Source organism: Lepus europaeus, unplaced genomic scaffold (genome assembly GCF_033115175.1).
Source record: "Lepus europaeus isolate LE1 unplaced genomic scaffold, mLepTim1.pri SCAFFOLD_3_1, whole genome shotgun sequence".
Taxonomy (NCBI): domain Eukaryota; kingdom Metazoa; phylum Chordata; class Mammalia; order Lagomorpha; family Leporidae; genus Lepus; species Lepus europaeus.
In genome coordinates this window covers 15,554,909-15,843,266 of record NW_026909276.1, presented here as the reverse complement: position 1 = coordinate 15,843,266, position 288,358 = coordinate 15,554,909, and the positions used below count along the sequence as shown (strand labels likewise).

General features: G+C 41.8%; 4 protein-coding genes, 1 non-coding gene and 4 pseudogenes across 5 annotated transcripts in view; 3 read left to right on the top strand and 6 right to left on the bottom strand.

The window, feature by feature from the left end:
- LOC133755253 (sodium-dependent neutral amino acid transporter B(0)AT1-like) overlaps positions 1-134,415 on the bottom strand; it is a 628,988-nt gene extending 494,573 nt beyond the window's left edge. Inside the window, 6 exon segments of the mRNA XM_062185441.1 lie at positions 129,806-129,900; positions 130,601-130,723; positions 132,174-132,355; positions 132,640-132,777; positions 132,878-133,018; positions 134,268-134,415. Coding sequence (XP_062041425.1) covers positions 129,806-129,900; positions 130,601-130,723; positions 132,174-132,355; positions 132,640-132,777; positions 132,878-133,018; positions 134,268-134,415 — 827 coding nt within the window.
- Positions 22,637-50,900, top strand: LOC133755059 (protein-L-isoaspartate O-methyltransferase domain-containing protein 1-like; annotated as a pseudogene).
- LOC133755142 (small ribosomal subunit protein eS24-like) lies at positions 61,633-62,027 on the bottom strand (annotated as a pseudogene).
- LOC133755329 (phosphatidylinositol N-acetylglucosaminyltransferase subunit Y-like) lies at positions 91,657-91,871 on the bottom strand (annotated as a pseudogene).
- Positions 94,666-94,786, bottom strand: LOC133755361 (small nucleolar RNA SNORA26). Its single transcript, XR_009865380.1, has one exon. It is a non-coding gene; the product is annotated as a small nucleolar RNA SNORA26 (small nucleolar RNA).
- Positions 116,335-121,630, top strand: LOC133755057 (telomerase reverse transcriptase-like). The gene is given in 6 exon segments (XM_062185365.1): positions 116,335-117,048; positions 117,050-117,130; positions 117,132-117,285; positions 119,726-119,925; positions 120,674-120,841; positions 121,454-121,630. Coding segments are annotated over 6 exon segments (1,494 nt in total).
- Positions 134,416-136,872: 2,457 nt separating the features above from the next.
- On the bottom strand, positions 136,873-140,174 carry LOC133755252 (sodium-dependent neutral amino acid transporter B(0)AT1-like; annotated as a pseudogene).
- A 16,354-nt stretch (positions 140,175-156,528) lies between these two features.
- On the top strand, positions 156,529-158,298 carry LOC133755112 (ubiquilin-1-like). Its single transcript, XM_062185390.1, has one exon. The coding sequence runs from the start codon at positions 156,529-156,531 to the stop codon at positions 158,296-158,298; it is 1,770 nt and encodes a 589-aa protein (XP_062041374.1).
- A 7,243-nt stretch (positions 158,299-165,541) lies between these two features.
- LOC133755251 (zinc finger protein 345-like) lies at positions 165,542-286,537 on the bottom strand. The gene is given in 8 exon segments (XM_062185439.1): positions 165,542-165,797; positions 279,477-279,623; positions 279,625-279,682; positions 279,685-281,492; positions 284,733-284,742; positions 284,839-284,931; positions 285,181-285,307; positions 286,412-286,537. Coding segments are annotated over 8 exon segments (2,625 nt in total).
- Between the last annotated feature and the right edge of the window lie 1,821 nt (positions 286,538-288,358).

The following is a 288,358-nucleotide window of genomic DNA, read 5'->3' as shown; positions in this document are numbered from 1 at the left end:
ATTCCTCATTCTCTCTGAAAGCAAGAGGGAGAGGAGAAAAAAGGTCATACACAGGGGAGGGAGTGAAGGTTCTACAATATGGTACAAGGCAGGGCATGTAATGGACTAAAATTTCACATTGTGGCATCTATGATATTATAATCACCCTGACAAGGTCAAGAGTTCAATTGCAAATGTGAGGCCTAATTATGCACCTTCCTCTTGGTTATCTTTCAGAAGGAAGTCATCCACATATTGTCACAGGTGGGTGTCAGGTAGTAGTTAGAGGGCAGCTAGAAACTGTCAACACAATGAACTGGTGGTAGACTACTGAATCATGCCTTAGAAGCTTCATAAAGCTGTATCTTGGCCTCCAAATGCAAAAGTGAATAGCACTTGTTACAGACACCAAAAAAGACATGGATTCCACATCAGTAGTAGCAAACTTAAGGCATAGGCATCTGAATATCTTAGAAGATACTGACAATGTCTGGTAAAAGGCGCCATGACCTTGCTGAGGTTGTGGTAATCAGCAGTGTGCCTCCTTTTCTCCAGCTTTGACAAGGGGCAAGACTGATGAGTTACAGAGACAAATTTCAAAACACATGCTTTCAATGTGTGGTGATTAACTGAGGCAATTCCTATCATGGCCTGATTGAGTGGTGATGCTGTAGAGGGGCTTGAACTGTGCAGGCTCCTAATGGGCATACCCCATCAGTACAAAGCATTAGGCTTGGTGGAGAAGAGATGTTCCAGACTGTTCATGCCAAGCAAGAATCAGAAATGGTAAATGAGAGGTGGGGAGGAGCAACATGGGGGTCCATAGTAAAAGGAAGAGTCATGCCTTAATATGTTGACCATGCAAGTTTCCTAAGGGCTTGTCATCCTCTTTGCCAATGACCCAGCAGGGTTGCATCACCACACTGATGAAGTGATGCCTGATTCAGTTCCCAATAAGGTCACAATTATCTATGCTATGAGTCTAGTAAATGGGTGATTGTCACCTACAGGGGAGCCTGTGGGGTGTATGAATGACTGTGCCAGGGGAGCCACATCAGTGCCAAGGGGTGTCTGGAGCAACACATGAGGTTTACCTGAAATGAGCCAACTTGGGGTACCCCTTCAGAACAGCATCCAGTAGTGATCACTTTGATGTGAATGGCCAGATTGGGTACCATCATATGGAAAAATGGATGAAGAGATTTCAGGGAGAAAGCTCCTGGTGGTACAATGCTAGTTGCATAGTTTTGGGTGGCAAGAAAGCACAGTATGAAGCTGCTGCTGTGAACACTTCATTGGGTGGTTGTGTTTGGGTATTTTCTGGGGTGTTGAGGGTCTGCATAGCTTAACTTCAGGGACTATGGCCATCAGGGCCAAGAGAGTTGCTTTGGCCTGTGGTAGGAGTCCTCTTAAAATAATAGAGGGGTGAGCATTGGGGAACAGCATGTAAGATGGCTCTTTGGAGACCCACATCCTATATTAGAGTGTGTGGGTTTGAGTTCCACTACACTTCCAATCCAGCTTCCTACTAAAGTGTACCTTAGGAGGTACCTTAGGTTCCTATCGTCCATACTGAGTTCTGGGATCTCCACATCACAAAACCTGACGTTTTCACAGCCTCACTCAATCTCAAATACTGTGAACAGTTGGAGAAAGAAGAGTGGATGAGAGATCGCTGTGCCTTTAATGTGAATAAAATGAATTTTCAAAGTTTAAGAAAACCTCCTACATCCATGTGGTAAGACTGGGACTATTCCAGTTGAGCCCCTTTCCCGTGGAGATGGCAGTTGCCAAATGCCTCTACTTAGGCATCACTGTTTGACATAAAGAAATTCATGATGGAATTTGCTATGTTCACGAATACACACTGCAGCAAAATAATACCTTATGTCCAACCACTCTGCACTGAGGACCCCGTCAACTGTGCTTCCCAGATGATATGAGTCTCTCATGTGGGTTACAGGAATCCACATACTTCAGCTATCACTCCCTCTAAAAGTGCATATTAGCAGAAAGTTGTAATTGGAAGTACTCCAATATGGGATGTGGGCATACTAAGCAGGGTTGTAACACAATGCCAAATGTGGATCCCTCCATGAATTTCTGAAGTGCTTCCATATATCCAAGGCTTTCAGAGAAATGAGACAGAGCCTCCTGGATCCAGCCCCTTTACTAGATAGTCCCTGCTTCTCCCCAACATTCCACACTGCTTCACATGTGTCTCTCTGTGTATGCTCACTTCTGAGGTCTCTTCATGCAGACAGGGAAGAGCAGTAAAACACAGCAGAATGCATCTGGGGGATGGGTAGATTAGGGAAAAACTGGGATCTGACAGTTTCTGCCTGCTTCCTGCCCAGCTAGAGGCATATCATAGTGGGTGTTGGGTCCAGCAAGTGACACCACAGTTACCAAGTGGCCACTCAGTGCTCAATGACCACATCTGAAGTAGAGGCAAATTGAACATCCACATGACAAAAATTGATATATAATATTATATTACACCAGCCATGAATTTCAACTTAAAATGAGTTGAAGGCTTACAAAGAAGACCTGAGAATTTAAAACTCCTTACAAATGGAAGCAAATTCATTGACATTATTCTCAACAATGACTGTTCAGATGTGACACTAAAAGCACAGGTGACAAAAGCAAAGATTAGACTACAAAAAAATCTAAAAAACATTCTGCATACTAAAGGAAAAACTGAACAGATAAAACAAGAAATGGAAAAAAATATTGCAAAACCTCAGTCTGATTAAGGGAGTAATATAATGAATACAGGCAACTCAAAAGCAAATATTACAATAAAAACACACAAAGGATTGTTCAGTTTTTCTGCTGAAGATACACAAGTAGCCAACAGATAACTGAAAAGGGGCTCAACAACTGCTAGACTACATTGCTAATCAAGACCATAATGGTTATCACCTCATATATGTTAAAAATGACTATTATCCAAAAGTAAAGATAACATTGGACAAGATGTGGAAAAAAGGGTTGTTGGATGTGGAAAAAAGGGAATAAATTGTTGGTGAGAATGTAAATTGATACATCAATACAGAAAACATTATGTAGACTTCAGTCACAGTTAAATATAGAACATATGACAAAGCAATCTCACTACTACATATGTATCCAAAGGAAATCAAATTAGTATCTCAAATAGACATCTTTATCTACACTTTCATGTCAGCACTATCTACAAAAACAAGATATAGAAACAACATTGTCAACAGATGAATAAAGAAAATGTGATACACACACACATAAGAATCATAGTCAATCTTAAAAAGGAAATCCTGTCATTTTGTCAAAATATGGATCCAAAAATGTGAACATTAGGCTATTAAACAAAAATGTGGACATTAGTCTATTAAATAATGCACAGAAAGATAAATGCCACACAATCTCACTCATATGTGTTATCTAAGAAAGTCACACTTAATCACAGAACAGAATGGTGGTTGTCGGGGCTGAGAGTGAAGGAAATGGGAAAATGCTAGCTGAACACACATTTGCAGGTATGAGATAAAATTAACTCAAGATCTTCATATTCAGCACAATAACTAGATGATTACACTGTTATATACTCACTACTTACAAATGTCTTAGGTATTCTTTTAAAAACACAACAATGTAAGGTGATGGATGTATTAAATTGTTCATTGCTAATCATTTCATGATGTATAGGTACAAGAGGACTCCAAAAAGTTTATGAAAAAATGTTGATAAAGATAATGTAAATTGTCCATAACTTTTAAAAGTCCCCTCACATATCAAAACATTAGGTTTCATATCTTGAATATACACAAATTTTGTCAATCTTGTAAAAATTAAAACAAGCAAAAAGAAACTGACTCCTTTATTAAAATATAAATCCAAAATAACTTAATAAACTAGACATATCTTTGGGATTTGGAAGACTTTCATGGAACGGAAATATTTTTTTTAAACACACATAAATTTGAGTAGCCAAAATTTCTATTTTGAAAGTGACAATACAGATGGCAGCCTGTCAGGGGAGCCTGTAAGGGTTAAGATGATAATTCCCAAATTACAGGGTCCTTCTGCCCTTCTAAAACCTGGATAAATAAAAACTTCTGTTGTTTCCTTACCCAATCCATGTTGCTGTGTTGTTGTTAAGAGAACTAAAGTGATACCCCCTAGAAAAAGCTGTGCGAAGAGGTCAGCATCCTGGAAGAGACCCTGAAACCAACGTGTTTAGAAAACTTGGGAGAACCAGGTCCCCATGGGGAAGGAAGGAGGAACCAAGGGCTGCATAAATGACAGCTCCTGCTCCACATGAACCCCATACCCAGAGCCCACATTCTCCCTAGTGAGCACCCCCGTCCTCACAGCAAAATCTGGGGTGACGCAGAGCTGCTGCCACACAGCTACTCATCTATGGCTCCTGGGTCCGAGAAGTCTCGTTAGCAGGGAAGGAGCAGGGCGTTGGGGGTAGCGGGTGCTGGTGCAGCCCCCAACCCATGGATCTGAGAGGACTGAGCGAGGCCGTGTACCAGCGCCCACAGATTCTGGAGGCGCTTATCCTCCTGGCCTTCGGCTCTGCCTTCCCACTCTGTACACTGCGGTCCACACACTCACCATGTCGGCTCTCGGCTCCCTAGATGTCCAGCATCTCGGTTGAGCAAAGGTGGAGAGCCGCAGAGTCCGACTTCCCTTGCGAGCCTCGGGAGCCTCGCGGCAGCAGAGACCTCTCCCTCTCCACGCTCCACCTCAGATTGTGATGTCAAGACCCCGCGGGATGACTTTTCATGGACGTCACCATGCCTGAATGGACAGCTTGCATGGCCTTGAGCGAAGCAGCTTCACAGAAGAAGAGCCGATCAGCATTCCCCCAGAGCATGGACCTGCAACCTCAGGTGGTGCTGGATGGGATCAGCTGGAGGGCCTCTCACCTCTGCACTCCTGCTGCTCACAGGGACACCCAGTGTCACCCAGGCCTTCTCCTTGGCGGGTCCTGCCTAGAGCTTGTGGTAAGTAACATGCTTCAGGTCTGTTTATCAGCTTCTGGGCCTTTCTTTTTCCTCATATTTCTGCTCATTTTTCTGATGGGTCTTTTGTAATACTTTTTGATGTTGATTTGAAGAATGCTTAAAGACATCACATGATTTAATCTTTTTTTCCTTTTCTTCTGTCAATATTTGTTTTCCACTCTGCCTATTGACCTTTAATATTTTTTATTTGTTTCTTGCTGGTACATGGTAATCTAGTAGATTTTAAAAATATTAATCTTTCCCACAGTCTCATTAAAATCATTTTCAATTGTATCTGTTTTTAGATTTTATGGATTCTCTCTAAATAAATATCTCCAATTTATTGGCAATTTATTGTTTAGAAATTGATCTTTACTCCTTATTTTTATTTTTTCTCTTTCCCCTTCCCTTGACTACTCCCCAGTAAGAAGTTGGAGACAGTGGAAGCATCCTGGTCTAGGTTTACTTACAGGGAAGAAGCTATCAATGATCCTGTATTAATTGTGTTGTTTGTTATAGAATCTTTTTAAACAATATTAATCCAAATAAGAAAGCCACTGATTTTTTACTATGCCACTAGCAGATTTTTAATTACATGCTAATTTCTAAATGCTTCTCAACATTTAATCTAAATGGCCATGTGTTTCTCTCGAGTTTTTTCACCTACCTAGAAAATATATATGGCTCATTTAGAAATGTTAACCACCTTTTGCGTTTTTTCTTATGTGGTACTTTTTTTAATTTTTTTTTTATTTTTGACAGGCAGAGTGGGCAGTGAGAGAGAGACAGAGAGAAAGGTCTTCCTTTGCCATTGGTTCACCCTCCAATGGCCGCCACGGTTGGCGCGCTGTGGCCGGCGCACCACGCTGATCCGATGGCAGGAGCCAGGTGCTTCTCCTGGTCTCCCATGGGGTGCAGGGCCCAAGCACTTGGGCCATCCTCCACTGCACTCCCTGGCCACAGCAGAGAGCTAGCCTGGAAGAGGGGCAACCGGGACAGGATCAGTGCCCCAACCGGGACTAGAACCCGGTGGGCCGGCGCCGCAAGGCGGAGGATTAGCCTAGTGAGCCGCAGCACCGGCCTTATTTAGTACGTTTTATTCATTATATTTTCATATGTGGTTTTATTTATTATAAAAATACTAAGGATATTTGCATCTGTTTAAGAAAGAGAGGCTTATGCTTAATTCATATTTCAGGTTCTGGTCAACTTGCATCATGATCAATGTAATGCTGACTTTCTAAAAAAATCTGAAAATGTTCTCTGCTTATTTATATTTCAGTACATATGGGAAATATAGGCATGGTTTTTTATTCCTTAAATTGTTTGGAATATTTTGTTTCTATAATTGAAGTTTTACTCCTGTAACTTTTATTGGTTAGTAGTCTTCAGATTAGGATTCAACTTTCTTGGTTTAACTTGGAGTTTTCCTATTTTACATTTGTTATATTGGATTTTGGAAACTTATATTTGTGTTTTTGGAATTTGATTTTCGAAGTGTTGTGGATTTTGATCTCTAGTAAAATTTGTACTCATAAGAGTTTTACAAATTTTTTCTAGCATCTTGACAATGCTATATTCTCTGTAAAGAATTGTGGTTTTTTTGGTTTTTTTGTTTGTTTGTTTGTTTGTTTTTGACAGGCAGAGTGGACAGTGAGAGAGAGAGAGACAGACAGAAAGGTCTTCCTTTTGCCATTGGTTCACCCCGCAATGGCCACTGCAGCTGTTGTGCTGCGGCCGGCGCACTGCGCTGATCTGAAGGCAGGAGCCAAGTGTTTCTCCTGGTCTCCCATGGGGTGCAGAGACCAAGTACTTGGGCCATCCTCCACTGCACTCTATCTTGTGTAATTCAGAGAAAGAGATTTAAAACCATGACACATGGGGCCAATGCTGTGGTCCAATGTATTAAGCCACAGTCTAAGGCACTGGCATCCCATATCAGAGTTCCCAGTTCATTTCTCAACTGCTCCACTTCCAATCCTACTCCTACTAATGTGCCTGAGAAGGCAACAGAGGATGGCCCATGTGCCTCCCATGTGGGAGACCCAGATGGAGCTCCAGGCTCCTGGCACTGTCCTGGCCCAGCCCCAGCTGTTGTAGTCATTTGAGGGAGTAAATCAGTGTATGAGAGTGCCCCCCCTTAACTCTGCCTTTCAAATTAACAAGTATACTTTAAAAACCCGCCTATTTGCTACCCGCCATAGGTAGCAAAGCAGCCAGAATTATGCATGGTATTCTGAATTGTCTTGGTAGACTAAAGAAAGTACCAGAGGATGGGAGTTTTTCTAGGGCTGGCATCTTGGCATTGCTCTGTTTCTAGGATCTACATGTGCATTTAATTCATAGTAAATGCCCAATAAAATGATCTTTAGTTAATATAAAATTTTAGTTACCTATAGAGACTCAATGACTAGGTTTGGTTAAACATATATCAAAATAAATGTTGTAAACTTGCACATTTTTCATCCTTTATAGATCAGTATGTTCCTGTTGGGAGGACTCTGTGGCCAACCAGTGGAAAGAGGCCACATTTGATAGGATCAGTGTTGTAGAATAATTGTGTGTGTGTGTTTTATGTGTGTGTATTTAGCATTGCTGCAGCTGGGTGATGTTCTCATAGAGGTTTTAGTCTATCTTTGTACATGTTTGGAAACATCTATAAAACACTTAAAAAATACAATATGTGGGGTGACATTGTGGTACAGCAGGTAAGTTGCCGCCTAAAATCTTGACATCCCATATTGGTGCCTGTTCATGTCCTTGCTGCTTCACTTCCAATATAACTCCCTGAAAATGGTCTGGGAAAGCAGTGGAAGATGGCCCAAGTGTTTGTGCCCTTGGAACCCATGTGAGAGACCTGGATGAAGCTCTTGGCTCCTGTCTTCAGCCTAGCCCCACCCTGGACATTGTGACCATCTGGGAAGAGAATAAGCAGATGGAAGACCTCTGTCTCTCTCTCCCTACATAACTCTGACTTTCAAAGAAATAAATAAAAATCTTAAATAAAAGTGTGCACAAAGATTCCATGCATCAACAAAACGAAAAATTTGAGCTCTCTTATCCCATCCATCACCAGGAAAGGAAGTTGCCCTGCAGAGATGTTGACAGCATGTCAGAAGATGAGGAGGGGTCAGCATTGTGGCCTATTGGGTTAAGCTGCCACCTGCAATGTCAACATCCCATATGACCAATGATTCAAATCCCAGCTGCTCCAGTTCCAATCTAACTTTCTGCTAATGCACCTAAAAAAGCAGCACCCATGTGGAAGACTTTGGTCTCCTACACCCATGTGGGAGTCCTGGAAGAAACTCATGAATCTTGGCTTCAGTCTTGCCCAGCTCTGGCCTTTGGGGAGTGAATCTGTGGATGAAAGAGTTCTATCTCTCCATCTCTCTTCACCTTTCAAATAAATAAAACAAATATTAAAAAAGGAAGATGACAAAGTCTTCAGATATGTCACTCTGTGCCAAGTAGTGTATGATACCTAAAACAACAGACTACAAGCATTATAATTAAATATCAATATATGAGTATGTGTCATTGGATAGCTGAAAGAATGGGCTCTGGAGTCAGACAACCATATTCAAAAACCAAAATTTCCTCTGTAGTTTTCAGCTTGTAATTGAGTTCATTACTTAATTAACCTATGCCTTATTTTCTACCTATGTGAGATGGGAATAATTAGAATTTGGGGGTAAATTAAATAAGATATATGTAAAGGAGATAGAACAGTGCTTGGTTCATAATTGACTGCCGGTAGTTGCTACTGTTATCCTGGGGGAATGAAGTGGGAGGAATCCCGATACATTCAGTTCCATGGATTGAAGGACCATGGTGAATTTCTATGAAGTAGTAACACTGATGCCAGCCAGATATCATGACCAATAGAATCCATAGTACCAACTTCATTAGAACTGGAGTGTTTGAACTTCAGCTCTTCCCATTTTGGTCTATGTCCTCAATAGTTTTTTGTGATGACACAAGAATAGTGAAGTTCAAGGTAGCTGACAGAATGGGTTGTAGAGAAACACTCTGACTCACAGAAGGAAGGCAAAGTGGCGTGACTCATGTTGGACAATAAATAGAGCTGTCTTACACACTTGGCAGAGATGACAATTTCCCACTTAGGCAGTTCCATGGATGCTGGGAAAGCCTTAGAGCCTCTTCCCAAATTCACCCTATACATTGATTGATGTCTCATATTTCCTTGTGAGACTCAATCATTTTATTTAAATGTGTAAGCCTTGTCAAAATGCACATTTCCTGATAATGTCACATTTTGAGTCATTAAGACTTTTTTTAAACTTTTATTTAATGAATATAAATTTCCAATGTACACCTTATGGATTACAATGGCTTCCCCCTCCCATAACTTCCCTCCCACCCACAACCCTCCCCTCTCCCGCTCCTTCTCCTCTTCCATTCACATCAAGACTCATTTTCAATTCTCTTTATATACAGAAGATCAATTTAGTATATATTAAGTAAAGATTTCAACAGTTTGCATGCACATAGCAACACAAAGCGAAACATACTATTTGAGTACTAGTTATAGCATTAAATAAAAATGTACAGCACATTAAGGACAGAGATCCCACATGAGGAGCAAGTTCACAGTGGCTCCTGTTGTTGACCCAACAAATTGACACTCAGGTTTATGGCGCCAGTAACCACCCTAGGCTCTTGTCATGGGTTGCCAAGGCTATGGAAGCCTTCTAAGTTTGCCAACTCTTATCACATTTAGACAAGGTCATAAAAAACAGGATGAGGATAGTAACCAATGATCCTAAGAGTGGCATTAACCAGGTCTGAACAATTATACAGCATTAAGTGGGGAAGAGGACCATCAGTACACACAGGTTGGGAGTAGAGCCATTGGTGGTAGAGTAGAGGTTATGATTACAAAGGAATGAGGCCCAAGTGCACTAGACAGGGTCTAGAACAAAGGACAGAGTCATTAGTAGAGGAGCTAAGAAAGGTGCTGTCTAAGCTACAATCAAGTTTTCTGATTGAGAGGCAAATAGAACCTGACAGAAGGGGCTTGATAATAATGTGTTGGGCTTTAGGCCTTGTAAGTTAAGAGGCCCAGACCTATCTATCTCTTCACATGGGGTACATCCTAAGGGAGGTGTGAACCTCCTAGGGGAAGGCACTCTGTTGACTTTCATTACTTGGCTGGCCTGGGAGGAGAGCTGGCCAGGTAAAGGCAGGGGGCATCTCTAACAAGAAATTTACAGTTCTGCCTGCAATGTTGCTGACCCTACTTGGCCGTCCCCTCAGCTGCAGTGGTCACTTTGGAAGTTGGGCTGAGTGAAGGGCTTTTCAGCTTAGAGCCAATAAGATCTGTGGCTCTGACCTGGGCATCCTTCGACTCCAGGGCAGGTCCATTTCCAGTGATCCAACTCTTGGCAGAGCTGCCAGGGCTCTTCACAAGCTGACTTCTGCTGAAGCTCAGGCTTACCACATTGAAAGCCACTGCAGTGGACTGGTCTGTTGGGTCTCCTTGAGGGCAGATCACTGTACAGATCAGCCATTAATAGGCCTGCCACCCATTGCTTCTGAAGCCTAGCTTTCTTTTCCTCCTGGTTTTTGTTCAAGCAGACCAGAGGATACAAGTCAAGGGAGTGCCCAAGTCCAATCTCTAATCTTTGGTGGCCTAAACTACAAGCCTATAGTCACAGGCATGTTCTGAAGTAGTTTTTCTAAGGTAGACAATGCCCATGAGGAAAATTATATTCTCACTTTAAAACTTTCTTTCCCTTTGGTCTGAAAGGGAGTTTTTTTCTGCTTACTGTTTACTTTGCTGATGGCGAAGTAAATCTAGCTATGAAATTATAATTTAAGCTCTTATTTTGGATATTCTATTACAGAAAAATGTTAGCCATCTTTTTTATAAGGTCTAAAGATTAAATTGTGCATCCTACAGATTCCTTCATAATAGAATTAGTTTCCTACCTTGAAGAGAATAGAGAAATGAAAGAACAAGTTGGGCTTAGAATAGAGAAATGAGGGAGCAAGTCCTAGATCGCTTGCTGACAATAGCAATATCACAGAATACTTAGCAAACCATTTCAACCATTAGATAACAACTTAAGAAAACATTTACCAGAAGGTCCAATGCCTTCTATAAATTTTAAGAATCATGTATTTGGAAACAACTCTTAAATATCTAACATGGTGTAGTTTGTTTAACCAGTAAACTTAAGCACAAAATTATAAAATGTTTTTAGTTTCTTTCTAACAACAAGTTTAAAACATATGATACAGAGATTCAGGTCACATGAATTAAAATGTATCTTTGATTAATTTTAGCAGCTTAAATTTATGGACAATCTTATCTATAAGCCATTTAAAATAAAACTCTTAATAAAATTTCCCGATGTGGACATACAATATGTACACACATATAACATAACATAATAGACTAATATAGCAATTTTAATACTAGCTTTTAAAGTCTTTATCTCTTTTTGTAAATTTCCAATTGATTTGAATTGCTTTTTGTTTTTAGTACCCTCAGTTAACCATACTTTCTCTCAGTTGGTACTGTTAATACATTATTGGCTTCATCTGTTTACAGAGCCATCCCAAAGTACTGAATACAATAGAATTGGCTAGAAAAAGTCCATAGGAACCTATAGGAGGACAGCTAAACACAGAACCAACGACACTTTAGTTTCATGAGCAGCAAATCATATATAACTGTGGATGACAAAAGACTTTAAGTCGCCATGTTTAAAATTATAAACTCATCAACCAACAAGAGGCACTTGCTTACTTCACAGTATTTTTGAAAGCACCTGTAGGATTTTACAAGTATTTAACCTTTTAGGCCTCTGGGGCTTTCTCATTAAGATAACTATCATGTCTAGTAACATAAGATCATTAGACTTTTTAATTCTCAAACATTTGTATTAATAGCATTTTCCATTATAGAAACTTAAAATTTAGTACCATGTCACATCTTGAAAGTACTTCTAATATAATCCAAATAGCCTGATTAGTTGGTGTCTCTATAAGATGAGAGACATAGGTCCTTCGATTTTTTCAGTTGGGCCCAAACTGGAAAAACCAAAGTCCAGGATTTACGGGAAATTTTAGAGACCAGATTGTTTGAAACTTTGATTTTTCGAATGCCTGTCAAGAATGCCAAGAAGGCTCCAAATCCGAAATATCTGGTTGAAATAAGATTCCTTAAAATCATGACATAACATAGACTAAATTTGATCATTGTTACAAGGTGACTATTCAAATCTTTGAAAATAAGCACATATTTAAATAACCCATAGCTCTTAATAAAAATTCAGCTGTTTTTGAACAACTAGAATTTAACAGACATCAAGAGAATGTAATAGATTACTTTAACACATTGCTTTAACAGAGAATCAGATTTTAATTCTATGTCAAAGAGAAATTGAGCTTCCTGTGATCTTTTGCTGTGAGGTTTCCTTCCTTTACCTTCTTTCATATTGGTGACCATGTTTCTGTGTTTCTGTGTGTAACACATCTTTAAGCATCTTTTGCAGGGCAGGACGAGTGGCAACAAATTCTTTCAATTTCTGTTTGCTATGAAAAGTCTTTATTTCATCTTCATTCATAAATGAGAGCTTTGCAGGATATAATATTCTGGGCTGGCAGTTTTTCTCTCTTAGTTCCTGGGCTATGTCTCGCCATTCCCTTCTAGCTTGTAGGGTTTCTGATGAGAAGTCTGCTGTGAGTCTAATTGGAGATCCTCTGAGAGTAATCTGACATTTCTCTCTGCACATTTTAGAATCATTTCTTTATGTTTCACTGTGGTGAGTTTGATTACAACATATCGTGGTGAGGATCTCTTTTGGTCATGTTTATTAGGAGTTCTATACACTTCATGTACTAACATGCCTCTGTCCTCCAAACCTGGGAAATTTTCTGCTAGTATCTCACTGAGAAGGCCTTCTAATCCTTTCTCTCTCTCCATGCCTTCAGGAACTCCTAGAACCCAAATGTTGGGTTTTTTAATAGTATCCCATAGGTTCCTGACAATATTTTTTAGGTTTCTAATTTCCTCTTCTTTTCTTTGGTTTGCCTGTTTCTTTTCCTGTTCTCTGTCTTCTAATTCCGATATTCTCTCTTCTGCTTCGCCCATTCTGTTTTTAAGGCTCTCCAATGTGTTTGTCATTTGATCTATTGAATTCTTCATTTCATTATGATTTCTCATCACTATCACAGTTTCTCATTCTACTAGTTGTTTCATTTCATTTTGATTCCTCCTTAATATTTCATTTTCACGAGAGAGATGTTCTATCTTGTCCATTAAGGATTTCTGTAGCTCAAGAATTTGTTTTTGAGAATTTCTTAATGTTCTTATCAATTTTTTGAGATCTGCTTCTTGCATTTGTTCTTTCTCATCATCTTCATAATCTTGAATTGGGGTGTCTTTTTCATTTGGGGGCATCATAGTGTCTTCCTTGTTCTTGTTACCTCAGTTTTTGTGTTTGTTGTTTGGCATGTTGGGGATATTTGATTTCTTCACTGTGGTGTTTTTTCTTGTTATACTATGGCTCTAGATTAGGTAGACTGTCTGCTTTTGGTGGAGCCTTAGAGGCTTGAGATGAGTGTGGCCTGAGAGCTCTGTTTGGTTCCTCAGGGTTGAGGGTGTGCCAAAGGTGACACTCCCAGGTTAGGCATGGTAAATCTTTCTTTCTTTCTTTCTTTCTTTCTTTCTTTCTTTCTTTCTTTCTTTGATTCAATAGGGAAGTAATTCCACACAGCTGAGTGGAATTTGAGGTAGTTAGCAGGCGAATGATATACCCACAGGAGCCAGAGATCAGAAGCTCTTTCCCAAGGACCACACAGGGAATCTGTGCTGCCCTCAGTGTGGGCTCCAATTCTCCTGCAGTCTCCCACTGGGTTGCCAACTTAGATCCTAATCTCCTGTTATTTCACCCCCCCAGAGTCAGGTGTTCCTGCTAGGCTCAGGGCCGGTGCAGACCTGAGGTTGCCTTGCTTATGACATATGTCCAAAATGGCGCCTGCTCTTTGTCTTGCATGCCTTTGAGAGGTGAGTAGAGAGAGAGAAACTCATGTCCATATCGGTCACTTTTTTTGTCTCTCTGTCTCTCTTCTAGTTAGCCTGGTGAGCTTTTCCCCAAGGAGTTTCAAGCCTCATTCCCTCTAGTCTCCTTTTTCCACTTGCCCACCAGTGTCTCGGGCTATTGAGGTTCGGCTCACCTCACGTTCCAGTGCTGGTGTGTTGAGTCTGCCACTGGTGTCCTGAACTTGGGCTCCCATGCTCTCCACGCAGGTTCACTGTGAATCACTAGTTCCAGGATAGTTTTCTCTGCTGTTTCTTCCCCTACTCTTCCTTGAACCTGCAGTATCTCCACTTTTATTAAACTGTCTCTTCCCGGACTATCAGTGTGCTCCCTTCCTATTCCGCCATGTTGCTGCTCTCTCTTTCCATTCTAAGACTTTTATACTTTATTCTAAATAAATATTCATATAATTTTATATGATTACATATATGTGTGATGGGCAAAGAAACTTGATAATTTCTGGATGTCTTTGGAGAAAATGTGGTGAGGACATTGCAGAAACAGTTGCAATGTGGAGAGACTGAAGGCCAGAAATCACTGCTTACATTTCACTTCTCTTTAGAGAGCTAGTTCTGGGTAAATGCAGTGGCCACACAGTTACAAAGCTCAGTAAATAGGCCCCTTCAGAGCCAATGTTGAGTAGTAGCATGGAACATGGACTCAGCCACCTGGGATTTTATTCTGGCTCTGTTAGTTTCCTCTTCCTTAACCAGCTTACTTAATCTGTTTTCTCATGTGTAAAATGTGGATAATAAAATTCTATAATTCTTAAGATTTATGTGAGAAATAGAGGAGTTAATCTTTCTAAAGTGCTTAAAATGGAAGCAAGTATGCAGGAAAATTTCAATAAATTTTAGGAACACATTTAATTTACTTGCTATGGTACATATTAGAGAGCATATATACTGAACAACCACCATTGATGTTGGGATGGAATGAGGGGTGATGTAAGACATGAAAGGGAGAAAATGGCTTCTGCCCTCATATAACTTCCAGTTATTTGGGGGATGTTGTATTTTATCAAACGCTTTCTCTGCATCTACTGAGATAATCATATAGCTTTGATTCTTCAATTTGTTAATGTGATGTATTACAGTTATTGATTTGTGTATATTGAACCATCCCTACATACCAGAGATAAATCCCAGTTGGTCTGGATGAGTGATCTTTCTGATGTGTCAATTACCTAGTATTTTGTTGAGAATTTTTCATCTATGTTCATAAGTGATATTATTTTATCACTCCCTTACCAGCACCCATATCAGATGCCGGCACTGCAGGTGGCAGCTTTACCTTCTATGCCACAGTGCTGGCCCTGATGATTCTTTTTTTATATGTGATATTCATTATAACATCTCTTTTTTCATCCCCAATTTTCAATATGGGTTTTCTTCCTTTTCTTGGGTTAGTTGGGCCAATGGTAAATATTTTTTATTTTTTCCAAAAAGCAGCTCTTCATTTCACTGATCTTTTCTATATTTTTGGCCTCAATTTTGTTTATTTCTTCTCTAATTTTAATTATTTCTTTCCTCCAAGTATGGATTTGGTGTGTTCTTGTTTTTCTGGGTCCTTGAGATACATCTTTAGATCATTTATTTAATGTCTTTCAAGTTTCTTGATGTAGCCACTGGTTGCTATAAATTTCCATCTTAACACTGTCTTTGATGTTCAATTCCTGGGTTTACAATCTACTAGCTGTGTGATCTTGGATAGTAACTTAACCTCGTTGAAAGCTCATGTGTCTAGTTTTAAAGATTTTATTTATTTACTTTGAGAGGTAGAGTTATAGACAGTGAGATGAAGAGACAGAGAGAAAGGTCTTCCTTCCATTGGTTCACTCCCCAAATGGCCGCAATGGCCAGAACTCTGCCAATCCAAGCCAGGAGCCAGGTGCTTCTTCCCAGTCTCCCACATGGGTGCAGGGGCCCAAGGACTTGGACCAACTTCTACTGATTTTCCAGGCCACAGCAGAGAGCTGGATTGGAAAAAGAGCAGCCAGGACTAGAACCAGTGCCATATGCGACACCAGCACTGCAGGCAGAGGATTAACCTATTGCGTCATGGTGCAGACCTCATGAGCTCATGTGTCTTATATAAAAAGTGAATATGACAATGCCTTCCTCCTGAATTTTGAATTGCAAATATGTATTGTGAAGTTATTATCTTAAAACTACATTAAATGCTACAAAATGGCAATAACAATTATATGCAAGTTTACACAAAGATAATAAAACCTAGAATGATCTCAATTACTTTAGAAAGCAATTGAAGTTATTAAATAATTCAACACATACTTTATAAGAATTAAATTCATGTGCAAAAGAGTGAGTACAAGATCTGAGATGCCTGAGAAATCCCTTGCAGGGAATGGTTTAAGGGAGTGGAGGCCTGTGTTGGATGCTAGCAGAAGTCAGAGAGGCAGTAGCATTGTCCAGGGCACAGCCAAGTGTGGAGCTAAGCTGAGGGAAGGATGTTTGGAAGGAAAGTGAGTGGGACTGAGTGAAGGTGGCTAGGATTCAGAGCCAAGAATTTGGACTTCATCTTGTTTATAATGAGAAGAGAGGGATATCATGAAAGAAGTTTAGGTTTTAAGAAGTGTGGTGTGGCCCATGGACAGTGGGAGAAAGTTCAGAATCTGTGCTCTATGGTCTTGTGTTAGGAGACAGCCTCTTGACCTTATGTGATGAGAACAGACTGGCAACAGTAAAAGTCAAGAGTGAAAAGGGCCTGAATAGGCAGGAGGGTGAGGTCTGATGCTGCAGGCAACTTGTGGAATCAGCACTTGGGTGAAGCTCTCATTTGGGCAGGCAGGAGTCATGAGAGATTGTTGGGCCAGAGGTTTCCTGAGTGAAGTGAGGCAGTAATCAAACTTTTGTGAACTGAACAAAATGGCTGATGAGAAAACTTGTCAATTTATTTCTCATTTTGACAAATATTTGTCACTGATGAAAGTGACATAGTTAACAAGAGGGAATTCTTTCCTGAGAGTTTAGATATCAGTGTTGGGGATACAGATGAGTTGGGGGCAAGGGCTATTTGATATGTCACTTACTATGTGAGTAGAGTGGTCTACACTGGGGCTCAAGTACTTGGGCTTAAGTGCTTGGACAATGAAGTGTTGGGTTCCTCACTGCAGCTGAGGGATCTTAGTCAAGGTGGCTTACTCTCTTCTTTTTGCTCATCTAAAAATGGAAAAAATAGTAGTATCACCCTCAGAGGGAGGTTGGGAGGCTGCTGCATGTAAAGACACTTGGCACACATAGGGGTTCTTATAGGCAAACTTATATGCATAGATGTGTGCCTGGTACATGGAAATGTTCACAAAAGCACATGTGCATGCATGGATATGTGCCAAGTACACAAAGGTGCTAACATACACACACATACATGTGTATGCATGCATACATGTGCCTGGTACACAAATGTATTCGCACACAGACATGCACAAGCACAGATGTGAGCCTGGTACACAAATGTGCTCACACCTGCACATGAGCACACAGATGTATGCCTCATATACAAAGGTGTTCACACAAGCACATGCGCATTCATGGATGTGTGCCTGGTATACAGAAGGTACTGCTGTGTGCATGTGAATGCACAGACATGTGCCTGGTACAAAATGTTTTTACACATAGAAATTACATGCACAAATGTGTGCCTGGTACACAAAGGTGCTCACACATGCCCATATGCATCCATAGCTATTTTCATGCTACACAGAAGGTATTCACCCTCCCATGTACAAATATGTCTCCAAAGATGGAGGTAGACACAGAATGTGTTGGGTATCCAGGCACCCAATTAAGACAGGAGAGCCCAGAGCTGCAGGTGAAGCTAATTAGGTAGCGTGGCAAGTCAGAGATGTCTGAACTTCTTTGCACATAGGAGGTACCAAATATAAGTTAGCTCTCTTCAGCCTACAGAAAATGTATGGCCCACAGGGCATGCAGGCCACAATGCCTTCTCATAGCATCTACTGGAGCACATAACTGCAGAGGAGGCATTGTTCAGGCCTGTCTTGTAGTGGGATCATTTTTCCTCTGATTTCATCTGTACTATTCAGAAGATTGTGCTTTTCTCAGTCTATCAGCAGGGATCTATCTGAAGTGGAACAGGAAGGACACAAACCAGCACCCATGTGTTATACCAGTGTTGCAGGTAACAATATTATGTGTTATGTCACGATACCAGACCACAATGACAAGCTTTTTGTCTAATTGTTTGACGCACTCTTATTTGATCACAATGAAACTCTCATTTCTGCCTGACTTATTAAATTAAAAAATACAATAAATACAGGTTAATTTGAGGATCATAAAAGCAATGTGATTACTCTGGGTGACAGAGTAGGGAGGGAGCTTGCTGCTTTACTCTAGTAGAAGATAGTTTTAAAAAAGTGGGCCAGTGCTGCAGCTCAATAGGCTAATCCTCTGCCTTGCGGTGCCGGCACACTGGGTTTTAGTCCTGGTCAGGGCACCAGATTCTGTCTCAGTTGCCCCTCTTCCAGGCCAGCTCTCTGCTGTGGCCTGGGAGTGCAGTGGAGGATGGCCCAAGTACTTGGGCCCTGCACCCAATGGGAGACCCGGATAAGCACCTGGCTCTTGCCATCAGATCAGCGCAGTGCACCGGCCGCAGTGCGCTGGCTGCAGCAACCATTGGAGGGTGAACCAACAGCAAAGGAAGACCTTTCTCTCTGTTTCTCTCTCTCACTGTCCACTCTGCCTGTAAAAAAAAAAGTGGAAGGAGTGCAGTCTCAGGGGAAATTTAAAGAGAAAACAACAGCAAAACAAAAATAAACATCCTGGGTATACACAGACAATGTTACAGTTGAGAAAGAATTTCTAAGATCAATCCCTTTCACAATAGCTACAAAAATAATCAAATACCTTGGAATAAATTTAACCAAGAATGTCAAAGATCACTATGATGAGAATTACAAAACATTAAAGAAAGAAATAGAAGGTACAATAAAAATGGAAAAATCTTCCATGTTCATGAATTGAAAGAATTAGTATCATCAAAATAGCCATTCTTCTAAAAGCAATTTACATTCAATGTGATATCAATCAACATAACAGAGACATTCTCCTCAGATCTAGGAAAAAAATGAAGCTGAAATTTATATGGAAATACAGGAGATCTCAAATAGCTAAAGCAATATTAGACAATATAAACAAAGCCAAAAGCATCACAATACCAGATTTCAAGACATACTGCAAGGCAGTTATATTCAAAAAAGCCTGGTACTGGTAGAAAAACAGATGGATAGAACAATGGAACAGAATAGAAATGCTAGAAATCAATCCAAGCATCTACAACCAACTTATATTTGACCAAAAAGCTAAAACCAATCCCTGGAGTAGGACAGCCTCTTTAACAAACGGTGCTGTGAAAATTGGATTTCCACATGCCAGAGTACGAAGCAGGACCCCTACCTTAGACAAAATTCCATTCAAAATGGATTAAAGACCTAAATCTATGACCTGATACCACCAAATTATTAGAAAACATTGGGGAAAACCTGCAATATATTGGCACAGGCAAAGAGTTCTTGGAAAAGACCCCAGAGGCACAGGCAATCAAAGCCAAAATTAACAAATAGGATTACATCAAATTGAGAAGCTTCCATACAGCAAAAGAAACACTCAGGAAAGTGAAGAGAAAATCAACAGATTGGGAGAAATTATTTGCAAACAATACAATTGATAAAGAATTAATAACCAGAATACGTAGAGATCAAGAAACCCCATAACAACAAAATAAACAACCCAGTTAAGAAATGGGCAAATGGGGCCAGCACTGTGGTGTAGTGGGTAAAGATACCGCCTGCAATGTCAGCATCCCATTTGAACTCCAGTTCAAGTCCTGGCTGCTTGATTCCAATCCAGCTCTCTGGATTGGACCTAGGAAATACAACCCAGCTCTCTGGATTGACCTAGGAAAGCAGTAGAAGTTGGCCAAATTCCTTGAGCCTCTGCACTCACGTGAGAAGACCTGGAGGAAGCCCATAGTTCCTGGCTTCAGATCAACATAGTCCCGGCTGTTGATGCCAATTGGGTAGTGAACCACCAGATGGAAGACCTCTCCTTCTCTCTCTGCCTCTCCTTCTCTATGTAACTCTTTCAAGTAAAGAAATTTTTTAAAGAATTATTTATGTTATTTGAGAGAGTTACATAGAGAAAGAAGGAGAGGCAGAGAGAGAGAAGCTCTCCATCCATTGGTTCACTCCCCAGTTGGCTGCAATGGCTGGAGTTGTTCTGAACTGAAACCAGGAGTCAGGAGCTTCTTCTGGGTCTCCCATGTGAGTGCAGGGGCCCAAGGACTTGGATCATCTACTGCTTTCCCAGTCTATAGAAGAGAGCTGAATCAGAAGTAGAGCAGCTAGGACTTGAACCGGTGCCAATATGGGATGCCAGCACTGTAGGCAGCAGCTTTACCTGCTACATCACAGTGCCAAACCTGATAAATAAAGAAATCTTTAAAAAAAGAAATGGGCAAAAAACTTAAACAGACATTTTTCAAAAGAGGAAATCCAAATAGCCAACATACACATGAAAATGTGTTCAAGATTACTGGCATCAGGGAAATGCAAATTAAAACCACAATCAGTTTGACCTCACCCCAGTTAGGGTGGCTTTCATACAGAAATCAACAAAGAACAAATGCTGGTGAGGATGTGGGTAAAAAGATACCCTAATCCACTGATGATGGGAATGTAAACTGATACAACCAAAATGGAAGACAATTTGGAGATACCTCAGAAATCTGAATATAGACCTACCATATAACCCTTCCATCCCACTCCTGGGAATTTATCAAAGGGAAATGAAATCAGCAAAAAAATAGTTATCTGCACCTCCATGTTTATTGCAGTTTAATTCACAATAGCTAAGACATTAAATCAACCTAAATGCTGGTCAACTAAAGACTGGATAAAGAAATTATAGCTTATATAATTATTATTATATATTATATCATACATAATAATATATAATAATATTATATATACAAACCTATATATATTATATGCATATAAACCTATATAATATATAGGTTATATATTCATAGGTACTCTATGAAATACTACACAGTGGTAAAAAAAATGAAATCCAGTCATTTGCAACAAAATGAATCAATCTGGAAAACATCTTCATGAAATAAGCCAATCTGAAAGGGTCAAATACCATATGTTCTCCCTGATCTGTGATATATAATAGAACACCTAAAAGGAAATATGTAGAAGTGAAATTGACACTTTGAGAAGCAACGACTTGAACATCCCTTGTCTTGACTGCTGAGGAACAGTTTTTTTTTTTCTCTTCTTCATACCATTTGTCAAACTCTTTACTTAACATAGAGTTAATCACATGTGTATAAAGTCAGTTGAAAATAGATCTCTCTGGGTTATCCCAGCAGTTAGCCTGAGCCCAGGCACATTTCTCCCCACCCTCACTTTCTGCCAATCAGGTAAACTGATCCCAGGTGTGGCCCTGGCCCTTTAGGCCCCCCAGAAAAGCTGAGTGGAGAGACATATTGGTATCAGTATCAGTTCTGTCCTATAGTCAGTGTTCCCCTGAGTTAGTTATGTTCCTTCTCCCTGCTCTTTAAAAAGCATATGTGGCTGTTAATAAATGGATGTGTTCCCCAAAACTTGTCTCTGGTGTTCTTTGTGGGAAAGGACACTGCTGCCCTACTCTTCCACAATGGTATGGCTTTGCAGGACAAGCTACAGTTGGTGACCTGAACAGGGACCCGAATATGTAAGGTAGGTGAAGAGCAGGGTCCTCTTTTGCTCACTGGTCGGGCCCCCGAAACCCTCCCTCCTGCTAGGTGAAACTCCTATACATCTCATTATAGAGATTCCCCCTCCCCCCACCGCACAGGCTTCTGGGCGTCTCTGCCAGGAGAGAGGAAATCATGTCTCGTTGCACAGATTACGCCCGTGACTGGCCCCAAAGATTTCCATCTGCCATAGCCACAAGCTCCCCATGTGGAAAGGGGACCCAGCAACATGGTGAGAAATGGCTGCCCAAGCCTTTTTGCTCTGCTCCTCCTCCTACACTAATTCGTCTCTGCCCTCTGCCCAGGCTGTGGGCAGGGATGGGGAAGGTGGGGCTTGGGTGTGCTCGCACTGTAGAGCATGTTCGCACAGACCTGCCTGAGACCTGTATTGGCTTCTGCCAATGCAAGAACTCCACAGCGGGGAAGGCACCTCGTTCACGGCGGTGGTGGTGTTCACCCACACCACGGCCACCTGCATTCTGGTGGTTCAGACATGCACTGCAGCCCCAGGCCACCATGAGGCATGATGGCAGTGCCCGCTCCAGCAGGCCCACCCTGGGCTCCCATGGCTCTTCAGGCTCATATGTCAACTTGCTGCTCCCAAATACAGACACAGATGAGAAAGATTTTTCAATTTAACCCTATAGTTACTGTCACAGGTTGTCCCCACCTTGTAACTGAATACTGAGAAAAATCTCTCTCTTTGAATCCAGCAGAATTGCTGCCTTCAAAATTATTGCTTTGTAACATGTCAAACTTATTTTGCAATATATATTTTAACAGGTTTCCAGTGCTAAAGAAATGGGTAATCAATCAGTACTAGATGAAAACAGCAATGGGTAATCAGTACTAGTTATAGATAAATGCAGTTTTGATTTTGATTAAGTTCAGATAGAGACATAATACAATATAATATAATATAATATCAGCATCATAAGTCATTTAGGTATTAAGTGCTAAATGTAAAATTGGGTAACGCTAATGAGATGAATGTGTCTATATAGAAAAACCACTTGGGCTTGCTAACATGTTTTCCTAAATTGTCCATATGAAAATAGTTCAACACCACTTGGAAATAACTAGGCTTGAAATTTGATGTATTACCATATTTTAAAAAGTGTTGTCTTAATTCAATGTGCACTATGAGAAGTTAGCTGAACGATACCTAGAGAAACAACGGAGACTGTCTTTACCAAGCACTTTTACCACGCGGCCTCCTCTAGAGCCATCTCATGTTGGAACTTTTAGTAATAATTTACTGGGCCATAGACCTTTTATCTCACAAGAAAATGCAGGGACTTCAACAAGACCACAGCCTTCCTACCACAGCATGCTGCACCCTTCAAACATGGTTAGAAATAATTGTCATCTTTCTTTTAAGTTTCAGACTTTTTAAAATATTTTTTAATTTTGTAAAATACTGAATTTGACTCACTTATGTTAAATGTCATAATTATCTTCATTAGTATTCAAAGGGAACACATTTCCAACTTTTTAATAACTTTATTCAATGAATGTGACCCAACAGGCACATTTTAAAGTTCTTTAAAAAAAAAAAAAGTGTTGTCTTAATGTGGAGAATCCTAGAGGGTTATTTCAAAATGTAAATCTATTCATCTATTTGACATAGAACTAAAATCTGATCCTCTGTTACAGCAATGAAGACTTTACAATGCATGTGTTAGTAAATATTCCAAAATATTGCTAAAAATCTATTTAAAAACCTGCAGCATCTCCTTTTGATAGCTTTATTTAATCAGTGACTCTGCTCAGTTTTCTAGCCAGCTCCAGTAAGCTATTCTCTCTTCCCTAGTTCTGACCCTGTTAAGACATCCAAATTATGGGATTTGATTCAATATACCAGCTCTTAAATTTAAGGTTTTATTTATCACTTTTGGAACAACCAAAGAGATGCAGATGTTGTGTTAACTTAACCTATTATGTTATCTTAATGTCTCTGCTAGGTTCTAATTGTTTAAAACAGCTGAGTTTTTATTTGGGTTATGCTTTGTTTAAAATATATGCTTATTCTCAAATGCATATAATCACCTTATAACAATGATCAAATTTTATCTATATGATGTCATGATGTAAAGGGATCCTATTTCGACCCGATGTTTTGGATTTTGAGCCTTTTTGGCATCCTTGGCAGGCATTCATAAATTCAGTTCCAAAAATTTTGGACTTTGGTATTTCCAGATAGGCCCCTGGAAATATCAAAGGACATGTCTCTCATCTTGTAGAGACACCAAATCATCAGGCTATTTGGGTTGTATTAGAAGTACTATCAAGATATGAAGTGGTGCTAAATTTTAAGTCTTTATAATATAAAATGCTGCCAATACAAATGTCTAAAGATTAAAGTCTAATGATCTTGTGTTACTAGATATGATGGTTATTTTAACGAGGAAGGCCCAGAGGCCTAAAAGGGTTATTTCTCTTACAAAATCCTACAAGTGATTTTTTTAAAAGATATTGTATGGAGTAAGCAAGCACCTCTTGTTGGTTAATAGGTTTGTAATTTTAAACATGGCTATTTAAAATTTTTGTCATCCACAGTTTTATATACCATATCTGCTGGTCATGAAACTAAAACCTTGTTGGTTCTATGTTTAAATGTGTCATTTTAGGTTTAAAAGGATGTCTTTTTCCCTGACCTCTATTGTGTTCAATACTCTGGAACAGTTCTGTAAACAGATAAAGCCAATCACGTACTACAGGTTCCAACTTCACCAAAGTTTGGTTAATTTAGGTTATTAAGAGCAGCATGTAATTCTAAATGGTTGTTGATAGGCCGGTGCCACTACTCAATAGGCTAATCCTCCGCCTGCGGTGCCGGCACACAGGGTTCTAGTCCTGGTTGGGGCGCTGGATTCTGTCCTGGTTACCCCTCTTCCAGGCCAGCTCTCTGCTATGGCCCAGGAATGCAGTGGAGGATGGCCCAAGTGCTTGGGCCCTGCACCCAATGGGAGACTACAATAAGCACCTGGCTCCTGCCTTCGGATCAGTGCAGTGTGCCAGCTGCAGCACGCTGGCTGTGGCAGCCATTGGAGAGTGAACCAACAGCAATGGAAGACTTTTCTCTCTGTCTCTCTCTCTCTCACTGTCCACTCTGCCTGTCAAAAATTTTTTAAAAAAATTAAAAAAAATTAAAATGGTTGATGATAATAAAAAACAGCTAAAGATTTTAGGAAACTATTAACAAAACTGCTTCATTGTTCTGTCTTGTATGTTGTGTTATATGTGTGTATATATTGTACACCTACATAGGAAAATTTAGTTAGAGCTCTGTCTTAATTAGCCTATAAATGAAAGATTGCTCATAAATTTAAACTGCTAAAATTAAATCAAAGACACATTTGATTCATGTGACCTAAATCTCTTTGTAAGATGTTTTAAATCTATTGGTAGAAAGAAACTAAAAATGCTTCATATGTGTGTGCTCAAGTTTGCTGGCTAAGCAAGCTACACTGTGTTATATATTTAAGAGATATTTCCAAACATATGTAAAGGTCCTGGCAAAGAAGTGCTCATTGTTCAAGAAAGGACCCACATGACTGTTCTCCAGGTCCAAAGAAATCCTGGGATGCCTTTCATTAACCTTGTTGTCCTGTTGCAAAAGGAAGTAATATCCCCCTGTTCCCTCAGCAAGGTAGAATGGATGACCTCCCAAATTAAAACCCAGGAGATCTAAATAAAAGCAGTTATTTTGGCCTTAGGGTTCTTTAAAGATCAACCCTTTAATCTTATTGCTGATTCTTGATATGTTATAATTTATTGTTTCATTTACCACATGCTCAAATTAGGCTGTGAGAAGTCAGATGGGTTAATAGGCAATCAGGGTAGTCGGAATGGAATTGGGGGTGTAAAATGCTTCCTTTCTCCAAAAAGTTGTCCTTAGCAAGGTCAGAAGTGCCTGCCTGCCCAGTCTTTAGAATCTCACAAATTTACCATGAGAATAGCAGGCAAGTAGTGAGCTCCTGAGCTCCCAGTTTATTGTGAAAACAAATTAGGCATCCTACCCTTGTGATTTATTTTTTTTTAACATAAGCAAGCCAGATAAGAAAAGGATTGCAAATTGGGTCTTTTGATGGGTTTTGTCCCTGCCTCTTAGCTGAATGCCAATCTGTCAAGTTTTTTTCCTTTAAAATTGTACTTAAGAAATTGTACTTAAAAAACCTCAGGTGCGGGTGCCATGGAATCTCTTGGGTTTTGCTTTTCTTACAGTTCCCTTTCATGCCATTCTGGCTGGAGGTCTTTGACTCTAGTAAATCTTGCTTTTAAACCTTTAAATATTGCTTTTCTCTTTACCTTATCAGCTTGGAAATTCTTCTTCCATGTGAGACAAAAATCTAGGGTAATAATAATTTCTTTGCTGCTGTTTTCCCATAACACTACCAATGATCTTAATTTACTTAGTCATTTTTTATTAACCTTACACTCTGCTATGCCAATCCCTTTGCATGCTGCTATATTCACAGTCACTCCTCTTTACCAGGTTTTCTTTCAGAAGGCAACAGACATGTGGATGAAGCTTCACATGTCAGTGTCCTACTTATTGATCCTCTTCAGTCATGAATTTTTCATTAATCAGCTAAATCTCTCCATAAACAGTTTAAAATTCCTCTTCCTGATGTTCCTGAAACAATCTGTAATTGTTCCCAATGTGATCAAACTCCTCATTATTTTCCTTTTGCTGCTTTCAACCCTCAAGGCCATCATGCCAATGAGCTTTGACAAATGGACATAACTCATTGTCCTTTATCAAAATCCTTCTCTTATTGACATGTTATTATTAATACCCATTCAGGTTACATTTGGACAACTCCACTTAAAGGAGAATCTACTTGCTATGTCATTGTGTTCAATTTTTTTTTTAATTTTTTTTTTAATTTTTGACAGGCAGAGTGGACAGTGAGAGAGAGACAGAGAGAAAGGTCTTCCTTTTGCCGTTGGTTCACCCTCCAATGGCCGCCGCGGTAGCGCGCTGCGGCCGGCGCACCGCGCTGTTCCGATGGCAGGAGCCAGGTGCTTCTCCTGGTCTCCCATGGGGTGCAGAGCCCAAACACTTGGGCCATCCTCCACTGCACTCCCTGGCCACAGCAGAGAGCTGGCCTGGAAGAGGGGCAACCGGGACAGGATCGGTGCCCCGACCGGGACTAGAACCCGGTGTGCCGGCACCGCAAGGCGGAGGATTAGCCTGTTGAGCCACGGCACCGGCGTGTTCAATTTTTTTTAATAAATCAAGCCCAGACATTTGTTTATAAAAATCTATTTGGAGGAAGGATGATGGTATAAACCATTTACATTAGTTTTATCTTGACAAGTAAAGCATTATCCATAATCTAAGATTTGTTACTTGTGCCCCCTACTTCTGTTTTTTTAAAGTGTATAAGTTTGTAATGTGGCAAAAGAATATATGAATTATATAAAATATATATAAAAATTTCCTTTTATCTCTGCTATAAAGAAACTATTTCTCCAAATGAAAAATCATGGTTGTCATGGACAAACTTATTCAATTAAAGACTGATAGTGGGCCCACCTATACCTCTTCTGCATTCAATCATTTTTGTCAATTATAAGATATTAAACTTACTCATGGCATTCCCATAATCCTGCAGGTCAAGTCATTGTTGAGCACGCCCATCATATGCTTAAAACCCTTCTTTAAAAACAAAAGAAAAGGGGGAAACACCCCTGGGGAGATTAATCATAAAATGGCCATTCTTTTATTTACACTTAATAATTTAACTTATTTTTCAAAATTCAATTCTACCTCTCTTGATTCTGAAACCCTATCACAAAAGCATTCCCATCCAGCTCATGAAGAACCATGACTGTTAGTTTATAAGTAGCCCCCCCATCCTAACTCAAAGGGCTCTAAACCACTCAAAACATGGGGAAGAGGGTTTGTTTCTGTTTTATGCCTTTACAGGTCCTGTGTGGATTCCAGCCCACTGTGTCTGACCTACAGACACCATGAGTTGGCACCAGCAGTTACAGGATACAATTCCTCCTTTACAGCTAAAGAAGACAAAAACTCAGTGCCACTGTTTCACCCTCTTTCAAAGAATCAAAAACAAAGCCACTTCATTGCAAGTCCCCCAGGACAAATCGACCACCTGGGGAGATATGAAGTCATTGATTGCTGATTGCTTCTGCACAACAGAAACACATAGAAACTCCTGAGACTTTATTTACCACTATTTTTGCTCAACTTACATACAGTTCTACTTTGATCTTGTTAATCATTATGTTATGCTTTTCTCTCCCTGTTGGCTCTTATTGTTTAACAATTGTTACTCCTGAAGTAAAGATACCTGTAGGAAACCCTGTGTTGTTATCCTGTTTTTGGAATTGTTATCACCCATCTTCCTAGAAGAGCTTGCCTATTTTTAAAAAAAAAAAACTGCTAAGGCCATCGCTGCATTTAGAGTTAATTCAAATTCATGAAGGTGTTTTACAAAATTATGCTGCAACAGATAGACCAGTCTAAGTTTAAAAGTGATAATATAAATAACATCAAGTACCTGGTAAAAAATAGAATTAAAAAGGAAGGAAGGACCAACATGGGAAGCAGTTCACACAGCAGACTCCTAGAATGACTTTTGCAGTAAATAACATTCTGACCTCAGAATCAACCCTTAAGGCTTCCTGGTCAAGCTGAAAGGCCTGCAAGAGCATTTCAGGCATGGAAAGACAAAACTCTGACAAAAAAAATCCTACACGGAGGATCTCTGTGAGACCTCAGAGGAAAGAAAAGGTCATCAAAGGAGACACTGTTCTCTGAAGGAAGAAGAGAACATCCTCTTTGCTTATGGCCGTGTCCAAATACCAATGGCGTCTATGGTCACAAAAGGCTTCCATAGCCCTGGCAGCCCATGACAAGGGCATCAGATGATCACTGACATCATAAAAAGAGTGTTAATTGTTAAAGGAACAACAGTAGTCACTGTGCACTTGCTCCCCAGGTAGGACCTCTGTCCCTATTGAATTGTAATATGAGAATCAACTGCAAATTCTCTCCCTAAACTGTACCCTACATGTTGTGTGTTGGCATGGGGGCAAGTTGTTGAAATCTATGATTAGCATAGAGTTGGTCCTCTGTATATAAAGTCCTACTAAAAATGATCCATAATGAGGAAGGAGATGGGAGAGGGAATGGGAGGTGGGATGGGAGGGGGATGGAGGGTTAGGGGGAAAGAACCACTGTTCTGCTAAAGTTGTATCTATGTAAAAATGAATTCATTAAATTAAAAAATTGTGCTGCTATTGATTATTTACCACTTAAACATCAAATTGGATGACAATAATTTCCAGGATTGTGTTGTTTCAACATCACAGATAATTCTAATTTAATTCAAAAGGAAATTGATAACATCAGAAATGAAATTTCTCATTTAAATATTAAGCCTGAATGGTGGCAATTGGGATTCTGGCTGCATTGGCTGCTGCACTTTGTGGTACCAGTTATTATGGTCCTCATCCTGTGTTTGATACATGCATCATCTCATGCATACCTAATCTAGATCTATGCTTAAAATAAAGAAAAGGGGGAAGTAGAGGATGCTGCCTAAGTGAGCACACTCCCCTGAAGTTAGAGGCATAGCCACAGTTTCTGATATCCACCAAAAGAGGCTGCGGAATGGGCACACTTACCCTCAAAGGAATGTGGCAGCAGAGACAGCAGGGGGCTAATGGACATTAATTGGTACCTGGCATGTTTTCCAGAATTTGTAGACTTCCAAGTATTTGAATGGACCTGTCTTTGAAGATTTACACCACTGCTCTGTTCTCTGTCATGGATCACCAGACTGGATTCCTTTCCCACCTAAAGTTGTACACCACTGTGCCTATGTGCTTGCTAGCTTGTAGGCTTGCTGGTATCCTCTAATAAAAAGTGCTGGCCAGAGCAATCTGGGGAGCACTCTGTATGTGAAAATGTCTGTGTTCTGTCTCATTCATTTTTGAAACCCCACACCTTAGATGTATTGAAAGTTTGTTTATTTGGTGCCTTTCCAATTTTTTGATGTAGGCATTCAATTGTTATAAACTTCCCTCTTACACTACTTTGGCTGTATTCTATAAGTTTTGATGTGTTGTGTTATCTTCATTCATTTCCAGAACTTTTTTTTATTTCTATTTCTTCTATGACCCACTATTCATTCAGGCACATGTTCTTCAGTCTCCATGTGTTTGCATATGTTTTATAAATTCTTGAGTTGTTAATTTCCTGTTTAATTCCATTATGGTCAGAGAAGATGCATGGCATGATTCAGATTTTTTAAGATTTCTAAGACTTGCTTTATGGCCTAGCATATGGTCTATAATATAGAATGTTCCATACAATGATGAAAATAATGTGTCTTACAACTGTGGAATGAAAAGCTCTGTCAATATCATGTAGGTTTACTTAATCCATAATATCAATTAGCTCTGTTGTTTCTTTGTTGATTTTCTGTCTAGTTGATCTGTCCATTGAGGAAAATCAGTGTTGATGTCTCTCATTACTATTGTATTGGAATCTATGTCTCCCATTAGATCTGTTAATATTTCTTGTAAATAACCAAATGCCCTGGCATTGGATTTTAAACATTTATTATTGTCTCATCTTATGTTGAATTGATCACTTAATCTCCACATAGTGCCCTTCTTTGAATCTTTTAACAATATTTTGGTTAAAGTCTATGTTGTCTGATATTAGGATGACTACACTTGGTTTTTTGTTGTTGTTGTTGTTGTTGTTAATTTATTTGACAGGTAGAGTTATAGACAGTGAGAGAGAGAGAGACAGAGAGAAAGGTTTTCCTTCCATTGGTTCACTCTCCAAATGGCCACTGGTGCTGCACCAATAAGAAACCAGGAGCCAGGTGCCTTCTCTTGGTCTCCCAAGTGAGTGCAGGGGTCCAAGCACTTGGGCCATCCTCTAGTGCCCCCTTGGGCCACAGCAGAGAGCTAGACTGGAAGAGGAGCAACCAGGACTAGAACCCAGTGCCCATATGGGATGCTAGCACCACAGGCAGAGGATTAACCAAGTGAGCCATGGTGCCAGCCCCTTTTTTGCTTTCCATTGGTGTGGAATAACTTTTCCCATTCTTTCACTTTCAATTTGCATTTCTCCTTGCTGTTGAGGTGTGTTTCTTGTAGGCAGCAAATAGACAGGTCTCGATTTTCAATCCATTCAACAAGTCTGTATCTTTTAACTGGAGAGTTCAGGCCATTTACATCAAGGTTATGATCAATAAGTAATGGCTTGGCCCTGTCATTTTTTTCTATATATATTCATATTGTTTGCTTTATATTTCTTTTGTACTTTTACTGCCTTCACATTCTTTCATAATGAAGTCTTTCTGTGTTTCTGTGTGTAGCACATTCTTAAGGAACTTTTGTAAGGGTAAGTGAGTGGTGACACTCAATTTCTGTTTGTTATGGAAGCTCTTTATTTCACCTTAATTCATAAATGATAGCTTTACATGGTACAGTATGTGGGGTTGACTGTTTTTTCAAAGACTTGTATTATGTCTCTCCATTCTCTCCTAGCCTGCAGAGTTTCTGATGAGAATTCAGATGTGAGTGCAGTTGTAGACCCTGTGAGAGCAATTTGGTATTTTATGCTCATTTTAGAATCTTTTCTTTGTGTTTTATTGTTGAAAATTTGATTGTAATGTGTTGTGATGAAGACTTTTCTTGTCTTGGCTATAAGGAGTTCTGTGTGCCTCGTGTACTTTGACTTCTCTTTTTTTTTTTTTTTCCAAATTAGGGAAGTTTTTTGTAATTATTTCACTGAATATGTTTTCTAATCCATTTTCTCTTTCCACACCTTCAGGAACTCCTAAGACCCATATGCTGGGTCCTTTGATAGTATACCAACAGTTTCCAACACTGTTTTAAATTTTTCTCATTTCTTCTTCTTTTTTTTGTTGTTCTTACTGAAAAATTCCCAGTGATTGTGTTCTAGCTCAGATATTCTTTCTTCCGCCTCAACCAGTCTGTTGTTAGGACTTTCCACTGCCTTTTTATTTGACATATTTAACTCTTCATTTCTAATAATTTATTTTGGATTCTCTAAAAATTTCAACTGTATGGAACAAGTTTTCTTTCATGTCATTTATGAATTTCTTTCATTTTTGAATTTTTTCTCATTGCTTCTTTTTTTTTTTAAACAGGCAGAGTGGACAGTGAGAGAGAGAGACAGAGAGAAAGGTCTTCCTTTTTGCCGTTGGTTCACCCTCCAATGGCCACTGTGGCCGGCACATCTCGCTGATCTGAAGCCAGGAGCCAGGTGCTTCTCCTGGTCTCCCATGCGGGTGCAGGGCCAAAGGACTTGGGCCATCCTCCACTGCCTTCCCGGGCCATAGCAGAGAGCTGGCCTGGAAGAGGAGCAACTGGGATAGAATCCAGCACCCCGACCATGACTAGAACCCGGTGTGCTGGTGCCGCAAGGCAGAGGATAAGCCTGTTAAGCCACGGTACTGGCCTTCTCATTGCTTCTTAATCCTTTAATTTTTTTTTTTTGACAGGCAGAGTGGATAGTGAGAGAGAGAGAGACAGAGAGGAAGGTCTTCCTTTTTGCCGTTGGTTCACCCTCCAATGGCCACTGTGGCCGGCACATCACGCTGATCCGAAGCCAGGAGCCAGGTGCTTCTCCTGGTCTCCCATGCGGGTGCAGGGCCCAAGCACTTGGGCCATCCTCCACTGCCTTCCCGGGCCATAGCAGAGAGCTGGCCTGGAAGAGGGGCAACCAGGATAGAATCCGGCGCCCCAACCGGGACTAGAACCCGGTGTGCCGGCACCGCAAGGCGGAGGATTAGCCTGTTAAGCCACAGAGCCGGCCACTTTGATTAATTTTTTGAATTACATTTCAGGTATTTCATCAACCTCTTCATCTTCAAAGTCTAATATTGAAGTGTTTGCATTCCTTTGGTGGAATTATGTTGTTTTCTTTTTTCTTTATCTTGAATTTCTGCATTTATTTTTAGGCATTTGTGGAAACATTTATTGGATTTTTCCTTTGATGGATTATTTTTGAACTATGCCTCTGTGGCTTAGTGGAGCATCTGCTCTTTCAGTGACTACCCAGATGCTTGAGCTGAGTGTGTCCTGGGGGCTCTAGTCTGTGCTCCAGGATATAGTGAGTATACAGGGTCACACCCATTTTGGACATGGTATGTCTTCTTAATTGTCAACAGAAAGGAGGGAATGACCACCTATGTTGGCATCATCACACCTTTCCCTCTGCTCTTCTAAGGTGTCCAATGCCTGAGTGTTAGGCCCCAGTGGGTGTAACTTTCACCTATGCTGGTATATGAATTGCACAAAGGATGAGCACAGATCCTGCTGAAATGTCCCACCTTAATTAGGGAGCTCAGAGTGTGTGGAGATATAAACAGTAATTACCCAGAAAACCAGCAACACCCTGTACTCTCTCAGTCACAGAGTTCCCATAGTGTTATCCCACAAGGCACAATCACAGTCATGTTGTATATAGGATCCACTCTGCCCCACTAGCCTGGCCCCATTCACAGAGAGGCAGAGATGTTCCCAGAGCCAGCTGCATGTGAGTATACTGCATAGACGGTTTGAACCTCATGGCAGCAATACATTGAGAAGCTGGGGGCACCTCACAGTTGTACATGGGTGCCCAGCCCCATCAAACCAGCAGACTTAAAGACAGTGGGAAACATGGATTTTTTTCCCTCTGGTAAAATCCCTGGATCCCACATGTGCACAATACACACTGGCTGCAGCTTACTCATTTCAAAATCACCCCTTCTTCCCACCAGTTACTGGGCACATACAAGAGTCTCTTCAACTGTTGCTAATGTCAGCATGGCACCTTATCTGCCCCCATTGTATGGAGCTGCCAAGATGGCATCTGTCCTTGCTAGTTTCTGGGCAAGTGCACAAGAGCTGCTATAGCTGCTAAGTACTTATATGCCAAATGGCACCCACCCTCTTTCAGTTGGTTTCCAGGCACTGTTGTGTGTGTGAGGGAGATAGATAGGTAGAAAGAATTATGCCCCTTTTTTTCCTGGGTGAGCATGCACCCTGTTCCCCTCAGGTCTCCTGGCCAAATTCAAAGTGTAGTCTACTAGGCTCTCATTCTGACTATATCACCAGTGTTACAGGATGCTGCAGTCTGATCACACCTCACCCTCCAAAGCTGGTACTTTCTCCAGCTCTTGGCTTCTGGGGTTATGTGGTGTGTCTGTGCACATTGCTGCACATCTGCACCTTCCATACAGATCCACAATGTCTCTCCTCCTTCCACAGAATCTTCACTGCAGTTTTCCCTCCAACTCACTCCTGAAAATGCACTTTCTTTACCTTTTTTTATTATTTTCTTCTAGCCTAGTGTAGTCTGATCTTTCTCTATTCTGCTACCTTGGAATCCCTGGCAAAATAAATTTTGATTTGAAGTGTATAATTATTTAGATGTTTGTCATGACTGTCTTTGAAATGAAGTTTAAAACTTGAAAAAAAATAAATTTTGGGGGCCAGCGCTGTGGCACAGTGGGTTAATGCCCTTGCCTGCAGTGCCAGCACCCCATATGGGTGCCAGTTTGAGACCTGGCTGCTCCACTTCCAATCCAGCTCTCTGCTATGGAGTGGGAAAGCAGTAGAAGATGGCCCAAGTCCTTGGACCCCTGCACCCAAGTGGGAGACCCAAAAGAAGCTCCTGGATCCTGGCTTCGGATCAGCACAGCACCAGCTGTTGCAGCCAACTGGGGAGTGAACCAGTGGATGGAAGATCTCTCTCTCTCTCTCTCTCTCTCACTCTTTCTCTCTCTCTCTCCTCCCCTCTCTCTGTGTAACTCTGTCTTTCAAATAAATATATAAATTTTGGTAAATAAATGTTGGTAAACATTCTTCCAGTATGAGAATAAGTGAAATCATGATATGCAGTATTGAAGCACATAATAAAAACATATAATAAAGCTCTTTTTGTAAGAAAAAAAGATGTTGATCAAGATATGTAGCATAATGTTAAAGAATGAAAAAGTCAATTATGACATGAAAATGATATTATATGCTTCCACAAAATCAAATTTAAAAATTAATTCTCAAGTTTGGTGTTGTGGTGTAGCAGATAAAGCCAGTGCCTGCAGTGCCAGCATCCCACATTGGTGCTAGTTCAAGTCACAGCAGCTCTACTTCCAATGCAGCTCTCTGCTATGGCCTAGGAAAGCAAAAAAAATGGCCCAAGTCCTTGGGCCACTGCACCTGTGTGGGAATACCTGGATGAAGCTCCTGGCTCCTGGCATCAAATCATCCCAGCTCTGGCCATTGCAGCCAATTGGGGAGTGAACCAATGCCTGTTCTGGGAGCTGCTTGAATGAGCAGCCTGGATGAGGTAACTTGGCCACATTTTTCCTTGGTTTTTAACCAGAGTTTTTCTGATCAACTTGAAGATTAGTTAAGCCAGTTAGCAGCAGGATACCTTGAGTCATGCTTGACAATTGCAGTATAGAAAGGAAGAGGGTATCCCAGATGAAATTGGGGTGCTCTGCACGTGAGATGGGGACAGGGGCTTCAGTGTGGTTTGGGCAGTACCTGTCTGCAAGGGCTTCCTGCTAGCATTGTGGGAGTCTTGCCTGTACTGGGCTACTTTCTGAGTAAAGTGCTCACCAGCCCTATTGGCTCAATAAACAGCTTCAGTAAGGAGTGAATTTCCTCTCTCTCTCTCTCTCTCTCTCTCTCTCTCTCTCTCTCTCTCTCTCTCTGCTTCTCCTTTTTTCTCTGTATAACACTGACTTTCAAATATATAAATAAATCTTTAAAAAAGAAAATTGGCTGGCACCACGGCTCACTAGGCTAATCCTCCACCTGTGGTGCCCACACACCAGGTTCTAGTTCCAGTTGGGGTGCCAGATTCTATCCCGGTTGCCCCTCTTCCAGTCCAGCTCTCTGCTGTGGCCCAAGAGTGCAGTGGAGGATGGCCCAAGTGCTTGGGCCCTGCACCCGCATGAGAGACCAGGAGAAGCACCTGGCTTCTGGCTTCGGATCAGCACGGTGTGCCAGCCACAGTGCACTGGCCACAATGCACTGGCCACAGCGGCCATTGGAGGGTGAACCAACGGTAAAGGAAGACCTTTCTCCCTCTCTCTCTCTCTCTCACTGTCCACTCTGCCTTTCAAAAAAAAGAAAGAAAATTAATTCTCAAAGTTATTAATGTTACTCCAGTGTATATTCATTATATCAGACTAAAATGATAATGTTGGGAATTTGCCCACTATGGTATTCAAAATGTATGGTATTTCAATGTACTGTATGTATCCAATTAGACCAAACATTCTGCACTTTTTATTTGATAAAGCTGGCAATCTTAATTGCTTGAAATGACATTACCTGGTGCCATGAAATTTAAAAATAATTATTTTAGGTGTGAATTTTGTACTGGAGGTCTGGTGGACAGTGTTGCTGATCTGGGCCAGCTCTGGCTAATCTTGCCTGATCTTCTATAACATCCCAGTATGCTATTATAGGATGGCCTTATATTTTTATGTCAATTTGCTCACCATTGAGTGGATGTTTGGCACAGATGTTAAATCACTATTTGGTGTTCCTTCATCTGATACATGAATGCCTGGGTTTATATCCCAACTACTTCTGGTTTGTGCTGCTGTACACTCTGGGATGCAGCAAATGATAACTCAAGTGAATGGCTCCTTGCTCCTTTTGTTGGACCTCTCAGTTGCAGAGATGCCCACTTGCTCGGGAGGACGCCCAAAGATCCAGACTCCAGACCAGTTGATGCAAAAAGCACGAGGTTTTTATTGAACGTTTGCGCAAACGGGCCCCCACCTCAGGTAGTGAGGAGCCCTGAGCAGCAGTTTCACACAGGTTATATAGGCAACGAATTAGCATATTCCTAATGCGCATGCGTAGGATTGGTCAGTTCAGAGGGACCATTAGCATATGGGAGAATGCTGGCGAAGAATGCTGGTGGAGAGTGCTGGTGGAAAATGCAGAGGTGGCACGGGATTGGCTGGTTCGGAGGGACAATTAGCATACCGGAGAATGCTGAGGGAGAGTGCTGAGGTGTTACAGGATTGGCCGGTCGCAGTGACATCATAAGTGCGCGCCTAGAGACTCTCCGAAGGGGAGGGGCAGCTCTGCTCTGGGTGCGCCCAGAGGTTTCCCAGAGGGGAGGGGCAGTTCTGCTCTGGGCATGCCTAGAGGTTCTCTGAAGGGGATTGACTTTTCCTTCCCAGAGAATGTCCTGCCCGCTAGACTCTGGGGAACATCTAACCTCTTAAGAAGCCCCTGATATTTGCCCAGGCCTAGTTTCTTGTCCCTCTCCCCCATAAGGGTCCTTCACTTTCATGAGAGGTACTCATTGAATTCCTCTCTCATGATTTATCTGACTTAGCACTTGTTATTGTGGACATTTGGAGAAATGAACGACTATTTCTCTGTATCTGTATGTGCCTTTCAAGAAAATAAAAATTATATAACAACTTAAGATTTAAAACAAATAAATTCAAGTTTGTTTGATATTTGTGTATTTGAGGCAATTTTATCTTGATGCTCACTATGAGGCTTGAGAACAAATGGGAAAAATTACTTCAGGTTGGAAATATGCACATGTATATTAGAATTTTTATTGAATTCTTAACAGTGTCTATGTTTTATGGAACCATTAGTTCAAGTGATAAAAACTTACATATCCGAAGACATGTCAACACATCTAGTCATTAAACTAGAAAGACTCATAGGTTATTGTGCACCCCATATCTGCTAAAATATAGCTTTTCTTATTTATTATGATCTTTGAACCATTACTTGTCAATATCGTCCACTACAATTGCTGGAATTTAGCCCCTCTTGCTGGTTACCTCAGCTAGATCTGAGTTTCCCAGGAATCTTTCTGATTCTTGCTTTTTCTCCTTTACAACATTGAGTTGGGATACAGAACCCTAAGACATTGCCACCTCAGTGCCCACAGTTTCCCTCATGAGTATAGAGTTGGCCTTCAAACTGTGCTGGATGGTTTTCAGGATGACCACAGTCTGTCTCAGATAGGAAGTTGCATTGCTCTCCCAGCCAACTAAACTGTTATAGTTGACTTTCTAACTTCCCACAAAACACCTCAGAGCAAGTTTTACAATTACCAAGAACTTACTGAAGATTTTGAGATAAGTAGGAACATAATACAGGCACATCTCTGCATATCCATCAAGGAAAAAAACCAAAGCTGCCCATAAGCCTACATCAAGTTAGAAGACACCTCCATCTTACATTGTAATGATTCCATCAACTACACCAGACTTTGGAAATCTGCATAATTTGACTGTAGTCTCAGATAGGAAGAACAGTTTCATGTTTGTTTGCGTCTTAAGCACACTTACAAGGCCTACCCTGAAATTCTTATTTTCTGGATCGTATTTTTTCTAAGATGGTGGCTCCCCTTGGGCCTTCTTTAAGAGATTTTAGCCTGACCCCCTGAGACTCAGGGACCCACTGGCTCCTTTCTGACCATTGGCCACAATTAAGGAATAGATGTCTTTAACCCTGGGACACAACCTATATAATGGTGCAGAAAAAGGCAAGCTCAATCAGGCACAGAGTGAGACCTCAGAATGGCCCTCCCCTTGTGCAGAAGAGGCCTCAGCACTGCATAAACCACAACTACCTCACATCCAGCTCCATCCCTGCCAGTTACCCTGGATCACTCACCGGGTCAGTCAGCTCTAATCTAATGTTCACCAGGATGAGCACTGTGATGGCAGCCAGAAACAGGGTCCCAACCCTATGGAGACCTGTCTTATCTCAAGGCAGGTGTTTCTAAAAATGGTCTCACAACTAGGATGAGATGCAGACCAATGACTCACTGCAGGAACCCCAACCCATCTATGACTAGGCAGCAGCTCACATCCTTCTCCTCCCTAGGCCCCACCTGCTTCCCTCCTTTGTAATGCTGCAACCAACAAGGAGACTCAGGTGAATGACCAGAGGCACTTGGAGTCTAGGGGCAGCAGGGCAGCCTGTCTGTCCTGAGGGATCCCAGGGCCCTGTGACCACAGGCACAGAACAAGGTTGGATTCTTCCTCCTTTGTGGAGTATCCAGGTCTGTAACTGCTCATCCTTGGCCATGGTGTCTGCTCACCCGTTTGCCTACTACACCTTCAGGGCCCATATCTGCAAGAAGCTACAAGACAAAAACATTTTCATAAAACAATACTGGAGAACTGCAGGGAACTACCCTTCACAGAGCTCTTGTCCATTTCATCAAAGGAAGATTCAGGTCCACAGACAGGTGTATGACACCTGGAGTCTAGTTTCCAGAAAGGTGACTTCTTTGAAGTACAGGGACAGAGGGAGCATCAGACTTAGAGTCTTTGTCCAACTTCTTTGACACACAGGAAGACAGCTCCTCACACAGATTGGGTTATGAGTATCCTCCAGCAGCCACATTTTCCATCATAAAGGGCCATTCCCATCACATTATAGGTCATGAAGTCTCTGAGTCTGGTGCACCCACAGCTCTGAGATCACTGTTGACTATAATGGCTCCCTAGGGATTCATGTCCCTCCACAGATCCATATCAAAGGGAAATTTGCACCCATCCCACAGGGTCAGAAACAACTATATTCATATGCAGTATACAGTGGACACCACTGGGGGTACAGCAAATATCACCTTCCTCATTAGCCAGGAGAAGTCAGGGCCACATACCTTGTAGAGACTGTCCCCAACTCAGCAGGAAATGAAGAAAGCAGGTCCCAGCCACCTGTGTTCTCCTGTGATGAATGAGCTTCCTAAATTAAAAAAAAAAAAAACTCCAAGTCAGTAAGCCTCTAACTGCAGTAGAACATAGAGGGGTGCTAGGCAACAGTGACATCATGGAACCAGCCCTGTCACAATGGTACACTCCACAGATACTAGGGCCAAAGTCAGCCTCCTCAACACACTGAATAACCAAAATCTCCAGGGATAGATCTTGGGGTCTCTCTAGGAAACGGGCAAAAAGTAAGATATGCGGTAGGTATTCCATGTGACCAGCTATACCAGTGCCTTCTACACTTGCTATACAAGGTCCCAGGTTCCTGCAAGCCTCTACCTCAAACCCATCCTCCTTCCCCCAATGCAATTATATTTTGTAACAGTTTTTTAAGCCCTTTTAATTTTGAATCAAAATTTTTGCAATGAGTCCCCACACAAACCTACTACATCTTCCTAAGGTTCCCATACTCTGTTTCCATTCCTTCAATAAGAACTGAGTAATACAATGGTAAAACCTCCTCCACATAAGAGTCTTCACACAAGCCCTGCTGATCCAATCTGATGCCTTCTGCTCTAGTACTGCCCCATCTCTTGTGCTGTCAACATTGGGCTCCAGGGAGTCCTCCTGGAATGGTGGAAAGGGGAGAGTGTAACTGAGCACAGCCTGCCTGGGATCTTGAGCTGTACAATCTGTATGAAGAACAGGGACACTTTTCTTGATGCAGGTGAGGGGTTAAGGGGTGGATCACTCTTACTTTTCCTGACACTCATGTGCCCAACACTAAGGCTGATGTTGAGAGTACCTAGGATATCTGCACACTAGGAGGACCCTGACTCAGAGTGGCAGACATCCCTGTCACAAAGAGCAGCCCCATCTCTCCAAGTCCTACTCTCCTCCTGTTCTCTTCTGGCCCTGCAGAGGCAGCAAGAGACTGGTCAGTTTTCTGTAGGTTGAAAAACTAGCTCCTGCTGTACTCCAGCTGTTTCTTGCTCTCCCCACCCTGGACTGCATTCCCCTGTGTAGTTCATGGTTGTGCCACTGTGCATGTGAATAAGTCCATGAGTATCCTGTGGGTGTGTATGTTCTACCACTCTAGCAGGGCCTTGCTGATTCATGCTCAATGTACAAAACTCATTGTCACTGTCACCTCTTGAATGAGACTTCCATCAGAGTTGCAGCAGGTGCCTCCCAGTTTTCCCAGCATACTCCAGGGGCCATCATGGGGAAGTATGTGGGAGTTGGCAGAGTCTGAAGCCCTATTAGGAAACACACCTGTTACTAGGGGGATCTAGGTAGTATGGTAGGAACAGAAAAATAAGTCACAAAATTCTACTCATATGTGAAATATAATAAAGCTGATCTCAGAAGTTGGGGTATTTGGATAGTTACCAGAGTCTGAAGCGACTATGGTGAGAGAGGATAGGAAAATGTAAATGGTACAAGTGATAGTAAAATCCTACACTACACATTGGGGATGAAAGTTCTGTTGTTGCATTGCACAGTAGAGTGACAATACATAATGATAATGCTTATTTTATTTTAAGTAAATGTTAAATGTTTATTTAGATACTATGCTCCTAAATCTGCATTTATGAAATAAATGAAATTTGTTTACCATAAGAAATTTTAAAACAAATGAAAATTAATAGAAAGAACTTAGGGTATTTTCACCATAAGATATATTTGGGGACGACACTGTGGCATAGCAGGTAAAGCCACTGCCTGCAGTATTAGTATCCCATATGGGTGCCAGTTTAAGTCCCAGCTGTCCCATTTCTGATCCAGCTCTCTGCTATTCCTTGGGAAAGCAGTAGATGATGCCCTAAGTCCATGGGCCACTGTATCCACATGGAAGATCCAGAAGAAGTTCCAGGCTTTTGGCTTTGGATTGGCCCAGCTCTGGCCATTGTGGCCATTTGGGGAATGAACCAGCAGTGGAAAACTTTCTCTACTTGGGAACAAATAACAAATATTATGTAATACCCCATGCTATGAAAAACAAAATATTCATGATAGTATATAAAGAAGATCCAAATGAAGTGGAAAGTCATAATACCTGCATTGACTATAAAACTCAATGTCGGTGTGGTCATTGTCATGCAGTGGGTTAAGTTGCCATTTGGGGTGCTAATGTCCCATATTAGTCTACTTCTGATCAAATCCCACCTCCACATCTGACTACTGTGTCTGGGGGACAGAAATGATATACTGAGTGCTTGGGCCCCTGCCACTCATGTGGCAGACCTAGATAGATTATTGTGTTTTTGAGTTTTGTTTTGTTTTTATCTTTGTTTTGTTTTTGGCTTCACATAGCTCTGTCTATTACAAGTATTTGGAGATTAAAACTACAGATAGAAGATTCATTTCTATTTTTCCCTCTGTCACCCTGACTTTCAGACAAATAAAGCTAAGAAAATTCAGTAATTTGAGACATGAATTTCCCCAAATTTATTTTAAAATATGAAGAAATGCCATCACAATTCCAACAACTCTGTGTGTGTGTGTGTGTATCCTCATGAAAAACCACCTTCTAAATGAAAAACATACTTTAAAATGAAAAGGACATAAAACAGTAAAGCTAATTTTAAGAAAGATCAAATATTGTGATTTTCAACTACCTCATACCAAGAGTTAAAATGGGAGAATGACATTTTGGCATAGTGCATAAAGCTGCTGCCTGTGGTGCTGACATCCCATAAGGGTGCCAGTTCATGTTCTGGCTGCTCCACTTCCAATCCAGCTCTCTGCTAATGCACTTAGGATAGCTGTGGAATATGGCCCAAGTGCTTGGGCCTCTGCATCCACATGAGAGACCCAGAAGAACCTCCTGACCCCTGGCTTCAGCCTGGTCCAGCCCTGGCTGTTGTGGCCACTTGGGGAGTAAATCAGCATGTGGAAGATGTCTCTCTCTCTCTCTCTCTCTCTCTCTCTCTCTCTCTCTCTCTCTCTTTCTCTCTCTCTCCTGTGTGTTTGTGGAGGGTGTCTCCTTCTCTCTCTGGAACTCTGTTTTTCAAATATGTGACTACTAGAGTCCAAAAACTGACCTGATTTCATTTGATGATATTCAACTAATGCACTCATGTAATCAAAGTGTTAAAGGTTAGTTAAAGCTTCAGTGAATGACATACCACACAGAACCCCAAGTTATCCCATAAGATTATATTGACAAGTAATGGCATAGATCTTGACTTGTGTAGATATGTTTTGTGATGTTCATCAGTAACAAAATTGCCTAATGATGAACTTCCCAAAATGTATTCTCATTGTAATACATGACTATTACATGGAAGCCACTTACTTGGGGAATAAATTCACCAAGATTTGAATTATGTATTTATATTCATTTGATTTGAAAAGCAGAGAGAGATACACACAGAGAGAAAGATATAGAAAGAGAAATGGAGGGGCCAGCAGTGTGATGTAGAGGGTAAAGCCAACCCCTGCAGTGCTGGCATCCCATATGGGCTCCAGTTCAAGTCCTGGCTGCTTCAGTTCTGATCCAGCTCTCTGCTATGACCTGGGAAAGCAGTGGAAGGGCCTTGGGCCCCTGCACCCATGTGAGTGAGCCAGAAAAATCTCCTGGCTCTGGGCTTCAGATTGGCCCAGCTCCAGCCTTTGTGGCCATTTGGGGAATGAACCAACAGATGGGAGATTTCTCTGTCTCTGCTTCTCTGTAATTCTGCCTTCCAAAAAAATAAATAAATCTTTTTAAAAAGAGAGGAGTGGAGAGGGAGATACAGTGACAGAAGAAGATCTTCCCTATGCTGCTTCATTCCCCAAATGATTGTAACAGCCTCACAGTGCCTAATTAAAAATCATAGCCCTGGACTCATTCCAAGCTCCTGTATGGATAGTAGGATCCAAAGTGCAGCCAAAAGTTGCAAGCAGGCATTCGGATATGAATGTAAGTATCCCAAGCAGCATCTTACTTGCTACATGAAATGCCCACAGCCAAGCCAAACTTTTATAAATCAGACATATGAAGAACTCTAATAATTCAATAATAATAAAACAGTAAGTCCTATGATACATGAAAAATACTTCAAAAGATGTTTTAAAGGAGCTTTGTGTATGCCTACTAGTGTCAAGAAAAGAAACTCAACATAAGTCCTATTAATGGAAGTTCAAATTAAAACACTTTCACATATCACTAAATACCAGCAGACTGACTAAATTTAAGAAGACTGAGGATACCAAACATTGGTTAGGATGTGGAATCACTGAAACTTTCATATATTGCTGTTCAGAATATAAATGGAACAACATTTGGTGGCTTGACAAATTTACACAATTAAAACACGTATTCCATGAGTTACCAACTGCACTTCTATGTATTTTCCCAAGAGAAAAGAAAAAAAAATACACACCAATATTTTTACAAGAATTTCACCGAAGATCTATTCATAAGGGTCATTAATTAGGGATTAAAATTTTGTATCACCTAGAGTAAATTTATAGAACTACAGATATTCTCATCATTGAAAAATGTTAAAAACACCATCCTGGAGAAAATGTGGTAAGATGGTTGTCTTAGATAAGGGCTATTTGAGGGAGTGAATCCAAAGGGAGCTTTCTGGAATGATGGAATTATTAGAAATCTCAAGTGTGGTGATTACACTAATGTTTATATTTATTAAAACTCACCCAACATTGTACTTTGAAGGGATACATTTCATTATCATAAATTATATTTACACAAGTGCTAAAAATAAGGCATAAACTAAATGGTGCATAAATTTGGTATTTTTGGAAAACTATAGAGATATACACTTGTCACCTAACGCATGAGCAAAAGTCCCCCAAATTGAAAATGTTTTCATGAGGAATTAGCTCCCTCACAGATTTCTGTGTGGAATTCAAATTGTCACAGCTTCTGTGGAAGTGAACATGAAGATTTTTAGGAAACTATCTGTTCATTATGTTTTGATGCAATGATCCCACATACAGAAAATCTATCCCATAATTATTTAAATTGACAAAAATAAGGATGATTTCTCTCTCTATCTCTCCCTCTATGTCACACTGTCTTTCAAGTAAATAAATAAACCAATAAAATTTTAAAAAGAAAATGGAAAAGGAATGTAGCAAAACTGCATATCATGTGTTAATGTGATATATATATAAATAAAATTATAGTCACATGAAGGAGAGAATATGTATAGGGACAAAACCAGATAAAACATTATTTTGGTTTTTCTATGCCAAAATTCTATAGCTTTTTTATATGTCAAATTTCAAATTTCAATGACCTTTATGTCCCTGTCATTTCCAAATATGAGAGAGAGAGAGAGAGAGAGAATAAGTCTTCCATTTGCTGATCCACTTCTGAAGTGCTCACAACACTTGGGGTGAGGTAGACTGAAGCCAGGAATCTAGAATTGAATTTAGGTTTCCCTAAATGTGGACCACATACCTGCTGCCTCCCAGGGTATGCACTGGTCAAAAGTAGAGTTGGAAATAGAGCCTGGACTCAAACCCAGCTACTCTGATATAGAATGTGGTCAACCCAAGTAGTGGTGGGAAGTAACATTGTGGCAGGGATGGCAGGGTCAGTGCCAGGATGTCCAATGTGGCAAGGACAGGTGGTGAGGAAGGCTATGACAGGATTTCAGGTGGCAGCAGGGACATCGTAGATACCAAAGAGGAAGATTTGCATGGAATATAACTCTCATTCAAACTCCACATGCTGTAATCAGGGAGGGCCCATGGTCTGGCCTTCTGGTTTGGTGTTGCTCTTATTGGCTCCATAAAGACCATGTGGCTATGCCTGGGCATGACAGATACCCTGTCACACTGTTACCAGATCTGGTACCTGCTCCAATCACCACCATTTGCCAAGGCTAGAGGAATGCTTTCAGGAACATATCAGCTTTGTGCACTTGGAACTTTCTATACCACATGGATAGCAGTTGCTGCCCATGTCCTGGACCTCAGCACATGTCATTGTCATATTTTACATAAGATCACATCAGGGGAACCATCATCCTGACCTTGATTTGACATCTGCAGTCACAGCCCTGTTGGCCTGACAACTGCACCTGGGTGGGATGGGAGGAGAGGAACAGCTGCTAATGAGCCAAGCTGGCTGGAAACTCCATTTCAACTACCACACCTTGGTTACCATGGGTTTGGCAAGCTGTTTTTTAGTAAATTATATATTTTTGGAAATGAACCAGTGTCAGTTGACAGACTTCCTGAAAAAAACCAGCCAGGTGGGCTCAGCCAGCAACCCCTTCTCTCCTTAGACTCAGAGGCTCAGTGGTGAGGGGTAGCCCTGATGAGTAGCCAGGGGAGATTGAAGGCAAGCCCTGGGGGGCCCTCTCAACCAGACTTTCCTTCACATTTGAATGTACAACCCATTCCAACTGTCAGAAGGCCTCCATCCTTAGGCCTTGCTTTCTGCTGTTATGCTGTCTCTCAGGCCTGCAGGTCCCTCTCCCACCGCACACTAAGAGCTGGAACAGGTGGCCTGGAGGGAAGGACAGACACCATGGGCCACTTGGGGTAGACACAGAAACGTCAATATCTGCCATAGAAGGTGTCCCATCCTCTTCATTCACAGCTAATGTTAAGCCCATTTCCCTCCATATACATGGCTGCTACAGTCCCTACTGCCATGACAGCATTTTGCTCCCTCCCACCCATGGGAGGGGCCAGGCAGAGACCTCATACTCCAAGTACAGGAAAAATAAATAGAGGAAATATATGTTTTGAACAATAAATATGGTATCTAGAATGTAACACTGCATGACATTTCAAAATGTTACAAAAGCGCTTTTATAGAATTATAATCAATATATATCAGTTGGATACAGTAACACAATGGAAACCAGTAACTTTATTACTGTTATTGATTCTGAAACAGACAATGAAGATAGACTCATTTATTTGATGGGAGGAATGTCTCTGAAAGAGTGGAAATTGAAATGATACCATACACTGCCTTTAAGGGTGAATACACACATAACTGAACAACAAGGAAGATTGTTTTTCACTAGGTTGATGTCTCAAATTAAAATGTCTAACTCATTAAACTTAGAGCATCTTATCAACCCCATCACACCACACTCCTTGTCAACCTCCCAAATTCACCATCTCTGTATATTAGGAAAATGATTTTTTTTTTGAAAGGCAGAGTGGACAGTGAGAGAGAGACAAAGAGAAAGGTCTTCCTTTGCTGTTGGTTCACCCTCCAATGGCCACCGCAGCCAGCACGCAGCAGCCAGTGCACCATGCTGATCTGAAGCCAGGAGCCAGGTGCTTCTCCTGGTCTCCCATGGGGTACAGGGCCCAAGGACTTGGGCCATCGTCCACTGCACTCCCGGGCCGTAGCAGAGAGCTGGCCTGGAAGAGGGGAAACCGGGACAGAATCCGGCGCCCCAAATGGGACTAGAATCCAGTGTGCCAGCACCACTAGGTGGAGGATTAGCCTGTTGAGCCATGGCGCCAGCCAGGAAAATGATTTTTACCTAAAAATATGCACACTATAGGATAATCATTTTTATTTTCAATGTTTATTTTGATCTTCTGCTTTGTTTCAGTTTGTCTGTTTCTGAATAATTTATTTTCCATCCATAATCAGATTTTTAGGCCCTATGCTTTTAATGTTAATTTTCCATGTAATACCTTCAAATGTATTAAAATTGTATTGTTATTTTTCAATTCATTTTTGCTTTCTTAATTTTATTTTTGAATAAAGAACAAAGAGCTAACTTTGAACATTTTCTTATATTTTTTCATGTGTATCAACAAGACTTGCATAAAATCTGTTAGCTTATCTTGCTTAATAGCTGCTACTGTAATTCACAACACATGAGCAAAAATATCTGTTGTGATGTATTTTCTTGATAACTAAGATGAAAGTGGAAGTCATTGAGATACTTTTGTTGGAATGTTGATTATAAAGGAGGAAGTTTTACCTGCAAAATCATTTTCTTTATTCCTTCCTAGAACACAGTGTGTTGGTCATATATGTAGCCATGAGATAAGAGTATGGAGACTATAAGCCACATGATCATGATCATGTTAATGTTACACTCTCAGACTACTGTATTATCCCCAGATCATATAATTTGGGGAGCTTGTTAGAAAAATACAAATTATTTAGAAAAGCCCATGAGTTCAATTATCTATTATACTCAATCAGGTTTATTCTTAACTGAATGGAAACAATATTTTATTTAGTTATTTATTTATAATCATTATCAATCGCCCTCCTTATCTCTTACCCAGGTTGTCCATTATGGTAATTTAGTCTCCCACAAATGATGCATGAAGCCCCTCTGGTATTAGGGAAAAGACTTCCCAGTGTCTGTCCCCCTCAGCTTCAACACAATCCTAGCATTACTTCAGGAGCATAACTGTGAAAGATTTACCAAATCATATAGATATATTGTACACTATAATATTTTTAGAGTCTAAAACGATGCTTGTTTTTCCTCTTTTCTATTAAAAGAGACAGCTGGGGAAGCAGGACACACAGCAGACTCATAGAATGGCAAATGCCCAAAACAGCACTCCTGTCTCAGAATCAACCCTTGGGACATTCAGATCTGGCTAAAAGGTCCATGAGAGTCTCACAGGCATGGAAAGCCATGACACGATGGCAAAAAACAATCTAAATGAAAGACCCTGGTTAACAAGACCCCAGCAGAAGAAACAGCCATCAAGGAGAGAGGCGCCTTTCTCTGAAGGGAGGAAGGAACCTCCACTGTGACACGGCCTTGACTAAAAAAGTTCAGAGTCAGTGAACTCAAGGGACTTCCATAGCCTAGACAGCTCATAGCAAGAGTCTTGGGTGATTTCTGACATCACAAATAAGAGTGCCAATTGTTAAATCAACAACGGGAGTCACTGGGTACATGCTCCCCACACAGGATCTCTGTCCTTAATGTGTTTTACTATGAAACTTTAAAACACTACTAATTGAACAATACCCTATACCTTGTGCGGTTGTGTGAATGCAGCCTGTTGAAATCCTTGCTTAGTATATACTAAGTTGATCTTCAGTATATGAAGGTAATTGAAAATGAAACTCGATAAAGGGTGGGATGGGAGTGGGAGAGGGGAGGGCCACGGGAGGGAGGGAGGTTGGGGGGGAAGCCACAATACAAAAGTTGCACTTTGTAAATCCACATTTATGAAATAAAAAATTAAAAAAAGAGAGACAGCTGATTATAATTAATTTAATCAAAACAACAGTATTATTTTTACTTCAATATGACTTCACTATTGTAGTTTTTTTCCTACAATAAGAAAACATGTAGAGAAAGCAATTTTCAAGACATTTCTTAAAATTTTCCCTTTAAATTAATAAATAGATGGCAGTCAGAAAGCTAGAGAAATTAAGAAAAGGTATTATAATTTAAATAAATACCTATTGGGGACATACTAATACTTGCCTGTTAATTATACACATTCAATTCTTGCTAGTAATGCCTGGCTCATTTTGTTATCACTTATTTTTATCCACAAAATAATTGTAATCATAGCACATCAGGTTAATCTGACACTTAGAGTGTACATAACAATCCGCCTTCCTGATAATTCACTTGTGAGGAAGCAAATAGTGGCTCAACTAGATGGGTTCCCCCCACAGACACAGGAGACCTGGATTGAGTTTCTGCCTCCTGGCTTTGGCCTGGCCCAGCTGAAGCTATTTAGGGCACTTGGGAATGGAACTAAAAAGAAGATTCATTCTCTTCTCTCTCCCCCTCTCCCTCTCTCTCCCTCTCTCTCCCTCTCTCTCCCTCTCTCTCCCTCTCTCCCTCTCTCCCTCTCTCCCTCTCCCTCTCTCCCTACCTCCATCTCTACAATTCTGCCCTTTCAAAAAAAAATAAATGAATACTTTTTTTTTTGACAGGCAGAGTTAGACAGTGAGAGAGAGATACAGAGAGAAAGGTCTTCCTTCTGTTGGTTCACCCCCAAATGGCTGCTATGGCCGGCATGCTGCAGCGATCCAAAGCCAGGAGTCAGGTGCTTCCTCCTGGTCTCCCATGCGGGTGCAGGGCCCAAGCACTTGGGTCATACTCCACTGCCTTCCTGGGCCACAGCAGAGAGCTGGACTGGAAGAGGAGCAACCAGGACAGAATCCAGCCCCCAACCAGGACTAGAACCCAGGGTTCTGGCACCGCAGGCAGAGTATTAGCCTAGTGAGCCATGGCACTGGCATGAATAGTTTTTTGAAAAGATTTATTTTATTTGAAAGGCAGAGGCAAGAAAGAGAGGTCTTCCATCTGCTGGTTCATTCCCCAAATGGCTGCAGCTGCTGCAGCTGCGCCAATCCAAAGCCAGGAGTCAGGAGCTTCTTCCATGTCTCCTGCACTAGTGCAGGGGCCCAAGCACTTGAGCAATCTTTGACTGCTTTCCCAGGCCACAGCCGACAGCTGGATCAGAAGTGGACCAGCCAGGACATGAACTGGAGCCCATATGGAAAGCCAGCACTGCAGGCAGCAGCTTTATCTGCTATGCCAAATGCCAGCCCCAGTGAACACAATTTTAAAATAATACATTTTTAAAAGTTGGCGGTATTGTGGCAGCAGCTGGCTTCCAGGAAGCTCACCAATTATTAAGAGCCTGGCCCTGCACATTGCTACAGTGAGCTGGGCTGAACTGCTGTGCCACAGGTCCTTTTAGAATAAATCATGGGATTGAGCTTCATTCAGATGTAGTGGAATATGCCAAGGAAAAACTAGAGAGCTTTGTCAAAAATAATAGCTTTGATAAATTTGAGTTCTGTGAACCTGCATTTGTAGTTGGTAATCACCTCTAGAAATGTCCTACAGTTATCAGTATGATCGAATTTACTGTGGTGCTAGGGTCCAAAAAGGCCATGAAAACTATGTGAAAATTTTACTGAATGTGGGAGGCATGCTAGTCATGCCTATAGAAGATCAGTTAACACAGATTATGTGACCGGGACAAAACACTTGGGAAAGTAAAAATATCCTTGCTGTTTCATTTGCTCCACTTGTGCAGCCAAGTAAGAATGGTTATGGCAAGCCTGCTTCTGTGGGACTCCCCCCTGTGCTGTCAGGAACCTGCAGGACTTGGCTTGTATTTATATTCACATCCCACTTAGAAATTTCATAAACAATGAAATGCAGGCCAAAGGTTTTCCCAAAAGGTTCCACCCAAAAGGAAAAGAAAGAGAGTGAAACAGAATTAACAGGCACATCCTTGTAGGTAATCAGCTTATGCCTCAGCCTCTTAGTGAGGAGGAAGAGAAAATGGAAGATCCCAAAGAAGAGGAGAAAGATCACAGTGAAGCTATGAAGCCAGAAGAGCTGCCTCAGAATTCATGGAGAAAGAAAATCATCAGCTGCCCTCCCTGAGTCTTTAAAAGCTTAATTGTCTGGCACCGTGGCTCAGTAGGCTAATCCTCTGCCTGCAGTGCCAGCACACCGGGTTCTAGATGGGGCACTGGATTCTGTCCCCGTTGCTCCTCTTCCAGTCCAGCTGTGGCCCAGGAGTGTAGTGGAGGATGGCCCAAGTGTTTAGGAGACCAGGAGGAAGCACCTGGCTCCTGGTTTCAGATTGCTGCAGCCCACCAGCTGTGGCAACCATTTAGGGAGTGAACCAATGGAAGGAAGACTTTTCTCTCTGTCTCTCTCTCTCACTGTCTATAACTCTACCTGTCAAATTTTTAAAAATTTCTTAAAAAGAAAAAAAAAAGGGCCGGCACCATGGCTCACAAGGCTAATCTTCACCCTGTGGCACCGGCACCCCAGATTCTAGTCCTGGTTGGGGCACTGGACTCTGTCCCGGTTGCTCCTCTTCCAGTCCAGCTCTCTGCTGTGGCCTGGGAGTGCAGTGGATGATGGCCCAAGTGCTTGGGCCCTGCACCCGCATGGGAGACCAGGAGAAGCACCTGGCTCCTGGCTTTGGATCAGTGCAGTGCTTTGAACTGCAGCGGCCATTGGGGGGTGAACCAATGGAGAAGGAAGACCATTCTCTCTGACTCTCTCTCTCACTGTCCACTCTGCCTGTCAAAAAAAAAAAAAAGCTTAATTGACATGTTTTACAGACAAAAAATCAGATTGAGAATAAAAAATGCCTACTGATAATTCCTGTAGTCTTGAGCATGTAGCATTTGTTAGGAGTTAAAATAACTATTTCTTTCATCAGAGTGAATTTTAGGGAGGAAAAAGTATAACTTGTTTCTGTTAGTAACAAAAATAATGTACTGAGACATTAAAAAGAATCCCTTTTATAAAATCTATTTTTTTTTAAACCTTGGGAAAATGCTGCTATATAAGAGTCACCCACAATGCTGGAACTCTTAAACCAAATACTTTTTACAGTGAACTATAGAAAAATGATCCTTAATAGACCTTGAAAATTGCCAGAGTCAAGATAACCTCATTAACTTTAAATACTGAAAATATAAAGGAGCAATAAAAACTGAGGATTGTATTAAGTGTATACTTTTTTTTTAACAGATAGAGTTAGAGAAAAAGATCTTCCTTCCATTGGTTCACTCCTCAAATGGCTGCCACAGCCGGAACTACACCGATCTGAAGCCAGGATCCAGGTGCTTCCTCCTTGTCTCCTACACACTTGGGCCATCCTCCACTGCCTTCCCAGGCCACAGCAGAGAGCTGGACTGGAAGAGGAACAACCGGTACTAGAACCTGGCACCCATATGGAATGCCAGCGCCGCAGGCAGAGGATTATCCTAGTGAGCCATGGCACTGGCCCCAAGTGTATACTTTCTAATATTCACTTGCTGTGCTCTTAAAAACCTCTGAGAGAAACAGATATCCCCACCCATCCACACCCCCCCACACACACAGGTCTTTTGGCAACAGATTAAAATGCAAAAGTTGCAGGGCTGTAAAATTTCATGAAACCTGTGTTTTTTAAAAGATAAATTACTTCATATGTTGCATTATTACTGCACTCATATATTGCCTGGAATATATCTACAGCAACTCAGAAATAGTAATTGCAACAAAAGTAAGGTAAATAGGTCTATAGAGCATTTGATTTCCTTATAAGATAAGTTTTCATAGAGGAAATAAAATAACTGCAATTCAAATCAGATTTATATGCTTAAGAAACAGGCAAAGAACTTGAACAGATGTTTTTCACATGAGGAAATTCAAATGGTCAGCACATGAAAAAATACTCAGGATCACTTGCCATCAGGAAAATGCAAATAAATACCAAAATGAGGTTTCACCTCACCCCACACAGAAATCAATAAAAAAATTAATGCTGATGAGGATGTGTGGAAAAGGGTACCCTAACCACTATTGTTGGGGTTGTAAACTAGTACAGCCATTGTGGAAGACAACCCAGATGTCCATCAACCAATGACTGGATATAGGAAATGTGATACACACACACACTATGGAATACTATTCAGTTGGAAAAAAGAAATCCTGTATTTTACAATAAAATGGATGCAACTTAAAACCATTATATTTAGAGATATATGCCAGTCTCAGAAAGACAAATACCATATTATTTCCTTGATCTATGATAACTAATAGTATACACAAAAAGTTTTTATATGAGCAAAAATGACATTTTGAGATTCAATATTTGTTTATAGCCTTGTCTCTGCTTTTGAGGAACAGTGCTATTTCCTGCTTACTCTTTATTGAATTCTTTACTTAGTTTAGGGTTAATCTTATGAGTTTAATAGATTATGAAAATTATAGCATAAGGAAGGAGGAGGAAGGGTGACAGCATGGGTAGGAAGTATCCCTGCATGCCCAAATTTGTATATATGAATTCTGTTTACCTTAAAAAAATAAATTAAAAGGGACTGGCACTGTGGTGCAGTAGGTTAATTCTCCACTTGCAGTGCTGGCATCCCATATGGACGGCAGTTCTAGTCCCAGTTGCTCTTCTTCTAATCCAGCTCTCTGCTATGTCCTGGGAAAGCAACAGATGGTCCAAGTGCTTATGCCCCTGTACCTGTGTGAAAGACCAGGAAGAAGCTCCTGGTTCCTGGCTTCTGATCAGCCCAACTCCTGCCATTGAATTAACCAGTGGATGGAAGAACTCTCTCTGTGTCTCTCCCTCTCACTGTCTGTAACTCTACCTGTTAAGTAAATAAATAAATCTTTAAAAATTAATTAATTAAAATGGAAAAAAGAAAAAAGTATGTGAAGCCAAATCAGATTACTCTGCTGGAACTTCATCAATGACTGTTAACTTCCCATTAGAGTTGTAATTGTGCTGCTCATTCTAACACTTAGGAATGATCTTTCTTCCTAACGTTCCTCTATTAACTGGACACCTACACTCTAATAACCAGAGGTAATTAGGAAAAAAATCTCATGAGCACATTGTGTGGGATTAAACAGAAACTTTAATTTTAGTTCTAAAGAGCAAAAGGCTAGTATATGCCAAGGTAATCTGATGTAAAGATGAAGAAAATGATCATAATGGGCAAAGAGTACACAGAAACATCTCAAACAATCTGGAATTATGTCAGTGTACTACATTTTGGTGAGGATCAAAGATGTAGTTAAAAAAGAGACCAAAGAGTAAGAAGAGTTACTGACTTTGTAAAACAAAGACAGTGATCTTGTGATGAAGAAATTAATGTTTTAAACAATTCAACCATAATTCCAAGTTCTGATATTTGCATTTTAGATATGAAAATGAGGCTTATATATATATATATATATACATATATATATATATATATGTATAGGCACACACACACACACACACATATATATATATATATTTAAAGATTTATTTGTTTTGAAAGTTAGAGAGTGAGGGAGAGACAAAGCGGTAGTTCTTCCATTTGCTGGTTAACTCCCTAGATAGACACTATGGCCAGCACTAGGCCAGGCTGAAGTCAAGAGCTAAGAGCTTCATCTAGGTCTCCCACATGGGTGGGTCATGGCCAAATGAGCCATTTTCTGTTGCTTTTCCCAGGTCAGTAACAGGGGGCTGTATTGGAAGCATAATAGCTGGGACATGAACCAGTGCCCATATGCGATTCTGGCATTTCAGGTAGTAGCTTTATCCACTATGTCACAACGACAGCCCCACAAAAATATTTTTAAGTTTCTAACATCATAAGAATTTTTATTTGAAAATAACATATTCTCATATAAATCACATTATGTGTCTATGCCCTATATTCTTGACCTTAAATTCCAATCAGGATCAAATCTTGTTAAGGTAAGAAAGTAGACCATGGAATTATTGGGATGACCTCAATGGGGATTCCCTTATGCCACTAATCCCTGACACTCTGAATCTTTCCTGAAATCAGCGATCACAATGAAGTGACTGGCATAGCCTGCCACGATCTTTCCCTGAGTCAGGCAGCCTCTCTGGGTGTTGATCCAGGTCACTGAGGGTTAAACCATACAGCAGCATGTCCCTGGGAGACAAATCTTTCCCTTCTGCAGGGTTTGAGCAAATATACCGGTGACAAGAAGAAAAGTGAGGAGAGTGAAACACCTCAGATATGCTTTTGTCTCCACAGCTGAGAGTGAAACAGGAGCAACTAAATCTTGTCTGTATTCCCACTTCCTCCCAGGCTGCGGGGCCAGGACCCACCAGCAGAGAGTGCTGAAGGCTTATTTCATGTCTCTTACTTCTTGTTATCATTGAAGGTGCCAGAAGTTATTTATCCTTAACTATTCCCTCTTACTGGGTCTAATGTGTTTAAACGATTATTGTTCATTCAAAATGCACACTAATAGAAAACAATCAATAATATAATATTATACATTTGCTAATGATCTAAAAAAGGCTACCAATGACAAGGACAACAAATAATCATTGGTTTAACTTACAGTGACTTTTTTTTGTAAGACTTCTAATTAGAAGTTACAAACACTTTATCTTCAAGCTCCCCTTCAGACAATGTGGCTGTTGGGCCAGGAAGAACTGGTGGGGCAAGAAGCTGGGGAGCAACTGAAAGAGCGAATATGGAGAGGCTCAAAAGGAGAAAGTGGAGAAGCAGGAGGGAAGCCCGGCCCAGCCGAACAGTCTCCTCGGAGAAAAAAAAATGGCTACGCGAGAGGGGCTGGCATAGGGAATGGTGGCATCTGAGGAGGACACAGTCACTGCTGGTGAGGGCGCCCCTCACTCCCCCAGGCTCCAGGTGGTGAGGAGAGTGGCCCGGCCTACTGTGCAGCACCCAGCACTGCCATGGCCGCCCCCATAGCACAAAAAAAAAGGCGCGGGTTCAGCCTCTGCCTGGGCTCCACGTCAGGCTCGCCCCACTGTCTTCTAACTTTACCTCAGGACTTGGTGCCAAAGCGGCCTTCAGACAGGGTCCATGACTGGGAAGCAGCAAGCAGCGAGGCCCCACTCTTGTAGTAGGCAGGTGCAGGGAAGATACTGGAAAGGAGGACTGCCCCGGAGTGCCACCGGAGTCATAGGGACGGAGGCCTGTTAACTGTCAGCGTCTCTGACCCTGGTGCCATCGCTGCCCCTGTAACAGGGAAGAGGCCAACGTTCCTCTTCCCGGCTCAGTGTCGCCCCGGAGAAGGGCGGGTGAGTACACCATTGGCTCATGGGAGTGACTTGGTCCATCTGGGCCCCTGAGTGTGGGCCAGGGTTCGGACGGTGTGGCCCCTGGTACGCCTGGGCTGGAAGTGACCCAACCGAGGCCTTGGAGCGTCATAAAGCCTAGCAGACACTGTGGCTGTGATCCAAGCTCTGAGCCGAGGGCAGCGAGGAGGGACTGCTGGGCTCCGGGAGCCTCTACTGGGCCTCCCATCGCATGGATTTCTCAGGCGCTAAGGAAGCCTTGAGAAAAGAAGCGGGGACCCTTGCCCGCGTGCTGATTTGTGCAGCCTTGCCACAGAACAGAACGCCTGAGATCGGCAGTGGTTGCCGTCCTGGGTAGGTATGGGGACTTTTTGTTAGTTCCTGAATGCCGAGGTTTTTTTTTTGTTTTTTTGTTTTTTTTTTTTTTAAAGATTTATTTATATTGTTTGAAAGAGTTACACACAGAGAGAAGGAGAGGCAGAGAGAGAGAGAGAGAGGTCTTCCATCTGCTGATTCACTCCCCAGTTTGGCACAACAGCCTGAGCTTCACCAACATGAAGCCAGGAGCCAGGAGCTTCTTCCAGGTCTCCCACATGGGTGCAGCAGCCCAAGGACCTGGGCCATCTTCTATGCTTTCCCAGGCCATAGCAGAGAGCTGGATCAGAAGTGGAGCAGCTGGGTCTTGAACTGGGGCCCATATGGAATGCTGGCACTGCAGGGGCTTTACCCACTATACCACAATGCTGGGCTGGCCCCATTTCCTGGCTGCTGGTTTTTATTTCATCTTCGAAGACCCGATATTGTGTTACAGGTATTCCTTATACATCTCTGCCCTCTTCATTAGGATTGTCTCTTGTCTGGAAAGGTGCAGCAGGTTTTGATCTTAGACATGCAGGCCGCACCTGCCTTCATCCTCATGCTTTGTATGTCACAGAATCTATACCAATAGATTATTTCCCCTCTGTATTTTCTTCCACATTAGGAACAAGTACTGACTCCAAGACAGATGAACTAACTTTTTTTCCTTCAACACTTCCCATTGGAGCTTTTTATCAGCTTTCCCCACCCAACCTGTCCATAAACTTATAATATTTCTGTTTGATAGGAAATGCTTGAAACACACCTGTTTTCTCTTCCTGCTTTTTCTAACCTTGCAGAGTAGGGAAAAAAACTAGATTTGTGTAACTTCAGGGTGAAACATATATCCTGAGACTGAAGAGAGTCAACAGATGTTACTGTCAAATCATTTTCTGGTAAGATTGTTTTCCCTAATTTATATGCAAGGTGCCTAAGGTAACACAATATTTGTATCATGAATCCTTAAAAACAGCACTGCATTGTGCTTGTTTATTCAAAAGAATTAAGTTTTTAATATTAAGTAATTCTTCCAGATGTAATGTAAAACTTACATATGAATGAAGGGGTTTTGAGACTGCACTTGTACTAGATTTTAAGTAGATAATGTTTTTGTGTTACTTATAAGTTTCTGATTTCTTTCATGCAATACTAGCTGGGAATGAAGTCCTGTTACTTCCATTTTACTGAGGTGCTACAACTGACCCAGATGAGAAATGTGCCCATGTTACAGGTGTAATAAGTGAAAACATGGTTGTGATCTAACCCTTTGGAAATGTCTGTTCAGGCAACCAGCTGTATCAATTTACCCCATTTGTAACAGTGTTCAGATTTTCTTTTAAAAACTAGTTGTTTAATATTGAAAATATTGTCATGGATTCATAACCTTTATTTGCTTGCCCAACTCTTATTTCCCTGGAAGAAGATACACATGTATGCATGCACACAGATTATGCATAGTGTCAGCTGAAGTCAGCACTGCTGTGGGCCATTTGTTGTTGCTCTTGTGTTTTGATTAGAAGTCTTTTTAATGAGAACTTTAAAAAGGTTTGTGACACTTATTGTTTTATGGTAAAAAAAAAATACAAGTGGTATGGCAATGTGTGTGTTCCTGCTAAGAATCATCCAAGTTTTTGTTAGCAGTCTTTGAAATGAAAGAGTTTGACTAGGGAGTTACTTCAGAACTGCCAGGCTCCTAGAGGTTTCTAAAGCAGTAAGCATTGGGTGAGGCAGTGCATGTGCACTTCTTAGCATCACAGGTAATTCTGATGCACACTGATCTCATTCCAAACATCCATGACAAAAGATAGCAAAACTTTGGATGTTTCACCTTCTGAAATGCATCTGAGGAACTTTTAAAATCTTTGATCCTTTTTGGAAATTATGTATTGATAGAGAGGTCAGTGCTAAGTGATGATACATCCAACAATCCTCAGCCCTTTTACCCTCAAACCATACTGGAACCCTATGGGATGTGCTTTGTTTCTCTGAACCCTTAATACAGTACCTGGTGCAGAGTGAGTGTGAAGCGGATATGAATGCTTTTCCCAAGGACATTGTATGATGAGCGATATTTAATTGTTCCAATGTGTACAGATGAACTCAGTTAAAACATGGTTTGGTGACTTCCCTGAGCTAGGATGTAACCAGGGATTCCTTGCCCAGAGTTCAGTGGATTGACCCCTTTGTTCTCTCCATTGTACCAGTGATTCCCTGGGCAGATCTTTTTGACAACACTTACCAGGCTGTTCTATCATCAATCTGATTGATTTTTCTGTCAGCTTCTGAGCCAGAACTGTATTGTACCAATTTATTTTGCACAGAATAAACATTTTGCCATCAAATGTTATTTTAAATCTGTAAATAACAAATATTGAGTCAATGAAAATAAAATTTTGATTAGACAGTGGTTGTAGATGTGCTATATTTCTCAAATTATTATAAAACAGAAATTTTTACTTGTAAATGTTCTGATTTTGTGTGCATAAATAATATTTTTAATGTAAATTAATGACTGATAACTTTTGTAGTCTTAGATGGGAGATTTAACACCTTCATATGTATTTGTCTACAAGTTTATATCACTGTTCTGTAATAGTACATGTTTATTGCTATATGTAATAATCTTATCAGACATGTAATTTCTAGAATTGCATATGGCTGTAAAATAACTTTAAACCTCGACAATTTATAAATGTGAGGCTAGCAGTGACCTAGAAGTTTGGGGTGGGGTTCAACTAAGAATAGCTGTCCACAGGCAGGTCCTATGGTGACAGATAATAGAAACTTTATCCTGGACTGGAAGTTTGTGTACACAAACATAACAAGTGAACATGGCTATCAAAATGATCCCAGGCATGGTGGACACAGGTCTGTTCATCAACATGGCTGAAAAAGTCTTCTTTGGGAAGCAGGAGGCTAAGTGAATGTGTGGGAGAAACCCTTCTGTTGACCCCATGAGGAGCAGATGTGTTCACCTCGATCTCCAGCCCACATTCAGGATGGACATGCCTTTCCTGGAGCCTTTGTGTGGGTGGAGGGACTAAATCCAATCTTCTGTAGTACTGTTACTATATGTCTTTATAAACAGAATTTTAAAGATACATATTTAACTATTAAAAATATTCAGTTTTAGTGGGAGACACAGCAGACTCATAGAATGGCAGATGTCCTAAATAGCACTCTGGCCTCAGAATCAGCCCTTAAGGCATTTGGATCTGGCTCAAGAGCCCATGAGAGTATTTTAGGCATGGAAAGCCAAGACACTTTGAAAAAAAAAAAAAGACCTAAATGAAAGATCTCTATGAGTGAGATCCCAGTGGAAAGAACAGGGCCATCAAAGAAGGAGGTACCTTTCTCTGAAGGGAGGAGAGAACTTCCACTTTGACTATGACCCTGTTGAAATAAGATTGATGTCAGCTAACCCTAAAGGCTTCCATAGCCTTGGCAACTCATGACTAGAGTCTAGGGAGATTACTGACGCCATAAACAAGAGTGTCAAATTGTTAAATCAACAACAGGAGTCACTGTGTACTTACGTCTCATATGGGATCTGTCCTTAATGTGTTGTCCAATGTGAAGTAATGCTATAACTAGTACTGAAACAGTATTATTACACCTTGTGTTTCTGTGTGCGTGCAAACTGATGAAATCTTTACTTAGTATATACTGAATCAATCTTCTTTATATAAAGATAATTGAAAATGAAATAAAAAACTTGGTGTTAAATTGGAAATTGCATAGAAAATTAATCAATTTTTTAAAAAAAAATCATGTAGGATCTCTGTCCTTAATGTGCTGTACATTTTGATTTAATGCTATAACTAGTACTCCAACAGTATGTTTCACTTTGTGTTGCTATGTGGGGGCAAATTGTTGAAATCTTTACTTAATATATACTAAACTGATCTTCTGTATATAAAGAGAACTGAAAATGAATCTTGATGTGAATGGAAGGGGAGAGGGAGTGGGAAAGGGGAGGGTTGCGGGTGGGAGGGAAGTTATGGATGGGGGAGCCATTGTAATCCATAAGCTGTACTTTGGAAATTTATATTCATTAAATAAAAGTCTAAAAAAATTCAGTTTTTATATAAAGCAGAGTTTGATTTCATGGTTTGTCTGAAATATTTACCAAAAAATAAAAATAAAAATAATAGGGCAAAAAGGGGAAAGACTATCTCTAAAACCTTTGACTTGAGCCTGCTGGGTAAGCTTCTGAATATTGGGTTTGCTGAGAAATGAATATCAGAGTTTTTCTTGAAGCTGATAACATGAAGGACCTGGCCAGCAGTGATCTCCTGATGCCTAACAGGATGCTTTGTTTACTTTTCTGCCATTATCTGTTGTGTTTTTAGTCTGTTCTCATTGTAATCATGCACAATACAGTTACTTATGAAGATCAAGTTTACAAAGTCTGCTGAGTGGAGCAGTGTGACATGTAGTGACTCAGAATGTAAACTCTCAGGGGCAAATGTGGTAGTACCTTTGCTCAGATCAGGGAGTTGTTCAAATCCCTCATTTTTGAAGAAGTTGGCCAGAAATACTTGCCAATGCTGTCAGAGCGCTACTGCAAAATGTGAAATATTTGTTTTTTAAATAATTTTCTTTTTGTTGTTAATTGTTTTGCTGTTCCTTTATTATCATTGGCATGGTTTGGCATCAGATGTCATCATGTCTTTATATTCTTTGAAGATTCAAATAAAAAGTGTGGTGCCAAGAGAAGAAATACAAAATAAAATTCAAAGATAAGATTAGTAATATTTTTATGAGAATAATGGTATCAGTGACTCAACTTTGACAAGAAATGTATAAAAGTTTTATTATTTGATGAGATCCTTCAAGGTATGCTCGGCAGAGAACCTGGAAAACTTTCTTTAAAGCACTGCTGCTGTGAGGGGATGATTGGGTTACAGAAAAAAAGTATTCCAACCACTGGTTGGACTTCATCATCCAAGTGCAATTTGCTAGAATAAACAGTGCAGGAAAAGGAAAAGCTAGAACATGGCTGTGCCTGAGATTGAGCTAATAATTGCCCCACACTCAAGTATTTGCAGCACAAAGTAGTCACTGTAGACTGTCATCATTTCTTCTTTGTAGTTTCTCCTGCATCATTTAACTGAGTAAAGCACTAGTATCCCACAGTTCACTCCATACATTTATTTTTTAAAGTTGTACAGTTTATTAATTCTTATGAAAAATTCACAAAATCACCATAAAGTCAATACAAAATCTTTACTCCTTCAGCTTTTTGCCAGCACTAACATTGGATTTGGCAGTTCCCCTGAACTTCTTCAATGTGTTGTTACACTCCTGTTGCTGTTGTGTTGAGTCTTTTTCTTCTCATACAGGCTACGTCTTGCAAGTCAATGTTTGATTTCATTTTTTTAACATAATCCAAGGAATCATAAATCATACCAAAGACCATTGTCTTGCCACCGCCAAAATGGGTTCTAAAACCAAATACAAAGATGAAATCAGGAGTTGTCTAGCACATTTTGGCTAGTTTTTCCCAAATCTCTGTGGAACAGATGCCTTCCCAGAGTGGAGCATGTCAATGACCATTTGTTCCCTCTGAAGTGGTTGGTTAGTCATGAACTTCCTGGTACAAATAGTACCGTGTCATTCATTATGTCAGCTGATCACTACAAAAAGAAAAATGCTACTATATTGCTATAAATCTCAAATAAAATGTAATTCAATTCAACTGAGACAAAAGGTATAAAGAGTGATACCTGGGGCTGGCACTGTGGTGTAGCAGTTTAAAGCCCTGGCCTGAAGTGCTGGCATCCCATATGGTTGCCAATTCTAGTTTCGGCTGCTCCTCTTCTGATCCAGCTCTCTGCTGTGGCCTGGGAAAGCAGTAGAAGATGGCCCAAGTGCTTGGGCCCCTGTGCCCATGTGGGAGACCCAGAAGAAGTTCCTGGCTCCTAGCTTTGGATCAGCTCAGCTCCAGCAGTTGCAGCCATCTAGGGAGTGAACCAGCAGATGGAAGACCTCTCTCTATGTCTCTACCTCTCTCTGTAACTCTGTCTTTCAAACAAATAAAATAAATCTTTAATAAAAGAGTGATACCTTATTCATAAAGTTACAGTCCACAAATAAGATAAAATAGCTGTGATTTTTTATATACTTTCACAGCAGTCTCATATTCACAAGAACTAATCTGATGAAAACAAGTTGATATTACAAAAACAATACTATGACAGATAAATGTGGAATGTTCTTACTGTGAATGAACAGATCAAACATGGTAAAAAGTTTTATAAAATAAGATTCTACTAGTTAACCTTCAAGTACTAAGAAAAAAATCTGTTGTTCCTCAAAACAAATTTTGTGCATGTTATAATCACTGATCAGCATGCAATATTGAAATTATGGCAAAAAATAGAATACATATATATAATTGTACTTTGGATAATTCATGGAAGAATGGAATTAAAGATGTGTTTTGAAATCCATTTATAATTTTAATAGCATAAATATTTCATACGAAATTCAAAAATTTGTTGTATACATGGATTTCAAAATTCCATTTCCGGGGCCAGCATTGTGGCATTGCAAATGGTGCCTACATAAAGAAATTGGGAAGACAAAAAATAAATGAGCTATCAATGCATCTCAAGGATTAAAAAAAAAACCCACAGCAAACCAAACCCAAAACCAGTAGGAGAAAGAAATAATTAAAATTAGAGAAGAAATTAACAAAATTGAAACAAAAATACAAAATATCAGCAAAATGAAGAGATGTTTTTTTGAAAAAATAAAACTGATACATCATTGGCTGCACTAGCAAAAAAAAGAAGACCCTAATTAATAAAATTAGACATGAAAGAGGGAATGTAACAAACACCATAGAAATAAAAGGAATCTTAAGAAATTACTACAAAGAGCTGTATGCCAACAAACTAGGAAGCCTAGAAGAAATGGATAGATTCCTAGACATATATGCAACCAACCGAAATTGAGCCATGAACACACAGAAAACCTAATCAGACCCATAACGAAGACAGAAATTGAATCATTAATAAAGGCTCTCCAAAAAAAGAAAAACCTAGGACTGGATGGCTTTACTGCTGAATTCTACCAGACATTTAAAGAAATAATTCCAATTCTTCTCAAGCTATTCAAAATAATTGAAAAGGAGGGAATTCTCCCAAGTTCTTTCTATGAAGCCAACATCACCTTAATCCCTAAACCTGAAAAAGACGCAACTGAGAAAGAGAACTACAGACCAATTTGCCATGAACACAAATGCAAAAATTCTGTACAAAACTCTAGCCAAACAAGTCCAACAACACATCAGAAAAATCATTTACCCCAACCAAGTGGTATTTATCTCTGGTATGCATGGATGATTCAATATTAAAAAATCAGTAGGAGCCAAGATGGCATAATAAGAAGGGAGCTTACTGACAGTCCAGGAGAAGGCAGATTAATAAAAGTGAAGACAGTGTAGTCTCAGGGAAGAATTAGGAAAAAAACAACAGAGGAAACTCTTTTTTTTTTTAATTTTATTTCTTTCTTTATTTTTTTGACAGGCAGAGTGGACAGTGAAAGAGAGAGACAGAGAGAAAGGTCTTCCTTTGCCATTGGTTCACCCTCCAATAGCCGCCGCGGTTGGCGCGCTGCGGCCGGTGCACCACGCTGTTCCAATGGCAGGATCCAGGTGCTTCTCCTGGTCTCCCATGGGGTGCAGGGCCCAAGCACTTGGGCCATCCTCCACTGCACTCCCTGGCCACAGCAGAGAGCTGGCCTGGAAGAGGGGCAACCGGGACAGAATCCGGAGCCCCGACCGGGACTAGAACCCGGTGTGCCAGCGCCGCAAGGCGGATGATTAGCCTGTTGAGCCACGGTGCCGGCCAGAGGAAACTCTTGTGTAATTAGAGGGACACAGTGGACCTACGTGGAGGGCACAAGTACCCACAGCTTGGGACTCTAGCTGTTGAGAGGCTCTGCACCAGCACTGGAAAGAGAGGTGAGATAAAACCAGTAGCCTGAGACACTGGCAGAAAAGTGGCAGGAAGAGCCTAAAGGGAACAAGGCTTGAAGCCACATGGGGAAAAAAAAACACCAGCTTAACTAGAGGAGAGAAAAAATAAAAGGGACAGTACGGACATGATTCTATCTCTCCAATCACCTTACAAAAGCCTAGGAGCCGATAGAGCAGGCACCATGTTGGACATATGTAACAGTTGTGCCAGCTTGGGGCTGCACCCAGCAATCAGCCAAACAGAAAAAACCTTACTCTGGTGGGGATTAATAACAGGAGACTAAGACCTAGTGAATGTGTGGAGCTTATGAGCTGGGACAGTGAAAAAAACCTGTGTGTGTGTGGTATAACTCACAGTGTGGCTGAGACTTGAGTAGTCTTAGTGGGAGATGCCACAAGCACGGACCACACTGGCTACCTGGTGAAAGACATTGCAGGGGAATCTGAGCTTACAGTGAGGACTGCACAGATCTTTTGTGTGGTCCTTGGGAAAGAGCAGATGAATATTGTACCAACAGGGGCTAGTGCTCAGGCACTGATTGCTACCAAGGAGAAGAGCTCAGCTGAGCAGAATCACTTCCCTTCTGAATAAAAAGAAAAAAAAAAGAGGGAGAGAAGATTTACCACACCAAACCTGGGTGTGTCACCTTTGGCACACCCTTAAGCCTGAAGAACTGAACAGTGCTCTCTGGCCACACCTATCACAAGCCTCTAGAGATTTATGAAAAGCAGATAGTCCACTTAAACTAGACATAGTATAATGAAAAAAGCCACCACAGCAAGAGAAAAAAGAAGAAACCAAAGAATATATCCACAATGCCAAAGAACAAACACAAAAACCAAGGAAATAAGAAAAAGGAAGACATCATGAAGCTCCCAAAACATGACACTTCAATACAAGAATATGAAGATGATGAGATAGAAGAAATGGAATATACAGAATTCAAAAAATTTATGATGAGAACATTTAGAAGTTATCAAAAACAAATGCAGTGGCCAGCATTGTGGCTCAATAGGCTAATCCTCTGCCTGCAGTGCCAGCACACTGGGTTATAGTCCCAGTTGGGGTGCTGGATTCTGTCCCAGTTGCCCTTCTTCCAGTCCAGCTCTCTGCTGTGGCCCGGGAGTGCAGTAGAGGATGGCCCAAGTGCTTGGGCCCTGCACCCCATGGGAGACAAGAATAAGCACCTGGCTCCTGCCAGATCAGTGTGGTGTGCTGGCTGTAGCTCACAGGCCACAGTGGCCATTGGAGGGTGAACCAATGGCAAAGGAAGAATTTTCTCCCTGACGCTCTCTCTCACTTACTGTCCACACTGCCTGTCAAAAAAATGAAAAACAAATGCATGAACTACAGAAATTCATTCAGGACAGGACAGAAAATCTCTCTCATGAAAATGAAATCTTAATGAGGAATCAAAATGAAATGAGGAATTTAATAGAACATGAAATTGAGATACTGAAGAGAAATCAAAATGAAATGAAGAATTCAATAGAACAAATGAAAAACACATTTGAGAACCTTAGAAACAGAATCAGTGAGGTAGAAGAGAAAATATCAGACCTAGAAGACAGAGCACAGGAAGGAATACAGTTAAACCAAAGAAAAGAAGAGGAAATTAGAAATCTAAAAAATATTGTTGGGAGTCTACAGGGTACTATTAAAAAACCCAAAATTTTGGTTCTAGGAGTTCCTGAAGGAATGGAGAGAGAGAAAGGATTAGAAGGCCTTTTTAGTGAGATACTAGCAGAAAAATTCCTGGGTTTGGAGAAGGAAAAAAGCATCCAAGTACAAGAAGCACATAGAACCCCCAATAAACAAGACCCAAAAGGATCCTCACCATGACACATTGTAATTAAACTAACCACAGTGAAGCAGAAAGAAAAGATTCTAAAATGTTCAAGAGAGAAATGTCAGATTACTCTCACAGGATCTCCAATTAGACTCACAGCTGACTTCTCATCAGAAACCTACAGACTAGGAGGGAATGGCAAGATATAGCCCAGGTACTAAGAGAAAAAAACTGCCAGCCCAGAATATTATATCCTGCAAAGCTCTCATTTGTGAATGAAGATAAAATAAAGACCTTTCATAGCAAACAGAAATTGAAAGAATTTGTCACCACTTGTCCAGCCCTGCAAAAGATGCTTAAAGATGTGTTACACACAGAAACAAGGCCATCAATATGACAGAAGGTAAAGGAAAAAAATCTTCCAATAAAAGATCACAGGAAGTTCAAAGCACATATTAGAAATATCTTTGAAAAATTGCAGGGCAAAGTCACTACTTATCCATAGTCACATTGAATGTAATGGCCTCTACTCTCCAGTTAAAAGATACAGACTGGCTGAATGGATTAAAAAACAAAACCCATATATTTTCTGCTTACAAGAAACATGTATTTCCAACAAAGATGCATGCAGACTGAAAGTGAAAGGTTGGAAAAAGATATTCCATGCCAACAGAAACCAAAAAAAGAGCTGGCATAACCATATTAATATCAGACAAAATAAACTTTAACACAAAAACTGTTAAGAGAGATAAAGAGGGTCACTATATAATGATTAAGGGATCAATTCAACAGAAGATGTAACTATTATAAATGTACATGCACCTGATTACAGGGCACCGGGTTATTTAAAAGATATATTAAGGAATTTAAAGGGAGACTTAGACTCCAATACAATAGTACTGGGGGACTTCAATACTCCACTTTCAGCAATAGACAGATCAACCTGACAGAAGATCAACAAGGAAACAGCAGATTTAATCGACACTATTGCCCAAATGGATCTAACAGATATCTACAGAACTTTTCATCCTACACTTGAAGAATACACATTTTTCTCAGCAGTAAATGGAACCTTCTCTAGGATTGACCACATACTAGGCCATAAAGCAAGTCTCAGCAAACTCAAAATAACTGAAATCATACCATGCATCTTCTCAGACCACAGTGGAATGAAGCTGGAAATTAGCAACTCAGGAATCCCCAGAGCATATGCAAACAAATGGAGACTGAACAACATGCTCCTGAATGAACAGTGAGTCACAGAAGAAATCAAAAGAGAAATCAAAAACTTTCTGGAAGTAAATGAGGATAACAACACAATATATCAAAACTTCTGGGATACAGCAAAAGCAGTGTTAAGAGGGAATTTTATAGCAATAGGAGCCTACATCAAGAAACTGGAAAGGCACCAAGTGGATGAGCTATCAATGTTTCTCAAAGATCTAGAAAAACTGCAGCAAACCAGACCCAAAACTAGTAGGAGAAGAGAAATAATTAAAATTAGAAAAGGAATCAACAGAATTGAATCCCAAAACACATTACAAACGATCAGCAAAATGAAGAGCTGTTTTTTTTTAATAAACGAAAATTGACACCCCATTGGCCCAACTAACTAAAAAAATAAAAGACCCAAATCAATAAAATCAGAGATGAAAAAGGGAATGTAACAACAGACACCACAGAAATAAAAAGAGTCATCAGAAATTACTACAAGGACTTGCCAGCAAACAGGGTAATCTATCAGAAATGGATAGATTCCTGGACACATACAACCTACCTAAATTGAACCATGAAGACACAGAAAATCTAAACACTCATAACTGAGACAGAAATTGAATCAGTATTAAAGGCCCTCCCAGCAAAGTCCAGGATTGGATGGATTCACTGCTGAATTCTACCAGACATTTAAAGAAGAACTAACTCCAATTCTTCTCAAACTATTCAGAACAAGTAAAAAAGAGGGAATCCTCTGAAATTATTTCTATGAAGCCAGGCTCACCTTAATTCCTAAACGTGAAAAAGATACAGCATCAAAAGAGAATTACAAAACAATTTCCCGGATCAACATAGATGCAAAAATCCTCAATAAAATTCTGGCCATTAGATTGCAACAACACGTCAGAAAGATCATCCACCCAGACCAAGTGGAATTTATCCCTGGTATGCAGGGATGGTTCAACATTTGCAAATCAATCAATATGATACACCACGTTAACAAACTGCATAAGAAAAACAATATGATTATCTCAATAGACTCAGAAAAGCATTTGATATAATCAACACCTTTTCATGATGAAAACTCTAAGCAAATTGGGTATAGAATGAACATTCCTCAATACAATCAAAGCAATTTATGAAAAACCCACGCCCAACATCCTATTGAATGGGGAAAAGTTGGAAGCATTTCCTCTGAGATCTGGTACCAGACAGGGATGCCCACTCTCACCACTGCTATTCAAATTATTACTGGAATTTTGAGCCAGGGCCATTAGACAAGAAAAAGAAATTAAAGGGATACAAATTGGGAAGGAAGAACTCAAACTATCCCTCTTTGCAGATGATATGATTCTTTATTTAGGGGATCCAAAGAACTCTACTAAGAGACTATTGGAACTCATAGAGGAGTTTGGCAAAGTAGCAGGATATAAAATCAATGCACAAAAATCAACAGCCTTTGTATACACAGGCAATGCCATGGCTGAGAAAGAACTTCTAAGATCAATCCCATTCACAAGCTACAAAAACAATCAAATACCTTGGAATAAACTTATCCAAGGACGTAAAAGATCTCTATGATGAAAATTACAAAACCTTAACGAAAGAAATAGAAGAGGATACCAAAAACTGGAAAAATCTTCCATGCTCATGGATTGGAAGAATCAATATCATCAAAAGCAATTTATACATTCAATGCAATACCAATCAAAATACCAAAGACATTCTTCTCAGATCTGGAAAAAATGATGCTGAAATTCATATGGAAGCACAGGAGACTTTGAATAGCTACAGTAATCTTGTACAACAAAAACAAAGCCAGAGGCATCACAATACCAGATTTCAGGACATACTACAGGGCAGTTGTTATCAAAACAGCATGGTACTGGTACAGAAACAGATGGATTAGACAATAGAACAGAATAGAAACATCAGAAATGAATCCAAACATCTACAGCCAACTTATATTTGATCAAGGATCTAAAACCAGCTCCTGGAACAAGGACAGTCTATTCAATAAACGGTGCTTGGAAAACTGGATTTCCACATGCAGAAGCATGAAGCAAGACCCCTGCCTTACACATTACACAAAAATCCACTCAAACATGGATAAAAGATCCAAATCTATGACCTGATACAATCAAATTATTAGAGAACATTGGAAAAACCCTGCAAGATATAGACAGCAGCAAAGACTTCTTGGAAAAGACCCCGGAGGCACAGGCAGTCAAAACCAAATTAACAATTGGGATTACATCAAATTGAGAAGTTTCTGTACTGCAAAAGTAACAGGAAAGTGAAGAGGCAACCGACAGAATGGGGAAAATATTTGCAAACGATGTAACAGATAAAGGATTAATAACCAGAATCTATAAAGAGATCAAGAAACTCCACAACAACAAAACAAACAACCCACTTAAGAAATGGGCCAAGGACCTCAATAGACATTTTTCAAAAGAGGAAATCCAAATAGCCAACAGACACATGAAAAAATGTTCAGGATCACTAGCAATCAGGGAAATGCAAATCAAACCACAATGAGGTTTCACCTCACCCCAGGTAGATTGGCTCACATACAGAAATCTACCAACAACAGATGTTGGCGAGGATGTGGGGTAAAAGGGGCACTAATCCACTGTTGGTGGAATGCAAACTGGTAAAGCCATTACGGAAGTCAGTTTCGAGATTGCTCAGAAACCTGAATATAACTCTACCATACAACCCAGCCATCCCACTCCTTGGAATTAACCCAAAGGAAATTAAATTGGTAAACAAGCTGTCTGCATCTCAATTTTTATTGCAGCTCAATTCACAATAGCTAGGACCTGGAACCAATTTAAATGTCCATCACCGGTAGACTGGATAAAGAAATTATGGGACATGTACTCTATAGAATACTATGCAGCAGTAAAAAACATTGAAATCTGGTCATTTACAACAAAATGGAGGAATCTGGAAAACATCATGCTGAGTGAAATAAGCCAGTCCCAAAGGGACAAATATCTTATGTTCTCCCTGATCAGTGACAACTAACTGAGCACCTAAAGGAAACCTGTTGAAGTGAAACTGATACTATGAGAAACAATGACTTTATCCGCCCTTGTACTGATTGTCGAGGAACAACTTACTACTTTATTACTCTTAGTATTTTTTTTGTTCTACTTAATACCATTGGTTGAACTCTTTAATTAACACACAATTATTATTAGGTGTTTAAATTTAACTGAAAAGTGATTCCTGTTAAATATGAGTGGGAATAAGAAACGGAGGAGATGTACAGTTCAGCACATGCTCAATCAGACTTACCCCTTATGGTAGAGTTAGAAACGTGCTAGGGGATTCCAATTCAATCCCATCAATGTACCAATGCCATGTCACTAGTCAAATTGATCAGCTTTAGTTCATAATTGATCACAATGATAGGATTAAGTGTCAAAGGGATCACATAAACAAGACTAGTGTCTGCTAATACTAACTGATATAATTAAAAAGGAGAGAATGATCCAACATGGGAAGCAGAATACACAGCAGACTCATAGAATGGCAGATGTCCTAAACAGCACTCTGGCCTCAGAATCAGCCCTGAAGGCATTCGGATCTGGCTAAAAAGCCCCATGAGAGTATTTCAGGCATGGAAAGCCAAGACACTGTCAAAAAAAAAAAACCTAAATGAAAGATCTCTGTGAGTGAGATCCCAGTTGAAAGAATGGGCCATTAAAGAAGGAGGTAACTTTCTCTGAAGGGAGGAGAGAACTTCCACTTTGACTATGAGCTTGTCTAAAAAAGATCAGAGTTGGTGAACTCAAGGGCATCCATAGCATTGGCAGCTCATGACAAGAGCCTCAGGTGATTACTGATGTCATAAATAAGAGTGTCAATTGTTAAATCAACAATAGGAGTCATTATGCCCTTACTCCCCATGTAGGATCTCTGTCCTTAATATGTTGTACTATGTGAATTAATGGTATAACTAGTACTCAAACAGTACTTTATACTTTGTGTTTCTGTGTGGGTGCAAATTGTTGAAATCTTTACTTAGTATATACTAAACTGATCTTCTGTACATAAAGATAATTGAAACTGAATCTTGATGTGAATGGGATGGGAGAGGGAGTGGGAGATGGGATGATTGCAGATGGGAGGGTATTTATGGGGGGCACTATAATCCAAAAGCTGTACTTTGGAAATTTATATTTATTAAATAAGTTTAAAAAAAAAACAGAGAACCCAAGATATGCTACGCATGAAGTTCTCATTTCCTAGCTCAGTTACTAAAACAGCAAAGAAGAAACTCTTGAATAGAATTAGACTCATATTCGCCCTACTACTTAGAACAATTTAAATACCTCAAGAAAAGCTAGAGGTCAGAATCAAATCACCCTGCTCTCTAAACTTTTAAGCTACAGGAGCTGACTGACAAACTGAGGAAGTTTCCAACTAAATGCAAACTGTAAAAAAAAGAAAAGTTGCAACATGGAAAATTACAATCAAATATGGGTTGAAAAACTCTAAGAGCAGAGTTCAAAAATCAAAGATCAAAACTTCTTGTCAACTTTTTCCTAACAGAAAACCTGGTTGTTTTAACATTAACATGTAGGACCAAATTCTATCTTCATGTCAATGTGCCTTTTGTATTAATGCTCAATTTCCAGAAACTCATGTGGCCAATTCCATGATAACCTCAGCCAATCTACCACAAATCTACAACACTTTATATTTTCCTCAGCTGATTGTCCTGTTTTGTTCCTCTTTCTCTGTGCCAAACACCATTGTACTTTAGGGCAAATATTACCTTTTCCTTTATTTAAAACATATCTCTTATATTCCATAACTTCACTAAAAGTATGTCTGTGTATCACAGTTTTTTAACCTTTTCTCTTAAATTTGGTTACCATATACTTGTTAGAATTATTCCTTATTCTAAGTAACTTAATTTCTAACAAAAGCTTAGTAAACAATTTTGAACTGACACACTTCAATAATTGATGAAAGCACAGTTACTTGTAGGTCCAGTGCCTTTTATATAATTTAAGATGTCAAGAGTTCATGAATTTACATTTAGGAGCATTTACCTCTTTCAGGGGTTAATCTGGTAATGCACAACTATAGTAAAAAGGGTGGTCCTTACTAGCACTTCTTGCAGGCTTATGCCAGGTACTTGGCTGAGGGATCTACACACCTTAAGCTTTTTGATCCTCATCACAGCTTTCTGGGGCTGTAACTATGGTTATCTCTACTTCTCAGTTAAGACATGACAAACATACCCTGATAAATTTCCTCTAGTCACAAGTGAGCATAAATTCTAACATGATAACAAGCTTCAGAATATTAAATAATATGAACTTACCATGTGTAAAATGTTTATGGAAAATATGTATCATGACAAAGCTATGCATGGATTATCAAAACATTTTTATACCAAAACAAACATACAATTTTTCTTCCCACAAACTTTTTCAAGTACAATAATGTAGCTCCCGGCATTATTTAAAGTATTTAGAAAAAAAAAAGCTGTCAATTAACAGATAACTCTTCCAAAGCCAAGAAACACTTCTTTAGTGAGCCAGAGTGTTCTGCCCCATTCAGTCCTACAAAGTGATCACAAGCCAAAAAATGTTTCATTCTCAGCCTAAGTCAAATTCTCCATTTTCTCAAACTCCTTATCAACCCAGTTTTCTTTCAGGTAAGCTCCTTCTTGAATCCCAATATCCTGGAGACCTTTCTTGAAGTTTCCTAATTAACACTGCACTCATGCTCCAGTCCTTTCAGAAAGGTCCCTCCTCCCAAATTCTCCTTTCCCCCACTTTTCCTAAGGATTTTCCATAGGCCCCATCTCACATATCCCATGAATCCCTGCTACAGCTCTTGCAAAAGTCATCTGCTTTCAGCAATAATATTCTTCCCTTTTCCTATCTATCCTTGGATGGAGACACACACAAATTACATGTTCTCCCCTCTCCCAGCTCTTTCAAGGCACCTAACCCTGTGGGGAAATTAGTTACATGATGGTGCCCAAAGGAAGTAAGGTGGGAAGAATCCAAAGTTGTTTACCACTAAAACTAATTGGATGCACAACATCAGGGGAGGTGACAAAACTAGTAACAAGTGTATAGACATATGGCTAGTCCTATAGAAATCCCCCCATAAAATGACCGTTTAAGTGATTGGTTGGTCCTTAGCCCTGCCCCAATGACTCTGCAGTTTTGTGCTATAAAAGGTTCTGTTTCGCAGGAAGTAAATGAGTCCTTGCTAGACTTGGCTCCCCGCTGCGTCTGATTGTCTCTGGGATCGGGAGGCTGGGGAATGGGCGAGCAGTGCACTTACCTTTCCTCGGACCCAGTCCATTCTTGTACGGGTGGACTAAGACCCAGCATAACCCTCCTCCAGAGTTTCCCTCCAGTGCTGTCAACCTTGGTCCTGAACTCTAAACCCTGACCTTTTTTCTCAGTCTTTCAAATCCAGAAGTGCTGGGGTTTTACTCTTTGTCAACAGCACACGACTTTCCCCCCAGGTCTACCTCCCATGCCGCCACACCCAAGTCTTCTCGGCCCCCTGATTCCCTGCAGAACCCCAGAGAAACTCAGTCCCCAATATCCCTTCTTCCCCTCCTGTCTCTGTGGCCCCTAATTCTCCTCTAGGTGCCCTTGGACCCCAGATTTCTCCCCATACCTGCGGCCCCTCTCTGCTGCAGTACAGAGGCCCACCTCACTGCCTCCAGGGCTTGGGGATCCTTTCCCTTAACCTTGGTGCCCCCAGGCTGCTGACAGCGTCAGTCCGGCCAGACTGACTCACCTGATGTTCCTGTCCAGGAGGAAGGCACAGGCGGCCAGGTTAAGCCAATGCCGAGCAGCATCTGAAACTCAGAGAGGAGCACGTCGTTGTTGAACTTCGGTATCACTTTCAGGTCCAGCTTCAGCCCCGTGTCCTCCAGGGCCCGGCCGACTCCAGTCTCCTCCTCCTCACGTCTGAGCCTCTGCTGCTGGGACCCTAAGAGGCCTGCTGCCAGCAGGTGCTGTGACTGCACTCCACTGAGGTAGGCCCCGGATCTGTCACTGCCTCAAAGATAAACTCAATCACCAGTGAGCTCCTCAGGCCAGCGCCGTAGCCGCCACCTCTGCTGCAGCCCCAGGCTCCCCTTGGCAGCCCCAGGCTTCCTCAGTGCACAGAAGCCTGAGGTCTAACTTCGCCCCCACCGCCGCTGGGACCACGCTCAAGGCCCGTTGTTTAACCACCGCGGCCGCCATCTTCCCACGCTCAACATTGCCTCCTCCCCACACTTCGCTTCCAATGCTGCAGCCTTGCCAGGATTCATGGCTGCCACTGTCGCAGCCGTCCCACTCTTTGGGGCCACCCTACTCTTCGTGCCTGCGGCTGCCGCCCCCACTCTGCAGGGCAGCCCCACTCTTCATGGACTCAGCCTCCGCCAACGTCCAGAATTCGTGGTTGCTACTTCTGCCGCTTGGTGATATCGCACCTGCTGCGTCACACGCCCGGCCCCGCCCCTTCCTCCTGGTCTCAGTCCTCCCCCTCCTACTTTCACTTTCACCTGTCCCGTGGACTCCATGGAGTTGACCCTCTGAGAGTTTTTTCCTTACCAGTGACCTGGGGGTATAGGGCCCTCTTCTGACATCTCTAAGTAGTAAACTTCTACTACTTCATAGATGTGGTTGAGTTGCCTTGACTCACACTGAATCTAACTTTACTGCTGGTCATAGTTCTCCTAGAGCGGCCACCTTGGTAGAAATAAGCTAGAAACAGATCAGACAAGTCTCAAGGGCATCTGGAAATCTTAATATGTGTCCTGTAGAAGGAATGCCTGGTCGTTGGCTGCACACTCCCCTGGGCCCTCCGTTCCCTCTGTGACGTGTCCTGCCTGGTGGCCATGGTTTTGTGTGAACTGCATGCTCCTAGACACGGCGTGCACTGCAATGTCACTAGATGATGGACAGTAACAGTCCCATCCTCTGATGGCCACTGTTGTATATGCAGTCTGTCAGTAACTGTCACGTTGGCACGTGGTGACTGTTTTCTTAGAAGTTCTGTAATGGAGGTTAATAGCTCCCAGGTGTGTGAGTATCCAGGCCATACTAATTGCGGTTGAGTGGTGGAAACCAGGCCCTCAGGGCACATGGCTTTCTGTAATTCTCTAATCATCTTCAATGTGTATATATATACTGTATTTATTTATTCTCAAATAAAAATTATGTTTAGAGACATCACAGAGAATAGGACAAGAATATCTGAATTGTTTGTTATAGCCTCCTTTAAGTCAGAAGTTTGTGTTGCTTGTGTTTAACTCCCAACTCTCCAATAAGAGTTTTTGAAGCTTCCGATTCTTTCTTCCATAGTGCAATGATAATTGATAAGATAAACAATCATAGTTTCAATTACATACATACATATTTAGAGATTTTTTTGAGTATGTATTTTTGGCACAATCCACTCTAATTGATCCTTCTAGCTGTTAAAATTTCTTGTTTCACAGTATAGTTAAGAGTGTTTCCCAACACAGATTTTCAACTCTTTCATGTTCATATTAGAGACAAAATATATTATAAAATCTCATTTTGTTGCAGTTATACTTCACAATAAAAACAATCTACACACTAATTGAATATCCCTATTTTGATTTTTTTATGTGTTTGTACATAAAGATTGAACTGACAACAAAGAAAACTAGGTTAAAGTAAATGTCAAAGGGGCCAGTGCTGTGGTGCAGTGGGTTAACACCCTGGCCTGAAGCACCAGCATCCTATATGGGCACCGGTTCAAAACCCAGCTGCTCCACTTCCAGTCCAGCTCTCTTCTGTGGCCTGGGGAAGGCAGTGGAGGATAGCCCAAGTCCTTGGGCCCTGCACCTGCATGGGAGACCAGGAAGAAGCACCTGGCTCCTGGCTTCGGATTGGTGCAGCACCAGCCATGGCATCCATTTGGGGAGTGAACCAGCAGATGGAAGACCTTTCTCTCTGTTTCTCCTTCTCACTGTCTATAACTCTCTCAAATAAACAAAATATTTCTTAAAAAAAGTAAATGTCAAAGCACATTGTCATGTTCTAGTATTTAACAATCTGAGTAAGAAAAGTTAATAAAATACATGTTCTTTTTAAATTACAATTGTTTGAAATATTAATTTTTAATAATATGCATATATGTGAACCTTTTGAGGACCCTCTTCCTACATACAGTGGTAGAGCAAAGCCTGAACATCTGCATATTGTAATAAAAGGGTAGAAGTAGCACTAATTAATTGTGATAAGAGGATAAAAGAAGCATGAAGCACTTTACTAAAGAGCCTGAGGTATAAGCTTCCAATGTTAAAAACTTGGAAAAGAGTGTTACTGGAGCCAGTATTGTGGTATAGCAGGTTAAGCCATTGCTTGCAAAGCCAGAGACCCATATGGGTGCTAGCTCCTTTGTGGCCACTCTACTTCTGATCCTTCTCCCACATGTGAGACCAGAATGAAACTCCTGGCTCCTGGCTTCAGTCTGGCCCAGCCCTGGCCATTGTGGCCATTTGTGGAGTGAACCAGCTGAGGGAGATTTCTATCTCTCTATGTCTCCCTATCACTCTATAAGTTTGCCTTTCAAATGCATAGATAAATAAATATTTTAAGAAGGAAAAGAGTGGCATTTTCAAACTCAATGACAAAAGGAGTTTGCATACATTTTATATGGTAGTTGATATGGCTGCATTATTGGCTGCACTTGTTAATTCTAAATCACTATACATACATTCTGAAGCAGAATTATTATGTGATGGGAATCAAGATTCTCACTGTTAAGGAGGGAGTAGAGATGATGAGTAGGGAAGAATGAAGCATGTAATATTGAACTAAATATATAGTATAAATTCATGTTTTCTTGATATAGATATTTTACCAAAAACAAGGAAAAGTTTCTCTCTGCTTGCAGACCAATATTTGAGTCAAGAACTGATGCATGAAAGCAGGTTAATTCAAGAAGCCAGAAATGTTGGGAGAAGGAGGATGTGATTGTCACCAAGACTATCGCAGCATCTCAGGGTAGCAGGATTGTCTCAGATGAGACCAGAATGGGGGAATCAGGACTAAGGGGCATCAATGATAGGCCCTGCTGCATGTTGGGCTCCGGCCAGAAAATAAGAAGGCTGCTCAGAGTCAAAGAGGTTAACTTTGAGCCTGTAGTCACAAATCCCAGCCTCTGGTCCTGCTGATTGGGGTAGGCTATATTACTTGGCAAATTCAGCTGACTTTCTCAAGACCATATTCTAAAATCCTCAAGCAGGCATAACTTGTTTCTTAAGCATAAGTCTAGTCACAAATACAACAGTTTTTACAAAGCAAAATGGAGTCATTTGGGCTACTATCACAGTTAAAATGCTGCATGTAAAATCTTTACTGCTATGTGTATTATGATGAAGAGTAAGATTCTGTTTTTTTTTATTTTATTTTATTTTATTTTATTTTAACTGGGGTATCTTTGAAGCCTCACCCAAGTGGCTTCTACTACTTTTCTACATCTAGGGAGGCTGTTAAGAAAACCCAAGTGTTCCTTCTTTGCACCAGTATGAGTTCAAGTCAAACACAGGGTCCTTATCCCAGCTCAAACTGTAACCCTTACAAAACCAGAAACAAATCTTCTTTCCCTGCTATTTCAAGTTATGTGTTTGAACCTCCTGGGAAGCCACTCTTCTCTCTACAGAAATTCATTTTGTGTGAAATAATACATAACAGATTCTCATAGTCTATGTGTGTGTGTGCACACATGGAATCATTGTTCTCAATATCCAAAGTTTGAGTGAGAGTCTTGTTTGTTTCTACACAATGGCAATAACATGTATCCACATAGGTTACTTAATATGGTTACTCCTGCTATTAGCTGAGTGGGCCTAAAAGTAACTTCTTCTCTGTAGCAGCATGCATACCTCATAATCTGATCCTCAGTTTTTATGCCATTCTCCAATTAAAGGCACCCAAATTCTTCAGATGAATGACTGAGTTAAGATGAGGCAAGTAATATACAAAATAAGCCAGGAACATCTTGCAGCACTAGAAGTAAAGAAGTGCTAAAAAGAAATGGTTGCGAGTATGGTCAAGGATTCAGAAACCAATTGAAAAATCTGATGGCCAAAGTCGGAATATGTCCATAAGAAAGTAAATGAAATATCATTGGAATATACCCAAGATATAAAATAGCTATCTATAAATCTACACTTACAGAAACAACTGGATGCATAAATACATATGATAGAGCATAAAAACCCTATGCAGAAGAGTTTAGAGATAATTTACATGTAAACTCTGCTCTCATGGAGAAGTTGTAGCATTCCAAACTGCTAGTGTAAGCTGTTCATAACAGCCTTCATCTAAAAGTAACAGATGTAGCCAGTGTTGTTGTGCAGCAAGGTAAGCTGCTGTGAGCAATGCTACCATCACATATTAGAGTAGTGATTTGATTCCCAGCTACTCCACTTCCAATCCAGCTTCCTGATAATATGCTTCCCAGGGTTGGGGATGGGAAAGGCAACAGAATATGGGTCAAGCATTTGGATTCCTGCAACAATGTAAGAGACCCTGGGTAGAGTTCTAGGCTATTGGCTTTAGCCCATAGTAACCTTGGCTGCTACAGGCATTTAGGGAGTGAATTATTTCTGCCGATTGCCAGGTTGGTCCAGCCACCCCTGTGTGTTGGCAGATAAAAATCTACTCAGGGGCACATTCAGGTAGAAAAAATGTGAGGGCCAGGGGACTGCAGATTCACAGGTCTGAGCCCTGCCTTTCAATGTTCATATACTTTTATTTGCTTTACATGGGTCAGGGTTGAGGGTCAGGTAGCCTAAACAATCTCTTGTGTAGGCATGTCTTGTTCCCTAGGGCTGTGGCCTTTTGCATGCTCTAGGTCAGCCTCTGCAGACACAAGTCTTGCCTGTTTCTCCCTGCCTCCAACCTTTCACATACATTTTAGAAAACCAAGAATTTGACAGAAGTGGTAGTTAATAGAATGACAAGTCAGCTACTAAAATGTCCAAAGCATGAGGGAGGGAGTAGTTGGTGATGGAATATGATGCCATCGCATTCAATGGCTTCTAATATCTTTATTGCTCATCAGTGAAGTTTGATACTGTTCATCAATGAAATATTTTCATTTTTCCCAACCTGAACTCATTCATCAATTCAGACTCTTAAGGAAGAAGCTTGAATAATAGAAAAAGTAGAAACATGGTAATATGTGGCCTTACTATTTCCCTGGGAGCTATAACACAGTGCTAAGATGATGTCCAGCATCTAGTATTATCACATAGATACTCAATTAATATTTATTGAATAGCTTTATGATGACAAAAATGTCAAAACAACCTAAGTGGCCAATAAATTTAACCTACCTTTGTTTAAGAAGTTATCACATATCTATTTAATGGAACATCACAGTCATAAAAAAATGCTTCCAAAAACTATCAATGTATGACATGAAGTGGTGGTTAGTCTGGTGACTAAGGTGCCTGCATCCCATACCAGAGTGTCTGGGTTCAAATTGCACTCTAGCTCTTTAGTCCAGCTTCCTTAGCCACAGGTGATCATTTAAGTAATTTGATCCTTGCAGATGAGAAATCTGGAATGAGTTCTTGGCTTCTTGCTTTCTCCCTGCCTATCCTGCATTGTTGCAGGCATTTGGAAAGTAAACCAGTGGATGAGAGTGCTCTGTTTCTCTGTTGTGTCTCTCAAATAAATAGTAAACATTTTTAAGAGCCAGGATAAAACATTGCAGATACATTATATCTGTGTAAAAAATCAGGATAAGAAAAGGGATCAACACTATAAAAGCTGTGGCTTTGGGGGCTGGCACCGTGGCATAGAGGGTAAAGCTGCCGCCTGCAGTGCCAGCATCCCGTATGGGCTCCAGTTCGAGTCCTGGCTGCTCCACTTCCAATCCAGCTCTCTGCTATGGCCTAGAAAAACAGTAGATGGCCCAAGTCCTTAGACCCCTGCACCTGTGTGTAAGACCCAGAAGAAGCTCCTGGCTCCTGGCTTCAGCTCAGCCCAGCTCCAACCCTTGCGGCCAGCTGGGGAGTGAACCAGAGAATGGAAGACCTCTCTCTCTCTGCCTCTCCTTCTCTCTCTGTGTAACTCTAAGTTTCAAGTAAATAAATAAATCTTTAAAAAAGAAAAATACCTTACCAAGCTCACAAAAACTTGGGTATTTTTTTTTCTTTTTACTTTAATCTAATACAATGTGGTTCATTTTGGAAAAAAGGGAAATGCTGAAAAGATCAATCAGAAAAAAAAAGCAGTACCTCCATCATCCAAGAATGCCACTACCAATACCCAAGTAGGTTCTGCTTTTTGTCTGGCCTTTCCCCCTCAAGCCTATTATTTGATACATCATAATCTATTTATGTACAACAGTGTTTAGCCTTATAATTTGTTTGCAGCTTTTCACTGGAAAAAAGAAAGATCAGAGCCACATCTTTACTCAAATTCAAAAACCTCTTGGGGATGAAGCCATTGAAGAAGGGAAGCCTGCTGGAGAGCGGGGTTGTGTGGGGGTTAGGTCCACCTCCAGTGGAGACTTCAGAAATCTGCCCCCATGAGGACTTCTGGAGAAGCTGTTCTGCATGGCTTAATGAAGTGAAACCTCTGAGTTTTCCACTAAAATGATGGAATCGCCATCGGAGGGCCAGATAGGCTGCATTGGCAGACATCATTTTTAATCCTCAACACACCCCTGTGAAGGGTATTCTTATTTTTCAGATAAGAAAACAGGCTCAGAAAGGTTATAGTCCCCTCCATCACCCCCAGAACACCACCCCAGAATGCTATATCATCCTGGGGCAGGATTCTAGTACGAGCCACACACACACAGAACCTTGGGTCCAGAGGGCCTGGCAAATGGGACCCATAGAGGCCTTTGAAGCAGATGTGAGAGTCCATCCTGTAGTGAGATTTTTGTACAGAGATGAGACACCAAAGCCTTTAACAGGAAGTATTTATTATTTATGCCAGTATAAGGCCCAGGTGGATTTTTATTCAAAAGCCTAAGACCCAGAGAGGGGTATTTTCTCTTTTTTTGTTCTTAAGATTTATTTATTTTTTTGAAAGTCAGAGTTACACAGAGAGGGGAGAAAGAGAGAGAGAGAGAGAGAGAGAGAGAGAGCGAGAGAGCTCTTCCATCCAGTGGTTCATTCCCCAGATAGCCACAATGGCTGGACTGCACCAATCTGAAGCCAAGAGCCAGGAACCAGGAGCTTCTTCCAGGTCTCCCACGTGGGTGCAGGAGCCCAAGGACTTGGGCCATCTTCTACTGCTTAACCAGGCCATAACAAAGAGCTGGATGGGAAGTGAGGCAGAAGTCTTTTTCTTCATGCAGCCAAACGCAGCTTCTCCAGTCTGCTGCTGATAGAGGTCCCACGAGGCTCAGCCTTTGCCACTCTGTGAACTTCTCTCACCACAAGAGCACTCAGAAGGATGCCTGGACAGCTCAGAATCTGAAATAAGTTTCCCACAACCTAAGGGATACCTCCCTCTTGTCATCTTCCTGAGAAATAGACTCAAGTATACATTGACTGGAGAGGAGGTAAAGAAGATATGTATGTCGTGTTGGATCAGAATCAGCAGCAAGGTTCAAACTGATGTCACATACCTTGCTGGATTCATGGATATGTGTGAGATGGAACAAACATCAACATTGAGAAGACAGGTTTCTCATGAAAGATCAGTGGAGTAACCAAAAATTTCCAGAACTCTGAAAAATAACAGATGTGTGAAACTGCTGATGGAGATAAAACAAGAGAAAATAATTATATGAGACTCAATGAACTGGTGAAATTTATTACAATTTCAAACATTGGCATCTCTGAAAATCGTGAATAAAATTTCTTATTTCAAGTGTCCCAGACTTTTTTTTTTTTGACAGGCAGAGTGGACAGTGAGAGAGAGAGACAGAGAGAAAGGTCTTTCTTTTGCCATTGGTTCACCCTCCAATGGCCGCCGCAGTTGGTGTGCTGCGGCCGGTGCACCGGGCTGATCCGATGGCAGGAGCCAGGTGCTTCTCCTGGTCTCCCATGGGGTGCAGGGCCCAAGCACTTGGGCCATCCTCCACTGCACTCCCTGGCCACAGCAGAGAGCTGGCCTGGAAGAGGGGCAACCGGGACAGAATCTGGTGCCCCGACCGGGACTAGAACCCGGTGTGCCGGAGCCGCAAGGCAGAGGATTAGCCTAGTGAGCCGCGGCGTCGGCTCCAGACTTTTGAACTTTGTGCCTAGTACCAAGAACAATTCCTAATGAGTTATTATTGGCCTGATGCTTGGAGATTATGGCTCTCATCTGCAGAAGTAATTTTTAGTGATGGACTCCAGGTTTTCATCAAACAGCAGAGTTACACGAGAGAAAAAGATGTATCTGCTGATTCACTCCCCAAGTGGTCACAAGTGCAGTGGCTGGATCATGCAGAAGCCAAAAACCTGGAATTCAGCTGGGTCTAACATGAGTGGCAGAGACACAACCACCTGAGGTATCATCCTCTGCTTCCTGGGCATATTCACTGGAACCTGGACCCTAACCAGGACTTGACTGACACTCTAATATGGGATACATGTGTCCCAAGTAACACCTTAATCTTCTGCTTCATGATTCCTGTCCTCTGGGGTAGCTTCTTCTAGGTACCTAGCTATGGCAAGATTTTACCAAAGTCAAACTATAAATCTTGCTATCCTGACACCAGGTCCATCTGAATATGGATATTGACCTGATCTTTCACACAGAACTGTTCATAGCAGTTTCTGAAATGTAAAAATAAGCAGCTTTTTGAGTGCCTTGATTTGGCTCTCAGGTAGCCAGGAATTCCCAAAGATTAAAGCCAGGAATCAAATCTGGGGCAGAACAACTCAGGTGGAGAGCCTCCCCATGATTTTAGTTTAATGAAAATAGGAGGGTGGTTGCTAATGCCTCAAGGGAGTTTAGGAGAAAAACGTCCCTCTGGGAAGATTTTTTCTGAATCCACAGTTTAGAAAAATGTGAAAACAATGGGCCGGTGCCGCGGCTCACTAGGCTAATCCTCCGCCTTGTGGCACCGGCACACCGGGTTCTAGTCCCGGTTGGGGCACTGATCCTGTCCCGGTTGCCCCTCTTCCAGGCTAGCTCTCTGCTGTGGCCAGGGAGTGCAGTGGAGGATGGCCCAAGTGCTTGGGCCCTGCACCCCATGGGAGACCAGGAGAAGCACCTGGCTCCTGCCATCGGATCAGCGTGGTGCGCCGGCCACAGCGCGCCAACCGTGGCGGCCATTGGAGGGTGAACCAATGGCAAAAGGAAGACCTTTCTCTCTGTCTCTCTCTCTCTCACTGTCCACTCTGCCTGTCAAAAAAAAAAAAAAGAAAGAAAGAAAAATGTCAAAACAAGATACACAAAATGCAATCATAAAGATTGTACAAGTTGAGTAGAGAAGGAAAATAGGATGGAGGGCAAAGGTTCGGAGCCAGGGTGTACTGGGAAAGAAACATGGGGAAAGAATTTCCCTTTGAGGCCAGCCTGATCAAACAAAAAAGCAGAAGGAAAAAGAGCCAGGCATTTCTGACAATTTCTCAAATCACAGATGCTAACAAGGATCCTAGTGCCTTTGGAAGGATTCAAGCCCTGCTTTGTCATGGGCAAAATCTGCAAAGAGGACTCTAACCTGCTTGTGTAGCCTACCTCAAATTGGCTAATCAGGGGCCGGGCACTGTGGCACAGTGGGTTAACGCCTGAGGTGCCAGCATCCATATGAGAGCTGGTTTGAGACCAGGCTGCTTCACTTATGATCCAGCTCTCTGTTGTGGCCTGGGAGAGCAGTGGAGGATGGCCCAGGTCCCTAGGCCCCTGCACCCACACGGGAGACCCAGAGGAGACTCCTGGCTCCTGGCTTCAGATCAACACAGCTCTGGCTGTTGAAGTCAATTGGGGAGTGAACCATCAGATGGAAGAACTCTCTCTCTCTCTCTCTCTCTCTCTCTCTCTCTCTGCCTCCCCTCTCTCGGTGTAACTCTGACTTTCAAAAATAAATAAAATATTTTTTTAAAAAATTGGCTAGTCAAACCTCATGCTAGGGCATTGCTTTATCTTGTAGGTGAGGGTCTTCAGATTCCAGAATCTAGCATTGCATGGACATTTCTAGACCACACTCAAATATAATTTATAGCCATACAACAGCGGTCAGTGGCACTTATCTCTGCTGAGACTTTTTTAAACAAAAATTCTCAGTGTAGTTACTGGATATCTTGAGGGGCAGGGATGCTGGACCAGTTGCAACAGCACCAAGGCAGGAGCTACCTCCACTGGCTCACTCTCCAATTGGCCACAGTGGCCCACTGGGCCAGGCCAAAGTCAGGAACCAAGAGCTTCTTCTGGATCTCCCACATGGGTGCAGGGGCCCAAGGACTTGTGCTGTCTTCTGCTTTCTAAAGCAGATTAGTAAGGAGAGGTGTTGTAAGTAGGGCAGCTGGACTCAAACTGGTGCCCATATGGGATGACAGCACTGCAGGCGATGATGCCACAGCACCAGCCTCAATAAATAAGTCTTAAATAAAATAAAATAAAACACAAATACATTACTTAGTAGAAAATGCTTTTTCAAGTTGTCTATCTTACAAATAAAACATTCAGTGTCTAAGTCATATGGACTGAATAAAGGCCCAAGTTTTGCTGAAGGAGAGTTAACTTGTGTGGCCGGCATAGGAGGTAAGATTACTGCTCCAAACCACATCTCTCCCAGTAGCTCAGGGAAAAGCTTACCATAGATACAGAAAAAAAAGCTGGAGGACATTCATTCAAGAGAGGACTTGGGCTTTGTTGTGTGGTCTTGGTGCTTTTCTCATTGTGCACCTGCAGATTCCCAGCTGGTCTGCTCTTGTGATCATCAACATCATAAAACTTACCACTGTGAGACTTGGGTGCATCTGTCCTGAGGGTTACTTTTTGAAAGAAACAGCAACTTTCCTCTAAGAAAGCAATTTGCCTGTGTTTAATGATTATAACAGTATTGAGGAAACTGGTTTCCTTTTGCTGGCCGGACAAGCGAAGGGGATTTAATGGAGGAGCTAGACCTCTTGTGTTTAAGAGGACCCTGTGAGAATACTACTTCAAGAAGTATTATTGGGCCAGCGCTATAGCACAGTGGGTTAATCCTCCACCTGTAGTGACAGCATCCCATATGGGTGCCAGTTCTAGTCCCAGTTGCTCCTCTTCCCATCCAGCTCTCTGCTATGGTCTGGGAAAGCAGTAGAAGATGGTCCAAGTGCTTGGGCCACTGCACGCACATGGGAGACCTGGAAGAAGCTCCTGGCTCCTGGCTTTGCAGCTCTGGCCATTGTGGCCATCTGGGGAGCGAACCAGCGGATGAAAGACCTCTCTCTCTGTCTCTACCTCCCTCTGTAACTTTGTCTTTCAAATAAATAAATCTTTTTAAAAAAAGAAGTATTATTTATTAATTCATTGATCGAGTACATCTCTCAGTGTTCTCCCTGAGCCAGACCTTTTGAGGCATGCAGAGGAGAATCAGAGAGAGGCCTTTTATCATCAGCCTGCAAGAGACCTCTATACAGGTAGATAAAGAGGAAATGGGTTTCTGGCAACAAGCACTACAGCTTCTTGTGAATGTCTTGGAGATTTATTAATCCCCCAACATTTTGGTTAACTCTGGTTTATGAATCTTATTTTATAGTAGAATCACACAGGGCGATATTTGAAAAGATTCATCAGAAAGTTGGAGATAAAATTGCCTTACCCAGAGTTTTTACTGAAAGGTATAAATAACATAGTGGAAATGATTTTTACTGACAAGTTTATTTATGATAAAAATAAGACTTACACATGTATCAGACATAAAGTTTCATGTTAATCAAAAAAACCTTTAATTTCTTTTGTCAAAGATAGATTCCTTCCTTCCTTCCTTCCTTCCTTCCTTCCTTCCTTCCTTCCTTCCTTCCTTCTCTCTCTCTCTCTCTCTCTCTCTCTCTCTCTCTTTCTTTCTTTCTTTCTTTCTTTCTTTCTTGGAGATACATTTCAAAGGGAGGAGAGCCAGGCAGACAGTTCTTCCATCTGGAACCAGGAGAAGCACCTGGCTCCTAGCTTCATATCAGCACAGTGCAGCAGCCACAGCACACTGGCTGCAGTGACCATTGGGGGGTGAACCAATGGAAGGAAGACCTTTCTCTCTCTCTCTCTCTCTCTCTCTCTCTTTCTCTCTCTCTCTCACTGTCCACTCTGCCTGTCAAAAGAAGAAGAAGAAGAAGAAGAAGAAGAAGAAGAAGAAGAAGAAGAAGAAGAAGAAGAAGAAGAAGAGAGAGTTCTTCCATCTATTGGTTCACTTTCCAAAAGGCTACAATGGCCAGGGCTGGGCCAGGATGAAGCCAGAAACTAGGCATTTCATCCATCTCCCCTATCAGTGGAGTGAGCCATCTTTTTCTGCTTCCCACAGCATATCAGCAGAAAGCTGGATTGGAAGTAGAGCAGCTGGAACACAAACGGTTGCCCATATGGAATGAGGACCTCATAGGTGGCAGCTTAACCAACTATGTCACAAATGTGCCAGCCACAAATCTTTAATTTCTGTCTTAGAATCAATTATGTTATACTGAGTTTTTCTTTTTTTTAAAGATTTATTTTATTTTATTTGAAAAAATTACAGAGAGAGGTAGAGACAGAGAGAGAGAGAGAGGTCTTCCATCTGCTGGTTCACTCCCCAAATGGCTGCAATGGCAGGACCTGACCCAATCCAAAGCCAGGAGCTTCTTCTGGGTCTCCCACATGGGTGCATGGGCCCAAGGATTTGGGTCATCCTCTGTTGCTTTCCTAGGTATATTAGCAGAGAATTGGATCAGAAATGGAACAGCTGGGACTCGAACCAGCACCCATATGGGATGCCAGCACTGTAGCCTGGGGCTTTAACTATGCACCACAGCATTGGCCCCTATACTCAGTTTTTCTTTTTTTTTTCTTAAAGATTTATTTATTTATTTATTTATTTATTTGAAAGAGTTACACAGAAAGAGGAGAGGAAGAAAGAGAGAGCTTCCATCTGATGGTTCACTCCCCAATTGGCCACAATAGCCAGAGCTGTGCAGATCCAAAGCCAGGAGCCAGGAGCTTCTTCCAGGTCTCCCACATGGGTACAGGGGCCCAAGGACTTGGGCCATCTTCTACTGCTTTTCCCAGGCCATAGCAGAGAGCTGGATCAGAAGAGGAGCAGCCAGGTCTCAAATCAGTGCCCATCTGGGATGCTGACACTACAGGCGGCAGTTTTACCTGCTATGCCACAGCGCAGGCCCCTATACTTAGTTTTTCTGACAACTCACTGTTCATGAATTTAATGAACCTCCTCTGGGATTGGTGTCACACTACCTCAGTGGTATGGAAAACTCCTGGAGGGCCTTTTCATTTATGGCAGTGACTGGGGAGCACTGCTGGCACTAGATGGTCATTATCAGACAGTGCCCAGGACAGTCCTGCACTTCATGCGTTCTCTATTGCTGCTGTCACCAGTTACTGCAAACTGGATACCTTGAAGAAATACGTGATTTCCTTGTAGTTATGTAGGAGTCCAATAAAGACCTCATGAGTTTCATATCTAGGTGAGAGTTTGGCTGCATTTCTTCCCAGAGATTTTGCAAATTTATTCTCTTGATTTACCAGCCTCACAGGAGTGGGAATCTTTTTTTGCCATGAGCCATTTGGATATGTATAATTCATAGGACATGAATAATTATCAATGTAAAAATTAGCCTGCTGTAAATTTATTGACTTTCAAGTCCCTCATGTGGTTGCCTTGGCCAGGCCACACCAAATGATTAGATGGGCTGTATGTGGTCTGAGGGCTTCCCATTCACCAAAAATCCTGCTCTGGAAGATGCCCACCTTCCTTGGCTAGAGGACTTTCCCACAATTTTAGAGACAGAAAGAATATCTCTCTCTTTTTTAAAAATCTTGTTTAATTACCATTTTACAATCACATTTAAATGAGAACTGGTATACATATAACTAATCACACATTTCCCTTGCCTTTTAACATTTTCCCAATCTAAATACTCTTCTCTCTGGTGGCTCTGGTATATTCTCTCTTTTTTATTTTAAAGATTTTTTTTATTTATATGAAAGAGTTATACAGAAAGAGGAGAGGCAGAGAGAGAGAGGTCTTCCATCCATTGGTTCACTCCCCAATTTGCCACAACAGCCAGAGCTGTGCCAATCCAAAGCCAGGAGCCAGGAGCTTCTTCCAGGTCTCACACACAGGTGCAGGGGCCCAAGGACTTGGGCCATCTTTTACTGCTATCCCAGGTCATAGCAGAGAGCTGGATTGGAAGCAGAGCAGCCGGGTTTCAAACCAGTGCCCACATGGGATGTAGGCGCTTCAGGCCAGGGCATTAACCCACTGTGCCACAGTGCTGGCCCCGAAAAAATATATCTCATTTTCCTTCTATAGTCATGCCACCTCCTGAGCACAACTGGGAAAGACTTTTTACTTTTACAGACCCCTGTAATTTAAATTGCCCCACGTATATTCTCCAGGTTAATTTCCTTTTTCAGGGAATTAGACACAATCACACTTTCAATCTATTTTGCCATATAGGGTAACACGTTCAGAGGATTAAGACATGTTCAAGGGAAAGGCTGTCTGTTACATATGCCAGGAAGAATTTTCACTTTTTTTTAGATTTATTTTAATTATTTGAAGACAGTTATAGAGAGAGGTACAGACAAAGAGAGAGGGAGGTCTTACATTTGCTAGTTCACTCCACAAATCACCACAAGGACCAGAGCTGAGCTGATCTAAAGCCAGGACCTTCCTCCAGTTGTCTGACACAGGTGCAAGGGTCCAAGGACTTGGTCTATCTTCTGTCTTCCCAGGCCATAGCAGAGAGCTGGATCAGAAGTGGAGTAGCCATGGGGGGTGGGGATGGGGTGCTGTGGCATAGCAGGTAAAACTGCCACCTGCAGTGCTAGCATCCCATATGGGCACCAGTTCGAGTCCTGGCTGCTCCACCTCCAATCCAGCTAAATCTGAGGCAGTTGTTCTTCATTACCTAATTCCACTGTGATGTATTTGTATTCAATCCAAGATAGTTTTTTTTAAAGAATTGTCTAGGGGTGGGCACTGTGGCATACCAGGTAAAACCACCGCCTGCAGTGGTGACATCCCATATGGGCACCAGTTCAAGACCCTGCTGCTCCACTTCTTCTTTTTTTTTTTTTTGACAGGCAGAGTGGACAGTGAGAGAGAGACAGAGAGAAAGGAGAAAGGTCTTCCTTTTGCCGTTGGTTCACCCTCCAATGGCCGCCGCGGTAGGCACACTGCGGCTGGCGCACTGCGCTGATCCGATGGCAGGAGCCAGGCGCTTCTCCTGGTCTCCCATGGGGTGCAGGGCCCAAGCACTTGGGCCATCCTCCACTGCACTCCCTGGCTAGGGCAGAGAGCCGGCCTGGAAGAGGGGCAACCGGGACAGAATCCAGTGCCCCGACCAGGACTAGAACCCAGTGTGCCGGCGCCGCAAGGCGGAGGATTAGCCTGTTGAGCCACGGTGCTGGCCGCTGCTCCACTTCTGATCCAGCTCTCTGCTATGGCCTGGGAAAAGCAGTAGAAGATGGCCCAAGTCCTTGGGCCCCTGCACTTGCATGGGAGACCTAGAAGAAGCTCCTGGCTCCTGGCTTTGGATCTGCACAGCTCTGGCTATTGTGGCCAATTGGGGAGTGAACCAACAGATGGAAGACCTCTCTATATCTCTCTCTGCCTCTCCTCTCTCTGTGTAACTCTGAATTTCAAATAAATAAATAAATCTTTAAAAACAAATTGTCTAAATTTCAAGCACATCTCTGCACTGTTACCATCTCTGCTCTTTCTGATGCCATATCAAAAAGAAATAATTGTTGGATGCTTAAAGTTGATGCTTAGAGGAGAATATTCTAGGTTCTTGTGGAAGTCTGAAACAGAAACTTATTGATCATACAGATGATAGTATGGCTATGTATTTTCTGTTGTCACATCAGAATTTTCCTATGTTTTCCCTTAATTACCTTCTGTTGGGCTCATCAAATTTTGAGTTTCAAAAATTGTATTTACTTCAGAAACAGAGATACAGAGGCTCAGAGAGCTCCCATCCACTTGTTTATTCCTCAAATGTCTACATGGCTGCCCAAATTAAAACCAAGTGCTGGGGATCTGGCTTTGTGGCATAGTGGGTAGGGCCACTGCACTGTTGAAATAAAAGATGAGATTGCTTTGCTGTAAGAATTTTTTTGAAATCCACACATACAAGGAGTTTTTGAGAAGTTCATTGATGAGGACAACATTGTGGCATAGCAGGTAAAGCCACTGCTAGGGACAGTGCCATTACATATCAGAGTGCCATTTGGGTACCAGCTTCTCTGTTTCTGATCTAGTTCCCTGGTGGTATACCATGGAAGACAGCAGATGGCCTTGCCACCTATGTGAGGGACCCAGGTAAAGTTCCTGGCTCCCTGGTTCAGCCTGGACAAAATAACAGCCTTAGCAACATTTGGGATGTGAACCAGCAGATGAAAGATCTTTCACTGTCTGTCAGTCTGCCTGTCAAATAAATAAATAAACAATATTAAAAGTTAAAAAAGTGTCCATATGGACTTTTTAAGCTTTATTTTATTTATCTGAAAGGAAGAGTTAGAGAGAGAGAGGGGGAAACAGAGAGAGAAATTTTCCATCTGTTGTTTCACTCCCCAAATGGCTGCAACGGCTGGGATTGGGCCAGACCAAAGGCAGGAGCTAGGAGCTTCTTTCCAGTCTTCCATGTGGGTGCAGGGGCCCAAGTCTATCCTCTGCAGCCTTCCCAGGTGCATTAACAGGGAGCTGGATTGGAAGTGGAGCAACCAGGACTCGAACTGGTACCCATATGGGATGCCAATGCCACAAGCCAGGGCTTTAATCCACTCACCACAATGCTGGACCTGGGTCCATATGGATTTAAAAATGTTTTTAGTCAGGTGAACTTATCTTTAATTCCACTTCTGAAAAGTTGCTCTGGCCCAACCCCAGCAAGACACTTTGTTAAAAGTTTCCTTCTGACAGTTATGTCATAACATTCAAAATACAAGGGCTGTCAGAACTGGGGTACAATAAAAAAAGCTTCTGCAACTTACATCTCTTGTAGCACCACTCCTCTTGAGAAGTTAGGCAAACCATCTTTTCAGCAAACACAATGAGTCTCCAGCATTTCTATCTAGCTTAACTTTCAGAGGTGGATGCCCAAGACATATGATGAATCTATATACCACCTTGGCTCTGGCTGCCTTAGTTATTCCTGAAGAGTTTAATAGCCACCCACGTCCAAAGGTGGAAGCACATACACACTGGTAAGGTCATTGCAGGAGCAGATGGTAGAAACTGAGGCTGGAGGTGCTGGTACAGCCCTGTGGGAAGTTTTATTCCTCAGAGGCCAAATAGAGAGCTCCTTCAGGAGAAATCAGTGGAACAAGGACAGTCAGCATAGGAAGAGACAGAAACATTCTCTTCTCCCACTTACTACCTGTCACTTTCTCTTAAAATGGATATGGTATTAACAACATTTAGTTGCTGTGGTTTTTAAAAATCATGATCTAGTACTGCTCTGTTTCTTTTTATCCTGATAGATCATCCTTAGTGCCTGTGGTATCCTATTAGGAATCCCATCAATGACAGTATAGGCTATTCCCAACTCTTCATTAATCAATTCATTTGTTGATGCTTCAAATCTGAGAAGCTTCTTGGACAGGAGGCACACCACAAACTACAGCAGCGCCTAGTCAAAGGTGCTGGATGGTTGCCCCACCCTCCTGCTCCCAACTGCCAAAGGCCACAACCTTGTCAATGCAGGCACCTACAGATGCCCGCAGCACTGAGGCTAGCCTTCCAACTGCTCCCTGGTGCGCTCCTGGCCAGCCGCATGGTGGCCCCACTAGCCCATCACTGTGATCTCTTTACACAGTCAGAATTCCATTGTTCCTTTTCTTGCGGGGAAGGTTAGTTCTAGGTATATAAGGAAAACTTTTATATAATATTTGCAATTACAAAATTAACACAGATGGAATGTATTTTCATTGTTATTTTTCTTACTGTCAGCATATGGAGCACAAAATAGGCTTCATCTTACATTAGAGACATGTAAAACACAACAAGAGAATGGATTCCCTATTTGCCTGTTTTGTGACCCAGAGCTGAAATGCTGAAGACAAATGCTCTGTAAAATATATTGGTGTTATAAGACCAGACTGTTATGTCCACCCAATGTGAGTAACAGCATCTGGACAATGCTCAGAGGACCCTGTACAGGGATGTGATGCTGGAATCTACAGCAGCCTCCCATGCTTGGGTGACACTCCCCAGTCATACCCAAATCTACCCATTTCATCCTATTTGGTAAGCAAGTAGCCACCTTATAAGGTGTAATTCTATTTTGGCATAGGATTTGAGTCCCTGAAGTATGTGAGTATCCACATTCTCTAGCAAAGGATTTAAACTGGCCCTTCTGTTGCACATCTCCTGATCCCAAGCCATCGTCTTTCAAAGAACTTGACTTAATGATGACAAATTTCTTCTTTCTTCCTTCCCCTCTTCCTCTCTCTCTCTCACCCCTCTCCCCCTTTTCTTGCTTTCATTGAAAGGAAGAGTTACAGAGAGCTCTTCCATCTGCTGGTTCACTCTCCAAATGACCACAACAGCTGGGTGTGGGCCAGACTGAACCCAGGCACCTGGGACTCCATCTGGGTCTCCCCCACATGGAGGGCAGGGTCCCAAATATTTGAGCCATCTTCTGTTTTCCCAGGTGCATTAGCAGAGAGCTGGATTGGAAGTGGAGCAGCCAGGACCCGTTGTACACAGAGATTTAACCTGCTGGGCCACAATGCCAGCATAAAGTACAACTAGACTAGATTGTATTTGAGGAACTGCCTGCTGCAGTTGTTTCTCCTCAACCCTTTCCTAATTCGAATCAGTCCCTCCCTTGTGAGATCTCCAGGGCACCCCCACCCCGCAAATGACCATATAACTACTCCCAGCTTTTCCAAACCTCCAGACGAAGTATAGGCAGGCAGTGTTTTTGTGTTGCCCACGTGTATAAATACCCTCTTTTCAGTTGAGTTTCTGAAGAGGATAAATGCTTCCCCTCCTCCCTCAGTGCACTTGTCTGTCTCCCAGCCCCACAGTGCGGCAGGAATTGTAATATTCAGGGGACACGAGACCAGAACTGCCTGGCTCTAGACTGCTACACATGAAACAGAAGACTAGGAATACAGTGTGGGACTGAGAGCCCTTAGGAGGGATGAGGTGGAGTAGAGAGCTGGAATGCCAACCAGGGAAGAGACGTAATAATTCAGGGTGTGGGGAACCGCAGGCTGGCCACCTGTGAGAACCTCCTCATCTACATGGTTTGCAACAATCAGTGGACCACAAGTGTTACGAAAACAACCAGGTGAAACAGATGAAACAGAATGGACTCTGCATAACAACTAGGAAGAACCAGGTGAAACAGATGAACTTTCGACCTGAGGCTATACGCGTCCTTTCATCTGATTGGACGATACCAGCATAAAGGGACATTGGGATCTGGGTGGGCTGGCGCGGCCGCGGTCTGGTGGCTGGGAGCCCGGCGTTGAGGTATCTTTCCCCTCCTAACAGGTTCCTGCGTTAGCCTCCGTGAGGTGGCCTCCAAGTTGGAGCCAGGAATAAAGCTGTGGTGGTGGAAGAAGCCCTCGCCTGAGCCTCTCAGGTCCGTCAGCGCCTTCCAAGTCGGAGGCTGGGACTAGGAGGAGTCAGCAGAGGTGCTGCACACTTCTCCCGGTTCATCCTGCGGTCCCAGTCCTGAGGAGAGTTGTTCAGACATCAGACACCGGCATCTGCAGTCTCCATGGTAGGCTCTCCTGTGTGCATCCATCCTCCTTGTGTTCTGTTGTCACTGACTGTGCCGGTGTTTTATTTTTTGTCTACACTTTGTTGAAACGGGTTAGTCCCGTTAGTCGTGGAATCCTGGTCCGAGTCTGATCTCTATTTCCTTCTCTGACCCTCTTGGATACCCTTGTACATATTGACAGTCGTGTCTGGTGCTATAGTAGTTTTACTTGGATTTTAGTTATTTTATTGTCATTATCCTCCTTCATGTTGATCCTCAGTTTCATTTAAAGTTGCTGTGAAATTCTGTTTCGCAACCACAAGGCCCTCTGAGTTCTGATTTAGAGTTATTTTGAGTACTTAGATTCCCTTATATGTATTTGTTGTTATCCTTTTTTTTTTTTTTTTTTTTTTTTTTTTTTTTTTTTTTTTTTTTGCATTTGTGACTCTAGACAGGACCCAAAGAAGAAACGACCATCTCTTCTCTGGGTTTTATGGCGACTTACTTTCCCCTTCTGTGTTAGCCTCTTAAAGCACTCTGTCAGCTCTAAAAGGGCACAGGAAAGGGTGAGCCTCTTACTTTCTAACATGTGGCTTTTCTCTTCACTTTGTCATTTATCTTGTGGTATAAATATTTTTTAATTTCCTATAATCCCAGTAATCTGTGTTTCATTAATGCCTGGCTTTTGGCACCACATCCAATAAATCATTTTCTGGACTGATGTCTTAGGGCTTTTTCCTGTTCTGTTAGTGCTTTTGTAGTTTTAGATTTTATGTTTGAGCATGAAATCTATTTTTTAGTTATTTCATATAAATATTTAGATGTATCCAATTTATTTTAAATGTGGATGGCACATTTTTTTCAGCAGTATTCATTGAAGAGACTACGCTTACTACATTTTATATTCTTGGGACCTTATTTGAAAATCAGTTAACTGTCAATTCTTCAGTTTATTTCTGGGCTTTCCATCCTATTCCAGGGGTCAGCGTTTCTGTTTTTGTGCCAGCACCATGGTGTAGCTTGGTAATATATCTAGCTTTGGTGTTTTTGCTCAAGATTGTTTTGGCAATTCTTAGTCTTTTCTGTTTCCACACAAATTTTAATTTTTTTTTTCTGCTTCTGTGAAGAATGACATTAAAATTTTGATTGGGATTGCATGAAATATCTACATTGTTTTGTGTGAGTAGGAAGGACATTTTAACAGTATTATTTTTCTGATCTATGAACATGGACTAGCTTTCCATTGTTTCTACTGTCATCAGTTTCCTTTATCCGTATGTCACACTTTTGAGTATACAGATCATTCTCCTTATTGGTTAATTCAATCATAAGTAGTTTTATTTTATGATGTTTAAATGAGGCTTTTATTTTAACTTTCTTTTTTTAAAGATTTATTTATTTGAAAGGCAGAGTTACAGAGAGGCAGAGGCAGAGAGAGAGAGAGAAGTCTTCCATCCACTGGTTCACTCCCCAAATGGCTGCGGTGCCAGAGCTGGGCTGATCTGAAGCCAGGAGCCAGGAGCTTCTTCCAGGTATCCCAAGCAGGTGCAGGGACCCAGGGACCTGTGCCATCTTCTACTGCTTCTCAGGCCATAGCAGAAAGATGGATCGGAAGTTGAGCAGCTGGGACTGGAACCACTGCCCACATGGGATGCTGGCACTGCAGTCAGCAGCTTTCCCCCTAAACCACAGTGTGGCCCCCCACAATGTATTTTTAATTACTGCTTTAAACTCTGTCATTTCCTTTTCTTGCTGGTTTTCTTATTTAGTGTTTTGCTAAATTTGTTGAGCTATAACATTAGGTAATTAAATTGTTTATTTGATATCTTCTTTTTTGTTGTGGTGATATTGTACTATATTTTGCTACATCCTATGTTTTGTATGCTGTGTTTCCTTATTTTCTTCAAGGTATTTTTAGCTTCCCTCTTAACTTTTTGTTTGATCCTGTAGTTTTTTTAGGGTTGTATATGGCTTAGTTCCTACCTATTTGTAAATTTTCTATTTTGTCTATTAATTTCTATTTTCAGACCACTAGGGTGTGAAATTATACTTGATGTGAGTTTAATCTTAAATTTGTTATTACTTTTGTGGCTTAATGTATGACCACATATATTCTATGTGTACGTTGGATGCCTTTTGATTTTAGTGTATTGTTCTTGGAGAAAATTTTTTTTTTTTAGATTTATCCCAAAAGTTACCTCTAGCAAGGTCAGAAGTACCTGTCCTTGGGAGCTTCCAGTCTTATCATGAGGTCTTTGATTCTAATAAATCTTGCTTTTAAATCTCAAAAAAATTACTTTCCTATTTATTTATTTGGGAGGCAGAGCTACAGAGAGGGAGAGACAGAGAGAAAGTTCTTCCATCTGCTGGTCCACTCCCCAAATAGCTGCAACAGCCAGAGCTGAGTCAATCTGCAGCCCAGAGCCAGGAGCTTCTACCAGGTCATCCGCAGGGGTTCAGGGGCCCAAGCACTTGGGCCATCCTCCACTGCTTTCCCAGGCCCTAGCAGAGAGCTGGATCAGAAGAGGAGCAGCCAGGACTAGAACTGGCACCCACATGGGATGCCTGCACCATAGGTGGAGTCTTATCTCACTATACCATAACACCAGCCCCCAAAATGTTTTATATATGTCTGGTAGGACCATTGGTTCCTAATGCATAATGCAGCCCCAATGTTTTATTTTTTTTTAATCCAGATGATCTATTGTTGAAAATGGGGATTTGAAATCCCTGTCTTTATTGTGTGATAGTCTGTTTTCCTTTAGATTTCTTACCTGTATTCCTGTGTTTTAGAGAGAGATGTTCTGAATTTAGGTGTGTGTATAATTTTATATCCACTTGATAAACTGATACTTTATCACTATACAGTGACCTTTGTCTCTTTGTTACTGCTTTGGCCTAAAGTCTGATTCAGTTGATCTAACTTATAGTTAGCTCTGATTGTTGCTTTTCATTTACATTGATTATCTCTTTCCATCCCTTCACTTCCAATCTTAATTGTCCTTTAAAGTAAAGCGGTTCACTTGGCTAATCCTATGCCTGGGTGCTGGCACCCCGGATTCTAGTCCCATTTGGGGTGCTGGATTCTGTCCTGGTAGTTCCTCTTCCAGTCCAGCTCTCTGCTGTGGCCCAGGAGGGCAGTGGAGGATGGCCCACATTCTTGGGCCCTGCACCCACATGGGAGACCAGGAGGAAGCATCTGGCTCCTGGCTTTGAATCAGCACAGCCCACCAGCTGTAGCATCCATTTAGGGGGTGAACCAACGAAAAGAAGACCTTTCCCTCAGTCTCCCTCTAACTCTGCCCGTCAAAAAAAAAAATTAAAAAATTAAAGTAATGAGTTTCCTGTATCCTCTATATAGTTATATCTTTATTTTTTGTTTTATTATCCATCCATTGTTTGCCTTTTATTTAAAGAGTTCATTTACATTCAAAATAATTATTAAGAGGTGAGGAATTATTACTATTTTATTGATATTATTGTTCTATAAATTCATCTTTTTTTTCATCTCTAGCCTATATCCTTTGTGACTCGATGACTTTCTAGAGTGATATACTTTGAATCTTTTAAAAAATCTTTTTGTTATCTCTGAGGGTATTTCAAGAAGTTAATGAAGTTAGAATTAAAATATGTTTATTTTGGTGAAAAATATTTTGAAATTTTTGCATAGCATTTTGAAATTACACATTTTCCTGAACTTTTTTTTTATTTACTTTTTATTTAATGAATATAAATTTCCAAAGTACAGCTTATGGGTTACAATGGCTTCCCCCTCCCAAAACTACCCTCCCACCCACAACCCTCCCCTTTCCTGCTCCCTCTCCCCTTCCAATCACATCAAGATTCATTTTCAATTCTCTTTATATACAGAAGATAAGTTTAGTATATATTAGGTAAAGATTTCAACAGTTTGCCCCCATATAGCAACACAAAGTGAAAAAAAAATACTGTTGGAGTACTAGTTATAGCATTAAATAACAGTGTACAGCACATTAAAGACAGAGATCCTACATAATATTTTTTTTAAAATTAATTAATTTTCTATGCCATTTCCAATTTAACACCAGGTGTTTTTTTTTTTCATTTCCAATTATCTTTATATACAGAAGATCGATGCAGTATATAATTAGTAAAGATCTCATCAGTTTGTACCCACGCAGAACCACAAAGTGTAAAAATACTGTTTCAATACTAGTTATAACATCACTGCACATTAGACAACACATTAAGGACAGATCCCACATGGGACGTAAGTACACAGTGACTCCTGTTGCTGACTTAACAATTTGACACTCCTGTTCATGGCGTCAGTAGTTTGCCTAGTGGTTTCCCTAATTCTTCTATTAAAAAAAAAAGAACACTCATAGCTGCTACTTTAAGTTGAGAGCCTTAATTCTGATATCATTCACAGACTATCCTTTTACTCCCCCTCCTACATTTTATGTTGGAATGTCACATTTTCACCTTATACTTTGTATCATTTAGGAAATATTGCAACTATAGTATTTTATTTATTTAAGAAATAGAGATATAGATGGAGAGAGGTAGAGACAGAGAAAAAGGTCTTCTGTGTGCTGGTTCACTCCCAAAATGGCCACAACAGCTGGAGCTGGGGCGATCTGAAGCCAGGAGCCAGGAGTTTCTTCCAGGTATCTCATGCAGATGCAGGGGCCCAGGCACTTCAGCCATTTTCTACTGCCTTCCCAGGCCATAGCAGAGAGCTGGATTGGAAGCAGATCAGCCAAGACATGAACCCGAGACAAGAACTGGTGCTGACATGGGATGTCAGGGCCACAGATGGAGGCTTAACACACTGTGCCATAGCTTCAGCCCCTGTAGAGTGTCTTTTAACCTTTTACTAGTGATACAATTTATCAGTCCTCCATCATTACAATATTAGTGGTTTGAATCTGATACTGTATACACACTAGCTAATGAGCTCTGTATTTTCACATGATTTCTTTTTATTTATTTTTATTTTGACAGGTAGAGTTATAGACAGTAAGAGACAGAAGAAAAGGTCTTCCTTCTGTTGGTTCACTCCCCAATTGGCCACTATGGCCAGCGCAGCACCGATCTGAAGCCAGGAGCCAGGTGCTTCTTCCTGGTCTCCCATGTGGGTGCAGGGGCCCAAGCACTTGGGCCATCCTCCACTGCCCTCCTGGGCCACAGCAGAGAGCTGGACTGGAAGAGGAGCAATCAGGACTAGAACGCGGTGCCCATATGGGAAGCCAGCACCACAGGTGAGGATTAGCCAAATGTGCCATGATGCCGGCCCCTCACATTGATTTCTTTATACTGGTTAGTATCCTCTTCCTTTCCCTTGAAGAATTTCCTTTAGCAGTTTTTCCAGTGAATGGTGATGAACACCTTTATCATTTTTTGTTTGAATAAAGTTTCTTTATTTTCCAGTTTTGAAATACAGAATCACTGAAAATAATACATTGATTCACATTTTCTTGTTTACTTCTTTTAGGACTTTGAATAAACCATACCACTCCCTCTGGACTGCAAAGTTTGTGCTGAAAAATATATTAACAGTCTTATTACAGTTCTGTTGTACATTTCTTTAAGTGAAGAGCCAATTTTTCAAACCTTCCTTTTAATGTAAAATGTAAAAATGTGCATTTCCTTCCCTGACCCTCTATCCTCCACCCTCCTTTCTTTACTCTTAACCCAAAATGTACCCATTTCCTTTCTTCAAAAGTTTCAGAGCAGGAATCTTGCATCTCCTATGCTCATGCCACAGTCCTATGCTCCTGCCCCAGGCCCTGACTTGCTCTGACACACACAGCAGCAGGCAGGGATGGTGCTGTGCCTCTTGTTCACTGGATCTGCTGAAAGTTACTCCCTGTCTGAAATTTTCCTGGGTAAGGTACCCTGCACTGGTTTATTCATGCTGGATTCATCCCAAGGGTTAGGGAGGTGGGGGTGATATTGAGGCCTGAGTTTCTGAGGGATCCCTGCTTCTTCAGGGCAGTCTCTTCCTAAGGAGACATGTCTGGGCAGGGCAGGGAGGCAGGAAGCACAATAGGAAAGGGGTAGATGAAATTTTTGAAAAAGGTGTTGAAAGTACACCAGCAGTTTGGGGAAGTTTCATACAGATATACTTGCTGGCCAAGGATGGTAACTGCCCTGTGGAGAGCTCAGATACATGCATGGGACAGGACTAGGATATCCTTGGTGACCCTGGTATTCTAGCATTCATGCTATTCAGTCACACCCTGGCATTTAATACAGGGATCAACATCCCAGTATCATGTCTCTAGAAGGAAGAATCTCAGTGTTTAACAGCCTTCTCTCCAAAACCTACACATATCCTCTCCAGGGTGAGTCTTCGTCACAATCTTTCTTGTGTTGTGGTCATCCTTTTCTCCTGGGCATTCCCCTTTTGTTCTCCCTCCTCTTGGTGAAAAGTGACTTTCACTTGTGTCCTTCCCATGACTGTCATTAAGATGGTTATTGCACAAGGCTAAGTCAGAGACTCTTTGTGTGCTCAGTTGTATAGACATGTAGATGGCACCTGACTCTTAATGAATAGAGCTCCCCTCCACATGCCAAGGCTGCTGTGGCAGTGTTGGTATGGGTTAAACAGAACCCTCCAGCTTGCATCTCCTGTTCCCAGCCCTTAAACCATTGTCACTTTTCTGTGTTTTTACATTTCCATCAGACCCTAGAACTTTTGTTTTCATTTTGAAAGGGAAATGAGTTTATTGAGAAGACTGAGAACACAGGTATCACATAACAGTTTAGCTCAGTTGCTCTATACTTTCAGGTGCAATGGAGAAGTCATTTGAGACATAGATTCCTAGGAGTACTCTCTCATCTGGCCTTGTACTAGGCATCCACTTTGTCATCTCTTTCCCTTACATGTCTGTTCCCCCTTAATCTGTCCTCAAAGCCTATGGCAACTTCATTAGGGTGCATGATGTGTTAGAGTAAATGTCCCTTTGTCTATAGCACAGTCTTTAGCACAGGAATGCCCCTGGCCAGAATGTCCTCACTGTAGGCATATTACAGCCTTATTGGTGAGAATGCACATGTTCTTGTTAGAATGTGACAAAGAGTAGACATCCTCAGACATCAGGTAACAGCACTGGACACAGCAATATAAAGTCACTTGAAGTCATACTTAGTGGTCCATCCTGTTTTACCTGCTCTTATGTGGGTCTTTTTGAAGTGACTCCACTTATCTCCTACCACTTATCTCCCAGATACTTTTGAGGTCTCAGAATGAAGAGATGTATTCTTCAGGTTTTCATTGTTGTTGCTAGGGCTTGAGACACAGCACTCCTAAAATGATAGTAGGAAACCAGAATACACTGCCCCAACATTCACTGCTCTTCAATATTATGTGCTGATTATTCTGGGAAACTGTAAGCACCAAGAAACCGTGCAGTGTGCTTTGTTAATAAAAGTTTACATCTATAAAAATATTAGAATTATTATCCTATTATTCTAGTAGTAGACTAGTATTAGTAGTATTCTAACAAACATTTCAGGAAGAAGGGGCTCTGGACAAGCATTACTACCAAAGAGGCTTTTTATCTATTTTGAGCCTTTAGCTGCTGACACATTAGATTGTGAGTCAGTTCTATGTCCTTTCCAATCAGATTACATTAGAATTACATACTTTAGTGCAGTAAGAGATTCCTTTTATATATTGCTCACAGATGCTACATTCTTTTTTATAATATATGTTATAAAAAAAAGGCAGGCTATACTTGTATATGTGGACTAAACATATGGAAATGTTACCCACAAAATGTGGCTCTTATAGTCTGCAGCTTTGTAATGTAGAATTTTAAGGGGCTCCTGTATGGCAAAGACTTTAGCTTGGGAAGTTTAGTGTAAGACTCAAATTCTGTGCTTAGCTTCTTGGAGGAGGCCTACTATGGGCCTGTGTTTCAAAAGACAAAGTCTTTCATGCAGAATTCAATGGATGTGCTTTGAATTAGCCTCCAGCTCTTCACTTTAGCCATGGACACACTCATTGTGTTTCCTTTAGAAAGAAGGAAGGTAAATATCAAGAGTTTACTGCTTGCAAAGCTTTGTCTTACCCTATTAGTGTTTGTGGTGAACTTCTGGTGATTTATGAAGTGATTCTGTGAAAGTTCTATGTGTATTTATAGGGAATAAATCTTGTAGGTTTATATGTACACATACACACAATCAGAACATTCCTTTAGCTCTTTTTCTCAAGACTACTATGGTAAAGTGATCTGATTATGGACTTAGTGAATAAATGTAACTCATTGTTATTGGATGCTGTTTTGATGTCATAGCCATGCTTTTCCATTAATTTTAATTTCCCCACTATACTGTGCTTTTCAAGAGGTCTGTTCGCTCAAGAATAAGCCTAATGACTGAAAGGATATACTGGATTTGGGACTCGATCAAGACAGCACTGTGATCATCTCAGAGTGGGAGGCAGCTACATATAGCCTGTGAGCAGTGCATGATGAAAAAGATGTGGAGGCACCCTGTGGTCAGCTCCTTGTATGCATGTCATTGTCTGCTACTTTAGATCCACTCATGTGTGAGCTCTGCTGAGAGGGAAATACTCTGTAGTCAGCTGGAACTCATTCAGCCAAAACCTTGATTTTTGCATCCCTACTACCTATTGACTGGACTTCTATGTGCATATTTTGAGCTTACCTATACCTCTATTATCTCATTCAGATAGTAAGAACTAGATAAAGAGTACAGATTATGATCAATGATCACTGTTAGTAAGCAGCCAAAATATGATTTAAATTAGGATCTGGGGCAGGCATTTGGCCTGGTGGTTAAGATGGTAACTGAGACACCTAAATCCCATGTTAGAGTGTCTAAGTTTGAGTCTTAGTTCTCTCCAAATTCCAGATTTCTGCTGATGCACACCTATCATTGATTTCTCACTGCCCCATTTGGAGACCTGAATTGAGTTCATGGCTCCCAGATACAGCCTGGCCCATCCCTGGCCATTATAGTCATTTGAAGAGTGAACCACCCAATGGGACTCCCTCCCTCTCTCTATCTGAAGCTCTCTGTCCCTCAAGTAGATTAATTAATATAATTTTAAAAATACAAACATTAAGGTCTGCTTAGCTTTCTAAAAGAATATTTATTTATTTGTAAGTCAGAGTTATACAAAGAGAAGGAGAGACAGAGATTGTCTATCCACTTTCACTTAGCACATGATTGCAATGGCTAGAGCTGGGCCAGTCCAAAGCTGTCGGAGGCCACCCGACAAACCACACAGAGACGCAGCACTCAGTCAATTCATCACCACATTTATTGCCTCATCGTGTTCCAGGCCAAGGTAGGGGGCCCAGTGATGAGGATCTGGAGGCCATCTCCCTGGGGAAACTTTTCAACCTCCAGCCCCGAGCACACAGAAAGACAAGGATATATACCCCAGGCCCCATACAGATAACATTCATTGTGTGCAATCATGCATAGCACAGGAACAAAACAAGTTTACAAGGTAGCAAAGATCAGGGTACAAGCTCTGCTGATAGAGCAAAGAACATCATAAACCTTCATCAGAAGTCACATCCTGCCTGCAGGAATGTGGGACAAAGAGTCTTGTGCCTTCAGAACAATAAGCACAGGAAACAGGATTAGATAAGGGACAGCCCTTAGCCTGCTGTATCTTATGTCGGGCCAGGCCCACTAGCCCTGACACAAAGCATGGAGCCAGGAGCTTCTTTCAGGTTTCTCATGTGGATGCTGGAGCCCAAGCACTTGGGTTGTCCTCTACTGCATTCTGAGGTACATTAGCAGGGAGCTGGATCACAAGTGGGGCAGGTGGCAGCTAAACCTGCTGTGCAACAATGCCAGCCCTGATCTGTTTAATATTTAAACTTGAGTTGTTTGGGGGCCATAGGTAAGCCTTAAAAGCAAAAGTGTTAATTTTAAAAAGCTGTGGATGTATTTGAAAAGCTGGAAATTAGAAGACTAAGCGCATTGATCTGTATAAGATCTGCAGCTGCAAAGGATGATAGGCTGAGTGAACAATCAACTTCTCTTGACTCTTGTTAAAATTTTGAGCTGGTGGCTGGTGCTGGAGCTCAATAGGCTAATCCTCCACCGGTGGTACCAACACCCTGGTTTATAGTCCCGGAGACCAGGAGAAACACCTGGCTCCTGGCTACGGATCAGTGTGGTGCACCAGCTGCAGCAGCCACTGGGGGGTGAACCAACGGAAAAAGGAAGACCTTTCTCTCTGTCTCTCTCTCTCTCTCACTGTCTACTCTGCCTGTCAAAAAAATTTTTTTTGAGCTGGAAGGTACTTACAGACAATTGACACCTTTTTTTAAAAAATTTGAGACAGAGAGATAAGAGAAACAGAAACAGAGAAGTCTCCCACCTTCCAACCCAACTTACATATAAATTTCTGCAGTGCACAGGCCAAGGACTGAAAACACAGCCCTTCTCTTCCATGTAAGTGGCAGAGACAGAATTAAATGAGCCCTAACTTGGTGTCTCCTGGGGTGTGCATTAGCAGGAAGCTGGAGGTGGGAGCCAAGACAGTATATGAACTCAGGTAACCTAACATGGGACAAGGGCATCTTAAACCTATATCTTAATCACTAGGGCAATCACTAGATCAAATGCTCCAACTAGATCCTCGATCTCAGGGGGCCAGAGTGTCATGGTTTATATTCTTATGACAATGAGGACAATTAGGATGCAGGGAACTGTAAAATCCAAAAATAACAAGGATGATCTCTTTAAATCCTGTACCAGAGAGAACACTCTTCAGGGTGGTATGAGTGCCATTTATAACAAAATGTAGCTGAATTTGCCAACATTGTGTACTCTTTTTTAAAATTAATTTTTTGACAGGCAGAGTTAAACAGTGAGAGAGAGAGAGAGACAGAGAAAGGTCTTCCTTCCATTGGTTCAACCCCCAAATGGCCGCTATGACCGGTGCACTGCACCAATCCAAAGCCAGGAGCCAGGTGCTTCCTCCTGGTCTCCCATGTGGGTGCAGGGCCCAAACACTTGTGCCATCCTCCACTGCCTTCCCAGGCCACAGCAAAGAGCTGGACTAGAAGAGGAGCAACCGGGACAAGAACCCTGGGTGCTGGTGCCACAGGCAGAGGACTAGCCAAGTGAGCTGCGGTGTTGGCCAACATTGTGTACTCTTAAAATGGCTTCACAAATTTATTTATTTATTTATTTTTGACAGGTAGAGTGGATAGTGACAGAGAGACAGAGAGAAAGGCCTTCCTTTTTGCCGTTGGTTCAACCTCCAGTGGAAGCTGCGGCTGGTGCATCGTGCTGATCCAAAGCCAGGAGCCAAGTGCTTCTCCTGGTCTCCCATGTGGGTGCAGGGCCCAAGCACTTGGGCCATCCTCCACTGCCTTCCCGGGCCATAGCAGAGAGCTGGCCTGGAAGAGGGACAACTGGGATAGAATCTAGCGCCCTGAATGGGACTAGAACCCGGTGTGCCGGCGCCGCAAGGCAGAGGATTAGCCTGCTAAACCACGGCGCCGGCCGGCTTCACAAATTTAAATAGATTTTTCTGTAAAATAAATATCAATTAATTAGTCTTATTTAAATGCTGCACTTTATATAATCTTCATAATACACTTTATATAATCTTCATGATACTCTGTTTAAAATATATGATGATGATATCATCTTATATATTTCTATACTGTAGAAAAGGTAGATATTTGTTATAGATAACACATTTCAGAATGTATTTTGGCCTTGTGTAAGGAAATACTGTTTAACCTGAAGGTGTTATAGTTTAAGTAGTTTATTTTTTGAAAGATTTTATTTACCTTTTTAAGAGGTAGAGATACAGAGATATAGGGAGAGAGAGAAAGGTTTTTGATCTGCTGGTTCACTCCTCGAATGATCACAATGGCTGGGGCTGGGTTGATCTGAAGCCAGGAGCCAGGAGCTTCTCTTCCAGGTTTCCCACATGGATGCAGGGGCCCAAGCACTTGGGACATCTTCCACTGCTTTTCCAGGCCATAAGCAGAGAGCTGGATAAGAAGTAGAGCAGAGCCGGTGCCGTGGCTCAACAGGCTAATCCTCTGCCTTGCGGCGCCGGCACACCGGGTTCTAGTCCCAGTTGGGGCGCCAGATTCTGTCCCGGTTGCCCCTCTTCCAGGCCAGCTCTCTGCTGTGGCCCGGGAGTGCAGTGGAGGATGGCCCAAGTGCTTGGGCCCTGCACCCCATGGGAGACCAGGATAACCACCTGGCTCCTGCCATCGGATCAGCGCAGTGCGCCGGCCACAGCGCGCCTACCGCAGCAGCCATTGGAGGGTGAACCAATGGCAAAGGAAGACCTTTCTCTCTGTTTCTCTCTCTCACTGTCCACTCTGCCTGTCCAAAAAATAAATAAATAAAAAAATTTAAAAAAAAGTAGAGCAGCCAGATATGAACTGGCACCCATATGAGATGCCAGTGCCTCAGGTGGAGGCTTAGCCTACAATACTACAGTGTCAGCCCCTCAAAGTAGTTTATATAAGAAGTTTGGTTGTCTTCATAATTCTACTTAGTGAGAATATATATACTTAGTGTGTATATATATTTTACATCTTTTGCTTTTAGCTGCTTAACTTTTAAAGCCCTCTAGTTGGTTTGTGGAAGAATTAAGCAGTTCTGTTCAGTCACCACTGCTCCCTGGGCTGTTGGGTGGTTTTCTTCTCTTTTGGTCTCAGCAATATGGAAAGAACCAAAACACGCCTCCCTCTGTAACTCTGGAGGCCTCTTAGTCAAAGTCAGTTTCTCCCAATGGGAAGCTTCTGGTCAGTTCTGCTCTTGCCCATATTATCCAACAGCTCAGTGATCCTGCTAAAGTGCTTTGTTGTGGGACATTCTCTTTGACATTTCCCTCTCTGTATTAAAAATGACAAGGCAATGAATGCCTTACATATTACTCATTTACAAAGAGACCTGAGGTGTATAAGGCAGGGGATCTTGATATCAGGAAGTCAGATAGGCTCGTTTACAAAATAAGGATTGATGTAAATATTGAGGTTTATTGGATTTCTTAAAAAAAGATAATTTATTTGAAAGTCAGTTACAGAGAAATAGGGAGAGACACAGAGATCTTCTATATGCTGGTTGACTCCCTAGATGGGTGCAACAGCCAGTGGTGAGTCAGGCTGAAGCCAGGAGCAAGGAGCTTATATTGTGTCTTCCATGTGGGTGGAAGGGGCTGAAACACCTGGGCATCTTCTACTGCTTTTCCTAGGTAATTAATAGAGAGCTGGATCAGAAGTGAAAAAGCTGGGACATGATCTGGCACCCGTAAGTGATGCTGGCATAGCAGGCAGTGATGCTACTTGCTACCCCACAACACCAGACCCCAAAATACTGATTTTTGATAGAGATTCTTTTGGATATTTTATTCCCTGTCTTCCCCCACCCTTTATTCTCTTACACATATGTTCCAGGTAGATTATGTTTAGAAGATAATCCTACTATGATTTATTTCTAGTAAGGATTGTTTATCAGGATTAATAAATTTTAATGGTTTTAAGAATTTTTTCCATTTATTAAACTTTTATTTAATGAATATAAATTTCCAAAGTACAGCTTATGGGTTACAATGGCTTCCCCCTCCCATAACTTCCCTCCCGCCCGCAACCCTCCCCTTTCCCGCTCCCTCTCCCCTTCCGTTCACATCAAGATTCATTTTCAATTCTCTTTATATACGGAATATCAGTTTAGTATATATTAGGTAAAGATTTCAACAGTTTGCCCCATATAGCAACACAAAGTGAAAAAACTGCCGTTGAAGTACTAGTTATAGCATTAAATAAGAGTGTACAGCACATTAAAGACAGAGATCCTACATAATATTTTTTTAAAATTAATTAATTTTCTATGCCATTTCCAATTTAACACCAGGTTGTTTTTTTCATTTCCAATTATCTTTATATACAGAAGACAATTCAGTATATAATTAGTAAAGACCTCATCACTTTGTACCCACACAATTACATGCAACTGAAAGACCACATTATAAAGAAATTGGGTACTATTTTAATTCTAAGAATTAATAAAGTAACCTAATATGCAGTGATGAAGTTAAGAATCCAGCAAAGATAAAAGTCTGCAAAATCTAAAAATGCATGTAGAGGATGGGCAATGGAATAGTAGTTAAGATGCCAGTTACGATTTCTGCTTTCCACATTGGAGGGTCTGAGTTCAGATTCAGACTCTGACTCCTGATTCCAGTTTACTGCCAGTATGGGCCTTGGAAGGCAGCTCAAGTATTTGGGTCCTTCCTGTCCATGTGGGAGATCTGGATTGAGTTCCCAGCACAGAGCTCTGGCCAAATACAGCCCTGACTGTTGCAGCATTTAGTAAGTGAGTCAAGAGATGTGAGCTCTCTTTCTTTTTCTTTCATTCTTCCCCACCCCCATCCCTTTGCCTATCAAACATGCCTGTAGAAATTCATGGTGAAATCAGTCTTTGGATTGATAGAAATTCTCCTGAAGAGATGCTTACATATTGACTTAAAAATGTATAATTGTAATCATATAAATGATCATATTTCATATTTCCCCTGTATTTTCCCTGTAGTATCACTGTAGTTTTACATCATTCAAAAGCTTTTTAGCATAGTGATTTTTTTTTCAGTGTAAAGCAAAAACATTCCCAAGTTATTCCTTAGGTTTCCATTCACCTCTTTTCAAATGATTCCCAGTCTTTACCTCATTTCTCTTAAAACTAGCATTTCCAACTAAGGTACAGAAAAGGGAAATCTTTCTTAAAATTATTTTATTTATTTTATTTGAGAGGCAGCGGTACAGAGACAGAGCGATCTTGCATCACTTGTTCACTCTCCAAATGACCACAGCAGCCAGGACTGGGCAAAGTAGAAGTTCATCTGGGTCTCCCATGTGGGTAGCAGGTCCCAAACACCTGGGGCATCAACTGATGCTCACCCAGGTGTGTGAGCAGGAAGCTGGATCAGAAGCAAAGCAGGGAGTGGCGCTGTGGCATAGTGGATGAAGCTGCTGATTGCGGTGCCGGCATCCTGTATGGGAACTGGTTCAAATCCTAGCTGCTCCTTCCAATCCAGCTTTCTGCTATGGCCTAAGAAGGCAGTAGAGGATGGCCCAAGTCCTTGGGCCCCTGTGCCTCTGTGGGAGACCTGGAGGAGGCTCCTGGCTCCTGGCTTCAGATCAGCACAGCTCCAGCCATTGTGGCCATTTGGGGAGTGAACCCACGGATGGAAGACCTCTCTCTCTCTGCCTCTACCTGTGTCTCTGCCTTTCAAATAAATAAATAAATATTTAAAAAAACTAATCAGGACTTAAACTGGCAGCCAGATATGTAACCTGCTGTACCACAGTGCCAGCCCAAAAGTAAAGTCTTGAAATGAGTCATGCATAGTTGTTCTACAATAGTATAGGCGCTGTGGCCTAACAGGTGGGGCCACCACCTGTGGTGTCGGCATCTCATATGGTCACTGGTTCAAGACCTGGCTACTCCACTTCTGATCCAGCTATGGCCTGAGAAAGCAGTAGAAGATGGCCTAAATCCTTGGGCCCCTACACCCACATGGGAGACCCAGAGGAAACTCCTGGCTCCTGGCTCTGGATCGGCTCAGCTCCAGCTGTTGTGGCCAATTGGGGGAGTGAACCAGTGGGTGGAGGACCTCTCTCTCTCTCGCTCTGCCTCTCCTCTCTGTGTAACTCTGACTTTCAAGTAAAATAAATAAATTTTTAAAAAAGTTCTGTTCACAGGCATTTGTGTGTGTATATATGTATATGTATATATACATATATATTTTATATATATGTATATACATATAAATGTATACCAAAATGGATTATATATTAAAAATAAAACATTTGGAAAGGGACTATTTAAATCAAAGTCATAGTACAATAAATTTGTGTTCTTATTACATAAATATTTGTATGTTGTTTATAATTCTTGATATGTTAAGACTTCAAGGATTTAGAAAGAATAATGTTTAATAATGTGTGATTGATATAATTACTGAACATTGATGGTAGTAAAGTTAGATATAAATTTCAGATTTTTTTCCAGTGTCAGCATTCTGTCTTATTACATTTTATTCGTATTTCCAGATAGATGCAAAAGCAACATTTTTGGTATAATCTTTTTACAGCATTAGTTCTCTCTTTTATAAAATGTTTTGGTTAAGTTTATCAGATTTAGGCATTTGAGAAAAAAGAATCTTAGAAGGCCTAGGATCTGAAAAGTGAAAATCAGCAATTCAAATCAATACAGGTTACCTGTAAATATCCTCACATAATATCTCAATAAGTTAGAAACTAGCATCAGGAAAACTCTTCTAAAGATGTTCCTTGGCTAGGTAGTCTAAAAGTCTAAAACTCTTAAACTGAATCACAACTTACATTATTTAGGAGAAAATGATTTGTAAAAGTCATTGGCCTTAAAGCTGTCAGTGTCAGAGTCCATGTTGGACTGAATGAAGGGCATCTCTCGCTGGTGCTCTTTCTAAGGCATAGTTAGTGACACCAGTTTGTTTTTAGCTTCCATCATGGCAGTTTATTAACAGAAAGCCATCTGGTGAGTCAGCAACCACAACTATCGCCTTGCCTGTGGGTGCTGTGTGAGCGTCTGGGGTGACGTCCTCAATCATACCCAAGGGGGCTGACTGGGCCCTAGGTCCAGGGGTCTTGGTTTTGTTTCCTCTTGTGGCCCAGAGTTTGATTTGTAGGGCAGTGATGCCTGACTGCTTGCAACTCTGGGCCACGTCTGGTCAGCCAACATGGCAGCATATGGTGAGGATTTATCTAGGTCAGCCTTCACCTTTGTCCCACCTGTCACTTGCCAAATGGTTTCCTTGACAAACAGTGACATGGACAAAGGTGTCATTGAAGGATGCAAAGAAGTGACAGATACCAAAGATACTCTCTCTTTCAGAAACCTGGTATCCCAGCTAATGACCTGTTATTTTCCTTCTCTTTGTGAGGTGTTACTTCTGTGTGTCTTCTTCAGACTCTACCACTGAATGAGAGGGCAAGGCCAAGACACCAGTTTTTACAAAAAGGAGTTCACTTGGGTGGCCAGCATAGGGCTCTTGCTCCAAACCACCTGTTTCCTTGTTGCTTAGGGAAGGCTTTGCCATAGGCACAGAACAGAAGCTGGGGGAAATTCAAGAGGAGTCTCAGGCTTTTCAGGAATGGCCTTGTATGTTTGTTCTGTGCACTGGAAGATTCCCAGGTGATCTGGTCTTGTGATCAGTGATAGCGTATCTTTGCATTGTTACACTTGGACACATCTGTCCTAGGAGATATTTTTGAAATAAGCAGCAATTGTCCTCTCAAAAAACAATTTGCATGTAGTTGGTGATATATAACAAAGTTGAAGAAATTGGTTTCTTTTTGCTGGCAGGGCAAGGGAAGGAACCTTATGAGGAAACCATTTTTTTTTTCCTTTTAAAGATTTTATTTATTTGAAAGGTGAAGTTATGGGGTATAGTTGGGGGGGTGGGAGACAGAGATCTTTCTTTGACTGGCTCACTCCCCAAATGGCCACAGTGGTTGGGCTGAGTCAGTCCAAAGCCAGGAGCCAGGAGCTTCTTCCCTGTCTCCCATGTGGGGCCCAAGTATTTGGGGCATTATGCAGAGAGCTTGATCAGATGTAGAGCAGCCAGGATTTGAACCAGCACCCATATGGGATGCCAGTGCTGCAGTTGGCAGCTTTACCCACTGTGCCACAATGCTGGCCTCACCTTTCATATTTTGGATGAGCCTCTTACAATATTACTTTATTAATTATTTTTTAATGTATTGATTTTTATGTATCTTTTTAGTGTTTTCCTTGTGCCAGAATCTTTTGAGGCTTGTCCAATTGAACCAGAGAGAGACATCCTCTCTCCAACCTGTGAGAGGCCTTTATATAAACAGGTAAATAAAGAAGAAAATGTTTCTGGCAACAAGCACTGCAGGTTCTTGAATAAGGGTAAAGGGACAGGTAGCACTGGCTGAAGACATGCTTTCAAGCAGCCACTTGCACAAATTTAACTGATATGTGCCATTTATGTAGATTGGGAGAGAGTAAGCCAGGGAGAACTTTTTTTAGATTTACTTATTTTGAAAGAATTCAAGGATCCTAGAGGTTGTTGGGGCAGAGGTTTCTATAAGGCTAATTGTTAGGTAAGGAGTCTTGAAGGTGGGCTGATGCTGTCATGGAGCCAATTTCTCTTTTCTAGAAGTTCTCATGGAAGATTGTGGCCATAGCTTTTTCTCTTTACAGTACCAAGGTGGATCCCAGGCATCTATTTTTGTTTGTTTTAGTTGATGGGCTTTTCTGTTTTGATCTTTGTGATACATAAGGATCTTCGTATAACCTTTTTTGTCTGAAGAGATGTTCCTCAGGATTTAACTTAATTAGCAGTTTTGTCACATCTGTTGATCCTTGGGAAATGTCACTGTACAGATGTTTCCCAAAATTAAACCTACATAGGTAACTTTGAGTAACTTATCCTATATGAAGCAAGTAGAAGAACAAGTTGTTTTTACCTTTTGAAGCTCTTGGAATTTTCCTCTCTCTCTTTGCTTCCCTAATTGAGCTGCAGCTGTCTCCTGACTCGACCTGATGCTCTGATCCTGTCTCATGCTGTTTCCTACCTGTACTTTCATTGGTATAGTATTAGAGTCACAAATGGTAATAATGAAATAAAACCTTCAGATAACCAGAATGACCAACCAAAGTGCCAACCAAGCCCCAAATTATTGTTTGTTCATGGAATCCTTCTTTGGCAGAGTTTTGAAGTGCTGATACTGACTGACTCTCCTTTTCCCTCTAAGCTGTTTAAAGTTCCCTAAAGTCTCATTATTTGCAAGACCATAAAAATAATTATTTCATTGTAAGATGATACAAATACATTAACAGAAGTTAAATTTCCATCAATAAATTTATGAAAAATATGCATTTTTTTAAAAAAATTTAAGTTATACAAATTTCATATATACAGATTTAAGGACATAGTGCCACTTCCCTCCTCTACCCTCCCTTTCAATTTGCATTTTTTGAAGAAATTTTTGAAGCCCTCACATATATTATGTCACTTAATATTTAAAAAAAGTATTCATCTTTGAAATATCAAAGTATTATTCCTTCTTAACTCCTTAGGTGAGTACAACAAAATCTATTTTTTTAAAGATTTATTTATTTTATTTGAAAGGCAGAATTACAGAAGGAGAAGGAGAGACAGATCTTCCATCAACTGGTTCACTCCCCAAATGGCCACAATAGCAGGAGTTGGGCCAGGCCAAATTCATCCTCCTCATTCTTCCCAGGTGGATTAGCAGGAAGCTGGATCAGAAGCAGAGCAGCCTGGAATTGAACTGGTGCCCATATGGGATGCTGGTTTCTCAGGTGGCAGTTTAACCCACCACACTACAGTGCCAGCCCCTACAGTAAAATCTTCCACTTCGTATTTCATATGTGAAATTATAATTTAGCACAATACCAAAATCATACTGTTGAGAGTGTAGTTCATCATTCTGAATTTATTTTAAATGGTTTTAAATGAATGTGTTTCTTTTTAAAAAAATATTTATTTTAATGTAATTGAAAGGCAGAATGACAGATTTTCCAACTTCTTATTCAGTCCACGAATGACTGTAACTGCTTCTGCTGGGCCAGGCCAGAGATAGAAGCCTGGATTTCCATCTGGGTTTTGGCAGTGGCTGTCAGGGTCAGGTCACAAACATTTGAGACAACACCTGCTGCCTCTAAAGGTGCATCAGCACAAACCTATATTGGAAGCAGAGCAGCTAGGACTTTGAGCCAGCACTCCAAAATGGCCTAGTTTTGCTCGGACCTCTGCACTGACCTGGGAGACCTGGATGAAGCTCCTGGCTTCTGGCTTTAACCTGGCCAAGCCCCAGGTGTTGCAGCCATTTGGGGAGTGAACCAGCAGATGAGGACCTCTCTGTCTCTCTCTGTCTCTCCCTCTCTCTCTCTCTGACTTTCAAATAAATAAAAAAATGAACCTTAAAAAATTTAAAACCTCTTTATTATAAAAATCCTCCCCACATTAGGTATAGAAGGAATATATATGACAGACCAGGTGTCCCAAATGGTAGCTTTACCTGCGGTACCACATTTCCCACCGTATATTCTTTTAGAGTAAAAAAATATATCTCCCTTTGGCTTCCATTAGATTCCATTCTAATTGCTTCTCAGCCTTTTGGCTAAGATAAGTGTAGATTCCATTCTAGTGATGGGTTATGAATGGCTGACCTGGTAAGGAAATTGATCAGAAAGTTAGGAATATTTCATTGAAGTACATAGATAATATGATGTGTGTTAATTTTGAATATTTTATTTATAATAGAAAATAAGGCCTATGAGTACATTAAAAGTAATTATTAACATCAATCAGAATATTTGAATTTCTGTCTTAGAATCTGATTATTTCATTCTCAATGTTTCTGACAAGTCACTCTTCATGAATGCAGTGATTCTCAGCTAGGACTGGGTTGCACTACCTCAGGGACATTGGAAGTCTGGGAGGGCCTTTTCAGTTATGGTAGTGTCTGGGGAGCACTCCTGGTGCCAAATGCTCATTATTAGTGCTCAAGGCAGTACTCACTGCCTGAGTTTCTTTTTGCTGGCCACAGTTCTTTACACATTCCGTGGGAGAATCTGTTTGCTTGCTTTTGTGAGCCCCTGGAAGATGCTTGCATTCCTTAACTAGAGGCTCTTTCCACCATCTCATTGTCCTTCTGCAGTCCAATGTTCCTCTGACCACAGCTGGCAAAGCTTCTTCACTTTTTTTTTTTTTTACAGGCAGAGTGGACAGTGAGAGAGAGAGAGACAGAGAGAAAGGTCTTCCTTTTGCTGTTGGTTCACCCTCCAATGGCTGCCGCGGCTGGCGCGCTGCGGCCGGCGCACCACGCTGATTCGATGGCAGGAGCCAGGTGCTTCTCCTGGTCTCCCATGGGGTGCAGGGCCCAAGCGCTTGGGCCATCCTCCACTGCCTTCCCGGGCCACAGCAGAGAGCTGGCCTGGAAGAGGGGCAACCAGGAGAGAACCCGGTGCCCCGACTGGGACTAGAACCCGGTGTGCCGGCGCCGCAAGGTGGAGGATTTGCCTAGTGAGCCGCGGCGCCGGCAAAGCTTCTTCACTTTTAAAGACTTCATGTACTGAGAATGGTCTTACCTACTTTATCTGGGTTAATTTTCTTATCCTAAGAACTTAGACACAATCGCACTTTCAGTCTGTTTTGCCACGTAAACTGACACATTCACAGGTTCAGGAGATAAAGACATCTTTGGGAGGAGGGCTGTTACAGGACAGCCTCAACATGCAAACAGAAAGGTGAGGGGGCAAAATCTGAGGCAACTGTTCCTCATTACTTCCAGGCTGATAAATTTGTGTTAAGTCCAGGGTAGTTATTTTGTACAAGAATTTTCTGAATTTCAACTAGATCTGTATAGTTATCTTATGATGTTGTACATTTGATTTTAAATGGAATCGTTTTGGGGCTAGCTTTGAGGCACGGTGGTTAAGCTACTGCTTGCAGTGCTGACATCCCATATTGGAGTGTTGATTTATGTCCCCTCTATAATTCTGCTCCAATTTTGGAAAATGGCCCAAGTGTTGGACCTGTGCCATATATGTGGGAGACCTGGATGGAGTACCTAGCTTTGGCCTAGCCTAGAACATCCTGTTGTGGCCATCTCTGTTCCATTTTTAATTTTTTTAAAGATTTACTTATTTATTTGAGAGGTAGAATTATTGACGGACTAGGTCTTCCATTTGCTGGCTCACTCTCCACTTGGCCACAATGGCCAGAACTGGGCCAATCCAAAACCAGGAGTCAGGAACTTCTTCCAGGTCTCCCACGCAGGTGCAGGGGCCCAAGTATTTGGCCATCCTCCACTGTTTTCCCAGGCCATTAACAGAGGACTGGATCTGAAGTGGAGCAGCTGGTACATGAACTAATGCCCATATGGGATACTGGCGCCGCAGGCCGAGCCTTAGCCTTCAGCTTCGTGCTGCTGGACGGTGCCCGCGGAGGCCTGCCCTGGGCCTTCACCACCTGCGTGAGCAGCTACCTGCCCAACATGGTGACTGAGATGCTGCACGACAGCGGCGCGTGAGGGCTGCTGCTGCGCCGCATGGGAAACATGTTCATGCTCCTGCTGGTGCACTACGCATTCTACCTGCTGGTGGCCCCGAGCTGCCCCTACCAGGTGTGTGGGCCGCCTCTGTACGAGCTCGGCGTCATTGCCGAGGCCTGGCCCTCCTGCACCATGCGTGAGACCCAGGCGGGCCCCGCGGCCACGCGACAGGTTCCGAACAGCAGCGGTGGCGAGGCCTGGGCACCCCTGGGCTTGCCCGCCTGCAGTTCGAGGCGTGGGCGTGTCCCGGCCTGTGCAGTGACACCTGCAGAGTGTTCAGAGACCACACCAGGGCTTCCACGGGAGTGGACTAAGCCGGAGCCTGGCCACTCCGCCACCCGGTGGTCACCACATCCGCAGGCTCAAGTGTATGTGGAGCCCAAGCGCTTCCTCTACTACCTGGGCTACGGCGAGCGGCTGCACACGTCTTTCCCACTGAGCTCCCTGCGGCCCAGCCTGGTGGGTGCCTGGAGGCTGCTGGAGGCCATCTTCCTGGGCTGGACACTGAGGCCCGGGGGTAGCCGCAGTCCGCGCCAGCTGCTCCTGTGCTACTGGAAGATGCGGCCCATGTTCCGGAAGCCGCTTGCGAACCACACACGGTGCCCCTACGGCTCACTTCTCCGGATGCACTGCCTGCTGTGGGGGCCGGCCATGCAGGTATGGTCCCCAAGGCCAGCCGCTGACCCCCAGGAGGACACGGGCTCCCGGCGCCTGGCGCATGGTGCGGCTCCTGCAGCAGCACAGCAGCCCGTGGCAGGTGCACGCGTTCCTGCGGGCCTGTCTGCGCCGCCTGGTGACCCCCTCCCCCCGGCCTCTGGGGCTCCAGGCACAACAAGCTCTGCTTCCCAAGGAATACAAAGAAGTTCATTTTGCTAGGGAAGCATGCCAAACTCTCCCTGCAGGAGCTGACCTGGAAGGTGAGGGTGCAGGACTGCACCTGGCTGCTCGTGAGCTCAGGTGAACGGACGTTGGCCAGTGCCAAGCCGGGAGCTGAGGGGGTGGTGGGTAAGGCTGCCCCACGCCCCCTGGACTGGAAGGTCACCTGCTGATGGGGTGGGGTGGGGGATGTCAGGTCATGTGCTGGGCAGGGGAGAGGAGCGAGGTTAGACTTCCTGTGAGTGCTGCCCAGGAGGAGGGAATGGGGCTCCTGCCCTGGCTCGCTGGGTGGCTGAGCCAGCGCCCCCATCATGTTTCCCATTTGAGCTCCAGGGGACTGTGGCAGTGTCTCTGCCAGTGCAGGTGCCCCCTCCTGGGCTGTTCCTGGATGGGTGGGGCTTGAGCCAGATGGCAGCCTCCCTAGGGACCCGATGGGAAGGGCTTGTGGGGGTGGATGCCCTGCCAGGCTCCCCAAGAAACCAGGCCAGTGATGGAGATATGCGGTGACCACTCTGTCCTTGTGTCGTGGAAATGCCCCCACAGTGGGAGGCGTGACATCGGCCCCGGGCACCCCCAACACTGCTCTGTGCACCCACCCGGACATTGTGTGCTCAGGCAGTGGCCACTCTACTGCCTTCGCAGAGGGATCAGGGATGCCAGGGTTGGGGATCTGCCTCCTGCCAGGCCAGCTGGCCTCCTGCTGCATGGGGCATGATGGGCCGGCTTTCCCAGTGTGGGCTGTGCATGGGAGAGGTGGTGCTGCTGGTGCTGGCCTGTTTCTGGTCCCTCTCGCTGCAGGTGTGGGGACCCTGTCTCCCTCGCTCTGTCCGCGGCATTGGCCTGATGGCCTTACCCAGGCCGCTGTGTGCGGCTCTGTGTCTGGCTCAGCCTCCTGTCACCCCTCCCCCATTGCCCTTTGACCTTCAGAATGACTGAGTTCTGTTGTCCCCATGGGGTCCTCTCTGTTGAGCCTTTGTTTTGAATTTCAGTGATTTCTGTTTATCTTCTTCCTAATGCCTTTTTCCGGCTTTCCTGTCATTCTGTATAAACTTCTGATGGTGGATGTGTGGCTGTGATGCATTAGCCTCTAAGTACTGCTTTGGCTGCACCTTGTGTAGTAATATGCAGTTATTTTGATATCAGTTGCTTTTTAAAAGATTTGATTTATTTTGAAAGAGAGGAAAAGAGAGAGAGAGCTTTCATTTGCTGGTTCACTCCCCAGATGGCTGCAACCACCCAGGCTGGGCCAGGCTGAAGCCAGGAGCTTCCTCCAGGCCTCCCACATGGGTGCAGGGACCCAAGCACTGGGGCCATCTTCCACTGCTTTCCCAAGAACATTAGCAGGGAGGTGGAGCAGCCAGGACTGGGCCCGGCTCTCACATGAATGCCGGCGTTTCACGCAGTCCTTTAACCTGCAACTCCACAGCACAGGTTCCTCTGTGGTGACTTCTGAGGTGGCGGACCCCACATGAACCATGAGGCCTGGGTGGTGTCCTATGGCTCCTGCGCCAGGCTCCCGAGGGTCAGCTCTGCCTGCTCAGCATGGTCAACTGCAGGGGTGATGTGGGGTGGTGAGTTCTCAGTCTCCACACAGGCGCGTGGTGGGACCCTCGGCCCTAGGGGCCATCTCCTGTGCCCTGCCACCTCCTGGCTCAGCTGACGGCTCCACAGCGCTGTCCTCGGCTGGGTGTTTTCCTGCGGTGCCATTTGCTCCTGGATTTTTACTCTGCCGGGTTCCTTGGTTTAGCTGGTGCTCAGCCACACACACGGGTGAGGTTTCCATTACTTCCAGCCCACTGGATGGCGTTTAGGGAGAGGCTGGCCTGAGTGTGCTTCTCATTTCCTTGAGAGTCAGAGACTGTGAGACAGCGTCCGTCCTCTGGCTCACCACTGAAACGCCTGCAGCGGCCCCCAAGCCAGGAGCCAAGAGTGGCCTCCAGGTCCCCAGCACCGTCGTTGCTGCCTCCTTGGTGTCCCTGTTCCCCAGGCTTTGCCGTCTTCTGCCTTCAGGTCCTTGTAAGCCACCTGTGGGTGGCTGAGGGCATTAAACCCGGCCCAGTGCTGTTGGCTCTCCAGACCAGGGACCTGGACTCTGGCCGCTGTCCCTGCTCGCCCAGCCGCCATCCCCATGGTCAGGGTCTGCCCCGCTCCAGCCCCTCCCCAGTTTCTCTTGAGCCAGTTATTGGTGGGCCCTGAGTTGCCTGCGATGTCTGATGCCAGGGCCCCCAGGGGTCCAGCCATGTAACCACACTGTGTGTCCCGCCAGCCCCTGGTCTTCCACCCGTAGGCTGTGAGTTTGACACTGCACGTGGGAGCCCTTTCCATGTTGTCTGCTCTGCGTGCCAACCCGAGCGTTGCCCGTGAGCCGCATGTGCAATGGGGTGCCAGGGGCTGGCACACGTGCAGCAACATGTTCACCAAAGCCAGGGCAGCCAGCTCAGGACTGCAGGGCCCCTCGTGCCCTGCACTCCCGCCATGGCTGCCTTGTGAGGGTGCACATGCGGGGTCTGCCTCATTCCAGGGCGTGGCCACATCCCGACCATGGAGCACAGACTGAGGGAGGGGATCCTGGCTAGGTTCCTGTTCTGGCTGCTGGATACTTATGTGGTGGGGCTGCTCAGGTCCTTCTTCTACGTCATGGAGACCACATTCCAGAAGAACCAGCTCCTCTTCTACCGCAGGAGCGTCTGGGCTGCAAAACGTGAGCATCAGGTACCACGTGTGGTGTCTGTGTCCCGGCTCCCCACAGGCTGTGAGGCCCCATGCTGGCCCGTGGAGGGGAGGCCCTGTGCTGGCCCACGGTAGCCCTGTGCTGGCCTGCAGACACCCTGTGCTGGCCCGTGGCCCTGTATGCTCATGCTTGGGCTCAGTCCCCTCAGGGTGCTTCTGAGGGACTTGGGTCATGAGTCTCAGAGACCCTTCCTGCATTGACACCTGGGGGTACAGGCATCCCCTCTGGATGACCTTGGTGGGGGTGGCATCAGGGGATGGGGCCTGAGTGACGGAGATGCTGGCTCCTGGTTCTGCTGAGTCAGACTGAGGGATCAGGACTGATTATGCCGAGTCATGCCAGGTGTGGAATGGGAGCCTCAGACCCCCATGTGGGGGTTCCTGGGAGGTGTCTGTGGTGGGCAAGGGCATCTGTAGGCCCCACCCCACCCCGCAGAGTATGCTGTGTCCACAGGGACCAAGGTTCCTTGACCCCAGCCCCGGGGCGTGTTGCAGGCAGCACCTGGAGTGGGTGCAGCTGTGGGAGCTGTCGGACACGGAGGTCCAGCAGCAGGCCAGGTCAGCCCTGACCCTGTCCCTGACCCCAGCCCTGGGCGTGTTGCAGGCAGCACCTGGAGTGGGTGCAGTTGCAGGAGCTGTCAGACACGGAGGTCCAGCAGCAGGCCAGGTCAGCCCTGCCCATGGCCCTGAACCCCTCTGACCCCAGCCCTGACCCCAGCCCCAGATGTGTTGCAGGCAGCACCTGGAGCAGGTACAGCTGCGGAAGCTGTCGGATGCAGAGGTCCAGCAGCAGGCCAGGTCAGCCCTGCCCATGACCAGACTGCGCTTCATCCCCAAGCCCAGCGGACTGCAGCCCATTGTGAACCCGAGCTCTGTGGTGGGAGTCAGAATGTTCCGCAGGGAGAAGGTGACCTGGCCTCCATCTTGCCCCACACAAAAGCTCACAGGCTTGTGCCTGTGTGCCCAAAGATGGGTCCTGCTGTGAGTGGATGAGGAGCTGGGGGAGGTGCCCAGCTGGGCCTGGGAGCCCACAGAGGGCAGCTGGCCAGGTCCCTTGGAATCCTGCCGTGGCGCCACATGGAGGGGAGGGAAGAACAGCTGTCACTGCCCCCTGAGGACTGCAGGACTCATCTCATGGCTCCCCCTGCCCCCCGTGGCCCTTTCTGTGGTTTTGCCCCCATGGCTGCTGGTGCCTCTGCCACGGTGGGGTGATTTTGTCATCAGTTAATGTTGCTGCGGTCACTCCAAGGACCTAGCCTCTGTGTGTGGGGGGGGTGCTGTGGACCCCAGCCCCAGGCTACTGCTCAGCTGGAGGTGGATGGATGCCTAGCATCCCTGAGGATCACATGTGTTGCCGGGTGAGGGTTCCTGGGGTGCAGTGACAGGAACCCTGAGGAGCCCGGCCAGTGGGCTGAGGGCCGGCTCTGCATTGGGCTCTCCCAGGACCCTGGGAAGCTGGGTGGGCTTGTGGCTGCCTGCCCTCTGCAGCCCCCCTGAGGCTGCATCCTGTGTGCCCCAGGCCCAGCCCTGGACCTTGCACATCAGGACGCTGTTCAGTGTGCTCAACTACGAGCGGGTGCAGCGGCCCAGCCTGCTGGGTGCCTCTGTGCTGGGCCTGGGTGACGTCCACCAGGAGGCCCTGGAGGCTGCAGCTGACCCGGCCCTGACCGCAGACTTTAAGACCATCCTGGACTGAGGCTGGAGGAGCTGGGCACATTGGTGTCGGGGGGAGGGGTCATCTGTGACACAGGGCAGGGCCTGTCCTTGGGGCCTTCTTCCTTCAGGTCAGTCCCCTCCCTGCTGTCCTCAGCAGGGGAGCAGAGCCCACCACGAACAGCCAAGAAGCAGCTCGTGGGAAACCTGGTCATGGGCTGTGGGCCTGTGAGCATGTGCCCCACCCTGGGCCTGCTCATCACCCCCAAGTGATCCAGGGCTGCCGAGGGAAACCCTGTGCTGTGTGCTTGGTTAAGCTGCCCAGCTTGAGTGAGGGGAGACCCCAGGGTACTGACCCACATGTACCTGGGAGCAGCAAGCCACCCACCCCCTCACCCAAAGTCCAGGCTGAGTGTCCCTGAGCCAAGGTGTTCACTGTGCAGCTCCGCCCAGGCCTCCCCTTGCCCCGTCCCTGCCTCCATCCCTGCAGTGGTCCTCTGGAGCCAGTGTCTGGCACAGTGTGTGTGGACTCCCCTCCTGTCCTCAGATGCCAGGGCAGGACACGTGGCTGCTGTGGGGGAGTCTTGTTCACGTGCTGGAGCCACGTATCTGTCAGTGTGGCACTGCCTAGTGCCTGACAAGGATGAGTAGGGAGCCCCCTTCCCCAGGCAGGCCCCAGCATACAGGGGGCCTGATGTGACCTGAGGACCCTACTGAGAGCAGGAAGGGCAGTGTTGTGGGGGGGATCTTGGTGAAGGAGTGGCCTCAGCCAGAGGTGTGGCTTGGGCAGCCTGAAGCCTGGCAGAGCAGGCACCTGTGTGACATTTCAGCTGCTGTGAGCAATTCCAGAACCTAACGGGATATCACAGATGGGGTCATGGACATGGACCTTGGACAGGGCTCCTGGCGCCTCGTGCCAGGTTTTATGGCATGGGATGTGCCCCTTTGCTGCTGCATTCAAAAGATGTCATGGTGACTAAGCTGATGTGCCCAGGGGACTCCAGACCATCCTGGTGACTAAGCTGACATGCCCAGGGGGACCCTAGACTGTCCTGGTGACTAAGCCAACATGCCCAGGAAGACTCCAGACCATTCTGGTGACTAAGCCGATGTGCCCAGGGGAACCTAGACTGTCCTGGTGACTGAGCCGACGTGCCCAGGGTAACCTAGATTGTCCTGGTGACTGAGCCGACGTGCCCAGGAAGACTCCAGACCATCCTGGTGACTAAGCCGACGTGCCCAGGGGACTCCAGACTATGGTGACTAAGCTGACATGCCCAGGGCAGCCCAGACCATCCAGGTGACTAAGCTGTTGTGCCCAGGGGAACCTAGACTGTCCTGGTGACTAAGCCAACGTGCCCAGGGCACCCCAGACCATCCAGGTGACTAAGCAAATGTGCCCAGGGGAACCTAGACTGTCCTGGTGACTGAGCTGATGTGCCCAGGGGTCCCCAGACCTTCCTGGTGACTAAGCTGATGTGCCCAGGGGACCCCAAACCATCCTGGTGACTAAACTGACTTGCTCAGGGGGACCCCAGACCATCCTGGTGACTAAGCCGACGTGCCCAGGGGACCCTAGACTCTGGTGACTAAGGCAACGTGCCCGGGGGACCCCAGACTATCCTGGTGACTAAGCCGACATGCCCATGGCGACCCCAGACTGTCCTGGTGACTAAGCCGACATGCCCATGGTGACCACAGACCATCCTCGTGACTAAGCTGATGTGCCCACGGGAACCCCAGACCATCCTGGTGACTAAGCCGATGTGCCCATGGGGAACCCCAGGCCCTGCTGTACTGTCACTCAGGTTCTCAGGCTTCAATGATTGCCGAACCTTGGAAAAGCTGAGCTTTCATAATTCACAGATATATTGGTTCATTTAAGAGCAACAGGGAGGGGGAGAGAGCTCCCATTCATCTGTTCCCCTGGTGGCTGCCTCAGCCAACACTGAGCCAGGAGCTCCATCCGGGTCACCCACATGGGTAGCAGGGGCCCAGGTGCTTGGGCATCCTCTGCTGTCTTCCAGGGCCATTAGGGAGCTGGGTGGGAACAGGGCAGCCAGGACTCCATCCAGTGCCTACAGGGGATGCAGTGTTGAGTGACCACTTTGCGGACACAGGATCCCTACAGGTGAAACGGCATCAGCCTCTTTGCTGCCCAAGCTCTGGCCTTCGCAGTGAGCAGCTCCTGACAGGGGTGGAACCCCCAGGGGACTGGCTCACTGGTCTCACCTGTGGGGGCTGCTGTTACTGTGAGGGATAGCACCCCCCCAAAAAACAAGATGGCTATGCCCTGCTCCCCAGCGCCCCCTGCTGGTCGTGCTAACTGTAGTCCCCCATCTGGTGACCTTGTGGTGGTGGTGGCCCTGTCTGCCCCTGCTGGCTGTTGCCCATGAACACGGTGTCCAGGAGGGGTGTCCAGGAGCCCCTCTGTGGACTTCTCTGTTCTGGCCACATAAGGGCAGCATCTGCTCCTGTGCCAGCCCCTGCCAGTCAGGGATTTCACATGGAAGGCTCATGCCCATGGGGGTGTCATGCTGGTCAACCATTGCCCTCTGCAGCCCCTGGGCCATGTCCACATTCACATGAGTGTCCATTTGTGCACACATCCATGGCTGAGTTTTCTGGAGGCTGGATGTCCATTGGGTCTCTGTCCCCATGCCCCACCCCTTCCCTCTTGGCCACTGAACCAGGGCTCCAACACCACCACTGCCAGCCCCCGAGGGCCCCTCCAGACCAAGCTCCTGGACACAGGGTGGCCAGGCGAGGTGTGGTCAGGAAGGGCAGGCCTGGAGCCGTTCAGGGCAGTGGTAGGGTTTGCAGGCGACAACAGCAGTGTCGGGATAGTGTTGCCCTCACTTCCCAGCCCTGTGGGGGCCCTGCCTGCACTGTCCATTGTGCAGAGGGCAGGTCATGAACCACGAGGTCTCTACAGCATATAGGGGGGCTAGCCAAAGGGACCCCACAGGGCAGAACTGAGAGTGGGCAGATGCCTGTGGGTCCCGCGAGCTCCTGTCCCCTTGGCTGTCTGCTCAGAGCTGCTGTCAGCAGTGATGTACAAGCTAGCAAGACAGGGCTGAACTCTGGTATGCCCCTTGTAGTATGGGCTCCCCTGTGTGACACCCCATGCTCACCGCCACCTGTCTCAGCATGGCGTGGGGAGGGGGTATCATGATGGAGGGCTAAGTGCCAGCCTTCCCCACTGTGGGCTCAGATGTGCACTGAGCTCTGGGGCTGAGGGGGTGTTTAGCTCTCAGATCTTCTGCAGCCGGGCCTTGGTCACACTTGTGGTGGCAAGAGCTGCTCCCAGCACAGATGCTCCTTAGGTGATAACACACACATGCCTTGCCAGGTGCCTCAGGCAGTGTGGCCAGCTGTGTGTTCCTTCAGGGCACCGGGAAAAGGCTAGGGGCTCTGTGGGTACTGGTCTGGCAGTGTGAGGCTGGGGTCTGTGGTCAGAAGGAAGTGTGGGTGGGGTGGGCAGGTGGGTGCTGACTGCCTGGGTGCTTGGTGGGGGAGGGCAGCTGGTGACCGGGAGGGAATGGCCGAGAGGCCCCACGGTAGGAACTCTGACTTCAGCAGCCTCTGCCCTCGAGCATGGGCGCTGACCCTGGCAGTGTCTACCAGAGTCCTCCCTGGCTGGGCTCCCAGCACCTGTGCGTCCCCCTCACGTGTGTGCAGATGACCTCTTCCCCCTATCCTGAGCTGGACTTGGCTGTGCAGGGCCTGGCCTGCCATCAGCACACCTGCCCTTTGTCCATCACCACAGCTTGAGGCTGTGTGGGCAGCACTGACGCAGAGGGTCTCCTATGGCAGCCAGGACCTGGGTGTGCCACTGGGTGGACTCTGCCTCCCATTTGAGGGCAGAGTGGACCCTGGATAGAGCAGGCCTAAGACATGGGGAGCCAAGGGTCCTGCAGAGTCGGTGGGAGGGTGTGATGAGGTCACCCACGGCCATCCCTGCCCTTTAGTGGGCCCTGCTGTCTTGCAGCCTCAGGCTCCTGTCCAGCCATGTGACCTGCTGCTGCCTCCTGCACTTGGCCTCCAGCTGGGCCAGTGCAACGCCCGGGACCCACAGAGCAGGCAGCAGGGACAGGAGCATGCATATGGCTTGCACCCAGCCAGGGTAGTTTCTCCTGCCTGGAGGGGAACTGCTCCTGCAGGGGGTGCAAGAGAGAGAGCTCAGCCTGGAGGGGGCAGACCCTGGGCCCCAGACCCCAGGCCTTGGGCAGAGCAAGGCTGACCCGACCACCTGTGCACGGAGGCAGCCCCAGCTCCTCCCTGGGACTACAGGAGGGCAGCATCCTGGGTGGGTGCTCAGGGATGAGGGAGCTGGGGCTTGAGGCTCCCTCTGGGTGGAAGCCCTCAGGGCAGGCAGGGGCACGTGGTCCCCACCCACTGGCCTCCAACACTTGTGGACAGGTGAGGTGTGGTCTGAGACCCCAGGAATAAAGCAGAAAATTCTCACTTCCCCCAGGCGGACCCTGAGGGGTTCTGGTGCTCACTCTGGGAGGGGCGGCCCAGGCCAGGTGTTGCATGGTCCCCTGTGTGGACCAGGCAGGGAGTAACCCTTCTCCAGTCTACCTCCCAACCTCTCCCAGACACTGGAATTGTTGCTTCCCTGGCTGCCTGTCCCCACAGCAAGTGGAAAGTGTGGGCTGGAAGGACCGATGTCTCCAGGGTCTGGACACTGCTCTGAGGCCCTTGAAAGGCTCTAGTCCTACCAGGGTTGCCCTGCGGGTCACTGTGGCCCCTTGATCCCCATGGGAGGACCTACGTGCTGAGGGTTCCAGGCCTGGTAGCTCAGCATCCTCTGGGCCAGCAGGATGAGGTAGGCCAGGAAGGCACTCAGGAGGAGCAGGGGGCTGGCCACGAGCCACAGCGCCCGTCAGTAGAGGCCTGGCCACGGCCCCATTATCTACACAATGTCATCAGAGAACCTGCACAGACGCTGGGCTCAGCAGCACTGCGGGACCCTCCCCACCCCCCAGGTTCCCCGTGGACCTCAGCTCAGTGCCGCAGGCTGTAGGTGTAGATGACCCTCACCACCTCGAAGAAGGCAGAGACTATGAGGTTTAGGGAGGCTGCATAGCTGTTGAAGATCTCGAGACAGTAACTTCTGGACTGCAACATGAAGCAGGTGGCCGAGAGCAGGCAGGCCAGACAGGTCAGCCCTGGGGTGCAGGTTCTGGGTGGGAGGCCTGCACCTGCCCCTTTCCCCCACCCTGCCCCTCCTGCCAGAGGTGGGTGAGAGCTTGGCCTCAGCAGGCCACGGTCAGGGCAGGTCCACCTGTGTCCTGCCCGGAGCCGCTGGGCTGTCCTAGGGGAGCAGGCTAGCCCAGGGCCCCTGAACTCTGTATGGGAGGCAGCAGGCATCCCTATGACTGAGCTGTGCACTCACCTGTGAGGGCCTCCTTGGGGATCCCCGTGGGGATGACCCCCATGTCCAGGAGCAGCGTGATGATCCCCTCCATGTTGCTGAATATGGCCGAGAGCCCCAGGGTGAAGAGTAACCTGAAGAAGAGCACGGCCCACATGGGCGCCCCCAGAATGTGCAGCATGGCCTCCGTGAATATGATGAAGGCCAGACTGGGCCCGAGGCATTCTGCAACTGGGAGCCCGCGGTGTGCCATGAGTGCAGGTCATGTGAGCGCCTGCATGGATGCCATGCCCACCGCCCCTCCTGGAGGCTCCAGGCACTCTGCAACCGGAAGCCGTGGTGGGCTACGTGAGTGCCTGCATGGACGCTGCACCCACTGCCAGGTGCTCTGCAACCCAGGAATGGTGGGCCATGGGAGCAGGCCACTGATGCGCCTGCATGGACACTGTGCACACCGCCTCTCCGGGAGGCTCCAGGTGCTCTGCAACCGGGAACCCATGGTGGGCCACTTGTGCAGGCCACAGATGCACCTGTAGGGATACCATGCCCACCATCCCTCTGGGAGGCTCTAGGTGCCCATCAGCCTGGCCCTGAAGCCACCCCACTGGACAAGGGCTCCACTGGACTCTGGCAGGCTCGCAGCCCTGTGGCCTGACCCAACGCCTGGGGTGGCCCCGGCAGCCCTGTGTGCACTACCTTGTCCAGGTGGCAGACCCTTGGGGCAGCAGGGCCAGCCTCTCTGGCTGTGTAGCGTTGAGCTGCGTGAGGACGGCCTCGTCGCTGGCCCTGGAGATGTGCTGCTCTGGGAAGTCGAACTCATCGAAGAGGCCCAGGATGTTTCTGCGGGGACACGGGGTGAGACTGTGGGGCCTGTGCTGCCACCACTGCCCAGGCCAGCAGATACGTCCAGGCACAGGGCCCACAGCACCCTGGGGGCCTGGCCTGCCCACCCCTATGTTCCTGAGGGTGACCTGCATGCATTCCTGCTCCAGGAGGGGGTGGCCTCATCCTGCATGCCCCAGGCTGGCACAGGGGCATCAGTTTCTGCAGCTCAGCTGAGGTGCCCAGCCCCCCATTTTCAGGACTTGAGGGTCAGGCACTCTGGGGCTGGGAACCCCCACCCCATGACCTGAGAGCCCCCGTCCACCCACACTCGGCATCGCGCGGCTCCCGAGGTCAGCCTTGGGGCTCACTGTCCACACAGTTGCTCCTGTCACCCTCCTGCACAGTCCACTGAGCTCTGATCTGGGCATTGAGTCTCCCAGCCAGGGGCCCAGCGAAGCCCAACCCTCCCATGTCAGCTTCCTGGGTCGCTCAAGTGCATGTCTTCCACAGGTTTGCTGTGTTCTGTCAGCAGCTGGTCAGGCTGCTCAGAAGGCCCCACATCAGGTGTCCTAAGTGCGGGAGGCTGGGATGTGCCTCACAGAGGAAGCCACGTGTCAGGTGGGCGCCAGGCATGAGTGATGGTGCCATTGACCACACTCAGTGTAGGGGTGTTTGTGCCTTGTATGATGCAGGGTCTCACACAGCCATGCAGAGCAGGGCCAAGTACAGCAAGGGCAGGAAGCGCAAGCCTCATCCTGATGCCCCAGGTGCCCAGCCCAGCCCAGCCCCCCCAGTGTGGGGTACGGCCTCCGGAATGGGAGCCCCAGTCCAGCACTCCCTCACCAGTGTCGGCAGAGACCCCGGGAGTGGGAACCCCAGCCCAGCACCCTCTAACCCAGAGTCGGCAGAGACCCTGGGAGTGGGAGCCCTGGAACATAGAGAAGCAGCTTTGCACAGTGCAGCATGGCCACCACTTGCTATGCTCCATGGAAACCCAGGAGTCCGGCTGAGACATGACAGGACCCTGTCCTTAGGATCCAGGTGAAGGAGCTGGAGAAGCCCCTCATGCACTGGTAAGGGTGGTGCTGAGGTGAGGCACACACATGTGAGGCACAAATGAGGTGCACATGAAGCACACACACACGTGTGAAGCACACACACGCTCACACAGTGTTCCTGGGGCATCGGCTGGCCTGTCCTCTGCCTCCTCCCTCTGAATGGTGTGGGGTCGGCACAGATGCCACCCATTGGCTCTGCATGTGGGGGCCGTCCTGGGTGCTGACGGGTTCAGCAGGACCCGTGGGGTTCTGCCCCACCCACTGGGTGCCTGAAGCCCCCTCCGGGTATGCGTACTCTGCAGGGGCGGAGCTCCCTGTGCCAGAGGCTGCAGCCCACCCAACACACTGAATGAGATGTGTCTGGATGGCCGGGCGGAGGGCCTCAGGGTCGTTCAGGCAGCATAGGCTTCCTGGGGCTGCCATAGGGCTGTGCACTATGCATGTCTCAGAGCAGAGACATTGGGAAGTCCTTGGGAACACTGGCATGCCTCCCCCACCCCTGCCCATGGCGTGGCCCGGCCTCACCGGTCCAGGCACTGCCTGTGGTCTGTGGTGGCCTTGAAGCCCATGATGGAGAAGATGGCAACAGAGGCATACAGGGAGATCATCACCAGGGAGATGACCATGGCGTCCTCACAGTTGTTCCTGCACAAGGGGGCACTCAGGGCCTCGGAAGGGCCCCCACCCACTGAGCCTGGGCCCCTCCCTACTGCCTTGCTCCACTCCTTGACTGTTTGTGGAAAGGCTCAGAGCTGTACTCAGCACTGTGGGCCCCAGACCTGCCCCAGGCCACAGTCAGGCTGGGCACACACAGCAGCCCCTGGAACAGACAAGCTAGGTGGAGCCCATCCCAGGCCAGCAGGTCCCACAGCACCATCCCCATCTCAGCCCCAGCTGGCTGGCACCGCATCACCAGGGTGCCAAGCAAGCTAGGGCAGCTGCCCACCTGGGTGGGTTGTAGCTGGCAAAGGCGATGTGTCCACCGAAGGCCAGGGACAGGGAGAAGATCTGGGTGGCTGCATCCAGCCACACCCACAGGTTCTGGAGAATCTGCATCTGGAACATGAACACAGCAGATGCTGTTCCAGAACGTTCCCTGGCCCTTTTGGGTCACACCATAACCAGGTGTGACCTGTACAGATTCTAAGAACTGTTCAGGACTTTGTGCCAGGAGAGAGATTGCTTGGCCTGGCAGCTGACACGGCTCCCCTGTTCTGTGATGCAGCCAGCAAACTGTGGCTTCATCAGACCCATGGCAAAGTGTGGCTGGCACTCAGTGGTGGGGCCTAGAACCAGATCTGAGCTGACTCTGACCCGGGTATGCTCCTTGCCCTCTCCCACGTGTGGCTTTGGCCATGTGAGGCCCCTGGGCAGGGGTGTTTGCACCCACTGCCCCATTTGCCCACTGCTGGGTGTCTGGGCAGACAGCCTCATGCCCAAGTGTGCAACTGACTCCTGGTGGCGGTCAGCAGCCTTGGAAACCCACTTGGGATCCTGGAACAATGGAATGGTCTAGAAGTGCTGCAGGCTCTTGAGTAGAAGCCCCTTGGTCCTGTGTGCCACACCTGCTGGACACTTCTGCCCCAGGTGACAGCTGATTCCTGCCAGCCCCCCCCCCACGCTCCCACCTTGTCAGCACCTGGACTTCCTGCAGGTGCACCAATCCACACACCCCAGACCAAAGTCTTTGCCCCAACCCTGCTGAGACCCCGAGGCCCTCCTCCCTTGTCCACTGGGTGCCCCCTGCCACCCCTCCACTTATGTTGGGGGTGAAAAGGTAGCGGAGCCCGTGCGTGACACCGGGCAGCATCAGGCCTCTGAAAATGAAGGTGGTTAGCACCAAGTAAGGGAACAGGGCCGTGAAGTAGATGACCTGGGGGAGATGCCAGGTCAGATGCACAGTGGCCCTGCAGGAGCGAGGCAGGGGCCTTGCCCCATTGTGACCACTCACGTGGCCCAAGGTACCACACAGGCATGGCGCTTTGTGTCAAGCTCTGAAGGTGTATGGTCACACAGGCCCCGTGTGTCTGTTAAGGTGGGCATCAGCACTTGGGACAGGCAGGCCCCCTCCCCCCACCCCAGGCTGCCCCTCATCCTGCCTTAGGTCCTCCTGTGTACACCTCAGGCTCTCAGCCCAGCCCCCTCTTTCCCCTGTCCTGGTGGCTCCCAGTCAGCGGTGGGCCAGGGCCGGCCCCACATCCCCACACAGACCAAAGCCACAGGGCCTCCCCAGCGCATTCCTAACAGAATGATCTGTGAGAGCCACAGGGTCTGGTCACTGGCTCTGTCCTCTGAGCCTCGTGGGGAAAGGGTCAGGCTGGTGGCTGCTGGATTGTGTGGGCCACCCTGGGGCAGGGGGTGTGAGGAGCCCTGGCCATGCCATGAGTGTTCAACACCCCCAACCCGTGTGCCCCAGCGGCTCCAAGGGAAGGCCCTGAGAAGCCAGTTGCCTGTGAGAGAAACCAGTGTCTGCTCTTTATCACATGTTTTAAGTAAGTGTAAGAACATGGCCAAGGCTTGGAGAGGAGTGGAAGGGAAGGGGGGGGGCTGTTCCTAGAGGACAGTGCATGCAGGCCACTGCACATGGGGCACGTGTGTCACCTGAAGATGGCCTGTGACAGGCCCTGAGATCCGGTACCAGCCAGTGGGCACATGGCCTTGGCCAGGAGATTCGGGTGCAGACCCCATGCATTGTTGACTTGGTGGGGCCCAGGGAGGTCACGGCAGGGTTTCGAGGGGTGGTTCCAGCAGGAGCACGGGTTCTGAGAGCTGTGAGCCCCCTGTGTCTCTGCCCCCGGGGTGGTCCCTCACCACCACCCTGCAGCTGCCCGGCTGCCTGAACTGAAGGCGCTACCCATCTTGGAGCCTGAACCTCCAGACCGTGAGCTACATGTGCCCTCCTTCCTGGTGAAGCTCTAGGATCCAGCGAGAGTCAGAAGCCTGACAGTGCCTCCACTGCACAGGAGGCAGAGTGGAGGCATAAAGAGCAGAGGAAGAAGACCAGATGGGGAACGTCTGGAGGAGGCAGAGGCAAACCTGAGCCACCAGGGAGGTGCTGGCTGATTGGGGGCTCCTCAGGCCAGACCCAGTGGAACAGTGGCTACGAGAGGCACTGTCCACTGAGATGGAGGGGCAGGGAGAAGTCACGGTGGCTGCCAGAAGAGAGCCAGCATGGCTGCCTTGGCACAGAGTGTGGTTCAGGGCAGACTGTCATCAGGATGAGAAGCTGCCCGTGGGGCCCTAAGTGTGCCTGCCCCCCCCATGCCGAGCCAACACTGGCAGCATGGGGAGGGGGCCTCAGAGCCAGAGGAAGCTGCTTTCACCTTCCCAGTGGTCTCAATGCCTCTGATGATGCACAGATACACCACAGCCCAGCAGATGACCAAGCAGATGAGCAGCCGCCACTGGACAGTGCCACTGTCGCTGATGTCACCAGTGATGTCCAGCATCTGCTGGTACCAGAAGTAGCTCATGGCGCTGCTGCCCTGGCACTCAGCCACAAACCCTGTAGCCAGCGGCCCCGACATGGGCCGGCCACAGGGCCCGGGGCCCAGTGCACGCTCTGCCCCAAAAGCCAGAAGGGCCATGGGCACCAGCACGGCTGACCCTGCACTGAAGCAGCCCCCAACCTCCAGCCCAGCAATGCTCTCTCACCACCCTCTGAGGCTGAGATGGGGAAGGGAGGCTCAGGGCCTGGTGTGTGAGCAGATGGGGATCTAGGTGGCTCCTGGGTCCAGCGGGGACCAGTGAACAGGAGAGGTCACCTGTCCACACTGGCCACGCCCTCACCCATCCTGTTGCCTTCCATCAGGCAGCAGCTCCAGGGCAATGGGTGCTGGAAGGAGTTGAAGAAGTACCACAGCACCCAGGTGAGGATAGTGTTGTAGTACAGGCTGACCAGGAAGGACATCGTGAAGCAGCCCGGCCCTGCAGACAGTGAGGACAAAGTGTCACACAGCAGGGGAGGAGCGGTGCCACCCACGTGCAGAGCAGGTCCTCCTGGGGAGCCGAGAAGGGGGTGGCCTGCCTACGCTGCCCAAGTAGGGGGAGATGGCCGTCCACACCCCAATGCTGCCCGTGTGCAGGTGCTGGCCGATGGCGAGCTCGATGTGGAAGAGTGGGATCCCCTCAAAGACCAGGGTGATGAAGCAGGGGATGAGAAAGGCCCCTGTCAGGACACAGGGGTCAGGGGCAGCCACCCTCTGCTCCCCATTGGGGCGCCTGGTGTGCTGCCAGTGGCTGGCTTGGGTTCTGGCTGCGTGTGGTTCGCATAGCTGCTGGCTGCATGCTCAGCCTCATGGGAGAATAAACCAGCCAGGCAGCACTGTGGGGCAGACTCAGAGGCCATCTGTGTGGCCAGTGTGGATAGCTGGAGTGTGTGTGGTCAGTGTAGACAGGAGTGTGCACAGCTAGTGTGGAAAGTGTGTAAGTGGCCAGTTGGACAGGCGGAGTGTGTGCAGCTAGTGTGGAAAGTGTGTAAGTGGCCAGTGTGGACAGGCAGAGTGGGCATGGCCAGTGTGGACAGGCAGAGTATGTACAGCCAGTGTGGACAGGTAGAGTGGGCACAGCCAGTGTTAACAGGTGGAGCAGACAAGCAGACACCTGGAACAGGAGCTGGCGTGAGGACGAGGAAGGGCCACAAGCTCAGAAGACCCTGAAACTGCCCAGGAGTGAGGAGGGTGAGTGTGGCTGTGCAAGATGTGGGAGCACTCTACAAAATTCTGAGTGATGGGTGATGGGCACTGAGTGGCTGGGGTGAGACCACCCATCAGCGCAGACCGGGGAGGAACAGGGAGTAAGAAGACAGAATGTTCTGGCATGTTTGGTCATGCTTGCCGCATCTGGAAACAGGTGCCATAGCAACACGTTGGGGCAGCCACTCTTCCCTCACCTGCATCCCTGATGAGAAGCCCCCTCCCCCGACCTCTGCATCCCCCCCGAGGCCCTGGCCCCTGGGGGAATCTCCCCAGGTTCCTCACTGGAGAGGGTTGGGCGTCCCAGGCCAGCCCATCACATGGGGGCACCTGGGCAATGACAGACCTGAGGGCAGCAGCCCCTGGCTGGTGCACACATGTGGGCCGCACAGGTGCATCCGTGTGTTGTGACTGCTGGTGAGCCTGGGACTCCTGTCACCCCGCAAGGAGCCTTGGGAGATGCCAACCCCCATGAACGTGGACACCAGGGTGATCACCCCCTAGAGACTGGCTCTACACCGAGGGGCAGCACCGCTGGGAATGGAGCTGCATGCTGGCCTGGGACCCCATGGGCAGGCCCCTGAAGTCCCAGGGCTCAGATGCCAAGGCTGGGCTCTTCCTGGGGCCCCACATGTCTGGCTTTTTGGGACAGTGGTGCTGCCCAGAGATCAGGGGTGGGGAAGGCCAGTCCCTTGGGTACCCGCATGTGGCTGGTGGGCTCACCTCCACTGTGGGTCTGGCACCTTCAGATGTTCCCCAGCCCCACAGCAAACCCCACACAGCTGAGCAGGTACTGGAGCTTGTTGTCCCACTGGGGCCTCTCATCCTCCCACACATCCAAGGCTGGGTCTGGGCCAAGGTCCTGGGCCATAGCGGTCCAGTGTCTCTGGGAGCATCCAGACCACACTGCACCTGCACCCTTTGCTGGCCTAGAGCCCAAGCGTCCCCTCCATCACATCCTCCGGTTTATTTAAAGGAAAGCTGGTGGAGCCCTGTTAATTGGTAACCTGGGGCCTGGCCATGCCCACATCCCTGGCCCCTTTCCCATGAGCATGTCCAATGTCAGCTGTAGGCTGGTACCACCATGGAGAGAGCTGTCCCCACGACAGCCATGTGCTCCTGTTGGAGACGCTCAGGGGCATGGTGAGTTGGCTTTTAGTTATTTATCTGTAACAAGTGTTTTGATGTTGAGGTAATGCAGACTCATGCTCATTGGTGACAGGGTCAGAGGTCCCCACTCCCCTCTCCCACATCCTGTGAAGCTGAGTGGAGAATGTGGACACCTCAAGACCCAGAACATCCATCACCAGGGACCCCAACCTTCACCCAGGACCCTGGCAGCCCCTGACCTCCCCATGCCATGCAGTTCCCGACAGGGTCAGCAGATAAAGGCTGTTGCCTGGCCACATGTGGCTGTGGTGGCTGTGGTTTCCCTGCTTCTGGGGCAGCATAGGAGGGGGCTTAGTCCTCAGGCCACACCTATCTCCTGACACCTCGGGAGTCTGAACATGGCTTCCTGGCCAGTCCTATGTGGCCTGTACCAGGGGCTGCACCTGCTCCCTAGCCCAGCCTGGGGGCCTCAGAGTGGAGCCCACACCCTCCCCAGAGCTATAGGAGTCCCTGGGATGACCTCCACTGAGCACAGCAGGGACAGGGCCTTTGGGAGGCAGACAGTCCTGCCCAATGCCCAGCCTGTCCCCGCCACAGCACATGGCTTTGTGGACAGCATCCTGATTGCAGCCCACAGGGAAGTGGAGCTGACCGTCAGCCACACTGTCCCTGGGGACACACTCGCCCATCTGGATGCACACTCGAGAACAGTGGATGCAGTGGTTTATTTAAATGGGGACACTTGATGTCCATGAACCTGCCTGTCTGTCACATTGACAAGGATGCCAAGCAGCAGCACTGTGCTCCGGAGGTGTCACACAACCACCAGCCTCCTGGATGGCACACCTGGCTGGGCTGTGCCAGGGGCACTGCAGGGCAGTGGAGAGGTGAGTGCTGAGTGGTCAGAACATGTCCAAGCTCTGCCCTGCTCCATGTCTGCAGTGTGCCGGGTAGCTTGAACTGCAGAACTGGAGTTTGTTGCCAGGGTTTCTGGGAGGAAGGGGATCCCCTAGCATCCCAGCCCAACTTGTGAGAATTCTAGAAAGTCCGCTTGAAGGGAAGCACCCAGGCTTTTCTGCGGAATGTGGAGGTGGCCATTGTGGAAGCAGACACCACAGGCACAGCTTGCATGGGGCTGAGGTTGGTGCCAAGTTCCAGGGCCATCCACCCTGACACAGCCCTGGGCTCCAGGGGGGCCAGGAGGCATGCAGTGTCCTTGGCAGGGGCCAGGGCCAAGTTCCCCTGTAACCCTCTCTCCCAACATCTGGCTAAAATTCACAGTTAATGTCCCTGTAAGAAAACAGCTGATGTCTTCCTCCGGCTGGGCTGCACTGAGCTGCACTCAGGGTGTCTGTCCATGGCAGGCAGAAGCAATGATTAAATGGTGAGTATTCATTAAGCCAGGGGCGGCGGGGCCAGGGCATGGGGGGTGTGTGGCCATGTCACCACAGGCTCAATGGGCTTCTGGTAAAAAGGCCCAAACCCTGACCTCGGGGGTCTCTAGGTCAAGGGTCTGTAGCTAAGGGGAGGGCACAGGGAGGGGACTGGGAAATGAGAATGGCTGTAGGGGCCAAGTCAGCAGCCCACGCTCCAGGCTCCACGGCTGTCCATGGTAACCTGGGGTGCAGCAGGTGCAGCCTCCCCACCCCTCAGCTCTTGACTTTGAGGGACATACCCAGGGCTGTGTGGCATGCTGTACCGTGTTCATGACAAGGAGACTGGGCCCACATGGTACACGTGTGTGCCATGAACATGTAAACACAGATACACACATGTATGTGAATATGTGTGCACTTGGATATGCACAAACATGTACGTGCATACAAGCAGTGTGCGTATACGTGTAAGCACGATGCACATGTCCACATGTGCACAAAATATACAGCTACATATGTACAGATGCACATATACACATACACATGCATATGTACACACCCATAAAACATGCACATGTATGCACACAGGCATATATGCACACAATACATACATATCTAGGCATGCACACAATGCTGACATAACTCACATGTACACACACGTATGCATATACATGTATGCATATGGAGAAACATCACATACACATGAATGAATATACACATGTACAACATACATGTCTACACATTCAAGCTTGTGCACACACATATGCAATGCTCACACATACACATAAATGTGTGCATGTGTGCACTCACACACAGACACACGCAGCCTAGGGCTGGGCCCCTCAGTACTTGCGGTCCCCATTCATGGAAGCCATGGACTGCGTGCTGACCAGGCCCTGCTGGTCCCCTGGCTGCTGGCAGTGGCCCCTGATGAGCTTGTAGATGGCAAAGCAGGGGATGATGAGGCTGGGCATTCAGGCCACGACCACCACCACCATGTACACCCAGGCAGGTACCTGACCTGCCGGGATTTGCGGAACTCCTCCTGGGGGAGAACCAGGCCAGAGGTGAGCACATGCAGGGCCTCTGCCCTGACCTGCGACCCTCTCCTGAGCATACTAATGGCCTCTGCCCTGATCTGCAACCCTCCCCTGAGTACACATAGGGCCTCTACCCTGAACTGTGACCCTCCACTGAGCACATGCATGGCCTCCACCCTGACCTTCGACCCTGCCCTGAGCACACGTATGGCCTCCACCCCAAACTGCAACCCTCCCCTGAGCACATGCAGGGCCTCCGCCCCGACCTGTGACCCTTCCGGCATGGGTGGCCCTAGGCACTCGCGTAGCTGGGGTCCCAGACACTGTAGGTCAGCTCCTTGCTGACTTTGACCACGAAGTAGAATTGGAAGATGACCAGCATGATCTGGGGACTGACAACCCACCACATCAGCTGCCAGAAGATGTTGGGCTTGTGCCCAATCATGAATTCAATGTCTTTGTTGAACCTGGAGACAGAGGCTGGGACGGTGTCAACTGACCTGGGTGAGACACTGACTGCCTGCCTTGCCCTGCACTCCGGGCCTTTCACAGATGGACGTGTGGACATGTACAGTGCCAAGCACAGCTGCACAGTTGTGGGGCCATGCGCACGGCCAAACCCACACTGCATGTTACCAGAGCATGGCCAACCCTGTGTACCTTGGCCTGCCCCTCAGCTGCATACCTGTACCTGCACACATGGCTGCTGCACACTTGGCCTATACACACCTGGGCATACCTATATCTGCACACACCTGGCCTCTGCACACCTGTGCCTCCACACACCTGTGCCTGCACACCTGTACTTGTATACCAGGGCTCTGCACACTTGGCTTGTGCACACCTGTGCCTGCACACGTGTACCCGTGCACCTGGCCTCTTCACACCTGGCCTGCACACACCTGTGCCTGTACACCTGGCCTCTGCACACCTGGCCTGCACACACCTGTGCCTGCACACCTGGCCTCTGCACACCTGGCCTCCACACACCTGTGCCTGCACACCTGTACCTCTGCACGCCTGTACCTGTACACACCTGTGCCTCTGCACACCTGTACCTGTACACCTGGCCTCTGCATGCCTGGCCTACACACACCTGGCCTGCACACACCTGTGCCTGCACACCTGTGCCTCTGCATGCCTGTACCTGCACACCAGGCCTGCAAATGCCTGGCCTTCACACACCTGGCCTACTCACCTATAGCTGTACACCTGTGCCTGCACACCGGTTCTCAGAAGCAGCTTGCCTTGATAGCTTCTCAGGCTGCTGTCTGGTGGCCACCCCACCCAGCAAGGTGAGTGCCCAGATGTCTGGCCAAGTGGGGGCTGAAGGCCCTCCCTCTGGAAAGGCCTGGAGCTCCAAGGGGATAACAGCTCCCCACTACAACATAGGTACCCCGGGCTGAGGACCCCAGCCCCACTGCCCACCCACCCCTCGTTCCTCTGCTGTACCTACACCCAGGCTGCTGTGGGGGACCCAGACCAAGGATCTTGCTCGGCCATGTGGCAGAGGGCCTGCTCTTGCTGTGGCCTCCATGCTCATACACCCCAAGTTCTGGGCAGTCTCCCAATGCTGCTGTCAGTGCTCGCTCTGCACAGCTAGGTGTAGGAGAATCTGGAAGCCAGAGGGGCATGGACTGCCCCCTGGGGGGCCCTGCAGAGCCCCCTCCTGGGACTCAGGGCTGCTTCTCTGCTGTCTGCCCTGCACCCCCTGAGGCCAGCCCTGGCCCAGCTCCCTGCTGCCTCCTCCCTCGTACCTGTCAATGCCATACACATAGAGGATCCGAACATCTAGCAGAATGCAATGATGAGCAGGGGGATGGAGCCCTCATATCTGTCCAGCAGGGAGAGTCAGTATTGGCCAGAGTTCAGTGTGAAGATGAGGGCCAGGAGGTAGGTCCCAAGGCAGATGAGGCCTACAAGGAAACAGAGCCGAGTGGGTCCCAACCTGTGACCCAGTGGGAAGGGGACACAGCTGGGCCCCCCATGGCACATGCACCTGTGAGCAGCTCCTTAGGGCACTTGGCGGGGATGAGCTTGAGGTCCTGCAGTGGCATGGCCATGCCCTCCATGTTCCCAAACATGGACGACAGGCTCAGGCAGAAGAGCATGAAGAAGAACAACATGGACCACAGCGGCGACACCGCCATCTTGGTGATGGCCTCTGTGAAGACAATGAAGGCCAGGCCTGTGCCCTCCATACCCTGCACGATGGCACCCAGTCACCCAGGCCTGTCGGTCCCTGACGGCCACACTGTCACCCTGTCAGCGCACAGCCCACTGAACCACACCAAGCGAGAATGAGGCTGATCCTAGGCAGCCTGTTGGCTCCAGATACATGGGTAAAGCGGATCTGCGGGCCAGGAGGTGAGGGTGCATGGGGCCCAGGCCCCTTTGGCAGGTGCGCCCGGCCCCGGCAGAGCAAGGAGTAGCTGAGGGCACCTGGGCTGGGATGGGCAATGCCGGCAGCCACCTGGGGCCCAGGAGGTGACACACAGCTGACAACGGGTGACGCTACATCCTGGCACCAAGCTCCGCACTGTGGGAGCCGCCGGCCCGGAAGTGGTGACACCCCCACAACCTGGGGGCTCCCAGAGAGGAGGCAGTGCGTGGGGAGCCGAGCAGCAGCAGGATGTGCCACTGCCAGATTCGTGGCGACCAAAGGGAAGTTGATGGCAGCCCCAGGTGCGACCTGAGGGGCCGGCGGGGGCACTTCTGCCTCCTGCTCGCCGGGGTGCCGGGACCTGCCTCCAAGAGGAAGGAGTTCATGTCGCAGCTCTGGAACGTGAGCTGGGCGTAGGCCGCGGGGTCCGTGGCATTCCACCAGCGCTGCATCTCCGCGAAGTTCTCCTGGGTCACCTTGCCCTCCGGCAGGTCAAAGGCGTTCATGAGGTGCAGGATGTTCCTTGGAGCAGAGCCAGGATGATGCCATGCGCGGGGCGTGAAGGGGGCGGGACCACTCACTTGCTGAAACAGTCGTCGTAGCGCTGGGTGGTGTGGAAGCCGACGATGGAGATCACTGTGGCCGCGTACACAGACATGTAGCCATTGATGGAGATGACCACCGAGTCCATCTCGCAATTGTTGGTGTGACAAGAGCGGTGTCACCCCACGGGGTGGAAGTCAGCAGAGGCACCACTGCCAGGCCCAGGACTGAGGGCCCAGGGCCTGCTGGGAAGTGGGCTGGGCGGTAGCCCACCTGTGCCCCTCTGAGCAGGTGCGGGTGCTAAGGACTCAGAGGGCCAGAGGGCTGTGCCCAGCATGGGAGCCCAGAGCGGGGACCCTTGGCCCTTGCCCTTCACGCCTCCCCCACCACAGCCTGCTGGCTCTGGGGCCCCCGGAGCAGCTGTCGCCCCTGGTTCTGGAGCAGGAGAGCCCTGGGTTCAAGTCCCAGCTGGGCCTCAGTGACATTAGTGGATGCCAAAGGGTGCTTGTAGCCCTTACTCGCAGGAGGATCCCAGAGAGACAGGAAGCAGAGCAGGGCTGCCTGGGGTGGGGCCTGGGAGTCAGTGACAGGTGGGCACCCAGCTTTGGGCTGGGGAGATAGAGCCTTGGAGAAGGTGGCAGAGGCAGCTGCACATGGCCCCACCCGCTGCCCCTACTGCACACGGCACGGTCTGCAGCCAGCTCTGCCTCCCCAAGGCCGAGGTCACCCCATCTCAGGTTCCTCGCTTCCCCCACCCTATTCACCCAAGGGGACGCTCCCAGCCATCCCTGGGAGCTCTGGCCTGAGACTTCTGGGAAGTGACCTCTGAATGTGGATGACATTGACCTCATTCTGAAATTACAGGAATTCAGGGCTGGGCAGGAACAGGAGACTGACCAAAATGTTCAGTTTGTCGGATTGTATGTGAACTTGAAGGAGAAGTCCCCACTGGCATGAGTCAGCCTGAGGCTGGGACAACCCTGTGTGGAGACCTCAGGCCATCACAGCTCACACATGTCCAGTGGGCTGCGAGAATGGCCTGCACAGGTGAGCCCCCACCTGGAATCCACAGGTGCCTCCCAGGCCCCAGGCAGGCCAAGGTGGCCCCCTTTCAGCTGGGGGCTTCACTCGGAAGGAGGCACGCAGCAAACCACACAGCCAAAAGCCTGGACACCAAAGGTGGCCCCACACCCGACACCCGGTGGGATGTGGAACAGGATCACCTTGGCCCGCGCTGAAGGCAGCACCCAGGGGCAGGAAGCAGAGGCCTCCCTGACCCTGTGCCACATGGCAGCGGTGGAAATGAACTTCTGTGTCATCAACGTTCTAGAACAGGTCTCTCCCTGTGGCCACTTAACCACTTGTTTGGGCTGCGCCGAGTCACACCGCCAGCATGCCAGGTCGGCCAGGGTTCTCTGGAAGCGTCCTGGTCTCCAGCGCTGGCCTCCCCAACCTGGCCCCAGCTCTGGCGCTCACAATGCCATGGTCTGCAGCTTGCTCCAAGCCTGGGCAGAACCGGGGGAGCCGCCACAGAGCACCTGCTGGGCCTGTGCCCTCATCTGCCACCCGGTGCGCCCCAAGAACCGAGTGTGAGGAGCATGGGCACCCAGCACCCACGTGTGGGGAGAGGCCTCTGCCTCCTGGCCGCCGTGGCCACAGACGTTCAGCTGCTCCCCTGGAGTTGTTTTCCGCCTGTACCCGCAATGAACTCTCGGTCCAGCGTTTCTCCGCACATCTCGTGAGGTGAGTGGGTGTCGGTCAAGTCTCCCGCCACTCCCTCGGGAACCGCCTCGTGCCCCTCACTGGCTCCTCGTGGAGTTAACACATTCGCTGGGCAGAGACGGCCTCCTTCGTGGCGTGCCACTGTGCCACCGGAGCTGCAGCAGGGGAGGCCTTAAATCTGGCCGGTCCTGCCTTGGCACCCCGCAGTTATCCGGTCTCCTTCTGGCCATGGCCTAAAGCCCTCGGCCATGTGTACCGGACAGCAAGGTGCATCCTGAGCTCCGGGACACTGTGAGTTTACTCATTTGTAAACATTACTAGATTTCCCACATTGGCAAAACTATCTATACAGAGATAATCCTGAAACAAACTGATAAGAGAACTAAGCAAGAATCCTGGGTATAAGATCAACTTATACCATCAATGGGGTTACTATATATCACTAAGAAACAAATAGAAATCTATTTTAAAGGAAAAAGATACAGACTAGAAGCAAATTAAAAAATACTGAAGTGACATACAAGAGAAGTATGCCAAGAATATGATGAAACTGAAAGACTCAAGATTTAGTAAATGTTAGTGAATTGTGACTGTGATGCTAAGTTCTAGGTCACAAGATCCCAGCAGGATCACAGACATGGTGGGGATTGAGGGATCTCAGGTGGAATCATCAGGGACATGACAGCACAGGCTGCTGTCGAGAGCCAGCCCCCAGGAGAATGAGGTGGCGTTAGACTTGAGCTGAATGTCCCCCATCAGAAACTGCCCAAAGGACTACCCCTATGCCAGGGCAATTCTGATTGGTTGAATCTTTTCTGATGTCATGCATAATCACCAGCTGAACAAACTGTCCAATCAGGTATGCTGAGACAACACTGCAGTACCATGTGGGATCTTTGATCTTGGTGTTGCCAAACACAGCTTCTCTAGTCTGTTCCCAAGAGAGGCCCTTGGTGGCTCAGCCTTTGCTGCTCTGTGAATTCCCCTCACCACAGGAGCCATCAGAAGGATGCCCAAACACCTCAGAAGCTGAAAAATGGGGAGTATGTGGAAACAACCCCCTCAAGCTTTCAGGATGTGAGCTGGGATTATGAGTATCCTCTCTCATCCCTGCATTTAGTTTCCTTGGCTCAGTCCTAGAGCCAATCTTGCCAAATTGTGTTGTGAGGATGAGCAAATTCTCAGGTAGAATACAGACTTCATCATGTATGGAAGAGAAGCTGTGACATATAGGGTCCTCTCTCCCTCCTTTCTCTCCAGGGGTGACCTAATTACTTAGTTGGGAAACAGGTCATCAAGCCCACAACCCAATCCTCCTAGCATAGACCTTCCTCAGTGTCTGATGCTATTTTCTGTTGCTAATAATACAATACTATAGAGTTATGGTGTAAGTTATAAAAAAGTAGCTTTATTTGGCTCAAATCCAAGGTTGGGAGCAGTCTATGGTTGCAGTGTTCTTTTTGACAGAGGCCTAGATGTGATACAGAGGCTATGTGGCCCAAAAAAAGAATGTAGGAGAGGCCAATCCAAAGTGACTTTTTAAAAATATATTTGCTGGGCTGGCGCTGAAGAGTAAGGAGCAAAGCCTCTGCCTGTGGCGCTGGAATCCTATATGGATGCTGGTTCATGTCCCAGCTGCTCCTCTTCCCATTCACCTCTCTGCTATAGCTTGGGAAAGCAGTAGAAGATGGCCCAAGTGCTTGGGCCCCTGCACCCGCATGGGAGACCTTGGAAGAAGATCCTGGCATTGGATTGCTGCAGCTCTGGTCATTGTGGCCATATGGGGAGTGAACCAGTGAATGGAAGACCTTTCTCCCTGTTTCTCCCTCTCTATATCTGTAACTCTGCCTCTCAAATAAATGAATAAAATATTTAAATAAAGATATATTCATTTAGTTGAGAGGAAGAGTTAAGAGATACACACACAGAGAGACACATAGAGTGATCCTCTATCCACTGGTCCATGCCCCAAGTGGTCAAAATGACCAGATCTGGATGAGGCCAATGCTGAGTCTGGAATGCCATCCCCATCTCCACATGGGTGCAGCGAGGCAAGCACTTGGGACATCCCCTGCCACCCTCACATTAGCAAGGAACTAGATCAGCATTGGAGTGGTCAGTACTTGAACTGGCACCCATATGGCTTGCTGGCATTGCACGTTGCAATTTAACCCATTATACCACAAAACCAGTCCCCCAAAGTAATTTCTATAGCAGACCTCTGGCAATAACTCATTAATCACATGAAAAGACTTATCCTAATCACCTCTTATTGATGTGGTGAATATTAGATAGGTAATTTTAAGTTAATGAGCTGGAAGTCACACCTAGTTCACTTTGTGTTTTCATATTTATCTTCCTGTCAATCAGGGGACCCCCTCCCCAGGAAGTACCTCCTCTTACCCAGGACATGAGGGTTGTACCATGTAAAAATTTCCATTTTTCTTTCTTTTTTTAAAGTTTCATTTATTTATTTGAAAGTCAAAGTTATACAGAGAGAGAATGAGAGAGAGAGAAAAAGAGAGAGAGGTCTTCCATCCAATGGTTCATGCCCCAGTTGGCTGCAATGGCCGGAGCTGTGCCGATCTGAAGCCAGGAGCTGAGAGCTTCTTCCAGGTCTCCCATGAAGGTGCAGGGACCCAAGGACTTAGGTCATCTTCTACTGCTTTCCCAGGCCATAGCAGAGAGCTGGATCAGAAGTGGAGCAGCCAGGATATGAACTGGCACCCATATAGGATGCCAGCACTGTGAAGTAGGCAGACATACATGCTAAAATTGATTAGATTTGTGAACTGGAAGACCACGCCTTCACCAAGCCCCTGTGTGACCTCATGCCCCTAACTGATGCCTTTACCATGCCCCTGTGTGGCCTCATTCCCCTACCTGGCCACACTTGGGTGCCCACCAGCCAATCAGGTTAATTAACCACTTGCCTTTGGAAGTGGGTTAAAAGATGGGACATGGTGTGGCCTGGACCTCTCTTCTTCCCTGGATTTTACCAGGAGGGTTCTGGCTGTAGCCCTGTGCCACCAGGGCACATGGCCTTTGGGCCATGTGCTCCCGGCTTCCTGGCCTAGATGCTCTTCCACATGGCTGGTTCCTGGTGCTCAGTATGAACCCCTATTTACCTCTCTCTCTTAAATAAAGCTCTCACTCTCCTATGCATCTTTCTCACTAAATAAAAGCTTAAAATGCACCATGCTGCCTCATTTATCTGTGCCAATATTTAGAATTCTTCTCTAAATAATAGGCAAGAACCCTCTTGGGCTTATTAATATTGGGGATGTAGTAACAAGCCCATGATGAAATCGTATGGCACCCCAAATTCTGGTAGCACATGTGGCACCCCAGAACCTTAAGGGTCACATTTTTAGTGTAGATTTTAGGGGATCTTCTCCAATTTCAACTGCAGGCAGCAGCTTTACCCACTACACCACAGCATGGGCCCCAACACTTCCATTTTTCTAAGAGTATAAAAAGCTAGGAAGAACAGAAGCTCTCTGTCCTCCACCTAGACTCAGGAGGAGCAGAGCAGGCTATGATAATTCCTTTTCTTTGGCCCCATTCTTCCTAATTAAGCCCTTTTGGGTGTGTGTATGTTTCTCACTTTGTAAACAGTTTATCACATTGCATGCTGTGTTTGGGCCTGTGTTTAGTATTCTCTAAGTAAAGGCAAGAACCTGGAAAATTAATTTAGGCCCTAAACCTAGCCCATAACATTATAAGATGTCATCTAGTTCTATTTCCTAATAACTCATTATAGGGATTTGATCTCCCAATGACTGTCATAGTGGACAAAACATGATCAATCCATAGCAATAAGTCTGGCAATAAATATATATCCAGATCTTTTTCCGCATTACCAATTGGCCACTTTCTCTCCTAATACTTCCAAAACTATCAACTATTTTTCTCTATGACACACTTCATTCAGCTCCAATGTGTTAGGTAGGAAATAACAATTAGCCTATGCATGTAAGAGAGACCTAAGGAACACAAGGCACCACAGAAGGGGAAGCAAGGCAGCAGCCCTTAGCAGCCTCAGAAGCACACATTGGAAGCTGCCTAGTGTTTTCCACCACAGAATACTGCTCCTACCCTGATAACATCACTGGTGGTCCTAGCCTTCTCCCAAGATAAGCTCCCCAGAGGAATCTCCTGGTACCATCCGGGCTACCAACCTAATAACATTCAGTAATAAAACCTTGGGAGCTAGTTTACCTATTTCATACCTGGCAAGTCCTTTGCCCAGAAGAGGGAAGGAGAAAGAAAAGTGGTGGGAAGAACTGGACCCCAGGGACCAGTGTTGTGGTGTAGCAGGTTAAGCTTCCTCCTGTAATGCCAGCATCCTATAGGAGCACCAGTTTGGGTCTCAGCTGCTCCACTTCCAATCCAGCTTCCTGCTAATGCAACCTGGGAAAGCAGCAGAAGATGGTCCAAGTCCTTGTGCCTCTGAACCTGTATGAGAGACCCGGTAAAGCTCCTGGCTCCTGGCTCCTGGGTGTGACCTGGAGCACACCCATCCTTGTGGCCATTTGGGAGTGAATCAGCAAGCGGAAGATCTCTCTATCTTTCCTCTCTTTGTAATTCTGCCTTTCAAATAAATAAAATAATCTTTAAGAAAAGAAAAAAGGAAAAAATAATGGGACTTCATTCCCTTATAAGCCCCAGTCTGAATACAGACTCGGTGCTCTGAAGGACTTGTACTTGTGAAAATTTACCAGAGCCTAACCTGCTGAAAAACAAGGAAGTTTCAAGAAAGGTCAATTAGAAAGTTTCAAGAAAGGTCAGTTAGAAAGTTTCAAGAAAGGTCAGTTTCTGAGAAACTGCAACTTAGCAGATAACAGGAATACCAGTTTGGAAACCCACCTTGTGCAATGGTTAAGATAAGTAAAACTGATGTGTACTGAGATAAGTGAAACTACTGTATACTAAGATAAGTGAAACTGCTGTGTGCTAAGATAAACAAAAACCCCCCTTCCCCTTTGTATTCACTTGCTTAAGATAATTTTTGTGGTTTTTGCCTTTAAAAACTGCCTGTAACCCTCGTCAGCCACCTCACTCTCTCAGGAGGGAGGGGTCCGTTTTGCGCAAAATGTAAATAAACCGCCTCTTGTGCTTGCATTGCCGGTGTCTGGAGTCTGAATTTCTGGGTCCCCAGGGTGCTACCCAGGACCCCGCCAGCTTTGGGTCCTTCAGCTCAATTCTTGGCTGAGCCACCTGTCTGGCCTATAAGTTGTATTCTCACACTAATCTATGCAACCTTGCTTTTCCAGTCTGAATTACTGGGCACCCTCTCAGATTCTTTCTGGAGAGCTGACCGTCACCATTCTACCCCAACAAATATGCTGCATTGTTTACAACTCTTCTGTACCACATTTGAATTCTTTCTTTCATGAAAACAAGAACATTTCCCACTCATCTTTGCCAAAATATATCTTGTCATTTTTCCTCAGGACAATCAGTAATTCTTTAAAAGTTGTTTTTCTGTATGTGAACATGTCACATTAGAGGAAAACAGACAATCTCTATCTGACACACCAGCCTTAAAATATTTTGTGCTGGAGTGCCTGCTTGTAGAAGGGGTTAAGATGCCACTTGGAGACCCACATCCCATATGAGTCCCTGAGTTTGATTTTTTCTCTTAACTTCCAATCCAAATTGCAACTGTTGAATATCCAGAGATTAAAGGAGGTAATGGTTCAAGCACTTCAAGTACTACCATCCATATGTTAGACCCAGATTTAAGCTTGGCCCAGCCCTAGTTCTGTCACTGGAGGGAAGGCTGTGGAAGCTGTGGAGTTCTTGTCTTCACCCAAGAATTCGGGCATGAGACAGAAAGTGGAATGATAAGGCTTTACTGGGGGTAGGGCATCCATCAGATGACAGAGAGAGAGCATCCAGTCACTTGGACTGGGGGAGAGCGAGGTTACATGGTTGAATGGAGAGAATACACCTGCACAGTCCAGGCTGGTGGCTAAGCAGAGAAGTAGAGAGCTGAGTGCACAGTCTGTTTGGACTCCCTAGGTTTATATGGGAGTCTTTTTAACCACCTCCCCGATCCTCCATGACAAAGGATGGAGAGTCCTGGAAGAAGAGTTTGTTGGATAAAAATTAGCAAATTCCTCCCCAGATTTGCTGGCACTCGGCCAGAGTAGGGGGCTTCCTAGGTTTTATTGCCCCAAGTTATCAGGTCAGGTAACCCCTTTGGTCCTGAGGAGATGAAATTCTCCCAGGAGCTTTCCTTGGGGGAAGGGGTGGGACCACCTGGGAGGTTATCAGTGTCTGAGCAGGACTTTGAAGTGCAAAATGCTGGGCTTCTGGAGCTTCTGCAGTAGGTGTTGGTATTCAGGCCTTTCTCATACACACATAGGCTAAATTTCTGACTTGCTACCTAACAGTTCTTGCAGGAATTTGGGGAATGAACCAATGAATGAATGTTCTCTCTCTCTCTCTCTCTCTCTCTCTCTCTGTGTGTGTGTGTGTGTCTTTAGCTCTAGACATTTGAAATAAATAAATTACTTTTTCAAATCTTTGCACATATCCTTTTACTTATTTTAACAGTAGACATTTTATCAGAATGTCTTTTGTTTTAGGTTCCCCTGGGAAATTTTACAGGATGCTGTCTTCTCAACACACCCTTCAATCTCCTCCTTGTCCTGGGCTTCAAAACTGCCTCTAGGTGATAACCCAAGATTCCCACAGTTGCCAAGTCTTTTGTAGTGTGAAGTGCATGTCAGACCCTGAATTACTCTCCAGGGTCTTTCTTCATTGGAGACAGCAGGGTTAAGAAAGTCTTTTCAGGGGGGCACCTGATCCCCTAAGACTGAGGGGGGAGGGCATCTACTCTTTTTCTGCATTTAAATATAACAGCACTGTACTTTCCTTTCTTCCTTTCTGACCTTGGGACAAGCCACACATTTACACATCTGTAATTAACAAAAACCAAATTTCAGGGAGCTGACTAAAAAAAGAGCCCAGATAAGAAAGGAATTTGTGACAGGCCATTGGGTTTGCACTTGATCTCATATGAAAGAGATCTCAGACCACCCAGAAACCTATTTAATTGTGTTCCCAAGCTCTCCCTTTTCTTGTAAAGGCCCTGTAGTTAACATGCAAGCAGGAAGGGGTCTTTGGCACCACAGAGTTTTCGGTCTCTGCTGGCCATGCTAATAAACTTCCTGCCTCCTGCATCAACTCTCATTTCTGATGTGTGCAGGCTGCTTGAGGTGAGCTGACTCTGAGGCAGCCAAGGAGCTGCAAAGAAGTCTTTCTCTTGGGGATTCTCCATTCTCTCCCTGCCTTGGAGTCTTGGAAAAACTTCTTGGTACATGGTACAGGGAAACTGTGCTTGTGAGGGAGTCAACAGGATGTGAGACTGGGTCAGGTTCATCTTTTTCTACCATTTGGGCTTCACGTCATTTGTACCTAGCTTGATTGTTCTGGTACCAGTCAGTGGGGATAGGATTCTAAGACTATTACCTCAGGCCCTCCACAAGGAAGATTTGGGTTTGAAGATTGTTATGTTTGTGTGAAAATTTCTTTGGTGAAATATGGGAGAATCAACTGTAATTGCATCCAAAATTCTGAATGATTAGGGTAGTCTATAGTTATGTCCCTACTGACTATGAGAAATTGATGATACTTCTCATGTTATATTCTAAAGAATGAGGTGGCCCAGGGGTTCCCTATGATCTCTTAAAAACAGTTATAACTTTCCACAAGAGCCCCTGAGGTAACTTACAGTGGGGAATAAGAATCAAAAATAATGCAACACAAAGCATTTCTGTAACTATTAGAGTGACAGCTGAATCTGAAATGAACACATAATTTTCTGTACTGGTGAAAATATTCAACTCCTTTACTGAAACTAAAGTTATTTTCCAAACTAACTGCACAAGTGCTTTTTTTCCTGCTGGTTGCAACTGAGAAAAATTTATGAATAATTAAGGTTACTAAGGGCAATAAATAATTCTAATCAATCAATAATTTAAAAAGAGAAAAAGATTTGAAAAAACTATTACAGAAACTGCTTTATTTATTTATTTTTTAAAGATTTATTTATTTGTTCAATACAGAGAGATGGAGAAACAGAGAGTAAGATCTTCCATCCACTGGTTCACTCCCTCAAATGGCCACAAGGGCTGTAGCTAAGTCAATCCAAAGCCAGGAGCTTCCCCTTGATCTCCAATGTAGGTGCCAGGGCTCAAGCACTTTGGGCCATCTTCTATTGCCTTCCCAGAAGGTAGCAGAGAGTTGGATCAGAAGTGGAACAGCTGGACTCAAACCTGGTTCCCATATGAGATGCTGATGCCACAGGTGGAGGCTTAGCCCACTATGCCCCAGTACCAGCACTGACATAAACTGATTTTTTTAAAATTTTTATTTCGACAGGCAGAGTTAGACAATGAGAGAGAGAGAGAGAGAGAGAGAGAGAGGTCTTCCTTCCATTGTTTCACCCCTGAAATGGCCACTACAGCCAGTGCGCTGTGCAGATCTGAAGCCAGGCACCAGGTGCTTCCTCCTGGTTTCCCATGCAGGTGCAGGGCCCAAAAACTTGGGCCATCCTCCACTGCCTTTCTGGGCCACAGCAGAGAACTGGACTGGAAAAGGAGCAACCGGGACAGAATCTTGAACTAGAACTAGAACCCGGGGTGCTGGTGCCACAGGCAGAGGATTAGCCTAGTGAGCCATGGTGCCAGCCAGAAACTGCTTTATTATTCTGTCTTATGATATATGTGTTTCATATGTGTGTGTGCATATGTTCTATGTTGCACCTACATGGTAAAAATTCCTTAAGAGCTCTATTTTATGTGACATACATCAGTGTTGACTCACATAAATTAAAACTATTAAATAAATCCAAATATATTTTGGCTCATGTGACACCTTATATTGATTCAAATTTGTTGGTAAAAACAAACTAAAGATGTTTCCAGAGTCATAGTATTTTTTTTGCTTGTAAAAGGTATACATGTTTTTATTAGATACTTTAAAATAATGTATAATTTTGACCTAAGAACAATAGTGCATAAAAGGTGTGATGCAAGGTTCCTTATTTCATTTGTAAGAAATATAATTTAATTTAGTTTCTTTTTGTTTTTAAAGATTAACTTATTTACTTGAAAGGTAGAGTTACAGAGAGTAAGAGGCAGAGAGAGAAAGGATCTTCCATCTGCTGGTTCACTCCCCAAATCGCTGCAATGGCAAGAGCTGGTCCTATCCAAAACCAGGAGCCAGGATCTTCTTCTGGTTCTTCCACATTATCACAGGGGCCAAAGCACTTGGATCATTCTCCACTGCTTTCCCAGGCACATTAGCAGGGAGATGGATCAGAAGTGGAGCAGCTAGGATTCGAACCAACACCCATATGGGGGGTGCTGGCATTGCAGGAGGTAGCTTTACCCTCTATGCCACAGCACCAGGTTCTAACTTAGTTTCTAGAATTGTTCTTTGGTAAGACATGACTTCAAATTATATCCATGCTTTTTCTTTTTAATATCTTAGTTTCTTAAAAAAATCTACAATTGTTAAAATAAGTTAGTAAACACAAAAGATAAATATTTTCAAATTCATATACTGTTGGTTTTTTTTAAAATATACAAAATTCATTGTGCCTCTTAGTAAATATTTTCATAAACTGTTGATATATGACAAACCATTTTAATTACGTCTAAGTAACTATGTTAAAATACTATATTTTCTGGGGCCAATGCTGTGGCATAGTGGGTAAAACTGCTGCCGGCAATGCCAGCATCCCATATGAGCACAAGTTCAAGACCCAGCTGCTCCACTTCCAATCCAGCTCTCTGTTACCAGTTGGGAAAGCAGTAGCAGATGGCTCAAGTGCTTGTGCCCCTGCACCCCTGTGGGAGACCTAGAAGAAGCTCCTGGCTCCTGGCTTTGAATCTGCCCAGCTCCGGATGTTGTGGCCATATGGGGAGTGAACTAGGGGATGAAAGACCTTTCTCTCACTGCCTCTGCCTCTGACTCTCTGTAACTCTGCCTTTCTAATAAATAAATAAATCTTTAAAAAATTATATGTTCTTTGAAATGTTTTACACTTACTTTAGAGGCTTCAAAGATTATTGCAAAATATAAATTAAGGAACCAATAAGCAGGAGGGAGAGAAATGTTTAGGAAGTTTCAGACACAAGGATGTGTCTTAGTAAATAAAGCTATTTCAATTAAGGGAAAAGCAAGCAATATTTGACTTAGAGTGAAACAGCTGATGTCCTGCAAGGACGCAGAGGAACAATATAGAACAAATAACTGAAAGGGATGTTATAGGATATTATAGGTTTGTGGTAAATCTTGCATGAGATTAGAAGAAAATTATATACATGGATTTCTAAAACTTGGGCATTGTTACGTACACTGATATAGGACTAGGATTTATTTCTCTACATTAAAACAATAAAGGCTCTAAAAATATATAGATATATTAGTAAATGTCTCAATCTTTAATTTTGAAATATTTTTCTAAATACATTTTCTCCTCTTAATAGTTTCTGTTTAATTAGTTATTCCCTCTGTCAATTTTCTAGGTATCTTCTGTAAGCTACGTTATACTCCTTAGTTTGACACTGTCATGGCCTGACATGACAAAATACTTATATAAAAAGCCACTTGACTCTAATGATGGCTTTTTTTCATGTATTTAATTGTTCAGTGTAATCAGATGATTTCCTCTGCTTTTGTTTGTAACAAATATTCTTCTTCTAAAGATATTTGAGTTCTTTTATAATATTGTTAGGTAGGAAGATAGAAATATAGAAGGGACCTAAGGAAAACAAGGCACCTGCAGAAAGGAATGGAGCAGCCTGAGGGATAGCTTTGAAGCAGCCCAGACACCAGTAACTTATAGGTGGTCCCAGTCTTCACTCCCCCCCCAAGAAAAGCAGTGAGAATAATCGTCCTTGCCAGTATAAAGAGGACTACCCAGTATCACACTGGATAATAAAACCTTGGGAGGAATTTCACCAGTTTTGTACCCAAGAGGCCCTTTGTTCAGAAAAGACTGGAGGATTGGGAGGAGAAACTGTGGGGAAAAAGTAGATTCTACACCCTTATAAATCCAAGTCTGAATGTAGACCTGGCACTCTGGGATTCATGTGTTCTGACAGATGCGCTACCTCATTAAACCTTGCTGCATTGTGCCACTACTCAGTCCCATGTTTAAACTCTTTTCTTATAGGAAGACAAGAAACTCTTTTAAGCTGTGTCTTCTAAAAATACTGAGTCCAAACCACTACAATGTAAAGGCAGAGCACAACCTTTCATCTGTCTCCTTTAGCCCAAGGTATCCTTGTCTATCCTTTATCAAAAGGAATTCACAGAATTGATGGAGTGCTACCACTGACAAAACACAGTTCTAATCACTGGACCTTCTTCCAGGTCTCCTATGCAGGTGCAGGGGCACAAGCACTTGGGCCATCTTCTACTGATTTCCCAGGCCATAGCAGAGAGCTGGATCAGAAGTGGAGAAGCTTGGACTGGAACCAGTACCCATATGGGATTCCGGCACTGCAAGTGGTAGTTTTACCTGCTACACCACAGTACCAGCCTCACAGTTTTGTATTCTTTTCTGAAATCATTGTCAGTAATATTTATGAAGACACTAAGAAATGTTCTTGAATACAGGTTTCCAACAGTTGGAACTGATCATCCATGTGGGATGCTGGTGCTGCAATTGGAGGTTTAACCTGTTATGGCACAACACCCACTCCTAGTAATGGTCTTAAAGATATACAACAAATAAAGAGATATTTGTTGAAGAAAATCCAAGATTTGAAGAGCATAGAGAGTTAGTTGTATTTGAATCCACCTACTAACCACCCCCCCTCCAGTTCTCATTTAGTGGAAGTGTAAACTCAGGGCTCCCTCTCCTACCAGCTTCTAGGCAAAGGGAAGACATCCTTCTTACTCCTGTGCCTAGTTCCCTGTTGCCAAGATTAGGTTTTGGGTGAGTTCAGCTAGAGGTGAAGCACAGACCATACTTGACTGATGGAGGCTGTATATTAAGCAAAAGAACACTTTGATCTCAGCTTCCATCACATGTAACATCCCCAATCAGGAAATCTGTATAATCAGAGCACATTTGTTGTTGCTTTGGATTGGAGGAATGAGGATAGACACTAGGTAGCAAAAGGGTGCTCAATTATTTTTCAATTTCATTTATTTGAGTGCACAGATGGAGAATATTCCCATCTGCTGGTTCAGTAATCAAATGTTCACCATAGGTGAGGCTGAGATAAGTCAATACTGGGAGCTTGTGTGCAGGACATTGAAGCACAGCAGGTTAACCCACAGATGGTGATGCCCACATGTCACGTTAGAGTGCTGTATCATATGGGAAGTGTGGGTAGAATTCCTGATTCCTAGTTGTAATATAGCCCACCATGGGAAGTGAACCAGAAGAGGGAAGGTCTCTCTCTGTTTTTACTGTTTTCTAATTAATTCATTAAAGACTTCAAGGGAGGTGCTGGTACTGTTGCATAGCAAGTAAAGCCACTGCCTGCAGTGCTGGTGTCCCATATGGGTGATGGTTCGAGTCCCAGCTGTTCCACTTCAAATCCAGCTCCCTGCTAATGTGCCTAGGAAAGCAGCAGCAGATGGCCCAAGTCTTTCAGTCCCTGCATCCATGTGGCAGACCTGGAAGAAGCTCCTGGCTCCTGGCTTTGGATCAGCCCAGCTCCAGCTATTGTGGCCATTTGGGAAGTGAACCAGCAGATGGAAGACTTCTCTCTGCCTCTGCCTCTGCCTTTCTGTAATTCTGCCTTTCAAATAAATAAATAAATATTTTAAAAAATACACAACTTCTCAGGAGTAGGGAGCTTAGAACTCAATCCAGGTCTCCAATATGGCTCAAAGGGTTAAAACTACTTAAGCTATTGCTCACTGGGCGATGTACTCACAGGGTGCACATTAGTTGGAAGCTGGAATTAAATCAGGTGTGGAACTGGTACTCAAACCTAGTCATTCTGGAATGTGGATGTAACCAGGTAGCATCTTAACCACTTGGTCAAATGCCTATCCCTGTGTATTTTGGGGGTGATAAAATATTCTAAAAGTAATGGTGGTGATTGTTATACATAACTGGAAACTGGTGGCTTGTATGTACATCCTTAATGGATGAATTTCATGGTAAGTGAAATATATTCATACCTCAGTTCTGCTGCTGAAGAATATGATATTGGCTAGTGCCACAGCTCACTAGGCTAATCCTTCGCCTGCTGCACTGGCACTCCGGTTTCTAGTACCAGTTGGGGTGCTGGTTTTGTCCCGGTTGCTCTGCTTCCAGTCCAGCTCTCTTCTGTGGCCCGGGAAGGCAGTGGAGGATGCCCCAAGTGCTTGGGCCCTGCCCCCGCATGGGAGACCAGGAGGAAGCACCTGGCTTCTGTCTTCGGATCAGCACAGCTCCAGCCATAGTGGCCATTTGGGGGGTGAACCAACGGAAGGAAGACCTTTCTCTCTGTGTCTCTCTCTCAGTCTAACTGCCTGTCAAAAAAAAAAAAAAGAATGTGATATGATATTGACAAGGTTTTAACTAGGTGTATTGAATTATCAAATTTTTTTATTTTTATTTTTGACAGGCAGAGTGGACAGTGAGAGAGAGAGAGAGAAAGGTCTTCCTTTGCCGTTGGTTCACCCTCCAATGGCTGCTATGGCTGGCACACTGCAGCCGGCACACTGCGGTGATCCAAAGGCAGGAGCCAGGTGCTTCTCCTGGTCTCCCATGGGGTGCAGGGCCCAAGTACTTGGGCCATCCTCCACTGCACTCCCAGGCCACAGCAGAGGGCTGGCCTGGAAGAGGGGCAACCGGGACAGGATCAGTGCCCCGACCGGGACTAGAACCCGGTGTGCCGTGCCACAAGGCAGAGTATTAGCCTAGTGAGCCACTGCGCAGGCCCTGAATTATCAAAATTTTAAGTAACATTTTTAATGCATTTCAAATTCAAATTCATGTAAAATGTGACTTCCCCTATGTAAGCTGTGCTGCACATTTATTTGTAGATATGGATTAAATGTGTGAGAAAGTGATGGCAGCATAGAACCTGAATGAAATACAATGATTGATTTGGGGCAGGGGATGGTGGAGAAAGGTGATATTAGTCTTATCTCGTATGTCTTTTTTGAAAATATATTCATGAATTAAATTAATGGATAACCAAGCATGGTCAGACACCACAGGTATATGCCTAAATATTTTTATTAGTGATGTATCAGAAAGGACTTATTCCAGCTTTTATTCCTTATGGTATTCTCAATTAGTCAATCCTACTGTTGGGTCATCATTTTCCTTATCATCACATGAGGGACTATTAATTCTTCTGCATTTGGTACAAATCAGAGAACTCCTGTCACTGAGTTAGTGCCCAAAATCATGAGCTCTACTCATTACATAGAGGGTACAGGTAAGACAAAGAGGAAGTGAGTGCCTGAGGTCAACTACCTATAAATGGATATGATCTTTCCAGTTTTTCTCTTATTAGAACTCCTCATAGAATCCACATCTCCAGGAGCGTGGGGGAGGGGCGGGGAGGAGGAGGAGGAAGCGGCGGCGGTGGCTGCTGATGTCGCTGCGAGCGAGCGGCGGCTGACTCCGCGGCGGCTGCCGAGCGCCCGAGTCGGGCCTGCCTGCGCTGGCGCCCCAGCGAGCGCGGCTCCCCGGCTGCCAGGGCGGCCCTGAGGCGGCATTGCCCTGCCTTCGCCACCGCCCAGGCCGGCCGGCTCTGGCGTCGCCTGGCTCGCCCTCGTTCGCCCGCTCCCTCCTGCTCGCCTGAGTCACCGCCGCCGCCGCCGCCGCCATGGCTGAGAGTGGTGAAAGCGGAGGCCCTGCGGGCTCGCAGGATGGCGCCGCCGCGGCCGAAGGTGCTGGCGCCGCCGCCGCCGCCGCCGCGGCGGAGCCCAAGATCATGAAAGTCACCGTGAAGACCCCGAAGGAGAAGGAAGAGTTCGCCGTGCCCGAGAACAGCTCGGTCCAGCAGTTCAAGGAAGAAATCTCCAAACGTTTCAAATCACATACTGACCAACTTGTATTAATATTTGCTGGAAAAATTTTAAAAGATCAAGATACTTTGAGTCAACATGGAATTCATGATGGATTTACTGTTCACCTTGTCATCAAGACGCGAAACAGGCCTCAAGATCATTCAGCTCAGCAAACAAACACCACTGGAAGCAATGTTACTACATCATCAGCTCCTAATACTAACTCCACCTCTGGTTCTGCTACTAGCAACCCTTTTGGTTTAGGTGGCCTCGGAGGACTTGCAGGTCTGAGTAGCTTAGGTTTGAATACTACCAACTTCTCTGAACTGCAGAGTCAGATGCAGCGCCAACTTCTGTCCAACCCAGAGATGATGGTCCAGATCATGGAGAATCCCTTCGTCCAGAGCATGCTTTCAAACCCTGATCTGATGAGGCAGTTAATCATGGCCAACCCACAGATGCAGCAGTTGATACAGAGAAACCCGGAGATTAGCCATAAGCTGAATAATCCAGACATAATGAGACAAACACTGGAACTTGCCAGGAATCCAGCAATGATGCAGGAGATGATGAGAAACCAGGATCGAGCCTTGAGCAACTTAGAAAGTATTCCAGGGGGTTACAATGCTCTACGTCGCATGTACACGGATATTCAGGAGCCGATGCTGAGTGCTGCACAAGAGCAGTTTGGTGGTAATCCATTTGCTTCCTTGGTAAGCAATACATCCTCAGGTGAAGGTAGTCAGCCTTCTCGGACAGAAAATAGAGATCCATTACCCAATCCTTGGGCTCCGCAGGCTTCCCAGAATTCATCAGCTTCAAGCGGCACCACCAGTGCTGTGGGTGGCACTGCTAGTAATGCTGCCAGTGGCACTGCTGGGCAGAGTACTGCTGTGCCAAATTTGGTACCAGGAGTAGGAGCTAGTATGTTCAACACACCAGGAATGCAGAGCTTATTGCAACAAATAACTGAAAACCCACAACTTATGCAAACTATGTTGTCTGCCCCCTACATGAGAAGCATGATGCAGTCACTAAGCCAGAACCCGGACCTTGCTGCACAGATGATGCTGAATAATCCCCTATTTGCTGGAAATCCTCAGCTTCAAGAACAAATGAGACAACAGCTCCCAACTTTCCTTCAACAAATGCAGAATCCTGATACACTGTCAGCAATGTCAAACCCTAGAACAATGCAGGCCTTGTTACAAATTCAGCAGGGTTTACAAACATTAGCAACAGAAGCCCCTGGCCTCATTCCAAGGTTTACTCCTGGCCTGGGGGCCTTGGGAAACACTGGAGGCTCTTCAGGAACCAATGGATCTAACACTACAGCCAGTGAGAACACAAGCCCCACAACAGGGACCACCGAACCTGGCCACCAACAGTTTATTCAGCAGATGCTGCAGGCTCTTGCTGGAGTAAATCTTCAGCTGCAGAATCCAGAAGTCAGATTTCAGCAACAACTGGAACAACTCAGTGCAATGGGGTTTTTGAACCATGAAGCAAACTTGCAGGCGCTAATAGCAACAGGAGGTGACATCAACACAGCTATTAAAAGGTTACTGGGCTCCCAGCCATCATAGCCCATCATAGCAGCATTTCTGTATCTTGAAAAAAATGTAATTTATTTTTGATAACGACTCTTAAATCTTTAAAATACCTGCTTTATTTCATTTTGACTCTTGGAATTCTGTGCTGTTATAAACAAACCCAATATGATTGATTTTAAGGTGGAGTTCAGTAAGATAAAAAAAAAAAAAGAATCCACATCTCCAATCATAGTATGAACAACTCCTGCTGGCAGAGGTGTGTGACTACCACCATTCTGGAGCAGTAATTACTAGAAAAGGACTAATCAACGAGCTACTTCATGGAACAAACTAGTTTGTTTTAAAAAATTTTAGAAGATTTATTTGTTAATTTGAAATGCAGAGTTACAGAGAAAGAGTGGGGGAAAGAGAGATCTTCCATCTGTTGAGACAGGCCAAAGCTAGGAGTCTGGAACTCCATCCAGGTCTCCCATGTGAATGGCAGAGGCCCAAGAACTTGGGCTATCTTTCACTGCTTTCTCAGGTGCATTAGCAGGGTGTTGGAGTGGAGGTGGAACATCTGGGACTCAGACTTGTGACCATATGGTATGCCATTGTTGCAGAGTGGCTTAGCCTGGTGCACCAAAATGCTGGCCCTCGAGCTAATTCTTTGATTCCTGAAAATTCATTTTCTATTTCAAGGAATACAACTTTGAGACCTACATATTCAGGTGCAATCTGATCTGAAATGGAGAGATCTAGGCTTAACATTTTGAGGCAGGTTTCTTAATTTGCAGAAGACAATCACTGAAGGACAAAGGCAGGATCAGAGAACAGGGAAAACCATATCTTATGCATAGAAACAACAAGGGGTAAATTGTTGTTTAAGAGTGAGTATGCCTTCACATCCCTGTTCAAACCCACACCAACTCTGGCTATAGAATATAGGCTTATCTCTATTGGAAGGAGATCAGCAATAGGGGTGGGAGTGCCTTGAAACCCTTGCACTGATCTCCTTGCCTAATTGGTGGCAAAAATCACAAATGGAGGGAAAAGTTCAGGTTCAGCTGTTAGACAATGAAAATTTATTAGGTAGTCAGATAGATGGTGTATGGGTTGGACAGAGAGGCCTTATGAGTTTCTAGGTTCCAGGAAATGGCATATCTGTGAGTGTGCAGTGATTTTGAGGTGTATCCACCTTAAGGCTCACTATCTTATTCCAGTATATGCACTAGGATAGTTTTCTCAACTGAGAAATATGATTCATTGATAGGTAATGAATTATTGTAGTACTTTAGAGAAAGCCTCTTTTTTCAAGGGTGAAATATGTGTTGCCACAGAATATTAGTTTGTTGCTTAAGTATCTTAATGTAGAGTCATGGTGACTTTCCTCCTGCTTTAAGTATCTGTAATAAATAGATAATATTCTTTTTTAAAAAGACTTATTTATTTATTTGAAAGTCAAAGCTACACAGAGAGAGAAAGAGAGGCAGAGAGAAAGAGAGGTCTTCCATTCACTGGTTCACTTCCCAATTGGCTGCAATGGCCAGAGCTGCGCTGATCTGGAAGGAGCCAGGAGCTTATTCCGGGTCTCCCACATGGGTACAAGGGCCCAAGGACCTGGGACATCCTCCACTGCTTTCCCAGGCCACAGCAGAGAGCTGGATTGGAAGTGGAGCAGCTGGGCTGCAAACTGGTACCCATATGGGATACCCACACTGTAGGCACTGGCTTTACCTGCTACGCCACAGTGCCAGCCCCTAGATGTGCGTTCTATACCTACAAAACAGTTAACAGAAAAATAGAAATAAAGTAGTGACAAATATCATTAGACATCAATGTTCAAATTTCTCCATTCCTAGCACATTTCTTTCAAATGTGAATTTGTCAGGCTAAGAATTGATCATGAGAATTCCACTTGGAGAGACCAATCTCAATGCATTACATGCATTCTCCAGGCTGTAGGGCTGAATAGTGAGCAAATAGACATACCACTCTTCTTGTTCTTAGTGGAGGGGTGCAGAGGCTTATGAGAAAGGTAGTCTCATCATCTTGTGACATCATTAGTACAGAACCATCGGAAGGCCTTTCCATTTCCTTCTGAGCATGTGCTATCCTTCTCAGCCCTGCCCTGTTCTTTCAAGATTTTCTAGGCCCTGTGTTTCTCCCAATGCTGCTCCACAAGCTGTAAATGAATTCTGCTTCCCTGAAGGTTGGGGATAAGGTAGAGGCCTCACAGGCCCACAGGGAGCCCTAGAAAGTGAGACACATGTTCTCAGTAGTAGGTGCTGTACCAGAAAGCCAGTGTGTTCTTTCACATGTGCAGATGTGATTCCAGAATCTCCACAGATGGGATAGACAATCCAAGATGACAATGGAGAAAGGGGAGCCTACAGATCGTGTGAGGAGCAGGGAGGCCTGTGGTATAAGTCCACTTCTAGCTCAGCCACTGAGGAATCCTTTTAGTGGCCTGGATGACATTATTTTATCCATGGTAGTACTAAGATATTAACAATACCAGTGAAATACCCCCAAATTCACAGAGAACTCACTGTGAAGTGTGTGCAGGCTGCCCTGCTATTAGACAGTAGTAGGTTTTGTGGTGCCTTCTCAGATAATGAAGTTTCTGGCCCATTCCTGCACTGTGTATCCTGCCCATGCTCTTGTTTATACAAAATCTATTTCCAAGGACAATGGATTCTGTGAGAATAGTTAGGAAACTGAATGCTGATCCCATTTAGTTTATTTTTTAAATTTTTTAAAAGATTTATTTAATTTTATTTGAAAGAGTTACACAGAGAGAGGAGAGGCAGAGGTCTTCCATCTGATGGCTCACTCCCCAACTGGCTGTAACAGCCGGCACTGTGCCGATCTGAAGCCAGGAGCCAGGAGCTTCCCCTGGGTATCCCACATGGGTACAGGGGCCCAAGGACTTGGGCCATCTTCTACTGCTTTCCCAGGCCATAGCAGAGAACTGCATCAGAAGTGGAGCAGCCAGGATTAGGACCGGCACACATATGGGATACTGGCACTTCAGGCCAGGGTGTTAACCCTCTGTGCCACAGCGCTGGCCCTGATCCTGTTTAGTTTAGAACAAAGTAGCTAATTATGTGTGAAGCAGTGGGTTCCATGAATAGGGATTTCACCTGAAGGAACATCCCTCTGGCCCAAATGTTCTCAATAGTTCTTCACAGCAGAGGCAAGGGAATCCTAGAAGGGTGAAGGTCATAGCTTTGCATGGCCCAAGCTGTTAATTATTCACTCTAATGCCAAGAGTGATTTAAGATTTAAGTGATGATACCTCACCTAATCCATAAGCTATCAAAGATAGTGTGATGTTGGAAAGTTTGTATAAGCTTTTAGAAGAGATATGTGAGTGGGTTGAGGACAGGCAAGGATCTAGGAAGCGGTACTTAGAAAGTTATTGAAGATATGGCCATCACTGGAGGGATAACCTGCCTTTTCTGAGAATCTGTGTTGCTCTCTACCACTTCATTTTACCTCCATTATTTCCAGAATTGGAGCTCTCTGAAACCTAGTCTGTCAACACAGTTGGTGACTGCAAATGTGCTGATGCCTCCTAAATCCTGATAGCTCTGGTATCACAGGAATATTGCCACAATCTTTTTACCTGACAAGGAAGATGGAATGCTCCAGGGCTGTGGTGTAGCAGGTAAAATGCTGGCATCCCATATGAGTGCTTTTTTGAGACCCAGCTGCTCCACTTTCAGTCTAACCCCCTGCTAACAACTGCTTTAATTGCTTGGAAAAGCAGTAAAAGAAGGCCTAGTGCTTGGGCCCCTGCACCCACATAGAAGACCTGGAGGAAGCTGCTGGCTACTGGCTTCAGTTTAGCCCAGCCCCAGCCATTGTGACCATTTGGAAAGTGAACCAGCAGATGGAAGACCTCTCTGTCTCTCTCTTCCACTGCCTCTCTGTCTCAGTAACTCTTACTTTAAAATAAATAAATAAATATTTAAAAACAACAAGAACAAAAGATTTTAAAGGGTTTTTTATTGCAATTTTAAATGCTTTTCAATAAGTAATAGTTTTTATTCAAATTTTTGGTGCTTTGGTGTAGAGATGAGCTGGGGAAAAGTGAGTGGTGGGGGAATAACTCAGTGCATACCTGTAGGCCTCTTTCCATTGTGACTGATAGTGGTTATTGCCAGTGTCACACACCAATCTGGGGCTTTAGAATTCAATCTCAGTTTCCAGATCATGTCTCATTTTTATTACCCATCAGAATTTGTCTCAGGGTTACTTGGTTCTTCTCTGTACTCAAGTGAGAACTTGCTTTTCTTTCTTAATGTAACTTCATTACTGATGCCCACATATTTGGAGTGTTGAAAAGGTTGGCTGTTTCTCATACTCTGAACCTTTGTCTCTCTTTGGTTGAATGTAACAGTACATTTATTGTTTCAGTGATTGTGTGATGTCAAACTGTTTCTTTTTAAGAAGAAACTTTGCTTTTGTAAATTATTCCCTTGTTTTTGAAGCAGAATTTGTCAAAGGGGTCACTTTTGTCCACTCCTTTTATACTTTTTTCAGAGTGACTCATCTCAACTTTTAATATAATATCAATTTTTTTCTGTTCTCCCACCATTAATTTGAACATAGGGAGGTTTTTACAAAACAAGACTGCAAAAAATCTTAGAGATTGTTTAAAAGCAGAATAAGACACAGAGTTGTGACCTTGTGACCTTTCGGACATTTCGGATCCATCAATTTAGTGTTAACTGGATAGAGTATAATCATTGGTCTAGATGGAGTTTTTTTTTTCCACTTATAAAATATAATTTTACCTAAACACTGAGTCAGAAAGAGGAAACAATTTCTTTGCCCCAACTTTGCTCATTTTTACACTGGCACTATTATAATTTTCAGTGGCATGTTAAATTGGACCATTTCATTTACTTTGAGTTAGAAATTACTGTATAATTCTTGGTTCGTGATTCTAGTAACATCCAGCATAAGTGTAGCAAGTTACCTATAGCAGAAAGGAGATCATAATGGTATTGAATGTAATTTTGTAGTAGGGAATGGCCTTTTAAATCAGAGAGAACATTTGAATCCTCTTCAGGGATTTGTGTAGATACTTGTGTGTGTGCGTGTGTGTGTTTAATAGATAAGTGTATACACAACATACACTCTTCTGATGTTGTATATACATATGCACATTACATACATTTTAATTTTTTGACAAAGAAAACCAAATTAAGATTTGGAGAAGTGGCATATTCTTATTTTAAAAGAGCATGTTTGAAGCCATCGGTTTGTGTCTAAAATTAGCTGTAGCACATGGATGTTGTCCATATTGAGCTATTTGCTGTTTGAATTATAGAAGTCTACAGTATTTGTGTTGGTATAGTTTTTGTAAAAAGACTCAGAAAAAAAATCAGGGTGGTGGAAAAACTAGATCTGTGTATTGTTTTGGCATGCATTTATTCCATATTTTCTAAGCAATGGTTTAAACTCGGTCTTTTAAGTTTATTTACTTTAAGGAGTATTATCATATCATTTTCAAAATATCTTAACTTTTACACTATATATATATATATATATATATATATATATATATATATATCTTCAGGACTGTAAAAAATAGCAGCACACATTTAACAGTAACTATTTGTGCCTAAATGTTTTACTTTGAGATTGGAATGACTTGCACAGCAGTAAGTATCACACATTCTTTAAGACAAAATATTACAATTATAATCAGTTATTTGTAGCAATGCTTCTGCTTTTGCTGTTGGAAGTTGCAGAGCTCACAGTTTGGATACGCAGTGTCTGCTTGCCCTGCAGGCTTCTCTTTTTGGCCAGGTTTGCCTGGGAAACCTGTGGGGTTTGCTTCAGTTGAAGAAGTAGCACTTATGAGTCTGTGTGTTCAGTTTCATAGAAAGTTTTCAAAGTCTCCATGATATCAGGCAGCAGCATTTATAGATTGTTTCTCTCTTGTTCCCATTAAGCACATTATTTTCTACCAAGCCGTACAGGTGTTAGTTATACATTTAAAGATAATCCAGTTTTAGGTTTAAGCTCCAGAAAAGCAAGGGGCTTATGTCTGCTGTGAGAGAGCATGTGATCTTACTGTCTTCCATGCATATTAAACACACCCTACCATTGTAGGGCCAGGTCCCGAGAACAGCAAGAGATCCAGCAAATCTGGCTCCAGCAGGGCACTTGACTTTGTACCTCTCATCAAGTTATAGCTGCAGAACCTATGTTTCATGTGCAAGGGAAGTTTGGTTCCATAACTTGCACTTGTAGAGGTAGAAACAAATTCTAAACATGACAAAAAGCTATTAATCACATTATTTTGGATGTGTTTGATCTTTAAATCCCAAGCCCAGTCTCAGAGATGGGAACTGAGTTGGAAGTAAGTGACCTGCCGGAGCTTTAACTGTAACTGAGTTAACGGGGCCGGTGCTGTCATGGAGCAAGTTAACACGGTGCCTGCAGTGCCCGCATCCCATGTGGACTGGGTTGGAGTCCCGGCAGTTCCACTTCTGGTCCAGCTCACTGCTAGTGCGCTTGAGAAAGCAATGGAGGATGGCTCAACTGCTTGGGCCCCTGCAGTCATGTGGAAGACCCGGATGAAGCTCCTGGCTCCTGGCTTCCCATTGGCCCAGCTTTGGCTGCTGGGCACTGGGATGTGGATGAGCTCCCTTTCCACCTGCCGAACACGCAGGGAGTGGAAAACACCAAGCACACCTGCAGGCTGGGAAAGAGGCAAGAAGAGGGGCTGGGGCACCTACTCCTCCCCCATCCAGGGCGTCCCCTACAGGACCGCCAGCCACGCGAGGGCAGAATGCGCGTGGGCTGGCCGCCAGGGACCCCAAGTTTTCCGCCTACCGGCCCCACAGCACCTGGTAGCCCGCGCCCCCTGCGCCTTGCAGAGCGAGGTGTGTGGCCTCTGCAGCGCTGCTCTGACCCCCTGTGCGGGAGTCCCCGACGCTGCCAGCGCACAAGGCCCGGGAGGGGACAAGGCACCGGGGACCCCAAGCTCGGTGCCGGTGCCCAGGATGGAGCTACGCTCTCCCGAGTAAAGCGCGGGCTGCATGGAGCCGAGGGACGCGCTTTGTTCCCTGCCGGGGTGCGGACATGGGGTAAGGGGTAGAGATCATTGGTGCCTCAGGCTCCCGGTGAAGACCTGCAGGGCAAGGGGCTCGGGCTGCTCTGGACAGCTCCTCAGCTCCTTAGTGGGGAGGAGTGGCTGGACCCTGAGGCCCCTGCCGTGATGGAGCGCACTCAGCGGAGCTTCAGCCATCCTGAGACCTGGCCCTTGTCACGCTCAGGGACGAGGAAGGGGGATCAGCGACCCTGGATGTACTTCCTGCATATCTGAGCAGGCAGATTCTGCATTCCCAGGTGTGGGCGGGAGTGGAGGTTCTGTGTCCATCAGAGAACTAAGGCTTCCAGGCCTTCTTTGTGGGTCCTCCGGCCGCTTTGGGAAGCAAGGGCTTGGTGACTCCACAGCCAGGGCAGCACCGTGACTGCGGGGCTCCCGGCTTCCAGGGGCACTCAGGCATAATGAGGCATCACTGACCCTAAGTTTAAGGGAGCAGCTCTGGAGACATCAACCCTCTGGTTGGTGAGCCACAGACCGGCAATGCAAAGCGAACCCCGCAAAAGGCCTGAAGAAGGTCATTGTCACTGCAGTCTGTAGGAGGCACTTCAGGGAGCCACAGCACAGGCACTGTGACCTTGAACTTGATGGAACAACTCAACCAGAGCTAGCAGGATCCCCACAGGGCCACCACCTGACAGGCCAGAAGAGCTTAGAGGACACCAGTCCAAAGTCACTGTTTAGGAGAGAGAGAGAGAGAGAGAGAGAGAGAGAGAGAGAGAGAGAGAGAGAGAGAGAAAGTGAGTTAGACGGCAGCAGGTTCTTGCTTCTGGTTGAATGGCAAGAGATGACTGACAAATCTCTTGGGAACGATGGAGATGGGAAACCATTATTTTGCAAACATCATTAGTAATGATTATGTCAAACAAGATGCATCAATGTGAAAATCTGGGAGGGAACTTGGCATATACGTGCATGTTAACATGATAAACCACTACAGACTGCTCATTCATTGCAAGGGAGAAAAAGAAAGCCATCATGCTGGAGAAATCAGATGATCAACATTAACATTCCCAGGGGAGGACAGAGATTTCCCCGGCGCCTCCAGTGGGCCACCCCGAGGAAAACACTCCTTGATGAGCTTGAGTGAGAAGACGTGCACTGAATCACACAGAATCAAACAACATCCAACTGTAAAGATGGCAGGGGAGCTGTATTCTCAAAGAATGTGTATGTACTAGCAGGCTATGTGGGGCTAGCGCTGTGGTACAGCGGGTTAAAGCCCTGGCCTGAAGTGCTGGCATCCCATAGAGGCACCAGTTCTAAGTCCCGGCTGCTCCTCTTCTGATCCAGATCTCTGCTATGGCCTGGGAAATCAGTAGAAGATGGCCCAAGTCCTTGGGCCCCTGCACCCACGTGGAAGACCTGGAAGAAGCTCCTGGCTTCACATTGGCCCAGCTCCAGCCGTTGCAGCCAACTGGGGAGTGAACCAGTGGATGGAAGATATCTATCTCTGTCTCTACCTCTCTCTGTAACTCTTTCAAAAAAATAAAATAAACCCTAAAAAAAAAGAGAAAGAAAGGCTGTGTATGGTTCCTGATTACAGAAGACTGGAAACAGAAAACTAAGGCAGGAGAACTTGGGAACATGAGAAGACATCAGTAGGCCAAGGACAAAATATTAATATGGATCATAGATTAAAATACTCTACCAGTATAGACTTAAGAAACTGATGACCGCACTGTGACTATGTAAGAGAATGTCACTCTTCCTAGGAAGTTCACACTGAAGTGTTGAGGGATAGGACAATTACACACATGTAATTTATCCTCAGATGGTATACATGTGTGTGTATGTGTGTGTGTGTGAGAGAGAGAGAGAGGGAGAGAGAAAGGGAGAGAGAGAGAGAGAGAGAAAGAGAGGGTGGGAGGGGTACTAGGTTATACCTAAACAGGAGTAAAGTTTTGGGGTTCTATTGCACAGCAGGATAAAGATAGATAATATTAATTTACTGCATATTTCTCTAAAAAGAACTAGAAGATAGGTTTTTTTATGATTTCACAGTAAAGAAATGTTAAATGCTTGAAAGGATAAATAGATTTACCCATATTGGACTTTATACATTATATATATCTAGCAAAATATCACAAAGTACCCCACAAATATGTACAATTGGTATACATCTGTTAAATTAAAAAAAGAAAGCCAATAACAGAGTTAATGGGGTAAAATGTTAATAATAATTGACAAATCACAGTGAAGGTAATTGCAGATATTCTCTGTGCTATTTTAATTTCCCCAATTTTAGAGTTGTTTTCAAAAAAATTATAAACTCCCTAAATGAGGGGGTATCCAAAAGTTCATGGGAAATGCATATTTTTTTTATAGGCAGAGTGGATAGTGAGAGAGAGAGACAGAGAGAAAGGTCTTCCTTTTTGCCGTTGGTTCACCCTCCAATGGCCACTGCAGCAGGCGCATCTCACTGATCCAAAGCCAGGAGCCAGGTGCTTCTCCTAGTCTCCCATGCGGGTACAGGGCCCAAGCACTTGGGCCATCCTGCACTGCCTTCCCGGGCCATAGCAGAGAGCTGGCCTGGAAGAAGGGCAACTGGGATAGAATCTGGCGCCCCAACCGGGACTAGAACCCAGTGTGCCGGCGCCGCAAGGTGGAGGATTAGCCTGTTAAGCCATGGTGCTAGCCTGCATATTGTTTTTAAAAACTGCACTACACAAATTTTTTGCACCAAAATAAACTTATCTTTAAACTTTCTTTTCCATGAACTTTTTGAATCCTCATATAAATTATTAATTTAATTAACAAATTATAGAGGATAAGAATGGGAAAATATATGAGAACCCAAACACATTCTGTCTCCCAAGGTAGGGAGAGAGTGGGAGTGATGGTGTTAAACTTCAGGCAGGGGGCTGGCACTATGGCAGGTAGGTTAGGCCTCTGCCTGCAGCGCTGGCATCCGAAATGGGCACCAATTCGAGTCCCAGCTGCTCCACTTCTGATTCAGCTCCTTGCTAATGGCCTGGGAAAGCAGTGGAGGATGGCACAAATGCCTGAGCCCCTGTATCTACATGGGAGTCCCGGAAGAAGCTCCTGGCTCCTAGCTTTGGATTGGCCCAGCTCTGTTGTTGTGGCCATTTGTGGACCAGCAGATGGAAGATCTCTCACTCTATCTCTCTGTCTGTAACTCTGCCTTTCGAATAAAATAAATTAATAAAAAAAAAGCTTCAGGGAATCCAAGTAACCTTGAATTTATGTACATTCATAGAGACTTTAATCTTTAAATATGAAATAAAAAATTTGTATTTCTTGAGAGGAAGATGGGAAGAGAGAATTAGTTAAAACGAATGTCCTGATTAATCTCAAAGAAATCTGAAAAGAAGAAAAGCATGGACAACAATAGATATAATGTAGTAAAATATACAGTAAGGAAGAAGATATGAAATCAAACCTATCAGCTACTGCGAGAAATCTGAATGGGGGACTAATGATGTCATTTTCAGCTACACACTGCAGAGGGCACTTGCAGAAAACTATACTATACAGGTCAGTCACGCCATGTGGCCTCTTACTGCAATCAAGGAATAGAACACAAGGATGTGTGAGGCTGCTGCCTGGGTAACAGGGAATACTGTTTTACAGTAACTTTAAAAAAAAGTAGAGTAAAATAATGCTTAAAAGTATAGTACAGAAAATACATTAGGCAGTAGCATAACCGTTATGATCATTATCAGGTATCAGGTACTACATGTCATTGTGTGGCTGTATTTCTACTTGAGAAGCAGCACAGTAGGTTTATTTATGCCAGTGTATAAATAATACACTGCAAATACACAAGTAATGCATTGCACAAGGACGTTACGATAGCAGTAGGAATTCTGCAGCTCTGTTATAATCCTATGGGACCACCATCGTATATGCAGCCTGTCTGAAAATCTCTAGGCAGTGCATTACTGTATGATGTTTGCACCAAAGGCCTCAGATTTTTTTTTTAATTTGACAGATAGAGTTAGTGAGAGAGAGACAGAGAGAAAGGCCTTCCATCTGTTGGTTCACCACCAAAATGGCCACTATGACTGGAGCTGAGCTGATCCAAAGCCAGGAGCCAAGTGCTTCCTCCCGGTCTCCCAGGCAGGTGCAGGGGCCCAAGGGCTTGGGCCATCCTCCACTGCCCTCCTGGGCCACAGCAGAGAGCTGGACTGGAATAGGAGCAGCCGGGACTAGAACCCGGCACCCATATGGGATGCTGGCACCGCAGGCTGAGGATTAACCAAGTGAGCCACGGCTCTGGCCCCCTCAGATATTTTTAATCACATGGAAACACACACAAGATGATTCAATCGATGTGCTGCATCTACTGAAATTATGAATGCTAAATACTTCAGGTCTTTTCTGTAGGCCACTCAAAGAAGCAGACTCATTGTGATACACTTCTGCAAAAGGCTTTGCCAACTGACTTTTCCATGTCTGATCTTTTGCTGCCACCTAGAGACAGAACCTAGTCATAGCATGTTGTCCTTAAGGCACAAAGAACCAAAGATATCCAGCCTCCCTGAATACAGCAAAGATTGCATACAGGATCTATCGGTACAACATCTTCTACAGCAAGGAGAGCCATGAGGCAATTGATTTGCACCAGGAACAACTCTTAACAGGCCCTGAGATGAGCACTGAGTGTGCAGTCCCAGCATCACTCAATACTCCCAGCCTGGGAACTCAGCCTGTCCCCCTGGTCAGCCTGGCTCCTGACCCCTAAGTCAGTGAGGGTCTGAGATGAGCCCTCCCCCACCCACTACTGGGTGGTTAGATATCATTTCCACATAGAAATAATAATGATCACCACAACTTGTATGCATGGACTTCAAAATTTTTGCACAAAAATATATTTAAAAAAATATATTTGTTTTTTTTTTTTTGAAAGGCAGAATTACAGAGAGAGAGAGAGAAACAGAGAGAGAGAGAGATTCCATCCACTGGTTCATTCCCCAAATGGCCACGACCCCCAAGAGCCAGGAGCTTCTTCTAGGTCTCCAATGTGGATGGCAGGGGCCTAAGCATGTAGATATTTTCTACTGCTTTCCCAGGCATATCAGCAGGGAGCTGGATTGGAAGTGGAGCAGCTGGGTTGGGAAGCAGTGCCCATGCGGGATGCGGGTGTCGCAGGCAGTAGCTTTATTCTTTGCACCGCAGTGCTGGCTCCTTAAGTTCTTTCTTAAAGAATCCTTGGAATGACAAAGTTTATGTCCTGCCTCCAATGCACCAGCCATCTCACCATGCATTAGTTTATTTACTCTTCACAACAGCATTCAGATTTAGTTATTCTTAGTTATGAAGATACAAACCGAGGTTCAGAGAAATCAAGTAGCTTATACAAAAACAAACAAACAAACAAACAAAAAACTGATAGTGAGAGTCCCTAGGCTTAAATCCAAATGCTGAAGTTCAGAGTCAACAGTGCTTTACAGTATGACATGACTGATTTGCTCAAGTACACAGAAAAATCAATCTCGCAGCTGAGGAAGTTGGACCATTTTTCCTAAAGAGGGATAAAGACAATCCTTTCTTGTGATGCTTTTCCACATCGTATTTCCCTGGTAGCCTCGTTGTCCAACACCCACTCTCCCCTTGTCCCCCCCACCCCCAATCTAGAGTAACTGACTACATGAAACTCTTGGATTCTTGGGAAGAACGGTTAAGAAGACCACATGAGCTCTTCCAGTGCAGGAAACCTCTACTGTTGCATTCACGCGTCCACACCAACATGCTCTTCAGTGCTCTACCAGCCATATAACCCCATGTGGATGGGGAGCACAGAAGTGTGCGGGGAGCACATGATCACCAACAGCATTCAGCTGAAGTCAATTTCTCTTTCTTCTTTGTCAGACCCTTTTTGCACAAAAACTAAAAAGAACACACCCTAGGGTGATGACCCAAACCTTTCTCTTTTTCTTTTTTTGCATTTTTTCAAAGTTTAAAAATTTTTAAATTGCTTTCTATTTAATTCAAATTGTGTAACTTTAGAAGCGACAGTGAAGAGTCTGGCTGGGGTCCCCACACCCCATGTTGGGGTGCCTGGGTGTGAGTCCTGGCTTGCCCGGATTCTAGGAGGCAACAGGCATGGCTCCAGTGATTGGATTCTTGCCACCCCTGTGGGAGACCTGGATTAAATCCCAGCTCCTGGCTTTGTCCTGCCCCAGCCCCAGCCATTCTGGGTATTTGGGAATTGAACCAACAGATGGGAGCTCTCTGCCCATCTGTCTCCCAAATAAATAACTAAAATTTTTGTTTTCAATATTTTCTTATTTATTTGAAAGAGAGAGTTACAGAGAGAGGGAGAGACACACACAGAGAGAGATATCTTTTTTCCACTGGATTACTCACCTAATGACTGTAACACCTAGGACTATGCCAGACCAAAACCAGGAGCTTGGAACTACTTCTGGTCTACCACGTGGGTAGCAGTGGCCTAAGCACTTGGGCCATCATCTGCTGCTTACCCAGGCACATTAGCAAGGAGCTGGATTGGAGGTGGAACTATCCAGTCTCAAACTGGCACCCATATGGGATGCTGGCATCATAAATAAAAATTTTAAAAATTGCATAACTATGCATTAAGAAGTATGTAATAGTAAATTGTGAAGATTTATTTTACCACTCCAAACCTCATTTTTTCTTCTCTGTAAAATGAGGAAATAAGCCCAGGCATTCTCTGAGAGCCATTAGCTCTCTCTTACCTTATGATCTTAAGAGGTCCTAAACCAGGAGTGGTGGTGCCATTTCAGACTCATCTCAATAGCACAAAATGTCTGCCTTCCTTTGCCAATGCTTGCCATGGTGTCATTGACAGAGATTTCTAAACAAATTTGCCTTTCTATTGACTTGAAACTTTCAATTTCATCAGCTATAAATCAATACTGTTAACTGTTTACACTGACCAGTATTTAAAGTGTTGTCAGGAAAATATTCACTTTATTGATTTCTTTCCCTTATATGTCATGACTTGAAATGTAAGTAGCTCAGACTGTAAATAGTAGTGAGCAGTCACTGTCTTCCCTGTCCCATGGCCACAGAATCAATGGCTTGACTTCTGGTGCTCACATGGACTGTAAGTAACAAGATTATGAAAGACAATGGAGAAAGGCTTAGATTGGTATCTCAACATCTGGAAACCATCAAAACAGTCACAACTTTCTGTAGAGATGATTAGCGAGATTCCTCCAACAGATGGAGTGAGATGTCAGATCAACACAGCAAGGAGCCAGCGAAAGTGTACACACCAGACTGCACCTGCCTCTTCCCTGCCCAGTTCCCTGCACTCAAAGCTGGACTGGAAGCAGGGATTACATCCTTCCCTGGGGACAAAAACATAGAGAAACCCAGCCCCTCCCTGCCATATTGCACTAAAGCCCCCCAGATGCAAGCCTCACAAGATACACAATGTGCAGTCAACTCACGAATGGCCAGGCAATACTTGATAGATATCTGAGGGGGAGATCTAAAATAGGAGCAAAGTAAAAGACATTACAAACAACAAGTAGAAACCAGAAAGTCAGAAGAAACAGACAGGGAGTGGAAGACCATTCCATAGAAGCCATGACGGTGAGTATGCTCTGACAAACACATGGCCTCTATGAAATAAGAGCAGGGTAAGATTTTCAGAGTAAAGGACACAAAAAACTTGGCCATTAAATATTGATAGTAATTTTTTTTAAAAAGTCAATAAAAGTACTGAAAATAAGGTTGGAAGGAATTCCTGAGATAATTTTTTCTTTAAATTTTTTTTCATTAACAATAACTATATTTTTATGGGGAACAGGGTGACTTTTCAATATACGTACACAGTGTGTATTGATCAAATCAGTACAATCAACATTTCTACCTTTTTGACTTGACTTTATGATTGGCGCCTTGGGTCTCTTTTATTTTTTATTTTCTCATAAAAAATATCATAGGCTACTGTGAAGGATAATCACCCATTATCCAGCCTCCTTCCATTCCCTCCACACTCCCTAGCCTACAGTAATCATTATTCTGGGTTCAGATAGAGTTTTTTGGCTTCCACATGTGAGAGAGAACAGGAGCATTTGCCTTTCTGTGTCTGGCTTATTTTATTCCACATAATGTCATCTGCTTCCATGGATTTTGTTACAAATGACAGAATTTCATTCTTTTATGGCTCAACAGTATCCCGGTGTGAAGTCCCCTAGCGGGCATTCATCCAGAAGACAAGATATCATTTTACCATGGCAATCCCTGCTCTACTGTATCTATTGGAGCACTGTTCACAAGAGTCCTGACATGGAGTCAACCTCTGATAGTTTCCAAAAGAGACAACAGATGGGGAATGTAAGTCAATCAGATCATTGCTGGAAGTACAACAGAAAACTAGGCAGAATTCTGCCAGGAAAGAAGAGACAAAAGATGAGAAGAAAAATGTGAAAGACAGGTAGAAAATTTCCCACAACTAATAGCATACTTCTCTGTATTCTGAGAAAAATGAGTCTGGCACATCCCTGCAAACCTACCGTGCCGATCTCACAGGTCCTGGCAAGATGAAATAACACAAAACTATTATCCACATGGTACTAATTACTCCTTAAAATTCTACCTTACTAACTCCCTCTGAAATCATAAGCTCCCCTGTGGTAGGGTCTAATTGTGATTAATCTTTGGGCCTTAAATTTCCCAGGCCAGTGACTCAGAGTGTATAGCAACCAATACTTTTTGAATGAATAAGTAAGGTTTATAGAAAGACTTTTTTTATTTGACAGAGTTAGACAGAGAGAGACAGAGATAAAGGTCTTCTTTCCATTGGTTCACCCCCCAAGTGGCTGTTACAGCTGGAGCTACACCAATCCAAAGCCAGGAGCCAGGAGCTTCTTCCTGGTCTCTCAGGCGGGTGCAGGGGCCCAAGCACTTGGGCCATCCTCTACTGCCTTCCTGGGCTACAGCAGAGAGCTGGACTGGAAGAGGAGCAACTGGGACTAGAACCCGGCACACATATGGGATGCTGGCACTGCAGGTGGAGGATTAACCAAGTGAGCCACGGCACCAGCCTGAAAGACTTTTTAACTGTTGAAACACGTGTCACTCCATAATCATAAAAATTTGGAAACTCATCCATATAATACTACACAAGAGAAGATAGTTTTAAGATTTATTTATTTATTTGAAAGGCAGAGCTGCAAGAGAGAGAGAGAGAGAGAGAGAGAGAGAGAGAGAGAGAGAGAATATCTTTCATCCACTGGTTCTCTCCTCCAAATGACTGCCCAGCCAGGGTTGGTACAGGCTGAAGCCAGGAGCCAGGAACTTCATTGCAGTCTCCCACATGGATGGCAAGGGCCCAAGTATGTTGGCCACCTTCTGCTGCCTTATCAGGTGCATTAACAGAGAGCTGGGTTGGAAGCAGAGTAGCTGGGACTCAAACCAACACTCAGATATGGGGTGGCAGCCTCATAAGCAGTAGCTTAACCTGGTGTCACGATGCCAGCGCCCTCCCAATTTAATTAGTGAAAAAGAGAAGTTAGCTGAAAGGCGGTGGCTTCCAAAGCGGGTAGGTGAGATACCGTGGGACATTTGTGCTGGCCCCTGACTCCCTCATGGTACTAATAGGCCTGGCGCCCCCTTCTGTCCAAGCAGGACCACCCTGGAGCTGAGGAAGCAGCTGAGTCCTGGCAGCACCACTGCCCTTTTAGACAGTGTCGCCCAGAGTGACATGCACAGCTAAGCCACGTGCTCCCATTTGAAGAGGCTTCTGGACCTGATCTTCAGTCCAACTCACCACCCACGTGGCTACATCCTCTGCTCAGTGGAAAGCAGAGGCTGTGACTGGTGGCCTAGTACACTGCCTCTGTCTGCTGTCCATGGTTTCCCCATGTCCAGTGCTTCCCTAAATGACTCTCTAGAGACATATTGCCAATCCACAGAGTCCAGGATGACCAATTCTGAAAAATATGGGAGAAGAGATGAGAAGAAAATGCAGTAAAATGTTCAATGAAACTAAAAGGAATTCAGTAGTTGAAGAAACACCACAGTCTTCAAAATGCAGGAGCAAAAAGGAATGTGAAAACAAATCAGAATTCTGACAAAGTAAAGCCAAACTTTAAAATGCATTTCAAAAGAATCCATTTTTAATTTATCCTTTCTTTTGGTTGTACCAAAATTCATACATTTATAGCTCTATTGACTTCCTAGTGATTTTCTGCTATGCCAATACTGTGATAAGCATATTACATACACATTTTTCTGATTTTTTATTTATTTATTTGAGAGGTAGAGGTCCAGACAGAGAGAGGAGAGAGAGAGTGAGAAGTCTTCCACCTGCTTGTTTACTCTTCAGATGGCTGCAACAGCTGAAGCTGGGCCCATCCGCAGTCAAGAGCCAGGAATTTCTTTCCCCATATCCCATGTAGCTGCAGTGGCCCAAGGACTTAGGCCTTCTTCCACTGCTTTTTCAGGCCATTAGAAAAGAACTGGAATGGAAGAGAAGCAGCTGAGATATGAACCAGAGTCCACATGGGATGCTGGTGTTGCAGGCAGAGGCTTAACCTACTAAGCCACAGTGTCAGCCCCTACATACACATTTTTTGCTCATCTGGGATTAATTTCTAAATAAACCCCTAGAAGTAAAATTACTAAATCAAGGAGTAGGAATATTAAAGGCTTCCATGATGTGCTCCCAAATCATTTTTAGAAAAGCTCTCTGAATCACTTTCAACTTTCCATTTCCTGAAACTCTATGTCTCAATAAAACCCACCAATTCTTCCCTCTGCAAATTCATTCTTTCCATTCCTGCCATCCTAGGTCAAGACCTGTTCTCCCTCCCTGGGCTGATGGTTCCCCTCAGCTCATACTATCTCTTCCTCCTATTTTTTGTGAGGGGGGCATTTGTTCATTTCAAGGAACAGTACTTTCCAGAACTAGCTAACGTGGTTTACCAACATTCTCTATGTCTTGTTAAAAGTGACCATGCCTTGACCATCATTTTGAGAGGAGGCTGCATTATCCTGCTTGCTGGGAATCCTGCTCTATTGGACTCTTCCAAATGTGTACCCAGGCCTCTACTGCCACCACACAGAGCCACAAGAGCCAGGACTGGGCCTGTGCCTCACTCATCTGCATAGCCACATCCTGTAGTCAAGTGACTGGTACCTTGCTGTGTTCCAAAGAAACTGTTGTATGAATGGATCAGTACGAAATGGGGAATGTGAAAAGACAAAGGTGGGAAGAGTCATTGATATTGGAACATAATATAGAGATAAGGCTCAACAGACCACAGAGATCAAACTGGAACCTCCAAATCATTTACGTCTGACAAGATATCTGGTTTATAGTGGCATAGTAGATTTAAGTTGCAGCTTCAGCTGCCTGCATCTCTTGTCTGACTTATGGGATGGAGGATGGGATTAAATCTTTCCTTTTTGGAAGCATGGTATATCCACATGAACCCTGTCAGCTTCTTAGAAAATAGTCACAAAAGGACCAGTGCCATGGCATAGTAGGCTAAGCCTCCATCTGCAGTGCCAGGATCCTATATAGGTACCAGTTTGTTCCTTGGCTACTCCTCTTTTGATCCAGCTTCCTGCTAATGTGGAAAGCAGTGGAAGATGGCCCAAGTGCTTGACCCCCTGCTGCCCATGTGCGAGACTAGTCCAGCCCTGGCTGTTGCAGCCACGTGGGGAGTTGGACCAGCAGATGGAAGATCTCTCTGTTTCCCTCTCTCTAACTCTGCCTTTCATTATATAAACAAATTTAAAAAAAAACCCAAAAAACAAAAAGCAAGAAATACAAACACAGGACTTTCAGATTTGTGTTAGGGCACTGATACTCTGACTGCTTCTTATGGGCCAAGACTGGAGAGGTCCTCCTCCTCCTTCACTGTATGGTTGGGGTGAGAATCTCAGGGAAGGAGAAAAACTCAGTTACTTTGGTACTTGAGTGCCCTTTGGCTCAATACCTGGGAATTTAGGTTAAAGCCCTTAGTACAGGGGATTATAAGAAAAAAGAGTCCAATTACCCTCTGCAAGCCTAATAAGTAGCTGCAAGTGCTAGTGGGTAAAGAATACTCTCAGTGTCAGTGAGGTGAGCCTGCAGCATGGAGCAAAACAGCCACAGAGAACAGAGCAAGTTCCAATTCCAACCACCAGGTGTCGGAGCACAGAGCAACATTCGGCTGAACTGTGCAAGCCCTTCCATCAGTGATCTCCCCAGAGGAGAGTCTGGTGACCCCAGGGATTTGTCTGCAGCAGGGCTCAGAGTGAGCCAGTATAGAGGCTGTAACCCACAACTGTAATTCAAAACTTTTTTAAAAACTGAAGTTAAGTTAAATGAAAAATGAAGATAGGGATGAGAATTTGGCACAGCATTTAAGAAGCCACTTAGGACACTTGCATCCCATATTTGAGTGCATAGGTTCCTGTCTTGGATCCACTCACCATTCCAGCTTCCTGCTAATGTGCACCCTGGGAGGCTCAGGTGATGGCTCAGGTGATTGGGTCCCTGCCACCTCTATGGGAGACACAGACAGAGTTCCTGGCTCCTGGCTTCAGTCTGGTCCAGCCCTGGCTTGGGGGAGCAAACCAGTGAATGTAAGCTTGTTCTCTCTCTCTCTCTCTCTCTCTCTCTCTCTCAAATTAAAACAAGTAAATACTTTTAAAAAATAATAAATTTTGAAAATTAATCATTCTTTAGCTTTTTAACTGCATTTTATTATTTTCAGTGCTCTTGAGGTTGTGTATGTAGTGTGCATGATGTAATGGAGTGCTGTTGCATGCTTCTTCCCAACTCCACGCTCAGTGACATCAAGTGGATGACGTGAAATTGGCCATGGGAGGAATATTTACACCACAGTAATTGGCAAATGCTGCAAGTCAGCTTTTGGAGGGCTGCAGTTACATGTTAACACACCACTGGGAGGAGAACAGCCATAAATTATGATGAAAGGCAGAAGGGAAAGTTGGTCTTGGAATTTGCCTCTGAAGGTAATTCAGGCACAGCAAAATGCAAGAAATCACTAAAATATGGGCTCTGAGTTCAGAATTCCAGGTGTGTGTGAATCTGTTCTGCCACTTCTTAGCTGTGTAAAGTGGGGAGTTAACTCTCAGTGTCTGTCTCATCATCTGGGAAAAGGGCACATCAGAGCCTGCTTCATAAGATGATTCTAATGATTAGGTGAATTAATATGCTAAAGTCACCTTAAATAGCTGTATGTGTTAGCTATCACTGTTACCCAAAAGCAGTGAAATTATTAATACAGAAGGTATGGAGATGCTAATAACAGAGACGCATTTGCATCCTAAGACAATTTACCCATCCTTGTTATATTGAATTATTTCACATTATATTATTTACATTGGATAATTAAATGATTATTAGTAAATAATACAGTATTAATAAATAATACATAACTAAAGTTATTTTCTGGAAGGAAGCTAAACACAACATCAGATTTTGATCTAGAATAATACATTTTTATTATCATGCATTCCCTTTTCAATATTTGGGAAGTAAATAGAAAAATCCAAGATTTACTTGTAAAGGTGTGTATTTTGTTTCCATCAATATTTTGCAATTATCAGGAAATCAGTGGGGTTTTCTCCAAAATTATGTTATTTAACACACGAGTGTGTCTTAAACTGAGCTCAGCAGAAATTATGTTAATAGAAACTCAATGTCTCTTTCATCTAAAGAGGAGTTAAGCACTTTTCTCCATGTTTCAATGGCAGCAGCCTTTAAGAATAATTCATGGAGAGATCTTTCATGGTGACAGAAGGGGAGTCAGAAATCTAGAGCAATGCCACGAGTGATTTTCTGAGACCACAAATCAGAAAAGGGCCAGCTTTGTGATGTGAAGAGCTTCATCATAGGTCTTGGTTTTGATGGACACAGAACTCAGGACATCTGCTGACATCAAGTTCCAAAGCCCTTTCTGGAAGTTTGGAGGAAGTTGGAGAACAAGCTACTCTCTGAGTTCCCAACCCGCTGGGCACTCTCCTGCCTGAGGCCACAGGAAACCCAGGGATCCACAGACCCTACATAAAATCAGCAGTCATTGGAAAGTCGGCAATCAGCTGGTCAGTGACAGCATCAGACCAACTGCACAAGCCAAAGTCTATCTTTTAAAGATTTGCTTATCTATTTATTTGAAAGACAAAGTCACACACACACACACACACAGAAAGAGAGAGAGAGGGAGAGAGAGAGAGAGAGAATCTTCACCCACTGGTTCACTCTCAGATGGCCACAATGACCAGGGCTGGGCAAGGCAAACCAGTAGCCTGGAACTCCACCTGCATCTCCCATGTGGGTGGCAGGGGCTTAAGTACTTAGGCCATCATCCATTGCATTTCCAGGCACATTCCCGGGAGCTGAATCAGAAGTGGAACAGCTGGGACTTGAACTGGTGCTGTCATGTGGGATACCCATATGCACAGCAGCAGCTAACCCCGCTGCACCAGGCCAGACCCATAAGCTAAACTTTAAAGCCTGAACTGCAGCATTTTCTACTCTCACCAGTCATTAGGCCTTTTTGATTCATGTATTTCAGTTGCCTGCTCATCACACTAATATTTATCGGCCCTCTGTTATTTCTGCTTAACACAGCGAGGTATGCTGTTTCAAAACTTATTCTAAGAAACTATAACTTGTGGCTGGTGTTGTGGCACAGAGGGTTAAGCCACCACCTGAGGCACCAGCATCCCATATGGGCATCAGTTTGAGTCCCGGTTGCTACACTTCTGATCCACCTCCCTGCTAATGAGTCTGGGAGGCAGTGGATGATGGTCCAAGTGCCTGAGCTCCTGCCACTCATGTGGGAGATCTGAATGGAGCTTCTGGCTCTTGGCCTTGGCTTGGTCCAACCCCTACTTTGCGACCATTTGAGGAGTGAACCAGTGGATGGAAAACTCTGTCTCTTCCTCTCTCTGTAACTCTGCCTTTCAAATAAAATAAATAAATCTTTTTTATTAAAAAAACTATTACTAAAGGGAGAAGAGTATTTTTCCAAGGTACCCTAGATTAAGAAGACATATTTCATACATCTGCATAAGCAATACTTTTGTTTTTAAAAAATCCCAAAGGATGTTGGAACAACACAGATTCACTTCTCCATATTCATCAGCATGGAACTCTGAGAAAGTGGTAAGAGTAATTCTGCACCAAGGAGTATGCTGACACTTCTAGAATTCCTTCTGTCATGCAGCATAGCCAGCACCTTGGGGACAATCATGTGACACACCAAGTCACTTGAGACTACAGCTGTCCTACTATCACGATCCCATTCAGATCTATTTTGTCACTGCCACAGTTGCTGGTGCAGCCCAAGGGGTGTATCCATGCATGAGCCAGACAGTGACAGCGACAGGACAACCGGCCATGGAAACCGCCTTGTGACAGATAGGCCAGCACCAGAGACCCTGGTAGCACCCTCTAGATTTTAAATAAGTGGGTGTTATAAAGAGCGATGTATGCTCACAGTTGATTATGTGCAAATCATAAAAGCATAGAGGAGATTAGTTTTAAGTGAGATGTTTCAATAAATATGTAATCCCACCATGCAGATATAAACACTATTAATACTTTTGCTAAATTTTCTTTGGACACATATATGTATATATCTGTGGGGAGAGAGAGAGAGAGAGAGAGAGAGAGAGAGAGAGAGAGAGAGAGAGACTTTCTTTTTCCTCTTTACCGCTATTATTTATTTTGGAATAATTTCAAAGTTATGCAAAGTTTGCAAAAATGGAATAAAAAATTCCAATATCCTCTCCACCCAGATTCCCTAAATATTAATGCTGTATGCCATCTGCTCTATATTTCTTTCTCTCTCTCTTACATCATCTGATGGTAAATTGAAAACCTCATGCCTTCTTGCTTCCAAATCCTTCCCTGTGTATTCCCTAAAAATGAGACCTACATTGTACATAGCCATGTTAACGTCTAAAAGTCACAAAATTAGTAATGATGCAATTGTACCACTGAATGGACAGAATGTATTTAATTTCACAAATTGCCTCACTATTGCTCTTTCTCTTGCACACACATACACACATGCACACTCACACACACATGCACACTCATGCACACATGCACACTGGTTCAGGATCTAGTCCAAGACCACTTTGGGGGTTTTCTCTTGGTTTCCTTTCACTCGAAGAGCTCTCAAGTCTTTTGTGTCTGAAGGAGGTCTTTGAGAGTGCAGATAATCACTTTGTAGCAGTCTTTGAGTTGCTGTGAGTCTCTCTCACCATGGTAGTGATAGAGTGTCTGTTCTCAGCTCACAGTCAGGGGATCATGCTGTGGCTCTGGCACATGCACTGGGAACCAATGAGGTTCTATCTGCCTGTGCGATACCATAAACCTTCTCCTGCCCTAGGCAGCGGCAAGCCTCCACAGCGGTGAATACCTCCAACATTTTCCTAGGCCATCTATCCCCTGGCAGTCTTGCCTAAAACGATTTTGATGATGACGGTGATGGTGGTGGGGGTGATGGCCATCAACAAAAGATTGCATGAAGAAATTATGGGATATGTACACTATAGAATACTACACAGTGGTAAAAATAATGAAATCCGATCATTTGCAACAAAATGGAGGAATCTGGAAAACATCATGCTGAGTGAAATAAGCCAGTCCCAAAAGGCAAATATCATATGTTCTCCCTGATTGGCAACAACTAACTGAGCACCAAAAAGGAAACATGTAGAAGTAAAATGGACACTATGAGAAGCAATGTCTTGATCAGCCCTTGTCCAGACTGTTCGAGGACCAACTGACTATTTTATTCCTTTTAGTATTTTTGTTGTACTTAATACAATTGTTTGAACTCTTTAATTAACACACAGTTATTCTTAGTCATTTAAATTTAACTGAAAAGTGATCCCTGTTAAGTATAGGAGTGTGAATAAGAGAGGGAAGAGATGTACAGTTTGTCACATGCTCACTTGGACTTACCCTTAATGGTAGAGTTTGAAATGTGCCAGGGGATTCCAATTCAATCCTATAAAGGTGACATGTACCAATGTCATCTTACTTGTTTAAGTTCATAATTGATCAAAAAGTTAGGATTAAGTGTCAAAGGGATTACATAAATAAGACCAATGTCTGCAAATAATAATTGATAGAATTAAAAAGGAGATAATAATCCTACATGGGAAGCAGGATACACAGAATGGCATATGCCCTAAACAGCACTCTGGCCTCAGAGTCAGCCCTTAAGGCATTCAGATCTGGCTAAAAAGCCCATGAGAGTTTTGTAGGCATGGAAAGCCAAGACACTGTGGCAAAAAAATGACCTACATGAAAGATATCTGTGAGTGAGATCCCAGCAGAAAGAATGGACCATCAAAGAAGGCAGTTCCGGAGAGAACTTCTACTTTGAATATGGCCTTGTCTAAATAAGATCGGAGTTGGTGAACTCAAGAGGCTCCCATAGCTTTGGCCACCCATGACAAGAGCCTCAGGTGATTAGTGACATCATAAATAAGAGTTTCAATTGTTAAATCAACAATGGGAGTCACTGTGCACCTGCTCCCCATGTAGGACTCTGTCTTTAATGTGTTGCATTATGCCAATTAATGGTAAAACTAATACTCAAACAGTACTCTATACTTTGTGTGTCTTTGTGGGTGCAATCTGTTGAAATTTATGTAATATATACTAATTTGAATTTGAATCATGATGAAGAATGGGATGGGAGAGGGATGGGAGATGGGATGGTTTCAGGTGGGAGGGAAGTTATGGGGGGGGAAGCCACTATAATTCAAAAGTTGTAATTTGGAAATTTATATTTATTAAATAAAAGTTGAAAAAATCCAAATAACAGGAATATATATGGAAAATGTCAGGACAAAGTTGTTACTTATCAGCAGTAACCTTGAATGTTAATCACCTTGACAATCCAGTCTCTACAGTGTTGGCTGAATGGATTAAAAACAATCTATTCCATCTATTTGCTGCATAAAAGAAAAACATCCCACTAGCAAACAGATGGAAAGTGAAATGTTTGAAAAATATATTCCACGATAACAAAACAAATAAGAGCAGCTGTAGTCATATTAATATCAGTCAAAATAGACTTTAACACAAATACTGTTGAAAGAGATAAAGAAAGACACTTTGTAATGACTACATGATCAACTCAATGGGAAGATGTGACTATAATAAATGTATGTGCACCTAATTTCAGGGCACTTGGCTATTTAAACAAATGTTAATAGGTCTAAAAGGAGCCATATACTCTAATACAGTAGCAGTGGAGAACTTCAACACCCTTCCTTCAGAAATGGACAGATCAAATAGAGAGAATCTCAACAATGATGCAACGGAATTAATTTACACTATGAATCAAATGGATTTAACTGATATTTACAAAACTTTTCATTCCATAAATGAAGACAATACATTGTACCAAATATATGGGCCACAGAAAAAAAACAATAAGAGGGAGGTCTGTAAATTCACCTCCATTTGTCCTATTTTGCTGGCAAGCTATATATGAATTGACAAAATCAAATATCTTGCTCCCTTTTGTTTTATTTCTGTTTGGGTGACAAAGCTGTAAACTGGTACTTGTGTTCAGTACTTCTGTGGTCTCTGCAGGCATTGAATGGGTTCTGTTCTGGGTTTAAACTTCAGCCTCAAAGAGAAAGACATACTTGGAAGGAAATATGGCTTTCTAAAATCAGAAGGGGAAACACTTCTTACAATGAAACCAGTGTTTCCTCCATCTCCTGGTCATTGTACTTGAAGAATTCATTGTTTTCAACTGAGATTCTTTTCTGAATATCATGGTAAAGGATCCTAGTTGGGGCGTAAAGAGAAGTGTTGAAAAGTTTATTGATACTAGTTTAACTCACATAGTACAACACATTAAGGACAAAGATCCTACATGGGGAGTAAGTGCACAGTGATTCCTGTTGTTGATTTGGCAGATAATGTTTAATCTGCACAGGCTCTGAACCTGTGAGACAGGCAGAAATGAATACTCTATTCCCTGTCTAGAAATTGAAGTTTAAACTAGCTTTTGACTAACAAACAGAAATAGAAAATTAAATATTCTCTGTGGATAGGAAAATATAGGCCTTTGTGAGTAACAAGACCAAAGATTAGTGCAGTATCATGCTAGTAAATCTGTTCCATAGGTGGAGAAAAGCCACTGGGATACAACAACGGACCATTATTTTGGTGTAAATATCCCCACCCAAGGCCAATTTCAAGCTGCCAGTATGATCTCCAAGAACAAGTTTGCAAACAGTGACATCAAATCTACTATTGAGTGCCCAGATGAGCCAAGCTCAGCCAGCTACAGGAAGGATTAAAAAAAGAAGCACAGGATATCTCATAATCAATTGTTATGTTATAGACATATATTATGATGTGATCAATTGTGATATCATAAATCCATTATGATGTCATAAACCAATATTTTGATTATTTTAAAAACCATTGTGTTCTTATAAATCTATCATTTTCATGTCATAATCAATTGTGACATTGTAAACACTTGTGATGTCATAATCAACTGGGATAATAAAAAACACAATTGTATCAAAAACCTATATTTCTGATGTAATAATCAATTTAAAAATATATTAAAACTTGTGATATCATAAATATATCATTACAAAGTAATTTTGATTTCATAAACTACCATTGTGATATACTCAATTGTAATAGCATAAAAATCCATTGTGATTTCATAAACTGTTATTGTTACACCATAAACAAACCATTGTGATGTCGTAAGCCTACTCTTATGACATCACAAACAAAATCTTAAGTCTACTGTGACTTAATCAATTGTGATACATAAACCACCATTGTGAGTTCATAATCAGTTGAATGTCATAAACCATCATTATGAATTTATAACCAATTTGTGATCCCTTGAAAGTCACTGTGACATCATATACCCATATTGTGATCTAATTAATGTACTATTGTTATGTCATAAACCAATAATTGTGATGCCAAAAGCAACTGTGCTTTGAAAATATACTATGATGTCATAAACCAATAATTGTGTTGTCATAAATCTATATTGTTGTTGTTGATATATTGATGTTGTAATTGTGGTATCAACAACTACAGTAATTTAAAAACATATTATGCTGTCATAAAGCATTATTTTGTCATAAGCTATCATTTTTCTTAGTCAATTGTGATGCAAAACCATTTGTGATATCATAATCAATTGGGATGTGATTAAGTGTGATTGTGATTTAAATCCACAATTGTGATTTCATATTTACAGTGAAGTCACCCAAATCACTGTGACATCAGAAACACACTATTATAAATTCATAGAATTGTGAGTTCATAAAGCCATTATAAGTTCATAAACTTGGCATTTAACATCATATTCAATTATAATATCATAAACTATCATTGTTTGTCAAAATTATGAATTTATAAACCAGCATTATGATGTAATAATCAATTCTGATGCCATACAGATATTATAAGGCCTTAAAGTACTAAAACAATGTCATAAACTATTGTGCTGTCATAATGGACTACAAAGTTATACAATTATTATGACAACATAACCAACAACTCTAAAATTACAATCAACTGTCACATCATAGACTTCCATTATGATGTAATAAAGCAGCCATTATGATGTTATTATGAACTGTGATTTCATGAAAATGATTGAGGTAAAAAATAAATTGTTATAATGCAAAAAACATGGTGGCATCATAGGCTGTCATTTCCATGTTATAATCAATTGTGATATATTGACAAACATTTGTGATGTCAAAATTAACTCAGATGTGATAACCAACCATTTTATTGTCATAGCCAATTGTGAAGTTATAAGTCAATTATTACACCATAAATCCCTCATTGTGATGTCATAATCAATTCTGATGTCATAAGCCACAAATAGGGTTTTATAATTATGTTAGCATAAAATCCATTGTGATTTCATAAACATTATGACATAAAAGCAATTGTGATATCACAAAGCTCCAATTGTAACATCACAATCAATTTTGATGTCATAACAATAATTGTGGTGATATAAATCAATAATTGACCAATGTGATGTCATATATGTAAATTGATGTCACTCAATCATGGACTCATTAAATTTGTTATATCATAACTTATAATTTCATGAATCACTATTGTAATTCCATAGTTAATTGTGATACCATAAAACTATTTTGATGTCATAAAGCCACCATAATTATATCATAATCAGTTGTCATCTCATAAGCCACCATTATGATTTTTTTCTTTTTTTTAAAATTTATTTGACAGGTAGATTTATAAACAGTGACAGAGAGAGACAGAGAGAAAGGTCTTCCTTCTGTTGGTTCACTCCCCAAGTGGCTGCTACAGCCGGCTCTGCACTGATCCAAAGCCAGCAGCCAGGTGCTTCTTCCTGGTCTCCCATGTGGGTACAAGGGCCCAAGCACTTGGGCCATCCTCCACTGCCCTCCCAAGCCACAGCAGAGAGCTGGACTGGAAGAGGAGCAACCGGGACTAGAACTGGTGCCCATATAGGATCCTGGCACCCCAGGCAGAGGATTAATCAAGTGGGCCATGGTGCAGGCCCCATGCCACCACTATGATTTTAAAATGAATTGTGACATCTTGTCTGGCGCCGCGGCTCACTAGGCTAATCCTCTGCCTTGCGGCGCCAGCACACTGGGTTCTAGTCCCAGTTGGGGCACCGGATTCTGTCCCGATTGCCCCTCTTCCAGGCCAGCTTTCTGCTATGGCCAGGGAGTGCAGTGGAGGATGGTCCAAGTGCTTGGGCCCTGCACCCCATTGGAGACCAGGAGAAGCACCTGGCTCCTGCCTTTGGATCAGCATGGTGCGCCGGTTGCAGTGCGTTGGCCGCGGTGGCCATTGGAGGGTGAACCAACGGCAACGGAAGACCTTTCTCTCTGTCTCCCTCTCACTATCCACTCTGCCTGTCAAAAAAGAAAAAAATAAAAAAGATGAATTGTGACATCTTAACAATAATTGTTATCTCGAAGTCTATAGTGAGGTCATAAAATCCATTGTGATATCATAAAGCTACCATTGTTATGTTACAATAATTTATAATGTAAGGATCCTTTTCATGCCATAACTTTTTGGAATGCAACAAATAACCATTATGAAATAATAAGTCTGACACTGTAATGTCATAATTGTGATGCTATAAAAACCATGGTGAAGTCAAAATCTATTGTGATAAAAAAATCATGATAACTTTAAAATTAATTGTGAAGTCATCAAAACCATTAGTGTATCATTAATCATTAACCTACCAGTTGTAATAGATTTGGATGTCATAATAAATTATGATTTCATAAAACACAATTATTATATTCTGATGTGATGTCATTAATCCCACTGTAATTTCATAAAACAATAGTATGACATAAATAAAGCTACCATTCTTATTTATTAATAAATTATTAGGTTGAAAACTCCTTGTGATATCTTATCTGGGGATGTGATAAACCACAATTCTTATATCATTAAACTATCATTATGATGCCATAATCAATTGTGAAATCATAAACAGCACTGTGACATTATAACCATGACATTATGAAGTCACAATCAATTGTGATGCCATAAGGCACTATTATGATGCCAAAAACTGTGACAATGTCTGCTATTGTGATATCATAATCAACAGAGAATTTGTAAAATCCATTGTGGTGTCATAAATCTACCATTGTGATGTAATATTGAATCATGATCATGAGCAACTATTGTTGTGTCATGATGATCATTATGATGCTATAAAACTACCATTGTGTTCTCATAATAAATTGTGAAAACATTGAACTGGGGCACGAAAACTTACCATTGTGGCATTATAATTGATTGTGAAGTTATGAACCTCCATGCAATATGAAAATCAATAATGATGTCAAAAAATTATTATATCAAAAACCAATATTGTGCTGTCATGAGCATTCTGATGTCATATTAAATTTTCATGTCAGTAACCAATATTATCACATTGTAGTCAATTTTAATGTTGTAAAATGGTAAGAATGATTGTGAATTGTAAATATATAGTTGTGACATGTAAAATCATTGTGATTTTACAAAATTACTGTTGTTATGATATAATCAATTGGGACATTGTCAAAACCCTGGTGATATCATTATAAACCAAGAGTTAACAAACCATTATTTTCAGATCATAAACCAATAACTGATGTCATAATCTATTGTCAAGTCATAAAAACCTTTCTGACATCACAATTCAAATGTGGCATCATAATAGATTGAGATATTATAGGCTACCAGTGAGATGCTATAATCAACAGTGATATCATACAAACATTATACAAAAACAATATATAAAAAAGATCAGTTTTGTGATGTCATAAAAACAATGTACTGCAAAAAACTTACCATTTTTATGTCATAATAAAATGTGATATCATAAAATACTCATGATGACATAAACCAATCATATTGGTGTCACAAACCTATCATTGTTATATTATGATCAATTATGATGTCATAAATGACCTTGGGGATGTCATAATGACCACTGTGACATCATCATAAACAGTCATTGTTGTATTATGATCAATTGTGAAGTCATTGAAATAATTGGGACTTAATAAATTACAATTGTATCGTAATTCATTTTAAACCCATAAATTAATAATTATTATTTCATATTCAATTGTGAATTCATAAAAAACATTGTGATGTTATAAACCTATAATTATGATGTCGTAGTCAATTACTATATCATAAACCATTATTGTTTTGGCATAATAAAATGTGATGTAAGCCATAATACTGATGTCATAATCAATTCTGATATTATGAAAATCTTTTTGATGCCTTGCACTAATATTGTGCTGCCATAAATATATAATTGTGATGCCATAGACCAAACATTGTATATTCATGATGAAAATATATGTGTATCCATGATTCCAAAAATGACCACTGTATGGACATGAAATTTCATTGTGGTGTCATCATCAATTCAAAAATGATGAATCAACACTTTTATATCATAAGCCTCCATGTGATTCATAAAGCTACCAATATGATGCTATAATCAAATATGATATAACAAGCCATTTTAAAGTCAACAATTATTATGAAATAAAAAATAATTTTATAAATGACATAAAGCTATCATTGTTATGTCTTAATTAATTATGATTTCATAAAAATCTTTGTAATTTCTCAATCAACTAGGGTTGATAACCCACCATTGTTATATCATATACCTATCATTGTGATGTCATAATTAATTAATAAAAAATAACCAATGGGATGTCATACAGATAAAGTCATAATCAGTTTGTGGTACCATAAACTGTCATTGTGATATCATAAGCAATTCTTATGCCATATAAACTATTGTGATGTTGTACCAATTGTTATGCCATAAACCACCATTATCATGTTACAACCAATTGTGTTGTCATAAAATATATTGTGATGCTATAAAACAATAATGTGATGATATAACATATCATTGTGTTTCCAGGAAGCAACCATTGTTATGTCATAATCAATTGTGGTATTATAAACATCCCTGTGATGGCATAATCAATTGGGGTATGTCAAATGATCATTGTTATGTCATAAATCTACCATATTATTTCATGATAATTTATGTAATGAAAATATTGTTTTTTCATAAACCAATATTGTGATACAATAAAACAACAATTGTCATATCACAAACCAACCATTGTTATGTCATAATCAAGCATTATGCCATAAATACCACTGTGACATCATAAACCTAATACTGTAATGTCACAATTTTGATTCCATAAATCACCATTGTGATTTTATAATCAGGTGTTGTGTCATAATCAATTTTGATGTTATAAAATCACTGTGATGACATACACCAATATTGTGATTTCTACTGTGATAAAGAGAAAATGTGATTTCACAAGCCAGGTATTGTGTTGTTATTATTGATTGAATTTTTAAGCCATAAAAGACATTGTGGCATTACAAATCTACCATTGTGGTGTAGTATTCAATTGCAATATCATAAGTCATCATTATGATGTTATAAACTGCTATTGTGATGGCATGAACTATTATTATGTTATAATCAACAATATCAGAGGAATCATTGTGAAATCAAAATCTATTGTGATGCTATAAAGCACTGTGATGTCCTAAGCTACCATTTTTGTCCCATAATCAATTGTGATGTCATAAAAACCATGGTGATGTAATATTAGATCAGAATTGATAAACTACCATTGCGATATGATAAACCTCAGTATTTTAATGTTACCATGGGATTAATGTTACTTTTTTGGGCAATTTATATATGAGTGTGAACTTTAAGTAACATATCAACAGCAATGCTCCAGAAAACTTGAATGTAAATGATATTTAAAATAACATCCAATTTTGAAGACGTTGATGGGTTTCTGGGTCTTTTAATGGACACTTATTGCAAATCTTTTCAAAGAATGAACATCAATTTGAAATATAAGAAATACTATCTCTTTTGTCTCCCAAATAAGTTTTTTTAACTTAAAGTTATGCTAAAACAAGATATCCTAGTGTATATCTGAGGGTATTCTAGGAAGGAGTGTGTCTATGTGAACTCCCAAAGTAAGTAGGCAGCATGTCTCTGCATTCCCAGACACTGCAGCCCAAGATTACCGGAGTTATAAGGTTCAAACTGACTAGCAAGTATATTTCTGGACTTTATGCTAGTAACACTCAGAATGCTTGGGATGAGGTTCTGAAATCTGCTAACTGGACAATTTCTGTGGATGAATCCTAAGCACACTAAAGCTTGGGAGTCACTATCCTTAAAGACTATGGATAACTGGCTGATAATTACCCAACTAAGTAAAGACACTCTTTATGTCATTTAGAAATGAGTGTACTTGTGGCATGAATGTTAACATTTGTCTATGTTATTGACTGAAACAGGAGTGAGTTGAGTTATATAGTTTAACTTCATCTGTCAAGGACACAGTAACCTTGTGATTGAATCATGTAATAGCATGCAAATATTGACAAACCATGGACTCAAGAAGCAATTCACATGTAATGGCTACAGCACAACACGTTTTTAAGTTTTAAAGTTTTATTTGTATGATTAATATCACTTCATTACTCTAAGACAATCCACAAAATAATAAATCAAGCCATGACTTTTAGTATTTGCCAATTCCCTGGTGTGAATACGGCTCCTGTGACCAATTTCAAACTACCAGAATGGAAAGATGGGAAGAGAAATGGGATAAAACCTTACTCTATGATTAAACTTTGATGCTCTGTTAAAGCAATGTGTTAAAGTAATCTAAAAACAAAAAGCAATTCAAATCAATTGGCAATCTACAAAAAGAGTTAAAGATTTTAAAAGCTATTATTAAAATTGCTATATTGGTCTATTATGCTATGTTATATGTGTGTACATATTGTATGTCCACATAGGAAATTTTATTAAGAGTTTTATTTTAAATGGCTTATAGATAAGATTGTCCATAAATTTAAGCTGCTAAAATAAATCAAAGATACATTTTAATTTGTGGGACCTGAATCTGTGTATCATATGTTTTAAACTTGTTGGTAGAAAGAAACTAAAAACATTTTATATGGCTGTGCTTAAGTTTACTGGTTAAACAAACTACACCATGTTAGATATTTAAGAGGTGTTTTCAAATACATGATTCTTAAAATTTATAGAGGGCATCGGACCTTCTGGTAAATGTTTTCTTAAGTTGTTATCTAATGGTTGAAATGGTTTGCTAAGTATTCATGTAATATTGCTATTATCAGCAAGCGATCTAGGACTTGCTCCCTCATTTCTCTATTCTAAGCCCAAATTATTCTTTCATTTCTCTATTCTCTTCAAGGTAGGACACTAATTCTATTATGAAGGAATCTGTAGGACACACAATTTAATCTTTAGACCTTATAAAAGAGATGGCTAACATTTTTCTGTAATAGCATAGCCAAAATAAGAACTTAAACAATAATCTCATAGCTAGATTCACTTCGCCATCAGCGAAGTAAACAGTAAGTAGAAAAAACCTCCCTTTCAGACAAAAGGGAAAGAAAGTTTTAAAGTGAGAATATAATTTTCCTCATGGGCATTGTCTACCTTAGAAAAACTACTACAGAACACGCCTGTGACTATAGACTTGTAGTTCAGGCCACTGAAGATTAGAGATGGGACTTGGGCACTCCCTTGACTTGCATCCTCTGATCTGCTTTAACACAAACCAGGAGGAAAAGAAAACTAGGCATCAGAAGCAATGGGTGGCAGGCCTATTAATGGCTGATCTGTACAGTGATCTGCCCCAAAGGAGACCCAACAGGCCAGTCCACTGCAGTGGCTTTCAATGTGGTAAGCCTGGGCTTCAGCAAAAGTCAGCTTGTGAAGAGCCCTGGCAGCTCTGCCAAGAGTTGGATCACTGGAAATGGACCTGCCCTGGAGTCAAAGGATGCCCAGGTCAGAGCCACAGATCTTATTGGCTCTAAGCTGAAAAGCCCTTCACTCAGCCCAACTTCCAAAGTGACCACTGCAGCTGAGGGTATGGTCAAGTAGGGTTAGCAACATAGCAGGCAGAACTGTACATTTCTTGTTAGAGATGCCACCTGCCTTTCCCTGGCCAGCTCTCCTCCCAGGCCAGCCAAGTAATGAAAGTCAACAGAGTGCCTTCCCCTAGGAGGTTCACACCTCCCTTAGGATATACCCCAATTGAAGAGATAGATAGGTCTGGGCCTCTTAACTTGCAAGGCCTAAAGCCCAACAGATTATTATCAAGCCCCTTCTATCAGGTTCTATTTGCCTCTCAATCAGAAAACTTAATTGTAGCTTAGACAGCACCTTTCTTAGCTCCTCTAATAATGACTCTGTCCTTTGTTCTAGACCCTGTCTAGTGCACTTGGGCCTCATTCCTGTGTAATCATAACCTCTACTCTACCACCAATGGCTCTACTCCCAACCTGTGTGTACTGATGGTCCTCTTCCCTACTTAATGCTGTATAATTGTTCAAACCTGGTAAATGCCACTCTTAGGATCATTGGTTACTATCCTCACTCTGTCTTTTATGACCTTGTCTAAATATGATCAGAGTCGGCAAACTTGGAAGGCTTCCATAGCCTTGGCAACTCATGACGACAGCCTAGGATGGTTACTGGCACCATAAACTAGAGTGTCAATTTGTTGGGTCAACAACAGGAGCCACTGTGCACTTGCTCCTCATGTGGGATCTCTGTCCTTAATGTGCTGTACATTGTGATTTAATGCTATAACTAGTATTCAAACAGTATGTTTCACTTTGTGTTTCTGTGTGGGTGCAAACTGTTGAAATCTTTATACTAAATTGATCTTCTGTATATAAAGAGAATTGAAAATGAATCTTGATGCAAATGGAAGGGGAGAGGGAGCGGGAGAGGGGAGGGTTGCTGGTGGGAGGGAAGTTATGGGAGGGGGAAGCCATTGTAATCCATAAGCTGTACACTGGAAATTTATATTCATTAAATAAAAGTTAAAAAAAAAACTTACTCTATGGTATTTCCAGAAAAGAAACACAAGGAACAATCCACACACCTTGTGAGCATGGGCCAATCATCTGCTCTCTGACATTACTATGAGAGAGCCTAGCACAGCAGAGATTGCATTTTATTTTTCCAGGGCTGATTCCTGTAGCTTAGAAGCTACCTTGCTAAACAAGAACAGATTTCATGTACCTTTCTGTAAAGTTAGCTATTGAAATATGTGTACTCTAAGTTACTGTCTTAACAAAATGTTCACACTCTCAAAACTTAGCTCAAAATGTAATGTAGGCCGGCGCTGTGGCTCAGTAGGCTAATCCTCCGCCTTTTGGTGCTGGCACACCGGGTTCTAGTCCCAGTCGGGGCACCGATCCTGTCCTGGTTGCCCCTCTTCCAGGCCAGCTCTCTGCTGTGGCCAGGGAGTGCAGTGGAGGATGGCCCAAGTGCTTGGGCCCTGCAGCCCATGGGAGACCAGGAGAAGCACCTGGCTCCTGCCATTGGAACAGCGCGGTGTGCCGGCCACAGCGCGCCTACCGTGGCGGCCATTGGAGGGTGAGCCAATGGCAAAGGAAGACCTTTCTCTCTGTCTCTCTCACTGTCCACTCTGCCTGTCAAAATTTTTTTTTAAAAAATGTAATGTAAAACATTCTTAGGCTCAAACATCTAGAGTCCATGATTAAGTTCTCAGAAGTAATATGGCCCTCACAGCATGTTCTCTATTGTGTTCAAATTAATGTATGACATTGATAATGGCATATAATTGAATGCTACAGCAGGAACAAATCTCAGAAAGGAGCTAATCTCAGCTTTTTTATCTTTCAAATGAAGTTACTAACATCCAGGGAGATTCATTTGCATACAACAGAGAAGCAAAGCTGGTACACAAACCCAGATTTTTATTCATAGGATTAAGTGCTAAGCTTTCCTCCACACTGTATTAGAGTGAGAGAACTGTGACAAGTTCATCCCATCTTTCTCAGTTTGGTGATAAATAGATACACTCAGCTACACTTTTGGGGAGAGGCTCAATCATGCATGGAAAAGGTCTAGCATTCATATTCACATCACTTATGTTTCTACTTTATTACACTGTTCACCACACTTCTTTTAATGGCCAGACTTGTTGCTTCCATGAGTATTCAATTACAAGTTATGAACAGTTTACCTTGGCAAGTCTTTTTTTAACCAATAAACTCTCAGTGAAAATTTAGAGTGGAGAATATACTTTATAGCTTGATCTGATAGTGAAATATCTTGGATACTTGTGAACTACTAAAGTCAGAAAATCCCCTTGATTGGTTGTTGGCCAATCTCAGTGGGTTGCTAAACATATCCTTTTGAGAATACTGTTTTCTATCTACTCAAATGATACATCTTAAACATCATATTTTCTCTTTATTTTGAAGATAGTATCAGCCTATAATCTCTTCTCTGAAATTCTTAAGACAGTGATTCTGGTATTCAGATTGTTTCAGTTTTAGAAAGGTAGTAAATATTATGTCTCTCCCCAAGTGGAAACATAGTTAATTTTCCATAGCCAAGCACATTGACCTTTTGCAGCAAAGTCTAAATATTCACATGGAATGGGGTCAAAAGGACTACATGAATAGGACTCCTGTGACCAATTCCAAACTACCAGAATGGAAAGATGGGAAGAGAAATGGGATAAAACCTTACTCTATGGTATTTCCAGAAAAGAAACACAAGGAAAAATCCACACACCTTGTGAGAATGGGCCAATCATCTGCTCTCTGACATTACTATGAGAGAGCCTAGCACAGCAGAGATTGCATTTTATTTTTCTAGGGCTTAATTGTCTTAAAAAACTGTCAAAATCTATTGTCAATCAATTGTCTTAATCAATCACAATTAATTAAGACATAACAATGATAGCTTTGTCATTTATAAAATTACTTTTTATTTCATAATAATTGTTGACTTTAAAATGGTTTCAGTTATATCACATTTGATTATAACATCAGATTTGCAGCTTTATGAATCACATGGAGGCTCAGGTCAGGTCATTTGGGGTGCAATTTAATCACTAAAAGTTATTTGACAAACCAGATTTTCAGGGCTTTAAATGTCTATTTGTTTTCATTTTATGAGAGAGAGAGAGAGAGAGAGAGAGAGAGAGAGAGAGAGAGAGAGATCTACAGAGATCTTTTATCTTCTACTTTACTCTCTGGCTTCTTGGCAGATGGAAATGGGCTGGGATAAGCTGAAGCTAGGAACTAGGAACTCAATCTGAGTCACATGTATAGTAGGCAAGAGCCAAACACTTAAGCCATCAGATACAGCATGTTAGAAGGAAGCTGAAACTGAAGGCAGGACTTGAGCACAGAAATTCCACAAATGAGATGTGGGTTCCCAAGTGACATGTTAACCACTGTGCCAAAGGCCCACACTCTCAGGGTCTTTTAGATTTAAACAGCATGGACAAGGGATTATGGGCCTATAACAACACTATCAGCATGTTCTTCCTTAATCTTTGTATTCAAATGAATGTAGTCATAATGTCTTCTTGATCCATGTCCAACTTTAATTGTTACACTGATATGATTAAACTCAGTCTAGGCATATTAACTGAAGAAATCATTTGTTTTTTTGTTCTGATATGGCCTTAATGCTGGTATATTGCTAGAAAATTTTTGAAGTAGCATTTTTCTGACATACCTTTGTCTTTATATGTTTAACCTGATGCTCTTACCACTGCTACATTATTCTCTTATTCAAATCTCATTATCATATTTTGAATCTAGAAAAAAGAGACAATCTATAATACAGGCAATTACATTCATAGAGGAAGGTACAGAAATAAGGTTTATGAAGGATTGAAATAGAGAGTTTCTTAGTGGTGGGGTTATGAATGCCTTATTTTTTATCCCTCTTTGCAGATGATATGATTCTTTATTTAAGGGACCCAAAGAACTCTACTAAGAGACTACTGGAACTCATCAAAGAGTTTGGCAAAGTAGCAGGATATAAAATCAATGCACAAAAATCAACAGCCTTTCTATACACAGGCAATGCCACAGCTGAGGAAGAACTTCTAAGATCAATCCCATTCACAATAGCTACAAAAACAATCAAATACCTTGGAATAAACTTAACCAAGGACGTTAAAGATCTCTACAATGAAAACTACAAAACCTTAGAGAAAGAAATAGAAGAGGATACCAAAAAATGTAGAAATCTTCCATGCTCATGGATTGGAAGAATCAATATCATCAAAATGTCTATTTTCCCAAAAGCAATTTATACATTCAATGCAATACCAATCAAGATACCAAAGACCTTCTTCTCAGATCTGCAAAAAATGATGCTGAAATTCATATGGAGACACAGAAGACCTCAAATAGCTAAAGCAATCTTGTACAACAAAAACAAAGCTGGAGGCATCACAATACCAGATTTCAGGACATACTACAGGGCAGTAGTTATCAAAACAGCATGGTACTGGTACAGAAACAGATGGATAGACCAATGGAACAGAATAGAAACACCAGAAATCAATCCAAACATCTACAGCCAACTTATAGTTGATCAAAGATCCAAAACTAATCCCTGGAATAAGGGCACTCTATTCAATACATGGTGCTGAGAAAATTGGATTTCCACATGCAGAAGCTTGAAGCAAGACCCCTACCTTTCACCTTACACAAAAATTCACTCAACATGGATTAAAGACTTAAATCTGCGACCTGAAACCATGAAATTATTAGAGAGCATTGGAGAAACCCTGCAAGATATAGGTACAGGCAAGGACTTCTTGAAAAAGACCCCAGGAGCACAGGCAGTCAAAACCAAAATTAACATTTGGGATTGCATCAAATTGAGAAGTTTCTGTACTTCAAAAGAAACAGGAAAGTGAAGAGGCAACTGACAGAATGGGAAAAAATATTTTCAAACTATACTACAGATAAATGGTTAATAACCAGAATCTACCAAGGTATCAAGAAACTCCACAACAATAAAACAAACAACCCACTTAAGAGATGGGCCAAGGACCTCAATAGTCATTTTTTGAAAGAGGAAATCCAAATGGCCAACAGACACATGAAAAAATGTCCAAATCACTAGCAATCAGAGAAATGCAAATCAAAACCACAATGAGGTTTCACCTCACCCCGGTGACAATGGCTCACATTCAGAAATCTACCAACAATAGATGCTGGAGAGGATGTGGGGAAAAAGGGACACTAACCCACTGTTGGTGGGAATGAAACTGTTTAAGCCACTATGGAAGTTTTTCTGGAGAGTCCTCAGAAACCTGAACATAACCCTACCATATAACCCAGCCCTGCCACTCCTTGAAATTTGCCCAAAGGATATTAATTTGGCTAATAAAAAGCCATCTGCACATTAATGTTTATTGCAGCTCAATTCACAATAGCTAAGACCTGGAACCAACCCAAATGCCCATCAACAGTAGACTGGATAATGAAATTAAACAAGACAATGTCTGCTAATACTAACTGATAGAATCAAAAAGGGAGAGAAAGATCCAACATGGGAAGTGGGATACACAGCAGACTCATAGAATGGCAGACATCCTAAACAACACTCTGGCCTCAGAATCATTCCTTAAGGCATTCGGATCTGGCTGTAGAGCCCATGAGAGTATTGTAGGCATGGAAAGCCAAGATATCATGGAAAAGAAAAAAAAAGAAGACCTAAATGAAAGATCTCTGTGAGTGAGATCCCAGTGGAACGAACGGGGCCATCAAAGAAGGAGGTACCTTTCTCTGAATGGAGGAGAGAACTTCCACTTTGACTATGACCCTATCGGAATAAGATCAAAGTCAGCGAACTCTAAATGCTTCCATAGCCCTGGCGACTCATGACTAGAGCCTAGGGAGATTACTGATGCCATGCACAGGAGTGTCAAATTGTTAAGTCAGCAACAGAAGTCCCTGTGTACTTACATCCCATGTGGGATCTGTCCTTAATGTGTTGTCTAATGTGCAGTGATGCTATAACTAGTGCTGAATCAGTATTTTTACACTTTGTGTTTCTGTGTGGGTGCAAACTGATGAGATCTTTACTAATTATATACTGAATCGATCTTCTGTATATAAAAATAATTGGAAAGAAAAAAAACCTGGTGTTAAATTGGAAATGGCATAGAAAATTAATTAATTTTTCAAAAATATATTATGTAGGATCTCTGTCTTTAATGTGCTATACCTTCTTATTTAATGCTATAACTAGTACTCCAACAGTATTTTTTTCACTTTGTGCTGCTATATGGGGGCAAACTGTTGAAATTGTTACCTAATATATACTAAACTGATCTTCTGTATATAAAGAGAATTGAAAATGAATCATGATGTGATTCGAAGGGGAGTGGGAGCGGGAAAGGGGAGGGTTGTGGGTGGGAGGGAAGTTTTGGGAGAGGGAAGCCATTGTAACCCATAAGCTGTACTTTGGAAATTTATATTCATTAAATAAATGTTTAATAAAAAAAAGAAATTATGGGACATGTACTCCATAAAATATTATACAGAAATAAGAAACAATGAAACTCAGTCATTTGCAACAAGATAGAGGAATCTGGAAAACATCATGCTGAGTGAATTAAGCCAGTCTCAAAGGGACAAATATCATTTGTTTTCCCTGATCAGCAACAACTGAGCACCAAAGGGGAAACCTGTTGAAGTGAAATGGACACTATAAGAAACAATGAACTGATCAGCTGTTGTCCTGACTCTAGATGTACAATGTAATACTTTATCCTTCCTATTATTATTTGTTGTTGTTGTTGTTGTTCTAGTACTAGTGGTTGAACTCTGCAGTTAACACACAATTATTCTTAGGTGTTTAAATTTTAACTGAAAAGAGATCCCTGTTAAATTTAAGAGTGGAAAAAGAGAGGGAGGAGATGTACAATTGGGGACATACGCAATCGGACTAGCCCCAAATGATGGAGTTAGAAATGTGCCAGGGGATTCCAATACAATCCCATCAAGGTGGCATGTACCAATGCGATCTCACTAGTCCAAGTGATCAATTTCAGTTCACAATCGATGGCTCTGATAGGTCAAAGAATCATAGGGGTCACACAAACAAGACAAGTATCTGCTAATACTTACTGATAGAAACAAAAAGGGAGAGAAAGATCCAACATGGAAAGTGGGATACACAGCAGACTCATAGAATGGCAGACATCCTAAACAACACTCTGGCCTCAGAATCAGTCCTTAAGGCATTCGGATCTGGCTGAAGAGCCCATGAGAGTATTGTAGGCATGGAAAGCCAAGATACCATGGAAAAGAAAAAAAAAAGACGACCTAAATGAAAGATCTCTGTGAGTGAGATCCCAGTGGAACGAACGGGGCCATCAAAGAAGGAGGTACCTTTCTCTGAATGGAGGAGAGAACTTCCACTTTGACTATGACCCTATCGGAATAAGATCAAAGTCAGCGAACTCTAAATGCTTCCATAGCCCTGGCGACTCATGACTAGAGCCTAGGGAGATTACTGATGCCATGCACAGGAGTGTCAAATTGTTAAGTCAGCAACAGAAGTCCCTGTGTACTTACATCCCATGTGGGATCTGTCCTTAATGTGTTGTCTAATGTGCAGTGATGCTATAACTAGTGCTGAATCAGTATTTTTACACTTTGTGTTTCTGTGTGGGTGCAAACTAATGAGATCTTTACCAATTATATACTGAATCAATCTTCTGTATATAAAAATAATTGGAAAGAAAAAAAAACCTGGTGTTAAATTGGAAATGGCATAGAAAATTAATTAATTTTTCAAAAATATATTATGTAGGATCTCTGTCTTTAATGTGCTATACCTTCTTATTTAATGCTATAACTAGTACTCCAACAGTATTTTTTCACTTTGTGTTGCTATATGGGGGCAAACTGTTGAAATTGTTACCTAATATATACTAAACTGATCTTCTGTATATAAAGAGAATTGAAAATGAATCATGATGTGATTCGAAGGGGAGAGGGAGTGGAAAAGGGGAGGGTTGTGGGTGGGAGGGAAGTTTTGGGAGAGGGAAGCCATTGTAACCCATAAGCTGTACTTTGGAAATTTATATTCATTAAGTAAAAGTTTAATAAAAAAAGGAAAGCTCATCTATTTGGTGCCTTTCTAATTTCTTGATGTAGGCACCTATTGATATAAACTTTCCTCTTAACACTGCTTTTGTTATATCCCATAGGTTTTGTTATATTGTGCTTTTATCCTCATTTACTTCCGGAAAGTTTTTGTTTTCTCTTTTAATTTCTTCTATGACCCATTGTTCATTCAAGAGCATGTTGTTCAGTCTCCATGTGTTTGTATGTGCTCTAGGGATTCCCGAGTTGCTAATTTCCAATTTAATTCCTTTGTGTTCTTAGAAGCTGCATGGTATGAATCTAATTCTTTTGAATTTGCTGAGACTTGCTTTATGGCCTAGTATGTGGTCAATCCTAGAGAAGGTTCCATGTACTGCTGAGAAGAATGTAAATGCTTTATGTGTAGGATGAAAAGTTCTGTAGATAATCTGTTCGATCCATTTGGGCTATAGTGTCATTTAAATCTACTGTCTCCTTGTTGATCTTCTGTCCTGTTGATCTGTCTATCTCTGAGAGTGGAGTATTGAAGTCCCCCAGAACTATTGTATTGGGGTCTAAGTCTCCCTTTAAGTCCCTTAACAAGTCTTTTAAATAAGCTGGTGCACTGTAATTAGGTGCATATACATTGATAATCGTTATATCTTCCTGTTGAATGGATCCCGTAATCATTATATAGTGCCCCTCTTTGTCTCTCCTAACAGTTTTTGTGGTAAAGTTTATGTTGTCCAATATTAAGATGGCTACTCCCGCTCTTTTTTCATTTCTGTTGGCATGGTATATATTTTTCCAGCCTTTCACTTTAAGTCTGTATGTATGTTTGTTGGAAAGATGAGTTTCTTGTAAGCAGCAAAAAATGGGTTTTGTTCCTTAACCCAATCAGCCAATCGAGGTCTTTAACTGGACAGTTCAGGCCATTAACATTCAATGTGACTATTGAGAAGGAGTAACTTTGCCCTGCCATTTGCCAAAGATATTTTCTAATATATATTTTGAACTTCATGTGATCTTTTGCTGTGAGGTTTCCTTCCTTTATCTTCTTTCATATTGGTTACCGTGTTTCTGTGTTTTTGTATGTAACACATCTTTAAGCATCTTTTGCAGGGCTGGACGAGTGACAACAAATTCTTTCAATGTCTGTTTGCTGTGAAAGGTCTTTCTTTCACCTTCATTCACAAATGAGAGCTTTGCAGGATATAATATTCTGGGCTGGCAGTTTTTCTCTCTTAGTACCTGGGGTATATCTTGCCATTCCCTCCTGCTGTAATTCTAATTGGAGATCCTCTGAGAGTAATCTGGTGTTTCTCTCTTGCACATTTTAGGATTTTTTTCTTTATGTTTCACTGTGGTGTGTTTAACTATGACGTGTTGTGGTGATGATCTCTTTAGGTCATGTTTATTAGGGGTTCTATGAGCTTCCTGAACTAGGATGTCTCTGTCCTTCTCCAAACCAGGGAAATTTTCTGCTAGTATTTCACTAAAAAGGCCTTCTAATCCTTTCTCCCTCTCCATGCCTTCAGGAACTCCTAGAACCTGAATGTTGGGTTTTTTTAATAGTATCCTGTAGATTCCCGACAATATTTTTTAGATTTCTAATTTCTTCTTTTCTTTGATTTGACTGTATATTTTCCTTTTCTCTGTCTTCTAAGTCCGATATTCTCTCTTCTGCTTCACCCATTCTGTTTTTAAGGCTCTCTAATATGTGTGTCATTTGATCCATTGAATTCTTCATTTCATTATGATTTCTCGTCACTATCACAGTTTCTTGTTGTACTAGTTGTTTCACTTCATTTTGATTCCTCCTTAATATTTCATTTTTGTGCGAGAGATTTTCTATTTTGTCCATTAAGGATTTCTGTAGTTCAAGAATTTGTTTTGATAACTTCTTAATGATCTTATCAATATTTTGAGATCCACTTTTTGCATTTCTTCTATCTCATCATCTTCATCATCTTGAATTGGGGTGTCTTTTTCATTTGGTGGCATCATAGTGTCTTCCTTGTTCTGGTTACCTCGGTTTCTGTGTTTGTTTGACATTGTGGAGATATTCTTGGTTTCTTTGCTGTGGTGCTTTTTCTTGTTATACTGTGACTCTAGATTAAGTGGACAGTCTGCTTTTGATGGATCCTTAAAGGCTGTGATGGGTGTGGCCAGAGAGCTCTGTTTGGATCTTCAGGGTTAAGGGTGTGCCAAAAGTGACTCACCCAGATGGTTCTCTCACTCACTCGCTCGCACTCTCTCTCTCTTTTTTTTTTTTTTGACTCAGTTGGGAAGTAATTCCGTACAGCTGAGTGGAATTGAGGGTAGTTGATGTATGAAATCTGGCCCCTGTGTGTATTCATCTGCTCTACCCCTGGCACCACACAAAGAGTTTATGCAGCCCTCAGTGTGATCTCAAATTTCTCCGCAGTCTCTCACTGGGTTGCCAAGGTTACCAAGTTTGTGTACTTGGTGAGTTCTCTCACCCCCCCTCAGATTTTCACAGTCTTAGTTCGTTAGCTCCACACTTTCACTAGGTCCTAACCTCCTGTTATTTCTCCCCACCAGAGTCAGGTTTTTCTGCTTCGCTAATGGCAGGTGCCACTTTACATATGTAAAATAGCACCTGCTCTTTGTCTTGCTCAGCTTTGTTTATTTTTTTAAATCTTTTATTTTATGAATATACATTTCCAAAGTACAGCTTATGGATTACAATGGCTTCCCCCCCATAACTTCCCTCCCACCCACCACCCTCCCCTTTCTGCTCGCTCTCCCCTTCCATTCACATCAAGATTCATTTTTAATTCTCTTTATATACAGAAAATCAGTTTAGTATATATAAAGATTTCAACAGTTTGCCCTCACATAGCAACACAAAGTGAAAAAATACTGTTGGAGTACCAGTTATCTTGCTCACTTTGTAAGGTGAGTGGACAGAGAGGCTAGTGTCCATGCCGGCTCCCCTTATTTATTCATTTTTTTCTCTCCTCCTGTCAGCCTGGTGAACTTTCCCCAGTGGGGCTTCAGGCCTCGTTCCCTCTAGGCTATTTCTGCCTTTCCCCACCAATGTCTCAATTTACCAAGGTTTTTGTCTCACTTCCCCTTCCAGCGCTGGCACGCAGATTCTGTGGCTGGGCTTCCATGCGCTGGGTGACCTGGCTCTCTCTGTAGGTCACATCCACTAAATCCAGAAGAGTTTCCTCTGTAATTTTTCCTGAGCCTTTTCCCGAGGCTACAGGAACTCCACTTTTATTAAACTATCTTTTCCTGGACTATTGGTGCCCGCCCTCACTAATCCGCCATCTTGGCTCTGCCCCATTATTTCATCAATTTTATATTCAGCAATGTAGACTTTTCAGCATTACAAAGGAAATATTTCTATTTCTGAAGCCCTATTTCTGTTCAGAATGTGTAAGTCAATTTTTAGTTTTCTTTCATTATAATCCTGTGTTCTAAAAACCACCATTTTTTGCGGGGAATATTTTTTTTAAACTTTTATTTAGTAAATATAAATTTCCAAAGTACAGTTTATGGATTACAATGGATTTTTCCACCCCATAACTTCCCTCCCACCCGCAACCCTCCCCTTTCCTGCTCCCTCTCCCATTCCATTCACATCAACATTCATTTTCAATTCTCTTTATATACAGAAGATTGATTTAGTATATATTACGATTTCATCAGTTTGCACCCACACAGAACATAAAGTGTAAAATACTGTTTGAGTATTATTTATAGCATTAATTCACATTGAACAACACATTAAGGACAGATAGTCTACATGAGGAGTAAGTACATAACGGCTCCTGTTGTTGAGTTAATAATTTGACACTTGCTTATGGCGTCAGTAATCTCCCTAGGCTCTTGTCATGAGTTGGCAAGGACATGGAAGCCTTTTGAGTTCACCGACTTCGATCTTATTTCGACAGGGTCATAGTCAAAGTGGAAGTTCTCTCCTCCCTTCAGAGAAAGGTACCTCCTTCTTTGATGGCCAATTCTTTCTCCTGGGATCTCACTCACAGAGATCTTTCATTTATTTTTTTTCCAGAGTGCCTTGGCTTTCCATGCCTACAATACTCTCATGGGATCTTCAGCCAGATCCGAATGCCTTTAAAGGCTGATTCTGAGGCCAGAGTGCTGTTTAGGACATACGTCATTCCATGAGTCTGCTGTGTATACCCCTTCCCATGTTGGATCATTCTCTCATTTTTTATTCTATCAGTTAGTATTAGCAGACATAAGTCTTGTTTATGTGATCCCTTTGACTCTTAGTCCTCTCAGTGTGATCAATTGTGAACTGAAATTGATCACTTGGACTAGTGAGATGGCATTGGTACATGCCTCCTTGATGGGATTAAATTGGAATCCCCTGGCATGTTTTTAACACTACCATTTGGGTCAAGTCAGCTTGAGCATGTCCCAAATAGTACATCTCTTCCCTCTCTTATTCTAATTCTTATATTTAACAGAGATCTCTTTTCAGTTAAATTTAAACACCTAAGAATAATTGTGTGTTAGTTACAGAGTTCAACCAATAGTATTAAGTAGAACAAAAAAATACTAAAAGGGATAAAGTATTAAATTGTACATCAACAGTTAGGACAAATGCTGATCAAGTCTCTGTTTCTCATAGTGTCCATATCACTTCAACAGGTTTCCTTGATATTTGTCCCTTTGGGACTGGCTTAATTCACTTAGCATGATGTTTTCCAGATTCCTCCATTTTGTTAGATATGACCAGATTTCATTTTTTTTCACTGCTGTATAGTGTTCTATAGAGTACATGTCCCATAATACCTTTATCCAGTCTACTGCTCACTTATAGATGGGCCAAGGACCTCAATAGATATTTTTCAAAAAACGAAATCCGGGAGAGAGCTGGACTGGAAGAGGACGCACTGTGACTAGAACCCGGCACCCATATGGGATGCTGCAGGCAGAGGATTAACCAAGTGAGCCACGGCGCCGTGAAGCAAGACCCCTACCTTTCACCTTACACAAAAATTCACTCAACATGGATTAAAGATTTAAATCTATGACCCGAAACCATGAAATTATTACAGAGTATTGGAGAAACCCTGCAAGATATAGGTGCAGGTAAAGACTTCTTGGAAAAGACCTCAGAAGGACAGGCATTCAAAACCAAAATTAACATTTGGGATTGCATCAAATTGAGAAGTTTCTGTACTTCAAAAGAAACAGTCAGGAAAGTGAAGAGGCAACTGACAGAATGGGAAAAAATATTTGCAAACTATACTATAGATAAAAGGTTGATAACCAGAATCTACAAAGAAATCAAGAAACTCCACAACAACAAAACAAACAACCCACTTAAGAGATGGGCCAAGGACCTCAATAGTCATTTTTTGAAAGAGGAAATCCAAATGGCCAATAGACACATGAAAAAATGTTCAAGATCACTAGCAATCAGAGAAATGCAAATCAAAACCACAATGAGGTTCCATCTCACCCCGGTTAGAATGGTTTACATATCAACATCAACAAACTACAGATGCTGGTGAGGATATGGGGAAAAAGGGACACTAACCCACTGTTGTTGGGAATGCAAACTGTTTAAGTCACTATGGAAGTCAGTCTGGAGATTCCTCAGAAACCTGAACATAACCCTACCATACAACCCAGCCAACCCACTCCTTGGAATTTACCCAAAGGAAATTAAATTGGCAAACAAAAAAGCTGTCTGCACCTTAATGTGTATTGCAGCTCAGTTCACAATAGCTAAGACCAGGGAATCTTGACTTGCAGGTCAAACTACAGTTATTTATTTAGGTTAGTCACCATTCCAATGCTTCACTACACAAGCATGTGTAACTTACACAGGACACAGGGGCTCCCAATATTTCTTTTGAGAGTGCTAATAGTGGTAAAAAATTCAAACTAGAGAAGAAATGGGTTTCATCATATGGTATATATAAGCAGAAATTTGTGTGAATTTGAAAAGATATTAAGGATTCAAAATTATTTTCCAAATACTTACATATTAAATGGTATTTTTTCAAATCCTGATGTCAATTGTTTTTAATAGTGGTTCCTAGGTTTTTAATCTATAATCAACAATCTATATGAAAACAAGCACTTACAAAATCACAGTCCCAGATGTGCTGAGTAGGAAGGATATATTAGCCAGGTCCCACATCTTTATAGAACTACTTTTCATTAATATTTATAAAGATACAGCTCTGCATTTCCTCAAGCAACTTTTCACTAAAGCTCAGTAGTTTAATAATTTACCTCTCATCTGTTAATGTTAATTGTATAACATTATGTTAATGTTTATTGTAATAGTTATTACAGCTCTAATCATAAAGTTGCACAAATTTGGGGGCTTCTTACAATTTTTCTCTGTAATTTTCCCACATGTTTTGTTATTTCTCAACAGCCATAGATAGAACAGTGATTCTCCTGGAATATGTGTCCTGTTGAAGAAGAATCACTGTAGAAAAGCTATTTACTAGAGTCTGTACTGTGGCATGGCAGGGCAATCCTCAGTCTGGTGTGAGTCCTGGCTCCTCTACTTCTGATACAGCTCCTTGCTGATGTATGGAGAGAGCATCAGAAATGGTCTGAGTTCTTCCATGCTTGTGAAAGACCCAGCATAAACTCCTGGCTATTGACTTAAGCCTGGCCCAGCCTTGGCCATTGAGGCCATTTGGGAGTGAACCAGTGGATGGAGGACTACTCTTCTAGCCTCTGCCTCTCTCTCTCTCTCTCTCTCTCTCTCTCTCTCTCTCTGTAATTATAACTTACAAATAAATGAATGAATCTGTAATAAAAAGCTGTTTACCTGCTATATTGTATTCCATTGTAGGAATAAATCAGTTTCTTAATTAAGGGCTCTGAGATTTCTACATGCACTGTAATAACATCCTTGTAAGTCATTCTGTGTGTATGTAGGCCAAAGTACATCAGATTTAGAATTCCTGAATGCCAAGATATAGCTGCAATTTTAATGTTTGCCAAATTAATGCCTCAGCTATATGTATATATCTATATTGTTACTAGCAACTTTTGTTCTCATTTCCTAAATTATGATTTTGTTGTTGAGACCAACAATTGTGACTATCTGAAGGATATCAAATGATACCTTGTTTTAATTTTCAACTCTTTGATGACTTGATGACTAGTTATATTGCCTTCATAGGTTTTAATTATATAGATACTTCCTCTGTAGCAGAAATAGACTCGTATTTTTATTAGTTTTTCCATAATTTTCTTATTGATATATGGATGTATACTCAAGATATAGATATATCAGAATTTTGTCTATACATATGCACATATATTCTCATAGTCTGTCTTTATATTTTTAATGCACATAAATTTTAAATTTAACTTTAGGTATATATATTTATCAAATTCCACATTTACAATTTTTTTGTTTAGTTCAGAAATAATCGGTTGATCCTGATATCCTATTTTCTCTGATATTTGATTCTTATAATGTTCACATATGCTCTTGCTAATTTTTAAAGATGAGAAGTGAAGCTTTAATTTAAATATTCTCCTATGAGAAGGCACCAATCCAATACCATTTTAAAAGCTATTTTGACAAAGGTTTAAACAAATGAATTTAAGGGGGAGGGGAGATGGGGGTGTGGATGAGGGAGTGAAGAGAAAGAGGTAGGAAAGAAGGAAGGAAGGAAGGAAGGAAGGAAGGAAGGAAGGAAGGAAGGAAGGAAAGAAAAAGGGAAGGAAAGAAAGAAAAAAGGAAGGAAGGAAGGAAGGAAGGGAAGCTGGATGAGAAGAGAAGCAGAAGAGAAAGTAGAAGATGAAAAGAAGTGAGAGTTTCTGTCTACTGGTTCACTCTCAAAATGTGGGGCTCAAGCACTTCAGCTATTATTTGCTGCCTTCCCAGGTACACTAGCAGAAAGCTCTGATCCAGTACATTCATAATTAATAGCAGAGGAATCCATTAGTCTAATTGTTTCTGTACTTATATCCCACTGCGTTCTTATAATTTTACAAATTTTAAGTTTGCAAAGATGAGTTGTCCCAGTTTACAGCATCTTTGATCTCTTGTTCTCCTATCATCTAAAGATTTTTGGAGAATATGAAAGTTCCATGAGTTACCTTTTGGTGTTTTGATTAAAAGTGTCTTGAATACAAAGGATAATTTGGAGAACAACAGTTTTATTCTGCTCTTAATTTTCAAAACTTATTTTTAAATTGAAATTAACATTTATTTTTATCATACATTCATTCCATCTATTGAGAGGATCAAAAAGCTTTTCTTGTTCTATTTGTTAATGTTAATATAGTTTAGTTATATAAATAGCTGGTATTCTAGTGTTAAATCACTCTTACATTTAAGCACATAATTTATTCATGATCAGCTCAAGTTTAAAAAAAGCCTAAGTTATTGGTATCTCATTCGTTTATCAGAGAATAAATCCTTCCCATTAATCCACCACAATCTCCTTACAACTTACCATCCAATATCAGGTATTGCTAAGCTAGTAGCCTATGTGTTTATAGAACCATAACAAAATATCAAAGACTAGGGGACACCGTACAATTCTAGAGGCTGGAAAGTCAAGGACCAACATGACACCAATTTTGCTCTTGGTGAGGACTCTGCTCCTGCCTTGCAGATAGCCACACATGCTGTATCCTCACATGTCTCTCCTCCAGGCATGCCTGTCTAGAACTTTTCTTTTTCTAGTTGAGCTCGCATCATGAAGGGCACATGCTCAAGACAACCTCACCCTAATTTCCTCCCCGACAAATCTACGTCCAAATATCATTATACTGGGAGTTAGGCTTCAAGACATTAAATTTGGAGAGACACTCTTTTTAAAGGAAATATTACTCTTTTATTTAGTAAATATAAATTTCCAAAGTACATTTTATGAATTACAATGGCTTTCCCCCCATAATTTTCCTCCCACTCGCACCCCTCCCATCTCCCACTCCCTCTCCCATTCCATTCACATCAAGATTCATTTTCAATTATCTTTATATACAGAAGATCAATTCAGTATATATTAAGTAAAGATTTCATCAGTTTGCACCCACACAGAAACACAAAGTGTAAAAATACTGTTTCAGTACTAGTTATAGCATTACTTCACATTGGATAACACATTAAGGACAGATCCCACATAAGAAGTAAGTACACAGTGACTCCTGTTGTTGACTTAACAATTTGACACTCTTGTTTATGGCGTGAGTAATCATTTGGAGAAACATTTAGTCCATATCAGGTGGGGAGAAAGAATTGTTACATTTGGCTTCTCCAGAAGTTATTCTCTGCCACAATAAAACAATATTTCTATAAACTAAAACAAAATAAGACCTTGCATTTATGAAGAAAAGTAAGTCTGTGGGTATTTGGATTTTGCAAAAAAAAAGCAAGTTGTTGGGATGTAATGTTTCTTTTTCTTATTTCGAATTTTATTTGTGTGTCATATGAATACCCAAATCTACTTGCTTAGCAAAGTTCAGCAACACTACATTGTCATTAACTAGAGTTACCCTGTTGTATAACAGATCCTCCTATCCAACTAAACAGTAGTGTGTTTTCACTATCACACAATTTCCCATGTATGAGCCCCAACTAGCCATTATCGTACTCTGCTTTTGTAACTACACTTTTCTCATTCCATATATTAGTTAGATCATGTAGTGCTATAACTAGTACTGAAACAGTATTTTTCTACTTTGTGTTTCTGTGTGGGCACAAACTGATGAGGTCTTTACTAATTATATACTGAATTGATCTTCTGTATATAAAGAGAATTGGAAATGAAAAAAAAAAAAAACAACCTGGTGTTAAAATGGAAATGGCATAGAAAATTAATTAATTTGAAAAAAAATTATGTAGGATCTCTGTCTTTAATGTGCTGCACATTGCTATTTAATGCTATAATTAGTAATCCAATGGTAGTTTTTTCACTTTACGTTGCTATATGGGCAAAATGTTGAAATCTTTACCTAATATATACTAAACTGATCTTCTGTATATAAAGAGAATTGAAAATGAATCTTTACATGAATGGAAGGGGAAAGGGAGCGGGAAAGGGGAGGGTTGCGGGCGGGAGGGAAGTTATGGGAGGGGGGAAGCCATTGTAACCCATAAGCTATACTTTGGAAATTTATATTCATTAAATAAAAGTTTAATAAAAAAAAAAGGAAAAAAAAGATCATGTAGTGCTGTCTTTCTGTGCCTGGCTATTTAATTAGGCATAATATCTGATAGCTTAATTTCTGTTTCTGCAGGGCAGGAAACCACCTCCCCATCAAAGTTGGAAAGCATTCCATCATTTAAATACAAGTGCACCTCAAAAAGTTCATGGAAAATGGAATTAAAATATGTTTAAGTACAAAGAAATTTACACATACACACACACATATGTTCAAAGAGTTTTTAAGAAAAGAAAATTCTAGAGAAATTACCCATGGTTCAAAAATGTTTGCAGTAAAATAGCTTTTCCTTGATTTGCATTTCAAACAAACATTTTAAGGTACATGTTATCACATTTTCTTTATCCATACATCCACTGATGGACATTTAGGTTGCAATTATAACATGGTTTGTGTAAATAATGCTGCCATGAAAACACAGTGAATCTCTCTCTTTGACATTCTGATTTCATGTGCTTTGTATATATTCCAGAGATATTGTTGCCACAGTATATGATGGCTCTATTTTTAATGCTTTTGGGTCTTCCATAGTGTTTTCCATAACAGACCTGTTTTTTTACATTCTTGCAAGGGAGATACCAGGTTCCCTTTTTCTCCATATTTTAACCAACATTCTCTCTTTTTTTTTGTTTTGAAAATAGCCATTTTATCAGGTGTGAGATATCTCCTTGTGGTTTTAATTTGTGTTTTCCTAATGACTATTGATGTTAAGCACATTTTTATATTTACCTGTTGATCATTTCTATGTCTTCTTGTGAGAACTGACACTTCATGTCCTTTAATAATTTATTTTATTTCTACTGATTTGTTCGAGTTCATGGTGTCCTTTTGTATTTTGTTTATAAAACCATTATTTGATTACGAAAATTATAATGTTGAGTCTAAGGAAAACAGAAAATATAAATCTTGAAATTATTCTTGAATTATTTCCACATCAGTGCATGATTTTCTTTGGTAAAATTAGAGTCATGTAATTCAGTATCTACCAGTATATTTGCATTGCCAATTTAGTAATTTTTAGTTTTCTTTGGTTATGTTTCACTCTTTGTTTTTTTCTTTCTGTATCATCTCCTGAGCATGAGAGAATATATTTATTCTTCTGGTTAATAACATATTTCTTATCTTTTGTCTTTCTTATTTTATTTTCCAATAAGATAATTATGACTGAGATTATTAATTGGGGTCATAGTTAATTCATTTTATTATTATTTTTTTTATTTTTTCAAAAGGCAGAGAAACAGAGAGACACCATGTGCTGCCATCTAGTGTTTCACATCACCAACGACAAGCAATCAGGACTGGACTGGGCCATACTAGGAGCCAAGTGTCCCTCATGAGTGCCAGTGCCTCAACTACTTTGACCACCACATGTTGCTTTACAAGGAATGCATTATCAGGAAGCTGGAGTCAGGAATGGAACCAGGAATCCAATCCAGGCACTCTGAAATGGGATATAAGGGTCTGAAGCAGTATCTTAACTGTTGTGTCAAATGCTCACTCCATAATTTCTTTTTAATAGAAATAAGTACTCTTGTTTTTTAAAGATATGTAATTTTATTTTTGCTTTTCAATTTTATATGATTGCTATTTATGAAGAATTATTTTCCTAAATGGCATGGGTATTATTACAAAGTTTTGATTATGACTTTAAGAAATATATGTGTTGTGGGGCCGGCGTTGTGGTGCAGGGGGTTAATACCCTGACTTGAAGTGCCAGCATCCCATATGGGCACCGGTTGGAAACCTGGCTACTCCACTTCTGATCCAGCTCTCTGCTGTGACTTGGGAAAGCAGTAGAAGATGGCCCAAGTCCTTGGGCCCTTGCACCCACAGAGGAGATCCGGAAGAAGCTCCTGCCTCCTTGCTTCATATTGACACAGTTCCAGCCATTGTGGCCAACTGGGGAGTGAACCATTGGATGGAAAACCTCTCTGTCTCTGTGTAACTCTTTCAAATAAATAAATAATTCCTTAAAAAAGGAAATATAGGTGTTGCTTGAAGTTTATGTAATTTGAATTCTACAGATTATGCTGAATGGAATTTATTAGTTTTGCTATGGAACAGCAACTATTTCTAAAAATGTTTTATACAAATGAAAAATAAAAGACTCCCATAATATTCTAGATTAGGGATTACACATGAAAACATGTTATATGTTTTCAGTCAAAAATTACAAAGACATATATATAATTATTTAATAATGTACTTCATATATGATAAAAAAATTAGGCATTTTGGGCCGGCGCTGTGTTCACTTGGTCAATTGTCCGCCTGCAGCACTGACATTCCATATGGGCACCAGGTTCTAGTCCCAGTTGCTCCTCTTCCAGCCCTGTTCTCTACTGTGGCCCAGGAGGGTGGTGGAAGATGGCCCAAGTGCTTGTGCCCCTGCACCCTCATGGGAGACCAGGAAGAAGCTCCTTGCTCCTGGCTTTGGATCATCGGAGCGCTGGCCATGGCAGCCATTTGGGGAGTGAACCAATGGAACGAAGACCTTTCTTTCTCTCTCTCTCTGTCTATAACTCTACCTGTAAAATAAATATAAAAAAATAGGCAGTTGTTCAGTCAGGCATATTTTCAGTAGGCAGAAGAGGTGAGAATTTGGCCTAGTGGTTAAGACATCACTTAGAATACCCACCTCCCATATGAGAACATGGTTTCTTGAGTCAGCTCCACTTCTGATTCCAGCTTACTGGTGGTGTGCATTCTAGGAGGTAGCTGGTGATGACTCAAATGCTTGGATCTCCTCCAACCAAATGGAATCCTTAGTGAATTCTGTGGTCCTGGCTTTGGAATGGCCTAGCCCTGGCCATCAAAGGGGTTTGGCACCCTCCCAAAATAGAAAGATAATTTGATTGATAGATAGATAGATAGATAGGTTGATTTTCAAAATACATGTATCTATAGTTTTGTATCTTCTCCTGCATGTTTTCTATACCTAATTGTCCATAATAAGATTTCTCTGATTATCTGCAATGATTACTATTTTAAAAATATAATTTGTTGCTGAATAGAAATGTCTGTCACTAAAGATTTATGGTTCTTCTGATTTTTATCAAAAATAAAGAAGATGAGTGAAACATCTTTCAACAATAATCAGAAAACAATGGTAAAGACATCAAAATATATTCTTTTGTTTTTCTTTCTTCATGTTGTGGGATCTGTGAAATTCTTGTTTCAGACTTATCTAACAGCAGGTGAAAATCTGTACTCAGACATACTTGAAGATCCAAAATTCTATAATCTATAGAGTTTTCTTTATTTTTTTCTGGAAAAGATATATATGCTCTCAAGCTCAATTTTTCAAGATTTATTTATTTATTTGAAATTCAGAGTTACAGAGAGAGGAGGAGATGCAAAAAGAGAGAGATGTCTTCCATCCACTGGTTAAGTCCCCAATTGGTTGCAACAGCTAGGTCTGCACCTATCCAGGAACCAGGAGCTTCCTTTGCATCTTCTCATGCAGGTATAGGGTCCCAAGGACTTAGGCCATCTTCTACTGCTTTCCCAGGGCATAGCAGAGAGATGGATCAGAATTGGAGCAGCTGAATTGACACCCATAAGGGATGCCGGCACTGCGGGTGGCAGCTTTATACACTATTCCACAGTGCTGACACCTAACATTTTTAACAACAAGATTCGTTCTGTTATTTATGCTGTGTCTGCTTCCTCTCTAAGAATTGGCTTTAAAATTACATCACATTCGGGCTGGCACTTTGGTATACTGAGTTAAGCCTCTGCCTACTGCTCTGGCATTGCATATAAGCCTCAGGTCTAATCCAAGCTACTCCTTTTCCAATCTGGCTCTCTGCTAAGGTGAGGGAAGGCAGTAGAAGCTGGCTGAAGTTCTTGGGTCCTTGCACCTGCATAGGAGATCCAGAAGAAGCTCCTGGATACTGGCTTTAGTTTGGCTCAGCTTTGCCAATTGTGACCATCTGGGGAGTAAACCAGTGGATGAAAGATTTTTCTCTGTAACTCTATATCTCAAATAAATCCCCATTTCTCTGTAACTCTATATCTCAAATAAATAAATAAATACAATCTTTAAAAAGTTGGTCATATTGTAGGGGTTCTGATGCCATTAACTGGACCAGAACATGGCCGTACATTGATGAGAAGCATAGCAAACTTAAATATTGAGGTTGAGCATATATTATGAATGATTTAAAAATGAAATGAGACATTTACAGTTAAATTTTGTGTTCTAAGAATTGAAGCTTTAAAGCCTATGTGTAATAATTCAACATATTACATTGTGACAACATATTATATTCTGACAGAGGCATAGTTTTCAGCTTACCTTATTTATGAGAAACATAGCCTAGACAAAAATTTAAAATATTGTTATCTATGAATTTGATCGTTTACCAAAGTTAGTTCATAAAATTCACTTGCCTGCATTGATTTGACCAATGCTACCTTAATTCAAAAATCAGAAAATGATACAACAAAGATGATGAACATGTGTGAAAAAATCCTCAAGAAAATACAAGCTAATGGAATCCAACAACACACCACACAGTTTATTCACCCAGACTGAGTATAACTCATTACTGATATACAGATTGTTCAACATATAAAACCCAATGAATGTGATACATATTGTTAATTTTATTAAACAATATTATTTTACCTCAATAGATGAAGAGAAAACATTTGATAAAACAGCATTCTTTCTTGATAAAAACCTTAAGCAACTTTTGTATAGAAGGAGCATTCATTAATTCAATCAACACAATATATGAAAAAAATCACAAACAGAACATATTTAAATTGTAATAATTGGAATCATTTGCACTAAAATCAGGAACCAGGCAATGATGGCCTCTCTCACAATTGCTATTAAATATTGTTCTAGAAGATTTATCCAGAACCATTAAGCAAGAAAACAAATCAAGAAATACAAATTGGAAAGGAGGAAGTCACTATCCCTGTTGGTGGATGACATGATTCTATAACTAGGGAAAGCAAGACTCCAATAAGGTATTATTGTTGGGGCCAGTGCTGCGATGCAGAGGGTTAACACCCTGGCCTGATGTGCCAGCATCCCATATGGGTGCTGGTTCAAGACTGAGCTGCTCTACTTCTGATTCAGCTCTCTGCTGTGGCCTGGGAAAGTAGTGGAAGATGACCCAAGTCCTTGGGCCCCTGCACCCACATAGGAGACCTGGAAAAAGCTCCTGGCTCCTGGCTTCAGATCAACACAGCACCTGCTGTTGTGGCCAATTGAGTAGTGAACCAGCATTTAGAAGACCTCTCTCTCTTGCTCTCTCTCTCTGCCTCTCCTCTCTCTGTGTAACTCTGACTTTCAAATAAGTAAGTAAATCTTTAAAAAAATACTATTGGAATTCATTTTAGAGTTTGTTAACAAAGTTTCAGGATATAAAAAACAACACACAAAAATCAGTTGCCTTTGCAAACATAGAAAATGCCATGGCTGAAAAAAAATGTTGTAATATCAGTACCATTTAAATAGATTAAAATATTTAAACTCCTTGGAATAAATTTAGGCAAGGATGCTAAAGATCACTACAATGAAAATTACAAAACATTAAAGAAATGAATAGGACAGGCAAGGTTGTAAAGACCTTCCATTTTTGTGGATTAGGAAAATAAGTATCATCAAAATGCGCACACTACCCAAAGCATGTTACAGATTCAATATAATTGCAATCAAGATAATAATGACATTCTTCTGGGATCTTGATAAAACAGTGCTAAAAATCATATGGAAACATAAGAGACCCTAAAAAACTTACACAATCTTAACAAAAACAGCACCAGAAGCATCATCATGGTAGATTTTGACATACTATATGATATTTATACTCAAAACAGCATAGTATTTGCATAAAAATTGACATGTTGACCATTGTAAATGAATAAAAATCTGCAAATTAATTTGCACATTACAACCAATTAATCTTTGACTAATGAGCTAAAATTAATCCCTGAAGAAAGAACAGTCTTCAAAATGATACAGGGAATTTGGATCTTCACATGCAGAGTTATGAAACAAGATTCCTACCATACAGGTTATAGAAAAGTCTTCTCTAAATATATCAAGGTTCTAAATATATGTCCTGATACTATCAAATTACTAGAGGTAAACATCAAGGAAAATGTACATTGGCATATGGAAAGACATTTTAGGAAACATCACAGAAGCCCTGGCAATAGAAGTTAAAAAAGACAAATAGGATTACATCAAGCTAAGTAGCTTCTAGACTGCAAAGGAAACACTCAACAAATTGAAGAGGCAGCTGACAAAATGGGAGAAAATATTTGCAAACTATGTACGTGATAAAGGATTAATTTCCAGAAACAATAAATTGTTCAAGAAATTCTACAACAATAAAGCAAACAATCCAGTAAAGAAATGGGAAAATGACATGAACAGGCATTTTTCAAAGATGAAATTCTAGTGGCCAACAGGCACATGAAAAATGCTCATGATTACTAGCCATCACAGAAATGCAAAGAAAAACCATAATAAGTTTCACCTTACCTCAGTTAAAGTGAATATTATTCACTCAAAAACAAACAAATAATAAAGTTGGTTATCATCCAGGGTGGAGCCAAGATGGCGGAGGAGTGAGGGCGCACACAACAGTTTGGGAAAAGAAATTTTAACAGGGGTGGAGTTACTGTACCCTTAAGAAGAGACTCAGAGGAAAAAACTGTAGAGAAAACTCTTCCGGATCTAGTGGATGTGACACGGAGGACCTACGAGGAGAGCAAGGTGGCCCACTGCTGAGCCAAGCTGTGCCGAGCCCTGCTGAGCCGCAGGGAGCCACGCTGAGCCGCACTTAGCAGCGCCCAGCCATGCCGCACCGCGCCGCCCCGACCAAAACTGAGCCACGCCAAGAACACGGGGGCCACAAGAGTTGGCAAAACAGCGAGCCCAGCTACAGAAGCCCACCCACAGAATTTGAGATCCGGCGATGGAAGGAAAGGTAACCCGAGACATTGGCCGCAAAAGTTAGACCTTGGTCTGAGTTCACGCTGGGGGGAGGGGGAACTACACCAGGCTGACTGGAAGAAAAAAAAAGGGGGGGGGTTCCAGCTGGGACACTAGCCTCTCTCTGCACTCTCCTTACAAACCCCAGAAAGACAAAGAGCAGGGACCACTTTACATAAGTAAAACAAACTCCTGAGCCTAAGCAACACTGAAGAACCAAACAGAGCTCTTTGGCCACACCTCCAAGATGCCAAACAAACGTAGAAACCAAGGAAACAAGAGCAAGGAAGACACTATAACGCCCCCAAATGAAAAAGACACCCCAATTCAAAATTATGAAGATTATGAGATAGAAGAAATGCAAGAAGCAGATCTCAAAAATTGATAAGGTCATTAAGAAGCTCTCGAAAACAAATTCTTGAACTACAGAAATCCTTAATGGACAAGATAGAAATCTCTCTCACGAAAATGAAATACTAAGGAGGAATCAAAATGAAGTGAAACAACTAGTACAACAAGAAACTGTGTTAGTGACGAGAAATCATAATGAAATGAAGAATGCAATAGATCAAATGACAAACACATTAGAGAGCCTTAAAAACAGAATGGGCGAAGCAGAAGAGAGAATATCGGACTTAGAAGACAGAGAACAGGAAAGGAAACAGGCAAACCAAAGAAAAGAAGAGGAAATTAGAAATCTAAAAAATATTGTTGGGAATCTACAGGATACTATTAAAAAACCCAACATTCAGGTTCTAGGAGTTCCTGAAGGCATGGAGGGGGAGAAAGGATTAGAAGGCATTTTCAGTGACATACTAGCAGAAAATTTCCCAGGTTTGGAGAAGGACAGAGGTATCTTAGTACAGGAAGCTCATAGAAGCCCTAATAAACATGACCAAAAGAGATCCTCACCACGACACATTGTAATTAAACTCACCACAGTGAAACATAAAGAAAAGAGTCTAAAAGGTGCAAGAGAGAAACTTCAGATTACTCTCAAAGGATCCCCAATTAGACTCACAGCTGAATTCTCATCAGAAACCTTACAAGCGAGGAGGGAATGGCGAGATATAGCCCAGGTACTAAGAAAGAAAAACTGCCAGCCCAGTTATATCCTGCAAAGCTCTCATTTGTGAATGAAGGTGAAAGAAAGACCTTTCACAGCAAACAGAAGGAAGAATTTGTTGCCACTCGTCCAGCCCTGCAAAAGGTGCTTAAAGGTGTGATACACGCAGAAACACAGAAACACGGTCACCAATATGAAAGAAGGTAAAGGAAGGAAACCTCACAGCAAAAGATCACAGGAAACCCAAAAATGATAGGGCAAAGTTACTACTTATCGATAGTCACATTAAACGTTAAAGGCCTGAACAATCCAGTTAAAAGACACCGATTGGCTGATTGGGTTAAGGAACAAAACCCATCTATCTGCTGCTTACAAGAAACACATCTTTCTAACAAATATGCACACAGACTGAAAGTGAAAGGCTGGAAAAAGATATACCATGCCAACAGAAATGAAAAAAGAGCGGGAGTAGCCATCTTAATATCGGACAACATAAACTTTACCACAAAAACTATTAGGAGAGACAAAGAGGGGCACTATATAATGATTAAGGGATCCATTCAACAGGAAGATATAACGATTATCAATGTATATGCACCTAATTACAGGGCACCAGCTTATTTAAAAGACTTGTTAAGGGACTTAAAGGGAGACTTAGACCCCAATACAATAGAACTGGAGAATTTCAATACTCCACTCCAGATCATCAGGACAGAAGACCAACAAGGAGATAGTAGATTTAAACGACACTATAGCTCAAATGTACCTAACAGATATCTACAGAACATTTCATCCTACACATAAAGCATTTACATTCTTCTCAGCAGTACATGGAACCTTCTCTAGGATTGACCACATACTAGGCCATAAAGCAAGTCTCAGCAAATTCAAAAGAAATAGAATCATACCATGCAGCTTCTCATAACATAAAGGAATGAAGTTGGAAATTAGCAACTCGGGAATCCCTAGAGCACGTGCAAACACATGGAGATTGAACAACATGCTCCTGAATGAACAATGGGTCATAGAAGAAATTAAAAGAGAAATCAAAAATTTTCTGGAAGAAAATGAGGATAAAAGCACAACATACCAAAACCTATGGGATACAGCAAAAGCAGTGTTAGGAGGAAAATTTATATCAATAGGTGCCTACATCAAGAAATTGGAAAGGCACCAAATAGATGAACTTTCAAGTCATCTCAAGGATCAAGAAAATCTGTAGCAAACAAAACCCAAACCCAGTAGGAGAAGAGAAATAATCAAAATCAGAGAAGAAATCAACAGTATTGAATCCAAAAAATATTACAAAAAATCAACCAAACGAGGAGCTGTTTTTTTGAGAAAATAAACAAAATTGACAGCCCATTGGCCCAACTAACTAAAAAAAGAAGAGAAAAGACCCAAATCAATATAATCAGAGATGAAAATGGAAACATAACAACAGACACCACAGAAATAAAAAGAATCATCAGAAATTACTACAAGGACTTGTATGCCAGCAAACAGGGAAATCTATCAGAAATGGATAGATTCCTGGACACATACAACCTACCTAAATTGAACCAGGAAGACATAGAAAACCTATACAGACCCATAACTGAGACAGAAATTGAAACAGTAATAAAGGCCCTCCCAACAAACAAAAGCCCAGGACCAGATGGATTCACTGCTGAGTTCTACCAGGCATTTAAACAAGAACTAACTCCAATTCTTCTCAGACTATTCAAAACAATCAAAAAAGAGGGAATCCTCCCAAATTCTTTCTATGAAGCCAGCATCACCTTAATTCCCAAGCCAGAAAAAGATGCAGCATTGAAAGAGAATTACAGACCAATATCCCTGATGAACATAGATGCAAAAATCCTCAATAAAATTCTGGCCAATAGAATGCAACATCACATTAGAAAGATCATCCACCCAGACCAAGTGGGATTTATCCCTGGTATGCAGGGATGGTTCAATGTTCGCAAAACCATCAACGTGATACACCACATTAACAGACTGCAGAAGAAAAACCATATGATTCTCTCAATAGACGCAGAGAAAGCATTTGATAAAATACAACACCCTTTCCTGATGAAAACCGTAAGCAAAATGGGTAAAAAAGGAACATTCCTCAATACAATCAAAGCAATTTATGGAACACCTACGGCCAGTATCCAATTGAACAGGGAAAACTTGGAAGCATTTCCACTGAGATCTGGTACCAGACAGGGATGCTCACTCTCACCACTGCTCTTCAATATAGTTCTGGAAGTCTTAGCCAGAGCTATTAGGCAAGAAAAAGAAATTAAAGGGATACAAATTGGGAAGGAAGAACTCAAACTATCCCTCTTGGCAGACAATATGATTCTTTATTTAGGGGACCCAAAGAACTCTACTAAGAGACTATCGGAACTCATGGAAGAGTTTGGCAAATTAGCAGGATATAAAATCAATGCACAAAAATCAACAGCCTTTGTATACACAGGCAATGCCACGGCTGAGGAAGAACTTCTAAGTTCAATCCCATTCTCAATATCTACAAAAACAAACACATTGGAATAAACTTAACCAAGGACATTAAAGATCTCTACGATGAAAACTACAAAACCTTAGAGAAAGAAATAGAAGAGGATACCAAAAAATGGAGGAATCCTCCATGCTCATGGACTGGAAGAATCAATCTCATCAAAATTTCCATTCTCCCAAAAGCAATTTATACATTCAATGTAATACCAATCAAGATGCCAAAGACATTCTTCTCAGATCTGGAAAAAATGATGCTGAAATTCATATGGAGACACAGAAGACCTCGAATAGCTAAAGCAATCTTGTACAACAAAAACAAAGCTGGAGGCATCACAATACCAGATTTCGGGACATACTACAGGACAGTAGTTATCAAAACAGCATGGAACTGGTACAGAAACAGATGGATAGACCAATGGAACAGAATAGAAATACCAGAAATCAACCCAAACATCTACAGCCAACTCATATTTGATCAAGGATCCAAAACCAATCCCTGAAGTAAGGACAGACTATTCAATAAATGGTGCTGGGAAAACTGAATTTCCACATCCAGAATCATGAAGCAAGATCCCTAACTTTCACCTTACACAAAAATTCACTCGTCATGGATCAAAAACTTAAATCTATGACCAGACACCATCAAATTATTAGAGAGCATTGGAGAAACCCTGCAAGATATAGGTACAGGTAAAGAATTCTTGGAAAAGACCCCAGAAGCACAGGCAGTCAAAGGCAAAATTAACTATTGGAATTGCATCAAACTGAGAAGTTTCTGTACTTCAAAAGAAACAGTCAGGAAAGTGAAGAGGCAACCGACAGAATGGGAAAAAATATTTGCGAACTATACTATAGATAAAAGGTTGATAACCAGAATCTACAAAGAAATCAAGAAAATCCACAATAACAGAACAAATAACCCACTTAAGAGATGGGCCAAGGACCTCAACAGACATCTTTCCAAAGAGGAAATCCAAATGGCCAACAGACACATGAAAAACTGTTCAAGATCACTAGCAATCAGAGAAATGCAAATCAAAACCACAATGACATTTCAACTCACCCCGGTGACAATGGCTCACATTCAGAAATCAACCAACACAGATGCTGGAGAGGATGTGGGGAAAAAGGGACACTAACCCACTGTTGGTGGGAATGCAAACTGGTTAAGCCACTATGGAAGTCAGTCTGGAGATTCCTCAGAAACCTGAACATAACCCTACCATACAACCCAGCCATCCCACTCTTTGGAATTTACCCAAAAGATATTAAATTGGCCAACAAAAATGCCATCAGCACATTAATGTTTATTGCAGCTCAATTCACAATAGCTAAGACCTGGAACCAACCCAAATGCCCATCAACAGTAGACTGGATAAAGAAACTATGGGACATGTACTCTATGGAATACTATACAGCAGTCAAAAACAATGAAACACAGTCATTTGCAACAAGATGGAGGAATCTGGAAAGCATCATGCTAAGTGAATTAAGCCAGTCCCAAAGAAACAAATATCATTCGTTTTCCCTGATCGGCGACAACTGAGCACCAAAGGGTAACCTGTGGAAGTGTAATGGACATTATGAGAAATAGTGACTTGATCAGCTATGGTGCTGACTGCTGATGTACAATGTAACACTTTATCCATTTTAGTATTTTTTTTGTAAACTCTGTAATTAACACACAATTATTCTGAGGTGTCTAAATCTTAACTGAAAAGTGATCCCGGTTAAATATAAGAATGAGAAAAAGAGAGGGAGGAGATGTACAATAGGGGGCACGCTCAGTTGGATTTGCCCCAAATGATGGAGTTAGAAAAGTGCCAGAGGATTCCAATACAATCCCATCAAGGTGGCATGTACCAATGCCATCTCACCAGCCCAGGTGATCAATTTCAGTTCACAACTGATCACACTGATAGATCTAAGAGTCAAAGGGATCACACAAACAAGATTAATGTCTGCTAATACTAACTGATAAAAAAAGGGAGAGAAGGATCCAACATGGGAAGTGGGAGACATAGCAGACTCATAGAATGACAGATGTCCTAAATAGCACTCTGGCCTCAGAATCAGCCCTTAAGGTATTTGGATCTGGCTGAAGAGCCTATGAGAGTATTTTAGGCATGGAAAGCCAAGACATGCTGGGGAAAAAAAAAGATGAAGAAGAATAAGAAGACCTAAATGAAGGATCTCAGCGAGTGTGATCCCAGTGGAAAGAACGGGGCCATCAAAGAAAGAGGTACCTTTCTCTGAAGGGAGGAGAGAACTTCCACTTTGACTATGGCCTTGTCGGAATAAGATCGAAGTCGGCGAACCCTAAAGGCTTCCATAGCCTCGGCAAGTCATGACTAGAGGCTAGGGAGATTACTGACACCATAAACAAGAGTGCCAAATTGTTAAATCAACATCAGGAGTCACTGTGTACTTACGTCCCATGTGGGATCTGTCCTTAATAGGTTGTCGAAGGTGAAGTAATGATATAGCTAGTACTGAAACAGTATTTTTACACTTTGTGTTTCTGTGTGGGTGCAAACTGATGAAATCTTTACTTAGTATATACTAAAGCGATCTTCTGTATATAAAGATAATTGAAAATGAAAAAAAAATCCTTGGTGTTAAATTGGAAATTACATAGATAATTAATCAATATTTTTAAAAAAATATCATGCAGGATCTCTGTCATTAATGTGATGTACACTGTTATTTGATGCTATAACTAGTACTCCAACAGTATTTTCACTTTGTGTTGCTATGTGAGGGCAAACTGTTGAAATCTTTATATATACTAAACTGATTTTCTGTATATAAAGAGAATTGAAAATGAATCTTGATGGGAATGGAAGGGGAGAGCGAGGAGGAAAGGGGAGGGTTGCGGTTTGGGGAAGGTTGTGTGGGGAGAAGCCTTTGTAATCCATAAGCTGTACTTTGGAAATTTATATTCACTAAATAAAAATATATATATATATAAATAAAAATAGAGAAAAAATTTTCTTTTCAATGATGAACACTATTAAAATTCACTGATGAAACACTGAACAATAAAGATATTTGAAATTCTTGAAAAAAAAAGTTGGTTATCATCCATTCAAAAAACAAAAACAATACATAACACAAATTGGTGAGGATATGGTGGAAAATTTATACTTATACACTGTATGTAGGAATGTAAACTAGTACAACCAATATGAAAGATGGTATGAAGAGTCATCAAAAATCTGAAAATGAATCTACTATATGACCTAGCTATGCCACTCCAGGGAATTTACCCAAATGAAATGAAATCAGTATGTGAAAAAATTATCTGCAGCCCTAAGTTCACTAAAGCCCGTCTTACAATAGCTAAGACATGGAATCAACCCAGATGTGCAGCAACTGATGACTGAATAAAGAAAATGTATATGTACACTATGAGATGGCAATTAGACATAAAAACAGAACAAAATCCTGTCTTTTGCAACAAAATGGGTGCAACAAGAAAGCATTATTCTTAGTGAAATAAGACACTATCAAAGAAAAAAAATCACATTTTACATAATTTATGGTAATTAATATAAAGAGCATAAATATGTAATATATATGAGTAAAATTAACATTTTGATATTTGTTTTTTGCACTTAACTATACTGTGGAAGAGCAGTTTTTGCTACTTATCACTTGTTGAATTATTTATTTGGTGGACGGTTAAGCTTGTGACTGTGAAAGAAGTCACCAGTATGTCATTGGCCATTGTGGCCAACTGGGGAATGAACTAGCAGATGGATGACCTCTCCCCCTCTCTATGTCTCTCCTTCTTGCTCTGGGTAACTCTGATTTTCAAATAAATCTTTAAAAAAAGAAAATTCTCCACATGATTTATTTATTTGAAAGTTAGAGCAAGGGGAAAGGGGGGGGGCAGAGAGAGAGAGAGAGAGAGAGAGAGAGATTGATTCTATCTGCTCATTCTTCAAATGCCTTCAACAGCCAGAGCTGGGTGAGGCTGATCTCAAGAACAAGAAATCCCATCTATCCACTCATGTATTTCAGTCATCACCTACTGGCACCCAGTGGGCACATTAGCAAGAATCTGGATCATAAGCAGAGGTGGGACTCCTCTTGGCACTCAGCAATATGGGATAGCTGGTATCCAAAGTAGTGGCTTATCCTTCTAAGCCACAATACTGACCCTATGTTAATCATCATGAACATCTTTCATAATGTGATCTAAAATGTACCTCACATGGTAAGTGATACCGTTTTCCACAGTTATCTCCATAAAGCCCCTGCCCATATGATACTGTTGGATGTAATCTGGCAAAACTCAAACATTATATCAGTTGCTTCACTTGTAGGTATTTTATGGAGACTCAGTGAATTACTGCAATGAAACACAAGGCACATCCTGAGAAAAATGGAAGTCATACATTGTAAGTACTCAGTACATGACTGCTTTACATTTATAAAAGTCTGCTAATATGACTTTGGCTTGTTTTATGAACCAGACCTCTAAGAATTCTATAAAACTCTAATGTTTTCCTCAAAGCTTCAGCCATTGGTGGTACAGAGTTATGCACTCAGGAAGGTATATTATTTCTTATGAATCACAATGGTGTTGTGTGTGTGTGTTTGCCTACTAAATTCATTTGCCCTTTAAATCCTTTCAATTCATAAGGATGGACGTTTCTCCTTAAGGTTTTGCACTACAAATATAAGTTTTCAAATAATATACATGATTTTGGTTTATAGTGATATATGTGAGTCAAACACTTTTGAAATGATCTCAAATTAATTAACTAAATGGCTTAATCTGAACAAATAATTAACTGAGATTATACATTTTCACATTAGTCCTTTTTTGAAAAGATTATGTATTTGATATGAAAGGTAGAGTGAGAAAGAGATAGAAAAATAAAGAGAATTTACATCTTCTGATTCACGCTCCAAAAAGCCAAAATGGCTAGGTTCAGGTCAGTTCAAAGCAGGAGGAACGAGCTTCATCTAAGTCTCCCATTTGGGCGGGTGACAGGGGCTCCAAGTATTGAGCCATCTTCCACTGCATGCCCAGGTGCATTATCAAGGACTTAGATTGGTAGTGGAACAGCTGGACCCAAACCAGAAAACATATTGACCCTGGCATCCCAGGAAACAGCCTTCCCTGCTATACATCACAATGCCCTCCATTATTAGAATTTATTAATTTATTTTGTATACAGTCCTTAAGGGACTTCAATTTCATTGTCCTACACCTTTATTGCAATTCACAGTTAGTTATGTGATATAGATGTCTAACAGAATTAAATCTATTTTCCAAAGCCTCTTTAAAATATGAGGTACCAAGCAACAGAGAAAAGCCATGCAATCAAAACTTGTGGTTTTTATTGTTATTGTTTATTTATTTTTGTTTTTCATTATTCTCATAATTTTTTTCTGTTGGATCTTTTTCAAAAATCTATTGAATTGAGAATGTTGAAAGATATTACATAATTTTATGACTCTTAAATCTTATGTGTATAAAGTTAATTGACAATAGATTGGGTTCGTTGGGGAAGTGTCACTATGTTCCGTTATATATCTATCTATCTAGCTAGCTAGCTAGCTAGCTAGCTAGCTATATGAGTACATGAAACTTGTATAAATTAAATAAAATTTTAAAAATTAAAAAAAGGAAAATAAATCTTAGTAAAAAATCAGAATGAGAATATGAAAGGGAGGAGACAGGATCCTGGGATTGCATGTGGGAAGGAGGGTATGGTAAGAAGAATCACTATGTTCCTAAATTTGCATTTATTAAATGCATGAAGTTTGTGTAACTTAAAGTATTTCTGGGGAAAAATATAATGCAAAATCATAGTGTGCAGGACAGCATGATGGTAGCTTGAAAACACATATGCCAATAAAACATAATAAGTGATCCTAGTATATTGTCTGCAATCCTTCATGTGCAATTTCTGTTATTTCTATGCGAATATAACATACTTTCTGCTTTCTTTGTATTCCCCTCATTATTGTTGTTGAAACAGGGACAACTACATTACATTTTTTGTGCTCTGTTAATTACCACAGATCATTGAAAAATTATGAGTGAAATTGACATTTTGAGATTTGATTATGTTTACATTCCTTGTTTCCATTGTTGAGGGACAGTGGTTTCTTCTTCATACTATTTGTTGACTTCTTAACTTAGCAGAGGGTAAAAGTATCTTACTGTAAGAGAAAAATTAAGAAAGGAAGGAAGAGGAGGGTAGAAGAGGAGGGTAGAAGCATGGATGTGTGAGAGGGTCAGTGAGAAGTGTCAGATTTCTCCTAAATATGAATAGATGAATTACATGAAATTGTTCACTTGGTATAAATAAAAAAATAACTGGGGCAGATTTTTAGAAGATATTACATAATTGAATAATTTTTCATTAGCCACAATGACACAATTCCAGGAATCATGCTGGTTTTTATGTGGACATAAATTTTCATACCAGCTGATAAATATGTAGGTATGCATATGCTTTATTATATTGTGATTCTAAGACCAGCAAGAAGAATTGTTTTTTCCTAAGTAATAAATGCTATTTCCTGATTTTCTGTACTCTTGTAAAACATTAATATTTTCACATGTTTATTTTTGAAAGGCAATCATACGAACATTTTGTGTCTTGCTGATATTTAAATGCATGTTTCCTAAAGCAACATGAATTACTTCCTTATATGTTCCTAATATTCAGTGTCTTTTTGTGTTAATTTTTGAAAGGGATGTATCTTCTGTCTCTGGTTCATTTGCTAAATGGTGGATTTACTCCCCAAGAGGCTATAATGGTTGGTAGTGGTCCAGGCTGAAGTTAGGAGCATGGTGCTCCATCCAGAGCTTTCCACTGGTGTCAGGGAACAAATACTTAGCCATCTTCTGATGATTTCCCAGGCAGGTTTAACCAGAGTGTTGGATTGTAACAGCAGCATCTGAGACTTGTACCTGCCAAGCCCCACTACCCACTTCACCTACCCCTTCATGGGACAATAGGGCCCCAGACTCCCATGTCCAGCTTCCAAGTTATATGGCTTGCTCTTCACAGGGTGCCAGAGCCTGAATCACCACAGACATCTCCCATAAGCATAGTGTGGATACGATTGTGATATGAAGGCATTGGGCCATTTTTTTGTTGCTATCAGGGCACCTGATTGAACAATTTGCAAAGCCAGTGAGCACGCATGCCAACACGAAGCCATATCCAATCACCATTATCTATAGCAGGGGAGGTGATCACTTGTCATTGTACCAAGTCGGCAGTTTGAGACACATGGCTGGGACTCGGGTCTGGAGCCTAGTAGTCCAGGGCCCTGACTCTTCTGGCAGCCATAGTTGCTGCTGTTTCCATGTTCCTGCAGGTTCCCCTTGATCTGAGCTTATAATAACCTACTTAAGATGAATTGCAATTTATTGACAGTTGTTTGATTCCTGGGAATTTGTGGGTTTTTTTTTGGTTCTTGTTGTTTGTTCTTGTTTTTCGTTATTCTCAGAACATTTTCCTGTTGGATCTTTTCAAAAATGTATTGATTTGAAAAATAATTAAAATTATTACATAATTTTATGGCTCTTAATTCCTATGTGTATGAAGTTTATTGACAATAGATATAGTAATAGGGAAATGTCATTATGTTCCTAAATCTTTATATGAAGGACATGATACTTGAATAACTTAAATAATATTTTGAAAATTAATAAAAATGAAAATAGATTTTGTTAGAAAACAAGAATGAGAACAGGATTGTAAGGAAGAAGAAGGGTGGTATTGCGTGTGGGAGGGAGGGTACGGTGGGAAGAATCACTATGCTCCTAAATTTGTATTTATGAAATTAATCAAGTTTGAATACCTTAAATATAATATTTCTCTGGAAAAAAATGCAAAACCATAGTACTCAAGACGGCATTATGGGAGACCAGGAGAAACACCTGGCTCCTGGCTACCGATCAACGCGATGCGCCAGCCACAGCGCACTGGCCGGGGCGGCCATTGGAGGGTGAACCAACGGCAAAAGGAAGACCTTTCTCTCTGTCTATCTCTCTCCGTCCACTCTGCCTGTCAAAAAATAAAAAAAAATTTAAAAAGACAGCATATGCTAGTTTTAAAACATACATGTATGCCAATGAAGCATAATAAATGATCCCAGTACAATGTCTGCAATCCTTCATATAACAATGTCTATTATTTTATATGAATAAAACATAAGTTCTGTTTTAGTTGTGTTCCTCTCATTATTTTTGTTGAAAACTATAGCAACTATATTATACTTTTGTTCTCTATTAGTTATCACAGAACAGGGAAAACCTATGAGTCAAAATGACCTTTTGAGATTTATTTATGTTTATATTCATTGTCTCTGATGTTGAGGAACAGTGGGTTATTCTCCATTCTATTTGTTGAATTCTTTACTTAGTGGAGGTTAAGCTTATGATTATGAAATAATCTTAAAGTGTGTAAAACAAAGAATAGAAAATAAAGAGGAGGGAGTGTGGGAGCATGGGCATGAGAGAGGATTCCATGGCAGATATCAGTATTCTAAATCTGAACATACACAATACATGAAATTAATTCACTGTAAATAAAAATAATATTGGGAAAACTTTATAAAAGGTATTACAAAACTGAATGATTTTCATTAATTTCTCTTGTAAATATGCATTTCATCGTCTATCTTCTGCCTATATTTATCTTCCATTTGTTTCTTGCTTGTACTTAGCAACCAAATCCAGTTGATTATCTCCTACCCTGTAATCTTGCTAAATTCATTTAACGGCTTGTATTTGTTTTTGGATTATACTGAATAATTTTTGTAGATATAATTGTGTCATCCACATATATTGAGAGTTCTGCTTAAAAATTGATTTTGTTACTTCACTTCACTGACTACAACTCCAGGACAATCTTGGAGATGATGAGAGGAGACAGCTGTGTCTGGGATTGGAAGGAGATACTTTTCAATGATCCTGTGTTAAATATTTTGCTGTAGGTTTTTAAAGACAATCTTGATAAGTATAAGGAAATCATTTTGTTTATCTTTTCTGACAGTTGAATTTTTGTTGCTGGATGCTGAATTTTATTAAATCCTTTTTAAATTTATGTAAATTATTATGTAGTTCCTCTTTTTCATCAATCTGGGTGATTTACATGATTTATGAGAATGTTAAATACCTCTGGATTTTTAGTGTATCTTCTTTTTTGATTTATTTGACAGTAAAGTTATAGATAGTGAGAAAGAAAGGTCTTCCTTCTGTTGGTTCACCCCTTGGATGGCCACTATGGCTAGAGTTATGCTGGTCTGAAGCCAGGATCCAGGTGCCTCCTCCTGGTCTCCCATGCAAGTGCAGTTACCCATGCACTAGGGGCACCCTCCTCTGTCCTCCCAGGCTACAGCAGAGAGCTGGACTGGAAGAGGAGCAGCCGGGACTAGAACCCAGTGCTCGTATGGAATGCTGGTGCCGCAAGCAGAGAATTAACCAAGTGAGCCACACTGCCGGGCCTAGTGTATCTTCTTTTTAATTGATCTACTAGTTATTCACATATGCTTTAACTCATATAAAGGTATTTTTTATAATATCTATATATCTGTTTATGGAAGATGCTCTTTAAATTCATTTTAATTCATACCCAGCTCTAATTTGTGTTATACTGACCTCCAAAAAAATTAAAAATATAGTCACTGTTTACTTCTACTTAGAGTGAGCTTGAGAAGCTAAAAGTTTTATCCTTGTTTTTTTGTTACTCTGGTATTTTTGAGACCACTAGAATGTTGTTGATTTTTTGTTAGTATGTCTATCCTGCCTTTATTATATTATTCTAGCATTTACTTTTTTTACAGAAAGAATTTAAAATGACTATTTTCAATATTATATTCACTTAAAGATGTAAATTTATAAATACTATTTGTCTTCATTCTCTTTATTTTCTTATGAATTTCTAGTCTTGTATGCACACACCCTATCTGCCCAAGTATCATCTCACTCATATGTCTAAAGCCAATCCAATCTTTGTGTGTGTTCATTCCTGTTTATGGAACCCATACATTCTCTCACATAACTATGACATGTTTAACCTTGCATGTTGTAATTTATAAAATCGCTGTCATCTGTGATAACTTGCAAAGTCTACTCCTTGTGCCTGCATCATATGCCATCTTCATGAGCCTCTACCACCTTTGTCTACACCACATTTTTCTTGAGTGTCTTCTTCTTTTACTTGCATCCTTTATCAATGTTTATGTTGACCTGCCCCTATGAATGTACTCATGATATGCCCATAAATGTCTACATACTCTGGCCTTAATGATGTTGATGCTACCCTGCAATGTCATATTATCAATCAATCATATTTCAAGTTTGTATGTAACCCCAGGAGGTTGGACAGTTTTCCCCATGAAATAGGTCCAGGAGCATAGGACTACTCTATATTCTGGTGGACTATGTGATAAAGCCTGGACAAAGGTGGGCTTTTCACCAACAGGACTGAATGCCCCCCTCAGGAAGGAGGAAGAGGAGGCCAAGAACTGCCAACTGTGAGCATGACTCAGGGACTGCACCCTACTTTCTCTTACTCCACTCGTCAGAATTTAATAATAGGCTTTTTAAACTTTTTCTAAAAAGCCTGTTAAACAATGACTCTTGAAGATCTTCCAGGTGTGCATACCTGTCTCCTCAAGAAAGTAGCTAAGACATCTCAGTAGTTTCAACAAGTGTACTCCCCAATACCTACTCCTGGCAGGAAATGGAAGAAGTGAGTGAGGAGCAAGCTGTAAGAGTGAGGCAAGCTGGACAGGAGCACAGGCAGCTTCATTATTATGAGGGTAGGTTCCCTGAATTGTGCCATCAGAAATTATTTTGAATCCATTTTCAAAATTTCACTTTGTGTCCATGGTTAGTTGAAATAGATTGGGAAATAGTATCCTACTGGTAGCTCTGGTTCCAGCTCAAACATAAAGTGTTTGCTGCATAAAATGAGGGAAAACGTGCCTGGGGATAAGTAGAACTGTCTCCTACAAGTGCTAAACATGTTATATTATCAAGAAAAATCATTAAAATAGTTTAAGTTAAATAATTATATGAACATAGTAAGACTTAGGAATACCTACCCAGTACAGTGGAAGTAGTAATGATGAAAAGACCAAGTGAGAATAATGTGATCAAGGCCCCCTTCATCTTTTTCTTGATTTGGATAGCTTACCCAAACTAGTCTCCGTATTCCAGCTCAGTCAATGATCGGTACAACTAGACTGTTTTTTCCTGTACAAAATTGTAGTCCTAGCAGTATTAAAATCTTCTGGAGCTCAACAATTCTTAAAAAAATGAACATGGTACTTCCAGAGCTCCATATAATCTTCTGTGACCCTAGTCTTTGCTATTAATTTTATCTACCACTATTTTCATTAGCTTCAGCAGATATGACTGAGAAAACCAGCTCCAATTGTTGCATTTTTATCTTATGTTATTGTCTTTGCTTGAATGCTTTTCTCTGAACCTAGCTACATATGCACATTCATTTTGTCAATAAGTACCAAATACATACTGATTGCTGATCATGTGCAAAAAGCTACTTTAAATGTTAGCATGCACTAGCATGTTAAGAGGTTCAGCATTCTGATGAGCAAAATGTCAACAGCCTTAAGTGAGCATCCTTAATTCTCCCTGTCACCCAAGACAGAAAGTTATTCTATATCCCTTGTTTCCTACTTGTGATGTAATTATTTCTTCTCATGTTTTACCTCCTAATGTAAATGCACTGTGAAGGCAGAAATCTAAAACTAGATCATTTTAAAAAATGCACAACGTATCTTTACAATGTTCTCAATAGATTTTTGACCAGAGAAGGGAAGTGATTCTACTCTTTATTCTTGTCTCATTTTATTTCTCTTCCATGTTTCCATCATTGCTATTCTGCATTGTTAAATTTTAAGAAACACTTTCCTGAATTCTAGAATCCAGATAAGATTGCTTTAAAACTCAGATAATGGGGAGAGGGGCAAGATGGCAGAATAGGTAGGGAGCACACTGATAGTTCAGGAAGACACAGGTTAATAAAAGTGGAGATACTGCAGGGTCAAGGAAGAGTAGGGGGAGAAACAGCAGAGGAAACTCTTCCGGAACTAGTGATTCACAGTGGACCTGCATGGAGAGCGTGGGAGCCCAAGTTCGGGACACCAGCGGCAGACTTAATGCACCAGCGCTGAAACGCGAGGTGAGCAAACCTCAATAGCCTGAGACACTGGTGGGCAAGCGGAAAGAGAAGACTAGAGGGAACGAGGCTTAAAACTCCATGGGGAAGAGTTCACCAGGCTAACTAGAAGAGAGGGAGGAAAAAAAAGTGACTGATACAGACACGAGTTGCTCTCTCTCCGCTCACCACTCAAAGGCTAGCAAGACAAAGAGCAGCAGCCATTTTGGACATACGTCATAAGCAGGGCGACCTCAGGTCTGCACCAGCCCTGAGCCTAGCAGAAACACCTGACTCTGGGGGGAGGGGTAAAATAACTGGAGATTAGGATCTAACTTGGCAACCCAATGGGAGACTGCAGGAGAATTGGAGCCCACACTGAGGGCAGCACAGATTCCCTGTGTGGTCCTTGGGAAAGAGCTTCTGATCTCTGGCTCCTGTGGGTATACCATTTGCCTGCTAACTGCCTCCAATTACATTCAGCTGTGCGGAATTACTTCCCTTTTGAATCAAGAAAGAAAGAAAGAAAGAAAGAAAGAAAAGAAAGAAAGTAAAGAAAGAAAGTAAAGAAAGAAAGAAAGAAAAAAAGAGATTTACCATGCCTAACCTGGGAGTGTCATCTTTGACACACCCTCAACCCTGAGGAACCAAACACAGCTCTCTGGCCACACTCATCTCAAGCCTCTAAGGCTCCACTGAAATCAGACAGTCCACTTAATATAGAGCCATAGTGTAACAAGAAAAAACACCACAGTTAAGAAACCAAATATCTCCAACATGCCAAACAACAAACGCAGAAACCGAGGTAACAAGAACAAGGAAGACACTATGATGCCCCCAAATGAAAAAGACACCCCAATTCAAGATTATGAAAATGATGAGATAGAAGAAATGCAAGAAGCAGATCTCAAAAAATTGATAAGGTCATTAAGAAGCTCTCAAAAACAAATCCTTGAACTACAGAAATCCTTAATGGACAAGATAGAAAATCTCTCGTGCGAAAATGAAATATTAAGGAGGAATCAAAATGAAATGAAACAACTAGTAGAACATGAAACTGTGATAGTGATGAGAAATCATAATGAAATGAAGAATGCAATAGATCAAATGACAAACACATTAGAGAGCCTTAAAAACAGAATGGGAAAAGCAGAAGAGAGAATATCAGACTAGAAGACAGAGAACAGGAAAGGAAACAGGCAAACCAAAGAAAAGAAGAGAAAATTAGAAATCTGAAGAATATTGTTGGGAATCTACAGGATACTATTAGAAAACCTAACATTCGGGTTCTAGGAGTTCCTGAAGGCATGGAGAGGGAGAAAGGATTAGAAGGCATTTTCAGTGAGATACTAGCAGAAAATTTCCCAGGTTTGGAGAAGGAAAGAGGCATCTTAGTACAGGAAGCTTATAGAACCCATAATAAACATGACCAAAAGAGATCCTCATGATGACATGTTGTAATTAAACTCACCACAGTGAAACATAAAGAAAAGAGTCTAAAAGGTGCAAGAGAGAAACTTCAGATTACTCTCAGAGGATCTCCAATTAGACTCACAGCAGATTTCTCATCAGAAACCCTACAAGCTAGAAGGGAATGGTGAGACATAGCCCAGGTACTGAGAGAGAAAAACTGCCAGCCCAGAATATTATATCCTGCCATGCTCTCATTTGTGAATGAAGGTGAAAGAAAGACCTTTCACAGCAAACAGAAATTGAAAGAATTTGTTGCCACTCGTCCTGCCCTGCAAAAAAAGCTTAAAGGTGTGTTACACACAGAAACACAGACACACGGTCATCAATATGAAAGAAGGTGAAGGAAGGAAACCTCACAGCAAAAGATCACAGGAAGCTCAATTTCTATTTGACATAGAATTAAACTCTGATGCTCTGTTAAAGCAATGTGTTAAAGTAATCTATTATGTTCTCTCGATGTCTGTTAAATTCTAATTGTTCAAAAACAGCTGAATTTTTATTAAGAGCTACGGGTTATTTAATTATGTGCTTATTTTCAAAGATTTGAATAATCACCTTGTAACAATGATCAAATTTGGTCTATGTTATGTCATGATTTTAAGGAATCTTATTTCAACCAGATATTTTGGATTTGGAGCCTTCTTGGCATTCTTGACAGGCATTCAAAAAATCAAAGTTCCAAACAATCTGGACTCTAAAATTTCCAGTAAATCTTGGACTTTGGTTTTTCCAGTTTGGGCCCAACTGAAAAAATCGAAGGACCTATGTCTCTCATCTTATAGAGACACCAACTAATCAGGCTATTTGGATTATATTAGAAGTACTGTCAAGATGTGACGTGGTGCCAAATTTTAGGTTTCTATAATGGAAAATGCTATTAATACAAATGTTTGAGAATTAAAAAGTCTAATGATCTTGTGTTACTAGACATGATAGTTATCTTAATGAGAAAGCCCCAGAGGCCTAAAGGGTTAAATACTTGTGAAATCCTACAGGTGCTTTCAAAAATACTGTGAAGTAAGCAAGTGCCTCTTGTTGGTTGATGAGTTTATAATTTTAAACATGGCGACTTAAAGTCTTTTGTCATCCATAGTTATATATGATGTGCTGCTCATAAAACTAAAGCGTTGTTGGTTCTGTGTTTAGCTGTCCTCCTATAGGTTCCTATGGACTTTTTCCAGCCACTTCTATTGTATTCAGTACTTTGGGATGGCTCTGTAAACAGATGAAGCCAATAATGTATTAACAGTACCAACTGAGAGAAAGTATGGTTAACTGAGGTTACTAAAAATAAAAAGCAATTCAAATCAATTGGCAATCTACAAAAAGAGTTAAAGATTTTAAAAGCTAGTATTAAAATTGCTATATTGGTCTATTATGCTATGTTATATGTGTGTACATATTGTATGTCCACATGGGAAAATTTTATTAAGAGTTTTATTTTAATTGGCTTATAGATAAGATTGTCCATAAATTTAAGCTGCTAAAATCAATCAAAGATACATTTTAATTTGTGGGACCTGAATCTGTGTATCATATGTTTTAAACTTGTTGGTAGAAAGAAACTAAAAATCATTTTATATGGTTGTGCTTAAGTTTACTGGTTAAACAAACTACACCATGTTAGATGTTTAAGAGGTGTTTCCAAATACATGATTCTTACAATTTATAGAAGGCATTGGACCTTCTGGTAAATGTTTTCTTAAGTTGTTATGTAATGGTTGAAACAGTTTGCTAAGTACTCATGTGATATTGCTATTGTCAGCAAGCGATCTAGGACTTGCTCCCTCATTTCACTAGTCTAAGCCCAACTTGTTCTTTCATTTCTCTATTCTCCTCAAGGTAGAAGGAATCTGTAGGATGTACAATTTAATCTTTAGACCTTATAAAAGAGACAGCTAACATTTTTCTGTAATAGCATAGCCAAAATAAGAACTTAAATAATAATCTCATAGCTAGATTCACTTCGCCATCAGCGAAGTATACAGTAAGTAGAAAAAAACCTCTCTTTCAGACCAAAGGGAAGGAAAGTTTTAAAGTGAGAATATAATTTTCCTCATGGGCATTGTCTACCTTAGAAAAACTACTACAGAACATGCCTGTGACTATAGACTTGTAGTTCAGGCCACTGAAGATTAGAGATGGGACTTGGGCACTCCCTTGACTTGCATCCTCTGATCTGCTTTAACACAAACCAGGAGGAAAAGAAAGCTAGGCACCAGAAGCAATGGGTGGCAGGCCTATTAATGGCTGATCTGTACAGTGATCTGCCCCAAAGCAGACCCAACAGGCCAGTCCACTGCAGTGGTTTTCAATGTGGTAAGCCTGGGCTTCAGCAGAAGTCAGCGTGTGAAGAGCCCTGGCAGCTCTGCCAAGAGTTGGATCACTGGAAATGGACCTGCCCTGGAGTCGAAGGATGCCCAGGTCAGAGCCACAGATCTTATTGGCTCTAAGCTGAAAAGCCCTTCACTCAGCCCAGCTTCCAAAGTGACCACTGCAGCTGAGGGGACAGCCAAGCAGGGTCAGCAACATTGCAGGCAGAACTGTAAATTTCTTGTTAGAGATGCCACCTGCCTTTCCCTGGCCAGCTCTCCTCCCAGGCCAGCCAAGTAATGAAAGTCAACAGAGTGCCTTCCCCTAGGAGGTTCACACCTCCCTTAGGATATACCCCATGTGAAGAGATAGATAGGTCTGGGCCTCTTAACTTACAAGGCCTAAAGCCCAACAGATTATTATCAAGCCCCTTCTATCAGGTTCTATTTGCCTCTCAATCAGAAAACTTGATTGTAGCTTAGACAGCACCTTTCTTAGCTCCTCTAATAATGACTCTCCTTTGTTCTAGACCCTGTCTAGCGCACTTGGGCCTCATTCCTTCGTAATCATATCCTCTACTCTACCACCAATGGCTCTACTCCCAACCTGTGTGTACTGATGGTCCTCTTCCCCACTTAATGCTGTATAATTGTTCAGACCTGGTTAATGCCATTCTTAGGATCATTGGTTACTATCCTCACTCTGTCTTTTATGACCTTGTCTAAATATGAGCAGAGTCGGCAAACTTGGAAGGCTTCCATAGCCTTGGCAACTCATGACGACAGCCTAGGGTGGTTACTGGTGCCATAAACTAGAGTGTCAATTTGTTGGGTCAACAACAAGAGCCACTGTGCACTTGCTCCTCATGTGGGATCTGTCCTTAATGTGCTGTACATTTTGATTTAATGCTATAACTAGTACTCAAACAGTATGTTTCACTTTGTGTTTCTATGTGAGTACAAACTGTTGAAATCTTTATACTAAACTGATTTTCTGTATATAAAGAGAATTGAAAATGAAAAAAAAATAAAACTCAGATAATGGTGTTCCTCAGCACATCCCCTCAGGTAACTCCCATCTCTCTCAGGGTAAAAGGTCAAGTTCTTCCATTCCTGTGAAGCACTATGTGACTTAGCCACCTGAGATTCCTTATGCACATGCACTAGACCTCCTCCCTCACTCCTTCAGTGTCTGTAACAATGGCACCCTTGCTGTGCCTTTTATGTAGCCATTGCATGGCTGCTTCCATGTTTCTACTCTTCCAGGCCCCTCTATCTGAAATGCATTTCCTCCATATCAAGATCTCTGATGTTTCAAATTTTTGTTCATAAATTAACCTTTTAGTGAATACTTTCCTGAATCCTCTGTTGAAAATTTTAAACTTCTATTTTAAACCCTCTATCCCTGATCCAAATCCCTCATCTCCCTTTCTTGTTTTATATTCTGATACTAATTTTACTAATCCTATGTTTTCTTCCACTAGAGACTGAGCTTCTTGAAGGCAGAGAATTGTATTGTTTCACTCACTGCTGCCTCCACAGCACAGGAAATATCCCTGACAGATAGCCTTGTTATTATCCTTTATATAATGGAAATAATTGATAAATATTTTATACTAAAGGTAGACAATCACCTTTAAGTCACCAGTTGCAAACAAAATTCCACTGATATAGATATTTAATATAGAAGTATGAGTAATTTACAAATACTATATGTTACAATTTTATGAGCTTAACATAAGATATACATACTCATTCTTAAAAGTTAAAGGGATTTTGATTAGAAAAGCTTTCTCTTGCATATAATAATAAAAATGTATTTTCTCTGCCTGTTATGAATTATATTTTTCATTTTCTAATTTTAAATCAACTTGATTTTAAAGTGAGGTGGCAATTCTTATTTTTTTCCAAATTCCTACAATGTTGTTACATGACCATTTGTAAGTTAAATATTGTATAAAATATCTTCATTTTTTGTTTAGGACTTCTTGTTTAATTCAGATGATATATCAGGACTAAATATATGTTAGTTAAAATAGTTTAGTTGATAAGTAATATCACATACTAATGTGGTAATATATGATAGGGAGAGTCGTGTCTATTACATTTAACTTGTCCAACCAAGTCTATGAGAAGGCGGGGGGGAGGCTATTTTCTTTCCATTTAGCATACAAATCTCAATGTACTTTTGTTGTTTAAAGACACATTGAATTTCAAGGCAACACAAGGAAAATAGATTTTTAGATTTTTCTGTCTCAGATATGTCCTATTTAAAAATATTTTTTAGACTGTGGTAGATGAATTGTATGCATTCGAAATGCACATATCTTATGTGAATCTATCAGTGAATGTTCAACCATCACAATGATATTACCAGGATGCAGATCAAAAGATCAGCAATACCATAAAAACTCTCAGCAGTCCTTTTCTAGTTACTATCCAAACATATCCTCAGGTTAACTTTGTCTTGTTTTGCCTGTAATATAATTACATACACAGACTCATAAAGTATGTAATTATTTTGCCTCTATTTTATTTCATTAGAATAGTGTTTGTGAGATTCACCCACCCTGTTGCATAAAATTGTAGTTGACCATGAATCTTTCATATTTATTCTTTTATGGTATTTTTATGTGTGAATATGCCACACTTCACTTACTCATATATTTTTTTAACACTTCATGTGTACTGTGAGGCATGCAATTCTGGATGGTTTAAAATACTGCTCCTCTATCACACTGTTTTGGAAAATATATCTATGAATGACCAAGGATAGAAAGCTTGAGGAGGAACTGTTGGGCACTAAATATGGATATGTTTGCTTTTAATAAGTATCCTGAAATTATTTCTTCATTTTTTTAAATTTAAATTCTTACTGGATCTAAATAATTATAATAATAATTAGCTATATAATCTTACAATAAATAGTATTTTCTTTATGTTGCATTTTGTATTTTCTAGTTTATATATAATGTTATCTTCTTGAGAATTTAATATTAGTATTATTGTGATTAATGAAGTTAGAACTTTTTATATATTTTCTATTTATTTCAAGATGTTCCTTAGTGAAATGTCCTTTCCAAATTTTAGATATTATTCCATTTCCAATATAGGAGCCATTAGTTAAATACACACACACATACACACACACACAAACCCACACACAAATAACACTCTTAAATTTTCTTTTCTTTCTCAATGGTGATTTCCACCCCTTTCTTTTCTTAAATTATACTTTTTGTGTAAATTATTATTTCAAAGATATTTATATGTGTCTTTATAAATTATTGTTCCACTAGTTTCAATTTCTTTACAATGAAATACATAATCATTGGCACACAAGCTATTGAAAACAAATCAGAATGATCAGAGACAACACAGAACATGTTATGGTGAAATAAAATAGTAGTTGAAGTAGAAACCCCAGGCTAAAGAAAAGGAGAATCAATCTTATATTTCATAAAGTTCAGTATATTTATTGATTGATGTTCATATTTGTGAGCACCTTGGCATCTATCACTAAAAAGGAGCATTATACACTTCTTATTATCACAAAATAAAATGTCCATCAGTCCTTAAAACCAACTAAAGCTTTCTATACACTTTATATGCTGTATTCTTGTAGAAATTGTTCAAGTGGCCTTTAAACTATATTTAAGGATGCTACTACATTTTTTTTTGTTACAAGAAATACAATTTCAAATTTCATTCTGAAAAGATTTCAGCAAGGACCAAGGAAGCAGTGTTGAAATGTATCCCGGATTTGCATGAGATTAAAGTGATAGAATGTATGTATGTACGCTTTTGGCAGTCCAATTTAATTCAGGAATACAATGCACAATACCCACAGGAATGTTAATTCTGGATCCTAGTTCATTGTGCCTTGAGAGAAAGCTGCTGTTCTAAGTTAGCAGAGAGGAAACATGTGATGATGTGAACGAACAGGGCAAATGAACTGAAAGAGTCTAGTCATGGGAAGACTTCCCTGAGGGAACTGTGATTGGCAAAATGTAACAGAAGAGAGCCTGGGTGAGGAGGTAAGAGCATGCACAAAAGCTGAGGTGAGACCCACCAGTCTTCCTAGTCAGTTGTTAATTTTTGCCTTTTTTTCTCAAAACTCATCATGCAATTAATTCCATTTATTTTATTAATTATTAAATTATTTAAATTGCATGAAGTTTATACTACATATATATACTCATATGTAGAGAATATGTATCTACTTTATGAAAAAAATGTGTGTGTGAGCATTGTATAGGCTGGCTTTTATATAATTATCCTAGTAGGAAAATGTGTGGATTCCTTATAGTATGTTAAAATTTTACACGTAATTGTAAATTTATTAGATATTTCAAAAACTCCCTGTATTTCTGTCCCCCTAAATACACCACAGTATACTTAGTCTTTTACCCAAGTTGTTTTCAGTTTTTTTCCTATTACAAATAAATGTGTAATGAATATCTGCATTAAGGTGTTATAATAAATTTAAAATATTTACTTATAATGTAGATCTCAAGTAGAATTAATAAGTAAGTGATATCAAGAATCTTGACTCCAGGAAATGTTTGGTATATATGTCCATTTTCAGTGTTTGAATGTGCCTACTGTTGGGGTTTTGACTACAGGGCCTGCTTCCTTTCTACCTCCCTATCTATCCAGTATCAAGGCAGGAATCTCAGCCCCTCTGAATACCATTCATACCACTTGTCAGAAATGGGTTGGAGACAACTAAGGATGTGGGTCTCAGGATGCTAATTTGAATCACCTGGAAAGCTTAAAAACCTTGATTCCTGGTCCCAGCCTGAACACTTTCTATTTAAATTGTCTAATTTTTCTTAGGTTTATTAAATCAGACATAAATTCAGGATTGGTAATATTTGTGTAAATAGTATGATAGAACTATCTCCAAATACCATTTACAGATAGCTGTTCAGGTTTTCCAGAAACATGTATTGAACAATGTTCCATACTCATTGCTTTGCAGATTATTTTAAAATCAGGTATAATCAAGATAGAATATTTGAGAAAAATTTTTAACAAATATCACTTAGTTCTAATTATTATAGCTTGGTGATATGGTTTAGAATTAGAGATGTTATTTTCCTGTTAATTCATATACAGAATATCCATTCTAAACTTTAACAACTTCTCAGTTTAATCTTCCAAACTACCTTTTTAAATTTTTTAAAAATATTTATTTATTTGAAAAATGGTGTTTCAGAGAGGCAGAGAGAGAGAGAGAGAGAGAGAGAGAGAGAGATCAATCCCCCATCCTTTAGTTTACTCCAAAATGGTCACAATATGTTCTATGTGTTATGAAAGACTGATTTATGAGCTGACAATTCAGAAATCATCAGTAGTATTTCTAAAAGAAAGCAGGAGTGACGTGGCTGGATGAGGATATGACATATTTTGAGGGGCCATGTTCCTTTTGCAGACGTGGAAAGGGGATTAATGGGCTGTGATTTCCTGGGTATATAAGTGTATAGAATGGCTAATGCACAAATTTACCAATCAGAACAGGTGGTTTCAGGAACCAAAATGGAGACATGTATAGCCTGTGATGGCTGCAGGCACATGTCGGTGGAGACACTGGGAGTCAGATAGGGCCTGCACATATAGGGTTTGGAAACATGTAATGGGATAAAGAAGATGCAGATAAACCAGTGCTTAGAGATAATTTAGTCTTAAATGATTATGTTGGAATAAAACACAGAAAATCAATCATTATCGCTTCCTTGTCAAGAATTAAAAAGAAAGGGCCATTACTGTGGCTTAGCGGTAAAACAGCCATCTGCAGATCCATCATCCAATATGGGTGACAGTTCAAGTCCCAGCTGCTCCACTCCAATCCAGCTCTCTACTGTGGCCTGGGAAAGTATTAGAAGATGGCCCTTTGGTCCCTGCACCCACATGGGAGACCTAGAGGAAGCTCTAGGGTCCAGGCTCCATATCAGCATAACTCCAGCCAGTGTGGGCCTCTGGTCATTGAATCAACCAGAAAAATACCTCTCTCTCTCATTCATTTTCTGCCTCTGCCTCTCTGTACCTCTTCCTTAAAAAATAAATAAATGAATCTTTAAAAAAATAAAAAATGACAGAATTTTGAATATAGGTAACAAAAAATAAAGGCAGAAATTGATGAAATGCCATCAAAAAGTATAACAAGTAAAGCAGGATCCAATGATTTTTTTAACAAAGATGTTAACAAATTTAATAAATCATTAGTAAAGGAAATTAAGGAAACAAAGAGAAAATAACATAAATGACTAGTTTCAATAAGTAAAACAGAATCATTGCTTTATAGAGATACTAGGAGAAATACTGGAAATTCTTAAAAGTAAAAATTTGACTACAAAGATCAAAATCCACCATATTTTGAAAATCAAATTTACAAAATACAAGCACAACATAAAACAGGAAAACCCCTATATAAACCCAGAAAATTGAATCACATTTTGAAAATTCCAAAGAACCAAGCGAAACAAAACCACAGAATCAAAATTTCAGGTCCAGACTTACAGAACACTCCAAACTTTTAAGGAAGAAAAATAATTATACATTTCCCATACCTACACAAAGTAGAAAACACAAAGAATATTTTAAAATTTATTTTGGGAAACTGGTATTACATTGATGTTGATGAAAGGTACCAGGACATGAAATAAAAATCAAGTTATTTAAAAGCATCCATTTCATAAGCCAAGCTATAGGTATCCTAAGCAAAATATTAATGCAATAAAATAAATTACATAAGAAAACATATCAATAGGAAGAAGGAGATAATTTTTAAAATGGACCAATGGTTAAGGTTCTCAGACAAGTCATCCAGGTAGGTAAAAATTACAAGAAGAATATCACTTGATCATTTAGATTAGTAAAACATTTAATTTGGTTCATCATCTAGTAAAAAAAAATGGTAGCAGAACATTAAAAAAATAAATCCAGTGACTTCCTTACTCTGATGAAGATTGAAAGCAATGTACAAAAACAATACAACAAATACATGATCATTGGATGCCCCCCAACTATACTGGGAGTAAACCTAGACCTCAATACTGACACTGTTGTGCTTCAAATTCCCAGTGCAGGAGTAAGAGAGAGAAAAGAGCAAGAGAAACTCTAAGGCATGGAGACCAATTTCTTTTTTTTTTCATTTATTAAACTTTTATTTAATGAATATAAATTTCCAAAGTACAGCTTATGGGTTACAATGGCTTCCCCCCTCCCCTAACTTCCCTCCCACCCGCAACCCTCCCCTTTCCTGCTCCCTCTCCCCTTCCATTCACATCAAGATTCATTTTCAATTCTCTTTATATACAGAAGATCAGTTTAGTATATATTAGGTAAAGATTTCAAAAACTTTGCCCACATATAGCAACACAGAGTGAAAAAATTACTGTTGGAGTACTAGTTATAGCATTAAATAACAATTTCTAAGAAGCAAAATGTGAATATATTGGATGATATTTATATGCAGAGATAATCCATGAAATCTAAAAACAAATATAACTGATGATGAGAGTACTGGAAAGATCAATATATAAATAATACAAAAATATATTGAATCAACTAGATTACTAAGTGCAATGAGAAACTAATAGAAAACGATATTAAAGGGAATAGGCAGACTAGAAAGAAAACCTACAAGAGAAATGAAAAAAAGGACTAAAATATTTGACATTATTAAATATTTTTCAAATCAAAATAAAAACAGGTGACTCAAAAGAAAATCGTGTCAATATATCATGAAAAAGAAAGGCTCAGAAGTTGAGAAACAGCCACTAAATTGTAACTGACCTGAAATAGACTGCTCCAACCTCCAGGAAGGATCCCCTCAGGAACACAGGCCCAGGTGGAAGGAAGGAGCCCAGCAGGTGGCAGGACCAGCAGGTGAAAATCCCTCCCTCAGCTGGGAGGGTGGTGCCATGGAGGACACAGCTTCAAAACTGAATGCAGGACTCAACTCTGCCCTCTTTTAAGTGTCTGTCCTACAGAGGAAGCTGATTGGCTGCGTTCTTTATGACATTGTGTGTGCTCACCGCTATCCAAACTGTCCAATCAGGGGCGATTGCATAACAATACACAGGCAGGATGTTGGCACCAGAGTAATCTTCCAGTCTCCGCTGAGAAGAGAGGTCCAGGGAGGAGGTTCTGTGGCTGGGAAACTCCGGAGGTAACCAGTGTCTGCTGTTTTCTGACCTCCTTCACTGCAGGACACCTGGCAATGGTGAGTCTGGGGGCAGGGAGTGAGCGGAGGGGAAAGGCAAAGTTGACTGGAGTTGATGGAAAAGCCTCACAGGACTCCCAGAGCTCCCAGATGTTGTGTCTGGGTCCTTTCTTACTGTTAACTCCTCATTTCCTTCTCCCGCTCTGGTCCTCAGTGTGGGGCCTGGACTGGCATCTGGGACTCCATTCCTGTGCTTCCTCTCAGAGACCTGTCAGCCCTGGAGCCTTCTCTAAGAGGCACTGTGTGGGATGTCTCTTGGCTTTCCAGATCGTGTGGTGGGGAGAATCCCGGCTGAAGGTAGGAAGGTTCACGCAGGTGAGGAGCTATTGTTTACTGAGTCCTCGGTTCCTTTTTCTTCCTAGGGTTGCCTTAACCCCCCCCCCCCCTAGTTTTCTGATTCTGTCGGAAGCAGGGTCTCAGTTTGCAGACCTTGACCTCTCAGCATAGCTCTTTCTGGGAGTCTGACTCCATTTTCTGTCGCCAATAACAGTGTTAGCTACTAGGCAAGCAAACAACAAAGCATTTTATTATGATCAAGGTTTTTGGTCAAGGTCTTAGGGGTCAGGAAGGCTCTATAATTTGGTAATGGGATGTCATCTTGGTGCTTACATATTACCTTGTCTGGCTGTCATCTGTCTTTTAACTTTCAAAATAGGAAGTTTAGCTAGTCACAATCATGAGCATTTTAAAATTTATTTCTGTTCTACAAAATTCCCAATCCCAAAGATATAAGTTATGGCTTAGATTCTCAAGTTATTTTTAAATTATATTTTCACATAGGGTAGTTTTTCAAGATTATTGGAATATAATATGAAAGCATTGAAATATAATAATTGGAATATAATATGACAACATAATACATATTCAAGGCATTCAACCTGATATTTTGATACACGAATGGACTTCCAAAAGTTTATCTAAAATTCATTTTATCTTTCAGTCCCATTTTTCATAAATCTTTTGGAGTCCTCTTGTACAGAATGCTGAAATCCTTTTCTCGGGATTATTGCCCAACAATGGTAATTATTCTTGCTCAGTGGTGTGTGGAGGTCAGGCTAAATTGTTAGAAAGGATCTTGGGCAGGTGATAGACTACACTCATATACAAGCACCTTCCTAATAACTCATGGTTTAGAGATCATGCCAAAATTACTCTTAAGCTGTGAGCAAAAAAACACTCCCATTCCATGTTAGTTCCACAACTACCCCACTCAGCAAAAGACCTAATAGAAAAAAAGTTATCTTTGATGAACTTGCAAATTTAGCATGAACTGATAATGAGAGAGAACACAAACTCATTAAATCATCTACATTATGCAATTTCATCTATTTAATGTAGGATTTTTTAGGGAATCCTAGTGCTTATTGTGCCAACATTCTTACACAATAGTAACAGCCTGTGAAAGTACTGAAAGCCAACTCCATGTGAAACCTATCTCCTGATGGACTTTTAAACAACCTAGTATTTATTTCAGGCACCTTTGCCTTTTATTACAATTCATCTTTCCTTTTTTGTTGTTGTGGTAATAAAAATTACTCTCAGTACGGTTAAGAAAAAATATTTACAATATGCATCTGCTTTAGCTGAATGTATATCAGGTTGTATCATGTTATATAATACTTAAAACCATTTCTATTATTTAGCTATTATTAAATCTGGCATACTGAGTACACACCTGAGTGAGAATCAGACACTAAATAACAAATACAATTGTGAAATCTATATTATTTACAACCTGGGAGCATCTGATGCATTTTATGCCAACTCCTCTGTTAAATGATGACTTGTTGTTTCCCAATGTCACACTGTTTGTTTTAATTCTGTGTTTCGAAAACCTTGTCCCTAAGCCGTAACCTTAAAGATCTGAGTGAATTGCTGCTGCATGATTGATATTTTCACTTTTGAAATCTGTGGCAGTTGATATTCATTAATATTTGTCAAAATTATTGGTGGTTCTATTTTTTTTTACTTTTTATTTCCCTGAAACAAGATAACATCATTGGTACCTGCTATTAGTGATATGGATACTATTTTATTTTATATTTTTTCCGTTTATTAAACTTTTATTTAATGAATACAAATTTCCAAAGTACAGTTTATGGGTTACAATGGCTTCCCCCCTCCCAAAACTTCCCTCCCACCCACAACCCTCCCCTTTCCCGCTCCCTATCCCCTTCCAATCACATCATGATTCATTTTCTATTCTCTTTATATACAGAAGATCAGTTTAGTAAATACTAGGTAAAGATTTCAACACTTTGCCCACATATAGCAACACAAGTAAAAAAAAAATACTGTTGGAGTATCAGTTATAGCATTAAATAACAGTGTAGAGCATATTAAAGACAGAGATCCTACATAATATTTTTTAAATTAATCAATTTTCTATGCCATTTCCAATTTAACACCAGGTTTTTTTTTTCATTTCCAATTATCTTTATATACAGAAGATCGATTCAGTATATAATTAGTAAATAACTCATCAGTTTGTACCCACACAGAAACACAAAGTGTAAAAATACTGTTTCAGTACTAGTTATAGCACCACTGCACATTAGACAACACATTAAGGACAGATCCCACATGGGATATAAGTACACAGGGATTTCTGTTGCTGACTTAACAATTTGACACTCCTGTTCATGGCCTCAGTAATCTCCCTAGGCTCTAGTCATGAGTTGCCAGGGCTATGGAAGCCTTTAGAGCTCGCTGACTTTGATCTTATTCCGATAGGGTCATAGTGAAAGTGGAAGTTCTCTCCTCGCTTCAGAGAAAGGTACCTCCTTCTTTGATGGCCCCATTCTTTCCACTGGGATCTCATTCAGAGATCTTTCATTTAGGTCTTCTTATTTTTTTTTTCTTTTCCATGGTGTCTTGGCTTTCCATGCCTACAATACTCTCATGGGCTCTTCAGCCAGATCCAAATGCCTTAAGGGCTGATTCTGAGGCCAGAGTGTTGTTTAGGACATCTGCCATTCTATGAGTCTGCTGTGTATCCCACTTCCCATGCTTGATCCTTCTCTCCCTTTTTGATTCTACCACTTAGTATTAGCAGACACTTGTCTTGTTTGTGTGATCCCTTTGACTCTTCGACCTATCAGAGTCATCAATTGTGAACTGAAATTGATCACTTGGACTAGTGAGATGGCATTGGTACATGCCACCTTGATGGGATTGTATTGGAATCCCCTGGCACATTTCTAACTCCACCATTTGGGGCAAGTCCGATTGCGTATGTCCCCAATTGTACATCTCCTCCCTCTCTTTTTCCACTTTTATGTTTAACAGGGATCACTTTTCAGTTAAAATTTAAACATCTAAGAATTATTGTGTGTTAATTACAGAGTTCAACCACTAGTACTAGAACAACAACAACAACAACAACAACAAATACTAAAAAGGATAAAGTATTACATTGTACATCTAGAGCCAGGACAAGAGTTGATCAGGTCATAGTTTCTTATAGTGTCCATTTCACTTCCACAGGTTTCCCCTTTGGTGCTCAGTTGTCGCCGATCAGGGAAAACAAATGAAATTTGTCTCTTTGGGACTGGCTTAATTCACTCAGCATGATGTTTTCCAGATTCCTTAATCTTGTTGCAAATGACTGGGTTTCATTGTTTCTTACTGCTGTATAGTATTCTATGGAGTACATGTCCCATAATTCCTTTATCCAGTCTACTGTTGATGGGCATTTGGGTTGGTTCCAGGTCTTAGCTATTGTGAATTGAGCTGCAATAAACATTAATGTGCAGATGGCTTTTATATTAGCCAAATTAAGTTCCTTTGGGTAAATTCCAAGGAGTGGGATGGCTGGGTTGTATGGTAGGGTTATGTTCAGGTTTCTGAGGAATCTCCAGTCTGACTTCCATAGTGGCTTAACCAGTTTGCCTTCCCACCAACAGTGAATTAGTGTCCCTTTTTCCCCACATCCTCTCCAGCAGCTGTTGTTGGTAGATTTCTGAATGTGAGCCATTCTCACCGGGGTGAGTTGAAATGTAATTGTGGTTTTGATTTGCATTTCTCTGATGGCTAGTGATCTTGAACATTTTTTCATGTGTCTGTTGGCCATTTGCATTTCCTCTTTTGATTCTTATACCTGATATTTCTTTTTTGTTATTTCACTTCCCTGACTACCTATACTACTACTACAATCACTTCCCTGATTGTATATTCGGTACAATCTTGGAGATGATGAGAAGAGGCAGCCTTGTCTGGAATTGGAAGGAGATAGTTTTCTAAAATCCTGTGTTAAGTAGTTTGTTGTATGTTTTGAAGACAATCTTATGAGTATAAGGAAATCTCTTTTGATTATTTTTTCTGACAACTGATTTTTTTATGACTGGATGATTATTTTTATTAAATCCCTGTTTGAATTTATGTAAATTATTATTTAGCTCTTATATTATTCACCTACCTGAGTGATTCAAGTCATTTTTGAGAATATTAAATGCACTTTCATTTTTCTTTTTTTTAAATTTTTTAAAAATTTTTTTGACAGGAAAAGTGGACAGTGAGAGAGAGAGACAGAGAGAAAGGTCTTCCTTTGCCATTGGTTCACCCTCCAATGGCACTGTGCTGATCCGAAGGCAGGAGCCAGGTGCTTCTCCTGGTCTCCCATGGGGTGCAGGGCCCAAGCACTTGGGCCATCCTCCACTGCACTCCCAGGCCACAGCAGAGAGCTGGCCTGGAAGAGGGGCAACCAGGACAGAATCTGGTGTCCCAACCGGGACTAGAACCCGGTGTGCTGGCGCCGCTGGTTGGAGGATTAGCCTGTTGAGCCATGGCACTGGCCAGTACACTTTCATTTTTAATGCATCTTTTTTTAATTGATCTGCTAGGTTTTCATATATGGTTTAATTCATATAAAGGTATTTTGTTTAGAATATCTATATATCTGTTTATATAAGATGCTCTTTAATTTCAACTTTATTTCATATATTGGTCCAACTTGTGTTATACTGACTTCCCAAAATAAATTTAAAAGTATTTACTGTTTATTTCTACTTGTAGTGAGCTTGAGAACCTTAAAGACTTGAAAGAATTCCACAAGTCTAGACATGAAATTTTAATTGTGAAACTTCTTCATTGGTTTTTTTGGTTTTACAAAAATTGCTTTAAGTTACTTAGATTATCTAAGAGCTTTCTAATTTTTAGATGTATCTGTATTTTGGAAAACAAGTTTTCAAAATAAGGTAGACTTTGATCTATGGAGTCAAAATTTTAATTCTAAGAATCCTAAAAAAAATTCTCTTACTATCTTGGGTAGTTTTGTATGCTCTGTAAATTTCCTGAAATTGGTTACTTGTGTTCCCTTTTTTCTTTATTTAATCACTTTTACTAATGAAGTATTAATCTTCTTTATACATTTTTAAAATAAATTTTATCCTTGTTTATTTGTTTCTGTAGTATTTTTGTGACTACTAGAATTTCATTGATTTCTGCTATTCTGTTTTTCTGTCTTTATTATATTATTAAATCATTTCTAAAATGACTGTTTTCAGCATTATAATACTGAATATAAAGTATATTCACGTAAAGATGTAAATCTGTAAATATTATTTTATTCATTCCTTTTATTTCCTAATGAATTTCTAAACCCTGTATGCACACACTCTGCCCCAGTGTCTCTTCACTCATTTGCCTGCAGACATTCCAGTCTTCATGTGTGTACATTCCTGAATCTGGAACTCATATTCGCTCATATAACTTTGACTCATGTTTTCCCTTATGTGTTGTAAATTGTAAACTCTCTCATCCATGTTAGCTTTCAAAGTCTACTCCTTGTGCCTGTATCATGTGCCATCTTCATGAGTCTCCACCACCCATTGTGCCTCCACCTCATATTTTCTTGAGTGTCTTCTTTTTGCCTTCACCCTTTGTCAGTGTTTATGCTGTCCCTCACCTCTGAATGTGCTCATGATGGTCCCTTAAGTGTCTACATCCCCTTGCCAGAGTGATGTTGTTGCTACACTGGAGTGTCTTAATGCCTGTGCTTCTAGCTCATGGCAACATTTGGGTACTACACAGCACTTTGTTTGAGGTTATACCTTGCTTCAGATGTTTCCATACCTCTTACTGTAACTTACCTTCTTTATGTCTCTAAAGCCCCTCTGACTGCAGTTCAGGCTTTTGTATTGTGTTCTCAAGCCCAGAGCCTTCAGCCTGTGCATTTCATGTCTTCTGTTGTTATGCCTCAAGGGTCTCCATTGACTGTGGCAATTTGAATATCTATTTAACTACTGAAAGATGGCTTGGTTTCAAACAAGATTTAGAATTATGTATAACTATTTTGTATGTTTTCATGTTTAAATTTAAAGATATATTTATTTGAATGTCAGAGAGAGAGATCCTCCATCAGGTGGTTCACTCACTAGATATCCACCATAGACAGGGCTGGGGCAGGCAGAACCCAGGAGCCAGGAGCTTCTTCCAGGTCTCCCATGTGGGTGGTAGAGGCCTAATCACTGGAACCATCCCACACTCCTTTCCCCAAGCTATCAGCAGGGAAGATTCAGATGTGTAGGAGCTGGGACTGAAATTGCACCCATATTGTATGTTAGCAATGCAGGTGGCAATTTTAGATTTTAGCTACAATGACACAATTCTAGCCACCATTCTGTATTTTATATGGACACACATTTTCACACTAGCTGATAAATATGTAGGAACATATATGCTGTATTATATGGTGATTATAAGGCCGGCAAGAAGACTTATAAACAATGTTTTCTTGTAAGTAAGAAATGCAATTTCCTGCTTTTCTATATCCTTGTAAAGCATTTATATTTTCACATGTTTATTTGTGAAAGATAATAATACTAACACCTTGTGTCTTGTTGTTATTTAAATGCATGTTTCCTAAAGCAACATGAATTCCTTTGTTATAAGTTCTTTATATTCAGTGTTATTTAAGTGTTATTTTTTGAAAGGGGTATATCTTCCATCTTCTGATTCTTTTGCCAAATGGCTGGTTTACTCCCCAAGTTACTGCAATAGCTGGTAGTGATCCAGGCTGAAGCATGGAGCTCCATCTAGAGCTTTCCACTGGTGTCAAGGAACAAATAATTGGGCCATATTCTGTTGAATTCCAAGACACATTTAAGCAGAGTGCTGGATTGTAAGAGCAGCATCTGAGATTTGAACCAAGTTTCAGTTGGTCTGCACACTACACCTACCCATTTGTGGAACAACTGGGCCCCCATACTCACCATGTCCAGCTTCCAAGGTATTTGGCTTGCTCTCCACATGGTGGCAGAGATTGGACCACCACAGGCTCCTCTCATCAGCATAGCATGGATCAGACAGTGATGTGAAGACATTGGGCCATTTTGTCTTGTTGCTACCCAGGCACCTGATTGGACAGTTTGCAAAGCAAATGAGCATGCATACCAACACAAAGCCATAGCCAATCAGCATCATCTATAGCAGGGGAGGCTATCACTTGTCATTGTACAAAGTTAGAAGATTGAGAGGCATGGCTAGGACTCAGGTCTGGAGCCTAGTAGTCTAGGGCCCTGACTCTACTCACTGCTGCGGTTGCTGCTGCTTTCATCTTCCTGCAGGCACCCCTTGATCCACAGCTTGTAATAACCTAATTCAGATGAGTTACAAATCACTGACTGTTGTTTGATTCCCGAGATTTTGTGGGTTTTTATTGTTGTTGTTCATTATTCTTAGAACATATTCTGGTGGAACTTTTCAAAAAATGTATGGATTTGAGGAATGATTAAAGATATTATAAATTTTACAGCTCACATCTTATGTGTATAAAGTTAATTGACAAATAGCAAAGGTAATAGGGAAAGTGTCACTATGTTCCTACTCTACATATGAATGACATGAAACTTAAATAACTTAAATAAGATTTTGAAAATTATTAAAAAATCCAGAGGTATGACAATACCAGATTTCAGGACATACTACAGGGCAGTTATAATCAAAACAGCATAGTACTGGCACAGAAACAGATGGATAGACCAATGTAACAGAATATAAACACCAGAAATCAATCCAAACATCTACAGCCAACTTATATTTGCTCAAACATCTAAAACCAATTCCTGGAGCAAGGACAGCCTTTTCAATAAATGGTGCTGGGAAAACTGGGAGCGGCAAGATGGCGGAATAGGAAGGGAGCACATTGATAGTTCAGCAAGACACACAGGTTAATAAAAGTGGAGATACTGCAGGGTCAAGGAAGAGTAGGGGGAGAAACAGCAGCGGAAACTCTTCCGGAACTAGTGATTCACAGTGGACCTGCGTGGAGAGCGTGGGAGCCCAAGTTCGGGACACCAGCGGCAGACTTAATGCCCCAGCGCTGGAACGCAAGGTGAGCCGAACCTCAATAGCCTGAGACACCAGCGGGCAAGCGGAAAGAGGAGACTAGAGGGAACGAGGCTTGAAACTCAGTGGGGAAAAGTTCACCAGGCTAACTAGAAGAGAGAGAGGAAAAAAAAAAGTGACCGATACGGACACGAGTTTCTCTCTCCGCTCACACCTCAAAGGCGAGCAAGACAGAGCAGGCGCCATTTTGGACATATGTCATAAGCAGGGCGACCTCAGGTCTGCACCAGCCCTGAGCCTAGCAGAAAAACCTGACTCTGGGGGGAGGGGTGAAAAAACAGGAGATTAGGATCTAACTTGGCAACCCAGTGGGAGACTGCAGGAGAATTGGAGCCCACACTGAGGGCAGCAGAGATTCCCTGTGTGGTCCTTGGGAAAGAGTTTCCGATCTCTGGCTCCTGTGGGTATATCATTCGCCTGCTAACTACCTCCAATTACATTCAGCTGTGCGGAATTACCTCCCTTTTGAATCAAAAAAAAAAAAGAAAGAAAGAAAGAGAGATTTACCACGCCTAACCTGGGAGTATCATCTTTCACACACCCTCAACCCTGAGGAACCAAACACAGCTCTCAGTCCACACTTATCTCAAGCCTCTAAGGCTCCACCAAAAGCAGACAGTACACTTAATATAGAGCCATAGTGTAACAAGAAAAAACACCACAGTGAAGAAACCAAATATCTCCAACATGCCATACAACAAACGCAAAAACCGAGGTAACAAGAACAAGGAAGACACGATGATGCCCCCAAATGAAAAAGACACCCCAATTCAAGATTATGAAGATGATGAGATAGAAGAAATGCAAGAAGTGGATCTCAAAAAATTGATAAGAACATTAAGAAGTTCTCAAAAACAAATTCTTGAACTACAGAAATCCTTAATGGACAAGCTAGAAAATCTCTCTCATGAAAATGAAATATTAAGGAGGAATCAAAATGAAATGAAACAACTAGTAGAACATGAAACTGTGATAGTGACAAAAAACCACAATGAAATGAAGAACTCAATAGATCAAATGACAAACACATTAGAGAGCCTTAAAAACAGAATGGGAAAAGCAGAAGAGAGAATATCAGACTTAGAAGACAGAGAGCAGGAAAGGAAACAGGCAAACCAAAGAAAAGAAGAAGAAATTAGAAATCTAAAAAATATTGACGGGAATCTACATGATACTATTAAAAAACCTAATATTCGGGTTCTAGGAGTTCCTGAAGGCATGGAGAGGAAGAAAGGATTAGAAGGCATTTTCAGTGACATACTAGCAGAAAATTTCCCAGGTTTGGAGAAGGACAGAGGCATCTTAGTACAGGAAGCTTATAGAACCCATAATAAACATGACCAAAAGAGATCCTTACCACGACACATTGTAATCAAACTCACCACAGTGAAACATAAAGAAAAGAGTCTAAAAGGTGCAAGAGAGAAACGTCAGATTACTCTCAGAGGATCTCCAATTAGACTCACAGCAGACTTCTCATCAGAAACCATACAAGCTAGAAGGGAATGGCGAGATATAGCCCAGGTACTGAGAGAGAAAAACTGCCAGCCCAGAATATTATATCCTGCAAAGTTCTCATTTGTGAATGAAGGAGAAATGAAGACTTTTCATAGCAAACAGAAACTGAAAGAATTTGTTGCCACTCATCCTTCCCTGCAAAAGATGCTTAAAGATGTGTTACACACAGAAACACAGAAACATGGTCACCAATATGAAAGAAGGTAAAGGAAGGAAACCTCACAGCAAAAGCTCACAGGAAGCTCAATTTCTCTTTGACATAGAATTAAACTCTGATGCTCTGTTAAAGCAATGTGTTAAAGTAATCTAAAAACAAAAAGCAATTCAAATCAATTGGCAATCTACAAAAAGAGTTAAAGATTTTAAAAGCTATTATTAAAATTGCTATATTGGTCTATTATGCTATGTTATATGTGTGTACATATTGTATGTCCACATGGGGTAATTTTATTAAGAGTTTTATTTTAAATGGCTTATAGATAAGATTGTCCATAAATTTATGCTGCTAAAATCAATCAAAGATACATTTTAATTTGTGGGACCTGAATCTGTGTATCATATGTTTTAAACTTGTTGGTAGAAAGAAACTAAAAATCATTTTATATGGTTGTGCTTAAGTTTACTGGTTAAACAAACTACACCATGTTAGATATTTAAGAGGCGTTTTCAAATACATGATTCTTAAAATTTATAGAAGGCATTGGACCTTCTGGTAAATGTTTTCTTAAGTTGATATCTCATGGTTGAAACGGTTTGCTAAGTATTCATGTAATATTGCTATTGTCAGCAAGCGATCTAGGACTTGCTCCCTCATTTCTCTATTCTAAGCCCAAATTATTCTTTCATTTCTCTATTCTCTTCAAGGTAGGAAACTAATTCTATTATGAAGGAATCTGTAGGATGCACAATTTAATCTTTAGACCTTATACAAGAGATGGCTAACATTTTTCTGTAATAGCATAGCCAAAATAAGAACTTAAATAATAATCTCATAGCTAGATTCACTTCGCCATCAGCGAAGTATACAGTAAGTAGAAAAAACCTCCCTTTCAGACAAAAGGGAAAGAAAGTTTTAAAGTGAGAATATAATTTTCCTCATGGGCATTGTCTACCTTAGAAAAACTACTACAGAAGATGCCTGTGACTATAGACTTGTAGTTCAGGCCACCAAAGATTAGAGATGGGATATGGGCACTCCCTTGACTTGCATCCTCTGGTCTGGTTTAACACAAACCAGGAGGAAAAGAAAGCTAGGCATCAGGAGCAATGGGTGGCAGGCCTATTAATGGCTGATCTGTACAGTGATCTGCCCTCAAGGAGACCCAACAGGCCATTCCACTGCAGTGGCTTTCAATGTGGTAAGCCTGGGCTTCAGCAGAAGTCAGCGTGTGAAGAGCCCTGGCAGCTCTGCCAAGAGTTGGATCACTGGAAGTGGACCTGCCCTGGAGTCGAAGGATGCCCAGGTCAGAGCCACAGATCTTATTGGCTCTAAGCTGAAAAGCCCTTCACTCAGCCCAACTTCCAAAGTGACCACTGCAGCTGAGGGGACGGCCAAGTAGGGTCAGCAACATTGAAGGCAGAACTGTAAATTTCTTGTTAGAGATGCCCCCTGCCTTTCCCTGGCCAGCTCTCCTCCCAGGCCAGCCAAGTAATGAAAGTCAACAGAGTGCCTTCCCCTAGGAGGTTCACACCTCCCTTAGGATATACCCCATGTGAAGAGATAGATAGGTCTGGGACTCTTAACTTACAAGGCCTAAAGCCCAACAGATTATTATCAAGCCCCTTCTATCAGGTTCTATTTGCCTCTCAATCAGAAAACTTAATTGTAGCTTAGACAGCACCTTTCTTAGCTCCTCTAATAATGACTCTGTCCTTTGTTCTAGACCCTGTCTAGCGTACTTGGGCCTCATTCCTTTGTAATCATAACCTCTACTCTACCACCAATGGCTCTACTCCCAACCTGTGTGTACTGATGGTCCTCTTCCCCACTTAATGCTGTAGAATTGTTCAAACCTGGTAAATGCCACTCTTAGGATCATTGGTTACTATCCTCACTCTGTCTTTTATGACCTTGTCTAAATATGAGCAGAGTCGGCAATTTGGAGGGCTTCCATAGCCTTGGCAACTCATGACGACAGCCTAGGGTGGTTACTGGCACCATAAACTAGAATGTCAATTTGTTGGGTCAACAACAAGAGCCACTGTGCACTTGCTCCTCATGTAGGATCTCTGTCCTTAATGTGCTGTACATTGTGATTTAATGCTATAACTAGTACTCAAACAGTATGTCTCACTTTGTGTTTCTATGTGGGTGCAAACTGTTGCAATCTTTATACTAAAGTGATCTTCTGTATATAAAGAGAATTGAAAATTAATCTTGATGCAAATGGAAGGGGAGAGGGAGCAGGAGAGGGGAGGGTTGTGGGTGGGAGGGAAGTTATGGGAGGGGGAAGCCATTGTAATCCATAAGCTGTACACTGGAAATTTATATTCATTAAATAAAAGTTTAAAAAAAATAAAAAAAATGGTGCTGGGAAAACTGGATTTCTAACAGCAGAAGCATGAAGCAAGACTCCTACCTTACACCTTACACAAAAATCCACTCAACATGGATTAACGATCTAAACCTATGACCCGACACCATCAAATTATTAGAGAACATCTGAGAAACCCTGCAAGATATAGGCACTGGAAAGACTTCTTGGAAAAGACCCCAGAGGCACAGGTAGTCAAAGCCAAAGTTAACAATTGGGATTACATCAAATTGAGAAGTTTCTGTACTGCAAAAGAAATAGCACTTTGGCCTCAGAATCAGCCCTTACGGCAGTCTGATCTGGCTAAAAAGCCCATGAGTGTATTTCAGGCATGGAAAGCCAAGACACTCTGGAAAAAAAAAATGAGCTAAATGAAAAATCTCTGTGAGATCCCAGATGAAAAAATGGGCCATCAAAAAGGAGGTACCTTTCTCTGAAGGGAGGAGAGAACTTCCACTTTCACTTTGGTCTTGTCTAAATAAGATAGGGGTTGGCAAACTCAAGAGGCTTCCATAGCCTTGGCAGCTCATGACAAGAACTTTGGGTGATTACTGATGCCAGAAACAAGAGTGTCAATTGTTAAATCAACAACTGGAGTCACTGTGCACTTACTCCTCATGTAGGATCTCTGTCCTTAATGTGTTGTATTATGTGAATTAACAGTGTACTCATACAGTACTTTACATTCTGTGTTTCCGTGTGGGTGCAAACTGTTGAAATCTTTACTTAGTATTCACTAAACTGATCTATAAGCATGACTCAGGGACTGCACCCCACTTTTTCTCAGATCCCACTGCTCAGAATTTAATAATAGTTTTTAATTAAACTTTTCCAAATAGTCTGTTAAACAATGAGAGTGCTGGGAGACCAAGACCCCCTTTCTTTGTTCCCTGGGTTTTTATAGTTCCTGGGCAAACAGGTATTACGTCTGCATTCCTTCTTTCCTCATATGGCCATATATCGGGCACCCCCCGCATTGGTTGCTCCCACCTGGCCCTGCTGGACCAAGGACTGCCCGTTGTCATGTTTCATCTTCTCATACCAGGCCCATCCTGGGCCTATCCTGCCCAGGGCCAGGTTTCGCCTTCTTGTACCAACCTGTCATGGCATGGCTCTGGCCTCTCACACAGGGAAGGGTATTTTTTTCAGTTACTATACAAATATCAACATAATTTTCTTGATTAGTGATACTTATTACATTTCAAAGCAAGGCAAGTCAGATTTTTCTGACTCAGATATGTCCTGTCTTGAAATTTTTTAGACTGTGGTGGATGCATTCATATGGATACAAAATAAACATAGCTTGAGTGAACCACTTGGTGAATGCACACCCACCACAATGATATAACTAGCACATAGGTCAAAAAATATTACCAACACCACAAAATCTCTCATCAGTCTGTTTTTTTTTTATACTTAAAATAATTTATTCAGCTGATTCTTAAGTAAAGGAGCTAAGACAGTCAATATCCTAAATCTTGAAAGCTCCTTTTGATGTAATTTTCATAGTCTTTACATTTTAACTGTCATTGTTTATTACTGTTTTGGCTATATTCTCTACAATTTCAGCAGCATCTTAGACAATGTGTCTATGTACAATGAAAAAACAAAATGGCTTGCAACATTGGAAATAAGAGCCACAGTTAAACTGTACAATATTAAGGAGCATCGGTGGTAAGTATAGCCTCCTTTTTTGGCAACATGGACAGCTTACAGGTAAGCATCACAGATATGACAAAGAAAGAAATCCTTAGAGAATTGAAAAAACAGCATCCTGAAAAAGATCGGTTTCTACCACACAAGGCAGCTGGAAAATGTTCACATTTTAACAAATCTGTACAAACCACAAGAAACTTGTTTATGGGACCATTACCCCACCCTGCTGATAAGAACCTTCTAGAAATGTAGAGTGACCACGAACAATTTACAAATCTAGTATCTATGTGCTCCACAGCCCTAGAACCTCAGTATGTTCAACATGGATCATTTTTACATGCCTTGATTGTTAATGAAAGCCTGCTTTTAATATCTCAATGATGTACAGTCAACTTGCACCTTCAAGGAGCTCATTCAATTTTTTATCATCAGTCCCTTTTTAAAATTTTTTTTAAAGTTTTATTTTGAAAGAGAGAATGAGAGGTCTTCCATCCACTGCTTCACTCCCCGAATGGCCACAGCAGCCAGGGCTGGGCCAGGCCAAAGCCAGGATCCAGGAGCTCCATCCAGGTCTCCCACCGCCCATCATCCCTTTCTAGTCACTACTCAAACACAGCTTAAGGATAATCTTGTTCTGGCTTCTATCACCAGATCAGTGTTTTCTGTTTTGTAATTATATGCACAAACTCATAAAGTATGTAATTATTTTGTATTTGTTTTCTGTCATCAAAATTGCTTGTGAAATTTACCCACATTGTTGCATAAAATTGTTACTTGCATGAATTTTTCATATTCATTCTTATATCATGTTTGTGAGAAAATATGCCACATTGCACATTCTCATTTATCTCTTTATCTCATAATGATTAATTGTGTGGCATGAATTATGGACAGTTCAGAAGAGTGTTTCTCCCCTTGGGACTGGTGCCATGGCTCACTTGGTTAATCCTCTGCCAGTGGCGCCAAAATCCCATAAGGGTGCCAGGTTGTAGTCCTGGTTGCTCCTCTTCCAGTCCAGCTCTCTGCTGTGGCCTGGGAGGGCAGTGGAAGATGGCCCAAGTGCTTGGGCTTCTGCATGCACATGGGAGACCAGGAAGAAGCACCTGGCTCTGGGATTTGGATCGGCACAGCGCCGGCCATTGCAGTCATTTGTGGAGTGAACCAATGGAAGGAAGATCTTTCTCTCTGTCTCTCTCTCACTGTAACTCTACCTGTCAAATAAATAAATTTAAAAAATCAACAAAAAATAAAAAGAAGAGTGTTCCTATATCACATTGTTTTGGAAAATATATCTATGGATGACCAAATATATGAATCTGGGGGAAGAATTACTGGGCCCTAAATATGGACGTGTTTGGTTTTAATAAGTATCCTGAAATTAGTTTTTCGAATTTTTCAAATTAAATTCTCACTAGATCTAAATAAAATGACTCATTGCTCTATAATTTCATAATAATTAGTATTTTCTTATGTGTTATGTATGTTTTGATATTCTAGTTCATTTATAAAGTTATGTCCTTGGATATTTAATATTAATTTTATTGTGATTAATGAAGTTGGAAATGTTTAATACATTTTCTGACCATTTATAGATGCTTTTTGGTGAAAGGTCTTTTGAAGACTTCTAGATAATGTTCTATTTTCAATGATAGAAGACATTTGTCAAATATATGTATAGCATGCAGAGGTTTCTTTTACTTCCTCAATGCTAACTTCTATTCCTCTTCTTAAAAACCATATATTTATGGAAAAATACTATTCCAGAATACTTATATATCCTTTATAATCTAATAGTCTACCAGTTTCAACTGGCTTACAATGAAATGCATAAACATAGGATGGACATAAGACTTTAAAGAAATCAGAGGGATCAAAAGCAAAATGGAGGAAACAATGTGAAATAAATTGTAGTTAAAGTAGAAATCATGGACTAAAGAAAAGGAGAATCAATTTTATCATTCATAAATGTATAAATGAGGTGACTCTGCTTCATAATCCCACAATAATTAGTATTTTCTTTATATTGCTTTTTATCTATTCTAGTTTATATGTCATGTTACTTCCTTAAGAATTTAATACTAATTTTATTGTGGTTAGTGAAATTAGGGCTTTTTATACATTTTCTTGACTATTTGCTGTTTAGTGAAATATATTTCCAGACTTTTAGATAACGTTCTCTTTTTAGTGATAAGAGCCATTTGTTAAACATATGTGTGTGTATATTCTTATATACACATTCATATGTAGATGTATAGATATAGTGCTCAGAGTTTCCTTTTCTTTCTCAGTGGTGATTTCCAACACTTTCTGTTTAAAACATATTCTTCATGTGGAAAATACTATTTCAAAATGTTTACATGTGTCTTTTATGCAAAGCACTGAAATACTTTGTATTAGGAGCTTGCTTGGGGGGGAAGGAGAAATCTACTTTTTGTAGATTATTTTTTGTCAAATATGAGGTTTACGTAGGTCTTAAAGAGAAGCACAGTTTGTAATATTCAAAATGTGCAATGAATTTTATTAGACAACATATAGAATAAGAAAGAATATTCAATTATATTTTGTACTCAATTACTTACTTGATTTTTCCCTAGATATTCTGTGAATGCATCCATCCAGTCTCCCCATTCATCTATCTATCTAATGCCTCTATTTCTCCATTTTATCACTATGTCCAGTGTTTCTATCTTTTCTCAGTCCATCCATTCATGTAGTCATGACTTCTCCCATTAGTTCCATTGACCATGTCTGCCCATCCATCCCTGTATCCATCCATCATTCCATCAAATTATCCACCCATTTCCTACATCCTTTTACTTAAGAAATACTTTTCCACATGTGCAATTGAGAATATACAAGGATGGCACTACAAAGGACAAAGCTGCTAAACAGAACAAAATAGTTGCAAAATACTAAATGCAAATGAAACCCCAAAAGACTCAAAATAGCACATCAGTTTACATCACAGTCATACTATTAACTCTACACTAATTAAATAGTTCAACAAATAGTAATAAATAAAAGAAAATACTATTCAAGGCTGTAAGAAATTGCCAAAAGCTTAAAATGTCAATTTAATTCCTAGGTTCTATGTCTTGGTACTCTATTAGTTACTACAGATCAGGGAAAGCATGGTAATTTCTTTTTGGAACTAGCTTACTTCACAAAGTATGATGGTTTCCAGTTGTACCCATTTCATTTTAAATAACAGAAACCCATTTTTTTACAATTCAGTAGACTTTCATAGTGTATACATACCATAATTTCTTTATTCCATCATTCAGTGATAGACATCAGGTTTGATTCCGTATCTAAGCTATTGTGAACTGAGCTGCAATAAGCATAGATAACTCCTTCATATGTTGATTACAGTTCCATGGGAAAATTCCCAGGAGTGGGAATGCTGCAGCATATGCATTCTGAGGTGACTCCAGACTGTCCTCCACAATGGCTGGACTAGTTTATCACACCAACAGTGAATTTGGATTCCTTTTCCCCATGTTCTTGCCAGAATTTATTATTCTTTTTTATTTCTGCATGATAATAGTTTTAACTGGGCTTAGGTGAAAACTCATTATGGTTTTGATTTGCATTTCCCTGATGGTTAGTGAGTCTGAGCATGTTTTTCATGTGCCTGTTGACCATTTGAATTTCCTCTTTTGAAAAATGCTTGTTGAAGTTCTCCCATTTCTTAACTGGATGATTTGGGGTCTTTTTTTGAATTTCTTGAGCTCTTTATATATTTTGGATATTAATCCTTTATTGGTTGCAAAGTTTCCAAATAATTTCTCCCATTCTTCCAGTTGCCTCTTTCTTTTCTTAGTATTTCCTTTGCAGTGCAGAAGCGCCTCAGCTTGATGTAATCCCATTCATCTAATTTGGTTTTGAATGCCTATTCTTCTGTCATCATTTGCACTGACAATGCTAATGTTTGCAGACTTTCCTCAGTGTTCTCCTCCACTAATTTGATAATATCACATCACAGATTTGGATCCTCAATCCATTTTGAGTTCATTTGTTATAAAATGTAAGTAGGATATTTTTTCATTTTTTTAGGCAGATATCCTATTTTTCCAACATTATTTGTTGAAGAGCTTCAGCTTTCACCATGGATTCATTTTAACTCCTTTCTCAAAGATTAGTTGGTTGAAGATGTGTTAGTATATTTCTGGAGTTTCCGTTCTGTCTCACTTATCTACATATGTATTTTTGTTCATTACCAGGCTGTTTTGATGATAATTTCCCTGTAATATGTCTTTAAATCTGATTTGTGGTATCCCCAGTTTTGTTTTTGCTGTGCAAAATTGCTTTAGCTATTCAGGGTCTGTCATGTTTCCATATAATTTTTTAAATTTAATTTTATTTAAGAATCAAAGGACAAAAGATATTTAAGGAGCCCAGAATTGTGGCTCAGTGGGTTAACATTCTTCATGTGATGCCAGCATCCCATATGAGCACCAATTCATATTCTTGCTGCTCCACTTCTGATCCAGATCCCTTCTCATGTGACTGAGAGAGCAGTGGGGGATGGCCAAAGTACTGGGACACTACCACACATATGGGAGGCTTAGATGGAATTCCAGCTTCCAGGATTCAATCTGTTCCAGGCTTGGTTATTGCAAGAATTTGGGGAGTGAGCCAGTGGAAGATCTCTCTTTCTCTTTCTCTCTCTCTCTCTCTCTCTCTCTCACTCTCGCTCTCTTTCTCTCTCTCTTAAATCTATTTTTCAAAACATAAGATAAATATTAAGAAAAAAAAACTGTCCAAATTCAGCCATAAAAATAGGTATAATTATAAGATCAAACTTTAAGCAAATGCTGGATCTCTAATGTCAACCATGGGTGTTTTCATTGGCAAATAAGTCATCACTGAATCAAATTAGGCAATATCTTTTAAAAATCTAATGCACCAGGACTGGCGCTGTGATTCAGCTGGCTAAGGCCTTGGCTTAGAGCACTGGCATCCCATTTGGGCACCGATCCTAGACCCGACTGCTCCTCTTCAGATCCAGCTCTCTGCTATGGCCTGACAAAGCAGTAGAACATGGCTCAAGTCCTTGGGCCCCTGTACCTGCATGAGAGATCCAGAAAAAGCTCCTGGCTTCTGGCTTTGGATCAGCACAGCTCCAGGTGTTGTGACCAACTAGGTAGTGAACCAGTGGATGGAAGACCTCTCTTTCTGTCTCTACCTCTCTCTGTAACTCTGTCTTGAAAATAAATAAAATAAATCATTTCCTTCAAATCCACTAATTATAACAGAAGTCACGGGGCCTGCACCATGTGCAGTAGGTTAATCCTCCATCTGCAGCGACGGATTCACATATGGTCACCGGTTCTTGTTGCAGCTGCTCCATTTCCAATCTGCTCCCTGCTGTGGCCTGGGAAAGCAGTGGAAAATGGCCCAAGTCCTTGGACCCCTGTATCCACGTGGGAGACTAGGAAGAAGCATCTGGCTCCTGGCTTCAAATCGGCACAGTTCGGGCCATTTCAGCTATCTGGGGAGTGAACCAACAGATGGAAAACATTTCTCTATGTCTCTCCCTCTCACTGTCTCTAATTCTAGCTTTCAAATAAATAAATAAAATATTAAAAAAATAGAAGTCACACACTCATTACCTTTCAATGATCTCATTTCTAAAATGTCAAAACTATTGAGGGAAAAGATGAACAAATATGTGTAAATACTACAGAAAATGGTAGAAAAAGAAAACTATAGTATGTCTTTATTTTGGTGCAAAGAATTTTTAAACTACATGTGGTTTTTCATTATATATATGTATATATAGATATATATATAGATATATAGATATATATATATATTGAACTGTGGAGTACAGAGACATTCATGTATTAACATGAAAGAAATATGTATTTGTGAGGTTCATAGCAAATGTCTTAGGTTTGGTTTTCAAAATGAAAATCAAAATCAAGATTGGAGAAGAGCTGAAAAAAATTTATATTATCATGAAATTAAATATTAACAGATATGAGATAGCTTTCATTTGGTAAACTAAATAATCTCCATTGATTATTATAATGACATTGCTAGTAGTTTCCTCCATGTGATTATTCCTTTAGGCATGGAAGCATAGGGTGTCTATTTTGGGAGAATTCTAAGATCAACTCTTTGTGTAACATGATGACAGCACAGTTTTGGGGAGACTGATTTGCAATTATTTTTATTAAAATTTTATTTATTTTTGAGGCACAGTTACAGACAAAGAGACTCAGAGATAGAGAGATCTTCCAACTGCTGTTTCATTCCCCAAATAGCTGCTATGACTGGAGCTGAGACAATCTGAATACAGGAGCCAGGATCTTTTTCTGAGTATGTGCAGGGGCTTGTTCTATCACCCACTGCTTTCTCAACCATTAGCTAGAAGCTTGATAAAATATGGGGCAGCTAGTATTCCACCTGGCACACATATGGGATGCTGGTGCTACAGGCAGAGGCATATCCTATATGCTATAGTGCTGGCCCCTATAGTTCTCTTACATTCAGTGGTTTGGGGGCAGTGAAGCAGCAGCCAAGATGATATTGGTATCTGAAGTAGTGTCATTGTAGTGAAGGCACCAGAATCCCTGAGGTATAATTTTGGCCAATGTAGATGATGAAATTTTGATGCAATTATATTTTTGAAAGATAATGACTTATTTAAGCATATGCTAATTTAGTGACAAGTTTTCTGCCAATAAAAATACCCATAGCTGATATCAGAGTTCCAACAGTAGTTTAAAAGTTGATCTCATAATTAATGCTAGTTATTAGGGCTCATTGATGGGGTTGTCAGTCTGGTCACAATATATCTAGATGGCAATGGTGGTATTAGCCAAAAATATTGAACTGTGGGTCACATCATTTGTCACCATTTCTTAATTGCATGGCTTCACTTTAAGGTTTGCGTTTCTGGATGACAACCAAATGCATGCATTCAAACCAACAATAATAGGATCAAATTCAGCAGAATGGTATGCAGCTGCATTGGATAGTTTTTTTCTTATTTGTCTTATTTACTTGGAAAGTAGATTTTTTAACTTTATTTAATAAATATAAATTTCCAAAGTACAGCTTTTGAATTATAGTGGCTTTTACCCACCATAACCTCCCTCCCACCCACAGCCATCCCAACTTCCGCTCCCTCACCCATCCCATTCACATCAAGATTCATTTTCAATTATCTTTATATACAGAAGATCAGTTTAGTGTATATTAAGTAAAGATTTCAACAGCTTGTACCCACAAAGAAACACAAAGTGTAAAGTACTGTTTGAGTACTAGTTATACCATTAATTCACATAATACAGCACATTAAGGAAAGAGATCCTACATGGGGAGTAAGTGCACAGTGACTCCTATTGTTGACTTAACAATTGACACTCTTGTTTCTGGCGTCAGTAATCACTCTAGGTTCTTGTCATTAGTTGCCAAGGCTATGGAAGCCTTTTGAGTTGGCCAACTCTGATCTTATTTAGACAAGGTCATAGTCAAAGTGGAAGTTCCCTCCTCCCTTCAGAGAAAGGTAACTCCTTTTTTGATGGCCTGTTCTTTCCGCTGGGATCTCACTCACAGCGATCTTTTATTTAGGTCTTTTGTTTTTTTTGCCAGAGTGTATTGGGTTTCCATGCCTGAAATATTCTCATGGACTTTTTAGTGAGATCCGAATGCCTTAAGGGCTGATTCTGAGGCCAGAGTGCTGTTTAGGACATCTACCATTCTATGAGTCTGCTGTGTATCCCACTTCCCATGTTGGATCATTCTCTCCTTTTTATTCTATCAGTTAGTATTTGGAGACACTAGTCTTGCTTATGTGATCCCTTTGGCTGTTTGTCTATCATTATGATCAATTGTGAACAGAAATTGATCACTTAGACTAGTGAGATGGCATTGGTACATGCCACCTTGATGGGATTAAATTGGAATCCCCTGGCATGTTTCTAACTCTACCGTTTGGGGCAAGTCCAATTGAGCATGTGCCAAACTGTACATCTCCTCCCTCTCTTATTCCCACTCTTATATTTAACAGGGATCACTTTTCAGTTAAATTTAAACACCTAGGATAATTGCATGTCAATTAAAGAGTTCAACCAATAGTATTAAGTAGAACAAAAAAAGTACTAAAGGGGATAAAGTATTAAGTTGTTCCTTGACAGTCAGAAAAAGGACTGATCAAGTCATTGTTTCTCATAGTGTCCATTTCATTTCAACATATTCCCTTTTTGGTGCTCAGTTAGTTGTCACTGATCAGGGATAACACATGATATTTGTCCCTTTGGGATTGGCTTAATTCACTTAGCATGATGTTTTCCAGATTCCTCCATCTTGTTGCAAATGACCATATTTCATTGTTTTCACTGCTGTATAGTATTCTGTAGATCACATATCCCATAATTTCTTTATCTAGTCTACTGTTGATGGGCATTTAGGTTGATTCCAGGTGTTAGCTATTGTGAATTGAGCTGCAATAAACATTGAGGTGCAGACAGCTCTTTTATTTGTCAATTTAATTTCATTTGGGTAAATTCCAAGGAGTGGGATGGCTGGGTTGTATGGTAGGGTTATATTCAAGTTTCTGAGGAATCTCCAGACAGACTTCCACAGTGGATTTAGCAGTAGATTTAAGGAGAGAGAAAGAGAAAGAGAAAGAGAAAGAGAAAGAGATAGAGAAAGAGAGAGAGAGAGAGAGAGAGAGAGAGAGAGAGAGAATAATCCATCATTTACTGGTTCACTCCCCAAATACTTGGAATACACAAGGCTTGATCAGATTGAATCCCAGAGGCTGAAACACAATGTAGGTCTCCCATATGTGTGGTAGTGTCCTAGTACTTTGGCCATCCCACACTACTCTCCAAGGCACATGAGAAGGAATCTATATCAGAAATGGGGCATCAGGACATGAATTGGTGCACATCTGGGTTGCAGGCACCACATGAAGGAACAATCCATTGAGCCACAATGATGGGCCACTCAAATGGCTTTTGTTATTTGATTTCATGAATGACCATCCCCTATATTCTAGTCTTGTTTACAACCATGCAGCACTGAACATGCCTGATCTCATAATATCAGGACTTGACAGAAAACAATGAAAGCAATATATTTTGGCAGTGGAATTTGCCACAAGGTCCAAGTTGGGCTACATAATTTATTTTTTCTTGCTTATCATTTTTATTAAAATAATGAGAGCAATTTTATGCATTCCATTGGTACAGTTCCAAGGAGAAAATCAGACTTCCCTTGATACCCTGCTTACCCAATACCCCTCCATCTATCACATGTCTTCATCAGGGTTCGCAAAAACAGTTTTAATCCACTCTATGTTCACAGGCTTAATTCACCACTTATCATGATATTCAACAAGTAAAATATAAAAAGACAACAGTTATACAGGATTCTAAATATGAGCAAAAAAATGACAGTCATATCCAAAGGTTAGACCTGTGCTAAGTAACGAGTTCAAAAAGAGTATGGAGAAAAAGAAAAACTGTACCTCACCAGAAGAGACAAGGGAATTCAAACAATCATGGAATCTAAAAATATCATTTTCACTACAAAACATTGCATTGCAGGTATTCTGTTAGTTAACACAGTTCAGAGCAAACAAAAATCTCTGTCTTTGGGGTACTGACTTATTTACATATTATGATTACAAAATTCAGATCTCAGTCTTCATCACTGAATAGTACTCTATAATGCATATATACAATAATTTTTTATCCAGTCTTCTGTTGTTGGTATCTGGTTTGATTCCAAATCTTAGGTTTTGTGAATTAATCTGCAGTGGACATGGAGGTACAGATAATACTTTCATGTGTTATTTTCTTTTAATAAATTCCCAGGACTTGGATTGCTGAGTTATTTTTTATACCTAAATTCAGATTTCTGAGTTATTTCCATCCTATTTTACAAAGTGGCCAACAAGTTATATTACCGCAAACAGTAGATTAAGGTATCTTTTTCACTACATCCTTGTCACCATGTGTTTTTTGTTGATTATTGCCTGGGAGCCATTCTAACTGGGTGAAATGAAAACTCATTGTTATTTTGATTGGCATTTCAATGATGGGTAGCCATCCTGATAACTTTTTCAACTGTCTGCTGGCCATTCGAATTCAAATTCTGGAAAAAATTCTGTTCATGCCCTTTGTCCATTTCTTAACTAGATTGTTAATTTACTATTGAATTTTTTGGTACTCAAGAAATTCACCTTCATTTATAAATGAGAGGTTTTTGGTACAGTGCCCTGGGTTGACAGTAGTGCTTTTTGCTTTTTTTTTCACTTTGACTATATCTCTCCATTATTTCTAGCCTTTAGGATTTCTGATGAGAAATCAATGATTAATGTAATTGGAGATGCTCTGTAGGTAATGTAATATTTCTCTCATGTGCATTTAAGAATCTTCACATTTATTTACTTGAAAGTTTGACTATACTGGGTCATTGTGAGAAATGTTTCTGATCATATCTGTAAGGATTTCTATGTGCTTCCTCTACTTGGTTGTCCCTTTTTCCAATTAAGGGAAATGATCTGTTATTATTCTACTGACTAGGCATTCTATTCCATTCTATCTTTTCATACCTTCAAGTACTTCTAGGCACACATGTTTCAACATTTGATAGTATCTCATAAATCCCAAATTGTATTTCACTGTTTCTAATTTTGCCTTCTCTTTTCATCTGGCAGATATATTTCCAAAGATTTGTCTTCTAACTTGAATATTCTTTCTTTTCCCATACCTAATGTTCTGGTAAGGCTTCCTACTCTATTTTCTATTTGATATATTAAGTCTTTTCTAATAATTCATTTTGATTTACCTTCTATACCTCTAGCTCTTGACAGAATTTTTCATTGATGCCATGATTGAATTTCTTTATTCTTTATATTTGCTTTTCTATGATTCCCTTCTGGGTGAGGGAAACAGAGCTCTGTGCTCTCCCTTCTTGCAGTTATCTGGGCATCTGGACTCCTGTTTGTCTTCCAGGTTGAGCCCAAAGTCAGTCTGTCAGTTGTTACTCAGATAATATCACAAGTGACACCTTCTGCCTCATGCACCTCTCAACTTGCTCTAAGAAGACGGCATCTCCTCTTTCCACAGGCTGAAAGATTCAACAGTGGTGCCTCAACTCATTGCTGCAAATTTGTACCATCCACACTGCTCCACAGTGTCTCTCTCCTTTATGTAGATTTTCCACTGCAAACTTCTCTGTAACTATATTCTAGGAATAAAGTCCTTCCACTTGTCTTCCATCAAAACTTCAATGAAAAGTTAAACAAAATAGATAAACCTCTAGCCAGACTAACAAGAAAATGTGAGGCAAAACTCAAATAAGTTATATTGGAGTTGAAAAAGAAGACATTACAACTGAAAGCACAGAAACACAAAGGATCATAAGAAACACTTAGAACTATATGCTAATAAACTGGAAAACCATTAAGAAATGGGTAAATTCCTGGAAACATATAACCTACAAATATTAAGACATAAAAGTATAGGCAATCTAAACAGACTCATAAAAAGCAATGAAATGGAAGCATAAATCCAACATCTTTCTTCCTGGAAATGACTGGGACCTGAGGTTTTTACTACTGAATTATAGAAAATATTCAGAAGAAATAAGTGCAATACTTTTCAAACTGTTTGATAAATATTGAACAAGATGGAATTCTGTCAAACTCTTTATGTGTATCACTTTGTTACCAAAACTGACCAATGATGTGGCACATAACTATCCAATATTCAATCATTTTTGTCAATTATGGGATATTAAACTTACTCATTCAGATTTCTGAATGTGAGCCATTCTAACTGGGGCGAGGTGAAACCTCGTTGTGGTTTTGATTTGCATTTCCCTGATTGCTAGTGATCTTGAACATTTTTTCATGTGTCTGTTGGCCATTTGGATTTCCTCTTTGGAAAGATGTCTGTTGAGGTCTTTGGCCCATCTCTTGAGTGGGTTGTTTGTTTTGTTGTTGTGGAGTTTCTTGATCTCTTTGTAGATTCTGACTATTAATCCTTTATCTGTAGCATAGTTTGCAAATATTTTCCCATTCTGTTAGTTGCCTCTTGACTATCCTGTTTCTTTAGCAATACAGAAACTTCTCAATTTGATGCAATCCCAATAGTTAATTTTGCTTTGACTGCCTGTGCTTCTGGGGTCTTTTCCAAGAAGTCTTTGCCAGTGCCTAAATTTTGCAGGGTTTCTCCAATTTTCTATAATAATTTGATGGTGTCAGGTCATAGATTTAGATCTTTAATCCATGTTGTGTGGGTTTTTGTGTAAGGTGTAAGGTATGTGTCTTGCTTCATTTTTTTGCACGTGGAAATCCAGTTTTCTCATCACCATTTGTTGAAAAGGTTTGTCCTTGCTCCAGGAATTGGTTTTAGATCCTTGATCAAATATAACTTGGCTGTAGATGTTTGGGTTGATTTCTGGTGTTTCTATTCTGCTCCATTGTTCTATCCATCTGTTTCTGTACCATGATGTTTTGATTACAACTGCCCCGTGTATGTCCTAAAATCTGGTTTTGTGACGACTCTCACTTTGTTTTTGTTGTACATGATTGCTTTAGCGTTTTGAGGTCTCCTGTGTCTCCATATGAATTTCAGCATCATATTTTCCAGATCTGAGAAGAATGTCTTTGGTATTTTGATTGGTATCGCATTGTGATATGAGCAGTATTGCTCAAGAGTAAAAAGTTATTCATATGCACAAGGGAAATATGATATTTCCTGCTCTTCATGATGTTTATTTCTGTATGTTAATGACATGTTTGTTGACTATCAACTTACTGGAATTGATAAATAAATATGTAGCTATCCTTTTCTAATAAAACTGCTTATGGATTTGTTCAATTATTTAACAGTTGAGGCTGCTAAGTCTGATGATAAAACTGTATGACAGAATATGTAGTTTTTTAGTAATGACACTACAGCTCTTAATCATTGTGTAATTTATTGTTTTGTTAAATAAAAAATATATTATATGCACTAATAACTCTCATATATTCTGTTAGCATTTTATATTAATATTTTATATTCACAAATGATGATGAGTCTTCACATAGATTTTTGTAATGTAGAGTCTGATTGGTTTTCTTCTACCTACACTGTACTTGTTTTCATAGTAGCAAAATGTTCTGTGCATTATACATTGCCTAAGTACTCATTCTATCAAATAACACTCTAGCTGTTAAGGCAACACTAACTGACATATTATTTATAACATTTATAGAATAATACACAAGATATTCACTTCAGCATCATCTGCTACTAACATACTAAACTAGTTAATGTATCTTTGCATTTTGTTTTGGTTGGTCTTGTAGTTAAGCTTTTTCAACTCTAGGGAAGACTAAAAATGCAAATGGTCATTCATTTTCAATTTGAGTTTCGATTATAGACCTTTGCATAAAGTTACTACTTTGCAAGAGCACAAATATCAAGGTTACTGGATCTCTAACATTCAGATGATATCTGGTTAGGTTACACTTGGATAATGTCCTGGGAAAATGTTGTTGTTTTTTTTTTTCTAAAAGTGGCATTACAAGTGGTTTTAAGTTTGTTCTATTGAAGTTTTCTGATGAAGTTCAATTATATATGTTGACTAAATTTATAAATAGACTTCTTTATCTAACATAATCACATCTTGTCTCCAACTGTGTGTAACTACTATACTTTTTTAAAAAAAGACTCCAATTGTGGTGACCATTTTGTCATAGCAGTTTAAGTCAGTGCTTGAGATATCTGAATCCCATATGCTACTGTTTGGTTTGAGTTCTAGTGGTAATTCTGCATCTTTGATGAACCTTCCTGCTAATGTGCCTGATAGGCAATGGATGATGGCCAAAGTGTTTGCATAGCTATTACACATGTGAGAGTCTTGGAAGGAATTCCTGGGTCCTAATTTTGTGTGATATGTCTTAAATTTTGTGAGCATTTGAGAAGTGAAGTCATGGATTAAAAAAATCTCTGTTTCCCTCCCTATTTATATCTTACTGTGCCTTTTAAATAAAGACAGAAATCTTATAAAAATCAGAGAGCTTCGTGTGGGTTTCAAATAATAAGATCAAATCATATACTCTGTCCAGGAGAATAAAAATTGAAAAAAATGCAAAGTGCTGAAAAATAAAAAGATAAAGCAAATATACAAAAATGTAAGAGATGGTCATAAAGAATACCCACTTTAACAATGGACCCAATAACTTTAAAATCAGTGGTGTTACTACAGATATGTAGGGGACACTTCATAATAACAAATTTTTAGATAAAATTATATATATATATATTATATACATATATATGTATATTTCCTTAACAGAAATGCTTAGCTTTATATGAAAAAGAGGAGAAAAATTCTTCAGAAACAGTATTTGGAGATGCCAATATCCTACCTTCAATAATGAACAGAATAACTATGAAAAATACTGAATAGGATAATGAAAACTTGAAAATATAAAACAACACAGTTAATTGACCAATATCATACCATTCAAGAAAACAAGCATTCTATTCAAATATGCATGCAACATTTTTCACAGGAAACAATATGCTAGGTCATATATGGCATACGTTTCAATGACTAAAATAATTGAAAATATTTTCTGAACAGAAGTGTGAACATTTGGCCTGTTTTTATGAAAATTCTTGGTATGCCTAAGTAGAAATCAGAGTGCCAGAGTTCAGGTCTTGGCTCTATTGCCGTCCTGTTAAGGTGAGTGTTGAGAGGAAGCAGGTAATGTCTCAAGTAGCCTGGTCTCTGCCATGTGAGGGAAATGGAATAATTTTCTGGCTTTGAAGTTTTCCCAGACCAACCTCACCTGTGGTAGATATCCCAAAGATCAAATCATTAGCTGGGCAAAACCTCTCTCTCCTTCTCCTTTTTTTTATCTTTATCTTTTCCTACCTCCTTCCCCCTACCTCCCTCTCAGGTTTTCAATTAAGTATTTATAGGGGCCAGCACATTGGCATAGTGGGTAAAGCTGCCACCTCAAGTTCCAGCATCCCATGCGGGTGCCAGTTAGAGTTCCTGCTGCTCAATTTCTAATCCAGATCTCTGTTTTGGCCTGGAAAAGCAGTAGAAGATGGCCTAAGACCTTGGGCTCCTGTACATCCATGAGATACCTGGAAAAAGCTCCAGTCTCCTGACTTCAGAATGACACAGCTCTAGCTGTTGCAGCCAATTACGGAACAAACCAGTGGATGGAAGACCTCTCTCTCTCTCTCTCTCTCTCTCTCTCTCTCTCTGCGTGTGTGTGTGTTTGTGTGTGTGTGTAACTCTTTCAAAAAAATAAAATCAAAACCCTTAAAATTATTCATTTTTAAATCTAGAAAACCAAAAACAGAAGGATAATTAAGAAATAGAAAAATATGTGGAAAATAAGCATCATGTTCTTAAATGTTAAATGGATTATGGAAAAATCACAAGAGAAGATGGGAACATTAGGATGTGATTAAAAATGAAATTACATTATAAAAAGATCATGTTGATCTAATAGGGACTGATGCATATTATCTATGCATCTAAGTGGAGGTCATTGGAATGTAATGTGGTGTTTCTCTCATGCACATCCTTGTAGACTTAAATACCCATCTCCATTGGTGCTTCCTGCTCTAGCTGGGCTGCCAAGGAATACAGTTTCTGCATCAAAATTCAGACAAGAAACATAGGATAAGATGTGTGAAGTCTGATGCATTATTTTAACACCATGAAGAGTGTGTCATATCATCCAATACTCCAAAATACACCCTGTCCTCTTATTTATGAAGTTTTCATCCTCATAAACTGAGATACAACTAAAAGTTATGTAGTGGCATCACTCTCTTGTGAGCAAGGGACAACTATGCCCAAATGCACACTACCCTCCTCCATCATTGGTTGATTCTCTTTGATATTTGGAACTTTTGCTGACTGAGAAAGATTCAATGGGAAATGATTACTCTGCTGGAAGGAATTTCCATTATGGGACCAGGGATAGTCATGCAGGGTAGATGATCCTATAACTCTCTCAAATGGATGTGCAGAGTCTTGGTTCTAGCATTGTGTTGGAGGCCAGTTTGAAGACTTTAACACCCACAAATAAGCTGACAATTTTCATATACAAAATTATCTATTTTTGTGGTTGGAAGTTGCAGGGTTGAGGCACAGACTGGTATCCAAAGGTTTCCAGGGCTGACATCCCGGTGGTGGGAAATAATGTAATGCTCCAGGTGTTAATTATGCATGAACTCAGCGGGAATCTTAGCAGTTATTACAGCTGCTTCCCAACTTCCAGTAGCCATTAACATGCCCCAGGGGTGTGCTGTTAAACAACTCTCTTGAAAGGATGTACCTCATACAATACCCAAGGTGAGAGACAGTGACTAGTCACCACCCATGTTTGTTCAAATGTTGGTAAGCAATTCTCCGCAAAGGTACTTTCATGTGCACATCCCTCAAGCCTTGTGCCTCAGACCAACAGCATAGGGCTGAGACAAGAGGTGTGGTAGGAACAGAGCAGGGGCTACAGTAATTAAGTGGCAAAGGAAATAATGAAACACAAACTGAGACATGTCTGGGGAACAGAGTGTGCTACAGTGCCCTGACATTGTTGATCCAGGCCCACTATACAGAGCCCCCCATGAATGGTTATGGTGATCGGAGTCCAGATGCCAGCATGTCCCATGAGACAAGAGATCAGAATCCAAGTACCCTAGAGGGCCTGCATATTCAGGAGCAGGAGACAGGTTTCAGGCTCCCTCTGTTGTGCTAGTATGTTTGAGGAAGTGATAGATTCAGGAGTTTGTGATCCTCACCATGCTTACATGTTTGGGGATTCAAGCACGGACAATAACTCACACACATATGGGATGCACGAAACAATGCCTTACCACACCACAGCACAATCAATGGTTGGAACTATGAGGCCTGGCACCAGAGGTGGTAGATGAAAAGATCTCTTGTGGCAGGAGTAAAAAGGTCTTAATGATTTTTCCATGGTGTGTTTTTCTTCCCTTCATCTGGCACACATTGTATCTACATGTGATTTACTCCTAGTAGTAGTTCCATATGTTGCCTCCCCTCTGCAAGAGTTTAGGATTCAACTAATAATTATGGCAGAAACAAAATAAGTCTGACATTTTACTTAAGACATCACCAATGTCCACAGCAGATTTCAGATTGTTTTGACTTCTCCCCAATAATCTGAATGTCACTGGATTATGGATCAATGGGCCATTAGAATAAAAAATTGGAGGTAGAAATTCGAAGAAATAGAAATATCTAGCTGCAAGAGGGGCAATGGTAATAAAAAGAATCCTCAATCAATGTATGGATGCTTTTTCAGTTCCCTCATTTTTTTCAAATTCTCAGTAATATCATGGCATCTTATGTATCTGTGGCTAGCACACACATGATGAATTCTGCAAATTGTTATGGCATTTGGTTATGAGGGGAAGGCTTAGATTTCTGATGGATGAGCTGACTCTGTAGCAGTGTTAGGTAGTTCTTGCTGGCATAATCCTGGGAGATGCAATGAAGGGCTGGAGTTTGAGTAATGTGGAGCTGCAATGCAAGTATGGAAGTCCTCTGTTCGTGGTGCTACTAACTGTGTGTATCATTTCCAAGGAATTCATAGAAATAAAACAGGTCAGAAACATGCCAAATGAATCCAATCGAGTCAGGATTTAGTTACAAAAAAAGAGTAAATCACTACAATAAGGTGGAAAGAAAATTGTCCAAGGAACAAAAGTGAAAGTAAATACTGATGGGGTAGGAATTATAACAAAAAAAAATAAGCTCCTACTTAGAATGCATACTGGAATCCCATATTAGAGTGCTAATGGGCTTCATGAGCCTGATCCCTACAAATGTACCTGGGAAAGATATCACATAATTGTTCTAATAACAATTGTGTCAAAGACACAGATGGAAATCAGGAATCCTGGCTTTGGTCTGGTGGAGATCTGGTTTTTGCAGCCATCTGGGGAGTGAAACACTGGAGGGAAGATATCTATGTGTTTTTATTTTCCACTCTCAGTTTTCCTTTAGAGACAATTTTTTTAAAAACATTGATTTGATTCTTTGAAAAATATATAGACCTACACATACACACACACACAGAGAGAGAGAGTGAGAGAGAGAGACAGAGACAGAGACAAAGTAGAAAGTGATTCTATTTTCTGGTTCACTCCCAAAATAATCACAATGGATAGAATTGGGATAGGCCAAATGCAAGAGTTTGGTACCCCACCCTTGAATCTAGTTTGTGTGATAGGATCAGCACTTGGTTCCCCAAATGCGTTATCAGGGATCTGGATCAGAAGTAGAACAGTGAGGAATTGAACAGGAGCTTACTTGGGATGCTCATAGCACAGGTAACAGATTTAACAATGTATGACACATTGCTAGCTGTAAATTTTTTTTAAAAAATAAACACAGGCTAATCTCAGAGAGACTTTTGTGGGCCATATGTCACCCAAACACTGACAGCGTCTGCTCTGCAACTGATACACAGATATAGTAATCTGAGCAAAATTAGAAGGCCTTCAGAGAGGCAAATAAGTGATTGTCAAGACTACAGATGTCACAAGTGTCACTGCCCCATCTGGACAAAAGGTCCATCACTCAAAGTGAGTGTTTTGTTTTGTAGTCATCAAATGAGTTAATAGAAATGCCTGTGGTTACATTACTAGTTTGTAGTAGACTAGTGTTTGGAAAGAATCTTGGAAAGACAGAAAAATGGCAACATCATTTAATAACATTGTAAATGATAAAGATGACATTTCAAACACAAGAGTGTTAAAGAATGCATGTTTATTTGTTATCAAAATTAAAATGCGAAATCAGAGCTCATTTACATTTTTCCACTCAACTATGGGAAACCAGGTGCAGTGTGCATGTCAAAGAGAAGTTAGGTTCTAAGGAAATTGTATGATTCTGATATACAATGTTACTCTCTCATGTGAATTTCTTAGTACTTGCTGAGGTGTGATATTCAATAGAGTTTCCCCAGATTCATTACACTTTTACATTGTTTTCTATGTGTCTTGCTAATGCTTTCATAGGGTTTTCCCTCCATATCAGTTCTCTGGTATATGGTGATAGCTGGTCTATGATAATGAATTTTTCTATATTTATATGCTTTTGCATCTCTGATTTCCTTAAAATATGCTGAAGAGCAATTGCTGAGCAAGAATTTTTCAGTCATTGCAGTGAATATTTGCTTTTCATTTCTGTGGATTTGACGTCCATTGCAGTATAACAATTGGCAAAATATTGCATTCAAAAATTTATTTCATGTGTTAATTTTGAGACTCTGTGAGGCTTGAGTTATGTGAAAATACACTTTCACACTCACTAGATTCACATGGTTTCTCCACTGTGTGAATTTTCTGATGTCTAATCAGTGCTAACTCTCTGTTGTGTAATGAATACTGACCTTTGCGAAAAGGTTTTTCCACATTTATTATACTCATAAGGTTTCTCACTTGTGTGAGTTCTATGATGCTTTAAGGGATTGGACTTTGAACTGAAGGCTTTTCCACACACACTGCATTCCTAAGGTTTCTTCCCCATGTGAACTCACTGATGTGCAATGAGAGCTGACCTCCATAAAAAGGCTTTTCCACACTCACAACATACATGAGGTTTCTGCCTTGGGTAAATTCCTGGTGTGTAATGAGTTCTGACCTTTGGGTAAAGGCTTTTCCACACTCACTACATTTATGAGTTTTCGATCTTGTGTGAATTCTCTGTTGCACTATGAGTTGTGACTTACAGCCATAAGCTTTCCCACACTCATTACATTCATAAGGCTTCTCCCCTGTGTGAATTCTGATGATTTATGAGGTCAGAGTTTGAGCAAAAGGCTTTCCCACACTCATTACATTCATAAGCTTCTCCCCTGTGTGAATTCTCTGATGCACTATGAGTTGTGACTTATAGCCATAAGCTTTTCCACACTCATTACATTCATAAGGCTTCTCCCCTGTGTGACTTCTCTGATGATTTATGAGGCTGAATTTTGAGCAAAATGCTTTTCCACACTCATTACATTCATGAGGCTTCTCCCCTGTGTGAATTCTCTGATGCATTACGAGGTGCGACTTCTGGCCAAAAGTTTTTCCACACACTTTACATTCATGAGGTTTCTCCCTTGTGTGAATTCTCCGATGCACTATGAGGTATGATTGATATCCAAAGGCTTTTCCACACTCATTACATTCAAAAGGCTTCTCTCCTGTGTGAATTCTCTGATGAATTATGAGTTGTGACTTCTGGCCATAAGCTTTTCCACACTCATTACATTCATAAGGCTTCTCCCCTGTGTGAATTCTCTGATGCATTATGAGGTGTGACTTCTGGCCAAAAGTTTTTCCACACTCTTTACATTCATGAGGTTTCTCTCTTGTGTGAATTCTCTGATGCACTATGAGGTATGATTTATATCCAAAGGCTTTTCCACACTCATTACATTCAAAAGGCTTCTCCCCTGTGTGAATTCTCTGATGATTTATGAGGTTGGATTTTGAGCAAAATGCTTTTCCACACTCATTACATTCATAAGGCTTCTCCCCTGTGTGAATTCTCTGATGATTTATGAGGTTGGATTTTGAGCAAAATGCTTTTCCACACTCATTACATTCATAAGGCTTCTCCCCTGTGTGAATTCTCTGATGATTTATGAGGTTGAATTTTGAGCAAAATGCTTTTCCACACTCATTACATTCAAAAGGCTTCTCCCCTGTGTGAATTCTCTGATGATTTATGAGGTTGGATTTTGAGCAAAATGCTTTTCCACACTCATTACATTCATAAGGCTTCTCCCCTGTGTGAATTCTCTGATGAATTATGAGGTTGGATTTTGAGCAAAAGGCTTTTCCACACTCATAGCATTCATAAGGCTTCTCCCCTGTGTGAATTCTTTGATGCTTTATGAAGTGTGACTTATAGCCAAAAGTTTTTCCACACTCATTACATTCATAAGGCTTCTTCCCTGTGTGAATTGTCTGATGCATTATCAGGTGTGAGTTGGGGTCAAAGGCTTTTCCACACTTATTGAATTCATAAGATTTATTCTGTGTGTTAATTCTCTGATGCGCTTTGAGGTGGGATTTCCTGCAATATGTTCTTCCATACGCACTGCAATCATAAATTTTTTGTCCTGTGTGAATTCTAGTGAGATCTAGCTCCTTGGAAATATTTTTTCTACATTCATTGCACCCATAGAGATTTTCCCCTATTTGAATTCTGTGATGGATGCTAAGGCTAGATTTACAATTGAAAGATTTACCACAGTGGACACATCCATAATGACTTTTTGCTTTGTGCAGTAATTGATTTCCTATAAGATCTGATTTGTTATTGAGAGATTCCTCACAGTTCAAATATTTGTGGAATTTCTCTCCTGAGTATGTTGGTTGATGCTTACTGAAATATGTATTTTTAATCAAAGTTTTTTTTTCAGCCTGAGTTGTTTTTCCAACAATGACAGTTAACTTGTTGCAAGCATCTCTGATACAAAGATTCTCACATTGAAATAATATCCTCTTCCTGTGAAAGGATTCCTCTTTCCCCCTGTATTCAACAACATGCTGCACTGTGTGAATCTTGTTATGCTGACTAAAATCTTCCCAACATTGGAGTGAGTCCACATGTGCCTCAGGGTTGGCGTGTTTCTCCCCAGCTGGCATTTCATCAGGCTTCCTAAGGAGAAGTACATTCTGAAATAAATTATATTTTTCAGGTTTCTTTACTGGACAACTTACCTTTTTATCAGTTTTACATATGGCCATAGATTAAATTTTTTGTTAATTCAGCTATTTTATTATTTGATATACTACTTTTTGTGTTTATAGCTTGCCTGAAGCTTATCTCTTGATTTTTCTTTGTGGCTCCAAACAGTGTATATTTTCTGTGGGCAACTGAAATGAGAAAAAAAATCAACCATACTCCTGAACCACATGTAAGTGTTTTTTGGGAATGCTCATAGAAGACAGTTAGGTTTGTTTCTACCCTATATAATCATAAAATTTTAATATAACAGTAAAATGTACACATTTATGACCATTAGATGATTTCCCCTTAATATAATAATATAATCAACTATACAAACGGTTCTCGCAATGCTAAATAACATTTTAACTTCCTGAATTTTTTATTTAAGTGGCTGGAGCAGCTGAGGATGTGTTACAGTTGGCCAAGCCACTGCTTAGCATGCCTGCATCCTGTAACAGTGCCAGTTTGACTCCTCGCTACTCTTCTTTCAATATAGCAAATTGCTATTATATTCTGGGAGACACCAGATTATGATTCAGGTTCATGGAGGTTTGTGGCAATCATCCAAACATGAAAGATTAATATACAGTTCCAGATTTTTTTTTCTTCAGGGGGCCTAAATCTAACTGTTGAAGACATTTGAGAAGTTAACTTGTATACAAAAGATATAACTCTGTCATTTCTCTATCTCTTACTGCCACTATGCCTTTCAATTAAATTATAACATGCAAGTATTTTAATAAGTAGGAAGACAATGAGCAAAAATGTTCTCTCTCTGGTGGCAGCAGTAAACTGAGTGCTCTCAACTGTCATTTGTTTTCCCTATTCTTTTTCTGCATTTTTTTTTCTGATTTAAATGTCATGTGTTGCGCTTCTCTGATGATCTTTCAGCTTTGAAGATGGAAATGACTTTCTGGATCACTTACTTGCAAGTGCCGAATACGACTATCCCTCAATCATATCCATTGGCTAAAAGCATGATCTCTGTCTATGATTGTTTCATGTTCAGTTTCGCAGGGGAATGCACATAGGCATCAGTGGAATTATTCATGTGAAACAAATCATTTTACACGTACTCTATTATTACTGCTTTCTCCATCTTTCTAAGGAAACCTGAGATCTTGATATTTTCATTATCATAAAAGAGAGAAATATCCCAATGCACCATCAGGGGGATGCTCTCCATCCAAGTTTAGGGAAAATGCTTCTGCAACTCAAGTTGTGCACCACTTCTTGAAAATTGTTTTCTACCTCATTCTGAGATTAACAGACCTTGTATTATCCTATCGCTTCTTGGTGTATGCATACAAATGTTGAAAATATAATGTGAAGGCTGTTAATTTCTGTGTTGGAAGGTTAGTATGGTTCTATTTTCACAGGTGTCTAAGTCTTAATTATATATATATATATGTATATATATATATAAAACTCTCTATATATATGTATATATATATAATTTCTTTCATGTTTTTAATTATATTTAAAGAGATAGTAGATGATTATGTGGCAAAATAATATAAACTGATAGCCTTTAACACTGGCATCCCATAATGAAGTACTGGTTTAAAACTGTTCTTCCCCATTGTAATCCATAAGCTGTACTTTGGAAATTTATATTCATTAAATAAAAGTTTAAAAAATAAATGAAACTGTTCTTCCAGATCCTGGCTCATAAAATAGAAAACAGTGGAAGATGGCCCCATTACGTGGGCCCCTTCCACTTCTGTGGGAACCTAGATGGAGTTCAAGGCTGTTGGCTTCACCTGGCATGATCCTGAGCATTGTGGAAATTTGTTGAAGTAAACCAGGAAACGGAAGTTTTTTTTTTCCTTCTGGCTCTCCTTGTCTCTGTCATTCTTACAATCTTTTAAAAAGATATAGAAAAATATATGTCTAAGTACAAGCTCCCTCTCAACAAATGTAAGGAATTTAACATTATTCCATGGGTTTGTTTGGGCTTGGAAACCAAAATCAACTGATTCATTTATGTAGCAGATAACCACATATTTCCATATTACTATTACAGTTTCTACTTAGCACCATGATTTCTGATGTCACAAACAGGCTTGTTCTGAACCATCTTTTATAATTTTCTTATTTATTTCATTGTTTCAGAGATACATAATCAGAGACAAATAGAACTCATTCACTGGATTATTTTTCAAAAAATTGCAAAGACTATCATATTATACATTTTCTTTGTCATTTTAGAGAAGATAATTAAACAAGAGACAATGAAGAGAGAGAAGTAAGAGAGCTTCTATTCACTGGCTTAGCCCTCATATTTATGCAATAGCATGGATGATGCCTAATCAAATAAAGGAGTGAGGAATTGAACTCAGCAAGCCAAAGAAAGCAGTGCTTATGTTCCAGCCAATTAGTAAGCAATGGAAGACCTAAAATAATTGATACATTTCTGAAGGAACCCCAGGATATGAATGTAGAGAGAAGGATAAATTAGTATGTATGTGATTTATAGAATCTAAGAAATGAATTTATTGGAAACTGAGAGTGTTCAAATGTTTTTTTAAATCTAAGAAAATATTGGGGTTAGTGTTGTGGCACACCAGGAGAGTTAAACTACTGTCTGCAGCACTAGAATTCCATATGTGTGCTGATTCAAAACCCAGCTGTTTCACTTTTAATCCATGTTCCAATCAGTTGGCCTGGAAATATGGCAGAGGACCTCCTAGGTTCTTGGATCCTTGTACCCAAGTTGGAGTTCCAGCTGAAGATCCTGGAAACTGATTTGGCTTTGCCTAAAGTCACTCATTGAAGCCAACTGCAGAGCGAACCAGGAGATCAAAAGTCTCTTCTCTCTCTCCCTCTCTGTCTCTCTGTCTTTCCCTCCCTCCCTCCCTCTTGTTATCCTTTCTTTTTTGTGACAGGCAGAGTGGACAGTGAGAGAGAGACAGAGACAGAGAGAAAGGTCTTCCTTTGCCTTTGGTTCACCCTCCAATGGCCACTGTGGCCAGCGCGCTGCAGCCGGTGCACCGCACTAATCCAAAGGCAGGAGCCAGATGCTTATCCTGGTCTCCCATGGAGTGTAGGGTTGTTATCCTTTCAAATAAATAATTATTTTAAATGATCTCTAAGAACAGAAAACAAGAAGAACATGCATATGACATTATTTCTTGGAAACTAGAATGCTTATGTCTGATGCATTACCTTAGCTGTCCTTAGGGCAGAGATTTGAAAAAAATGTGCTAAGAACCCAGACAACATATATTGAGCTCTCTCTGCCAGCCTCACTGCCAAGTATTTGATGACTTACCTGGAAAACATTGCCTTAGTTGTTTTCCCAAAGTCCATGGTTCTGTTCCTTGTTCCAACTTGACAATCACATTAGGCTTGGAAGTGCAGTAACCTGTTTGCGGGAAATAATGTGGGACTTTGACAAATCATTAACTTGAAGTTTTTAAGGAAAAACACATTGCCCAGGAGATGTATTACAAATGGGATAATTTGAATTGTTTCCTGGAGGGTAGATATTAACATTCCTTATTGCCTCAAATCCTAGACCTGCCAAATGTAAACACTATAAAGTGGTCTTCATTTGTCAAATGAACAGAATGAACAAAAGTATTCCACATGGACTTAAAAGAGATTCACTTACCCACAGACAGCAGGTTGCTGTAGGTCTCTAGCATCACTTCCCTATACAGGGTTTTCTGTGCATTGTCCATGACCTGCCATTCCTCCTGGGTAAATTCCACAACCAGATCTTCAAATGACACAAACACCTATGACAGAACATTTATCCTCAGCTCTTAGTCACTAAACAGGCTGAGAGTACTTTCTTCTGTGTATGTTCTAATCACATCTAGATGGATGCAGCTTACTTTGTAATATATATAGCAACAGAAGGCAAAATCAAAATGAAAATCTTTCCCTACGTTAAATTCACAATTCAAAAAATCAACAGAATTTTACTTATTGATCTATAACTGATCTTTGTTTTTCTAATGATTCTGAAATTAGTTCATAGTAAAAACTCTAGATATGAATATAAACATATGAGTGAAAGGACATGGTAGATAAGAGAGAAATACTAATTTTTGAATCATTTACAAAGTTAATTACTGGATCATTCTGAGATCTTATGAAGTAATACTAGTAAAATTCAATTTTTTATTCCACCTTGAAAAATAAAATACTTAGAAATATTTTAAAAATGAATTTGCATTAATGACTAGATATTCCCTATAGCTTGTATTGAAATTAAGTATATATCTCATAAATGGTTCTTTTATTTTCTGTGGATGTGTCCATTAACATTTTCTGTTTTCTTTTTACCTTACTTTTCATGGAGTAATCATTAAATTAATAAAATTTTAAATAATATAAACTTAAATAAGGGAAACAAACTACAGTATCATGTAAAAATATATTCATGTAACAAGCATCTGAGTCTCAGCCAGTCATAGACAGCCAACTGAGCAGAAAACATCTATATGAGGCAACTGCCAAGCTGTGACAAATCAGGATGCTTCAGTGCATTTTGTCTTTAGCAATTTTTACTACACACAATTATCTTGTATTTCATATTTCCTGGGTATTTATCTATTATGATATAAAAACATAATTAATATAGATGATATACAGAATTTTAAAAATATAATGTTACGACTGCTATCCCAAGCCATAGCAGAGAGCTGGATCGGAAGAGGAGCAGCTAGGACTAGAACTGGCACCCTCCTTTCCGTGTGGCTCGGGGTTGGGAACAGAAGTTCATTCACTGATCAGAGAGGGCCCTGAGAGGCCGCACTGTTCCTTCTCCCACATTCACTAGGGAGTCTTGCTCTGCAAGTGCAGTTACAAGCAGTTCAGGAGCGCACACCCCAGACCTGCCGTCCACTGTGCTTCTGCATCTGCCACCGTGGGTCCCAAGTTCCAGCGACTCCTGTCCCACACTCTCTGCTTTGCTCCCCGTGTGTTCTGAAGAAAGGGGACCTGCTCCCGAGATTTTCCATGCCTCAGGAAAAGACTCAAGAAAAAAACTGCAGAGGAAACGCTTCCAGATCTAGTGGATGTGACACAGAGGACCTACAGGGAGCCCACCGCATGGAAACCCAACCGCAGGAGCCGAGCCGCAGAATCTCGCAAGCGCGGGGAATGAACAGAAGGTAACACAAAGACATCAGAAACCCGAGACATTGGGGGGAAAAGGCAGAAACCTCTCTCTTCACTCACCAAGCAAAACAAAGAGCAGGTGCCATTTTACATATGTAAAGCACCTCCAAGGAGTACACAAACTCAGTAACTTTTGAACTTTGGTGAAACTTGAGAACACATTGAGGGCTGCATAAACTCTTTGTGTGGTCCCAGGGGTAGATAAAACGAATACTCACAGAGGCCACATTTCAACTACTCTCAATTCCAATCACCTGTGCCAAATTACTTCCCAACTAAGTCAAAAGAGAGAGAGAGAGAGAGAGAGAGAGAGAGAGAGAGAGCGAGCTATCCAGCAAGGAGCAAGGGAGAGAACAATCTGGGTGAGTCGCTTTTTGCACAGCCTTAAACCTGAAGAATCAAGCAGAGCTTTCTGGCCACACCCATCACAGCCTCTAAGGATCTATCAAAGCCTACAGCCCACTTAGAGGCATAGTATAACGAAAAAAAAAAGCACCACAGCCAAAAAAAAAAACATAAATTATCTCCAACATGCCAAACAACAAATGTAGAAATTGAGGTAGCAAGAGCAAGGAAGAAACTATGATGCCCCCAAATGAACAAGACACGCCAATGCAAGATTATGAAGATGAAGAGATAGAGGAAATGCAAGAAGCAGATCTCAAAAAACTGATAAGAACATTCAGAAGTTCTCAAAAACAAATTCTTGAACTACAGAAATCCTTAATGGACAAGATAGAAAATCTCTCCCATGAAAATGAAATATTAAGGAGGAATCAAAATGAAATGAAACAACTACTAGAATATGAAACTGTCGTAGTGAAAAAAAAAACACAATGAAATGAAGAACTCAATAGATCAAATGACAAACACATTAGAGAGCCTTAAAAACAGAATGGGTGAAACAGAAGAGAGAATATCGGAATTCGAAGACAGAGAACAGGAAAGGAAACAGTCAAATCAAAGAAAAGAAGAAGAAATAAGAAATCTAAAAAATACTGTCAGGAATCTACAGGATACTATTAAAAAAAAAACCAACATTCGGGTTCTAGGAGTTCCTAAAGGCATGGAGAGGGAGAAAGCATTAGAAGGCCTTTTTAGTGACATACTAGCAGAAAATTTCCCAGGTTTGGAGAAGGACAGAGACATCCTAGTACAGGAAGCTCATAGAACCCCTAATAAACATGACCAAAAGAGATCCTCACCACGACACGTCATAATCAAACTCACCACAGTGAAACATAAAGAAAAGATTCTAAAAGGTGCAAGAGAGAAACGCCAGATTACTCTCAGAGGATCTCCAATTAGACTCACAGCAGACTTCTCACCAGAAACCCTACAAGCGAGGAGAGAATGGCGATATAGCACAGGTACTAAGAGAGAAAAACTGCCAGCCCAGAATATTATATCCTGCAAAGCTCTCATTTGTGAATGAAGGTGAATGAAAGACCTTTCACAGCAAACAGAAATTGAGAGAATTTGTCACCACTCGTCCAGCCCTGCAAAAGATGCTTAAAGATGTGTTACATACAGAAACACAGAAACACGGTCACCAATATGAAAGAAGATAAAGGAAGGAAAACTCAGCAAAAGATCACAGGAGTCTCCAACCATATATTAGAAAAAATCTTTGGCAAATGACAGGGCAAAGTTACTCCTTC

Bases quoted from the DNA above. Each gene is read 5' to 3' on its own strand.
- LOC133755112 (XM_062185390.1), top strand. From the start codon at position 156,529: ATGGCTGAGAGTGGTGAAAGCGGAGGCCCTGCGGGCTCGCAGGATGGC.